The 248,437-nt window shown below is 49.9% G+C and overlaps 17 protein-coding genes and 1 non-coding gene across 31 annotated transcripts; 8 read left to right on the top strand and 10 right to left on the bottom strand.

The window, feature by feature from the left end:
- Nucleotides 1-7,842: 7,842 nt before the first annotated feature.
- Nucleotides 7,843-12,679, bottom strand: LOC141745026 (lipase member M-like). The gene is made up of 9 exons (XM_074592084.1): nt 12,656-12,679; nt 12,169-12,286; nt 11,512-11,710; nt 11,298-11,407; nt 10,882-11,018; nt 10,047-10,193; nt 9,513-9,584; nt 8,249-8,314; nt 7,843-8,076 (listed from the first exon to the last, which is right to left on the bottom strand). The coding sequence occupies exons 1-9, from the start codon at nt 12,662-12,664 to the stop codon at nt 7,843-7,845; spliced, it is 1,092 nt and encodes a 363-aa protein (XP_074448185.1). The 5' UTR covers nt 12,665-12,679.
- An 18,586-nt stretch (nt 12,680-31,265) lies between these two features.
- LOC141745027 (lipase member M-like) lies at nt 31,266-37,909 on the top strand. The gene is made up of 9 exons (XM_074592085.1): nt 31,266-31,349; nt 31,903-32,068; nt 33,428-33,626; nt 33,883-33,992; nt 34,415-34,551; nt 34,994-35,137; nt 36,363-36,434; nt 37,162-37,227; nt 37,592-37,909. The coding sequence occupies exons 1-9, from the start codon at nt 31,266-31,268 to the stop codon at nt 37,823-37,825; spliced, it is 1,212 nt and encodes a 403-aa protein (XP_074448186.1). The 3' UTR covers nt 37,826-37,909.
- A 10,650-nt stretch (nt 37,910-48,559) lies between these two features.
- LOC141744623 (lipase member M-like) lies at nt 48,560-55,299 on the top strand. The gene is made up of 8 exons (XM_074590971.1): nt 48,560-48,874; nt 49,530-49,728; nt 50,630-50,739; nt 51,462-51,607; nt 52,193-52,339; nt 52,800-52,871; nt 53,946-54,011; nt 54,141-55,299. Exons 1-8 carry the CDS (start codon nt 48,688-48,690, stop codon nt 54,372-54,374), a joined length of 1,161 nt encoding a protein of 386 aa, XP_074447072.1. The 5' UTR covers nt 48,560-48,687; the 3' UTR covers nt 54,375-55,299.
- A 713-nt stretch (nt 55,300-56,012) lies between these two features.
- PAOX (polyamine oxidase) lies at nt 56,013-58,909 on the top strand. The gene is made up of 7 exons (XM_074592666.1): nt 56,013-56,202; nt 56,519-57,011; nt 57,092-57,291; nt 57,459-57,714; nt 57,922-58,034; nt 58,131-58,288; nt 58,736-58,909. Exons 1-7 carry the CDS (start codon nt 56,052-56,054, stop codon nt 58,874-58,876), a joined length of 1,512 nt encoding a protein of 503 aa, XP_074448767.1. The 5' UTR covers nt 56,013-56,051; the 3' UTR covers nt 58,877-58,909.
- Nucleotides 58,910-59,290: 381 nt separating this feature from the next.
- Nucleotides 59,291-62,230, top strand: MTG1 (mitochondrial ribosome associated GTPase 1). Of its 5 annotated transcripts, none has more exons than XM_074592671.1 (11): nt 59,291-59,570; nt 59,642-59,706; nt 59,935-60,039; nt 60,119-60,199; nt 60,468-60,524; nt 60,708-60,798; nt 60,913-60,974; nt 61,216-61,312; nt 61,510-61,591; nt 61,732-61,844; nt 61,941-62,230. In XM_074592671.1, the coding sequence occupies exons 1-11, from the start codon at nt 59,441-59,443 to the stop codon at nt 62,036-62,038; spliced, it is 981 nt and encodes a 326-aa protein (XP_074448772.1). In that variant the 5' UTR covers nt 59,291-59,440; the 3' UTR covers nt 62,039-62,230. The 5 variants fall into 5 exon arrangements, with proteins under 5 accessions (XP_074448772.1, XP_074448769.1, XP_074448768.1 ...); XM_074592669.1 differs by having other exon boundaries at nt 59,394-59,570; nt 59,642-59,700; nt 59,928-60,039; XM_074592668.1 differs by lacking the exon at nt 60,119-60,199 and having other exon boundaries at nt 59,642-59,708; nt 59,937-60,039.
- Nucleotides 62,231-62,420: 190 nt separating this feature from the next.
- On the bottom strand, nt 62,421-63,294 carry SPRN (shadow of prion protein). Its single transcript, XM_074592675.1, has 2 exons — nt 63,197-63,294; nt 62,421-62,993 (listed from the first exon to the last, which is right to left on the bottom strand). Exon 2 carries the CDS (start codon nt 62,972-62,974, stop codon nt 62,567-62,569), a length of 408 nt encoding a protein of 135 aa, XP_074448776.1. The 5' UTR covers nt 62,975-62,993; nt 63,197-63,294; the 3' UTR covers nt 62,421-62,566.
- Nucleotides 63,295-63,531: 237 nt separating this feature from the next.
- ECHS1 (enoyl-CoA hydratase, short chain 1) lies at nt 63,532-65,645 on the top strand. The gene is made up of 8 exons (XM_074592672.1): nt 63,532-63,720; nt 64,162-64,359; nt 64,449-64,576; nt 64,658-64,757; nt 64,864-64,968; nt 65,055-65,174; nt 65,255-65,322; nt 65,426-65,645. The coding sequence occupies exons 1-8, from the start codon at nt 63,612-63,614 to the stop codon at nt 65,489-65,491; spliced, it is 894 nt and encodes a 297-aa protein (XP_074448773.1). The 5' UTR covers nt 63,532-63,611; the 3' UTR covers nt 65,492-65,645.
- A 529-nt stretch (nt 65,646-66,174) lies between these two features.
- Nucleotides 66,175-68,933, bottom strand: PRAP1 (proline rich acidic protein 1). Its single transcript, XM_074593040.1, has 4 exons — nt 67,514-68,933; nt 67,026-67,104; nt 66,862-66,920; nt 66,175-66,442 (listed from the first exon to the last, which is right to left on the bottom strand). The coding sequence occupies exons 1-4, from the start codon at nt 67,594-67,596 to the stop codon at nt 66,175-66,177; spliced, it is 489 nt and encodes a 162-aa protein (XP_074449141.1). The 5' UTR covers nt 67,597-68,933.
- ZNF511 (zinc finger protein 511) lies at nt 68,742-76,806 on the bottom strand. 2 transcript variants are annotated; one of them, XR_012587722.1, is made up of 8 exons: nt 76,598-76,789; nt 76,273-76,346; nt 74,653-74,854; nt 74,383-74,507; nt 72,794-72,979; nt 71,254-71,325; nt 70,407-70,507; nt 68,742-68,881 (listed from the first exon to the last, which is right to left on the bottom strand). XR_012587722.1 is itself a non-coding variant. In XM_074592673.1 (7 exons), exons 1-6 carry the CDS (start codon nt 76,766-76,768, stop codon nt 71,256-71,258), a joined length of 828 nt encoding a protein of 275 aa, XP_074448774.1. In that variant the 5' UTR covers nt 76,769-76,806; the 3' UTR covers nt 69,091-70,507; nt 71,254-71,255. The 2 variants fall into 2 exon arrangements, 1 of the variants encoding a protein (XP_074448774.1); XM_074592673.1 differs by lacking the exon at nt 68,742-68,881 and having other exon boundaries at nt 69,091-70,507; nt 76,598-76,806.
- On the top strand, nt 76,804-117,437 carry TUBGCP2 (tubulin gamma complex component 2). 3 transcript variants are annotated; one of them, XM_074592664.1, is made up of 18 exons: nt 76,804-76,856; nt 78,599-78,771; nt 80,283-80,411; nt 80,721-80,897; nt 87,648-87,807; nt 90,729-90,936; nt 92,571-92,770; nt 94,392-94,581; nt 95,505-95,650; nt 96,320-96,500; nt 98,809-98,989; nt 99,670-99,842; nt 101,253-101,381; nt 102,807-102,927; nt 108,648-108,791; nt 109,368-109,496; nt 110,403-110,566; nt 117,047-117,437. In XM_074592664.1, the coding sequence occupies exons 2-18, from the start codon at nt 78,622-78,624 to the stop codon at nt 117,150-117,152; spliced, it is 2,688 nt and encodes an 895-aa protein (XP_074448765.1). In that variant the 5' UTR covers nt 76,804-76,856; nt 78,599-78,621; the 3' UTR covers nt 117,153-117,437. The 3 variants fall into 3 exon arrangements, with proteins under 3 accessions (XP_074448765.1, XP_074448764.1, XP_074448763.1); XM_074592663.1 differs by having other exon boundaries at nt 76,846-78,407; XM_074592662.1 differs by lacking the exon at nt 76,804-76,856 and adding an exon at nt 76,857-77,160.
- Nucleotides 117,438-120,248: 2,811 nt separating this feature from the next.
- On the top strand, nt 120,249-135,533 carry ADAM8 (ADAM metallopeptidase domain 8). Of its 5 annotated transcripts, none has more exons than XM_074592487.1 (23): nt 120,249-120,419; nt 121,480-121,589; nt 125,062-125,141; nt 125,424-125,502; nt 125,611-125,687; nt 127,192-127,378; nt 127,858-127,923; nt 128,026-128,094; nt 128,738-128,907; nt 128,995-129,076; nt 129,729-129,877; nt 130,111-130,288; nt 131,059-131,148; nt 132,586-132,781; nt 132,967-133,066; nt 133,187-133,370; nt 133,468-133,545; nt 133,654-133,738; nt 133,878-133,992; nt 134,077-134,254; nt 134,348-134,404; nt 134,646-134,772; nt 134,992-135,533. In XM_074592487.1, exons 1-23 carry the CDS (start codon nt 120,374-120,376, stop codon nt 135,135-135,137), a joined length of 2,649 nt encoding a protein of 882 aa, XP_074448588.1. In that variant the 5' UTR covers nt 120,249-120,373; the 3' UTR covers nt 135,138-135,533. The 5 variants fall into 5 exon arrangements, with proteins under 5 accessions (XP_074448588.1, XP_074448585.1, XP_074448589.1 ...); XM_074592484.1 differs by having other exon boundaries at nt 120,273-120,419; nt 125,065-125,141; XM_074592488.1 differs by lacking the exon at nt 134,992-135,533 and having other exon boundaries at nt 120,273-120,419; nt 125,065-125,141; nt 134,646-134,944.
- Nucleotides 135,534-139,557: 4,024 nt separating this feature from the next.
- On the bottom strand, nt 139,558-158,101 carry ERLIN1 (ER lipid raft associated 1). Its single transcript, XM_074592494.1, is given in 12 exon segments — nt 139,558-139,893; nt 139,895-140,038; nt 140,239-140,318; nt 140,597-140,686; nt 141,262-141,353; nt 142,378-142,436; nt 147,579-147,652; nt 148,793-148,918; nt 149,706-149,767; nt 155,905-155,951; nt 156,473-156,554; nt 157,794-158,101. Coding segments are annotated over 12 exon segments (1,092 nt in total). The 5' UTR covers nt 157,907-158,101; the 3' UTR covers nt 139,558-139,770.
- Nucleotides 158,102-158,582: 481 nt separating this feature from the next.
- CHUK (component of inhibitor of nuclear factor kappa B kinase complex) lies at nt 158,583-198,461 on the bottom strand. Of its 3 annotated transcripts, XM_074592490.1 has the most exons (21): nt 198,082-198,461; nt 197,908-198,002; nt 196,325-196,439; nt 192,206-192,275; nt 188,557-188,645; nt 187,781-187,870; nt 187,041-187,165; nt 185,447-185,554; nt 183,764-183,899; nt 180,391-180,585; nt 179,903-180,005; nt 176,852-176,975; nt 174,679-174,830; nt 173,602-173,663; nt 171,137-171,246; nt 169,583-169,632; nt 168,737-168,833; nt 167,728-167,875; nt 165,206-165,342; nt 163,751-163,850; nt 158,583-159,057 (listed from the first exon to the last, which is right to left on the bottom strand). In XM_074592490.1, the coding sequence occupies exons 1-21, from the start codon at nt 198,241-198,243 to the stop codon at nt 159,031-159,033; spliced, it is 2,295 nt and encodes a 764-aa protein (XP_074448591.1). In that variant the 5' UTR covers nt 198,244-198,461; the 3' UTR covers nt 158,583-159,030. The 3 variants fall into 3 exon arrangements, with proteins under 3 accessions (XP_074448591.1, XP_074448592.1, XP_074448590.1); XM_074592491.1 differs by lacking the exons at nt 197,908-198,002; nt 198,082-198,461 and adding an exon at nt 197,088-197,226; XM_074592489.1 differs by lacking the exons at nt 196,325-196,439; nt 197,908-198,002; nt 198,082-198,461 and adding an exon at nt 195,169-195,401.
- On the bottom strand, nt 198,265-212,816 carry CWF19L1 (CWF19 like cell cycle control factor 1). The gene is made up of 14 exons (XM_074592493.1): nt 212,724-212,816; nt 212,424-212,508; nt 210,785-210,863; nt 209,928-210,029; nt 208,931-209,145; nt 207,773-207,891; nt 206,982-207,066; nt 205,975-206,115; nt 203,558-203,669; nt 201,849-201,928; nt 200,732-200,941; nt 199,138-199,257; nt 198,572-198,669; nt 198,265-198,467 (listed from the first exon to the last, which is right to left on the bottom strand). Exons 1-14 carry the CDS (start codon nt 212,744-212,746, stop codon nt 198,317-198,319), a joined length of 1,620 nt encoding a protein of 539 aa, XP_074448594.1. The 5' UTR covers nt 212,747-212,816; the 3' UTR covers nt 198,265-198,316.
- LOC141745911 (small nucleolar RNA SNORA12) lies at nt 199,424-199,563 on the bottom strand. Its single transcript, XR_012588166.1, has one exon. It is a non-coding gene; the product is annotated as a small nucleolar RNA SNORA12 (small nucleolar RNA).
- An 11,067-nt stretch (nt 212,817-223,883) lies between the features above and the next one.
- LOC141745254 (E3 ubiquitin-protein ligase RBBP6-like) lies at nt 223,884-227,945 on the bottom strand. The gene is made up of 3 exons (XM_074592661.1): nt 227,688-227,945; nt 226,705-226,804; nt 223,884-225,631 (listed from the first exon to the last, which is right to left on the bottom strand). Exons 1-3 carry the CDS (start codon nt 227,890-227,892, stop codon nt 225,553-225,555), a joined length of 384 nt encoding a protein of 127 aa, XP_074448762.1. The 5' UTR covers nt 227,893-227,945; the 3' UTR covers nt 223,884-225,552.
- Nucleotides 227,946-241,218: 13,273 nt separating this feature from the next.
- On the bottom strand, nt 241,219-244,221 carry LOC141745362 (kelch-like protein 10). Its single transcript, XM_074593039.1, is given in 3 exon segments — nt 241,219-241,750; nt 242,261-242,404; nt 244,217-244,221. Coding segments are annotated over 3 exon segments (681 nt in total).
- Nucleotides 244,222-244,597: 376 nt separating this feature from the next.
- Nucleotides 244,598-244,817, top strand: STRIT1 (small transmembrane regulator of ion transport 1). The gene is made up of 2 exons (XM_074593038.1): nt 244,598-244,616; nt 244,723-244,817. Exons 1-2 carry the CDS (start codon nt 244,598-244,600, stop codon nt 244,815-244,817), a joined length of 114 nt encoding a protein of 37 aa, XP_074449139.1.
- Nucleotides 244,818-248,437: the final 3,620 nt, after the last annotated feature.

Raw genomic sequence — 248,437 nt, 5'->3', positions numbered from 1 at the left:
CCCTGATTGCTATGTCTCCTTTGTTGTGTCTCAACATTTTCTTTCTCTTTTAAAACCCTGAAACAAAGCCGTGACCCAAATTCTTGCTGAAACAAAAATAAATCAGCTCCCAGCAGCAGGCGACGTTTGCAGATGAGACACGTGGGACACGGCTGTGGGGTTTTATTTATAAATAAATATGCTAGGGGGGTTTCTTTATAAATAAATAAACAAACAAACCCCAAATCCTTCCCCAGGGGCAGCAGCTCCACAGAGGAGACTGGAGACCCCGGGCACGGCCCCTTGGCCAGGAGTCAGGGATGCCCCAACTCACCCGGACACAGCCCCCAGCGACCTGCTGCTGTGCCGTCCCCCACATCTCCTCCCAGTGGGGTGCTCCTGGTGGACACCCAGGGAGCTGGGAAACACGGTCCCCCTTGCTGGAACCACTGGGATGGAACCCAGGTCCTCAACGCGCATCAGCACTGCCATGAGGCCACCACCACTCTGTGGGAGGAGAAAACCTCTTTTAATCCATGCTGTTTTGGTGGGAAAGCGTAATTGAAGCAGACAAGGCTGCATGCCAGACTCCATCGCCTGCCGAGTCAGCAGATTGTCTCTCAGCTGACCAATGAACACATCCCAGAATAAAGAGATGTCAAACAGGCTTCTGCCACAGGGGTCACAGGCCGTTGAAAGGCAAGACTCGGCTGGCCAGCCTGGGGAGGAGCCAAGCTGCTGCTGCACCAGCTGAAATCGTGAGGTCCCCAGGGCAGCAGCGGAGGGTTGTGAAGCGCTCTGAAGGTAGGGGGAGAGAGCCACAGGTGTCACGAGAGGGATAGTCTCAGCACCAGTCTCTTGTTGACACCAGCTGGTGGGGTGGTCGGGGTGGTCCTGGCCCAACCCTGCTGGACCCACAGCGTTGGGTCTCTCTCCCAGCACAGAGAAGTTGGATGGGTGCCAGGGGCAGCTTTCCAGTGCCTGGAGGCACCCAGTGAGTTTGGGTCCTTGCGTTGCTCTTTGTCGTTTGCTTCCCCATCATTCGTCCTGGAGGACAGGTCACACTAACCCAATCACTGAAGGATACCCATCATGGTCTTAACCCTCAAGGGCTGCCACTTGTTCCACCCTGTGATGCCTCACACAAAGGTTCGGGAAAGCAGTGGTCTGTTTCCATGTCAAACACCATGTCACGTCTCCAGACCCTGCCCAGGATGTCCTCTTGGCATCTCCTCAGGGAGAAGAAGCAGTGCCACCTCTTGCTGTCCTTCTCCTCCTAGGAGCCGCCAGCTCCAACCTGAGACACACGCTGGGGGTTAAGACAGGCTGTAAAATCTTACACAAACCAGTTGATCTTGTTCAACCGCTGTCGTGTTCACCAGCCAACACCCTCTTACAATCAACTGTTGCCGTGACGGTTGGCCCCGGGACCAGTGTGCGCAGCGCCTGCAGGGGCACAGTCATGGGCTTCAGGGCAGGGTGCTCCCATCCCTGGGACGAGGACAGTGTGACTGATGGAGAAGGAGCCCCAGGGCCAGGCAGCGCAGGGCTGGGACACCCTCTTTGAGGGCATGCAGCAGGTAATTCAGCGGTTTCATGCAAAAGGCGACATAGAGGCACGTATTTTCATATGCAAAATTCCTTGTGCTGAACGTGGTTTTAGCCATGGCATACCCAAACCAGAAATTAAAGAGGAGCAAAGATGCTCTTGTGCCCACTCCACCCTTTATGCACTGAAATTATATCAGTATCAGGAATGAAACAGCCAGAAGACAAAAGGCAGGGTTGAAGTCTGAATTCTGAAGGGGAGAGAGAAAATCGTGTTATGAGAGGTCAAACCTCAGCTATGAACAGAAGCAATAGCTGGCTGGTTTTTGATTTATTCATTTTTTTACCGTAGACAGAACGTGCACTTGAGAAAGCAGATATTTGTAGGTGTGAAATACATTTGTATTTCCACTTACTTTTTTTATTCAGAAACACCAAAGAAGTTGGGGAAACAAAATTGTGTCTCGAAAACAATGTCCCAGTATTCAAAAGATATGTTGGAAAGAACCAGACAACAGCTGGAGGCAGGGGAGAAATGAGGAGGGAAATTGGTATTTCATCCCATTGCTGTTGTCATTTCTGTATCTCCCCAGATTTCTCATGGCCTGGAAAAAAACAGCCTTTTTGGGATGGCCTGGAAATCTCTGACTTTATGGACAATGGTGTGGGGTTTTTTTCCTTACTTCCCTTAACAGCAAATACTTTAGAGATACGGGTGCACAGGCAAATCACCTCATCTCAGATACAGCCACCAGGACAAGTCCTGGTTGTCAGTTAAAGCATATTGATTGAAGCAGCCTTTCCTTGCTGTATTTTGTTGCATATAGATGCAATAAACTTTTCCTGGAAACATATTGGGCAAGAAAAAGAAATGAACCATGCTTTGGAGCGTTCACCCGAGGAGCAATCAGAAGCTTCACTATTTGTACTTGATCAAAGCAGACTAACGGAGAAATTGAGGAAGGTATTGCTCTTTTCATGAGCATTCAGCGCTCTGAAATAATCAGACGTGTCTCATGCCATAGAATTGTTCTCCCATAAAAGAACAGCTGGGCTTTGGCGAAACTGGGCGAAACTGGGCAAAACAGGTGATGGTCTGAAGACAGATCTGTCTGAAGACGAGATCCTGGATGTAAATCCCTTTAAAATCATACCAGTTAAAAGGTGAGTGAAATCTTTGTTCAGGCAAATGAGATGTCCTTCACGATACATGTCAAGTGATGGTGAAGAGCTTCCTCTTGAGGTGGAGGTAACTTCAGCAGCATCTGAGGGATCTGTACTCAACCCTTCACGTCCTGCAAACCCACAACTGCTGTGGAGACATTTTCCTAAAGCAAAAATGTTCTTGTCATCAAGAGGACAAGAGGGAAATAGCAATCGATACTGGTTGTAGATCGTTTTCTGTCTCCTACGTATTAATGATGGATTGGGTTTTGCTCATTTAAGCAGTTAATTAATCAGCCTGGAGGGTCTGTTGAGCAGGTCTGCTGGTGCACAGGTTAAGAACTCCTTAATCCCCTCGTTTTCCCCTCTTCCTCCTAGCTAGTAACTTAAATCATAAATCTGTATTGATCTATTATAAGGCCAATACATTTTTACCTGATATTTTTACCTGCTCACCTGGACTATGAACTGCCCACTGTTTTTGACATCTGTCCATACATTCCGTCATCAGGATCCACTTTGGAAGAAATATACCCTTGCCCTATTTTTTAAAATTTTAAATAACTAAAGAGGTCAAACCACAATAGAGGTGGAAGCCCCAAATGGGCCCATAAGCATGTGAGTAGAAATTGTCCATTTTCAGGTTTGGGCTGGAAATCCCATCTCCCATCTGAAAAGGCAGGTCCTGCTGCAGGCTCTATAGGAGCAGTGGGGCAAAAATCTCCTGGCTGTGTTTTTTTGGGTGGGACTTAGCAAGTTTATGGCTGGGTTTGACATGGCACCGGCAACAGCCAGACCTGCTGGTCCCTGACACCTGAGCTTCTCTAGTCTGGTGCAGCGAATTCATTCTTTGTGAAAGATCACAATTTGGGAAGCAACGTAAAATGGTGGTTAGCACTTTCTCTGAGTTCTCATCATTTTGTGGGTGAAATAACCCGAGCCTGACTTTGTTTCATTTGAAAGAGGAACCTGAAGTGTGCTGTTTGAAGGTGCAGTCTTAAGTATATATGTGATTTGTCCTCATTAGCCTCAGCATTATGTTGCAAACAGCCTCCAATCCTGCATATCAATTCCTTACTCTTATCAACCTTTTATTAGGCAGTCTAATGACAAATTGATGCTCCCTGAAGTGGCTTCTTCTCCTTTTACTATTCAGATACAGGTCAGGGGTTGGTATAGCTTTGCAAACACTGAGCTGCACGCTCTAAATTAAGCACTGTGCCTTGCAGAGTTCTACGATGCTGGTGGTGGTGGCGGTGGTGGTGGCAGTACCACCAGATGCGTCACAGCAATCAGTGCTTTGAGACCAGCTTTCCGGTCCCACAAGCTGCTCAGCTGACGTCAGTTTGGGCTAGAGAGCAATGCTTTATCCTTTAAACATATTTTTCTCTCTGCTAAAAGGCGAGGGATGCAGAGGTTGCAAATTAATCTCACTGAGTCTTAATCCACCCAGATTGTCGGCATTTTTATTTTCTTTGGATTGGAGGTCCTAAAACCTTCTGCTCTTTGGATCACTGCGATCATCTTGTGTGCAGAGACTTGCAGGCAGAATCGTGCACAACTCTACAGGCAAACAACTATTTTACCTACTGGCGAGCACATGTAATAAATAGATGGGGCTAGCACGCTGTTAGGCTAAGCACGAATATGCTCATCACACACAATGGAGGCACTAATGAGTGGCTCTGCTGGCCGGGCAATTATCAATGAGGTGGGGAGGTGCTGGTGTCTGTTCCTTGGAAAACTTCGATCGCCCTGAGTTGCTGTTTCTGATTGTCCACCTCCTCAGTCAGGTTTTCAAGGCGAGATTTTTCTCCTGAGTCCTGGAGTTGCTGACAGGATAGAAACAACTCCGTTCTGGTCACTGGGCAACACCAAGAGGGACTTCCTGTTGACCCAGGTCGTCTTCTCCTTGGTGTTAGCTTCACCTATTCAAATTGCCGTACTCTGCCCTTCCCAATCCCGGCATAAAAGGTGGAGCTCTCACACCTTTGGCACAGTGCAGGATTTAGCTCCGAATAGCCCTGTGGGTAAAGTAGAACCGAGAAAATGAGATGCCATTCTACTGGTTTTTGGTGGGCTCTGGAAAGATGTCTCAGCACCGCTTTTGGCTAGTGACGTTGTTCAAGATCCCTTGTTTCCACCTAATTATTAAACACCATCTAGCTGGTTCTTCTGTTTCTGAAGCTTCTTTCTCCTTTTCTTATTGCAGAATTTGTGGCAAATTTGCACGTGCTCTTGGACCTATTTCTGTGCATGCACCCACACGCATACTCAAAGAAGGAGAAACGCCTTCTGCAGGTAGTCCTCTGCAGATGCTGTGAGGCTCAGCAGCCAGGCAGCTCTGTTCCATGTTAGCCACGCTGGATGAGTATGGGCTGAAATTCTGAAACAAAGTTGTGAGGCTACAAATTCCTGCCCTGTATAATGCTGCACAAATATAGTTTGTTTGGTTGGGTTTTTTTCGCTTAAACACTAAGAAGCTAAACGGGACGAGCAAGAAAAGCTTGGCAAGATATTATGTGATCGGAGAGGGATAGATAGGTGGATTTGTGAGGTGAGGAAGGGCTCAACCCCTCCAAGCTCCTCTTGCACATTTTATCAGCAGAAAATCACAAAAGCTTTTAAATTTATTAGGCGCAGGGAGGAGGCTCTGGTGAGTACTGTCTCCTGTGACTTTGACCTTTGCCAGCTGTGCCCAGCTCAAAGCCCCCTTTCCATTTCATTCCCTGCCGTTTGCCATTGCTCATCCCCTGCATCCCCCAGGGACCCCTGGCTCTCACCGCTCACGTGCTGCTGGGCGCTCCTCTTCAGCTGGCTTTGGCCAGGGCTGCAGGATGATGTCAAGCACTCGATGCTGGGTAGAGCGTCCTGTACGGGGCTGCAGCTGACATGGTTTGGGATGGAAATGCCCATGCCACATCGTGTCATTGGCAGCGCTGCCAGCAGTGCTGGACCTACACGGCGTTTGCTCATGCCTCCCCGCCATGGTGGGCTTCATCCTAAGGCAAACTGGGCAGGACAAACTGTTCTATGTCGGCCACACTCAGGGCAACTCTCTGGGTGAGTGAGGAGGAAGAGCAGGGTGATCGGAGATGTGATGGGAGATGGGCAGCAACATCTGTCCCAAACTGGAGACTGCTGGGGACGGGAATGTGTTGGCTCATGCAGCCACTTTTCCTACCTGCCTTCTCAGCCCTTCTGCATGGGAGAGGATTGCCACGTCTTGCCCAGCCAATCTGGGCTGTGCTCACGTGCAGGAGCACTGCATCTTCATTTTTTTCAGACCCTGTGTCTCAAATAGGAAATCTTGGATGCAAGGAGGGGATTCATGCAGTTGGGTCCACACGGCAGTTGCTTGCAGGATCTCTGCAGTCTCCTGTGGCCTTTTCTTTCCGATTTTTGAGCATGCTGCAGCTGGCTGAGAGAATGTTCTTTGTGGTGGCTGCTGCCTACACTTTACGTAAAGGTAAAGGTCCAGTATTAAGTCTTTTCTACCTTCCTGATGCAGTAATTAAGGTAAGTGTTAGGTTCTGGGTTTCTTATCCTAATTAATCATGAGGTTAATAATTGCCAGCCAAAATCAGGAAGCAGAGTTACATGTGCCGCTGCAGCAAAGCTCCCCCTGAGCTCTGACCCCACTGCTGTACCCGTGCTGCCAGGATCCACAGGGAAATGGGGAGGCATCCAGTGCATGTGGGGGGGTTTAATATGCCTGGCTCTCCCCACTCAAGGGGACAGGAAAACCCACCAATCCTCTTGAGGTGCCAGGCTGGCTACTCCAGCAGGGACCCGCGGTGTCCATGCCCCATAGAAGGTAGTTTTTGGGTGGAAAGAAGGAGGTCTGCTGGGATGGGAGCCGAGAGTGTCTCCCACTATCACCAGCTTGGCTCCTGTGGCCTTAATGCAGGAGGCTCCAGCAGAGGCTCCAAACTGATGGACCTTTGATCTGATCCCACAGCTGTTCCTTCCACAATGCATCCTGCTCCTGGGGCTGAACGGTCCCAAGGAGATGGGACAGTGGAGCAAGAGGGCAGGGTGAGGCTCTCAACACCCGTCTCATCAATTCCCCATGAAACCCAGTGCCCCTGTGCTGATTGCTACATCAGCAAAGCCACTTTGTCCTCATGCGTACATGGGGCAGGGGTCATGCAGGACAATTCTGGGCTATTTACCTAAAGCATGAACTCAGACCACATCTTTACACCTCTTGTCCCATCTCTGCCTGGGCACCTATTGTGCAGTGTTGGAGGGTTGGGCAGGCAGTTTGGGAATGTCCCACCAAAATCATCAGTGCTTTGGGTGTGATCCCTTGCCCTGAACCCCATGAAATTCTCTTTTCAACCCCTGCCTTTTGTTCACTGTGCTCTTTCCATGCATCTTAAACTTAGATAAACCTCACAGGTGAGCATCAACACATCTTTTGGAAGTTAGGATGGATGGATGGATGGATGGAGGGAGGGAGGGAGGGATAGAGAGAGAGAGAGGGTGAGAGAGAGAGAGAAATAGATGGTAAGACAAATAGATGGATGGGCAGACAGATAGATAGATAGATAGACAGACAGACAGACAGATAGACCTAGCCTAACTCCAAGGCCCAGATGTTTCCCTTTCACCACCCCTCAGATGTGTGGTGCGCATCAGCATCTCCAGACTCATTCTACTGGGAGGAACATTTCTCTCCTGCAGTCAGTGCTCACCCTCTCCAGCCTTTCCAGGGCCACAGACAAGGTTGCTTTCCACCTTTCCTTCACCTAAACCCATGACCCAAAGCACACGCTCAATTTCTGGAGTAAAATGTGTTTGCAATGCCCTGAGCCAGGAAGAGCTACGAAAAAAAATAAAACCAACCAGAACAGGATCTCCTGCACACCTCGCCCCAGCAATGGGGTCCAAACACAACCCCGGTGATGCCCACCAAACAAAGGGTTGGACTTTGGCTGTGATAACAAGAGTTTATTGCAATCTCTAGTCACAGAGGTCAGGCAGAAATTACACTGTTATGTTTAAGGCATTAAATCGGTGTGGATTAGGGTGATAGGAGACATTTTTAAGATGGGAAGAGCAGAGTGGCAGCCCTCACATAAAACCCGTGCCCCCAGGCATGTGGGAATGGGTGGCTCCTCCATCCTGGGACAGCACATGGACCATTCATAGATTTTGCTCCATCAGAGTGATAATCTGCCTGTACATCCGCTGAGGGGCGTCCTGACCCCAGTGGTGGTCGAAATGGTTCCAGTCAGGAAAGTGCTCGTGATGAACAAGGTTGGTGATGCGGGGGAGCAAGCGCTGGGTCTCCAGAGGGGGATTCACCCAGTCCTTCCCACCGCTCCACAGGGCGGTCGGCACCATCATGTCTTCTATCCTGTACAAGGGGGGAGTGGTCTGGGAGGGGAGAAACACTTCAGTTATTCGTGGGTTCTGACACTAATAGGTGGGGTGTCATGCTCCTGGCATCCCAGAGGACTCGCTTCATGCTGGCCACTGGAGGGGCTACCCCCAACCTGGCTCTAGCCAGCCTCATCCTCTGCTCCTCCTTCCACAAGTGCCCATTTACCTGGTTGTACTTCTCTTGGTTCTTCTCCCCATAGTCAAACTGCTTGAACTCCCCGGTTTTGGCAGTCTGAAAGGCGGAAACAAAATGTTAACCCCGTGCGAGTAATGCCCTGGATCAGCCCTACCACGAGTACAGGGCAGCAGCACGGTCCAGGTGCGTGCTCTCTGCCCAGCACAGCCCTGGTGTCTAGGCTGGCACTTGCTGGTGCCTGTCCTGTGGGCCAGAGTGAAGAGAGAGTCCAAAAAACACCTACGTGGTGTCCGTACCCGGGATGGCGGCAGGCATCTGGGTGGCTCTGCCTTGGCCAGCCAGAAGCGCTAGGTAGCAGCTGTGGCATTTGAGACACTTTGGTCTAGGCACTTCAAAATAACTTTTATTGGTGTGACAGATGGAAGCGATGCACTTCACTTACAGAGAGAAGCAGCAATACCTTTATTGATATAAAACAGGGGTTTAACAAAGTTTGATGGTAAATGCGACAAGATTCGAGATGGCAAGGCACACTTGGTTATTTACTGCACAGAGGTCAAGGTCAGACAGAGCTGTCATGGAAACCCTCCCATTGAGTCACGAGGCTCAGAAAGGACCCCCTTGCTTTCTAAACTCCTTCTCAGAGAGGAGTCTGGGTGCAGCTGGATCTAATCCTAGTCCCAGACTTGGTCAACGGTTTATACCTAAAGGATTATATGTGCACAATCAATCTTTTATATCACTTCGCTAAGATTTCAAAGTTTAGCGTGCTGCTAGTCACTTACCGAGGATCTGTTGCGGCAAGGAATCTCTCAATCTCAAGAAATAAACGTAACCTTGAGCGGGCATCCCTGCTTAAAGGGAGTTCCTGGCATGCAGCCCACTGCCGTGCAGGAGGGCTCAAAGGGCTCTTGGGCTGTTCACTATTTACGGAGGTAAGATGATTGACCTATAGTCATATTTGCATGTTGACCACAGTACCAGCGTTGCTCAAGTTAGCCCTTGCCTATTGTGTTCTTATCTGTCTCACCGAAACCACACTGAGCCCGGTGCTGCCATCACGACTAGATGCGCCCATGGTGGCCACCACAGGTGGTTGTCGCTTGGGCAGAGTTACAGGAGAGAAAGGTCAGGTTGGCACCTGGAGAGGGGGAGCGCACCATCACCATTGGCTTTGCCTGATGCCACCTCCTTACCTGTCTCCAGGGTAAACGAAGCGGCATTGTAAAATATCATTTTCACAGATGAAAAGAAAAAGCTTTGGTTACAGTCATTATAAAATCAGAATCTCTACCTGTCCCCAGTGGAGAAGAGTTTTTACTGATGTATAGTCTGGAAAATGAGCTAGGTATACATCCAGTCGGCTCTACGGGAAAAAGAAAGTATTTTCTGAGTGAGCAGGTAATGATGAAAATCTGTCTAGGAAAAAAAATCATTCTGTCTTGTAACTGTAACACAGATTTTGTATTCTCCAGCAGTATCGTATTCTGTTTAGAGCTAGGAGTAGCTTTTAAAGGCAAACCAGTTAACCACCACTTTAAAACGGGAATACAACTGTCCCAGTCTTTTTTTTTTTTTTTCCCATCAGCAGAAAATAAGGCAGGAGTTACCTTTCCTTTGCAGACAAGACCACAGGTGATTCTTTCCTACCAAAGTCTCCATTAGGTTTAACATCAACTGAAAGAAGTCTCCAAATAACTGCTGCCTTGAACAGCGCTTTTCGCACTTATTTTGGTTTTTTTATACTCATTTTTGTGTCTCATTAGCTATCTCCGGGTGTCTAGGAAAACTGGAGATGGCTGTGTCCTAGAGAGGCTGATGCACCTACCACGTTCAAGTTGTTCTTGTTGTACCCGCCGATAAGGAAGATCTCATTTTCACAGACTTCAGCTGTTAGCAGGTTGCTGCATGTCTTGGCCAGGGTGGCTCTCTCCTTCCTCCCCACCAGAGTCAGCTCTTTTGTTCCAAATATTGCCTGCAAGAGCGCAAGGAAACAGGTCATGGTGGGTCCTGCAATCCACATCCCCTCTCCATGAGAACCACTTGCCTCCAGATAGCGCTGACAGGCAACTCCTCAGTATGGTTGTTGACACATTTGGGCTAGCCTGCTTTCTGAGGAGGTTGACCCATGGCCACACCCAACTCTCGGAGCGACATGAAACCATCACCATCCTTTCCGTGCCATGGTGTTGCTCCCATCATCCTGATGCGTCATCTCTAAGGTACCAGCTTCCAAAGTTCAGCCCGGGATGGCCAGACTCATACCTCTGTTGACAGATGCTCCTCAGGAGCAGCGTGTCCAGGGAGAGTGCCAGCTCCCCTTCCAGCCCTTCTCCAGCTGCTGGAGCAACGAGTGGAAGGGAGGTGATGTGGGGCTGCCCTGAGCACCTCCCGGGCTACGGAACTGGCATGTGGTGAGGTCAATAAGCAAAAGAATAAATAGCAATGATAGAGAGGTATGTATATTTTAAACGGTGAAATCTGTTTGTGCTCAACTGGACAGAGAGGGACATCCCTGCTGTTTGGGATGGCCCATCTACCCACACATGTCCCCAGCGTCTGCTACAGGCATGGCCTGAGTGCACAGTGGCAAGACACAGGGGATGTGAGTTGCTGAAAGCTCCTGGGTTTCAGTAGTAACAACACACAAACACTTCACGTACCTTCAGCACCACATCTGGTAAAAATGCTATCTTTAACACGGGGCCTTTGACGTGATGAAAGGTGTAGAGAGGAGCCAGTGCAAAGAAGAGTTTGATCTTCTCAGCCAGCTTCGGCATGCTCGAAAATGCTATGAAACCTGAAAAGCAGCAAGAGATCACAACGGTAACCCCAAAAGCAACAACACTCGTGTCAGGCCTCCTGTCTGGGACACGGGGTCTAAACAAAACGAAACGATCCTGGGTGGCTGGGCAAGACGTGGCAATCCTCTCCCATGCAGAAGGGCTGAGAAGGCAGGTAGGAAAAGTGGCTGCATGAGCCAACACATTCCCGTCCCCAGCAGTCTCCAGTTTGGGACAGATGTTGCTGCCCGTCTCCCATCACATCTCCCATCACCCTGCTCCTCCTCCTCACTCACCCAGAGAGTTGCCCTGAGCGTGGCCGACATAGAACAGTTTGTCCTGCCCAGTTTGCCTTAGGATGAAGCCCACCATGGCAGGGAGGTCGTACACAGCCATCTCATGGAAGCTGGAGAGCAAGGGGAGAAGCTAGAGGAGATGCCCACTTCCCAGCCTCCCATGGGCATTGGGTGGTGGGTGCTGGCAGCCCCCAATCCTTGGTGGCCTTCTCACCTGAAATCCCAAAACTCCTCTTGGTCAACAGAAAGGTTCAGATGGCGGCGGGACCAGCTGTTGCCCCGGCTGTTTCCAATCCAGACGTCGTACCCCGCGTCTGCGAGGATGAAGCCCAGGCTGCTGTTGGGGATGTTGTCCACCCAGTTGCCACCATCTAAACTGAAACCGTGCACTATCAACACGGGTGACCTGGATCCTAAAAGACGAAAAATCGAGTACTTCACACAAGAAAGCCCCTTTCCATATAGAAATAAAATGGCCCTGTGCATATCAGTATTGTTTTCTGCAGGCTGCACATTAAATGTTCCTTTCTCCAATGATTTCCCTGGCTCTGCTGGTGCTTTATTGTTTGAAGGACTTTTGCCACACCTGGCCCTGAGTTATCAGGAAACCTTGGACCAGGGCAAGGGGTTTGCTCCAGGGAACGAGCTGGGGCTCGCTGGCTCGTGCCACCCTGTCCCAGGTGCAATGAAAAACTATGCTGAGCTCCTGCATTCCCAGGGCTCAAGGCAGCTGGACAAAAGCTTTTCATCCCCCTTCCAGCTGCCAAAACTGTGTCTGAAGGCACAGGTGTTCACACTGGCTTCCCCTTGCACACTGCCTCATCTCTACCCAAGGTCACAGCTGCCTCACCCTCGATGAAATCGAGCCCACCTGAGTTCCCAGCGTCCCCTGTGCCGTGGGGAATCCGGTTGAGGCTGAGGAAGTACCCATCCTCCGTCAGTACATCGTACTCCTCACTAGGATACCCATGGAAACGGATCTTCTGGCTCTGCAGGGACAACAGTCCAAGGAAGAGAGTGACACACTGGTGTCCATCACTCCACACCTGGCCCAATTATAGCCACTCCTGCCACCCACCCTCTCTGGTGTCATCTCTGCCTGCACACACGAGACCTGAAGGTCCATCTACATTAGAGGAAGTCTAGGGAGAGGGCAACCTCAAGCTGAGGGCATGAAGTGAATGGCACCCATGCAAAAATAGGAAACTTGGTGCCCCAAGCCTCCCAGCTGACCCCAGGTGCAGATGCCAGGGGAAGGGATGGGGAGAGCCTAGCTGGTCCCTCAGGGAGGACTTTGGGCACACCACCTGGGGAAGCCCAGGCCTCATGAGGGGTGGGTTTGACCCCCTTGCACTTACGATATTCATGAACTGCTCGGGGTTGTCATGGCTTGCTCCAGTGCGTGGGATGGCGTTGCCCAGCCCCTGGGCCAGGCACAGGGCCACCAGCAGCAGCCACATCTTGCCTCTCTGCAGTGCCTGGGAGATAAAGGGATTGACATGAGCATGATGGTGACTGCACTGAGTTACGAGGAAATGCTGTGAAGTTCCAGCATTGCTGGCAGTGCTGCCAATACCTGCAACACGCTTTGGGTGTTTTGAACCCCAACCATGCCAGCTGCAGCACCACATGGGACTCTCTGTTTGGCACTGGGCACTCAGCAGCATCCTGCAGCTCTGGCTGCAGTCAGCTGATCAAGAGCACATAGTGGGTGTCCTTAGGGCCCCAGGGGATGCAGGGGTTGAATTGAAAAGATACCACATCTGGCCTGGGATCCAGACTTCAGGACAGGTCCAGGAAAGACCATTTGCCTGGTGACCCTGTTGCAAGAGCTAGAAAGGACTCTGCCTCCCAGAGGAGGCGTCTGGGTGCATTTTTGCAGCATCCTTACAGCATGGAAAAGTCTTCCTGGGCTGCTCAGGAAAATGGGAACACCTACCCACCGCGCACCATCATGGGAGCAACAAAAAACCCCTCACTATCACACATTTAAAAAAAAGTGTCAACTCAAGTCTTGCTCTGTGTTCAAGTCCACCAGCAACATCTTGGTGCCTATGTCTCCCCGTGCAGGTGAGGATGTCTTTGGATTAAATTGCTGTGGTGGTTGAACGAAGGAGAGGTCAGATTGTCCTATGATTCTGTAGACAAATAACATTGCTAAACCCCCTCTCCCCTACTGGCACTCGTCCTTTCCAGATGCCAAACACCAGTGGCCACAACTGCAGGCCAGATATATTTTAAGGGGCTTTTAGTCTGTAGCCCCTCCAAACTGCTTGTGGAAGGACACTAAGGACAGCAGGAAGGAAGGAATTACAGCAGCCACCTTCTCACCAGGCTCAGTTGCACACAGACACAGGCAAGAGGTTGCAGGTCATGCCTGGGGACATCAGAGACAGAGCAAATTACTGAAATAGCCACCTCAGCAAGCAGTGTGGATTACAAGGGATCAAGAAGCCAAGCCTGCGTAGAAATTAGGAGACGCCATAGGGGCCCTTCCCATGCCAGATGTAACAATATGCTTCCCAGTGCCATTTTCCTGTTGCAAAACCCACCCTGAGTTTTCATACCAATGGTATTTTCTCGATGAGTATGTCACTTAGGAAACAGCTTCCTTCCCTTGGCTCTGCACCTTGGCTTTCAGGACTTGGCTGGACAAAACCAGGGCTGGCCTGAGCTAGCACCAGGGATGATCCTGTTCTGAGTAGGGGTTTGAACCAGAGGTCTGTAGGAGTCCTCTTCCAAAAGCCACGGCTGGACTGGATGCAGACGCAGTGGCCTTTCCCCGTTGCCTGGGCAGAGAGGTTTCCATCTCTGCTGAGCTCGGTCCCCACAGTCCACCTCCCCTACATCTGCATCCAGCCCTGCACATCATCATATGCAAGAGAACCTTCCACTGCCCCATGAGTGGCAACAGGTCCGTGGTTTCTGTGACTCACGCCTGGCTCACAACCCTGCACATTTTGTGGTGAGGATTTCCTCCACCCAACGCCCCTCACCCAGCTCCTGAGCAGTGGCACTAAGTTTTCCCATATGTCTTGGGCATCGTCGCAGTGTCATGGTGGCACAACACAGTGGCCATGACCTGTGACAAGCTGTGCCACAAAGCCCACAGATGCTAGTGAGAGCACTGACAAGCATTCAGCCACTTACAGAAGCAACTCCTTCTGGTATCCCAAGAGATTAAAGCCTTTGTGGCAAAGGAGGAAGGATTAGTCACTGCACATACCTACGGCATTCAGCAAGCACTAATAGACTCAAGTTTAGATGTAAAAACATGGTAGGAACACACGAAGACCAGCCAAAATTACAGTCCTCACCTCCTGCACCCAAGCCTTGGGGTCACACAAGTCATCAGAATTGTGTCCCTCCTCAGGTACCCAGCACTGAATGGAGCCAGCCTGTGGTGGTGCATCCCCTGTTGCTGCCCCAGCAGGGGAGGACTTGGCAGAGGAGATGCCAGCTCACTGCTTCGCAAGGGACCCACCTGCATTGCCCAGCAAGGCTTGCCTCCACAGAGCTCAGCCACAGCAGGGCCGTCTCCTCCAGCCCCCAACTGCCCATCTCCAGCTGGCACCGCCGCATGCTGCCATGCTTCAGAGCTCCAGCACCGCTTGATGGCACCCCAAGGCTCAGACCCTGAGTGCTTTGGATCACTGAGTTCAGCGGTGGGTCCTCCCACCACTTGCCTCCAGCACCAAGACAAAGTATGAAGCAGAGACATCAACAAACTTGAGAAGAGCCCAACAGTGCCTTCCTCAGAAGAGGGAATGCAACGTGTCCCATCATCCAAACTCAGAACCATTAATGCAATTGGCAAACTGCTGCTCAACTGTGAGTCCCTGGGCACAGGCAAGTAGCACAGAGGAGAGCAGAGATGGTCTCTGCTCCTTCTCAGAGGTGCCATTCCTCACATATCAGCCCTGGGTAATCCAACCAAGCCAAAGCTAGGAGTGCAGGGACACCCCATGCCCCACAAAGCCAAAATGGATGGAGACCCAGGAAAATGTCTAACCACAGCCAGGAAGACTCACTGCACTGCCTCAGCTCACTGGGAAGCACCAGAGCTCACGCTTGCAAAAAACAAGGAGCTCAGATGCAGAACTGCAAAGCAGACCCTTCAGAGGACAGTTTAACTCCGATGGTGATCAAAATGCCCGAGTTCTCCAAGCATAAAATGAACAACTGAAGGGATAATAAAGCCCCTTGGCTCGGTTGGGATCCTTTCTTCCAGCAACAGCCTGGACTAGAAGAAGGGCACGCATTGCACATCAACCTGACCTGTGCTCCAGGCCTGTCCACGCAGTCAGGAGCATCGGCGGCACTGAGTGAACATGTTCTCTTGGCTTATAAAGACACATGGAGAGGTTGGGACTCATCTGTCAACATCTGAAAGCCCAGTCCCTCTCCAATCCCACCACCCGCTCTTCTTCTCCAGCCTGATGATTCAGATGTGGTATCCCAAACCCCAGAGAGCGCAGCAGCAAAGCACCACATCTTGAAGGCAGATAATGAGCTGTTGGGCAACGTCCCCACCAGTGGGAACACCCAGGCCTTGTGGCATCCTGCAATTGGGAGTTGCATTTTTGGCATATCTCTGCAGAGGGATTCCAGCCGCCTCATCTGTAATATGAAGGGCAACGTGCTCTGGGGTTGCCAGACAGGTCACCGGCTGGTCACGCTTGGCTTTCCCAGTGTAGGTACCCATTGGCAATGCATGATAACTCTGTATGTCAGCAGCAGGAACAGGGATGACCATGCTGCGTAGAGAAGGTGGCACGACCATGCTGCCTAGAGAAGGTGGCACAACCATGCCTGGGTTGAAAGGGAAGAGGCAAAGCTCACCCAGGAAAGCAAAAAGAAATACCAGGTTCACATGACACTGACGGTCTGACTTTTATCCACGTGGAGATCCCAAGACTCAAAGTCCAGAGGGTGCAAAGTAAACCTCACTGGGGCAGGTATAACAACCAGCCCTCCTCTGTGTCCATAGACCCCTTCAAACACATGTCTTCCAGCCCCATCACCTCTCCTGCCAGGAGAGCAATGGTGGTGGGAAGGGACCTCTGGGGTCTGTATCGCAGCCTCCCACTCACAGCAGAACTGTCACCAGCAGCTGTGTCTCTGTCTAGCCAAGGTGGACTCATATGACTGCAAAGCAGCATCCAGGAAAAAGCCAGGAGGAGGAAAACACGAATTAACCAGCCTGGCGTATGGGACAGTCATCCCTGAGACAGCAGTTAATGTATTAACAGTTTCTGGCCTACGCTGTATTCCCCAGCCCCCATGCAGTGCTCACTGAGAACAAGAGGCTGGGGTCCCACCTGGGTGCACTTCTCCCACAGCTCTCACAGTTGAGGCATTGGACCTCTCTACTTTCTGCCAGCTGGGGAGAACAGGACAGTCAGCATGGGAGCTGCACAAGGTCACAGCCCAGATCCTCCTTTCCTTGCACCACCCCGGGGACTCTCAAGAGCTTACTGGGAAGCTGTGACCCCCTCTTCTCCTGGTGGCATGTGGGTATTGATGCACACACCAAAGCACAGTGGCACCTGTTGCCAAGCCAGGGCCAGTGGAGCCCTGGGACAGCAGTCTCACAGTTCACACGCCCCAATGTATTGCCTTTGACGATGGTCCCTGCATGTAAGATAACGAGATCTGAATAATTGGCTGTAAACTTTGTTTTGAAAGTCCTCTCCCCATGCCACAGCTCTGCTCATACCTTCCTTGGGCATTTACTGCCAGCCACCTCTGGAGACGTGTCTGCCCTGGCCATGCTGTTGTGCCCTTGGTTTTGAGATGCTTTTGGCTGCAATTTTCACGGCAGCAAAGACATAAAGTAAGAAAGGTTCCTCCTGCCTGGGGGTCATGCAAGTCCCAGGAACCACAAGTCTGACAGGGGACTCCCGGTTGGTTCCTTGATGTGAACAAGCAACAAATGTATTTTGCCAGCAGCAGGTCTCTGCAGGACAAACAGCTTCTCAGGCTCTTTGCAGGCAGCTTCAAGTCCAAAGCCTGTGATACAACAGGTCGTCTGGGTCAGAAGAAAGCTCAGAGCAGGACCGAATTGGAACCCACTTCTTTCACATCACAACCATTCAATACTCAAGTCAGTCTGCATCATTTCCAGGGCCAAACCAGCCTGACTGGAGAAGACCCGTTTCATACACAGCGGCAGCATCTATTCCATGAGTGCTTAGCTCTTCTTGAATCAGGCCACCAGCACAAATATCACCATCTGCACTGAGAAAAGGAGCAACCTGTTCCCATGCAGTGGGAGGATCTCCATCTTACTGACTGATATGTTTGTTCAGTGCTACCAAAGCAAGTAGGTTTTGCTTTTGCACTAGATTGCTCTGAGGTGGTGACTGCAGGCCATGGAGATGTCCTGCCCTGTTTTCCACGGACCAAGCTTATCCACAGCGCCGGAAGGACAGTGTCACCTTGGCTGAAGGAGCTCAACGAATGAGTGTCCAGGTGCAGAATCAGCCCAGTAGAAGACAGAATGGGTCACAAAGTGCTCATGACTTTTTTGGGGGGATATCATCAGTGAGCAGAATATTTCCTCTGTCAGTGCAAAATATCTCTGGCTTGGATGGACCCACGCTTACTGTGGTTTTCACCAACAGAATTATTGTTTGTTTGTTTTCCTAAGTTTAAATGCTCACATGAAAGAGCAGGATGTGGCACTTTGCAAGAACTTTGTTTAATTATGGGGCCTTTGGGTGCCGTTCCCCACACCCAGCCAAGGTCCTGGAGGAAGTGGGCTGGTTCGGTAACTGTACAAGGCTGTAACCGCTCGCACGACATTTCTTTGAGCACAAATGTCATGACTCAAATACAGGGCTCAGGGTACTGATAGCACAGTCCAAGCAATCCAAAAGGCAGCCTGTATTTACCTGCAAACTTGTCCTGTAGCCTTTTTCTAGACTCTTTTGCAGTGGCTTGTGCAAACCAGAGCATGTATCTCCAGAACTTCTGGTGGATATAGCACGTTCAGCAGAGGAGGTTTAGTGTTTTGAAAAATGTGAGAGGACACAGTACAAAACTAGTCTGGGGGGGGAGTGTGGTGGTGGTGGTGGTGTTGAGTCACCCGGGATATTGCAATGCAATGAAACCCAAAGGAAGCATAAGTATAGAAGACTTGCAGGAACACTTCCACTGACTCAAGCACCTAAAAACATCTCTGCCAGTGACCTTGCTGCTCACTGCACTCCTACTTGGACTGGATGGCCAAGTTTGCAGCTTCTCCTGCCTTGAAAGCAGCTACTTAGAGATGGCAAAATACCAGGCTAAGAATGCCCTGCCCTAAGTGACCTTTCAGGCAGCATGAGGCATGGACCTAATGAGGCAAAGGTGGGCATTCCTACAAGAAAAGAGAGTGAAAACCATGCTGAGAAGCGTCATAGAACAAAGTGGTCTTTTAATCATCAACTTGAGCAAGGAAAAGACCCAAGGCTCCTTTTATGCAAGATGTTGTACCTTGCACTGAAAGCCTTAACCACAGGTACAACATGAAGAACGTAAGCACAAGTATATGGTTAAGAAGTGGCAGGGAAAGCCACCAGCATGCAATACCTAGAGCAGAAGACATGCAAGATATTACTGGCTGCCAAGAAGGGGAAGATTTCACAACAGTCTCCCATTTGGGGCAAGATACTTTTGTGCTCTACCAATCCCTCAAGCATTACAGGAATGGTATTTCCTGTACCAGCATTCCTAAAATGTTGTTCCAGGAAAGGTCAATATAATAAAATATCTCTTGTCCAGTGCCCTGCAGAACAAGATGAACAGCTGGTGAAAGGTCCAGAAATACACCCAGATTTTAGGGGGAAAAAATTCTCAGCAGATGTAATCAAGCACTGGAAGAGGTGTGCAGTGTTGGTGTGCAGAGGGTCCAAAGCTCCCTCAAAACTGAAAAGGATGTAGCCTTAAAAAGTCCAATCTACTTGGAAAATCACCCTGCTTTGAGACTTGCTAGACTGGAGACCTCCAAGGGTCTGTCCGACCTAAACTATGTGCCTGTCTGAGGAAGACAGTAAGCTGTCTAAGGAAGAGCAGTAGCTCAGCAGGAGAGATGCTCCAACTGTTGATTGACACATACACACACTGTTGGACCAGAGGACTGCTAGACAGATGAGGAAGTCTACTGAGCAGAGGCTTCAGCGGGACTAACACCACAGAGGAGTCGATCAGGAGCTTTGCAAAGTGGGGATAGCCAGGACTGCTCTGCTGAGCCACCCATCTCCACAAAGCAGGGTCCTGTGGCAGCTCAAGTGCACCAGAGGCTGTTGAAACTACGAAACAGGACACATGGGTGCGTGTGTCTGAAGGCACCCATCCCAGGAGTTAAGCAAGCATCAGTGTGCCCGAGCTCCCCAAGATCCTCCTGCTTGGGAGTGTCCAGCTGTCCTCTAGACCAGCCATTCCCTATCCAGACATCATCCTCACATGTGACAGCCTCTTCTCTGGAGACCTTCTGAGGTTACAAGCTACTTGCTCCATAAGTTGCAAGCGTTTCTCCCATCAAATATGCAGCATGACTAATGCTGAGTATGTCTGCATGGGGCTCTGCAAACGTTCTGATGAGTGGTAGGTGTCTGGTGGTGTCTTAGGTGGAACAAGAGTGGTGACTGTTCCTTACAGCTCCCCAAAACCTACAGCGGAGCCACATCTGCCCAGTAGCTGCATTCAGGTGGCTGTGACTGCTGAGACCTACGTTTGGAATCATTGACAGCATCACTCCTGAATGCCATGCCTTCTGCCCACGGCACAGCTCCCATGCTGACCCGTGAGGAAGTTTTGCAAGAGCTCATCTCAGCACAGAGCCTCAGCAGCAATGCCGAGACCTCTGTGGTATTCTCCCCTCCAGTACATTGCCGATGCCACAGCCTTCCTGCAGATAGAGACAGCGATGCTGGCCATGCTTTGGTCCAAAGCTCAACCTTCAGGTAACTCCAGGAGCCTGTGCAGGGCAGAGATGCTCCTTTCAGTCCAGCAACACTGGTCCAGTGACGGACCATTACAAGGCATCTGTCTCAGTAAGATGTTGACCACAAGGTTTAAAGGCTGGTGCTTCTTTTGTTCCAGGAACAAAAAGTGGCACCCGAGAAAGAGCAGATCATGTTGGCTTGCCACCTACAACAGATCAACAATTAAGTCTCTGCGTGAGATGCTGGTGAGGCATAACTGGCAACTCCCACCTTCAGGGACCTAAGGAGAAGCCTTGGGGAACCCTGGACCTGTTTCCTGTAGAGCAGAAGTTGTGATCAAATAGAGGTGATGCCTCCGTCCTTCCTGAAGGAGCTGTTTCTTCCACTGCCCCGGTTCCTGTGTGCAGACATGGTGGAGAGCCCTCGCTTTTCTGGTGGGCAGAGCAGAAGTGATAAAATTCACCTTGGAGGGAAGAGGGCAAGGGTAAGACAGACTCCAGGAACCACAGCGGGGCCAGCTCAGTCTGGGGTGGCAGTGCCAGCTTTCCCAGCACCCCAAATCCTTCGGTACCCAAACTGGTTGGGCACCTCCAAGCACTGGAAAGCTGTCCCCAGCTCCTGGGCTGCTCCAGGCAGCTCAGCCCATGGTCATGGCACAGCTGAGAACATGCTGAGGCTGGCCCTCTCGTGAGACTTGTGTCTCTCCATCCTGCCCTCAGAGTCCTTCACAGCCCTCTGCTGCTTCCCTGGGGACGTTCAGGCTTCCAGCATGCAACCTCAGCAGCTTGGCTCCTTATCAAACCAGCAGGTCATGGCTTGCTCTTTCAGGAGCCCTTAAGTCCTGAGGCTAAAGTGCGTTCGGCGTCCTTTCATTTAGGGACACGCTTGTTAACACCTGTGTGCCACACAACAGGTTGTGAGAAGGATTGCACTGTGTGCTGTTTTCAGCTGAAAATAGAGGAAAGATGTCACAGGGTAGACAGGCTGCAGAGCTGGGCTGATGCCAGCTCATCCCCAGCACACACGGGCTGGACTCAGACCACCGTGCATCGCTCAGAGATGTGGGGATGTGGCCAGGGTATGGGGGAAGACTACACCTCAGGACCATCAGGACCGTCAGGACCAACTGTTACATGGCTCCCTCTAAGGCAGATGGCAGAATCAACGAGAGGAGAAGAGACCAGGTTTGGGAATTACCTTCCCCACTGCATAAAGATAGGCTGGAAAGAGCCCTTGTATTTTGTCATTGTTCAAAGACCAAGGCACCCTGTAAAACCTGTATCCCAGCCTTGTCCCAGCCCAAAGCTGCCTTTCCCCCACCACTTGCAGCATCAGGGACAGTCTCCAGCAGTAGATATGACATGAGAGCTGTCTCCCTTGGCACCAGAGCAGGCTCAGACAGAGGAGAATCCTGAGATGCACAGAGCTCTGCAGGCAGATCTGCACAGACCTCCTTGCAGGAGCTCTTCAGAAAGCCCGTAGGTGCAACAAAACCAGCTCCTACAAGGATGTGGGTATGGACACTCCCCACCAAGGGCAGCAGGTAGAAAGGAGTTAGGCTTAGCTCTGCCCGTGTTCCCTGTGTCCTCACAGGCAGCTTCTGGCCTCCAGGCTCACCTTCGTCTACCTCAGTGGCTTGCAGCAAAGCCCAATGAGTCTTCCTTGGTCCTTCAGAAGTCCTTCCTTTCACACCCTCTCCAGAAATGCCTGCTCCCCTCCGTGCTTCTCTGCACAAGCTGTGAGCCCATGGCTCTCCCTACACCTACCTCCTCTATTTCTCCAGCCCCTGCCCCACCTCCTTAACCTCCCCTCCCGGACAGGTGCGGCTGCTCCATGGGAAGGATGAGTCCTTGCCTGGCCCTCCCACTCCCCTCAAGCCAGAGGAGATGCATGCATAGATGCAAGCCCTGGCGGGGGGTTATTCCCTCTGCTTGGAACTGGGGAGGCCAAATCATGATGCTGTACCCAGTTTGGGGTTCCCAGGGGCTAGTGAGACACCCCCAAATCAGAGTGAGCCTGGAGACACCCTGGCAACAGTGGGTGGAGGCCAGGGTGTGCGAGGAGGGGCTGGGGGAGCTGCGCTTGCTCAGCTGGAGACGAGGAGGTGAAGGCGGACCAAACAGCATCTCCCCCTGCCCAAAGGGGTCCCAGAGGCACTGGGGCTGTACTCTGCTCAGAGGGGCACAGTGAGAGCCCCAGAGGCACCTGCACAAGCTGCAGCACGGGGAACCCCAGCCAGCCCCAAGGAAACAGCCCCAAAATAAGAGGGGCATCCCTGGGACAGGGCCCCGAGTGGTGGGGGTTCTCTCAGCTGAACAGGCTCAGATGCATTTCAGTGAGTTGCCTGGCAGATCCTGAAGATCGCTCACAGAATCAAGCCCTTGGCTTTTCCTCTCAGCCAGGGCAGCCACATGTCAGCACAAGTCCCTCTTGGCACATCCTCCTACCTGTGAACACCTCGCAACCTTTGCTTTGTTATCTGTGGTGAAAAGCTACTGCACATTCCCCTGAGAACACCCAGCACATGTGCGAAGGATGAAACCTCCCTGGGGCTTTGTCTGTCCATGCAAAGGTGGGGTCCCAAAAATGTGCACCTCATCAAGAGGCTCAAAGAGCACCTGAGGAGGTTGCTTTGGCAGCATCTGCTCAGCCACCACTGTGTGTCCACTGGCACAATTTAAATGGTGCCCAGTGCCTTCAGCACAACCGGCGTGTGCGTGGCCAATAAGCAGCAAAATCACAGCTGGAGTCAGGATGAGCTTTCCCCAACTAAGCAGAAGCTTAGAGATAATGAGGGGCCTGGGGACACTCTGGTGGGAAGGGACGGAGCCTGGGAAGATGCATCTCCAGGGCCGGACCTGCCCCTTGGCCAAGCAGCACAACCACGTCCGCACACCCCACTTCCCAGGCAGGACCCTGGAAGGGGGCTGCGCTACCACTCACAGCCCAGCGTCCAGGGGACAACTGCCTCTCCTTGAAGTCAACGCCATCTTCCCACCCTGTTGCTGACCTGCAGTGGTTTGAAAAATAGCTTCAGAGGGAGGGGAGGGAGGGCTTGGACATGCGAGCAGTAAAATGGTGAGGTAGCAATGGGGATCAGCACAGACTGCACAAAACCTTGCTTCTCCCCCTAGTGACAAAGGAGCAAAGCAAACCGTGGAAGACATGCCCTGGGGCTTTGGGGTTGGGTGTTTTTTTTGCATTAACAGACTTTACACTCTGCTGCTGACAAACCCGAAAAACCCGAGTTCGTTTTTTTTGCTAAATTAAACTCAACAGCACAGGTGCGCAAACACTAGAAGAAACATCTCACCTGCTCTGCATCAGAAAGAACACCAAAAAGCTTTATAAGCAGTTGAAAAACACAGAGAACTTACAGAGGAGCTAATTTCTCCCCCTTCTGCTCCTCCACAGCTGCAGAGTGAAGAAATGCAGAGCCAACCAGGGCATCGTGGTGATGCTGGCTGGCAGCAGCCTCTGGGGGTCTGTGATCCAACCTCAGCCCCCGTCAGGGTCAACTTCACAGCTACAACAGGTTGTTGAGGTCCTGAAATAGCAGCGTGACTTATCAATGCATCATAAGGAATGCAACAAAAACACACCTCTCACCCACCTGAGGCAGCACAAGCATGGCCAGTGGCGTTACAGTTCATAACACAGATGGTGAGAGGGTTGGACCCGGCCAGACTGCCCCTTCCCATCCTTCCAGCAGAGAGGGCTCCATTCCCGCAGAGCCCTGGGTGGCCATAGCCAGCTGTAGAACCACCTCATGAGGTGGCACCTCATACTCAAGGAGGGTTGGATGACTGTTGTGGTGGTTTTTTAAACATACCAAAATGCTACACTTCCTGTGAGGGTTTGTGCAGGAGATCATCTCCCTCGCCAGTGCTTTCACAGCACCCTCTGCTGCCCAGGCTTTCTTTTTTCCTTCAGACAGCACCATCCCATGGATGACAACCAATCCAAGACATCAGTGCTTACGTGACTACACAGCAGCTAGCTGAAGAGCAGGTAGCACTGAGAAATTTATGAAATAGTACATGAGATTAAAGCAGCTTTGGGCAGGTGGTCTCCTCAGAGACAGAGTCATGGCACTGAGGGGATGGAGGACTGCAGAGAGGGGAGGGCAGAGTCACCAGGATGCAGTGTCCGTGAGCCACCCCGAGTCTGTGGACCCACCTCAGGGTCTTCCCAGAAGTGCTGATATCTCCACAGGAAGCCCCTCCAGGAGCAGGAGGCTTTGTAAACGTTGCTGTCAAATTTATGTAAACAGAGCAGACTATTTCAGTTGGAAGGCAGCTACAATGATCATCTAGTCCAACTGCAGGAGGTGTCTGGACCTTTCTCCTGGGGCAGCCTTAAGTTTCTGCAAAAGGTGTGCCCAGGTGGAGGACCTCCTGCAGCAGATGGCTGAGATGAAGGAAGCAGCGAGGAGGTTGCATAGCATCAGGGAGGCTGAGAAGGAGATATGCAGCCGGTTAGGACCAGCAGGAGGAAGAGACTGCCCAAAGACTGAGGTGCCCTTGCACAACTGCTTCGCTGCTCTGCAGGCTGAAGAGGGCAGACCCACTGCATCAGGAGAGGCGCTGCAGCTGGGTAAGGCAGCCCAATTTGCTTGTGTAACAACCAGCACAACTAAGAAAAGGCGATGGGTGACAGCTGTGGGCAATTCTCTTCCGAGAGCCACAAAAATACCAAAGCTCATACAGTCCTCTATTGTTTCAAGTGAGCACCAGTGATACAGCCAAGAGCAGCCTGAAGACTATCAAGAAGGATTATAGAGCCCTGGAAGCAGCAGTCGGGGACTCTGGGGTACAGATACTTTTTTCATCGGTCCTCCCAGACAAAGGGAAGGGGGTTGATAGGGACAATTGAACCTGTCAAGTCAACAAAAGGCTACAGGACTGGTGCCACAGCCAAGGGTTCGGCTACTTAGACCATGGGACTCACTTTGAGAAACCTGGTCTACTGGGGCCGGATGGGGTCCACTTGTCAGAAAAGGGGAAGAGCATCTTTGGTCAGAGGTTTGCCAAGCTCTTGAAGAGGGCTTTAAACTAGAGTTGCTGGCAGAGGGGAACCGCAATCCATCCCACGCCTATCAGTTTGATGCCAGTGCCAGCAACAGGTGCCCACAGCCTGGAGAAGGGTCCCAGCTAAACTGGAGTGCAGCGCAAAGGAATTCCATCTACTCCAGCCAGTAAGTCAGCTTCATCGGGGGCCCAACTTAAATGCCTCTATGCAAATGCATGAAGCATGGGGAATAAACAGGAGGAGTTAGAGGCATGTGCAGGGCTATGATCTTATTGGCATCACAGAGACATGGTGGGATGGCTCCTATGGCTGGAGTGTTGGAATGGAAGGATACAGGCTCTTTAGGAAGGACGGGCAGGGGAGATGAGGACGGGGTGTTGCCCTCTATGTCAGTGACCAGCTGGACTGCATGGAGCTCTGCCTGGGGATGGACGAGGAGCCGACCAAGAGATTATGGATCAGAATTAAAGGGAGGGCAGGGACAGGTGACATTACAGTGGGGGGGTCTTGCTACAGGCCACCTGACCAGGAAGACCGAGACAATGAGGCCCTCTATAGACAGATAGGAGAACCCTCACGTTCACAAGCTCTGGTCCTCATAGCAACTTCAACCAATATCTGTTGCAGGGACAACACAGCAGGGCATAAGCAATCCGGGAGGTTCCTGGAAAGTGCTGATGATCATAGAATCATCAAATCACAGCACTGTTCAGGTTGGAAGGGACATTAAAGATCATCTAGTTCCAGCCCCCTGCCCTGGGCAGGGACACCTCCCACCAGACCAGGTTGCTCCAAGCCCCGTCCAACCTGGCCTTGAAGCCCTCAGGGATGGGGCAGCCACAGCTTCTCTGGGCACCCTGGGCCAGGGGCTCACTACCCTCACAGCAAAGAATTTCTTCCTGATATCTAATCTAAATATCCCCTCTTTCAGTTTAAAACTGTTCCCCCTCGTCCCATGGCTCCCTTCCCTGATCCAGAGTCCCTCCCCATCTTTCCTGAAGCCCCTTTAGGTACTGGAAGGGGCTATAAGGTCTCCATGGAACCTTCTCTTCTCCAGGCTGAACAACCCCTGCTCTCTCAGCCTGTGAGAGAGGTGCTTCAGCATAGGTGCTCCAGCCCTCTGAACTTCCTTCTCCGAGTGAAAGAGGAGCCAGTGAGGAGAGGTGCTATTGTGGACCTTATTCTCAGCAGCAAGGAGGGGCTGGTGGGGAATGTGAAGCTCAAAGGCAGCCTTGCCTGCAGTGACCACAAGATGGTGGAGTTCGAGATCCTGAAGGCAGCGAGGGGGGCGCACAGCAAGCTCACTACCCTGGACTTCAGGAGGGCAGACTTGGGCCTCTTGAGGGATCCGCTTGATAGAGTACTGTGAGATAAAGCACTGGAGGGAAGAGGGGCCCAAGAAAGCTGGTTAATATTCAAGGCCTCCAAGCTCAGGAGCAATGCATCCCTACTGAGAGGAAGTCAGGCAAAAACACCAGGAGGCCTGCACGGATGAGCAAGGCGCTCCTGGAGAAACTCCAATGGAAAAAGGAAACCTACAGAGGGTGGAAGGAAGGACAGGTAGCCTGGGAGGAATACAGAGAAATTGTCCGAGCAGCCAGAGATCGGGTTAGGCAAGCTAAAGCCTAGATAAAATTAAATCTGGCTAGGGACATCAAGGGCACCAAGAAAAGCTTCTGTAGGCATGTCAGTGATAAAAGGAAGACTAGGGAAGATGGATCGTGCTGTGGTGCTGAGCCCAATGAGCCCCCTATGCCGTCTCTCTTGTTAGCTGGTCCTTGGTATGCATTGCATGCTGCATCCCTTTCCCATTCAGGGTCCGATGCTGGGCTGAGCTTGCAGCTGCCTGGTATAAATTCCTTCTGCAACCTTCCGCCTGGCTGGGGATGCCAATGACGTCCAGGTGACCCATAAGCTGCAGGCTGCAGCACGCACAGGTCTGCCTTTCAGCAGACGGCAGATAAGCCTGCCAGCAAGAAAATGCTGATGCTTTAAGACCTGGTCGTGGCTTTTTTTCCTGACTCGCTCATGCCTTAATGGTCCGTGTAGTAATTCATCCCAAAATGAGGTCATTCTCGGGGCTTCCCAGCCTGATTTTATCAGTGCTGGGGGAGAGGTGGGTAGCATCCCTGGCTTGCACTGGCAATGTCAGATACCATCTGCAACTGGTGCAGAGAGGGGTGAGGGGACACAGGAGGAGAGAGGCAGGTCTGCCTCCCAGCAGCGCACAAAGCCTCAGCAGATGTGTGGAAACCCGTCTGGAGAGTGTCTGCCCCACAGCAAGACCCATGCCATGGTCTGCATGCTGGAAATCTCTGGGAGCACCTTGCTGAAGGCTCAGCTCCTGCTTTGCTCTCTCTTTCTCTCTCAGACTCAAGTAATAAGGGAAGTAACGTGGCCCCAGATTTGATGCAAGGACCAGGAGTTCCACCAGGAGCCTCTCTGCACTCCTGTCCCCAAAAGGAACGCAAGTTACGTTGGCGTTAATATATGATGGGGGGAAGGGGGAGTGATTTCTTGTTTCAGCATACTTGATCCTGTTTTTCCACCTTTCCTCCTTTCCTTGCAGGGGAAAAATCAGACTCTGGTCTGAGTCACCGCTCACGTGAGGGTGAGCCAGGCTGGGAGGGCTTCTGGCGCTGCCTCCAGCTAGTCTTTGGTAAAGGCCAGTCATTACAGCTTCAAATCAAGGTGGAATTATTTAGGCTTTCCAAAGAATGTATTTCAAATGCATTCAATGCATTTCTTTCCAAAGAATGCATTTCAGCAAGTGCGGCTTGGCCAGACCTGGCAGGTATTGAGACCGGGAGAGGAGACAGGAGCCCGCACAGTGCAAAGCCAGTGCAGGGTCGCTGCAGAGTGCCAGTGCGTGGGCACATTGGCAAGGAGCGGAGAGGCAGCCTTCAAGGCAGCGCTGCCAAAAATGACACCCACGGCCTGTGCCACCCCTCGTCGTCCCCGCAGGGAGCTCGTCAGCCATCGGTCAGTGGCTGGCCAAAGGCTGGGAAGAGATGAAGTCTGTGGGAGAAGTGCAGGATGGGCAAAAAACACCTAATAAGCACACATAGAGATAATCGACCAGCTGGAGGTGACTGAAAATTGGGTGGACACAGACACCCAGCAGAGAAAGTCACCTCTCACTGTGGTCCAGATGAGCATCCTTTGGCTCAGTAAGAAAAGACATGTCCTCCCACCAAATCTGCACCCCGTGGCTGGTGAGAGCAAAAGGTACCTTCAGCACCAGCTTCTTCCCTCTCCGGGGATGGATTTCATTTTCATTTTTTAAAGAGCACTCCCAGCAGTCGTTAGGGGGACTGGGAGGTTTTGCATTTCCAGGCAGTGGATTGTTACACACCAGGAGGCCACAGAGAGCCAAACAGAGCTGGGTGGGTTTCCCACAGGAGCTTGCTGGGATGAGCTAGGCTGGCCCCATGCACCCTGCTGTGCACCATGAGCCCCACAGCACCCTGAGCACCAGCACCAGCCCCCATGCAACACAGCCAGCCCCACACATCGTGCTACGCCCCTTGTACCAACACCAGCCCCGTGCACCAACACCAGCCCCGTGCACCAACACCAGCCCCTGTACCAACGCCAGCCCCTTGCACCAGTGCCAGCCCCTTGCACCAACACCAGCCCCTTGCACCAACACCAGCCCCTTGTATCAACACCAGCCCCATGCACCAAGACCAGCCCCATGAACCAACACCAGCCCCTTGCACCAACACCAGCCCCTTGCGCCCCAGTGCAGGTGGAGAGTGGTCTGCACGTCCTCCAGTCCACAGGGGTCACGGGTGACGTCAGGTGATGCTGTGCTGCATCAAGTGTAAATAACCAATTTGTTACAGCTCTCAACTCTTCCACGGAGACACAAAAATATTCCCAAGCAAGCCTAGGGTAGAAAGGGTGTCTCCTTTCAGCGCAGGCTCCAGCCCTCAGGTAAATTACATGTTTGCAGGAGAAGGATTAGAGGGAGTGGCGACCTGTGACACTCCCAAATGCGTGGAGCAGAGGGAATAATAGCCCGACGCGTGGTGGGCGAGAGTGGCGTGCTCGGGCGGCGGGGACCTCCTGTGTGGAGTACCTTGGGAAGAAAGGCACCCACGCCTCTTCTGCTGCAGCCCCTGGACCGCAACGGGTAATCCTTCCTCCTTGCACAGGCTGCCGGCCAGAGGCCATCCCAGGGGACAGCAGGAGAAAGCTGTAGGTAGTTGAAGAGCCCTGCGGATGGAAGGGCAGGGTTTCCCCAGGAGTCCTGGGTCTGAACAGAAGTCGTTTCTGCTCACAGGAGCTGCAGTGGGAGCACTCAGGCATCAGGACCGTGCTGCTGGTGGAAGAGGTTTCGCCCTGCTGCACCTTTCGGAGGTCACCGAGAGCTCTCAAGGTCTGCTGAGCTGAGGGACCCTTCACAAAAGGAATATTTTTTGCAGGTTGGCTATTGGGAGGAAAAGGCCATCCCAGGCAAGGCTCTTCCCCCTGAATTTGCATGCTGTTCTCGTGACGTTATGCCACAAAAATGCTTTCTGTGTCTGCTTTGCTGAAAGGCTTAGTCTTAAAGGTAACAAGACCCGGGCTGTCTGGAGCCAGGCGGCTGCAGGAGGGCTGTGTTGAGTGTGCATGGCGGCTCTCCTTGCTGTGCCTCCCACCTCTGTCTGTGTGTCCCGGAGACCCGCGTGCTCCTCAGGAGCGTCCCAGGAATGATCCCTCAACTGCCTTCCCCTGGGGAAAGAGAACCCCGCTGCACAGGGGGGATGTCAGGAGCAACAGGCAATGTGATGAGCAGGTTCTGGCCTCAAACTGCAGCCCGGGAGGGTTCAGAGTGGAGGTGAGGAACCCTTCGTCCCCCAAAGTGGGGAGCAGTCATGGGAAGCGGGCTGTCACCATCCTGGGGGCTCTGCTGAGCCAAACCACTGCCACCCCAGGAGGGTGGACAAACGGTGTCCCTAGGTCCCCTCCATCAGAGAAGCAGTGCCTGTGTGATCCTCCACATTCCTGCTCCAGGGACAGCAGAGGGAGCACGTGGCCTTCTCCCCAGACGCAAAACCAGCTCCTGCAGCATGGGAAGCCGGTTCCTCCAGCAAAAGAGAGAGGAGATGATGAGGGTCAGATGGAAAATGACAGAAACCTGCTTGCAGTTCTCCTTTCTTTCCCCAGGAAGATATTTCACAGGGAAGCAATAAGGTGGATAGAAGATACTTGGCCCTGGCATCCAGCTGTGGTCTTTGCTTCCCACAGAGACCAGGACAGGCACATGCATTCAGCGGGCATTTGGCAGGGCTCCTTGCTGTGGGCTCCACGCAATATAACTAATTAAGCATGTCACAAAACAGCTGAGACAGTATTTCTGTTGCAAATGTGTTGCCTCCAACAAATAAAATGATAGTACGATAGTTGTGGTAGGAACATGCCAAAACCAATACTTCAAAATCCTTCTCAGGAAAAGCACTGGGTCTGCTGGGACAGTATTTCACTGAGGCTTGCAAAAACAAGTCAAGTGTGTTCCGGGGCCTCTTTCAGCCACAAGGAGAGCCCAACCCAATAACATTATTTTATTTCATATTAAGAACAAAGCCTCCATGGTCCTTCAACTTAAAACCGGGTGGTTCACTCCTGATTAGTTCAGTTATCAGTTCAACCAAATAATCTATTCTTCTGACCATCCAAGCCATCATTTTAAATGAATCCCCTCGAAGACCAGATTTGCCTGGGATGGTATATCTGTATACATACGCATGCATTTTCCTGAATACAGGGATCTAACAGAGAACGTGTGATTAAAATCTGATGGAGTTTGGACTCTGGCATTGTTCAAGACAAGAAAAATGAGTAATTTCTAGAACCAATTAGAAGATTTCAAATTTATAGTTGTTTCAGCTGTTGAGTGGTCAGATTGATATACCAACAGAAGTGTAGCACATGCCAAGTGAGGTGTGTGCAATCCCTGGCTTTTGTGTTAGTTCTGTCAATGACTCTCATGCTCATCATGTTGACTGTTTTGCAGAACACCATGACGTGGCTGTTCATCACCGTTGCTTATTTAATGTGCCTCCCTGAAAAGTCAGATGCGAGCCCTGAGGTGTCCATGGATGTTGTAAGTCCTGACTTCTGTCCCTTCTTTTCCTGCTTGGGCATACTGCCATCGTCTGGGCAGGACCCATGGTCTCTATGCATGTATCTTCACCAGGGTTTGGTACCAGGGCTTTTTTAGAGCTTTTTTCTACCTGTGCTTAAGTACATGGAGATTTATGGCAGACATTTATGGAGGAGTTCAGTCCAAGTCAACAGGTTTGGTCAAAGCAGCTGTCTCAGGTTTGGAGCTTTGCTGTCGTTTCTGCCCTGCTCTTCACAAATGTTGATTGCAACATGAAGAGCAACAATGGGTCCTTCTTTACCAGACCTGCTCAGGGAGTGAGGGAAACTCACTCCTGCCAAAAATTTTAGATGAAGTCATGACATCACCACAGCGTTGGTGGAAGGGATGTTGTGAGGTCCCTACTCCACCCTCCTGCTGACAGCAGAAGTTGCCACCACCAGTTCAGGGCGGCCACTGTTGGTTTCACCCAGATGGTCTCCCTGACATCCTCTGGGATGGAGACACCCACTTCCCTGGGGATCCATCCCATGCTGTCCTTCCCTTCCCACAGGGTGAAATTGTCCGCTACCACGGGTACCCCTATGAGGAGCATGAAGTGGTGACAGACGATGGCTATTACCTCACCATGCAGAGGATTCCTCACGGCAGAGAAAACCCAGGAAGCACGAGCACCTCCCACGAAGCAGAGGCACAGGGCTCCAGCATGTTTTGCCCCCGTAAGTGCCATAAGAAGGTCTGTCTGCTCCAGCGACCCTGAGAGCTTTGCTGGGCTGGAGTGGGCCATGGTCAGGGCCGCCTCATCATGGGATGGGTCCTCAAGGAGACAACTTTCCCTGTAGGATTAGCCTTGGGAGCAGAAGAAATGCAGGTGCCCACCACGCCAGCCTTCTTGTTCTGAGAGGATCTGCTCCAAAGAGGAAAGAAAAGATAAGAAGAATGAACAGGGCAGAGAAATCTTGCCCCAGGTTTTATCCCAGCTGAAAGCCAGCCAGTGGACCAGCAAAAAGCCATTTGTCAGCACAAAAGCCCCACATGTCCAATCCAATGCCATCTCACCATTTTCGTTCCTTTCTGTTCTTCAATTGAACCACTGTTTCAAAGTGGAGGGGGTGATGCCCCATTCTTGGCAGAGCGTCCCTCTCCTGGGAAGCAGGAGGACTGACGTATGAACGTGGCAAATAAGTGTAAAAAGCCAGATTCCTACTCAGGACACTTTGTCCTCGGCTGTCCAGGGTGGAAATGCGAGTCTTATATTGGGGGTTTAAAAACCAACAGAAAAAAAGAGGAAACAAAGGAAGGAAAAAAGAAAGAAAAAAGAAAGGAAAGTCACTTTTATTTGAACTTTTTCATGCTGCAACCTGTGGTCGCCCTACTGTATGAATTCAGATATCTTTATGATGACCCTGTGAAGTTGGACCTGCTTCGAGTTGGGGATTGGAGCAGAGATCTCCAGAGGTCCTTTCCAAACTAAGCCTTTCCATATTCTCTCTTCCACTGTCTTCCTACAGCACTTCAGGCTTCCTAGTCCTTTGTAAAAAAGATCTTAAGTTTGTTCTGGGGAGGTGAGATTCACCCATATGGCTTAAAGTGGGCAGAAATGGGTGGAGGAGATGCTCTTGACCCCTCTTGACCCATGTCTCTTGCAATGTGGCAGCATGGTGTCACCGTGCCGTGGGAGGTACTTAAAGTCTGATGGATTTTCAGTGCCTCCTGGTCAGACCCAGAGTACCTGAGCCAAACTAACGTCACCGTGAGAAGGGTGGCCTCCATGCAAAAGGCACAGTTCAGTGTCCATGGGGCTTGGTTTCTTTCTTCCTGGGAACATGATTTACTGAGCTCCATTCAGTGTGGAGTCCAACCTTATTTTTCAGCTTTGCTATATCAATTTTCTCTGCCCTAGGATGACCAAAGAACCTACTTCAAAAGCAGCTCTCCAAAGAGGCTGAGGACATAGGTGACCATCTCCTTGCTCTGGAGTCACTTCCCCGAGGCATTGCTGGCAAAAGTGATACCTGGGTGTGAACGGTCAATTCTGAGAGTGGTCAGAGAAAATGATCCTCCTATTCTTTCTTCAGCTCCGAAGGCCGTGGTCCTCCTGCAGCATGGCCTGGTGTTGGAGGGAAGCAACTGGGTTACCAACTTGCCCAACAGCAGCCTGGGCTTCATCCTTGCTGATGCCGGCTACGATGTCTGGATCGGAAACAGCCGTGGGAACAGCTGGTCACGAAAGCACAGAGAGTTTGAGTTTCACCACCAGGAATACTCAGCTTACAGGTATTTTCTGCAAAAATGAAGGGTGGGCAGGTACCTGTTACCCTCAGCAGTGTCCATAGGCTGGAGGAGCAGCACCCTGACAGTCGCACCATCTGCCAGTGGGCATAAAACAACACCACCAAGACACTGTAGGGGTGCCCATACTTGCTAGAGCCCTCGCATGCTCCCCAGTAGCCATGCCACTACTTGCCCTGTCCTGCCTGTCATTCTCAAGGTCAGCAACAGCAATTTTGTCATGTTCCCATCTCCACTGCAGCTTTCATGAGATGGCCATGTATGACCTTCCGGCAACGATCAACTATATTCTGCAGAAAACTGGACAGGAGCAGTTATACTACGTGGCTTACTCTCAAGGCACCACCACAGGTATTTAGGAAGAGATCAGACCACTGCCAGAGTTATGTTAGCTACACACTGCTTGTTTGGGAGTGTTCTCCTGAGAGCCTGGATGGGGAGGGTAAAGTCCGGGCACATCCAAACAATGAGGGGAAAAGAACAGGTTTGCTTTAACAGAACAGTTCTGAGCAGTGACGGCCCAAAACCAATTGCAACAATGGCTTTGGGTGTGTCCCAGTGCTGCCAGAGCCCCAAGAATGGCTTTCAGGAGCTGCAGCTGGACTCAGCAGTCAAGCTGTGAGCCAAAATATATCAGCAGCAGAGGTTTCAGGTCAAGTCAACAACCTGCTAGAGCCACCTCTGAGGGTCCTTCCAATGGGCACACACACCTGGGAGTCAACAGCTCCTTCAGAAAAAACAGGGCAGGGTCTGATTCCTTCTCCCTCCCACAGGTTTCATTGCATTTTCATCCATTCCCGAGCTGGATCGCAAAATCAAGATGTTTTTCGCCTTGGCTCCTATCACCACAAATTCAAATATGAAGTCACCCTTGGTAAGGGTGTTTGACCTTCCCGAGGTGCTGGTTAAGGTATGTCCTCGCCAGATGCTCATCTGATGTGAGAGGGAAGGGGGGAACAGGAAGGTCTCATCGCCCGTGGCATGCAGTGCTTGCACATCACTTCCATTTCCCTGCCCTCTGAGTGCCCTTTGCATTGAGCAGGTACGTTTCTGCCTACACTATTGAGTCTGCGGGGCACTAAACAGTGTAAAGCATCCTCCTGTCCAGCCCTAATCAGAGAAGAGCTGTTTCTAGACATTGGTTTTGGGTTCATCCTCCTAGGAGAAACCTCTTCTAGGAAGATCAGGGCTCTTCCAGGGCCATGGCCGTTTCTGAAAAGCCAAAATTACAAAGCACAGCAAAGGTGTGGCAAGGAAGGCAGAAGTTTTCAGGGGTGAGCAGAGAGGTGGGGAGTGTCTGGAAGCAAAAGAGGAACGTGAACCACACTGATAAACGCCTTTGACTTTCACAGCTCATTTTAGGACGCACGGTGGTCTTTGACAAGGGCGAGGTCTTGAAGCAAGTGATTTCCAGTCTCTGCAGCTACCCCATCTTTAAAAGCTTTTGCTCCTTGGTCCTTTACTTGCCTGGTGGGTTTACCAGCAGCTTAAATGTGGTATGTACACTCCAGCTTACCTTTTAAGTGATCCAGTTTCTCATTGTTTGAGCCAAAGTTGTCAACTAGCTGCCTTCACCTGGCCTTTCGCCTCTTCAGTTCGTCAAAAATTCTGGCCATTGTGTCAGCATTTTGCAATCTGGCAATTACGTTGGCCATTGCAATGTTCTTGCATTGGCACCAGAGGGAAGCCCAGAGTGCACACAAGGACATGCACCCACGGGGCACATTGTGTCCCAAGTGGGGAGGATGCCAAAGGGGAGAGTGCAGAAATTCATTCAGTGCCCCAGGAGCTCCTAGGGTTTCTCTTTCACTAAGCAATGTGTAATTTCACATGTGTTTTAGTATCAAAACAGGCTCTTACAGAACAAACTCCCCTTGAATTTGCTGCTAAGAGAGGTGGGCCCTCAGCCTCTTCAGTCTGCCATCCCTTAGAACATATCTATCCCCAAATCAGAGCCTTTGCCTGTGCTCCACTGCAATGAAAAATTCAGGCTGCAGGCAACAGGGTGGGGGTCTCTGGCCCTACCTCGCTCCCACCAGGGCCAACACTAGTGCAGACTGCTGTAGATCTAGATACGGTAGATTCTTTGGGGACATGTCCAGGTGAGCTGGGTGGTCCCAGTGATAACCCACTCACACAGGGAAGGGCTATTTCCTTGGGGCTAGACAAGATTTCAAGGTCCAGATCCTGCCACAAACTGCCCATGTGAGTAAAATCAGAGGCAGGTCCACATAGAATGCCAAACAATCATGGATGGAGTTAGAGCTGGGCCACTGTTTCTCAAGGAAAATGTTGATTTTCTTAATATTCCAAGGAGGAAATGCATTAGAAACAACACGTAGAGCTACTGTGATGAGTTGTACATTGTCTTGCTGAGTTGCTCATTGTCTTTGCAAAATATCCTGAGCACAAGATACGGAATTTTACTTTGGTTTGAAAACCACGTAGACTTATAACATGATACAGCATACCATGGGAATTCCTTGGCTTACTGAAGGGAACTCTACAGCACCCTTCATGCTGCTGTCTGTGGCGAGTGTTTGCACGGCATGTGGCTGCACTGTGCCTTCTCAGAGCTAAGATGAAGCAGTTTGTGCAATTGCAAGCTCCAGCTAGCCTGTGTGAGTGAAAGACTTATGTAGCTGCTGAACAGGATCATTTTTATTTCTAATGGGATTTCCCTCCATGCAGAGAATAAATGTCTCCAATGGTTTCTTGCAGAGCCGCATAGATGTCTACCTGTCCCACTACCCTGATTCAACATCCCTAAAAAACATGTTACATTGGCGCCAGGTAATACTTCCTGCTGCAGAGTAAGACCACATGCAACCAAGGCCCATGTGCTCTTCTCTCAGCTGCCGAGGACCTCTTCTCAATGCTTGTGTATAATCCTCCATTGCTCTCCCTGAGAGCTATATTAGAGAGAAAGGGGGAAATCACATGAAATACCAGCGCAGCTGCAGTTCTTCTCGTCATGACTTTCAACAAAAGATGACCAAGCTCTTCGGAGCTGGTAGGAGACGGAGATGGAAACAAAAACTGGCAGTAAGCCAGCACATGAGATGCTAGAGTAAAGTCTAAGAGCTGAGGGTCAGTAGACACAACTGATCATAAAACAACTAATCACTGAAAACGTGCACAGACTCATATCCTTCTGTTGTAGACATTGACCATGACAGTAAAAGGAAACTCGGCCAAAAGTCTGATTTGTGTCTTCTTTGAGGCTTGCTCTTGGTTCTACGCTAGGTGCACTATGGGTTTTTGGGGCCTCCAGACATGTACAATCTGCAGCTTGCCAGACACCTGAAAGAGGAGGGATGGAAGATATGAGCAATGCCAGGCGATCTTGCAGACCATGCTGAGGTCTTCCTGGCTGTTGAGCTTTCCTCCCTAAAGACAATATCACACGTGACCTTGGGCTTTGGTGGCAGGAGGGAGCAGTGTGGTTCCCCGGTCACCAATTTTTCATATGGTCCCCATTAATGCATGAACAATAAACACAGCTCTCCTCCTTTTCCAGATCTATCAAACAGGGGAATTCAAATATTATGATTACGGCAGTGATAACATGCTTCATTACAATCAGGTAAGAGAAATCCATTCTCATTTGCCAGTTTTAAAAGGGAAAAAAAAAGAAAATTACAGTGAAAATATTGCAGTCTCTGAGACTGAATTTTGTGGGATTTATGGAATTTACCTTAGATGGTCAAACAGGTTTCTACCTTTCTTACAAAAAAGAGGTCTGTTGTGTCGTTCAGTGATGACTTTTTGATGCTCTGGTGAGAAGCGCAAGAGCCCAAGGCATAGTCAGGGTCTCTGGTGATAGTTTCTGTACCATCTCTCGGTATAGGGGAGAAATTCCAAGCAGCAATCAGGAATACTCTGAATTTTTGGCATTCCCATTGACCTCCCAGGCTTTCCTTCCTGAAGCCACACTATTTGTCTTCCAGACCACACCTCCCTTCTATGAGCTGGAAAATATGAAAGCCCCACTTGCTGCATGGTACGGTGGCAAGGACTGGATTTCAGCCCCCGAAGACGTAAACATCACACTGCCTCGTATAACCAATGTGGCATACAAAAAGTACATTCCTGAATTCGTCCACTTTGATTTCCTTTGGGGTGTGCAAGCGTATGAACAAGTGTACAAAGAATTGCTTGAACTGATGGAGAAGAGCGCCTAGAGTCATACCAGTGTCAGTAATTGTTGGTATCTCATTTGACTTCTGGGGCTTCTTTTATTTGAAAAAAAAAAAAAAAAGAAAAAAAAGTGAAGAAAAAAAGAGAGGTAAAAGGCTCGTTAACCTGCTACGCTTGGTTTGGATTGATATTACTCTCAAAAGTGAGGAAAACAAGCCAATCCAATGATCAGGAAAGCAATAGGATTTAGGTTAAATAGGTTGAGGTCCTTGCAGGAGTTGGGCATGGCCCTTGGACCCTGAGTCTCCCAGGTGCCTCACTCATGTGGGTTTCCTGCAACAAGCAATTTCAGTGGAATTTGGCTCCTGGTCGCCGTTGTGAGCTCCGTCCTCTCTACACTTGAGTCGGGAACTACGGAGAGCAGCTCAGCTCCCTCCTGGATGCTGGTGTTTCACGAGAGTGGATATGCTCGGATGGGACCACATGACAGGCTGAGTGATGAATCCTGCTGGTGTAGCTTTATCCACCTTCTGGCGACTACTCTTCCACACGAAGAATCCCAACGTCCTGACATTCATTGCTTTACATACATCCAGAAGGAGCTAGAAACTTTCTGCCTGGTGACAATGAAAAGAGTCCGTGTTTTATTTCCATAAGAACTGTGCGTTTCGCTAACATAGGGAATATCTTTCTCAAATGCATGTTGATTTGGATAAAACCAGCCTTGCTTGTACACAAAAGGTTTTTCAATAAGTACTACCATTTTGCACCATTTTAAGCAATATTCCCAAGACACAAATGCTGCTGGAAAAGTCACCTTTTGCCGACTGTCAGGAAATGCTTTTGTTTTCCTTATGTGGGAGAGAGAGGAAGAGTCTGGTGGAAACCAGTAATGAGTCTAATTCTGTTTTCAGCTTCTGGATTACGTTTCTTAATAATATATTGATTAGGAGAGGAATTGTGAATTTGCCTGTTCATGTAAGTATATTCTTAAATATGTCTAGGAGCAAGCAGGGCAAAGGATAACTCCCTCTTTCCACATAGATATACAAATAATAATTATGATAGCAATAATAAAGTAAGATAGGGTCCACTGAGCTCTGTGTGGTTGTACTGCCTTAAACCTCTGGAGGAGCACGCGAGTTTTCAGCACAGACATCTTACCATGCATAGGCGAGGGAGAGCTGCATGTCCAACACTCCCCCTGCTCGGGGATAAGTGTTGGTGGCTTGTAACACTGCCAGGTGCCCACCGCCCGCGAGGCAACTCTTATCCCCCACCCTGTGCCCTGTGGGGAAGGGGTGCGTCACAGAGGGTAGGTTGGAGGGTGAAGAGGAGTGTTAGAGACCAGCACAGCTTCTCTCCAAAGGCAAACCATGGGTCTCAGCAGCACACTTCCATCCAAGTGTCTAGAGATGGTGGGACAGGGCTGTTGGTTCACGTCCTCGAAGGACAACTGCAGTGGGCTCTGTCTCAGTTATCATCAAAGGGGACCGGCTGTAAAGGTGTTTCACTTTCCATCCTTACAGCTGGAATTGACCACAGAAGAAAACAGGATGGGGTGAGGTAATCCTTGGGTGTAAGAATTAGGCTATAGGTTAAATATGATCTATCCAGATTACTTAGTGTATTTGTAATGACGTCTTTTTCCATGTACTTAGTTATTCCCTGCAGGGCTTTGCCCTGGAGCAGCATTCTCAAAGGACTGCACTGTGTCCTGCCATGGATGTCAACGCAAATGCAAGAAGACTTTTCTGTCTTTGCAAATAAACACCCAAAGCTCGGCAAGACATTTCCCCAAGCCCCTTCTCAAAAGTTTGCAGGAAGTTACTTATGTTCAGTTAGAAAGTACTAATGTTTTACTTCTGAAAATGTATAAGAATTGCAGGGTTTAGTCTCTTCTCTTTCTCTTCGGGTTATAATGTTTCTGACACTTCTGTAATTATTTGATGCAAAGTTTGTATTGCATTACCTTCATTCATTGGCGGTCTCCCATGACAGAGCGTTTTGATGAAGTTCTCCCTAAATCAGGTTCCGTAAGCTCTCTGCTCCCTATGGCACTGGTAGTTGCTTCCTACCTCCTGTTAAAGGATCAACAACAGTTGGAGCAGTGCATTTTGGAAGCAAACAGAATGGTAAATAATCAAGGTGCTTGTGGCATAAATACTGTGATGTTCTGTCATCTGGGATTGCCTTGACCAATAAATGGATTGAGTTACATGGCAAGCTGTGTTCATCTTGCCAGGACTGGAGTCCTTGCATGCCTCAAGTCTATCAGGCAAGTCAAAAGTCACCAGGGAGGTCCATGGTGATGGCAGAGGTCCAAGATCAGGCTGAGACATCAGCCCATGATGTTGGGGTACAGATCAACTCAATCTCTCACCCTTAGACTTCACAACGCAGCACCAGGCCTTCACTACCCTGGTGAATTAATTCACGGCACAGCAGTGCTTCCTTTCTGTTCTCCATGTGTGAGCAAACCAACCTCACTCACACACCTACGCTTGACAGAGGATGTTCGTCATTCAGCCACTTACTTAATTTTCTTCCAAGGTGTGCTCATGCAAAGCCGTTCTTGATCTGCTTGTGTATGGCACACAAGGCCAGAAGGGCTCAAAACTGTGTCACATCCCATTCAAAATACATCCGTTTCACCATGTTTGCTGACCTATAGTCTTCTATCGTCATCAGGGTCAATACCAAAAAAGGTAGCACACGCATGTACTGTGGAGCATATCATCAGCTCCAAGCTGGAGAGGTGGTGAGCACATCTACTACAGTGTCCTTCCCACTTGAGGATTATGCACAGGCACATGCTTAAAGGGGAGTTGCATTTTGTAAGTAACCCTAGGATTGCTTTGGTGTCTGCTTTAAGCAAAGTACTAGCCTACACGGTTATTTAGAAACTGATTTGTACCAAGGTTAATCTAGGACAAGGTTTCGAGTTATGTCACATGATGTAGTGCCTTTTCATATTTTTTTGATCCTTAATCACAAGCCTGACAACAGTTTCCAGCAGTCACCAGCATTGCTGACTGGATTCAGAGTTTTATTCAGTTGAGGACACGTTGCTTTCTTATTTCAGGAACCATGAGCAATTTCTGTGTTATTTCCTATGTTATTTCCACATTTTCTTTTGAGATTGCTGGATGAATGCTCAGAAGAGAGACCAAATAACTGTTCTTTGAGACTTGTATTTTCGTATATTGGTACTTCAGGAAGATGGGAATGGGATAAGGCCATGGAAAGTTATGGTTAGCCGAAATCATGATCAGATATAACTACCTCCAACACTCTTCACAAGCCTTTGTTGGTGTCCATTCCTGATCCTGGACTATATCATGTGGGACATGTTACTGCTCCCTGAAGGTCTCTGATAGCCCTGACCAGGGCACTGGCTAAGCTGAGCCCAATCAGCTTTTCTCTAATACAAAGAGCACCGTGGTAGCAAATTTGAAAGATGTTCGTATTTCTTTAGTGGGAAAGTTTGATGAAGTTGGCTTTAAAATACTCTTTAAAGCCAATTGTACAATGAAGAGAGATCAGAGAAGTACAAGAAGCTCAGAGTTGTTCTGGGGTCTTCTGAACAAAGAAATGGGGAAGAATTAGCTGAGACAAACCACTGGTGAGCACAACTCAGCTATTTCACAATCAACATTCAGGAACATTTTATGCTTTTGTTGATTCAGTTTCACTACTGTGTATAAAATGATTGCGTGAACAATTCCAGCAAGGTGTTGTGAAAAGAAATTGTTGTTTCATCAGGCTTCATCCGTAACTCCAGCATGCGTAAAACTCCTACTAAATGTGCAATCAGAGATGCTGGAGATATCCCAGCCTAGCTGAGGGGCTTTAAACTAGGAGAGGTACAACCAGATAAACACTGCTTTGCTTATCACGTTCTTTACCTGGGCAAGGTTCTCCAAGGTTACTGCAAGGGAATCATGCTTATCTGGGAGGAATTACACAAGAGTTGAAGTTCTCTTATTGCTAAAATCAGAATGACGCTCTCTTTCACAGTTCAGGATGTCAAGACCAGATGACAGATAGTTAAGCATCTCCCTACTTACCCTTGCGCTTGGCAAGAGGCAACGGATAGAAGGTAACTACCAGTGTCTTGGGCATACAGTCTGGTGGCTTGTACATGCGTGAAAGCACCAGGAGAAAGACCAGAGCAAGAGTTAGGGGAATGGTATGCGCTAATATCCAAGGACATGATTAACACCAGTCAAACTGGCAAGCACTGTGGAATGTGTTTCTTGCACTGTGATGCACCACACAGAAGGTGACTCACCAGCAGAAGACCCGCACCTCTTAACAGAAGGACAGCAGCAGGGATACAATACATTTCATGGGTTGTTTCTCTTCCTGTTATCCCAACAGCAGTACGGGTTACAGTTCTATGATTCCTCAAACAAGAAAATGAAAGACACCCAGCAGCAATGTTGCCTAATATTTATGAAGCATGAGGTTAACAAGATGCAGAAGCAAAACCATACCCGGTGGTAACTTTTGACTCCTAAAGGACCTTAGAGGTCAAGAAAGAGTTGGGCCTTGGACCTCAAGCAGAACCCAGAAGGCATATGGAGTACTCAATAGCTGGCAACCCTGACCTTCCATGTCACACTCAGGTGACCTCGGCCAGACCACGTGGATACACACATTTTGGCCTCTCGGAGAATGTGCGTGTGAGAGTGCTAATTGGTACAGTCTACTTGGTTAGAAAGTTATATAAAATACCTTTCTGTTTCTAAATGGTCTTGAGTTTTCTTACATTAGTTCCCACAACAACAGTGTAAAAACATCGCATGAGTGTGGTTATACAGCTTCATTTTAAGATGCCCGTTACAGTCTATCTAATGTTTGGTTGGGCACCCTACCATGTATTATGGGGTTCTGACACCATAGGTTAATACTAGTGACTGTTTACAATTCTGTTCAGTGTACAATCACAGCAGCATCCTGATGGTATTGCTCTTTCCACCTAAACTCGCACCTATGTGTCAAAACACCCAGCTTTGGTCTCCTAACTTCAAATAACTCAAAGGTCTTCATTTCTTCCTTTGACTAAGCTACACAAGAGCTTCTCGGTAAAAAGCTAGCTGCTCTTTCTTGGCAGCTTCTCTCCTTCCTATCACAGTTATGATAGGTACTGGTGCTAAATTGCACACCAGCCTCAGCGCTGATACACTGCTCCGATAGCCTCGTCCCATAGCCTGAGGATACTGGAGAAGTCTCTGCTCCCTTTCCAACCTCTATTAGTACCTAGTACTTAGTACTTCTGCTAGATAACTAGTACTCCGTGGAGGCAGAAGGCAGCAGACTTGACAGTGGATGAAGTAGCTGACCATACAAGTAAAAGGTGAGGTCTGTCTTGATGCTGTTGAAGGCAGCCTGATGATAGAGTGGAAAAATACAAGTTGGGTAAGGACAACACGGCAGGGCATAAGCAATCCAGGAGGTTCCTGGAAAGTGCTGATGATAACTTCCTTCTCCGAGTGAAAGAGGAGCCAGTGAGGAGAGGTGCTATTGTGGACCTTATTCTCAGCAGCAAGGAGGGGCTGGTGGGGAATGTGAAGCTCAAAGGCAGCCTTGCCTGCAGTGACCACAAGATGGTGGAGTTCGAGATCCTGAAGGCAGCGAGGGGGGCGCACAGCAAGCTCACTACCCTGGACTTCAGGAGGGCAGACTTGGGCCTCTTGAGGGATCCGCTTGATAGAGTACTGTGAGATAAAGCACTGGAGGGAAGAGGGGCCCAAGAAAGCTGGTTAATATTCAAGGCCTCCAAGCTCAGGAGCAATGCATCCCTACTGAGAGGAAGTCAGGCAAAAACACCAGGAGGCCTGCACGGATGAGCAAGGCGCTCCTGGAGAAACTCCAATGGAAAAAGGAAACCTACAGAGGGTGGAAGGAAGGACAGGTAGCCTGGGAGGAATACAGAGAAATTGTCCGAGCAGCCAGAGATCGGGTTAGGCAAGCTAAAGCCTAGATAAAATTAAATCTGGCTAGGGACATCAAGGGCACCAAGAAAAGCTTCTGTAGGTATGTCAGTGATAAAAGGAAGACTAGGGAAGACGTGGGCCCTCTCCAGAAGGAAATGGGAAACCTGGTTACCCTGGGTATGGACAAGGCTGAGGTATTCAATGACTTTTTTGCCTCAGTCTTCACCAGCAAATGCTCTAGCCACACTGCTGAAGTCACAGAAAGCAAAGGCAGGGACTGGGAGAATGAAGAACTGCCCACTATAGGAGAAGATCAGGTTCGAGACCATCTAAGGAACCTGAAGGTGCACAAATCCATGGGACCTGATGAGGAGCATCCGCGAGTCCTGAGGGAACTGGTGGATGAAGTTGCCAAGCCACTATGCATCATATTTGAAAATTTGTGGCAGTCCAATAAAGTTCCCACTGACATGAAAGGGGGAAACATAACCACCATTTTTAAAAAGGGAAAAAAGGAAGAACCGGGGAACTAAAGGCCGGTCAGTCTCACCGCTGTGCCTGGCAAGATCATGGAGCAGATCCTCCTGGAAACTCTGCTAAGGCACATGGAAAATAAGGAGGTGATTGGTGACAGCCAACATGGTTTCACTAAAGGCAAATTGTGCCTGAAAAATTTGGTGGCCTTCTACAATGAGCTTACAGCATCGGTGGATAAGAGAAGAGCAACACGTCATCTACCTGGACTTGTGCAAGCATTTGACACCCTTGCCTCTAAATTGGAGAGACATGGATTTGGTGGATGGACTGCTCGGTGGATAAGGAACTGGGTGGGTGGTCTCACTCAAGGAGTTGTGATCAATGGCTCAATGCCCAAGTGGAGTCCAGTGACAACCGGCATTCCTCAGGGGTTGGTATTAGGATCAGTGCTTATTATCATCTTTGTCGGCAACATGGACAGTGGGATTGAGTGGACCCTCAGCAAGTTTGACAATGACACTAAGCTGTGTGGTGTGGTCAACACACTGGAGGGAAGGAATGCCATCCAGAGGGACCTGATCAGGCTTGAGAGGTGGGCCCGTGCGAACCTCATGAAGTTCAATCAGGCCAAATGTAAGGTCCTGCACCTGGGTCAGGGCAATTCCAAGCACAAATACAGGTTGGGTGGAGAATGGCTTGAGAGCAGCCCTGAGGAGAAGGACTTGGGTGTGCTGGTGGATGAGAAGCTCAACATGTACTGGCAATGTGTGCTCACAGCCAAGAAAGCCAGCCGCATCCTGGACTGCATCAAAAGCAGTATGGCCAACAAAGGGAGGTGATTCTGCCCCTCTACTCCGCTCTGAGAGACTCCACCTGAAGTACTGCCTCCAGGTCTGGGGCCCCGAACATAAGAAGGACATGGACCTGTTGGAACGTGTCCAGAAGAGGCCATGAAGATCATCAGGGGGCTGGAGCACCTATGCTATGAGGACAGGCTGAGAGAGTTTGCGTTATTCAGCCTGGAGAAGAGAAAACTCCAGGGGGACCTTATAGCGGCCTTCCAGTACTTAAGGGGGCTGCAGAAAAGATGAGAGGGACTCTTGATCAGGAAGTGTAGTGATAGGACGAGAGGTAACGGTTTTAAACTGGAAGAGGGCAGATTTAGATTAGACATTAGGAAGAAATTCCTTCCTGTGAGGGTGGTGAGCCCCTGGCCCAGGTTGCCCAGGAAAGCTGTGAATGTCCCATCCCTGGAGGTGTTCAAGGCCAGGTTGGACAGGGCTTGGAGCAACCTGGTCTGGTGGGAGGTGTCCCTGCCCAGGGCAGGGAGGGGTGGAACGAGGTGATCTTTAAGATCCTTTCCAACTCTAACAATTCTATGATTCTATGATTCTGTGATTCCACGATTCTCTAAAGTAAGGTAATGAAACAGTGAGGGCTCTGGCCACACACGCTGTCAGGAAGATAGCGCCCACACAAGCAGTCCCTTTGTGTCAGTGGTTGTGGCTCTCATAGAAAATTACAATCTGCGGGATGGAGTAACACATGCGTGTTTTGGGCTGTGTTTCACAACTTGCATACCGCTCATAGACTATGGCGGGTATGAACATTTGAAGTCACCCAAATCCATGACCGGGAAACATATACTCAAGCAGAGCACCTGGTAGCCAACCGAAGGCTCAGTCTTTTAGGTGGCTACCAAGCATTTACAGAAAGGCGTAGGTTGTAAGGTCACAGGGCTGGAGGTGGAGAACAAACACCTTCACTCTGTGTAACACTTGTCGCTTCAGCCAAACAGAGGCATTGCACAAGTTCTCCTCTGCTCTGCCATCCATCAGCAAGACACTAAGCGTGGTTGCTTTTCCAGAAAACGATGCAGAGGTTTTGAAAATTGCCAGTTCCAAATACAATGTCACTTGGGTGTAAGGGCTATGTGGAAGTTGCCTTGGCCACTGTCACTTTTGAAGAGTGCTGTAATTACCAAGTGTCTCCCACCCAGGCAGCCAGTGAAGCCTGACCTGTCCTTGGAGTGTCTATGGAGAGGTCGGCATGCTCCTGAGGCCTTGTGAAGCTGATGGAGCCCAAGTCCTTTTGTTGCCCCAGGAGCTCATCTACGAGGCATTCCCAAGGGTCTCTGGGAGTTAGGAAATGACCCTTTAAAAAGAAAACCTTTCAACTTTTTTTTACTGCGGCTACCATGAGCTTAAGGCGTAACTCCATAGCTGAAATTCCTCACCGCACCTCTCCATCTGCTTTTGGAAACGCAATGCTTTGCAAGCACGAAAGTTATGACCACATGGCAAGCCGAGGAAGTTATCGAAGATATGACCAGCACGCACATCGCTTAATTGGAGGACACGTGATGTGGTCCAGCGTGGTGCCAACGTAGCAGGGCTCTGACACAACGTGCTCTTTTTAACACTGGCGATGACAGAGCCACCACCATTCACACCACCAGCCTGATCAGATACGACAGTGGGCTCCGCCTGGTAATGTATTTTCCTCCACATAATTCAGATTTGCATTGGAGCTATCCCCAGGGTGAAAATGCATTGATTGCTTTTTTCTTCTCAGTAACTTGCCTCTTGGTAATACCATAGAGAGGGTTACTGGGAATATTTCAGCGGGCAAATATGTCTCATGGTGTGGGAGACCCATCGGGAGGAGGAAGAAGGGAGGTGGAGAGTAACCAGACAGCTGGCGTGAAGACTTGCAACTCATGCTACTGGGTTGAAGTTAAGCTCTAACTTTTAAGAGCCTGGCAAAACGTTAGAAATCATATTAACTGTGTATATTAAGAATAGATCTCTGCTCTAGACAGGAGTCTCTAAGGCGATCAAAAATGTTTCCGTTTTTTTCAGGCTGCACTGATTTAATAAATAGTCTTCGTATGAGGGTCTACCAGTTTCAGTTCATAGAATCCTTCTGTTAATATTGGTTTTCTTGGTGCAAAAGCTAAGCAATAAAGAAACAGCAAAAGTGTAGACGTAGTCATAGCCCAGCCAACCTAAATGTGTTTCTCGTGTAGTGTAAACTCTTACTTCAGATTAATTTCCTCCATGTGACAATTGGCCTGATGGCTTTCTGTCACTTTAGTTCTTGCATTAGAGAGCTGGTTTTCTTCTTTTTACCATTAAAAATACAAAAATGGGTCTTGACTAACACCAGGTCCAGTCTGCATGGAGGAGTATGAAGAGCCATGAACGGACTCCAATGCAAGCTGGAACTGGGAATCTCCTTTGCTTCCCCAGCCCAGACCATGATATATGGTCTTCAGATACATAAAGAACTTAACCCACTATAACCAAGTATAAACAGATATTCATAACGATGATGACGATGATGACGATGACGATGATAATAATAGTAGTAGTAATAATAATAATAATAATAATAATAATAATAATATTTTACACAGACACAAGATGTGGCTGTTTATTGCAATCCTGGTTTTGATACAAGCACCTGTGAACTCAGCAGATGCCATCCAGCCGAAAAAGGTTACAAATCCTGAGACTTTCATGAATGTTGTAAGTCAGAAGTTTGAATTTCCACTCTGTCTGAAAGCTTGCGGACATTTAGATGGGTGAGAGTGGCGTGGAGGGTATGTATGTGGCAACAGTGCAGGTCACCACGTGTGCTGGTTTTGTTGAGCAGTGTGATATGGCGTCACCTCCATATCATCATTAACAAGCCCTGCTTCCTGAAGGATTCCTCTTCCTCCCAGCAGTATTAAGTGCAATTATCAGCAGGTCAGTGAGAGAAGGGAGTAATCACAGCCTGGATTTGATCAGACGTCTTCCTGAAGGGTAGAAAGTTGTGTGTGGCTCCTCTCTTTCAGCTGCAGGAAGTTGCTTGGGGCCGTGTCCAGGCCAGTCCTGAAAGACTCTGAAAGTGGGTTTAGATGGACCCAAGACGTGGGCAATAAAATTGCTGACATGAATCTCTTCCATCATATCTGTGGCAAAGCAACCATATAGCGATGTGTAGGCAGGATCGCAGCTGGATTTCACCACACTGAAACTTCCCAGTCTGTGGAGTTTTTGGCATAAATAAAGCTCAGGCAGAGCCTCAGGAGCACTGCAACAAATCCTATGGGGCTCGTCCTATTGCCCTTCCAGTCAGTCCAGCTCAGCAGGTTTGATATGCCTCGCTGTCTATCTGCCCCGCTCACTAGCTCAGAGCATGACATGACATGTCCTGCCACCAGTGTCAGCTGTCAGCAAATCCCTTTCATTTCAGTCTTTGTTTTTTGAAGCATTTCAAAGGCATATGCTGGTGAAGAGCCCTGCTGCCGCCGGCTCCCCTCTTGCTCGCCGTCTGAGCATCTCCTCTTCCCTGGGGCATCTCACTGGAGCGGGCATGGGACTCGGACTGACGATCCTCTCTCAAAAAAGTCCTCATCTGATCCAGAGGCACCCCAGGCAAAGCAATGTCCCAGCTGCCACGGCGTTTCAGTTTTGCAAAGGCATCCCAGCGGATGAGGGATGTGTTCTTCGAGTCAAATGAGCCCCTCGGCTACAGAAAGCTTTCTGCCTGGGTTTTTCTTTTCCCAGAGCCAAATGATCTGCCACAGAGGGTACCCCAGTGAGGAGTATGAAGTCCTGACTCGCGATGGCTACTACGTCAGCCTGAACAGAATTCCTCATGGGAAAGGAAATCCTTGGAACAGAGGTATGGCTCTATTTTGCAGGGAAGCTGGGAAACAAACAAACAAACAAACAAACAAAAAAAACCCCAAAAAAACCCACCTTAACAGAGCAAGCAGGTAAAGAGATAAACCTTACCAGGCCAGGCGAGTATTTATTCTTAAATCAAAAATAACAAAACCACAGTACTTCTCCAATTTACAGTCAAGGCTTTAGCAACCAGCATAGGAAAGCGTGCGTGCAGCACAGCAACTGCCTTTCATATCAAGCAGAGCCTGGACTTTAAGGTTCAGAGGGAGCAGGCATACCTTAAGAGAGCTCCTCATTTAATTTTTTCCCCCATAAATTTGTGGCTTTGGGGCTTGAACGATCTGAGGGATGAGCCTGTACACCTGAGGTTTTGCAGGGTTGTTGCCAGTGGTCACAGTGCTGAGCTTGTGGGTATGAGCACCCGGGGTCTGAAAGGCTTAGGAGGGACATCTGCAGCCCTCCAGCCTGAGACAAGGAGGGCATCCACCATGAGATGACTATGGCAAGGATTCCTTCACCAGAAGACGTCATTACAACACACAGTGTATGTCCTCTAGCAGTGCAAGAAAGACGCTTTATCGGCCTGAATTTGGGGTGAGTAAGTATACAAATTCTGGTTCAATGAAACATGCTGTTTCCTTCACATTCAGGGCCCAAGCCAGTCGTGTTTCTCCAGCATGGGTTATTCGGAGAAGGCAGCCACTGGGTGCAAAATCTGGCTAACAACAGCCTTGGCTTCATACTAGCAGACTCCGGCTATGACGTCTGGCTGGGAAACAGCCGGGGGACAAGTTGGTCCCGGAGACACCAGCACCTTTCAGCTGAACAGGTTGAATTCTGGGATTTCAGGTGGGCTGCAGTGGATTACAAAAGTGTGGCAAACTTCTCTAGACAGAGATGGGTGCCTCCAAGAAGGCAAGTCAGAGCACCTAATCCCCGGGTATGGCCTCCCCCAGACCTCCTGGTGATGTGCCCGGGGAGGAAGGAAGAACCTGTGCAGACGTGCCTGCTGACGTTGTGTGAACACCTCCCTGCAGTAGCCTGGCCCTGCCAAGAGCGCAGGGCACTGCTGCCTGTGGGGAGACACCCATCCTGCAGAGACATCAGCCCTATCTTGTGGCCTCCATGGGGGCCTCCCCGGCCAAGCTCCCCCAGCAAGGTGTCTAAAAGCATCATTGCAACCTCCACTTCTAGACATTGTCCACAGAAACCTTCTCCCCAAGAACAGCATTTTAAGCTGCTGCCGCTCTGAGTTGATCTTCAGAGAGCACTCCTGGATTTCCCAAGCTCATAAACGTGCTTCCAGTAAAAATAGCTAATAAAGTAGGCCTGCATTTCACCATATCACACTAAAAGGCACACGGGCAGGAACTGGTGCTCTGTTTCCTTCAAGCAAAGGCACCTCTAGGAGCAGAGCTGGTGCTGTAATCCTGATGAGAGTCAGCTCTGGATCTGCAGAGCTGCTGGGTATTGCACCCGAATGCACAGCTGGCCAGGCTCTTCACAGTTTCTTAACCCTAACCATGCTTATAGGAGGACTAAGCCCTTTCAGGGAAGGATGAGGCCATGGAAGGAGGGATGCCTTCAGACCCTGTGCAGTTTCACTTAGCTCATAGTCATTTTCTCCTGGAAAATCATCCCCAGATGTTAAGCCCTTCAATATATGAGCAACGTAAGGCAACCAAAATTCGCAAGTAAGTCTGTTCTCCTGGTGTTACCTTATAACCAATGCGCTACTCCTGTGTTGCAGCTTTCACGAAATGGCAATGTACGACCTCCCAGCCATGATCGACTTTGTTCTGCAGAAGACTGGGCAGAAGCAGATCTATTACGTTGGCTACTCACAGGGCTGCACAATGGGTGCGTCAGAAGGGGTTGCACATCACATTGCCTGGACCACCTTGAAAACATTAATTTTGGTGTTTGTAGGCAGAAAGCGGAGGGGTTCCATCTTTGTGGGCTGCCAAGCAGGCACATTAGGTAGAAGGTCTCTCGCAGTGAGAAGTCCCACAGCAGCCATGCTTTCCATACAAGGCATCTGGGAGGACCAGCATGCTCCTAGGGTAAGAATGCTCCTGGCGACCTCAGTAAGCTCCTCACTGCAACTGGAGCAGCTGTAATTCAACCTAGAAAACTGAATTGCAGTGTTGCACATCAAAACAAAAGGCATTTTGCATGGAGGTCACAGCTTCTGCTTTCTGATATAATGCATGGTGCTTCTTTTGACCAGCTGGGCCACCAGGGGTATGAGATAACCTCTGTGACAATGATACCCTTTACCAGTGGTTGATGGAAGATGACAGCACTATTCCCATCACCTGGTGAATGGGGCAGGACTTCCCATCAGTGGTACTCGTTGAAGTGCTTCATCAGCCACTTCTGGCCATAGGAATAAAGGCATTGTCTCCTTTTGGACACCTCTAGCACTAACATTAAGCAGAATGGTGGCAAGAGGTCCCAGATTTCTAATTGGAGATAATGCCAGCTAAACAGATCTGGGCAGCGGGTCCAAGTGAACACTCGGAGTAAGCACCTGAAGAAAGATCAACAAAGTCTCAGGGTTTTTTTTTCTGTTTTCTCAGCATTCATTGCGTTTTCAACCATGCCAGAACTGGCTCAGAAAATCAAAATGTTCTTTGCCCTGGCTCCAGTACTGACAATCAAGTACGCCAAAAGTCCCATCATGAAAATGTCCTTCCTTCTGGACAGGCAATTCAATGTGGTTCAGGTAGGGGTCTACTTCATGCTCCTCCCCTGAACACATCGGTGCTAGGAAAGGGATCGTGCCCAGATGCAGTCCCTGGGGCTATCTGATGCAGCGGAAAAGTTACTTCCCACTAATTTGTAAGCACAGACACGATTTGGGTGCAGGGGCACTCCTGCACCATCCCTTTGTTGAGTGCATGCTCCCCTTCTATCTGGAGGATCCTCAGGTGTTGGAACTGGTCTTTCTATGAGGGCACCAGACAGACAGCCTGGAAATGAGCAGCTTTGCTGCGTTGAGTTTAATGACAGTGAAAAATGAATCCAACGCTTGAGGGAAGTGGGGGGAAAGAGAAGAATCCCAAATATTGATTTCCCTGTTGTGCATTTGGTCAGTACCACCTCCTGCCATGAGCTGTACACATCTCAGTGAGGCAGGAACGAAGGAGGAGAAGGTTTGGCTTCTGTGGGGACCCTGTGCCACACATCCCCTCACCACCCAGCTAGTGGGACAGCTCATGGGGACACCGGCTGGAGGCGGATTTGGGGAGGGGCTCCAAGGGGATGCCAGGGAAATGCAGGAAATCACCCTTGCCCTTTGCTTCTGCAGCTTCTGCTTGGCAGAACAGATGCCTCGCTGCGGATGAGGAAGCTGTGGAGGTTTCTCCCCGAGTTGTGCAGGCACCCGCTGCTGCACAAACCCTGTGCCAACCTCCTCTTTCTGCTGGGTGGCTACAATGAGAAGAACCTTAACATGGTGGGTGCAGCACCAGGGGGGGCGTGGGCTGCAGTCTGGGGGCAAGGGATCTGGAGCCAGGTGGTACTTGACAGCATATCTGAGTTAGGGCTGCCTGTCACCATGGTACCTCCCACCAGCAGCCCTGGGGTGCAGCCCCTGCTCCTGCCCATCCTACGTCAAGTCTGCTAAAGCAGCATCTGGACGACACAGGGTAGTCACTAAGGTCTTGAGCACAGTCCCTGGGCCCAGATGAGGTATCCACAGGAGCCAGGGGTGTCTCATCCTTCATCATCCATTCTCCCCCTGGAGCTGTCTCAGAACAATTGATTTTTAATGAAGATTATATTCCCTGAACCCGACCCAACTCTAGGCAGTGTGACTCAGCGGTGGCTGTTTTGAGAAACTCGTCATCTGGCAACTACCATCCTCACTCCTGTCCATTGGGAAGCAATGATAGCTTGAATATGTTTCCTTGCAGACACGGCTGGATGTGTACACATCCCACTATCCAGATGGGACATCTGTCAAAAACATGATACACTGGGCCCAGGTAGGTTCCCTGAAGCGCAAATGGTTTCACCCATGGGATGGTACCTTCACTGAGAGCCTGGTGTGTCCAGGGCAGGAGTGAGAGATCAGGGATCTTGGACATTGGCAGCTTGTGAGAAAGTAAAGGCAACAAATTAGGCATACAGTAGAGGCACTGGATGCTGGATGAGCTGCCCCAGTGCCTTTAGGAACCAGAAGACGCCAGGGTGTGTGCCCTGGGCTGTGCCAAGCAGGAGCAAGGGAAGGGATGGGGAGGCCACAGCTGGATGCCGGGACCAGTTTGGGGCCCCCAAGGATCCCCAAGGCAGAGTGAGCCCGGGGACATCGCGGTGATGGTGGGTGGAAGCCAGGGCATACAAGGAGAGGCTGAGGGAGCTGGGCCTGCTCAGCCAGAGACGAGGAGGCAAAGGGGGATCCAACAGCATCTCCCCCTGCCCAAAGGGGTGCCAGAGATACCAGGGCCGGACTCTGACAGTCTGAGCAACCCGCTGCAGCTGCGGGACTGGCTCTGCTGGACACGAGGTCAGGCTGGAGACCCCCACTCTGGTGCCTCCTTGCAGAGACAAATTATAGGCTATGGGGAAGGCAAAAAAGGTCTTTTTAATTAATGCAGCTATTGTGCAGGCATCTGAGCTTTTGCTCCTAGCACAGAAGCAACTCTTATAATAACCTGGCTCACCGATGTCTCTGTGCTCTGAGCCCCCAGTGTCACAAGAAGGTAAGGATGATCCAGTTGTTGAAGGAAAGCTCACCAATGTGGCATCCTGCACACACAGTGCTACAGGTGATGAGCAGGTATTCAGAGGCACAAGCATCGCACTGGGGCAGACAAGGAGTCACACGCAACACCTTGGTTTGTCAGCCCATAGCTGGGGACAGGCGTGGAGCTGGAGGTCAAAGCATCACCCTGTTAAAAAAGGTGGAAAGCCTGGGTTTGCAGGGATGCCACCTCCTCTTGCAACGTCCTGTGTTGAACACCCTCTCATGATGCGGTCCCTCGAGGAGGACGGGAGATGCGAGACCGACACAGCAGTGCTTGCTGGCCTCCCACTGCAGATCTATCCTCTCCTCCTAGGTGATGAAATCAGGAGAATTCAAAGCCTTCGACTATGGCAGCAAAAACCCAGTCGTGTACCACCAGGTAGGAGGCTACAGTAGCAGTGCTGGTGGCTGGAGATGTCAGGGGACTGTCCTGGGTAGTGGAGGGATGGGCTGGCTTGCAGGGGTTGGCCAAGGCAATGGTTTCTCAGAGTCTCCTCTGTCCCTCCAGGAGACACCTCCCTCCTACCAGGTGGAGGAGATGCTTGTACCCACCGCGGTGTGGTCGGGAGGGGAAGACTGGGCGGCTGACTGGAGGGATGTACGCCAGCTGCTGCCCCGCATCGCCCACCTCGTCACCTATGACCACATCCCTGACTGGAACCACTGGGACTTCATCTGGGGCTTGGATGCTCCCAGGCGCCTCTACAGCAGCATCTTAGAGCTGATAGAGGGGTCGCTGTAGAGCAGCAGCTCCCCAGGGAGATGCCGGTGGCCTGGCCCTTCCACCTCAGCCAGGACAGGCCAGGAAGGCAGTGGGACATCCCCTGCTGTCCCCGCCTTCCTGCTGGCCTGACACACTTGTGGTGACAGTGCTTCCCATACATCCCTTGGTTGTCGGGGTCTCTCGTCTTCCTTGCTTGGGAGCTCCCTAAGGACTGGTGGCACCATGCTAGTGTCAACCAAGGCATCAGGGCTGACAGGAGCCACCGGCCGGGCAGCCCTGCTTGGAAGGATTCCTGGGTAATAGTGGACCTGTGTCCTGGGCTGTGCAAGGGGGATGCGGGGACCCTGCTGTGACCCCCCAGTTGGCTGCCCAGTGGGTTGGGGATTAGAGCACTCAACCCAGGAGGAGACGGGAGGGAGCTGGGCTTGTTGGGTCTGGCTGTGGGGAGGTGGCGGGGGGGGCACGTCTGAGAGCAGCCCCTGATTGCCACACAGGCAGGGATGGAGGGTCAAACCCTTCTCAGGTGAGGCAATGAGGGGCCCCGGCCTCAGATCACAGCTCAAGGGGTGTCAGGTTGGATGTGGGTAAAACTTCTTCCCCCAGACATGTCCCCAGGAAGGTGGAGGGTCTTCATCTGGTGGGGGTTCAGGACTCAGCTGGGCCAAGCCGGGGACTTGCCTGCACCATTTGGTCCCAGAAGGTCCCCAGGGAGGGCTGCATGGCTCAGCGCTGACACTCCGGGAATCCCCATCCTCCATCCCTGGGAGACGATGGCCCCAGATACCCTGGGGCCAGGTCACAGGGCCGCTGTCTCCCCATGAAGCTGCCTCCAGCCCAGTATCCCATGGTAGTACGTACCACTGCCCCCATGCAGTCCCTCCCAGAGGTGGGGAAAATCCCTCCAAAATAAATGCTCAAAGGGGATTCCAGGACCCTGTGCTGCAGCTCTGACACCCCTGCCTCTTTCTTGCATGTAAATATTTTCAAGGGGGCTGCCCAGTATGGGAGGGCAGCAGAGATCAACGCTGGTGGGGTGACCCCAGCCGCAGTCAGCCGGGTGTTCAGGGTGGCATGGTGGGTGCTGCCCGGCTGGAAGCACCCTGGTACCTGCACCCCACCGCCGCCGGGGTGAGCGGGAGGAGGGGATATCCCCCACGCAGCACCGGGGCAGCAACCGTCGATCGCCAGCAAAGAACCACCAGGCAGCCTCAGGGTCAGAGACCTTTAGTGATGGCCACAACAGCTGGGAAATCGCTGGCAAGCAGGACTGGGGGCCAGGCCGGCTTGGCTGATGGACTGGATGGAGGCATTCAGGGGCTCCTCCACCTTGCCGGGCTGCCCAGCACCGGCGCCGGGCAGCTGCCGGTGCGGGATGAGGACGAGAAGGAGGGTGGTGAGGCGGCCCCGGGGGTGTCCCCCCCACTCCGGGAAAGGTCGCCTTTTCCCGCCCCTCCACCTACGACGCGGTGTGCGGTCCTGTTCACTGAAGGCACCGACCCACCATGAAAGGCCGTTCGAGCACCCGCGCTGGCTTCTCCGCCAGGCTCGGGGGGGCGGGGAATGGAGAGGGCGGGGCGAGGCCTGTGGAAGGGGGGAGGCCTGGGGAGGGGCCGAGGCCTGTGGAAGGCGCGAGGCCTGTGGAAGGGGCGGGGTCTGGCGGAGGGGGCGGGCCCGTGCCGGGCCGTACCGGGCGCCATGGAGGGCGGCGGCAGCGGGCGGCGGGTGGTGGCGGTGGGCGCGGGGCTGGCGGGGCTGGGGGCGGCCCGGCGGCTGTGCGGGCACGGCTCCCTCCTCCTGCTGGAGGCGGCGGGCCGCGTCGGGGGCCGCGTCTGCACCCGCCCCTTCGGTACGAGGCAGGCCCGGGATGGGGGGCGGGCTACACCGGGGAATGTGTCCGCTCAGAGGTCTGGCTGCACCGGGGCAGGATGGGGGAGCGGCACCTAAACCCCCCCCTCCCCCGGCCGTGGGGCCAGTCCGGAGTGGGATGGACAGGGGACTGGGGGTCTTCGGTCCCGTGGGTGCAGTGGGACCTAACTGGAGCAGGCCACAGGTGGGGGACACCAGGGCGGGGTGGGGGGGTCCCACTGGTTTTGGGGGGGACACATGGGGTTGGGGGGTCCTGCCACGCCTTGGGGTGACCCCACTTCCTCCCCTCCCCGCAGCATCAGGGCTGGCGGAGATGGGGGCCCACTGGATTCATGGCCCTTCACCAGGCAACCCCGTCTTCCGGCTGGCCACCGGCTACAGCCTGCTGGGCCCAGAGGCTGCGCGGGAGGAGAACCAGCAGGTGGAGGTGGGGGGCCACCCCTTTCTGCCCTCTGTCACCTACGGCAGCTCGGGGAAGGCACTGAGCCCCACGGCAGTGAGCGAAGCCCGCCACCTCTTCGATACCCTGCTGGAGTCCGCCCGGACTTTTCAGGGGACCAAGGAGCTGCCAGCCCCCAGTGTGGGACAGTACCTGCGGGGGGAGATTGCACAGAGGGTCCCTGCTTTGGGGGAGGGCCGGGAGGATGCCCGGCGGCTCCAGCTGGCCATCCTCGCTGCCTGCCTCAAGCTGGAGTGTTGCATCAGCGGGACCCACAGCATGGACCTGGTGGCCCTGGAGCCCTTCGGAGAGTATGTCTCCCTGCCCGGCCTGGACTGTACCTTCCCAGGGTAAGCGTGGGGCTCTGGAGGGGGGACAAAGAAGAGGGTTTTGGGGGGCACGCCCTCCCCAGCGGCGCCTCCTCCTGCAGTGGCTACAGCAGCTTGCCCGATTGCATGCTCTCGGCTCTGCCGGAGGGCACTGTCCTGCTCAACAAGGCGGTGAGGACCATCCAGTGGAAAGGGTCCTTCCGCGAGGAGGGGGATGAGGCCAGGAATTTCCCTGTCCGGGTGGAGTGTGAGGATGGAGACGCCTTCCTTGCCGACCACGTCATTGTCACCGTCCCGCTGGGTGAGGACCCCAACACCTGCCTGTCCCCTCCAACCAGTTGGAGATGGGCAGATGGAGGGCAGGGACTTGCCCAAACCCCTTCCCAGCCTCCCCTCCCCCCTGGGGAAAGTATCTCAGACCCCATTTAGGAGCCCACTGAACAGAGCTGCCCAACGTTCTGCTTGCAGGTTTCCTCAAGGAACACCACCAGGACTTCTTCCAGCCTCCCTTGCCCCAGCGGAAAGTGGAGGCCATTCGCTGCCTGGGTTTTGGCACCAACAACAAGATCTTCCTGGAGTTCGAGAAGCCTTTCTGGGATCCCCAGCAGCAGCTCCTCGAAGTGGTGTGGGAGGACGAGTCACCCCTGGAGGAGCCCAGAACTGACCTGGAGGCCAACTGGTTCAAGAAGCTCATTGGCTTCGTGGTCCTCCAACCACCGGAGCAGTAGGTGGCCATGAGCGTCAGCAAAGGGGCATCATGGCAGGGCGGGGGTTGGACATCTTCTGGGCAACATGAAGGAGTATCTTGGTCATATCTGGAGATTTAAGTCCTTCTCTGGGTCGCTTATAGCCCATGAGGCAGGGAGGGCACAGTGCCCATTGAGCAGCGGGAGGGTGGCAGTCAGCTCTTGGCCCCATCTTTCCTCCCCAGGCACGGGCACGTCCTCTGCGGTTTCATCGCAGGGAAGGAGTCGGAGTACATGGAGACACTGAGCGACGAAGAGGTTCTTGGCACCATGACACGCCTCCTCCGCATGCTGACAGGTACCACCACCTCCTCCGCCCTTGTCACCCCAACAACCCCCACTCAGGAAGTGTGCCCCTGGATTTCTGGACCCCACCAAAAATCCACACCTGCAGGGAACCCGCACCTGCCCGCTCCCAGGAGTGTGCTCAGGTCCCGGTGGCACAGCACTCCCTACACCCGGGGCTCCTACAGCTACGTGGCCGTCGGCAGCTCGGGGGACGACATCGACGCACTGGCTCAGCCCCTGCCCGAGGACCCCGAGGACCCCAGGGTAATTGCTTTATGGGACTGTAGGGGGAGTGGGACCACCCCTGGGGCATGGGGACAGACAGACAGGGCACCTCGGGCCTTGAGGAGCACAGGAAGGTGACATTCCCCACTCCTGCTCCATTCAGGGGTCACCGACGCTCAGATCACCAACCAACCCCCCCTTGGCTCTTCCCACTGAACTCCATGGGGGTGGGGGGAGCCCAATTTTCATAAAATTTGGGGACTCGTAACTCCTTCCAACCACTTTCCAACACCCTCATGTCATGGGGTGGGTCTCTAAGGAAGGGAAGGTGCCTGCTCCTCAGTCTCTGCAGGGCTGTAGGGTGGGTCATGCATCCGCGCAGTGCCAAAGAGCAGGGAGATGAGGCTGGTTTAGCATGACCCAGTGTCTCTGCTGGGGTGGGGAAGGCATTAGGTCCCCAGCGCTCACCTCCTGTCTTGCCCGCAGCCTCTGCAGCTCCTCTTTGCTGGCGAGGCCACCCACCGCACCTTCTACTCCACCACCCACGGTGCCCTGCTGTCAGGCTGGCGGGAGGCTGAGCGGCTCAACCAGTTCTTCCAGGCACCCAGCCCTGCTCCTCGGCTCTGAGGAGGGAAAATAAAACCCGTGCTTTGCAGGTCACTGGTGGTCAGCCTCCTTTATTGAGAAATAAAGGAGAGACGCAGAGGCTTCTCTCTCTCTCTCCGGGGGAAAAGGATGCGGCTCCTCGGCTGGGGTCCAGCGAGAAAAAGGGTGCAGCGCCGTTAGTACCAGTTGGTGCTGGCGATCAGGAAGCGAGTGTCGTCCAGCGGGGCCTGTATCGGGCCTGGCTGCGGGGTGGGCTGAGGGGCTGGGGGCGGCTGGGGGGCGGCTTGGGGACCAGGCCCCGAGGCACGAGGGGTGCTGGGCCCGGCGGGGGGCGCTGCGGGCCCCCCGCCGGGCCCGGCACCCCCTGGGCCACCCGGACCCACCGTCGGTACCCCGGTAGGTGCCGCAGACCCCACAGGCCGCGACTCCGCCATGGCACTGCGGAAGCGACGGCAGCTGAGGGAGGCGCCGCGTCCGCCCGGCTTGGCCACATCCACCGGGAGCCCGAGCGCGCGCTGCGTCATGCCCCGCCTCCCCGCGCGTCGCGGCGGATGTGACGCGTGAAGGGGCGCCGCCGCCGCCGCCATGAGAGGGTGGGTCGGAGCGCTGCGGGCGGCGGCGGTTGGGCCCGGGTCGGTGCCCGGCGCATTCCGGCAGCGCTTCGATTTCGGCGGCCGCGATGTCGCCTCCTGGTTCCCGGGGCACATGGCGAAAGGTGAAGGGTGGAAGCGGAGCGGGCTGACAACCCCCCTACCCCGCCACCGCTCACCCGGCGCTGTGTTGCAGGCTTGCGGCAGATGCGGGCCTCCCTGCGGCGCGCCGACTGCCTCATCGAGGTGCACGACGCTCGCATATCCTCTGGCACGGCTCTTCATTCCTCCCTGGGGTAGCAGGAGCCGACACCCTGCCACCTACACCGGGTCCCCCCTCCCCAGTTGCTTCGTTTCCCTCCAGGCCGACCCTTCTCCCGGTCCCGTACCCCTCTCCAGCTCTGCACCAGCCCCATAAACTCCCACCGTCCTCCCCCCCGATACCTGCTCCCACGCCAGTGCACAATCGTTCTCCTTAGCAGCGCTCACATCCCACTGTCGGGCCGTAACCCCATGCTGCGAGAGGTGCTGGGCATCCGCCCGCATGTCCTGGTGCTGAACAAGAGGGACCTGGCTGATCCCCAGCGGAAGCCGGTGAGTGCCAGGGCAGGGCTGGCTGGCTGTGGGTCCGCAGGTCACAGGTGCCAGCTGTGCCTCTGCCTGTCCCCTTCAGACAGTCTTGGAGTACCTGAAGCAGCAGGGATGCTCACACGTTGTCTTCACTGACTGCCAGCGCGATGACAATGTCAAGAAGGTAATGGGCCAGCAGCCCTGTGCCCAGCCCTGCTCCTTGATGCTGCCAGCTGATCTCCAGCCCCATGGAGAGGCCTCAGTGCCCTGCTATGGGGAAGTGATGCTGGCTGGTCCAGAGCAGTCTTCATTTCCAGCTTGCCCAAGGTGCCCCATGCTCTGCTTGGTCCCCGTTTTGCTCATCCTCCTGGTACAGCATCCTCTGAGTGAGTGGCTGCTGCCAGCCCAGGTGCAAGCAGCAGTTACGGTCTTTCGCCCATGTTTCTCTGCAGATTGTTCCCTTGGTTGCCAAGCTGGTGGACGACAGCCCACGCTACCACAGGGCTGAGGTGAGATGTGGTAGTGAGACTGCAGACATCTGCAGGTCACCTCCCTCTCCAGCTGGAGGGACAAGGCTGCTCGCATGTGTGCCAGAAACACCAGCAAAGGCCGGGCTGTTGCATCTGCCTGTCGCTCCTGGGGTGGGTGGCCGATAACCGGCTGCTCCCTGCCCACATCCTCCTTGCTTCCAGAGCACCGAGTACAGCATCCTGGTGATCGGAGTGCCCAACGTGGGCAAGTCCTCGCTCATCAACTCCCTGCGGAGGCTGCACCTGAAAAAGGGTATTTCTCTGTGGTGCCTGGGTTCAGCGAGGAGCTGCTGATGCAGCGCTGGAGCAGGCAGGGGGGAAGAGCATCGCTTGCTTCTCTTGACTGTGTCTCTCCTTTCCCCAAAAGGGAAAGCCACCGCGGTTGGTGGCGAGCCGGGTGTCACCAAGGCGGTGCTGACCAGAATACAGGTAACATCCCTGTGGCACAGCTGGCTGGGTGGGTGCTGACCTCTGCCTCCCTGCATCCTCTGGCAGGAGCTCAGGAAAACCTTGAGGCGCACAGAGCTCATCTCAAAGGGTTGCTCAGGTCTCCTTTTCAGCGAGGCCTTAATGAAAGAGCTCAATGCCTGGCTCATTAGTTGTATCAGAGTCTGCTGAGCCAATTACCAAGCTGTGCATCCTAACAGCCCTGCCTCCCTCCCCATCCCAGGTCTGTGAGAAGCCCCTGATGTACCTGGTGGACACTCCTGGTGTGCTGCCCCCCAAGCTGGAGGACGTGGAGACGGGCGTGAAGCTGGCGCTCTGTGGTGAGGGGGAGGCTGTGGCTGGGTGGGGTGACACTCCCCAGACATGGCTTCCAGCCCCGGCTGGGCCAGCTACCTGAGGCTGGGGTGGGAGTCTGCTGCTCGCAGGTGCCCACGGATGGCACGTGGACAGCGGGGAGGGGTGGCTGGGGCTCGGAGCAGGGCTGGAGGGGAGCTGGGGCTTGGATCCTCTTTTTCAGGAGCCATCCGTGACCACCTGGTAGGGGAGGACATCATGGCTGACTACCTCCTGTACACCCTGAACAAGCAGCAGCAGTTTGGGTGAGCCAGTGGGGGAACTGGAGAGGGCCCTGGGCTGCATCCATGGCCTGTGGTCCCAAGCGGGTGGCGGAGAAACCATCCCTAGGGAACTGGGAGGGGGAAAGACATGCCAGCAGTGTGTAAACCACCTCCTTTGGCAGGTACGTGCAGCGGTACGGGTTGGCCGAGGCCTGTGATGCCATTGAACCAGTGCTGAGGCGCGTGGCCCTTGCCCGGGGCAGAACACAGAAGGTGAAGGTGCTGACGGGCACGGGTGAGTACCTGTTGCGGGGGGAGCCTGGGGCAGCTTTTGGGGATCCTGGTGTGGCTCCTGACTCCGCTGACACCTCCTTCTGCACCCCACCACCAGGGAATGTCAATGTGACAACGCTCGACTACTCAGCTGCAGCCTATGAGTTCCTGCGGGATTTCCGCGCAGGATGCCTGGGCAGGGTGACACTGGACTGAGACCTGTCCCATGGGGAAGAGGCGCACCCACCTGCAGCTGCACGGGCTGGGGACGCCCCAACAGGGAGCGATCTGTGTCTGTCATGTGGTATCACCATGCAGGGCAACGTGGGGGGAAGATGGAGAGAATGCTCTCTGGGACCACCATCCCCAAATAAAACCCCCATGCGCAGGGTGCTGGGGCACTGGCCATCCTGGTGTCCTCATCCTGAGCCCTACATCCAGCCACACCAGCTTTCCATCCACCTTTATTGCCGTCTCCTCATCCTCCAAACGCTACGAGACCCTCCGTACCAAGGAGCGGCTGAGACGGGGGTGCCAGAGTTGGGGGGGGTTTGGCACGGGGTGTGAGGGGAGGGTGGTGGAAGGGCTTCCCGTGGGGTCCTGCCCCGGTGGCGGCGGGTTATGGGGTGAGCTGGGCACGGGGTGGGCACAGCCCTGGGAGCCGCTGCTAGCCCAGGGTGAGGGAGGTGACCGGTGGGTCCTATCCGTATCTGCACCAGGTGCGGTCAGGTCCCACCACCGCCGTCAGCGGCGGAGGATGGCAGCCAGGGGACAGAGCCAGGGTATGGCCCAGCTCGGTGGGACCCAGGCCATCGCAGCGGAGGTCCAGGCGCTGGCCGTCCAGTTGCCGTCACGATAGTCGCCGCCGTTGCCTGCTTCCAGCTCCCCGGCCAACCGGGCCCGCCGCAGGGCAGCCCCCGCCGCTACGCCGGCCGCCGCTCCCGCCGCCGCCGCCCCTGCCACCCGCAGGGCCGCCCCGGACGAGCCGTAACGGGGCACCGCTGCCTTCACCCGCCCGCGGGCGGCTCCGCGGGCGACCCCGCCGCGGGCGGCCCCGCGGGCGCCGCCGCGGCCCCCCTTGCCGGCCACCGAGTCGCAGAAGGCGGCGGCCAGCAGCAGCAGCGCCCAGCACGCCGCCGCGCTTCGCCGCATCCCCGCCGCTCGGCCGCACCTGCGGGCGGGAGGAGAGAGCCCCGGCGCTCAGCCCGCGGGGCCGGGACACCCGCGGGCGCGGCGCGGCCCCGCACGCCCGCCTCCCTCCGCCGGCCCCACGCACACGCGGGCCCCACGCGTGAGCTCCGCTGTAGGCCCCGCTCCCCCCCAGCCGCCACCACCACGCACACGCGCCAACCCGCGGCACCGCGCGGGGCTCACCGGGCCCGGGGCTGCCGCTGGCTCGCTCCGCTCCCGCTCCTCCCCGGCCGCGCTCCCGCCGCCGCGCTCCCGCTGCCCACCGCCCCCCACACACACCCCACTCCGCCTCACCCCACGCGCGGGGCGGGGGAAAGCGGGTCAGGGCGCCCACGCGGGGGAAGGGCACGTAGACACTCCCGCCCTACGGCGCCTCTAAACTCCCCCGTCCCCGATCCCGGCCCCACTCGCGTCTCGCCCCGCGTGGGGAGAGCGCAGGACCCGGCGGCTCCTTTCCCCCGCCGCCGCGCCCCGCCTCGGCCAATGGGGACGCCGCGTTGCGGGGCGGGGCCGCCTCGGCCAATGGACGCAAGGGCGGGGCGGGGCGGGTGTGTGTGTGTGCGCGCGCGCGGAGCCTCGTTCCCCGCCGCGCTCCGCCATGGCCGCCTCGCTGCGCGCGCTCCTCCGCCCAGCCGCCGCTGCGCGCCGCCGCGCGCTCTTCCCGCTGCCACCGCCCCCCCTCCCGGGGGCGCGAGCCTGCAGTGCCGGTGAGCGCGGAACCGGGGCGGGCACGCGGGGGGGGGGAGGGGCAGGCGCCGCGCGCCCCGGGCCGCCGCCATGCATCGGGGGTCGCCAGCAGAGGGTCCCAGCGCAGGCCCAGGTCCGGGCACCAGGGCCTCAGTACCGGGGCTCAGGACCACGTACGGCCCCAGCACCGTGCGCCGGTCTGGCACAGGGCGGTGGTCACTGGGCCGCCCCTGACCGGGTCAGGATGGCGCCGGCGACTCTCCGCCATCTCCCGGTCCTGAGACCCCGGGGGCGACGGCTGCCGGTGACCGCTGTCGTGCGCCCGCCACCCTGAAGGTCGGCTTAAAAATAGCACGGCGCCGCGGCAGCAACCGGGCCTGACCGGAGGGTGGGTGGTGAACGGGGGGGGAGTCACCCAGTTGCCGGCAACCGGTTGCTTAATGGTGGCGGTGTCGGGGCAGGGTCCCCGTACCAGTACCTGGCGGTGCAGAGGACGGGGGCACGGCAGAGCGTGGGCCTGATCCAGCTGAACCGGCCGCAGGCGCTTAACGCTCTCTGCGAGGGGCTCATGCAGGAGCTGCGGCGGGCGCTGGAGGCTCTGGAGAATGACCCACAGGTGGGGGCCATCGTCATCACCGGCAGCCAAAAAGCCTTCGCAGGTAGGGGCAGGGTGCCTCTCCCCACCCCAAATTTTTTTTTGGGGGGGGATGTGTGTGTGTCAGTGTCCCCACCCAGTTTCCCTTCGTAGCTGGCGCTGACATCAAGGAGATGCAGAATAAAACCTTCCAGGAGTGCTACAGCAGTGGCTTTCTTGCCGGCTGGGACAAGGTCTCCACCGTCCGCAAACCCATCATCGCCGCCGTCAACGGCTACGCTGTGAGTGTGTCCTCTCCCCGCCCCCGTCCCCACTTGATCCTTGGCACCCCCCTGACACCCCCTCTTCCTCCCTGATCCCAGCTGGGCGGCGGGTGCGAGCTGGCCATGATGTGCGACATCATCTACGCCGGTGAGAAAGCGCAGTTCGGGCAACCCGAAATCCTGCTGGGGACCATCCCAGGTGAGCGGGACGGGGGGCACCCACCCACCCCCAGCCGGAGCGGGGACAGCAGGGACACCCAAGTTGTCCCTCTCTGGACCTTTCCCCCTTCCCCAAACGCCTCCAGGTGCTGGAGGGACACAGAGGTTGACCAGGGCGGTGGGGAAGTCGCTGGCCATGGAGATGGTCCTCACCGGGGACCGGATATCAGCAGCGGAGGCGAAGGAGGCAGGTAGGGGGCATGGGCCATCCCCGGCATGGTGGGGATCCGGCGGGTAGCCCCCACCCCACCCCACCGCCTCCCACCCACCATCCTAGGGCTGGTGAGCAAGGTCTTCCCCGTTGAGAAGCTGCTGGATGCTGCCATCGCCTGTGCTGAGAAGATCGCCAGCAACTCCAAGCTGGTGACCGCCATGGCGAAGGAGTCGGTCAACGCAGGTAGGGGCTGGGGCGGCAACCGGGAGCCCCTCTCTGGGGGGCCGGGCGGCAGGCCTCCCCAACGTCTCCTTTGCTTTTAGCCTTTGAGACAACGCTGGCAGAGGGGACCAGGACGGAGAAGCGGCTTTTTTATGCCACCTTTGCCACTGTGAGTAAGGGGAAGTCGGTCCCATCACAGCAAGGGCGGGTATAGCAGGGCTTCCGCAACCCCCCAGCCCCTGCCCCAACCTCACCCTCTCTGCTCCCCGCAGGGTGACCGCAAGGAGGGGATGACGGCGTTTGTGGAGAAGCGCAAGGCCAACTTCACCGACAGCTAAGCCCTGGGGGGGGCAGGTCCCCGCTGCCCCACCGGCTCCCTGCCTTACCCCACCAGAGGGGTCTGGCATCCGGCCACCAGCCAGAGTGGCCTGGGGTGAGATGACGAGCAGCGGGGGACCACGTTTGCTCTTGCTATTAAAAGGTTTTCCTGGCGCTCCTGGGAGATGGGGCTTCCTTGCTGTGGGGTGTCCCGTCCCCCCACCCCGGAGCTGGGAAATGTTGGGATTCACTGACACACCCTCCCCCCCTGCCCCAACTCCATCAGCTCTCTGATGCTGAGCTGGGCGAGAGCAGCCTCGTGGAGCAATAAGGTACCTGCATCCCCTGGGGAGGGGACCTCCTTGGGCGCAACACCGGCGTGCTGAGTTCCCCCAGCCTCGGCCCTGCCTGGGTGGCACTGAGGCCGGGGGATGGGCTGAGTTGTGTCCACCCCCCCTCCACTCCGCCCACCGAGGTATCATCCTCGCCCTTCTCGGGGCCAGTCCAAGGAGGAGGATACCCCTGATCTGGGAGCCCTGCGCTTCATGAGAGGTTTCTGGCAGCAATGAGCTCCACTGGAACATGGATGGGAAAATGGATTTATTGGGGAGGCTCGAGGGTGGGTAGGGAGGGGACGATTTCCGTCAGGAAGCCCCAGAGGTGGCTCCCACCCCTCACTTCACAGCCTGGGCACGTCTCTGACTCAGCCGTGGTGGAGATGGTCGCGGTCCTCCTCCGGGACGCTCTGCACCTCCAAGGACAGCATCCGGGGGGGTGGCCTGTGGGCATTGGCCTCCCCGGCATTGTCCTGGGGAGGGTGGTGGAGGTGGTCATGGTCCTCCTCTGGTCCCGCCTGGACTTGGAGGGGGCCCCTTTGAGCCCAGGCGCTGCTGGAGACCTTTAGACCTAGTTCTACGTCGTCGGTGATCTCATGCTCCTCCGGCGGCTCCACGGCTCGTATGCCCAGGAGGCTGGAAGAGCGAAATCACGAGGAATGATGGGGGTTGCTTAATATCCCCCCACCCCAGGGGAATCCCCGTCAGGGTGCAGGGACGCTGGCAGGACACCCTGAACCTCCCAGGGAGGCTGCAATTAGGATCTCATCAAGCAAACAGACTAATTGAGCCGCTTATCCTGCAAGCGGGCTGGATGAGTTTGGAACATTGATGCCGCCGGCGGCAAAGGGAAACTAGCCAGGAATGCTCGGAGGGTTTGGGTGGTTTTAGGGGGAAGACAGCTGGGAGCCCCTTAGTTTTTGTGGGGGGTGCAAAGCAACAAGGGAAATTTATTCCCTACCCCCTCCCCCCTCCCGAAATGCTTTGCATTTTGCGGTGTTGCTTTGTCAGTGGTGGGGGCACCCGACAGCGCGGGGAGCACGTCCGCCTCTTACATTTCCTTGGCCAAATCCTGCTCTGCAGCCAGGTCCTTCCGCCCAGTGCCGCTGGGAGCCTGTGAGGGGAGAGGAGGCAGGTGCCAGGGGGGTGGCAGAGATCACGCGTGGGTCTCCCTGTGCCCGCCGCTGGCAGGGGGATGAGGCGGAGGCTGGGGGCTCACCTGGGTGCCCCCGGGTGCTGGCAGGAGGAGGGCAGTGCCCAGCAGGAGGGCAATGCTGCAGAGACGCACGGCCGCCGGGCTGCCAGAGAGATGGCCAGGGAGCCACGTTGGCAGGAGCCGTGTTGGCTGGTGCCTGCCTGCACCCACAGCCCCTGTCTGCGCCCATAGCCCCTGCCTGTCCCTGCCTGCGCCCACAACCCCTGCCTGCGCCCACAACCCCTGCCTGTCCCTGCCTGCGCCCACAACCCCTGCCTGCGCCCACAGCCCCTGCCTGTCCCTGCCTGCGCCCACAGCCCCTGCCTGCGCCCACAGCCCCTGCCTGCGCCCACAACCCCTGCCTGCGCCCACAGCCCCTGCCTGTCCCTGCCTGCACCCACAGCCCCTGCCTGTCCCTGCCTGCGCCCACAGCCCCTGCCTGTGCCCACAGCTCCTTGCACCCACCCCTGCCCATGCTGCCTGCCCCCCGCTGGGTCCAGGCAGGGACCTACCGCTCCATGGCTGCCATCCGTGGGCTGCCCCAGCCTTTGCCCCGCACTTTGCCCGCTGGCGGGTGCGTCTCCTCCCAGGGCATCCTCTGGGGTGCTGGGTGGTGCCAGCTTGTGCTGACAGGGGGAAACAGGGCACGGGACTAACCCCCCCGAAGACGGCCTCCCAGGCAGCCTTTGGGTGCTTTGGCTCGGAGGGGACCTTCCAAAATCATCCATCCGCTCATGGGAAGCCAAAGGCTCAGGTTTGCCCTCTGAAATCAAGCCGGGATGGGGCTGTTTGAAGCAGACGCGTGCCTGGGCTGAAGCCCTCCCCAGGGAGATGGACGGATTGCCCCTGCTCAAGAAGCTGCTGCCCGAGCATTCACGTGCCATTCATGGTGTTGCACAGGCACAGAGGCGCCCTTCCTCCTTCAGGCTCCTTGGCTTTCCGCAGCAGAGTCTCAGGTGTTGGATTTCACAAAATAATTAATTTAATTAGAAGGTACAGCAGCAAGGAGAGCCCGGGCTGGGTGCCTCCAAAGAGACAGACCCCCCAACAAAGAAATCCCTGGGTAATTACACCCTTGTGATCTCTACACCCGCCCCTCGCGCCTCTTTTAGTCCAATGGTGATTTTTGGCCTGGGGTCTTCTAACCAACCCTAACAATTCTATGATTCCACGATTCTTTTCCTGTGTCCAGGCAGGCAGGATCTTATCTTGTCGATTTGCACTTTCAGGCGAGGGTTGGAGCGTCCATAGCTTCTGGTTTACGCTTCTTGTGCACCTGCCCTTGTTGGTAGAACATGCAGAAGTGGAGTCCCGGACTTGAGAGAAACGCTCTTGCTCTGCAGGGGTCCTGGAGGGGGGAGGCCTCTTTAGACTTCCCAGCTGGCATGGGCGTGGACGTCTTGCTCCTGCCATGGTGTTGAGTGCTCCCCCAAGTCAGCTGCCGCCCTTCCCCTCGCTTCTCCACCGTGTCCAGCATGATGGGATCCATCTCCGTGGATGGGTTACACCCTGTTTCACCAAGGGCACCCCGTTTTCGCGTGGGGACGGGTGAAGGCAAGCTCCCAGCAGCAGCTCTGCCATCCAGAGGCTGGAGGACCTCAACGGTGCTTTGCTTACAGCTGGGTGCGTGCTCAGGGACACGCTGGATGGGTTATAAAAGCTCCCTTTCCCAGCCATGGGCACACTTGCTTGCAAACGCCCTCTGCGTGGTGTGTGCGCGCACAGCTGCTGTACACGCGTGTACAAGTGGCATGCACGCACGCGTGCCACCCCAAGTCCCGCTCTCTGCGTGCGTTTGCTTGCAGGCATGCCTGTCCGTATGTCCGACCGGCCCGTTGTCCTTCTGACAGCTGCCGCTGTGTGACTCCACCTGCTACTGCCTGCACAAACAAGCAAGGGAAGGGCCAGAAAATTTCACTTATGACAAACCCCACAAGGAATAAAAAATTAAAAAAAAAAAAAAAAAAAGAAGTGCAATTCAAATTTTGGCTTGAAATTTGAATTTTTGAAAGCTGCTAGCCAGCTGGGAAAGACTCGCCCACAGACTCTGGAAAAAGTTGGTAACACAGAAGGGAGCTAATCATGAGCCCTGAGGCTGTAAACACAATTTTTATTGATTGTTTAATAGCAAGGGCAGACACTCAGAGACATGGAATCTGGGAAAAAGGAAGGAAGTTTCCAGGTGGAAACTTAGGACCTAAACATGTCAGGGAGAGCAGATTGGGCTGCTTCTGCCTGACCTTTGCACCAGCACATGCCAAAGCCTGCAGGCATCTCCGGCGATGTGTCGCCTGCCTCAAAATTCCAGTTATTCCAGTAGAGGCAAACAAAAAGCCTTGTCAGGGGCTTCCAGTGTTGGGAGAGTGATTTTTGGGCATTGCTGGTCCCTGCTGATAGACATCCCCGGGCAGGCGTGGAGTGGGAGCACCAGGGTGGTGGCCACAAGGCGGTGACAGAGGCTGGTCTTGTACCATGGGGCTGCCTGCTCTCCTCTGGCAGCGATCCTGGCTGGAGAGTTTGCCTGCCAGAGACAGTTCTCTCCGGAGACCGAGGAGCAAGGATTAAGGCCGGGCAAGTCAGCTGAGTTTTAAACAGAGCAAAGCATTTTAAAACCCGCAGGGAAATCCCCTACGTCTCCATAAGCATCGTTCCCTGCCCCTATTTGCAAGGATTTTTCAAAGCCCTTTTTATCCTTTATTCCTCCCAGAGAGGGGGAAGGGGAAAAAAAAACAAAAGCAATTATAGATCCTAAGCTTCTTGGATAAACACCGTCCCAGCAACCTCTTCCTTTCCACTTTACGGTCAATTTTATAAACATCGTTGTTTAAGGGGACCCTGAGACCTGGCAGCAGCATGCCGAGCCTGGCTGTGCTCACAATCAATCTTTTCTCCTGGCAGGATAAGACTAAAAAGGAAGGGAAAGACAAGAGGGAAAAGAAGTTTCATCTCAACCTGATTTTTGGCGTATTTGGAGCCGGGGAAGGTTCACTCTTTACATCTGACTGCCTGGGCTTCAAAACAGCATTTAAATCCTCTACAAAGCAATTTTGTAAAAATTCCTTTTATTTATTCAGCTAGTTGGAAGTCACTTTATTCTAACTCCCCATGGAAATGAGCTGCAAGGCACCAGAATGCTTTTCCTGTCCTGGGCAAACCTTTTGTGGGGGTTTGAGATCAAGTGCCAGGGACGAGAGCAGACTTCGGCAAGATGGAGGAGGACAGAATTAAGGACCTGTGCTTTTTTTTCCTCTGTTTTTTTCTTTTAGTCAGTGGCACCAGCTTCTGAACAGTCAGCAGATTTTGTCTTCCAATTTCTTGAATCTATTTCTTCCCCCCAAAAGATAAAAAAGCAAAAAAAACCCCAATCCTGCGTAGCCTCAGCTCCAGCAGCTGATCTCCTCTCACCTCCACGTCGCAGTGCTCCACTGCAGCCTGAAACTTTCTGCGAGCAGCTGATGCGTAGTTCAACCTGCCCCGTGTCTGCCCGGGGCTGTCCTCGCCGGGAGCTTTTAAAAACAGCAAGAAAATGAAAGAATTCAATTAAAATAATTAAATCAATTGCTTTAATCTACACTGCTCTTCCTCTGGATTTTATTTTGGTTCTCCTTTGTGCAAGCAGGGCTGGCAGGGAAGCGTGACACCTTGCCCGAGGGCCAGCTGAGGAGGCTGGGGGGATGTAGAGCTTTCTGCAGGAAGAGGAAACACGGCATACTTTGCCCGGTGTCATTCCTGCTGCATCTTTGGGGGTGATGCCTTGCAAGTTTTTCACAAAGTGTATGCGATCCCCACAGCTGCCCGGAGTTTCAGAACAGCATTTGCAAGTTCAGGTGAGATGTGACCATCCATCTAGAATGCCACTGCTGCCCAGAGTGGTCCTGGCACTGATGAGACACAAACGCTCACAGCACAGAGGCAGAGGGATGTATTCGTAGTTTGATTTCAGAGGGGATCAGAAAAGAGACTGTTGTGTCTTGGGAAGGATAAACGTAAGCACGGGTCAGCTCTGAAATGCTGCCCAACTGAGGGTGGTACAGAGACACAGAGGGACCGTAGCAAAGCCCGTCCCAACGTATTGATGTATCCCAAACAGCTGCCGCGCAATCCCTGTTTTCGCCCTTCTGCCTTCCCTGTACGGAGCAGGACCCTCCTACGCAGCTGCAAATATCCCAGCTCAGCCGCAGTGCCGTCGCAAACATTTATGGGTGACAGCAGCCAGCGGCCTTCTCATCGTGCACAAATCTGGTGCACTGACCTTCAGACTTTCTTCCTTGGTCCTTTAAATCCTCGGGTGGCACCTTGTCCAAAGCAAATTGTGGATGGGATTCTGGAAAGTGAAAAGACAAGCTTTAGTACGCATTAATGCCCCATCTCTCGCAGGACCACCAGATGTGTAGCGTTTCAAGCTCCCAGAGTGGGAAGAGGAAGGCACTGGAGGAGCAGGACATCTAAATCAGCAGTGTAATTAAAAAAAAGGGAGAAATACTGGTCTGCTTTCCCATTTATCCTGCATATTTCATTGCTGTTCTGGAGGGCTCTCCTCTCTTTGCAATAGGGTGTAAGGTGTTACCAAATGCCACTGGGCAGTTGTAGTGGTTTTTTGCAGAAGCACACGCTTGTGATGAGCAGGAGAGCAGCAGCAGCAGTAAAAGCATGGCCTCTCGGCACCGAATTCTCCTTTTGACCTGCAGCATCACATTGAATTCAAGGGATGGTTTCTTTCTGGTTTATAAGCTGTTACGCTGGACAAAGCGGTGGAGTTTAAAATGTCACCTGCTTAGGGGCAGGTTTTTGTCAGGCAGGCCATGACATACCAAAGCAGACCCAACTGGCTGCAGTCCACTGCGAGCGCTTTCAGACTCCACACCTCTTTAGAAAGCCCTGAAACAGTAACGCTCACCTCGTTTTACAGAGGTGGTGCGAAACACTGGCACCAGCGAACCCAAGAGGGAGCTGAGGACAGAAGCGGGTTTTCCAGTGCGGTCGTGGGCTCACTGTTCTGCTTCCAGACTGCCAGCGTGTCACAGGTACAGGAAACTCAAAACCACAATAATGCCTTTGCTAACTAGAATAGTTTAGGCAAAAACATATGCTGAGAGATGATTAAAACAATGAAAAAAATTACACCAATCTGGGTACTGGAAGAGGGTGATGTCCTTTTGATGGCTCCCTTGTATCTTGTACAGGTTTTACGGCAGAAGGTGAGGAGGATTTCAAAAGTCAAGCCAGCATCAGGCAATTCAGTTTCAACTTTTTGTTAAGACTTTATGTAAAAAAAAAAAAACAACCACAAAACAAACCCAGAAAAAACCAGCAATGCTGCTCTGGCCTAATCTGCAAAACCTCGGATTCAAGGCAGGATGTTCACCTGCTTTATTTGTGACTTGTCCTGTGACTGCACGGGAGAGCACAGACAGCTACAGTGAAATGCACCAGCACAGCCCCATGTCAGCTCGGATGGGAAAGTGTTACAAAGCAGGAACAAAACTTGTTTCGAGCATTTTAGGGCAGAGCTCATACCTTCAGACCCACACCATTCTGCAGTATCCTGGGAAGAGATCATGAGCGGGCAGACTAACAGAAACTTATTGACGTGGCTTTCGCAGCGTACGCACACCCTTCCTTACGCTTTCCTCTTTTAAAAACATCTTTAAAACATACGTGGAAATCCTACCTCTCTTATCTTCAACAGAGAACCACCCTGAGCCGTGCTGCCCTAGGCACTGCAAAATGCCATTAAGATGATACGGTCCCAGCCCCAGAAATTTTTGCCTGTGGAGGCCAACAGTACAGACCTGGATTTATAGTGTCGTTTCTCTGGCACCCCGAGGCCAGGGCTGGCTGCAGGATGAGGGATCTCCATGTTCTCACTGGGCCCTATTTCCATGGGGTCCACTGGGAATGGTTCCGATGTCTCCATGCTCACATCCATTGGTACACCAACACCCTGCTTCACAGGAGAGCTCACGTGCTTGGGGCCACTGCAGAGAGAAAATTTTATGTCCTTCCTCAGCAGCAGCCAAATAAGCCCAGAGCAAAGGAAATTAAAAAGTATTTCATGACAAAAAAGGTCAAGTCCAACTTGAGTGAGTTACTGCATGGTGGCACAAAGATTTGGCTGTGCAAACCACTGGGAGCAGCCAAAAGGCTGATGGAGAGCTGCGTGACAGGCTTGTATGAGTTTCTACTTTAAGTATTCAGGGTTACAGAATCCCAGAATGTTAAGGGTTGGAAGGGACCTTTGGAGACCATCTAGTCCAACTGCCCGCCAAAGCAGGGTCATCCAGAGCAGGCTGCACAGGAACGCACCCAGGCGGGTTTTGAACATCTCTAGAGAAGGAGACTCCACCACCTCTCCAGGCAGCCTCTTCCAGTGCTCCATCACCCTCAAAGGAAAGAAGTTTTTCCCTCATGTTCATACGGACTTCCCTGTGTTCCAGTTTGTGCCCCTTGTCCTGTCACCAGGCCCCACCCTCTTGACACCCACCCTTTAGACATTGATAAGCACTGATGAGATCCCCTCTCAGTCTTCTCTTCTCCAGGCTAAACAGCCCCAGGTCTCTCAGCCTTTCCTCATCAGAGAGATGCTCCAGTCCCCCGACCATCTTTGTAGCCTCCACTGGACACTCTCCAGCAGTTCCCTGTCTTTCTTGAACTGGGGAGCCCAGAACTGGACACAGCACTGCAGACGTGGCCTCACCAGGGCAGAGCAGAGGGGGAGGATGACCTCCCTCCGCCTGCTGGCCATGCTCTTTTTAATGCCCCCCAGGAGACCACTGGCCAAGTTCTTTTCTTCAGTCCATAAAGCACAACTCATTCAATGGGCTCAGAATGTACACACTGGGCTACCCACACAAGCTTTGAAAGACTCCACAGACCCAGTCCCCTGTCTCTTTGGGCACCTCCCACTCTGCCAGGAGAGAAATTTTCTCTCCATTCTATCACCCAGGTCTCTGTTATCATTCTATTAATCCCTGTGGTGAAAGAAGTGCTTGAAATGAGCAGCCAGCTCAGAAAGTCATTCACCAAACTTACAAAGCCTCCCTCTGCTCTGCTTGGGCTTTTGGGGAACGGTAATGTTGCAAAGGGTTAGAAGGTAGGAAACATGCACAAGGTGATGCAGGGCTTTGCATTTACACTTGAGAAGGCACGAAGGGAACAGAGCCTGGAGCCACACAGGGAGAGAAATACAATGGGTTTCCACATTAAAATAAAGTAAAACATTGCCACAGAAAGACTTGCAAGTTGACTGTTCTTACAAGCAGCAGAAAACGTCCTTTCTGAGACCCTGCTTCCTTACTCTGAAAGGGAGTGTGACAGCAGAGAAGCACAATATCACCTCTACAGGGGAAAAGCAGTTGTGCTATGGCAGTTCTGCAGTTACCTTTGCACTTTCTTCGGCCTATCAAACCGAAAGTCAGCAGGATAAAGGTGAACGGTGACCAAGTGATCCTTTCTGTCCTTGCTGCTCTTGAACTTCTCTGCACAGCCTTCTACCAAACACTTGTACTGAAAGGCAAGAGGAAAAAAAAAAAAGACATAATTGGAAAAAGCAAATGGTGTCAGTGGGGGGGACATGAGTGCCCTGCCCAAAGGGTGCCAGCACACGCCGTGCACACCAATGACGAACAAAGGGCTGGGCAGGGCGACTCACCATGTTTTGCTTCTCGGCCATTATCTGGAAGAGCGAGTCGTGCCATTCCAAGATGTGAATATCCAAAAGATGCCCCGATGGAAAGGAGCGCTTGCAGAAGGAGCAGACGTTCCTGTGCAGCGTGTTGTAGTGGTGCTCGTAGCCCTCCAGTGTATCAAAGACCTGGCAGCACCCAGAGATGTGGCAACTGAATTCAGACACCCTATGGGGAAATTAGGACATCCACAACTCAAATTAAATTAGAACCTTAATTTAAGCTGCATCTCTCCCTCTAGATGACTTTATTTACTTGCAGCATTCTTTTGTGAATAATACTTAAATTAAAGGAAAGGTGCAATGGAATGAAGATTATGATGGTACTGGCAGCTGGAAACTCTTATTTGCCATTACGGCTTGAGCATCATTGTCCTCTAAAGTGGTGCTTCGATTAAGAATGAACACCAAGCAGCAATGTGAGAAATAAGCTGTTTGACCTTTACAGCTGTGGATTAAAACTTTGTGCCGATGCTGTTTAACAAGCATCTGTAGGATAACCTCACACAATCCTCAAAGTACTTCCGCAATTTCATATACGACAGCAGGTTTTAAAGCAAGATGAAGATTCTCCTGCAGGCTTCGCATTCGTAATTGGGGCTGTCTGTACCTGTCCCACTGTTCTGTCTGTGTAAATAATAACCTGCCACTTAAATCCTCTTGTTTAGCTACAATCCCAATGTTATAGATGCTTTGTATGCTTTTGGGGAACACTCAGTGAAATGATGTCACATCCAGCAAGCACAAGGAAGTCACTATTTAGCCAGACAGCTGGCTGCAGCACAAAATACCAATTTTTGACCTTTTAAGCAGGACATTGAGGTTTGCAAACTATTTCACCTCATTTTCCTTTTCAAAATCATAGAATGGTTTGGGTTGGAAGGGACCATAAAGATCATCCAGTTCCAACCCCCTGCCCTGGGCAGGGACACCTCCCACCAGACCAGGCTGCTTAAAGCCCGGTCCAGCCTGGCCTTGAACACCTCCAGGGATGGGGCAGCCACAGCTTCTCTGGGCAACCTGTTCCACTGCCTCACCACCCTCATAGTAAAGAATTTCTTCCTAATATCTAATCTAAATTTCCCCTCTTTCAGCTTAAAACTGTTACCACTTGTCCTATCGCTCCACTCCCTGATCAAGTTTCCTGTAGGCACCCTTTAGGTACTGGAAGGGGCTCTAAGGTCTCCCCGGAGCCTTCTCTTCTCCAGGCTGGAGAACCCCAACTCTCTCAGCCTGTCTTCATAGCAGAGATGCTCCAGCCCCGATGATGTTCATAGCTTCCTCTGGACCCACTCCAACAAGTCCACGTCCTTCTTGTGCTGAGGAATCCAGACTGGAGTAGAGAGGCAGAATTAAAATGCTTTGCAATGCATCCACACCTTCTCCCTTTTAACTTATTTCTCCTCCTTGGCCTCTAATGTCCATGGATGAGAGGAAAAGCACACATCTAAGCCTTGCACCCACAGAATGTGAGCAAGGGGGGGTTCAGTGCTGCACACCAATGTGATGAGGAGAAGGATATAAACTAAAAGGCATGCCTGCTGCCACTGCTGTGCTGGGGTAGCACGCAGGTCCTGCCTCACTTACTTGGGTCTCTCTGCCACCTCCGCGAGGCTGGTGAGGACACCCTGGAGGTAGAGGTGCCTGTGAATGTCTCCATCCTAGGAGAGGAGGAGAGAGAAAGGCCGTGGGCTGGCAGGCCGGCCTCCACAGAGCAAACCCTTCCCCTGCACGGAGACAGGCGGTGCTGGGAAAGGCTCTGAGGGAGCACGGCCGTTGCTTAGACGGGAGGGCGGCGGCCCAGGCCCGAGGTGGGCTTTGAGGGAGCACGGCCGTTATCTTTCCACACAGACCAAGCCCGCAGGCCCGGGCCGGAGAGGGCTCGCCCGGCGGGGGGATGGTAGGCCCTCACCTCCAGCAGCGGGTGATGGAGGCCGAGGCGGAGGCGACGGGGGGCGAAGGCGAAGGGGGAAGGGGAGGACGACGGGGCAGGCGCTGGGGGCGGGAGCGGTGGGGCGGGCCGCGGCGGGGCAGGCGGCCTTTCCCTGAGGCGGCTGTGCAGTCCAGCCGGCAGCGTGAGCATGGCGCAGCATTGCGCATGCGCGGCGACGCGCACTTCCGGGCGGTGGCGGGCACTTCCGGGAGGTGGTGGGCACTTCCGGGGCGGGCAGGTAAGGGACGGGACGGGGTGGTGCCCGGAGCCGCCGCGGGGGTCGGGGAAGGTGCAGGGCTCCCGGCGGAGCTGGGGCGGGAAACGGAGGGACCCGCCGCGGAGGTTCCGCGCTCCCAGCAGGGCTAATGCCGCAGCTGGTCACTGGGGGCCGTGTCCGCGTGAGCCGCCGGGGTACCGCCGCGGATGGGCATCCCCCGCCGCTCGGGGCCCGTCCTCGTGGACGCCCCGCCTGTTTCCGGGCTGTTCCCTTGGGGCCGGCCGGGGTTTCCAGGTTGTTGCTGGTGCAGATCCTCGCTGCTGGGGTTGGTGATATTTGATGTGTCCTTTGACAGACAGGAGGAACGGCTTTTGGCAACTCGCGCATCCCACAGCAGGAATGAGGGGTTGGCGGGCCACAGGCTGCAGTGAGCGCTGATAGAGAACTGGATAGACTGGCCCGGTGGGGTCACAGAAAGGAACCTTAAGGAACTGGGAAAAATGCAAATGCCTGGTCCTTGGGAACACCACAGCCCAAATGACAGCAGAGGCTGGGTGACAGCTGGCTGGAGCACACCTGTGAAGAAAGGCATCTATAGGTCCAGGGGAGCAGGGTGGATATGAAGAGTGCTGTGCCCTTGTGCCAGCAAAGGCCAGTCCTCTCCCCCGTTACCAAGGACATAGCCAGCAGATAAAGCAAAGGGAACACCTCGTTCATGACACCACATCCAAAAGACTCTGGGCAGTCTTGGGGCTTCCTTATGAGAGAACATATAACAAACCGGAGCAAGCCTGGGGTGGCCCCGGTGATGGTGGGTGGAGGCCAGGGCAGGCAAGGAGAGGCTGGGGCAGTTGGACTTGCTCAGACGGAGATGTGGAGGTTAAGGGGGATTCAACAGCATCTCCCCCTGCCCAAAGAGTTACTGGAGGCACTGGGGCTAGACCCTGCTTAGAAGGGCACAGTGAGAGCCCCAGAGGCACTGGCACAAGCTGCAACATGGGAAATCCCAGTTGGATATTAGGAAGAGGAGTTTTCACGTGAGGATCACGGCCCTGGGTTGGGGGGGAGAAGCTGGATCTTTAGAGATATTTAAGCTTTGACCGGACAATGCACCGCACAGCCTGCTCTGGTTTGACTCAGTTTTGGATGGACAGTTGGACTGAGACTTACAAAGATCCATTCTTGCCTAAGTGATTCAATGATTTTGGCAAACCAAAAGCGTGTCTGTATGCTTGATATCCTATGTCTGTACAGGGTGTCACATTAAACTCCATACTCGCGTGATGCCTCAATCAGACTCTTACTTCGGCAGCCATCATTTAAGTAGCTTCGCAGAATTTGGTGCTTATCTGTTAATGCAATGGGTAGTAGAAGACTCCTAAACTTGGAAAAACTGCTTTTGAATAACATCAGAAGCAGCAGTGCAGGCAGGCTTCTGAAGCCAGCAGTTTCAGCTGTGTATGCAGTCTGTCAGTTCACGAACCACCACTTCCTATGACAACTCAGTAACTTTCCCACTGCCAGTGTGATTTTGAGATTGAAAAATTCTCTGCTGGCTCACCGATGTTTAAGGTGAGCTTTGTACCAGTACAGTTAAATCGGGCACAAAACCGAGTATCTCTGTTTTGCTTGCTTCCTTCCCTTAATTTCTTTATTCCAGTCAAATATTTTAGCACGTAGTCAAGAAGTGTTGTTTGTGTGGGTATATTTTCATTTGCAGCGGTAAAATAATAGCTTACCGCCTTTGTTTCTGCATCCCCCAGAGCTTGTAGCCTCACGTAAGAGTATGAGCGAGTTTCGCATTCACCACGATGTCAATGAGTTGCTCAGCCTGCTGCGCGTTCATGGCGGGGAAGGAGCCGAAGTCTACATCGATCTTCTGCAGAAGAATCGAACGCCTTATGTTACCACGACTGTCTCTGCGCACAGTGCAAAGGTAAGCGTTGATGTACTGTAATCACGGCTGACATGCATTTCAGACCTTACAGGGGGGAGCAGCAGGACTCCTGAAGTGGTGTGCTTCCTTTGCAGTCATAGATAGAGGTTCCGTTGGCTCTGAGAGCACAGTCCTCCCTAAGGAGAAATTCCAGGTAAACATTCTTTAGCGTGATTTCTCTTGGCCAGTGACGTGAACTACCTTTTCCTTACTCTGCTCTTCTGCAAGATGACTTGACTTCTGTGGGTGTGGAGCTGGACACGTTTCGGGCGGCGGAATGACTCATTGGTAAAAAAAGGGGATAATCTGATCTGGAATCTCAATTTTGGGTATAAAGGAGAAAGATTATATCAGGAAAAAGGCAAAATCCTTGCATCTTGGAGAGAGTGGTGGAAGACCCTGAGAAGGATTTTTAGAACTGGTGTGAGGGGGAAGTTTAAAAAAGGAGCTTATTTTGTGCCTGTGGTGGTTGTTTCAAATTTTGATTAGAGGGGTTGTCCTCTGGAGGAATAAAACAAATGTAATGGTTTGAAATAGGATTATATGAACAATACCTGACATTTTCTGAACGTCACCCAGGTATTGGGGATTAAAGCCTGACACTTTCATGACTGGGCATAATTCTGTGGCTATACTGCTTTTCATTGTCATTTTTAAAAGCAAGCCATCAGTCAAGCTATAAGTGCTAGAAAATTGCTAACTCTTTCTGAAAGTTTAGATCTTTGTAGCCTGAACTGCATGTTTTCACTAATTCTAGTCTTAAGCATCATTTATACTGACAGCTACAGGTCATAGACTTGTACAAGGATTTAAGTAGGAGGCACAGCTGGTGACCTGCAGTCCAGCCCCTTGTTCACAGCAAGGCCAGCATCACAGCTACAGCAGACTGCTTAGCTGCGTTTTGAAGATCTCCAGAAGATTTTTCCATCTCTCTGGCCGTGTCCCAGGGTCACTTCTCTCTCCAGAAATAACTGTTTCCCTAGGGCCGGCTGGGATTTTCCATGTTGTGATACGCGGCGGTGCCTGTGGTGCTTTTGCTGTGCCTCTCGGAGCAGGGTCTGTAACCCTTTCAGGCAATGGGCAGCGCGCCCCACCATCTCTGTGGCTCAGTCCAGTTTGCTGATGTCTCTCTTGCTAATGGGGCCCCCAAAGTGGACCCAGTGTCCAGATGTGGCTTCATCAACGCCAAATCCCTTAATAAACCTGTTGATACAAAATTATATTGCTTCAGACTGAGCATGTGCCAATCGAGCCCTACTGCAGATCTTAACGCTTACCTTCACCTTTTCTCTCCTGCAGTCCCTTCTCCATCACCTGAAGTGCTAGGACCCCCACTTTCCTCCAGCAGTTGTTAGTAGGAGACCAATGCTGCAGCATTCAGTCCAAAACCCATTCCTGAAGTACTTCAATAGCAGCAGCAGCCTGCACGTTGTCTTTGCACAATGCTCCTCTTTTGAATGCTGTGATAATATTATATATTAGACATTTAATATTAATTTGGTGTTTTACAGGTAAAAATAGCAGAGTTTTCTCGAACTCCTGAAGATTTTTTAAAGAAGTATGATGAGCTGAAGTCTAAAAATACAAGACATCTAGATTCTTTAGTTTATCTACTATCAAAACTCACAGAAGACAAAGAGGTTTGTTTATCCTTTAGAACTGGATGTGTTATAAGTATTCAGCAGTAGCAACAATGTGATGATTTTAAGTACAGCATGCTTTCTTATGACAACGTTCAGCGAAATGCGTTGAAATCAACTGGTTGTAGCATCTACTTAATTGTTAAAGCACTACTGAGTATTACAATCCTTGATATAAACCACCAAGATGTGGGAAACTGGGAGACCCGCGGTCTCATTCGGCACGGCCATCTTATGGTCATATGTTTCTTGCTTTAGCGTGTGCTGATCAGCATTCACAAAATCTTTTCTTTCTTTCTGTATGGACAGACACTCCAGTATTTGCAACAAAATGCTAAAGAAAGGGCAGAACTTGCAGCAAATGCAGCAACCAGTGGCAGCACAAATTTTTCTATTCCCTCCTCTACTTCCAAGATATCTCTACAGGAGCTCGAGGAGCTACGCAAGCAGCTGGGCAGTGTCGCAGCCAACTCCAGTGTACAGCAGGTATTCTCTTTTCCCAGGCTTTGGGCGCAAAATCGCTCCCTTCTGCTCATGGGTATAGCTGTGCTCTTAACTTTATCATCCAGTGGAATTATAAATGTTCCTCTCTGTGCAGATAATTTAAATTATCTCTCAAAATGTTTTAGTCGGATTATATTAAATCTTTGTGCTGTTCTTAATAAAAGTGCCTTTTTTTCTCTTTAGGTCAGTTAAGGTGAGTCAAGTTTAGGCCATGACAGTTCTAACTGGTGTGGGCGTTAGTGGAATTTAATTTTCCCGTTTCAAACAACTGCTTTGAGCTGTGCTGATATTTCCTTTTCTGCCTGTGGCAGTGCTTGCTCAGGAGCTCAGCAGCCATCGTGGGGTGTCCCCATCCACGCTAGGAGTACCGCTCTCTCAGATAATGCGAATACAATGCCTCACACGATCATTCCCCAAGTGGACGCTTAGCTATTTGAGCTCCTGAAATAAATGCTGCAAAGTGACTGCAAAGACAAAAAGGAAGGAAAAAGGAAAAAAAAACAAACCTGCTGTAGAAGTAAACTGTATCATTACAAGACACAGGCTTAGAAAACAGTTAAGCAAGTGTCTGATTATCAGCAGGCTGGGAGGTAGGAGCTGCAAGAGGGTGATTATTACTTAAATCCAAATTTTTATGTCCTATTATCATTTGTATAAATAACTATACTGTGATGGGTTGACCTTGGCTAGCCACGCTATTACTCCCCCTGCTCAACAGGACAAAGAGGAGAAAAATAGGATAAAAAGCTTGTGGGTCAAGATAAGGGCTTTTGGCTGCGGAATGCACGGAAGCAACTGTGTACGGACAGTTATTTGGACGGAGGTGAAAGAGTGATAAGTGGGGAGAAGGGGAAGAAGAAAAGATGCTCAGAGGTCCGTAGCGAGTGAGCAACTGGACGATATCTGCAAATGCATCCATTTAAAATTTTGCAGCTTACCTCTGTCCCAGAGGTTCGTTTCTGTTCTGCCTTCTGATTAATGGTCAATAAAATCTAACGGGCAAAGCGTCCAGGGTCTGAATGTGACTGTTTCCGAGGATGCCCCCTGCTTGTAGATGCTTGGAAATAACACGCTGGGCATGTCTCAGTCTGCAGCCTCTGTTGTGGCAGTCCTGCGCCCTTGCTCAGTGCAAGTTGTATGTATATCTTGTTAGTGCACGGGGTCTGTCTGCATTTATGAGGCGTGTGCTTCACTCAACTCCTTGCTTTGTGGCGCTGCTGGCCCTGTCTTGGCCACGTGGCAGGATTCGCTACCAACCTTTTCTGTTGAGCACTCTAGCTGTGGCTGTATATGGTTTATTGCCCATGCTGGCTTCTCAGCAGATGTGCGTTTACTCTTCAATCTGTGAATATCTTTCTGTGGCAGTGGCTGAGCAGAGCAAACACCTTCCAGGGAACTGTGAAGATTATGACAGTAGATCTGCTGCCAACTGGGGAGTTTGCTGTGATGGTCAGATCACTTCAAGCCATCGGTGGCTAGAGGAATGGACTCTCCATGTTCAGTGTTTTGGGACACCTGCAGGTTTTCTCAGCTTGAAGGGCTGTACGTGCATGTGATGATGGAGCGTTCAAGTCCTAAACAGAGAGTCCAACCCCCTCCCACTTTCAGGCAGTGATGAAACCAGCCTTGTTCCACATACCCTGTAAAATACATGTCTGCACAGACTGTTTGCCTGACTTATCCAAATCCTTCACAGGTGATCTGAGTCAAATGGTTGATTGAGATCATGAAGGGAAGATGAATTTCCACTAAGATAACTGATCTTTTTAATAGGATTCATGTGCAGACTTGCTAAAAGAGGAAAGGAAAGTAAGTGGTGTTCTCTGGGATGTTTAGTTCACAACCGAAGGAATTGAAATGGCAATGCAAGCCTCATAGAAAGATTTGTGCCTCCCTGCTGCTCCATTTATACTTTCTTCAGACTTAAAGAGCTGAAACTCTGATAAAAGGCCCTAACAGGCAGGTGCTTGGGACCTTTGTGCCAGTTGGGCTGTATCAGCTCACATAGTTGAAATTTCTTGACCCAGAGTTTCCACTAGAGCCACTTGCCAAGAGTACTGTCAAGTAGGCATAATAATTGCAATTGATTTATTTCTCCATCTCTCTTCTAGAAGCTGGGTTGTGCACTGGCATAAGCCCTGGAGTGATCCTTCATACTGTATTGATGGGCACAAGGGTCTCACTTGAGCAACTCTATTTGTAATCCTTGTGGTACAGTCTTCATTCACCAGGAGTGGAGGATAGCTGCCAGTGTTTCCATAGACTCGTTACAGCACTGGTGGGAGGAACCGCTGGGGTTCTCCAGTCCAGCCCCACTCTCACAGCAGAGATGTCGCCTACACTAGATCAGGGCAGCTGTCGTTTTGTGCGTCTGAGTCCTGCAGCCTCCCGGGAGGGAAATACCCTGCCTCCCTGCTGCCACCCTGTGGCTGCTCCCCCTCTGCGGGCAGAAGTGTCTCTTCCTGCCTGATCTCAATATCCCAAGAGGCAGCTTGCGTCCATGGCCGCCTGAACCTCCTGCCGCTGCTGAGAGGAGCTTGACTTCACCCATCATCTTGGTACTTGTCCTTCCTGCTCTTAGCAGCCTGCAGGCTGCTCTTAGACCTTCTGTTGGCCAGACACAGCAAAGGCCAGCTACCTCCACCGCTCCTCCTTGGTCGTGTACTCTAGGTCCGGTGTAGGCTCACTGTTGCCCGTCTTCCCTCACACCAGGGCTGTAGTGCAGGGAGCTCTTCGGTGCAGTCAGCATTCATTGAGCACCAAGATGAGCTCTTTCTCTGCCTAGATGGATGTGGAAGATGCCAGATGCAGGTTCATCAGCATAAGGTGGCAAACTGCCACCTTATCCCATGGGCTTTTAAGGGCCAGGGTGACACTTGAGGGCCATGTTTTCAGTCCTGGGGGTTTTATCCAGGCTTTCATTGAGGCCTGTAATGACAATGACCTAAATTTTAAGTTACGGAGAGAAGGTTATTCATGTCCCTGAGACATGTGCTTTGTCACTGGTGCCACAAGTGCTGTGCCATCTGCTCTGTGATTACTTGTCACTGTTGGAGAGATCATACAGTGATCTTTCAGTGATTGGAGTTGCTGCTTGGATCAGTTTTGGCCCAGGAATTATTGAGGTAGTAAAACTTACGTGTTCCCTCTCAGGTAGTTATGTCCTTTATAGCCTAACTATGTCAACTTTTTGGAACTCTGCCGGTTAACAAATTCACACTAGATGTGGTTGAACTCCAACAGAAGCTCCCTACCTCTTGTCATCCCGGAGAATCACTAGCAAAGAAGAACCAGTCCCTCGATGATGGAGGTTCTGCATTTGTTTCAGGGGTTCTGGCTGCTCCTTTTCATGATCACTCAAAGGAGCAGGCCTCAGTCCCTGCCTTTTTATTAGGGACAGATGCTGCTGCTCATGCCCTTATTCCAGGCACACCCCAGCCTATAGCATGTGAGCTCACAGGGGCAGAGGTGCCAGCATGCTCCCTCACAGTGCCATGAGCTCATCTGATTTCAGGGACCTTCCACAGGCACTGGGAGCTATTGGGCTTATTCCTGTATAATATGGGAGTAGGGAATTTTACAATATATATTTTCCAGGGCCAAGAAGGAAAAGAGACTACTAGATGGATAAGGAATTGGCTAGATGGCTGCATTCAGAGAGTTGCAGTCAGTGGTTCAATGTCCAAATGGGAACCAGTAACGAGTGGTGTCCCTCAAGGGTCCATATTGGGACTAATACTATTTCATATCTTCATCCATGACATACCTAGTGGGATCGAGTGCACCCTCATCAAGTTTGCAAATGACACCAAGCTGAGTGGTGCAGTTGATATGCTGGAGGGACAGGTTGCCATCTAGAGGGACCTGGACCGGCTGGAAGAGTGGGCCCATATGAACCTCATGAAGTTCAGTAAGGCCAAGTGCAAAGTCCTGCACCTGGATTGGGGCAGTGCTCGCTATTGGTATAGTCTAGGGGATGAAGGGGTGGAGAACAGCCCTGTGAAGAAGGACTTGGGGGTACTGGTGGAAAAAAAAAATTGGATATGAGCTGGCAATGTGCGCTTGCATCCTGGAAAGCCGTGTGTATCCTGGTCTGCATCACAAGCGTGGCCAGCAGGTTGAGGGAAGTGATTCTCCCCCTCTGCTCTGGTGAGACACCACCTGGAGTTCTGCGTCCATCTGTGAGGTCCGCAGTGCAAGAAAGACATGGACCTGTTGGAGCAGGTCTAGAGGCTGCGAAAATGATCCGAGGCCTTGAACACCTCTCCTATGGAGAAAGGCTGAGAGAGTTAGATTTTTTTCAGCCTGGAGAAGATTAGGCTCTGGGGAGACCTTACTGTGGCCTTTCGATATATAAAGGGAGCTTATAAGAGGGAGTAAGACTTCTTACTAGAGCAAGGGGCAACGAGTCCCAAGTACACAATGACAGGACCAGAGGAAATGGTCTGAAGTTGCGGCAGGGGAGGTTTAGATTAGATATGAGGAAGAATGACTTTACTGAAAGAGTGGTCAGGCACTGGAACAGCCTGCCCAGGGAGGTGGTAGAGTCGCCATCCCTAGAGGTGTTTAAGAAACGTCTAGATGTGGCGCTTCAGGGCATGCTCTAGTGGCAGAGATTGTAGGTTGTTTGGTTGGACTCGATGATCTTAAGGGTCCTTTCCAACCATGAAGATTCTGTGATTCTGTGGTTTTAAACAGAAAGAGGGTAGGTTTAGATGGGGTGCTCCATCCCTGGCAGTATTCAAGGTCAGGTTGGACAGGGCTTTGAGCAATCTGATGCAGTAAAAGATGTCCATGCCCAGGACAGGGAATTTGATCTGGATGATCTTTAAAGGTCCCTTCCAACCCAAACCATTCTATGAGTCTACAATCTGGTTTAATTTTGGCAGTTGGAGACAGGAATTACTTCGCGTCTCTGATTTTCCAAGGTCATATATTCCATCTCACTCAACTGTCTCTATTTTATAGTCCTGTCTTCCATCCACGTGTGCTGTTGAGATTTTACCCGGCTCTGTTAGATTGTATGGTCTCCCATACTTAGCACAATGCCTCAGAAGCTTTTGGACTTGGATACTTTCTTAGTCTGCTCTCTCAGAAGTATTCATAGTTCATGGAGATGCTGTGATGGTGAGGTCCATGGTTTGTGGAGCTTTTCTTCCAGCTCATTCCTTCCTGACATTTGGGAAGATGTAATGATGGCTGTCCTTTTCCTAAGCAGAAACTTGTTCATACAGCTGCCGTGCACAGGGAGATCTTCCATTCCAGGTCCAGATACAGAAAGTGCACATGATGTTTTCATCTTTTAGCCAGTGTCTGCGTGTCCAGATTGTGATGGACAAGTAAACTACTATATACGCTACTTCAATGGAGAAGTATTTTCTCACTGTATGGATTTAAGATTTATGGGGGAGTTCAGGTTGCTGACCAAGGTGAAGGACTCAGTCCTACGTGGGGATCTGCAATTTTATGTGGAGTTTAGTCATCCTTTGAATTGCTGGCAGCTTACTTGATACTTCGTCCCTCTCCATACCCTACTATGAGAGTCCTGTTTCTGTTAGGGGAGCAGAGGAGGTTGAGGTCCTTCTAGCAGATCACATATACAGTATAAGTAGGAATGCAGTGTTGCTTTGGGGTGCCTCTGACCTCAGGATGTTGTACTGGCGTTATGTCAGCGGTGAACCTGCAGGAAACATGCCCAGAACTGGTGCTGCTGGGAGGAGTGGTCCCACAGCTGATGCTTGTTTGAAGGATTCCAAGACCCAGCACTGGGCAGCTCTGAGAACGTGGAAGATGGCCGGGGCCAATCACAGTATGCACGCACTACCTCTCAGTGTAAAAGCGCCATTCTTTAAGATGCAAAACTCACATGTATGTTTGCTTCCTTCTAAAATTCCTCTCTCTTCTGACACCTCCTATAAAAGGAAAGCAAAATGTCCCCTTGTGTGTCCCATTTCAAATATGCAGCTCTGTGGAGCTTAAGAAATGGTGTTCATAAGCATGTCCCCCGTGTTTGTGTCTTGGGACTCTGAGTGTTCATGTGGGTTGTACAGCTCACATGTCTCTCCAGCTGATAATTAGTCTTGCACTCCATTTTATTTTAGTGTCAGAGACCCAGAGCCAGGGGTGGAAAGTTTTGTTGGTCTTTAAGAGCTCACTTCCTTCACTGATTCCTATTCAGTGTAAAAAAACTCTGTCATTTTCCAGCTATCTGTGGGTGGATTATCTGGACTGCATTTGGCACGCAGCTACTCAGTGGGCACTATGCAGAAACGGAGTTCAGAGGTGTTTGTTAGCCTATCTGCAGGCGCCCCTTGAATAAGATGTTACTGCTTACTGCTTCTGGAAGGAGTGTGCTGCCTTTCACATGGTGCGCTTCGCAAACTAGTAAGCTGCCTGGTGGTTGTGCATGTCCCCATTCTGCTCCTCCATGCGTGCCTTAGCACCCAGGCCAGTGGGGAGGGGTGCAGAAGGGCGTTATTTGATGTACCCGCCAATAAAAAACAATAAAAAGGCCAACTGTATAAAAAAAAAATCACCTCTGCGGCACTAAGGCCAGTAGAGTGTGTGGTATTGTGAGACCAAATACTACACTGTGATACTGAAACATCAGCTATTCTACTTTCTGTTCTCAAGTTACCGGTTTACAGTCAATTTCTGCTTAAAATTCATAATTTCTTCGATGTCTGAAGATCTCTCTTTTGTCTTCTTTCTTTCACTTTCTTTTTCCAACAGCCTTTTGAGCTTACACGAAAAATCCTCCGAGATAAGCAGAACAAGAAGAATTCTGGTCAGCCCATTCCAGTATTTCCATCCTGGGTATATGAGAGACCTGCTCTTATTGGCGATTTCTTAATTGGCACCAGTTTAAGCACTGACACAACAGTACCTATAGGTATGTGATATGCAGGGAAAATTACATTAACGTTTTGTGTTTTGTACTTGTTCAGAAATACTGTTCAGATTTAATCACACTCAGGATGAAAGCAAAACTTGGCTTCTTGGACTCTACAGTTGAAGAGCAGGGTTCGGAAAAAAAAAAAACCAAACCCCAAATTTACTTTGTTCACAGTGTTTCTCCTCTGCTGAATTCCAGCCCCACTGTTGATCCATGGGGTCTAATCTGTTTTGAGTTTCGCAGTCCTTTTTCTGTCTTGAGTCACAGCCTTCATAAAATCCTACTGTAGGAGTATCACATCTGTTTTCTCAGCTGAATTCTCTCTGCACCTGACGATGGAGTATTCATCAGTCCACCCCGCTCAGTATCCTCTCCGGTAAGACTATAGCAACCTTCCTGATTTGCTGTGTCTCTCCTCACCAGAGCAGCAGGGAATTAATCTCTCCCCGTTGTATTCTAGCTTTAGGCTGACCTAAGTCTAGTTTCTTATTCATAAATTAGATTTAAGAACTTTTTTTGGAAGAGAACAGCTGAGTTAGAGACGCATGTTTCCATTCCCCAGAACTGTGGAGGCTCCTACAAGAAACCCGTAACTTCTTCCCAATGTGGATTTAGCCTGCGTCTAAGGGGAGACATGAAAACAGTAGGCTGCTTCTTGGAGGTGCCCTTAAATAGCTTCTCCACTAGCGCATTTCTGCCAGGCCTTTTGGGATGTGCCGTGAGGGTATGTTCCTAGTAAGCTCACAACCATTTGTTCTCTCACATACAGTCCTACAAACGGAGATGGATTGTTGCCTTGTGTCATGAGATAAGCTTTGTTGTAGTTAGTGTTGTAGGCACTCTGTTCTTTGATCTTCTGATGCACTTGATTATATTTCAGCAGCTGGTTTGTAGTTGACTGCACCATTTGAGACCCTACAGTTTACAGTTCACCTGCAACTTTTGCTGGGCTAGTATTTCTTTGTGTCTGTATTTTAACTGTTTTCTTGATATTTGAATATTTCAGTGGAGGGGAGGTAGGGGGAGCTGTTGACAAGATTGGAGCTCCTCAGGTCCTGTATGACCTGATGAAATCCATCCACGGGTCCTGAGGTTGCTGGCAGATGAAGTCGCCAAGTCGCAAGTGGCAGTCTGGTGAAGTTCCCGCTGAATGGAAAAGGGGAAACATAACCCCCATTTTCAAAAAGGGAAAAAAGGAAGACCCAGGGAACTACAGGCCAGTCAGTCTCACCGCTGTGCCTGGCAAGATCATGGAGCAGATCCTCCTGGAGTCTCTGCTAAGGCACGTGGAAAACAAGGAGGTGATTGGTGACAGCCAACATGGCTTCACCAAGGGCAAATCGTGCCTGACAAATTTGGTGGCCTTCTATGATGCTGCCACAGCATTGGTAGATAAGGGGAGAGCAACCGACGTCATCTACCTGGACTTATGCAAAGCATTTGACACTGTCCCGCATGACATCCTGGTCTCCAAATTGGAAAGGCATGGATTTGATGGATGGACCAGGGGGTGGATAAGGAACTGGCTGGATGGCCGCACTCAAAGGGTTGCGGTCAACAGCTCAGTGTCCACATGGAAACTGGTGACGAGTGGCGTTCCTCAGGGGTCAGTACTGGGACCAGTGCTGTTTAACATCTTTGTCAGAAACATGGACAGTGGGATTGAGTGCACCCCCAGCAAGTTTGACAATGACACCAAGTTGCGTGGCATGGTCGACACGCTGGAGGGAAGGGATGCCATCCAGAGAGACCTTGACAGGCTGGAGAGGTGGGCCTGTGCGAACCTCATGAAGTTCAACCAGGCCAAGTGCAAGGTCCTGCACCTGGGGTCACAGCAATCCCAGGCACAAATAAAGGTTGGGTGGAGAATGGCTTGAGAGCAGCCCTGAGGAGAAGGACTTGGGGGTGCTGGTCGACAAGAAGCTCAACATGAGCAGGCAATGTGCGCTTGCAGCCCAGAAGGCCAGCCGCATCCTGGGCTGCATCAAAAGAAGCGTGGCCAGCAGGCCGAGGGAGGTGGTTCTGCCCCTCTACTCTGCTCTGGTGAGACCCCACCTGGAGTCCTGCATCCAGCTCTGGAGTCCTCAGTACAAGAAGGACATGGACCTGTTGGAGCAGGTCCAGCAGAGGGCCATGAAGATGCTCCGAGGGCTGAAGCCCCTCTGCTATGAGGACAGGCTGAGAGAGTTGGGGTTGTTCAGCCTGGAGAAGAGAAGGCTCCGGGGAGACCTTAGAGCCCCTTCCAGTACCTAAAGGGGCTACAAGAAAGGTGGGGAGGGACTCTTTCTCAGGGAGTGGAGCAATAGGACGAGGGGTAACGGTTTTAAACTGAAAGAGGGGAAATTTAGATTAGATATCAGGAAGAAACTCTTCACTATGAGGGTGGTGACGCACTGGAACAGGTTGCCCAGGGAAGCTGTGGATGCCCCATCCCCAGAGGTGTTCAAGGCCAGGTTGGATGGGGCTTTGAGCAACCTGGTCTAGTGGGAGGTGTCCCTGCCCAGGGCAGGGGGGTTGGAACTAGATGATCTTTAAGGTCCCTTCCAACCGGAACCATTCTATGATTCTATAACTGACCCCCTTTTGCTGGAAGGATTAGCAGCACAAGCTGTGGGTGATATTCTCTTGGCCACAGATGTCGGTGTGAAGCCCTGTCTACTTGGTTTGCTTTGGGTATAAATGAGCAAAGGATTCTGTTTTCTTGGAAAGCAAGGTAGATGATTTTGGAGTTGACCCTAACTCGGTTTTATTTCTCTATATCTTGATTCAGCGTTGTGTGATCTTCCTTTGTTCTCTTTGAATGGTACTGTCTTCTGTCCAAGCTTCAGGTACTAGATTGAAATTATATGAAGGGACACTCAGGTAGTACTATGGCATGTTCTGATTGTGGTGGTTTTTTGTCTTCTCTTTGGAAACAGGTACCTTGCCATTAGCCTCCCAAGAATCCATGATTGTGGAGGACTTGCTGTACGTTCTGATCGGTGTGGATGGAAGATACATCACAGCACAGCCTCTTGTAGGCAGGCAGAACCGAGCATTTTCAGTTGATCCAAACTTGGACTTGTCCATCAAAGAGCTGGTGACCAGGATTCTTCCTGTAGCAGCAAGTTACTCTGCTGTCACCAGGTACCAAGCTGACTTGTGTCAGAGGAGGATGTTCTCCCTTCAGCATCAGACTGCAGAATAAGAGAATCTGTCATTGTGCACATGATAACTTCCAAGCTTAATTTAAACCTATGGGGTTATAAAATAAGAATGACAATTTTTTTAAATTGGTTTTAGCTACATTTCCTTTTGCTGGGTTTCTCCTCTCTGCTGCCAGTTCACTTTTTCATTCACCTCACCTTCGCTTTGTCCAAACTTGGTCTTGGTAAATTCAGGCAAAGGGCAAATAAGATATGTCTGCTTGTTCTGGCTTGTGTCCTCCCATTCTGCTCTGAATTTCTCCATGTTTACTGCTTTTTGCTCTCCTCTGGGCATCGAGGACTGAGACAATCTTCGTGTGCTTCTGAGCAGAAGAGCCTACTGCTGCCTAATTTCTGGTAGCTACCTTAAGTAATTGTTAAAAGGTCTTAATATAAAGTACATCTCACTAACAGCAGATGTTTGCTACGTGGATGTCTGCGTTTGATTCAAAGTCCCTAAAAGATCAGCAAAGAGAAAGAAGCATTTTTAGGATGTGATTCATCCCATCTCCTTTACATGTCTCCTTACAGACTTGTGTTCAGAAGCATCTGTTTCTCTCCACTAACATGTATGGAGCCATCTAAATCTGTTCAGATGAATCCCTGCTGTGGCATGCGGTGTCAGAAGCTAGCAGCAGTGCTTTCCTCACATTGCACGTTGCTTCCTTTTGAGATCTCCCAGCTCGAGGGAGGTGATTCTACCCCTCTATTCCACTCTGGTGAGACCCTACCTGGAGTACTACCTCCAGCTCTGGAGTCCTCAGCACAAGAAGAACATGGACCTGTTGGAGCGGGTCCAGCAGAGGGCCATGAAGATGCTCCGAGGGCTGAAGCCCCTCTGCTATGAGGACAGGCTGAGAGAGTTGGGGTTGTTCAGCCTGGAGAAGAGAAGGCTCTGGGGAGACCTTAGAGCCCCTTCCAGTACCTAAAGAGGGCCTACAGGAAAGGTGGGGAGGAACTCTTTCTCAGGGAGCGGAGCAATAGAACGAGGGGTAAAGGTTTTAAACTGAAAGAGGGGGGATTTAGATTAGATATTAGGAAGAAACTCTTCACTATGAGGGTGGTGAGGCACTGGAGCAGGTTGCCCAGGGAAGTTGTGAATGTCCCATCCCTGGAAGTGTTCAAGACCAGGTTGAATGAGGCTTTGCGCAGTCTGGTCTGGTGGGAGGTGTCACTCCCCCATGGCAGGTAGGTTGGAACTAGGTGATCTTTAAGGTCCCTTCCAACCTGAACCATTCTGTGATTCTTTTTCCTGTCCTCTAATCTGTTGCTTACGCAAATAAAATTGCCTCGAAAATCCTGGCTCTCACTTTTTCCATAGTGCTTTTGCAGATAATTCTGGTTCCCCTGCAATTTGAGAGGGAATGTCTTCCCACAGCTTTCCGTACTAGGAAATACGGTGTTGGGAAATAAGCAGGGGACACGGAGCAAATGTGGAACCTGAAACTCCAGCTGAAGGCCGGTGTGCTTTCCAACATACGATCTACTTGTGCTTGTACAGTGTCCTGAAGATAAAATTCCTGAAAATGATAGAAGGTGCCTTGCCTGAAAGAGTTTCCATTTTGCTTTTTACAGGTTTATAGAGGAGAAGTCTTCCTTTGAGTACGGACAGGTAAATCATGCTCTGGCTGCCGCTATGCGGACTCTAATCAAGGAATACATGATACTGATAACGCAGCTGGAACATCTTCAGAGACAGGGACTTCTGTCACTGCAGAAACTCTGGTTTTATATCCAGCCCACAATGAGGACCTTGGAGATTCTTGCTTCGCTTGGTAAGTTTCAAAAATACAGTCATTCCATTTTGACAGTGTCTTCTGAAAACTGTACAGAGTAGCGATACAGACAGGACATGTGTCATTTTGTTTTTACGCTATATTAAAGAAAAAAAGCAAAGGGGAATTGTAGTGGTCTGCTCTTTTTTGAGAGCAGTGGGCTCGAAGGGTGAATCTGCCCTTTAGAGCTGTCATGAGGCAAGTCCATGCCTTTTACCTTCACAATCCATGCCCTTTGAATCCGTTGTTTCCACGACTGCTGTCTCTACTCAGCATCTTTCCAAATGCCTCTCCTGCTATGTGTGGATGTATAACCACAAACCGATTCAATTAGAAGGAACACCTGGAAGTTTCTAGTCCAACCACTTGCTCGCAGCTACAGCAGGTTGCTCGGGGCCATGTCCGGGTGAGTCTGGACAATCCTCAGTGATGTAGATCCCCCACCATTCTGTGCCCTTTCCCATGATTTCACCACCCTTTTTGTGAACGTTTCTTTCTGTATCTCCAACTGGAATTTCCCTTCTTGTAACTTTTGCCCTCTTGATATTGCCACTGTGCTCCTCCAAGAGGAGTCCCATACCATCTCCTCTAGAACCATCCATTGTATAGTGAAGGGTTATGTTCAGCAACTCCCAACTTCATGTTCTTTCCTTCTCTCAGCTAACAAGCGCAGCTTCCTGAGGCTCTCCTTGTATGCCTTGGACACCAGCCCCCAACCATCTTATTAACCTCTGCTGGACTTCTCATTTTGTCATTCATAGTGGGGACTCCAAACTGCATCAGCTGGTTGTCCACCAGGACCCCCTGGTTGTTCTTTGCACTGCTGCTCCTCAGCCAGCCGGTCCTAGCCTGTACCATTGCGTGAGGTTGTTGGTCACAGATGCAGTTACCTCATTAATTTTGGTTAAACTCTTTGGTGTGAGATTACTTGTACATATCTCTTTACTCAGCCCAGAGAATTTACCTGAAATTAAGTATCTGTTCTATTTATGGTCTGGAATTGGATGATCCCTCTTGGTATTCCCGTTTCCTGCAATTTTCAGCTTTTTGGAACACAGCACTTAACGTTTACTTAAATCTGAAACTCATGTCAATACTCTGTTCCTCTGTCCATATGTCCCTTTTGTGATAGCGAGGTACGAATTTCACTGTCAACCTGCCTAAATCCTGGTGTGCATGGCTACCTCAGGGTTACAGTTGAGAACAGAAGTGCTTTTGAGATCAGAGATTTCTCAAGCAAGCCACTGAAGTGTGTGTTTCTTCCATTACCACCTGGAAAGCAGGTCTCTATACATGGTCCCCCCAGCGTCGGAGGCTTTTGGACTCTAAAAAACCATGTACCTTGTGTCTACCTGAGTCCAGTTCTCCTTCCCTGGAGGGTTGTGTTTGGTTATTGCTTTTTTAGATTACAGATCATTTGGGTTTTTGTTTCAGCTGTAAGCCTTTGGTTGTGTGGTGGAATGGCCTTGCACCTTCATAGGGAGGGGTCTACAGCAGACACGGAGACCTGTGGCTTCGGTGGTCAGCTAATCAGCTGCTAACTTAATGATGTCTAACAGTGTAGCTTGCACAATTAATCTGCGTCAGATTTGTGTCTTATATCTATATTTTTAAATTTTAGCTACTTCTGTGGATAAAGGTGAGTGTATGGGAGGATCAACCCTGAGCTTACTCCATGACAAGACTTTCAATTACACGGGGGACAGCCAGGCCCAGGAGCTGTGTCTGTATTTAACTAAGGCAGCCAGCGTGCCTTATTTTGAAATTCTGGAAAAGTGGATATATCGAGGCATCATTAATGATCCGTACAGGTAAAGAACAATTAAGGAATGAAAATGAAATGCGAAAGTTAAGAAATGCTGTTTATGTGTCTTTGGCTTCTCCTTTTTCAGTGCACCCATCCCTCTGCTCGGTAGAGTGCATAGCTTAGGGGCCTCGAAATGGCGGCAGTAGGTAGACAATGCAGCATTGCAAGGAAGGAGAGCTGCTGGAGCGTGCTTAACTTATTTTCTTATTTGATTGAGTGTTTGTGCAGTCAAGGGCACTCTCATTTGCTTTGGTTTTCCAAATTCAAGAAATGTATATGCCAAAGTCAATGGCACAACAGTTCAAATATGCAGCCCACTCAAATTCCACCTTACCATGCCTGTCCCTCTTTAAGTATTCTCCCTTCATATCCTCACACTCTTCACGACAGGGCTGAGCCCTCTTCTCTTGGGGAATGAGTGTGATAACTTGGTGAATCCGTGTGAAACGGAGACCACTGATATGCTAATCGGATGTGAGCTACCAACACTCTGAAGTTTCCTGTCTTTCGTAGAATCGTTTGAAGCATTTCGCTGTGTTTAATAGTTTATGCAGCGTTTCTCTTTCCCACATTTGCAGAATCCGGAGGGGCAAAACTCAGTTTAAAATAGCTGAAATACCTTCCTGATGGTGAGAAGGCAGACAAAGGCCAGCTTCTTCACCTCTACACTGACAACCAAATAATGTTTAGACGTGGTTTGTGAACCCTATGAAATTCTGTTTCTGTCATAATTGCTTGCAAATTAGCAGAAACACTCTGCATAATGCTTCTCCTCTTACTACAGATACAGAGTCGTTTCAGGTCTTGATTGGTCTTATTTTCATAAGACCTTATTTCTGATAGATCATATTACCAGTTTACAGATCAAAAAAAAGTAATCCTCATTGTACCACTTCCTGCTTCTAAACGTCTGCTTTAACTGTTCAGTGAGTTCATGGTGGAGGAACATGAGCTGCAGAAGGAGAAGATTCAGGAGGACTATAATGACAAGTATTGGGATCAAAGGTACACTGTTGTTCAGCAACAGATACCCTCATTCTTGCAGAAAATGGCTGACAAAATACTAAGCACAGGTAGGTAAAGAGATGATTCTGATGTAAGAGGAGTCTTGAGACAAGCATTACCGTTCTTTGTGTAAATGGAAAGTAAATGTCATTGTGCTTTGGCAGTTTATGGGGTTATCCAGCTGAACTTTCCAGAGGAATAGAAGAAACACATTTAAAAAAGAACTCCAAATCCTATAAATAATGTGTGTGAAGGAGTCCAGCAGCAAGGGGAGCTGCCTGCCTTACTGCTGTTTCGTGGGTACAGTTTTCTAGCAGCTAGCCAGATGGAACTAAACAGCTGAGGTCTGAACATATGCTGAGTTTTAATTTATGTGTTTAAATGAAGCTTGCAACCTGATGGCCACCGTTGTTCTCTTCCATAAGTACAAAACCCCCCAAAAGCTACTTCTGAAGCGCAGCACCAGATCTTCAAAGTTTCTGGCTATCTGCAGAGATGTTTTGTCACCAGTGGGAAAGAAAACCATTTCAAAGTCTCTCCTTAAAACATGCTGCTAGATGCCTAATTTAAAAATCTGTATCATCTTTTGAAAGGTGTCTAAATCCTTTCCCGTTTTCAGTTGACCTTGGTACAAACATGTCACAGCATGTCTTCTGCTTGAAGGTAGTGGTCTGAAAGTTTCCCTGTTGAATGTACAATGGGTATAAATAGGAGTCATTCTTTCTTTTTGTTTCTAGGGAAATATTTAAATGTTGTGCGAGAATGTGGACGGGATGTTACCTGCCCTGTGGCTAAAGAGGTCATCTATACTTTAAAAGAACGAGCATATGTGGAACAAATAGAAAAAGCATATAACTATGCTAGCAAAGTTCTTCTGGATTTCCTAATGGAGGAGAAAGAGCTGGTGGCTCACCTAAGGTTTGATTTATTTTACTAAATGCATGTTAAATAGATTGGTTCCGATAGCGAACGTAAGTTTTTTAAGTTAGCCCTCTTTTCTTGGTATATTATTAGTGTATTCTCTCTATTTCCATTAGAAAAGTTGACCTGAAAAAACAAGATTTGGTTTTTTTCCCCAAAGCGGGGGAAAAAAGAAAAAAGTGTAAAATCATAGAAATGTTGGGTGGGAAGGATGTCTGGGGGTCTCTAGTCCAACTTCCTTGAAAGGCTGTTGCCAAAACTAGATCAGGAGAGCTGTGGCTTTGTCTAGCCCAGTCCCAAAACCCACCCTCAGGTATGGACATTCCCCACCTCTCTCATGACTTGTGCCACAGCTGCATGTCGCTCCCACCTGGGAAAGGAGTTTCCTAATGTCATCTGGTATGATCAAGAAGAGTTTCATGTGAATAAGAAATACTTTGATATTAAGCATCTCACCAAATATATGCTATGGTTATTTTTCATGCAAACACGGGTAGTTGGAATACAGTGTATTAGCCCCAAGTTCCACTACAGGATTTTTCTTAACATTGTTCTTTTTTTTTTAAAGTTCATTTTAATAACCTCTGTTTTGATTCTTGTAACGCGTTCAGCTGATAGCAAATGCAAGTGCATTCTAGCATGCAAACTCCACCTTTCTTGTGTGAATCAAGCTTTTAGTTTGTTACTATCTTCTGGAAACACTAAAAGCAGGAATCTTAACTATCCAGAAGACCAAGACAGCAACAAATAGGTAGGAAACTGCAGCTGATAGCTGGTTGTAAGATAGTTTGTAATTGGTGTGAGACTTGGTACTAGAGGTTACGCTTCACACCAGTGACACAGTGTGAAAGAAAGTGATCTCAGCTTCTTGGGACAAACCTGCCAATTGACTCGCACAAGATGTCCCACTGGGAGACATAACCTGGAGCAGTAATGGCAACTGAAGTGAATATGCCTAGCAGGCCAGGGGGGATTGCTTTGGGTTGTTTTTCGCTATGTCTAAAAAAAGTTGTAGCCGCAACAAAGGTGTCTGCTCCAGACCTGGCAACACTGCAGCTCCAGCTGCGAGAGGCTGTGGGAAGAGCTGAAGATCCGTGTTTCACTCCTTTGAAACTGATACATGCCTTCCTGCACTGTGAAAACTACCGGAGAATATACCTTGTTTCATGAAAGGTTATGAGAGCTAAAACCTGCCAGTCGTTAAGGAGATTCTTCCTAGCCTTGCTGATGACTGTTATCGTTCCAAGCCGCCTTTGCTTAATAGGACCGTTCAAAAGACACTGGCTTCCAGAGTTCTTGTGGCACACATCCTCTCTTGGGCCTGTCTGTCACCAGGTAGTTTCAGATTAAGGTGTTGCTCAATGTTGGTTGGAAGGAACCAACAACTTCGGCAGATTTCTAGTTGCACCTCCTGCTTGAAGCGGGATTGTTTGCCAGCGCTAGGTGAGGTTTTTATTTGGGTATGCGCTCTAGGGTGTGTCAGCAGTATCTCACTTCCCTGTCTGTTGTGTCCTCAGTTAACCACTGACACTGTCATGACTTCCTCGTGATGGGGGGAGTTTTCTTGGCTCAAGAGAGTAACGGCAGTCAGGGAAACGGAGGGTCTGAGCATTGTCCTAAACTGACAGTGATCAGGAGTCTGCAACCACTTTGTGTTAAGGTTGTGCTGGTCCTGTTTTTGCTCCGAAAACTGCAGTTATCTTGTGTGATCTTTGGCCAGGCATTAAGTTGATCCTCAAACTCTACTCTGAGCTATTTCTAAGCTCCTGGCTCGCTCCAGTTAACTCTGCCTGGTGCCAAGTGAAAATTAAAGTTTTATGCGTCCGACTATAGCAGAAGTCAACCCGAGTACCTGGAGCACTTAAAAGATCAGCACAGATACTTGTTTATTCAAAAGGAGTGCAAGATTCTATTCTGAGTTGGCAGCTGCCTTTTAGGTGGATCTGCATGCTCTGAAGGTTGGGGTGTTGTTCAGGACAGCGGTATGAGCCTTTGCCCAGCAATGTAGTGTATATGGGTTTGGTTTTTTTTTTTCTAAGGTGCATTTTTTGAGGGGAAAAAAAGAGCAGCAGCAGCCCTGATCTGACTTCATAAAAGCATGTTGACTGTGCCGGCAGGGAGGAGGGGACATGCATAAAAGACTAGTCTCCAAATGGGTTGTTTATGTCCTCTCTATGAAGAGGAACATTTTGTGATCAAACCCAGTAGGCTGTCTGAATTGATTGTGTTTGTTCCTTTAGGTTTAATATGGATTAACTTGGGCTTTAAAAAACATAATCAATTGTCCCCTCATTTTGTTGAGCAGATCTATAAAACACTATTTCCTGATGGATCAAGGAGACTTTTTTGTTCACTTCATGGATCTCACAGAAGAGGAACTTAAGAAGCCTGTGGATGACATCATAACTACGAGGCTAGAGGCTCTGCTTGAATTAGCCCTGCGCATGAGCACAGCCAACACAGATCCTTTCAAGGATGATCTTAAGGTAAGAATGTATGTAAGCAAGCAGAAGGTAACTGAATTTGAGCAGAAGGCCTGCCACGATTTGGGAAGATCTGTGTGCCTCTAAGAACCTGCTGAGCGTACAATGGAAGAAAAGAGAACTGATGGCTGTCCTTCTATAGACTTCTCCGGGTTAACTCCTTCCATCCAGATCAGTGACTGGAAGCCCCCACCCTGGACAAGGGGCTGCGTTTTCTTGCTGGAGTGTGAACACGGAGAAGGTGATTTTGGGTGGCCTCAGGATGAGATGGAAACAGCAGTGTGTCTCTCATGCTTATTCTCCGCTTGGGTGCTCACTTCGGAGTACAAGAAAATACCTGATTAGAAGTTCCTACCTATTAGTGATTGTGTATTTTATAGATGAGAGGCAGTGCAGAGGCTGTGCCTCGGGAGCGTGAGATCTGACTAGACCTTGCAGCCGCCGAGGGCCAGGCAGAGCAATCAGCAGAGTCGTATGTGTACGCTGGTTGTTAAACACGACAGCGACACTGCGCTGGTGTCTGCTGCTGCACTGTCCAGATCATGCCATTCACTGTTGCTTCTAGGTTGTTCTGATGACCTGAGAGCGACTTGGACGATTTGCACTCCTGCCACGTGTCTGTTGCCGTGCATTAGTTGTGAGTATCCTGTGGCTTCATTTTTTTTCCTGCTCTTCCTTTATAGATTGACTTGATGCCCCATGACCTCATTACGCAGCTCTTGAGAGTATTGGCCATAGAAACGAAACAGGAGAAGGCCATTATCAGTGCGGATCCCACAGAACTCACTCTCAGTGGTCTCGAAGCATTTTCCTTTGACTACATTGTTAAGTGGCCTCTGTCCCTTATTATAAACAGGTAAAGTATCAATCCACTGAAGTTTAAAAAGGCAGAAGCCTTTGCATGGGGTTAAATCACGTTTCCACACAGCAAAATACTGGAAAACCTGTATCTTAAAAGTGACATTATAAGTTGCTGACTAGTAGGGAATGCTTTGAGTTGTTGAGCCCTGCTTGCTCTGCCTGTAGGCTATGGAATACAGATTGTCTCTTCAGTAGAGCCCTGCTAGGCCGTGTGTATGGCACGCTTGGGAAGTCAAACTTTCATTTTAAATGGTGGGAATGCATAGATGAAAGGGTGCTTTCTCAGCCTGGTCCTTAGTTTTACTTGTGACTGGTCACCCCGTTTTCATTTGTCCGTGGCTTGCTGAAGTATCTCCCCTGAGAAAGTGAACTCTTATTAAGAGGGTTTCCGTGCAAGATTCAAGCATTTCTTGAACAGGAAAATTGAAATTGAGAGCAGGAAAAAAAATGCACTTTCTGATATCCCTGGTTGCAAACTGTAAGGATAGAGGCTGTTGCTAGAATTACTATAGCAAGCTATTTTGCATTTAATTGAGTTATGAGGGACTCAACGGTTCGTTTTTCTGCAGGGATTTGCCCCCTGTTTCCCTGGAGAAACACTGGCAGACCTGGTGCTGTGAGCCAGGGCAAATGGGACAACAAGTGTTACATGAACAGGGTGACAGATGTGGAATTGCTAAATGCCAACAATTAGTTTTTCCCTTAACATCCCCTTTAAAGAATCAGTTGATACAGTGGGACTTTTTTAATGATGTGATGCTTTTGAATTTATGTGTCTTTCTTTCAAATTGAGTATATTAGCTCTGATGGTAGCTATGGAAGTGAAAATACTACTTGGTAAGGCTTCACGAACTGTATTGACTGGAGCTCTGTAGACGCCTACGCTGAAGTGTCTGAATGCAGACCTGAATCCAGTCCCTGAAGCTATAAATAAGCACCCCCATCTGCTTCTGACAGTGCATTGCTGGTGGGTAATGCTCTGTGTAGCTTGGTTACAGCTTTTTCTTCATCTTTTTGGAGAATCCTGGTGCATTGTTTTGGTGACGGGAGTGGTCTTATTGCAGTGGGTACGTGACCCACAGGCTTTCAACCCGCTGTCCCAGCATCTGTGTGAGCGACCTTTCTGCAGGTGGCTTGAGGGAGCTGAAGAAGAAAGCTGGCGATGTACCCGCTGGCAGGAAATATGGAGGAGGGACTCCTTAGGGAGAAATTCTTTGGGATGGTTACAAATGTTGGGTTTTTTTTGCTTTGGTTTGAATTGTTTTGGTGCGGATCTGTGTGCGTCTGGAGGCGTAAGGAACATATTGTGTAAAGTCTCTTTGCCTTTGAGCAGCCTCAGCCTTCACGGCTTAGTCTGTCAATCAGAACAGAGCTTAATTTGGATGGGTTTCTACTTTCTTTCCAGGAAAGCACTGACAAGATACCAGATGCTTTTCAGACACATGTTCTATTGCAAACATGTGGAAAGGCAGCTGTGCAATGTTTGGATCAGCAATAAGACGGCCAAGCAATTCTCCCTGCATTCAGCTAAGTGGTATGTCCTTTTTTTTCTGCTGGATCAGATGGGAAGGTTTCATTTTCCTTCTTGGTAGTTAGGTATGTCGTGGCATGGATCAGATCATTTTGACTTGAAAAAGATCTTTACAAATTTCTTACAGGCTGAGAGGGGTCAAAATTGCAACATTTTAGGTTTCAGTAGGAAACGTCTGCTCAATAATCTTTGTATTTCTTGGCTCATTCCACTTTGTTGGCATGAAGTTTTGAAAAGGAAAAGGTGGTCTTCAGGGTTAGCTCATTCTACACTGAACGGTTACAGCAGAGGACATCTGCACGCGTATCGTCGTGGTCGTGACTTGAGCATCAGCAAGATTAGTGAGGACCCCAGTAGTTTAAAAGCAACATCCTTCCGTTCTGGCCAGACTACTAGCAAGGGCTCATGACTCCGCACAGCTTGGCTAATGTTTGGGGTTTTGTATTCAATAGAAATTGAAATGAGGTAAAATTGGAGGTGTTTTCCCAGGAAACCATTCTATCTTGTTCCATCTGTGACGGTAGAGTTTCATCTTTGTATCTGCACTACAGGTGCCTGTTTGGAGAGCGAGGCAGGCCCCAGCAATGCAAGGTGATACCTTCTGCCTTGCCAGCAGCACTGTCTTGTCATAAGGTCACCTCGGCTGCCTTGGCATTGACCTCAGCCAACATGACTGTAGCTCTGGTTCTCCTGTAACTGTAGAGGTGTTGGCAGAAGAGACCTGTGAGGATCTCTAGTCCAATCTCCAGCTCCCAGGATGACAGTGATCAGCAGGGGACAGGGCAGCTGTGGTTGAAAACCCCTAGGGTGGGTGTCCCCCACCTCTCTGGTGACCAGTCCCAGTTTGCCGAAGTCAGTTCTTAGTTTGCCATCACAGAGCCTGCATCAATTAACATTGAAAGGCCCTCTGTACAATCCCACTATTCTATTTTAAGGTGAAATTGCATTAAATACCCTAGGTAGCAGGTGATTTGATTAAGTATTTGAATCACCTGAACATATTGATGCGAGGCATAGAATATTTTTAAGTGTTCATTTAACAAGTAAGGCTGGAAAGAAACATGAACCATTTATCTTGTTAAATTTTGCCCTGCTAATGAATGCGTGTCTCACTGAATAGTAACGCTAGTAAAATTGCTTTAATATTTAATATTAAAATTTTAGTGGAGTATAATCAAATATTCAAAGTAATTGTCCAGTCTACAACAGGTTCAAAACTCTGACTCTAGTGATTGAGGGAAAGCCATTTGATTTATGTAGAAAATAATCAGAGATGATGGTTTGCATTAACTTTATAATCCCTCTCACGCTGCAGCAGTGAATTTCCTAGGACAGAAATATTTCGCTCTGCTTGACTGTGGAAGCCTGGTAATAGTTCTTCATGGCATTTGCTAGCTCTAAGTTGTGTGGGTGTGATTTCTCCCCTAGGTTTGCTGGCGCTTTCACACTGCGGCAGCGGATGCTGAATTTTGTACAGAATATCCAGTATTACATGATGTTTGAAGTGATGGAGCCAACATGGCACATTCTTGAGAAGAACCTGAAATTGGTGAGTGTGTGTGCTTGAAAGAAGTTTGAACAGAAGTCTTAAGTTAACAAATTTAATATGGAGGGGAGGGGAAATGCCTAATTTCAGTTACCGCAGGTGTCTGCTAATTTTGTTGGAGGCACTTAAGTATCTTGGAACCATTGTTATTATCACGCTGCAAAGAAGTGCTGCTGTTCCACGTTACCTTCCTGCCTTATTAGTCAGATATCCCTTTTCTCTGCTGCATCCTTCCATCTATGCCCAGCTCATGCTCTGCACTCTGTTACGTAAAGGTGGTGTTCTGATGAACATTGCTGGACGCAGAAGAAAGAAAACTATGGAAAAGGAAGAAGGATGCGGGGTGTGAGGATCATAAACTGGTCCAGACATCGTCAGCTGATTCCTTGGCTGACTTACAGTGTTCTTAAAAGCCAAGCCTGTTCTTTCTCTTCTGTGAAGCTGCCAAGGACTGGCATGTTAGGACTGTCTGTTATAAAACGGGGCTTTCCTTATTCGGGCACTATTTCACGTGTGTATTCCCACTGCAGGTGGGCAAGGCTGGAGCTTTTTCCCTCTGGTGTTATCTGGGAGAGGCTAAGCTCACTTGCCACTAGTTTTTATGCCTGACAAGGGGCTATCTGGGCAAAGGATGCCTGGCAGCATTTTAGTTCCTTTCATGGAGATGTAATGTTCTGAGCTGTGGGACTTTCCAGGTGTGCTACATAGTATTTCTGGTTCACTAATCCAAGGCAGTGACTTCTCCGGAAGTTCTTCACCCTAGCAAAAACAGCAAGAATCGTTTTTTATCTCCTGACAGGCATGTGAGATGTCTTCATGATCTCAGAGAGGAGCATCTGCCCGTTTTGAACCAAGAATGAGAAGCCATTGGCAGTTTGCCTTTCAGAACAGGCTGGTCAAGGAGTCCATAAAGGCCTTCTCGTATCTGGTTTCATTCACATAGATTTGTTGGTTCCATCCTCAACAACAGAGGAAAAAAATCTGTCACCAACAGATCCAGGGCTATTCTCAGTTTGTCTAGAGCAAGCCCTTCTCTCCCTTCCTTTTTTACCTGTCTGTGGTAAAGATCTAGTCTTCCAGGGCATACAGTTACTGTGGTAGTTCATTAGACAAGTGAAGGATGATACTTGAGCACTGGTGGAGCTCGTGAAAGCCACAGCGATGCTGCAAATCCATGTTATCTTCCTTGCCATCAGCCTGGTGCAGCCCATAGCTTCTTTGTTCTCCAGGAATGCGTGCTGGAGCCGGGGCACTGGTTCCCTCACCCTCAGCACCGGTGGAGCTGCCTGGCTTCTGCTGGTCTCTGGCATACAAACAAGTCTTTGTGGGAGGAAAAAGCAAAGATGGCATCTTAGGTTACTTCTGTATTTGCTGCCTAGAACAAGAGCAGAGACATAGGCTGTCTGCTCCATGTTACATAGCAAGTGTCTTCACTGAGTCCTGTGTGGTCCTATCATACCATCATTTTGTGTTCTTCCAGTTTCACGTTTTTGCAGCAGTCTGGGGAGGGCTGGGTTGTAGTTGTTTTCGCAGCATGAACCTGCAGGGGTGCGTTGTGTGGGCTGGGGTATGTCGTGAAGGCCTGTGAAAGTGCTTGAAGGTACATATCTTGGTGGAGTGGCGTTGGAGGGCTTTGCCGAGGGAAAGTCTGACCTGCTGCTACCTCTTCCGTGCCAGGAGGCAAGTGGAGAAGGCCCTTAGGAAGTGCTGTCCCTGAGCTTTGTATGACAGTTGTCTTGGTATATGGCGCTCATCACAGGTAAGGGCTGTGCCAGGCAGTGAACTTGGCATTTAATTAGAGCAGATGATCAGTGATCCCTTCCTCAAAGTTGCTTATTTTGCTGCGTAACCTTTGTGATGGCTGTAGTCATGTTTCCTTATCTCAAGGGACACTGTGTTCTTTGTGGTCCTTCTCAGCTTCCTTACTCACTGCAGTGCTGCTGTGTTGGGGCCGATGTTACGGTGCCCTAGCTACTGCAAGGGAACAGGAGGCAGATGTACATCACCTTATTATTCTTCCCTCTGGTAGTCATCCTGTGATCAGACGCTTTTGGGTTGCATATCTTTTTCCTCTTACACCGCGAAAGACATTTCTCTGAGCCCGATGCTCTTCCTGCAATCTGCATCACCACAGCAGCTCTCTTGGCAGCTCTCTGACGAGCCTTGTGAATCTTCAGCATCAGTTGACCCTGTCTTAATTTCTGCTGTGTACTGGGGAGTTGTTCTGGGGTCAGCTAACCAACATTTTTGATGCCTTGTCATCCTTCGTCCTGGAGAATTCACAGGAGGTATCATGTTTAGGACTGTGAGTGTCATCGTGTGTTCTTGATGAGGACTTCAATCAAGAAGAGGTTTATATGTCGAGCTCCTGGATGATCTGAGAGAAATGTACTTTCTTCTTAATTTTATTGTAAGTTTAGGTTTGCAAAATGTAATACTTAGCTTACTTTACTTAAATTGAGGCACTTGAACAAGTTATACGGTCCTGGGTTCTTCCATACTGCTTTCAGGTAGCGCTTCCTTTCAGTCTCTGCTGATTCCAGATGTCCTAGAAGGGACGGTTAAACGCAGAAGGCACGTGGTCTGTATTCATGGCATCCCCTGCTCAGAAGAGACAATCTCCTAACTCTGGAGTTTTTGCAAAGACTTCCTGTCTGAAGATCCCTTTGCTTTGGCTCTCAGCCTTTGAGTTTCTCTGCTCCTTCAGAGATATTGTGGTGTTGAAGCGTTTTTATTTCAGATCCAAAAAAGAATTTGTCGGTTTATACTGTTTCTTGGAGGAGCCCATTCCCAAGAAATATCTATAGACCAAACCTTTTTTGATAGCCCACATGGGCAGAATTTTTCCCTTGCTATAGGATATCTGCGAGCCTCTTTTGCCTGACAGAGATGTTGAGATAGCAGCTATAAAGTGACTTTGCTGGCACTGGGGAAAGGTGTTTTGCATGGCTGTATGGCAAGAAGGAGATCAGTCCGTGCCTTCACCATATGTTTCTTCATCTCTGAAACCTTGAGGGCTGCTGCAGCGTTCTGTAGAGCATTTCTACCATTGCTCTGTACATGAAGGGCTTCTTCAAGTAATAATGCAGTAAGAATGACTTAAAGATGCCTGTGATGTGAATATGTACACAAGTCATCACTTGAAACTGAGAAAGATTTTTGGCAAGCTAGCAAAGTCTTTGAGGCGTAATCCAAATGTGTGTTTGCCTCCCATCCTCATCAGTGTCCTTCAGTGCTTTTTTTATCTCTGGGAGATGGAGCGTGCCCTCTACCAGTTCTGGGGTGGGAAAAGTCTGGCTCTCAGCAGTGTTGTGATTTGAGCACCTGTGAGTCAAACGTCTCAACACTGCCAGCTAAAGAAGCTGTTTCAGCAACCACTTTGTTATGCAGTCTTTAAAAGAGCTGCTCACCAGGGATGACATATCCCCAGCTACTGAGTAAAATTTTCCTTAATTTAAATAAAAGCATCGATTTATTGCCAAACAGAGGATGCAGAACTGGCTCCTTAACCTCCGTAGCCTACAGACTGGGGTAGTTTTTTTCCTTTCATTTGCGTTTTAGGAGGGAAAAGGATGATCCTCACTGGTCTCATGTAGTGCTTTATGCTGGTTTTTTATTTGTCAGACTTCTCTCTTGTGCATTTCCACTTGAAGTCAAGGTGCTTTCTTCCTAAAAATATAGCTCATATCTTCATCTCCACAACATCATTGTCTTTATCAACACAACTAGCAACTTCATGGCATTATAGAGCAGCATTTATCCCCCCTTCTGAACTAGTTGTTTAAAAGGTTATGGGGGGTTTTCTTTGGCATTGATCCTGTCTGACTAATCTGATAGCCTTCTACGATGGCATGACTGGATGGATAGATGAGGGGAGAGCAGTGGATGTTGTCCACCTTGACTTCAGCAAGGCTCTTAACACGGTCTCCCACAGCATCCTCATAGGGAAGCTTAGGAAGAGTGGGTTAGATGAAGGGACAGCGGGGTGGACTGAAAACTGGTTGAAAGACAGAGCTCAGAGGGTGGTGATTAGGGGCACAGTCTAATTGGAGGTCAGTGACGAGTGGTGTTCCCCAGAGGTCAGTACTGGGTCCAGTCCTCTTTAATATATTCATCAATGACCTGGATGAGGGGATAAAGTGCACCCTCAGCAAATTTGCCGATGACACAAAGGTTCGGGGGGTGGCTGACACACCGAAAGGCTGTGCCACCATACAGAGAGGCCTGGACGGGCTGCAGATTGGGCAGAGAGGAACCTTATGAAATTCAACAAGGACAAGTGTAGGGTGCTGCACCTGGAGAAGAATAACCCCATGCACCAGGACAGGTTGGGGGTGACCTGCTGGAGAGCAGCTCTGTGGAAAGAGACCTGAGAGTCCTGATGGACAACAGGATGACCATGAGCCAGCAATGTGCCCTTGTGGCCAAGAAGGCCAATGGCATCCTGTGGTGCATCAAGAAGAGTGTGGCCAGCAGGTCAAGGGAGGTCATCCTCCCTCTCTGCTCTGCCCTGGTGAGGCTGCACCTGGAGTGCTGCGTCCAGTTCTGGGCTCCCTGGTTCAAGAAGGACAGGGAACTGCTGGAGAGAGTCCAGTGGAGGACTACAAGATGATGAGAGGACTGGAATGTGTCTCTTATGAAGAAAGGCTGAGGGATTTGGGTCTCTTCAGTCTGGAAAAAAAACGGCTGAGGGGGGGACCTTATCAACGCTTATAAATACTGAAAGGGTGGGTGTCAGGAGGATGGGGACAGGACAAGGGGTAGTGGGCACAAACTTGAGCACAGGAAGTTCCACATAAACATGAGGAGGAGCTTCTTTCCTGTGAGGGTGGCAGAGCCCTGGCACAGGCTGCCCAGAGAGGTGGTGGAGTCTCCGTCTCTGGAAACAATCCAAACCCACCTGGACGTATTCCTGTGCCACCTGCTCTAAGATGACCCTGCTCTGGCAGGGGGTTGGACTAGATAATCTCCAGAGGTCCCTTCTGGCCCCTGTCATTCTGTGATTCTGTTAGACCAGTGTGGATACTTGGGCAATTTTAGTCCAATGGCTCTTTCCTAAGCTTGACTTGCGTTCTCAGCTTCAGCGTATCCCGTAATTGTACAGAGTGTGTGTGGGAGGTTGATCTATCATTTAAAACTAGATATTGAAACAGACATTGAAGTAGCAGAAGTGGACAAAAATCTTACAGAATCCTTGCAACACTGCATGTCCTGGTTCCTTATTGTGTTCCTAAAACAAGTTGCTGAATAACCTGTGTGTTTTCAGCTTCGTAAACTTACTGGCATTTAAGGTTCTTTGAAAAGAGAAAAATAATTTCTCTTTTCCACTTACTGTAGCTGGCTTTACCGAGATTGTGGGAGTAGGCATGACAAGCAGATTTAAAAGCAAAGGAGGTGCATGTTCATAAAGCAGGTAACTCCATCTTGAGCCTCCTCTCCAGTGGGGGGTCTGGATGATTAAAGAAAGCATAATTTGATTGAGAAGGCGATATGACAAATCAGAGGTAAAAAGCCTGTGAAGGGCTGTTGAATGCAGTAATGCAAATACGGTCTCCATCTCAGGATGTTATTCAAAGCTGGAAGGTACATGAGAAGTATCTCAACATGCCCTAGATCATGTCTGAGAGGTCACTGTCAGAGGTGGGATGGTGGGTTAGAGCTTTGGTCCAGTGCAGCACAGCAGTCCTGGTTTGGTTTTTCATTCTTGTACTATCCTGTCACAGGCATCTAATATTGATGATGTCCTGACCCACCACACAAGCTTCCTGGACAACTGCTTAAAGGACTGCATGCTAACCAACCCAGAACTGCTGAAGATCTTCTCCAAGCTGATGTCTGTCTGTGTCATGTTCACAAACTGCATGCAGGTATGTACAGTCTCCCCATATTGACCGTGGCACTGCCAGCTGCTTTGGGTGCCAGCAGCTGAGACAGTCCCTATTTTCAACTCGATCCTTCTTGATGTGCCTGGAAGAGCCTCTGTTTCTCCTGCCAGCAGGCTCTACAGCTTGGCTACTCATCCTTTCTCCCAGATGGTTTCTGTGGCTTCTCCCTCCACAAAATGCCCTTCTTTTTCAGTGCTGGGATCCAGTTACCTCTCTTCAGCTAGTCCTGCAGCAGAATTTGAGGTGTAAGTTGTAGGGCTCTGTAGTCTTTAGCATGCTCTTTTGAGGGTCAGGCAAGGACTGGTGATTGGACCCACAGAGACTGATCTCCATGGGCACAGTCTAGTCAGCATCTCAGGGAACCCATAGCTTTCAAAAAACCCACACCTTTCTGTGGTTTTAGGGACCTTGTGTATTAACGTCATAAATTGAGTCTCAGAGTTAGTTTTCATGGGAGTTAGCTAGCTGCAGGGATAGCAGAACTGAGTCAGCCTCATGTGTTGCCATAGTTGAAAAAAATGGGATCTAACCATTTACCCAACACTATGCCCTTCCAAGAGGTTCACCCAGAGCATGAAGCTGGATAATGAGATGGACCGCCTCACCTTAGAGCACGGCACCATGCTGGGCCCGCCAACAGAGGAGGAGCGCACTGAAGAGACTGCGAAGAAGAAGCTAACTAACAAGGTAGGACACGGGATGGACAGCTAGCCGGGCCCTTTCCTCTCTGAATGTTGCCTGGATTCTAATGTGATCAGGGTGGCTGTCCTGCCCCTTGCAGACAGACCTTCCAAGTTTCTAGAGCACCTCTGGCCCCGAAAGCAGAATCTTGCAGAATTGTGGGCATTTTTGAGGACGGTGTGGAGTGCAGGTAGTGTTCTCAAAGACTGCTTTGAAGACCCTGTCTCTCATAGCAGTCCCTCCACTTGTTTTGAAGTTCTTAGTTGTGTTTTCAGCTGTGCAGTGGGTACCCACATACAGGCTTTCTGCAACTCAAGACCTGTCTTATTTCCACAACTAGTATTTTGTGATGGAGCCATCCATGGCTCCACCTGATGGAGCCAAAGGAACCATCAGGTGCAACTTTGCAGTCCATCCCTTTCATATCTGGGCTATTTGTCTTGTCTGTATTTCTCTATCTGAATTCATATGTACCAAGTGATTTGTTTGGCGTGCTCTGTGGTTAGCAGGCTCTCTCCCGTCCCACCGAAAGCCCCGCTCTGGCACACAGACGGTAGGGTCCACCACACTGCAGCAATCAGCGTGCTGCAGAAGTTACAACCTGTCTTAGGCAGCACTCACTTTCTCCTTACTGGCTTTTCCTCCTGCTCAAAAATAAATAACAACAGCGTATATTTGAGGGTCACTCTATTGGGATCTGCTCTGGGGTGCTCCCAGATAGGCATGGCAAAGGTTTTTTAATCACCAAGGGCCTCGCAGCTGTTTTGAAGGATTTATTTTAGTAGCTGAGCAGCTGTTAAGTTCTATGGCAGTATTTTTGAGCAGGTTAGGAAATAGGGAAGGAATAATTGCATCACTTTGGCACGTGTCAGTCAGCGAACACACGGGGCCACTATGCCTTTGTCTTGGTAGCTTTTGGCAGAGCATGCCGACAACCTCCACCTGACATCCGGCTTCGAAGCAACAATCAACAAGTTTGATAGCAATTTCTCTACACATCTGCTGGACCTGTTGGACAAACTGAGCGTTTACAGCACCAACGACTGTGAGCACAGCATGCTCAACATCATCTACAGGTGAGCCAGCAGTTTTCTCTCTGTAACTTCCCCTCCTGTGGTTTCCCAATTCAGCTCAGGAAGAATAGTTGCTGCTTTTGACCGTGCATGTCTACCCCATCAATGAAAACACTGAAATCACAAGAAATACCACTTTGCATTTCAACCCAAGGCTTTAAAAAAAAAACGGATTCCTTTGAATTATGTGAAATTTGTCTGTTAATGTTGTAAATGTAACACGAGTGTTTGTTTCTTGGGGATTTTCTCACTGTATAGACAGTGAGTAAGCTGATTCCTGAATGCAGGGTAAGTATTCCAGGATGAGAAAAACACGCAAGGGATTGATCATAAGTGGCTGTTTTGTTTCAAGTTCACACCTTGTATTTGTTTAAATAAACATCTCTTAATATGTTTTTACCATGGCCTCACCCATACTTACTGGCTTCTTAGAAAACAAAATTCCTCCAGTAATACCTAGAAGCAGAGAGAGAGAAAAGGACATCTAAGTTTTGCTGCTAGGTTTGTAACCTGTGTTCCTTTTCCAATAAAATGAGATGTACAAGGCCTTCTTTGTAGTGATTAACATTTGTTTATGCTATAACAGTCATACATGCTAGTGTTGCTGGGCTTTTTAGGATCTGTGTTATAGGTTAGTGCAGCATGGAGGGACCTGCCCTGGTACTGCTAGATTTGAAGAACCACAGATAATGCTCAGCCTGCGTTGAGCACGTGCTGAGCAGGCAGAATGCTTCTTACTCTCATCCTGCTACCAGGGCTTTAGGAACAAAACAGAAATAACTGTGCTGCTGTGAGCGGCTGTTAGTGTTCAGGGCTGGAATATGTTTTTTCAAGAGTTAAGCACGCATGAAACCTCGCAGCCTGCAGATTGGAAATGTTCAGCTGAGGCGTGCATGTAACCACAGAATAAGAAGGCAAGTGAGGGTCAGGAGTTGAAATCTCTTAATTCAAAGAGTCACCTTGGTGGGAGTCAAACGTAAGAGATGCTGGGTGCCAGCTGCCTTGGACCTGGCAAAGACTGTGACACTTCAGAAATGCTGGTTACAGACTGTTAGGCCCATACCAAAACCAATTAATTTTTACAGTGACTTATTTTTTTCCAGCAAAGAGGCGGGATATATGTTGCACGTAGGCATAATTTTAAGAGGCTAGGGTTTTCACGAATATAAAACGTGCTCCTTCTATGTTTGTGAGCCTGATAGACACATTTGTACTGTTACGGTGTGTGTAGGCCTGGGACACTTGAGACTTACCTTCTTTGTCATTACTCTCGGCTGGTGAAAGAAAACAAAGCCATCCTAAACATCCATTAGTTTCCACGTGCTGCCTGTAAACCAGCGTGTAGCCTTATTTTCATGTGTGAGCAATTGTAAACAGCTCTTACAGAACTAGACAGAAGTGAAGGTCATTTTTAGATATTGATTGTTTCGTCTTTTTCTGAGGAAAGCCCTTGATTTACCAAGGAGTGCTCCCTACTTATACAGATGTTTTTCGTCTTAAGTTGTAATGCTTTTCAGCGGTAGATATGCTAGAATCAGTTGTCGGTGTTGTGTGATTGTGTTCATAAATGTGCCTGGTAACTGGTTAATCTCATACATTTTCTTTTTCCCCTTGATGTTGTAGGGATTCGTGCCCCAAGCCCTTTGATATTTAGTACAGAGCAGTGTAGATCCTTAGTTAGTTCTTTTTAACCACATAGGACTAAAAGGTGCCTCAAGCTTTCTCCTAACTGTGCTTTATCCTCTGTTTTGTTTTGTTTTATTTAAGTGTCATCTTGTTGCTCCTCTGCTTAGTTTGGTCTTTGTGAGCTATACTTTTATTGGTCATTGTCATCCTTTAACTTAATCTTCAGGAGAACCATAAGAATATTAACGTGCAACCATTAAGTTCTGTTCGCTGCCCTTCTGTACTAGTTTTTTTTCTGTACCAGCTGGCCGATAACTCTTACACTTCTGCGGAGGTGTGCTACAGCTGAAAACAGAGAGAGAAAATGTTTCAGGAATGTTTTTTGGTTTGTTTGTTTGGTTTTTTTTGAAGTAGGTTGTTGCCCCCTGCTCATGCCTTGTCTCTTGAAGCTTCCATTTTCCTTTTCTAAGAGCATCTGACAGGGCTGTCCAGGATTCCTGGTATCAATCTTTCCAAACACTGTTTTGCGAAGTATTCCAGCAGGAGACTGGGCTTCCAGTTGTCCTTTACTTCTGAGAACTTCTTAATCAGCAGCTACCATACATTTACACAGCCCCTGGCCTCCTGTGTTAGCATCTGCTGCTCTATCTGAGATGTGGTTGCACAGCTGAGACCAAGGTTGAACACTAAAACCTGTTATCCCTGTTACCATGGGTGCTTCCAGGAGTGGAATCTAGCCTACCAGCTCCCACAGCACTGCAGAGAATCACATCCCTTGTCTTCTTCCTTGTAGGCGTTGTATTCCTTGTTTAAGGAGGACAGGGATACTCACAGGCAACCGAAAGGAAACACAGTGCCACCAGGGCTACTCGCTGCTCTGAACTCTCCTACTTCCATTCCCTGTCAGGGTAGGAGCTTATCTTCCTCCCACCAGAACTGCCCTTGTTGGTTGATACTCAGTCCCTGAAACGGGAAGGGAGGTGAGGACCACTTCTCCACCGTCCTAATAACTCTGATTCACTCCATTTCTGAAGTGACCATAGCCTGAGGTCTACTTCTCATCTTGGAAATTATTCTAGGACTTGTTTTGTGTCTGTGAGTGGAGGCCCAACTATATATACAGGTGATTGCTGTTCTTTTTGGGACTAAGCAGGACAGATAAGTCTCTGCAAATTCTTTCAGGAAATAACGGTGCGAGGCCTTCTGGATATTTTATGTCAACCTTCATCTGCCTGGGCATCGCTGTTAATCATCACTGGACTGTTGTAGATTGCAGACAGGATCCATCTGTAGAAAAATTGACAGGCCAAAGGGATTAAGCTCTTACGCTCCCCTTGTTGCCTTCACTCCTATGTGTCACAGTAGCATACAGAGTCAAGCTAGATTCGGGGATCAAGACCACAAGAAGTTGAGTCATCCAGGGAAGAACATTTACTCCTCAGTGCTCCACCTCTGCCTCCTTTATCAAGCGCTTACATTTTTATCGTTACCAGTACAAACTCAAACAGACAGGCTTTTTTACGATGCTCCATCCAGGAGATCTTAATAGCAGCTAATTCCATGATCCAGCCACTTGGACATCATTGCAGGTTGCACAGGGCATGGCCAACACAGTGTTGAAGACCAAGTTGCCCACTCTTTCAATAGAAGACCATCATGACCCCACAGTCATGCAAAGAACATGTGGAGATCATCCCATTGGTGGGATCACCCAGCTCAGTCTAAGGCTGGAGTTGGTTCTCAGCTTACTCAAGAAGTCAACAACGTCAAGTCCTTGCCCAGTCTTTACATCACGCAACAGCAGAAGTCCTGCAGCCTTCCATAATACTTTATCACGTGTGATGCCAGGCACTGATGTAAGGCCTTTTCTGGCTCACATGGTGTCCTCTTTCTGGCATTGCTCCTACACTTAGCATCAGAGGCTCACCTCTTTTACTTTTGCTTCCCCACCCTTGTGTCAACTTTATGCATCTACCAGGATGGTGGGACAAGCTGATGCTGCACCATGGAGACTGGCTGTATATCTTGTTCAATTGCGGGTCCGTGGTGGCGTGGCCAGGAGCTATCCTCCGCCAGATGCCTTTGTGTTTGTTGTGTGCCGTTTGCCTTTGTGTGTACGTGAGTGTTAGCTGTGGCAGGAGCTGGGTGACTCCTGAGCTGTGAAAGCTCTGGAGCCAATTATCCCAGATGCAGAGAGGTTGATTTTTTTTTTTTTTTTTAACGAGTACTTCCTGCTTCAGGAGAAAGGAGAAGTGTGGTGATTCAGGCTGGTTGTGAGAAAACAAAATGCTTCCGTTAGCGGTTTGCGTTGACAGTGCTGAGCTGAGCCGCAACCAGAAGAGGGTCTGAGTCCTTTGCCCCCTGGTATTTCCGCGCCCCAGTTGTGTTCAAGGGCTGCAGAGGAAATACTGGGTCTTTGTGCCATGAGGACTGTCGTCCCTATCAAGTCCCCAGTTTGCACTGTCTGGGACCACGTGAGTCTTCACCAAGATGTTGGGCCTTTACTGACAAACCAGATGTCCCCATTTCCTCGGCTGAAATACTGCGTGTTAACAAGCTGTGCAACAGAACATTGTCTTTCCATTTCTGCAAGCTGCTCAGTAATGTTTTAAAGGGTGGCAGTCGCACAATGAATGCCCACACCTGACATTTAACTCTCATTCCGTGTGCAGAGATTACTGGATTGAGTCCTGGACTCTCTGAGAACAGGAACCCAAAACCGGAGCAGAGAAGGTTGCTATCTGAAGTAACATATTTGACACAGAGATGGAAACGTTTATAAGACTTTTCTTATAAATGATAACCTTTTTATATGAGTGCTTTTCAAGGGTGGTAGTCAGCATGTAAGATAGATAACAAAATATCCCTTTTGTTCATAATTCTGGTGGTTTTATCTATTTGATCCTGGTTAATATTTATTTAGTTTACAGTACTGAGTAATCGCAGCACCATCATAGTTGTAGCACCAAACACCAGAAGATGGAGACCTGGAGGCTTTACTTTCAAAGTGGGGAAGCTCACACGTAACTCGCAGATGTTCAGGGCGCCAAAGTCCTGCTCGGGCGCCTTGGCTCCGTCAGTAGCAGTGCTGACAGGGGGCTGGCGACTGCAGAAAGTCTTCAGAGTCACTCCTTCACATCCCAGAAGTGAAAAGGAGAAGGATTACAGCATAGAGGACTTTGTCAGAAGGATTGCTTAATTCCAAATACTTAGAAGTCTTACCCATCGAGTGCTGTTAGAATTCATCAGATATCCTTCCTTTACCAGTGTGGAGGAAACAACAGTGACTGAGCTTCGAGTAAGACCGGTAGGATGTATGAAGTGATGCAAAGCCCGGTGAATAAAAGTTCCAGCCGCAAAACAAGAATCTGAAGCGTAAGCAGAGTTTGAGGAAGCACCACGCGAATACTTAAGAAGTAGTTATCACAGATCATTTAACCCTAAAAACGTAGCTGAAAGGGAAGCTGGTCAAAATCTGCAATTCAAAAAAAGCAAGCAACTTTAGAAATGGAAGGGTATAAATGAGTTCTGGCCTTATATCTGAATCAAAGTTTGGTAAATGTGCCTGCCTCAGTGTCAGGTTTCCTTTGTACAGCACTTAAAGGATGAAAGAGACGTAAGCTTTTCAACCAGGAGGGAGCAACAGACAAATTCCATCTGTCAAGCCTCTGTTTCCCCGCAGTCACCAAGAACTGTCAAGGAACGATTTGTTGCCGTTTGTGTAAGGTTGTTAAGCAACATGAAACTCAAATATTGTGCCCATTCATTTAGTATGGGAGCAACTTAATTTGAGGAATGAAGAGAGTAATTCTTGTGTGATTCACAGGCTTATATTGACGGTTCCCAGGGCACACGTTTTTAAGAGCCGCATGTGTCTTAGTTCTCTTCGTAGCACAGAGAACTAAGGAAGGTCGCAGCAAATGGAGCTGGGTGGTTTCGTGGCATGGTTTTAGATGATCAGGGAGACAGGATTACGGTGTTGCTGGTGTTGCCAGCTTTGGAGAGACATTTACAAGTATCAGCAGCAACGCTTGGGGTTTCGGCTGAGCGTCTTCCACCCAGTTACTCAGCTTCTTGAATGATGAATCTGTTTGAAGCATACTTGTGTTAGCGAAGGAGGGTGGTGGTAACGGAGTTGGCAATGTTTTGTGGTAGTCACAATGGTGGATTTCATGTGGGGATGAATACAGGAGTTTGGTGGTGGTGAACTCTGGTATTAAGGAGCGGTGGGAGTGGCTGGGAAGGGGTGGAGACTGAGGAGCCCTTACCTCTTGGCGCCTTGTCCCTGTAAGTGATACGTGTGGTCAAGCTGCGACTCCAGAGAGGAAGCTTCCCTGGCGTATTTTACACACCTGTAAGTAACAGGGGAAATTAAGCCTGTTGTCAAGAAACGGGCACAGAAGAGGTGTCACCGACAATCCCCGTGGCACAGTGCAGACATCCCCGTCTGCATCCCCCCGCCGAATCCCTCGTTCGCCTGATGCCCAGGGGGAGGTTTCTCCCCCGGGGGCCATGGCTGGGGAAGAGCGAGGCCGTGCTCAGCAGGGTGGGCACGAGGAGCGCGGCTGCTTGAGAGGTCCGTGCTTCTTCCCGTGGCGCGACTTGCTTTGCTTTTCCTTCATACCCCTTTGTTTCAACCAATTTTATCTTAAAAATCTGCCTGATCCTGTAAGAGAGTTTATGCATTTTTGGATCCCCTTGCTGCCTTTGAGAACCTTGACAAGCAGGTGCGCTGCAGCACTTGCAGCGCTGAGCCTCCAGGGGACCCGTGGCAAGTGTGTTTGGCATGCCGTGTGCCACTTTGGGGCACCGTTGGGCCAGTGGGCTGCCACAACTCCGGTGTTTTGTCTCTCTCAGGTTGGACTTCAACGGGTTCTACACCGAGCGCTTGGAGCACATGTCTGCCGAGCGCAGCCAGAAGGCAGCTCCCCTGCTTCCCCGCCTGGCTGTGCCTGCCCAGTGAAGTCCTGCTGCTGCCCCTTTCAGCCACCACCTCTTCCGCACCGGCCCCACACTCATTGCCTTCGAGCTAAGAATACTCAACCCTCTCCATTCACAGCGTGAGCTGGAAACGAACCGTAAGGTTTGTCCCAGAGAGACAGAGGGGGAATATTCAGTCTCATGAAATGTATGTAATGGATTTTCTCTTCCGAGAGGCTTTTGTTAAGTCCCTTTTTTTTCCTTTTTTTTTTTACTGCATTGTAAAGTGATGTATTTGTGTGTTGTAAAATAAATTTAAAAAAAATAATCAGGGTTTATTTTGGCTGTTAACAGAACTGACGGTGCAGATTAGTCTTTTAGGTGACTAAATTTTGGTCAGCTCACAGAGATCTGTCTCAGCTGCCGTGTGGCCTTACTTTGGGGGCAGGGTGGGAGCCTAATTGGGGGGTTGCTGGAGTGAAGCTGGTCAGCTGCTCTAACCAACGGGATGGGCTTCACAGCTGATGAGCAGGAATGCGATGTTCGTATCACATTGGCCGAGTCCTCAGCAGAGGACTTCCAGGGTGTCTCGCAGAGTTGTGCAGTCATAAAAATTGCTTGAGGCAGTTTGGAAGCGGGTGTGGTAGAGGGTGGAAAAGAAATGTCTCCCAGGAACAAGTGGTGACCAAGGTAAGTGCCTGAGACACCAGAAGGCATGTGAACCTGGGGAGATGCGCAAGGGCTGTGCTTACGGGGCTGAGTGTGCCTGTTAATGACCTGCCCTTCCACTCCCTCACCTCCTCCTTTGCAAAGACCTCCTAGAGTGCCTTAGAGGGAAGAGCCGGGTTCTCTTTGCTCTGGTGGCCTAAAGCTGGTCCTCCAGCTCGGCAGAGGGAGGGAGAGAGACCAATGGAGGAGATGGAGACCACCAGTCTTCGCTATGGAGGAGTGAATTCCTTCATCTGAATGTTGAGGTTGAGGACTGAGACCTCAGCCAACATCATCTGGCTCTTCAGGGAAAGGACTTGTGCAGTTCATGGGGACGGGAGAGTTTCGTGTTCCTGCCACTGAGGTGGCCTCTCAGTCCAGGAAGGCTTGGAGAAGTTGACCGCCTGTTTCCATTAAGTTTCTGTGGACCTCACAGGACTTCACAGCCTGTCCCTCAAACTCCTCAGGGTGGAGAGGCAGAGGGGCCCTGGTCCCTGGAGGGACCTGCTGTTCTCTCAGGGCTTGAGAGACTCCCCTGGCACTTCACTGTGTCACTGTTGGTGTCATGCATTTTTCATGCCAACGAGCAGTGTGGTGGCTGTTGCCAGATACCCTACTGCCAGGCCCAAGCAGGAGATGGAGGTGGGTCTTCTCCCCTCACCAGAAGCCAGGAGGTGCCAGTAGAGAGGCAAGAAAAGGTCCTGTGGCTGAACCCAGCAGCCCCACATCCCGTGGCACAGCAGTTGGGTACCTCCTTGCCCCAAGTTGCCATTTGGCTGCTCTGTGTCTCTCTGGCAAGCTGGGCTATTTGCCGTGCTTCACAGACTGTGGGTTGGTCAGTAGCTCCTTCAAGGACCGCTCAGCTACGCACACCTTGCAAGGGTTACCGTTGTTGGGGGGAGAGCTCTACTGGAGACGTTTAGGTAGCTAAGAACAGACAGGACTAGGAGCGTCGAGGGTGAAAGCCCAGAGCTTTACTATTTATTGGGTTTTCTTGATAAACTTGTCTATTTAAGAGGGAATTGCAGGAAAGCTGTGGGGAGAAAGAGGGAAGACACCGAAACAGTGCTTGGCTACGGTGGTTTCTGTGCCATTTTGGAGGAAGCTTGTCCCCAGTGACGGTGCTCTGCGACAGCCGAATGTGGCGTCCGAACCCCTCTGTCATTAAATGCGGCATTTCTTGGCCTGAAGCAGATGTAACTGGACAGGGTGTGAGAGAACCTTGGCCAGGCTCCCTTCCCCACCACAGGTGGGACCAGATGATCTTCAGAGGTCCCTTGCAACCTGGGCTGCTCTGTGGACACGGGGGAGATGGCAGTTAGCTCCAGGGCGGAGTGGAGAGCTCAAGGTGCAGCACACCTCCCAGCTCAGCCCCACATGGTGATCCCAGCCCCCTCCCATCCTTTGGGATCAGGGAGGGTCCTGAGTGCCCCACTGATATGCCCTGATATCCCACAGTCCCCTGCAGGCCCCCTGGACGGTTCAGCCCCTCATGGTGACCCCAGCCCCTCCATCATCTCAGTGCTCCATCATCTCAACCCCCCACCAACGCCTGCCAATGCCTCCCGCGTCCTACTGCTGCCCTCTGGTAGCCCAGCCACCCTCAGCTCCTGCATCACCTCGGGGCCACCTCAGACACCCACTTCATGGCCAATGGACACCGCTCAATGTCCCCAGCCCCTCTGTCACCTAAGAGCCAGGCAGGCACCCCATAGACACCTCCCTCAGTGCCCCAGGGGACACTCCTAGCCCCACTACCTCCTGTGGCAGCCCAGCCACCCCAGCCCCTCCAACCACCTCAGAGCCAGGCAGGGCTTCCCACTGCCCGCCGCCACCCTTGATACTCTATTGTCACCCCCCCTGCCATGCCCCGCAGACCCCCACACGGCCCTGGGACGTGCCCATATTGGTCATGGACACACCCTGATGTCCCGGGGGTTCAGACTCTCTCTGAAGCCACACAGACAGCTGTAAATGCCACTCAGACCATGTTGCCCCCGTCCGTCCTCCCCCCCCCCCGATACCACATTGCACACCCTCTGCTACCCCACAAACCCTCCCCAGCGGCTCACGCACCCCCCTTGACGTCCCACGGACAGTCCCTAAGGCTCTGTGGACCCTCCCCAATGCCCCGCAGATGCCCCGCCATGCCCCACGGACAGCCGTCAGCGCCCCACGGACCCTCCCCGGTGGCCCACAGTCACCCCCCGATGCCCCACGGACCCTCCCGGATGCTCCACGGACCCTCCCCCGTGCCTTCACGGGCAGCCGCCGATGCCCCGTGGACAGTCACCGATGCCCCACGGCCACCCCCCCCTCATCCCCCGACACCCCACGGACACCCCCCTCTGACCCCCGCCGGCCCCTCCCTGCCGCACTCCCCGGGCCTCTCCCGGCCCCGCTCCGCCCGGAGCCCCCAGCCGGGGGCGGCCCCATCCCCGCCCCGTCCCGCCGGTGCCGGTGAGTCACGGCGGGCGGGGGCTGCCGGCGCGGCTCGGCGCGGCTCGGCTCGGCTCGGCGGCGCTTGGAGCCGGGCACCGCGGACACGTCGGAGCCATGGCCCCGCCGCTCCTCCGCCTCCTCCTCCTCCTGCTGGTCCACGGTGAGCGTGGGGCGGGCAGCCGCGCTCCGCCGACGGGACGGGCGTGAAGTTGTGGGGAGGCGCGGAGGCTCCCCAGGGCGGGTGGGGGGGTTCTTCTGCCGTGGGGCAGGGTTGGAGGAACATTCCTGCATCCCTCTAGACAGGGATGCTCTTCCCTGTGAGAAGAAAGGGGACGCGTGGGGAGCGGCACGGGAGGGGATGGATGCACGGGGTGGCTTTTTTTGGGGGGGGCCGGACCACAGCCAGGCAAGGTTTGGGCTGCTTTGTCGTTCCCCTGGCGTCACCGGGGGATTCGGCGGGCACTGCCGTCATCGCCTCCTCAAGCTCCCCCCCGAGGGCGAAAGGGGACCCTTGGCAGAGGGATGCTTGTCGGTGACCTCCTGCCTCACCGCTGCCCCACACAGATTGGGGGGGAGGGGGCGCACCTCCACTGGGAGGCTCCTGCCAGCCAGGGGAAATTTGTCACCAGCAGCCGGCGGAGTGCTGGCAATGGTGGGGGGGGGGGCCCGGTGACTCAGCCGGCCGAGGGGGTGGTGAGGAGGCTCCTGGCTCCCTCTTGGGAGCTGTGGGCGAGGGCCGCCGGGCACCCGCTGGGGGCTCAGCCGTCCCCGTCTGACCCCCCAGAGCACAGGCATGGCTGCGGCACGTGCTCCCAATTTGGGGCTGCCAGGGAGGCGAGGGGTTTATGGCAGAAATGTCTTCCTTCTGACACGCACACACAAAAAAAGAGGCTGGGGGGAGGGCTACGCCAGCCCAGACACAAGAGAGATGTTCTCCAAAACACAACCCCCAGCAGCTGCCAGGTGCCAAGTCACAAACTGTGGCATCAAGACGGCAGGCTGGAAAAACTGCTGTCTTGATTTGCCCACTGTGGTCTCAGCAGGGTTTTCCAGCCTTGAAGGACCACTCACACACATGGGTGATGCTCCCCACCGGTGAGTTGCGTTCCCAGATGTTATTTCAGGACTTGCTGTTTTGGCTCTTCCCTTGGCTGCTTCCATTATCCCCTGACTTGGCTGTTCCTGGGCATCCCAGCTCAAAGGTCTTTGACCTTTCCCAGGTGCCACAGCCAGGCTGGAGGAGAAGCTCATCCATGTCGAGAAGTATGAGATGGTGACACCACGCAATATGCCGGTGCCTCGGGAGAAGAGGGACCTCTCTGCGCTACCAGTGAGTAGTGTCACCTCCTGAATACTGGCTCATCACAGCTGCTCTTGCTGCCTTGCAGGGAGGGTGTTGCAATCAGCAGACACCCGTAGCCCACCACTGGGCTCAGAGTTGGATCCCTTTGGCCCACCACTGGGCTTGGAGCTGGACCCCCTTAGCCAGAAGAATGACCCGGTGCACATTTTCTTGCATTTCTTCCATCCCAGAGGATGGAGATCTTAAAATAGTCGCTCAGATCAGCTTTCCTGCACTGTTTTTGGGTAAAAATAGGAACTGTAGAAAGCAGGGTGGATTCTTGAAGAGGTGGGGGCTGCTTTCTCCAATGTTTTCTTCGGAGCCATTAGCCAGTGGTGCCACCTCTTGCAGTCTTTCAGTGATCTTGCGACATCTGGTCTTTGCTTAAGGAGGGATTTGCAAAGCCTCATTGAACTGTAAGCACTTTTCTTGCTGTGTTTGCTGAAGTTGGGTTTTTTTTCATCCTTTGGGACAGGGAAATAAGAATCAGAAAGTTGCAGAAACCCACATGAAAGAAAGCCAGTGTTATTTTTCTTGGGAAACCTTATAATTTGGGGGAAGGAATGGGGTTTGACTCAGGAGTTTTGAGCTCTCAGAGCTGATGTCCGTAGGATGATGGCTTTGACCTCAAAGATATTTTCCTTGTTGCCTTAAAGTGAAATTCAGCCAAATACAAGGATTCATGTTCTAGGACCGAAAAGCACTGACATTAGCACATGATGAGATAGAGGGGCTGGGGACATTTATTTCCTAGTAAACTCTTTGTACAGCGTGTTCATCTGTGATTCAAAACCCTTTCTGATAAACTAGCTTCAAAAACACTCCCCAAAAGCATCTGTTTTCTCTGCTCTAGAAACCTAAACTTGTCCATGAGATAAACATTCCCCAGGCTATTTAGAGACACCATCTGTGCTGGGTGCGCTGGGCGGCTCTGCACTGATCCCCCTGGAAAGGGGAGCTCACCCATCTCGGGGTCCCTCCGCTTTCCGCAGCGCAGGGGGCCTTCATCCGCGGTCTCTGGCTGGGACGGGCATGGGCCAAGAGCTGGTTCCTGGGTCAGAGCAGTTGGGACACGTGAGGCTGGTCCAGCAGAGCATCTGCCACGTTTGAAGCAGACCCCTCTGGCTTTGCGTCAGTCAAAATGTTTAGCCCTGCAGACGGGGTGGAGAGCTGGGTCCCGCAGCGCAGGATCCCCTGGGATGCTAGCCTTCCCGCAGGCCGTGGTCTGCTGTGCCCACCCACCTTTAGCAGGGGCGGGACAGGACATGTGGCAAACCTGGGCACTTCATGGAAAGGGACCTGAAAAAGAGCAAGAAGGGCCTCCAAAAAGATTTATAGTTACCTGCTCTTGATTGCAGAAGTGATATCTCCCTCATACTCAATACTCCCCAGTATTGAGGAGCGCAGCTCCAGCTGTATTGAAGTGGGAGGGAGGTTTCCAGACACTGTAAGACCCAGTGTTGCAAGCTTCCGGCTTCTCCCTCAGTGTACCTGTGCTCACACATCCCTGATGATGCCCCCACCATGTCCCCAGAGCCAGTTGACGCAAGGAGGCAAGCCCTTTGACTGGGTAGAGACAGCTGAGCTCCTGCTAGCCCAGCCCACGGCTCTGCAGGGGATAGCAGGACATTGCAGAGCGAGCAATGGGGCCAGACGGAGCAGGAGCAAGGGATGGTGGTGGCCCAGACACCCCCTTCTCTTCCTCCTCTCGTGTGCTGCAGCTCCTCTGATACATGGCATGGTGCAACGAGACCCATCCCTACCGTCCTAGCCTGTCGCCCCTTCCCACCCAGAGAAGAAATACGCTGCGCTGGGGTGGGACGGTGGCATCACGTCCCAATCCTCTGCAAGCTCTCTGGGTCTCTTCATAACACCAGCTGGAAGAAATCCCTCCTTTCTGTGTGCTGTGGCCCTGGCTCTGTTTCGCTCGCTCAGCGTGGTCTGGGGGTTAGCAGGGCTCAGGCAGGGGCAGGGCTGAGCTGCCTGCACTTCCACAGCCTTCCCATCTGGAGCCCTTGCAAAGCCCATGCTAATGAGGAAGGGGGTGATTCAGAGAAGCTGTAGCAGAGTTCTGTTTTTTTTTTTTAACTTGCCCTGTGGTTGTCTCCAAGAGATGGTTTCTGACCCACCACCCCCTTCCAAGTGCTTTCCTGCCATTTCCTAAGACCTCTTCTGTCTCCGGCACTGCCAAGAATAACAAAGCGTTGCTTTGTCGGCAGACACAGGACGGGACGGCCACATCAAGCAGGAGACACTGTTTCATAAAAGAAGAATTTTCCGGGGACCCATGAGCGCGCCCGCGTGTCGGTGTTGTGCCTGCAGGCCTGTTGCCGCCTGCTCAGCCAGCAGAGAGGACATTTCATGGCCAGCAGCCCGTCGCTTCAGATTGGAAATGGGTCAAATGGAGAGCGACCGAGTGACAGGCAAACCCTCTTACCTGACCCTGCTGGTGCTGACTTGCTCTCGGCTCAGCCCCAGCTCCCGCCAGCTCGCAGATCATCCCCCTGGGAGTGCCAAGATGTCCTATGACAGCAAGTGACGTCATCCTCCCTGGGGGAGAGGCTGCACACCTCATCTGGGAGGAATGCTGGCCCTGTGGGAAGTGCTTGCTTTGCCTTTTGCTCAGCTCTCTGCCCCAGGATCCCATAAGAGGGAGGATGTGCCCTCAGGAGAGGTGTCTGTGCTGCAGTGGTGACTAAGGATGCAGGCTGGTACAAGGCACCGCCGTCTCCCTCAGTCGCCCTGGTGGGATGGGACCTCTGGAGGTCTATGGCCCGGTCTCTTCAGATGGAGATCGCAAGACATCCCAGAGGGAAACATTTCTGGAAGGGATGTCTCCATCCTGGGAGTTCAGGGCATCCACCCTGACCCAGCCACAGCGACTGGAGGTTGGGCTTGAGATGCTTTGAGATCCCTCCACCAGCACTAAGGTGGTGCTCAGGGGATCTGGCACATGGTGATACTAAAATCTACTCTCAGTAGCAGACGAGAACCCAGAAAAGGTTATTTTCTAACTGTGATGTTGCAGATTAGATCAGTCAGAGATAAGGAAGTCTCTGCTGATGAGAGCTGTTGGGCACTGGGGATCTTTGTGGTTAGTCTGTGAGTAAGCGCTGAACTCAGTCTCCAGAAAAGGAGCTTTGTGACTGATGAGTAGGAAACCTCAGTTTCTGGCGTGGCCATCTGCAGCCATGTGTCAGAGACAGGAAACCAGACTTTGCTGACTCTGTTTCATTGCTGGTGACCTGTTCTTTATCTCAGGATGTGCCGGGGATTTGTGTTATTGCCCACACGCTTTCTTTCTTCTCTTCTGATTTCCTGTGTCTTTGCTGGATGCCTCCAGGGTGAGCAGCCAGGCTCCCCATCCCGCAGCCACCTTCCAGCGGGATGCATGCACACGCCATCCCCTTTCTGGGCAGGTCCTCCATTCTGAAGCGGTTGATGTTGTCTGTCTTTCAAGCAGAGCACCTACCCGGACCGTGTCCTCTACAGTATCCGTGCCGAAGGCAGTGACTACCTCCTGTGGCTGGAGAAGAACAAGTGAGTGCGGGTGGGCACAGTGGGATGGTCAGGGAGAGGCTCGATTCTCACCCTTGCCATGAACATCACTTCTCCACGGTCCGGCATCACCACACCAGCAATCTAAGCCCTCAGGCCAGACCCTTGATAGGAAAATATTTCTATTTTTTTTCCCTCCTTGGTAAACCCATCCAGGGAGGTCATGGGCCCACCACACCCAACCTGACCGACCTCATCCTCAAAGCTTTCCATCCTCTCCCCACAAAATAGGGTCGCTTCTGACACCCATTCTCCATCCTGCAGGGAGCTGCTAGGGCAGCACTACACTGAGACGCACTACTCTGCTGACGGCACGGAGATCACAGAGCAGCCGGACGTTCAGGTATGGAGCTGGCTCCAGGGAGAGCGGTTTTCCCGCTCACGCAAGGTCCCCCTGTGCTGACAGCGGATGCAAGACCCCCTTTACACCTCTCCTCTCTCTCGGCGGCAGGATCACTGCCTTTATCAGGGCCACGTGCGAGGATATGCCGACTCAGCAGCAAGCATCAGCACCTGCGGCGGGCTCAGGTAGGACCTCCCCTGGGGCACCGTGGCTGGTCAGAGGACAGCATCAGGCCCAGCCTTGGCACACGCCTGCTGCTCCTGCTGGATGCGGTGCCATGCAACGGTGAACCGGTGCGACCAAGCCCCAGCCAGCCGGAGCTGTGCTGATGGAGGGAGAGCTCAGCTTTCCCACGAGGAAGAGAAGATGTCCCTTTTCTTGCTGGCCGTGGGAGTGCTGGCCTCCCTGGCTCGGCGCCTAGCAGGAAAGGCGTTTTGCATCTCCTCTGGGCCACACCAAGCTCCTGGAGCTGATGGCTGGGTGCCTTTCCAAAAGAAAAGGAAAACATACAGTACATCAGGCCAGCTGTGTCTCCCGCTGCCCACCCGCTGCTGGACACGCTGGTGCTCGTTCCTCAAAAGCTGCTCTGGGTCTACCTTCTTTTAATGGCAGAAAGCATCCTTGCAAAGCAACCCAAGCCACCAGGTCCATGCAAGGTCACTCAGTTTGCCATGGAAGATTCATACTCTGCTTGTTCTCTTTCTTTTGAGATCAGCTAGCAGCCAGACATGGCAAGAGAGTAAGCCAGAGAGGAAGGGGGCCCCTGGCAGGAGGATGTGTGAGGAGACCAGGTGGTCCCTGGAGCACCCAGGGACCTGCAAACATCCATTTGCAGGAGAAGCACCCACTGGAGCTGCATGGTAGCCATCTCCTCACTTGGCCAGCAGTGCTCGTGTCTGTGGAGACCTTGGCTCACACAGCTTGTGCGTATGTGGGACACGATATCCTTGTATAGTAGGAAGACAAGATGTGCTAGGGCAGGACAGGAGAGAAGGACAATACAGGCAGGGCACATGGGACACCTTACAGAAAGCATCTTGAAGGCCAGAGCTGTTGAGCAGGAATACTGTGTTACACCTGGCCTGGCAGCACTGGGCAGTTCTCCTTGCCGAACCCTGGGAGATTTCTGCTGCCCAAAGTACAGGATACTCCCCTTGCCATGGATGCTATGCTACGGTTTGCTCCCTCCCAGCCCAGCAGCCAATTTCCAGCCTCCCTAACAGCCCTTTTGTTCGACCGGTGCTTCTGCAGCCTCCGAAAGCAAATGCTGTGGACGTGTTTCCTATTGCTCCCCGTCTCCCGGCATGCCCCAGGTCAGCTTGGTCCTGGAGCACCTCCTCTCAGGCCAGGTGAGGTTGCAGGGAAGACGCATCCAGTCCCTCATGTTGCTGTGAGCTCCTGCACCCCTGTACCTCTGCACAGTGGTGTGAGGCTTCATGCACTGCCCATGGGCTGCTTGGGGTCTTTGCGTTGAGCGTGGCTCCATGCATATGGCCAGAAGGACCAGACCATCGTATCCTGCTAGCTCATCCAAGCTGCCTATGGGAACCATGAAGGGGTAGGGTGGTTTCCTGGGTGAGATTTGGCAGCTGTATTTTGTGTCACGGGCACTAGCGGGGGTGCATGTAGGGTCTGTCCATGTCCTGCCAGATATCACCCCAACCTGAAGCCTGCCTTCTCTCTTGGCAGTGGGTTTTTCCGGGTGAATGAGACCACTTTCCTGCTGGAGCCCCTGGAGGAGGATGCGGCCGGCCAGCATGCAGTGTACAGAGCAGCTCACCTGCGGGGGAAGCGTGGCACATGCCCAGAGTCCGGTGCCACCCTGGAATATGACCATGAACCGAGAATTCCCGCAGCCATGAAGCTCTACCGCTGGGTTAAGGATTGCATTGTTTGTCCTTGCTGTAGCTGAGTTTGCAAGAGCCTAGGTCCTGTGAAGTCCAGGAGAGGAGTGGGGCCATACCGCGTGTCTTGGAGATGCTCCTCTCCTACATGTTGTTGGTTGGGTACCCAAACGTGGGTTGCTCCCAGTGGCCTAGCTCCTGGTGGGAACAAGTCCTCAGGTCCTATACCATTATCAGGAGCATCCTCTTTCCCCACGAGCTCCATGATGACCGCAGAGCCTCTCTCATTCCTTATCCCAGTAGCAGGCTTGAGTTTTGCCTTGTGTGTTGGAAGGTGTCTGAAACACCCAGCAAAGTAACATCAGAAAGCAGAGCTAGAAGACCTCCTAGCCTTGAATAACATTGAAAGATGCCCCAGGATCCAACACATCCCACAGGAGGGTCATCTGCAGGGCTTGGCAAGCTGCAGAGCTGAGCCCATCTTTGTGCTCACTTTCCTCTTCCCTTCCAGAAATCAGCTCCGTTACACAAAGGTCCCCGATATGTGGAGCTGGTCCTGGTCGTGGACAACGAGGAGGTAAGCACCAGGGCAGGGAGCCAGTGCCTGCATTTTCGCTGTCATCCACAGCAGCGAGGAGGTCGAAGCCAGCCTGGAAATCTCTCTGTGTCCTTCCTGTAGTTCAGGAAACACAAGGACTTGCGCACAGTGCAGAACCGCATGAAGGAGGTCGTGAACCATGTCGACAAGGTGAGCCCAGGGTCTGGATCTGCACTCCCCACTCCCACACATGCCCCGCAGTGCCAGCACAGGCATGAACGTGGAGGAGGAGAGATTGGTGTGGGTCGGGTGATGGAGCTGGAGCTGATCTCAAGCCTCTAGGTGGGCTGCCATAGGGTGTCCAACTTCCTTGGCCAATGGGGTGTGCAAGGTGGACACAACAAGCAGCTCAGCCCTGGGTCCTCAAGAGCATGGGACGGCTGCCTCCCAGCTCTTTCATAAGGGAAGCGGGAGGAGAAATTTCTTCTCCTAACCCCTGGGAGTACCTCCCACAGCCATTCTCAAGCTGGAGCAGGTGCTAGCAAGGGGAGGGTGATGGATGCAGTGCACCAAGGGGGAGCTTCTGTTTGCCTTGCTTCAGCCTCACTCTTTGGTCGGCGGCATGGGAGCAGCATCCCAACCTTCACCAGCCAAGAGGGAGCCTAGAGGTCCCGGGGAAAACCCCATCTACGTGGTCACCCCACCTTGTATTATTTATTGAATGGGTGACAGAGGCTGATATTGCACAGTGAGGTGGGGTCCTGGGCTTGGTTGCAGCTCCCCAGGGGAAGTGGGACCTTCCCCTTGTGCAGATCAAATCCAAGCACTCCCTCTGGGCTCTCTCCCACCCCAGCTTTATCAGCCTCTTCGCCTGCGGGTGGCCTTGATCGGCTTGGAGGTGTGGAGCCACAAGGACAAAATTGTGGTCAGTCCCAACCCGGAGGTGACACTGGACAACTTCCTCCACTGGCGAGAGGCAGAGCTGCTGCGGAGGAAGCCACACGACAATGCCCAGCTGATCACGTAAGAATAGGGTGCCACCACGTGGCCACCCTTGCAACCCTGCTGCCACCCAGGCCACGTGGCCATGATGGCATCTCAATCCCACAGGGGCATAGACTTCCATGGCACGACTGTAGGGCTCGCCAAGAAGCTCGTGATGTGTACCAGGGACTCGGGCGGTGTCAACCAGGTGGGTCCCACTGCCCAGGCACGCACTGGGAGGGCAGCGGCAGTCCCACAGTCTGCGCTCACTCCAGAGCAGGTCTCTCCTCCGCTGGTCTCCAGCTTTTCCTCCACAGCCTTAGGGCTGGATCTGGTCCCTGACATCTCCAGCCCTTGAGTCACTGACCCCCAGAGAAGTGTTGGGGCCGCAGGGGGGGAAGGTTAGCTGTGGAAGCCCAGCTGGGTGCTGGTGGAGGGTTCTGATACACCTGAGCCCTGAAGAGCCTCCCAGGCTAGTTCTGTGGACACAAGGCTTCTCCCACCACCTGTCAGGTGGCTGGGACTTGGTTTGGAATTGCTCCTTGGCCATCCTGGCTGTTCTTCTCATCCCTCCCCAGGGAGGGCATCCTTTGCTGAAGGGGGACCCATGGCTATCCAGAACCACCACAAAGCATTGTTTCAGGGTAGCTGCTATATCTAAGCACACTCACACCCCTGAGAGGGACCATTCTGGAGTTCCTCAGGGGGCCATGGGGCCAAGTCCAGCTTTTGTCTTCCTTTACCTCAGCATGGCAGCATTAGGGAATGAATAGTAGACAGCAGTGAGACCTGGCCCTTGGTGGGCCCCATGGAAATGCTGTGGAGAGCATTTGAACCATGCTGCACTTCTTGTGCCACAGGACCACAGCATGAATCCTTTTGGTGCTGCATCCACCATGGCCCACGAGATGGGGCACAACCTGGGGATGTCTCATGATGAAGATATTGCTGGCTGCCAGTGTCCTGTCCCCAAGGATGATGGAGGATGTGTCATGGCGGCAAGTGTTGGGTGAGTGAACGAAAAAAGGGGAACACCTCTGGACAGCAAATATCTTGAGATGCCCTCCAGCATTGTCCTGATGGGGTGAAGCCTGTTAGATGGTCAGGTCTGGGAAGACATTTCACTTGAAGCTGCACTTCAAAGGTCTGTTGGTGGCCCTCCAGCTTCTCCTTGGGATGGTGGGTGCGAAGCCCCCAGGCTCTTATCTCTGCTCATGACCGCATGTTTTTGTGCCCCTTCAGCTTGGTTTATCCGAAGCTCTTCAGCCGCTGCAGCGAGCAGGACATGTGGCAGTTCCTAGGGGACCCCAGGACCAGCTGCCTGCTGAATGTCCCCAGGGCGGATGAGTTGTACGGGGGGCCGGTGTGCGGGAACCAGTTTGTGGAGCGGGGAGAGCAGTGTGACTGCGGTACACCAGAGGTATGGATGCTCTCTGAGGGCCCAGGAAGGAGGGTGGGCAGCAGGGACCTGAGGCCTGTCATTCGGGCTCGGAAAATATTGTGCAAGCCTCTTCACTGGACCCTGTGCTTTGCAAGACTCATCTTCCTTATGTTCCTGATGCTTCTGCTGAAAAACAACTTATGGCGGGTTCGTTAACCTGGACGTGTGCCCTCCCCCCCCACGCCACCCCACGTAGCTGGAGCAGGAGCATGCCTAGGAAAGATGGACTTCCCAACAGAATGTCCCCCAAAGAGGTGATCCAGGAAGGGGGACATCATGGCACGTTGTCCTTTCAATAGCTCAGCTTTTCCTCGTCCCTTGTGGCCCTAGGGGGAGATCTGAGACAAACAGCCAGGTGGTGTCTCTGGGATAAATCCCTGTGTCACAGGCCTGCTCTGGGACCTGAAGGGATGCTCCCCTGATGCAGAGAGCACAGAGATCCTCCTGTTTTCTACTTCCTGGAGGTGTGCAAAGGGTGCTACCAAGGAGCAATGACTCACGTCAGGACCCATCTTCTGAAAAAAAATCTCTTCTTTTCCTTTGATTTGGTGTTGGTAATGGGAGTAAAGGGGCAGCGGTAACGATTCACACCTGGGATGATGCTGTGGTTTTGCCCCATGGTTTAGCCCATGGAAGCTACAGTGCTGTTGGCCCTTGGTTACGTGACAGCTGGGCCCCCCCCAAGAGGAAGGAAAATGGTCTTTAAAGGGGGGCTTTCGGGAGTGTTTCAGTCCCTCCCTATCTTCCAGGAGTGCTCCGACCGCTGCTGCAATGCCACCACTTGTCAGCTGAGAGAGGGAGCCGAGTGCGCCCAGGGGAGCTGCTGCCAGGACTGCAAGGTACCGCTGCCAGCCAGGGGACCAGCCTGGCAGGGAAGGGGGCTGGTGGGTGCACAGTCCTGCCCTAGGCTCCTCCAGTGCTTCCCAGTAGATGCAAGGTGTGTCCATAGCCCACTAGAAAGCCTGAAGGACCTCTGTAGTAGCCTGCCCAGAGCCAAATGCACCCAATGGTTCGGGTGGGAATCATGCTTTCTGTTCAGTGCTCTCACTACATGGACAGTAGCATCTTGGGTGGGGAGTGTTCAGGAATGTAAAGCAGCCTCTGTTTCTGGCATCCTGGAGCCCAGGTCCCTTGGTCTGTTAGCTTAGGTGCAGGATGAAAAGTGTTGAAGAACTGGGCAATGTTCACAAGGGATCAATGTGCTCCATTTGTCCAAGAGAAAGTTAAGAATTACATGCATTGGTTCCTGCACACGGGCATAAGAAATGCCCTAGGGAGGAATAACCCCACGCACCTGGAGAGCAGCTCTGCAGAGAGGGACCTGGGACTCCTGGTGGACAACAAGTTCACCACGAGGCAGCAATGTGCCCTTGTAGACAAGAAGGCCAATGGTCTCCTAGAGTGCATTAAAAAGAGTGTGGCCAGCAGGTGGAGGGAGGTCACCCTCCTCCTCTACTCTGCCCTGGTGAGGCCACATCTGCAGTGCTGTGTCCAGTTCTGGGCTCCCCAGTTCAAGAAGGACAGGGAACTGCTGGAGAGGGGACAGTGAAGGGCTATGAGATGATCAAGGGACTGGAGCATTTCTCTGATGAGGAAAGGCTGAGAGACCTGGGGCTGTTTAGCCTGGAGAAGAGAAGACTGAGAGGGGACCTCACCAATGCTTATCAATATCTAAAGGGTGGGTGTCAGGAGGATGGGGCCAGACTCTTTTCAGTGGTGCCCGGCGACAGGACAAGGGGCAACAGGCACAAACTGGAACACAGGGAATCCCATCTCAACATGAGGAAAAACCTCTTTCCTTTGAGGGTGATGGAGCACCGGAAGAGGCTGCCTGGAGAGGCTGTGGAGTCTCCTTCTCTAGAGACATTCAAACCCCACCTGGATGCGTTCCTGTCCAACCTGCTCTGGGTGACCCTGCTTTGGCGGGGGGATTGGACTAGATGATCTCCAAAGGTCCCTGCCATTTCAGGAAACCTATGATTCTGTGAAGAGATTCTGGAAGAGGACCCCAGGTCAAATCCAGACTAAAAGCAAACCACAAGGTGTTGCCTGCAGGGCAAGGTTTAACTAGGGGAAGACCCAGTCAGAGGCCTGACAGGTGTCTGTCCGGTGCCATAGCTCGGCCAATAGTAAATGTCTTTGTGCCAGAGTGGCACAAGCAGCCGTGTCTGGATCTGTTGGGTGCTGGGAGGTGTTTTGAAGACCAGGGTGCTGCTTCTGTGGATCTGGGGATGCAAGAGCATTGAGGCAGTGCTGACATCCCCTTTTCTGTGCAGGTGAAAGCTGCTGGTGTGCTCTGCCGGGCCAGCAAGAATGACTGCGACCTGCCCGAACACTGCACTGGCTTCAGTGCCGAGTGCCCGGAGGATGTTTTCCAGGAGAATGGCATCCCCTGCCAGAACGGCAATGGCTACTGCTACAATGGGGCTTGCCCCTCTCACAGCGAGCAGTGCCGTGCGCTCTGGGGTGCAGGTAGCTGCTCCCCGACCCTGCTCACCCCTCTTTCCCCCACCACGCTGGGTGATCGCCTGCAGCCCTGGCTTCTTGGGCCAGGGCATTGCTAGGCTGTCGTCCCCTCCTGCATCCCTAGCTATGGCTGCTGACCCCAAAGTGCGGCCATTGGTGTTGGTGCACCTGACCCTTTCCGTGTCCCGCAGAGGCCCGGGTGGCTCCTGATGTTTGCTTTAAGCGCAACAGTGAGCAACACCTTCACCTCCACTGCCTCACCAAGTACGGGAAGCGGCCCTGCAGCCCCAAGTAAGGAGCTGGGGAGGTGGGGTGGGTGTCCATGTCGAGTGACAGCACCGTGGGGCCAAGCAAAGCTCCACAGCCCTGTGCCACCTCTGCCACTGGTGCTCATGGCTGCTTCCCCCGCAGGGATGTGAAATGCGGCACACTGCTGTGCCTGAGCGACAACACCAGCCCTGTCCTTGGCAGTGGCTCCTACTCCCTCTTCTTTGGACGCTTCAAGTGCAAGGCAGTCATTGCCGGCAGCGACGCCAACGAGGTGATGGCCAAGCTCAGGCTGGTACCCACCGGTGCCAAGTGTGGAGAGGAGATGGTGAGTGGGCCGGCTGCTGTGCCGGGTTGGCAGGGGGGAGATGACTGCCAGCCGCAGCAAAATGGAGCAGCCTCCGAGCCCCCCTGCCTGCCCCCAGGTCTGCTACGCTGGTCGCTGCCAGAACCTCCTCGTCTACGGCGACAAGAACTGCTCAGCCAAGTGCAACAACCACGGGGTATGCTGCGAGATCATCCTCTCCCGGAGCAGCTGTGGGGCCCAGGGCAGCAGTCCCAGCCCCTACTGTGTGTGTGCGCCACCCTGACGCTTTCCTCCCTCATCCCAGGTGTGCAATCACAAGCGGGAGTGTCACTGTGAGCCAGGCTGGGCAGCGCCCTACTGCGAGCAGAAGATTTCAGGGATGGCGGCAGGTACGGCACACCCACCCTGTGCATGGCCAGCACCAGCTTACCTCAGCCCGATGCCAGGGAGGGAGCCTGGGGATGGGAGTCGGGCTCCATCCCCACAGTGCCAGAGGTGCCCATCCCGATGCCGAGCGGGTTTCCACAGGGAGCAGCAGCGTGGTCTTGGTGGCAGTGCCGGCTGTGCTGGCACTCTCCGGCATCCTGCTGGGCAGTGGCGCCATGCTTCTCAGAGGCAGGGGGACCAGACGCTTCCAGAAAGGGTAATTCCCCTCTCCTCTGCCCCAGGCTGAGCTCAGCGGGGGGTGGCCCAGAGCTCAGTCCCACATCGTTCCTGTGCCCCACAGGAGGACCTCTAGTGAGCCCGCTGCCAGCCTCGCTGACCCGCTCTTCCAGGAGGGCAGACGGACACCGCGTCCCCACCGCCAGCTGTCTCGCCGTGACATTGGCCACCCGAACCTGCTCAGCAGCACGGCAGCCCCAGGGGATGCCCAGCCCCTCGGGCCCTGCCGCCCGGCACCGCAGGTCAGGGAGCCAAAGGGAGACCTGGCGTGGGGCAGGAATGGCTGGCCAGGGGGGAGGGCAGCCTCTCACCCCCGCTTTTTGCTGACCCTGCAGCCACCAGAACTGGTTCCCAAGGTGACATCTCCAGCCTCTCCAGGACAGCCCCTGCAGGTAACCACCCCTCCAAAAGCCACCATGGCAGGGTGGCCTGTCCTTCCCCTTCAGACATTTCCCCCCTCCATCAGCCTCCCCTGGCCTGATGGGCCCCAGATGTGTGGGGCACATCTCTGGGGTGGCCCTAGGCCGCTGGTGACCTGGGGATGCACACCCTTCCTCTGGCCCCCCTGTCCCCCTCTGGGCCCCTCCTTGGCGCCCAGGCAGGGGACTCGGGTCTCTCCTCTCCTCCCACTAGGTGAAGCCAAAGCCGCCCAGCAAGCCTCTCCCACCACTGAAGAGCAAGGCGCTGTGCAACGGCAATGGGCTGCCAGGACTGGCCCTCCCTTGCCCCCTGATGACAACCCCCATGGTCCTTCAGCAGGGCATCCCCCCAAAGGTGGCCCTGAAGCCACCATCCCCGGCCAGGAGGTGACCAAGGATGCTCCATCCACCACCATGGCTGAGGAGATGCCGGCTCTCGTGGCACAGCCGCAGAGCCACTGTCTGGCTTCCACCCTTACTTGAATCGCTCACTGGACCCTCCCTCAGGATGGCACCCGTGTTTACAGATATTTTGAGTTGTGCCTTAACAGACTTCATAGCCTCGTGGCTGGCCCAGGGAGAGCCGTCAGCTGGGGCTTCACGAGGAGACCAGGAGCAGGGGGACAATGCCAGCTCTGGTTCTGAGGCCAGCCCAAAGTTGGTCCAGGCTCTCCTGCACCCTGGGAGCTGCTGCCTTCTCTCCTGATGTCCTGAATATGTCCTGCTCCTCACGCCTTCCCTGCTGGGGTCATGGCAAGAAGCTCCTGGCATGGCCTGCTGGGGCTGGAGAAGCACTGAACCACAGGGACCATGCCCCAGGACCACCAGCCCGCCCAGGGACAGTCACAAGGGGAGGTCTCGCCAGGGGCTTTGGCAGGTCCAAGCTGGGCTTGGCCTCCCCACAGGGCTTTTATCTCTGAACTTACCACCTGAGCGACTGTTCTCCTGAAATGGAATTTCCTGGGAGCCTTTTTACTGCAGCCGTTAACTTACAACCCTTCTGAGCCATCTGTTGTGAAAACAGTCGTGTCCCCCCACCCCATTTTTGATATAATTTAGGTTGAAGGCTTTTATACCAATAAAGATGGAAGGTAGTGCTGTCATGAGGTGGTGTCTCTCAGCAGAAGGGGGCAGGAGGGTGGCAGCAGGCAGAGAGCTGCAGGGGGCTCAGGGTGGATCTGGCACGGGTGGAGCCAAGGCGGGTGAAGGGCTTGAGCTGAGCTGCCAAATCCTGCGCTGGAGTCACGGGGGCCCCAAATGGCAGCACTTCCTGCCCACTGCACAGAGCAAGGCCGTCCCAGGGGCTGCATGATGCTGCAGCAAGTCTCTGTCACCCTCTGGCTCACAGCACTGCTGTCCCCCAGCTGCCACAACAGGCCCTGGGCTTGCCCTGTGACCAAAGACTGGTCACCATGACTCCCACCATCAGCTTGGCTCCCAGCATCCTGGTCCAAGACTATGTCGTGCGTGCAGGCACCATCAGTGCTCAGGGCGCAGCCCACAGTCCCCAGGGACATGGCTCACAGGCAACAGCCATGCCTGCTTGGGAAACGCTCCTGCACTGGCCACACGCAGGCAACAGGGCAGCTCAGGTGAGGGCCCAAGAGCCAGCACAGCTCAGCTCCCAACCACAAGCTTGGAAGGACAATAGCAGAAACAGAGCGGGACTGTAAGCACTGCCCCTGCTGCTCAGCTCCACCATCCTGCGGTTTTCGTCGAGCCCAGGCTGCTCCTGAGGCTCCTAGGGTAGCAGTCACCATAGCTGGGGATGTGCAGTGTTACTGCAGGGTGAGGCACAGGGTTGTCCCCCCCCGCCACGTGCCTACAGCGACACTGGCCCTAGGACACATGAAAACACTGAGGAAACAGTAACAAAATAATTTTATTCTGCTTTATCGAAAGAACTTAACACTGTGCATGTAAACTTGACCGTACTTATTGTTTTTCCTTAAAGAAGGCGCAGATCCAGTAGCAGACCCCTTCTGTCACACAGGAGCACAGAGGCCTTTTTGAAGGGGAAGAAAAAACAGTTCAATCCCACATTCCTGGCTGCACCCATATTCCCGCTCTGCAACTCCCAGCTCCGAGAGACGCAAAGCCTAGACAGAGGTGTTAAAGCCATGGTGATTCCCTCCTCTTGCACGCCTACTCCGGCTCCCGAAGCAGAGGGCTAGGGAAGCAGAGAGGGACAGAGGAGGTTTTCACAGAAGGCACCAAGCATCACACACACCTTGCTGCAGGACTTCAAGCCACAGAAGCATCTCTCGGTGTCCCTCAGACCACATGGGCCACCTCTGGCTGATGCATACCCAACCAGAGCAGGACAACATTTAGCCAGACGGACAGCCACTAACAGCAAAGTCATGCATCCACCCGGACAGCCGCAGTGAGACCCACTGAGGTTCAGATCCAAAGGGAAGCAGCTCTTCCTGCAGTGGCCTTGAAGGCTTTCCCACTCCCTGCGCAGGGATCTCACTCTGATCACCACAGGAGAGCTGTGAGCTGCCTGGTTATTGCTTGTCATGGTTCCCCTCATCCCTTACTTCTTGTCATCTCCAGGCTGGCAGAACCTACCCTGTCCACCCAGCCCCATGCCAGCACTGGGTAGTGCCCAACCTCAGTGAGCACCACATGGAGACAAGTCTATGTCTCCTCCAGCAGTGCTTCTGTTCTAAAAAGCCTGCCTTTGTCCAAAAATACAATCCAAGTGGCTGCTGCAGGCCAGCAACACCAAGGAGGTGGAGGGTCAAAGAGATGCAACTCCACTGACTCCTCGAAGCCCTTCCCACAGGAGAAATGGGACCGTGGCAAGTCAAACAGTACTTCCAGAAGTCATTTCAACCACCACAGCTACAAAATATCCTACCATCCCCACTGCCCTGTCCCTTAGGAGGGCACTGCAAGGTCTAACGGGGCTAACGCTGTGCCTGCCTGTTCCTCTCCTGCCATCAGCCACGGGTTTCAACTCTGCCCTGCCTGCTGGCCGAGCTGCCTTCCAGCGCGACAGGCAGACATCCTTCCTGCTCCTGTGCTCGCCAGCATCCTTTAAAGGCTGCTCTTTGCCAGGAGAGCAGTGTTTGCCCAAGCCTTCTGCAGGTGAAGATGTGAGCTCCCCCATGCAAAATGCTCAGCTTAGTGCTCCCTAGGCTGGGACCTGCAAGGCACAGGGCTGTGCCACAACCCCCTGCGCACCAGGTGCGTACAGAAAACGCTTCAGAAACCTCTCCTCCTGGTGACAGCAGTACCCTTCCTTCCATCCTCAGAGCACGAGGGAAGCACGCTCACCCACGACCTCCCTGGAAGCCAGGATTGGTGCTCAAGGACCTTCAGCTGGCCTCTCACTGGGGTGGGGTGCTGGTCCCCTGCTCCTGCCATGGCTGGGTTTGAAAAGGAGCCGGTGTCCTGAAGCAGAACACCAATCAGGCCTTGGGAGTTTGCAGACAGATGGACGAAGGACAGACGGTGGAAAGACAGACCACTTGAAACTGCTGCAAGCTCCCAGAGTCACATGTTACCCAAGCTGGCCAGCGGTGGCAGCAGGAGAGACAGGGTCAATCCATCCCTGTTCTGCCGCAGAGATGGAGGAGAAGCAGCCAGGGCAGAAGCTGAGACACCGTAAGGCACCGTATGTTGCCAAACTTCCTTGAGAAGAGACACTGCCATCCTCTGAGTCAAGCCACGTGCGCTTGGAAAGCCTGTGTAGGTTAGGAAAGCAGCACTGGAAAGCCTGAAGCCCACACATCTCATTTGAGGAAATTATTAGCAGAGGTGAAGTCAAGCCATTTGTTTTGGGTTGAACATTTCACAAAGGCAAAACCTAAGCGTGTTCCTCCCATTGCCACAAGGCTGCAGACAGTGCCAGGGACAGAAGATCTCAATGCCAGCACCAACTGGCCCATCACCGCCAACTGGCCCGGACAGGAAAGCAGGATGAACATACAGATATCCCAGGCTGGCGGAGGAGAGGCAGTCTTGGAACAGGCAGCGGGGTTCAGAGGCAGGCATTGCTGCAGTGCTGCCCTCTGGGGAACAGCGCTTCAGCTCAAGATCTTGCCAGTTGCCTCCCCAGCCATCGTCTTCTGGGATCACCGCAGAATGCAATGAGAAACAGGTCCTAGAACAAGCATGTCCTCACAGGCAAAGGGGAGGACAGAGGAAAAGAGGAACGCAGATCATACCAGCAGATTTCCCTCTGTGAGCACACCTCTTTTTCTCACCCTGCAGTGGCACACAGGGAGCGGGGATTTGATATATTACAATGCACACCAGGAGAAAAGATCATCCGGCTAGCACCGCTCACGAGTCAAAAACCTTGCAACACAGCAAAGCCTGGCCAGCAATGAGAGGACCAGCAACAGTCTCTCGACCGCAGCTGCTCAAGAACACACGAGGCAAGTCCAGCTTCTTCTTGGAGCAGTGGATTTTGCACTGGGGAGCAGCGATGCCTCACCTACTTTGCAGCTGAGGTGTCAAACATCTGATTTGCTGCAGAGCGGGGAGCCTTCGCTCTTCTCTTCCCATTCACTTTCATCAGCGAGGCAGAGCAGTGGAAATTCAGCCCCCTTTCCCTGGCAAACATTTGCCAGCTCTGTTGCCAACCAACTGCTCAGAGGTGATCCATGCACTCCGGAATCTGGTTTAGGATGCAAGGCGAGACTCAGCTGCCCAGCTGAAACGTACTACAGTCAGTCACGGGCAGCCAGCATGACGCTCTTGCTTGGAGAAGGGGAGTTACAGAAGCCTGTTAGAGATTGCTTGCTCTGAGTCGGTATCTAGTACCATTGCCTAAAGGAAAGAAGGTTACATCTATGGAGATCCTATTCACATAACCCATTCCACACCAAACCACTCCTCGTCAGGCCTTGCCCTGAGCAGGAACACACAGCCTCCACTGGCCAAGGAGAGCCCACTCACTGGAGTTCTTGAGGCGAGTTAGATAGCGCCAGTAGAAACTTGCCTCGGAGTCCACAAAGCAAAGCTTCATTGGCAGGACAAAGGAAACCTCCTCGTTCTGCCTCAGCAAGGAGCACTGGGCAATGACCAGTGTGCAGCAACATAGCACTCAAAGCCACATCTCCTACCTCCAGAGTAACACTTGCTAAATAATTGCACCTACTGCGGAAGGCTTTCCTGGTGTCTGTCTTTTAATATTCCAGTATAGGTATGTTAGTACAGGATTATCCCTCATTTGGAAGCACCAATTTAATAGGGGAAGAAACGGAAGAGGCAGAGCACTTGCAATGTGTTGCTAGAAGAAAATCACCCCAACTGCCACCTAATACACAGGATGTCCACACATGCGCTGTATCCGCCCCACCAGCACAGGGCAACAGCCCCATTCACAGCTGGGCTAGCTGTTGAGCTACACCGGGTATTTTTCTACCTCTGTCAGCCAGTGCTTTCCTTTGCTCTGAGGTGGCTTTCTCCAGAGGTGTCTGGGGCCTCCTGTGAAGGAAGGCTGGTTTCTTGGGCGGTCCTCAGACTGGCTTGCTGGAAGGCACAGGAATCCAGAAACACGTTGGGGATGCGGTCACCAAAATACAGCTTGCTGTTGGCAGCTATCGCTTGGTACTTCATTAGTTCCAGATACTCGGGGGTAAGTTTCAGCTACAAAAAAACCAAAACCAGAGACTGTAAGAGACAACCTTCTGGGGCCCTCGTCATTAGATTTCATCTCAGGCAGCTGCTTCCTGGGACACGGGCTCCTAAATGAAGAGTTTTTCCAATGCGGCCCACCTAAACCTGATCTCCTGTGTAGAACGAAAAGAGTAAGCAAGTCCTCTTCTGACCAGCTTTCAAGTGCTCACCTTGTTGGAATCGGCCAGCTTCCGAGCAGTGTAGTATTCCGCATCAGCTTTTGCTTTCTCTCTTGCTAGGAATGCAGCATCTAACACAGCAACAGAGGACAAGACAGGAAAAGATGCGTTAGCCCCATCAGATTGAGCACCTGAGCTGACCCAGGTGTGCCCGTGTACCTGCACTGCTGGCTTCTTGGAGAGGTCCCTGCAAGGGGGAGGAATGACCCCAGCGCATAACCTTGCGCTACTGCACCCTTTATTATTTTTGCAGGATGGTGATGCCTGTCAGCCCAGTTCTGAAGTTCCTCTACCTGCCACCACCCTTAGCTGAAAGGTGATCCCAGCAGCACGCTAGCACCACAGTTACCTTCAATTTCAGAAATTCGCTTCTCAGTTTCCTTCTCCATAATCTTCTGTTGATAGTGAATCTTGGCCACTTGAGCAGCCTTCTCCGCCTCTGCAATCACAACAGGCTCAGCTCAGACAATGGCTTCTCAGGGCTTGACCATCAGCACCCTGACACCAGCACCTGGTTGCAGAATCTGCCACGCAAGTTAAGTTTGCTCTCGGCTTTCTGCCTCCCTTTCTGCTCAGAGGTTGGTACTCCAAACTCAGTGCCAGTTGGTACTTCGAGCAACACAGTTACAGAAAGAAAACACAGTGCTGATGTTGCTAGAGTTGCACCGGCTGACATCCGTTTGACAAGTATAAGTCCCCCCGGCACAGGGACATTTAGCTTCAAGCCCAAGTAGCTTTTCTGGGAGAGCTGTCACCTCTTGGCCTGCTGTAGGGGGAGCCCCGGTGTAGGACAGAGGTGTTCGCTGCTCTGCTGCTACAGGGAGGGAGGCGGGACATGGATACAACAGCACAAACACTCTTTTTTCTTAATGACTGTTGGTGCAGCCGGGACCTGCCTCCTTCAGGGAAGCTGTCAGCAATGCAAGACAACATCCTACCCCGGCTTACTGGGGGATGCAGGGATGGAAATTCAGTCTGCACCCCATCCACTAGTACTCCCAGCTAGTAACATACCAATGAGCGCTTTCTTCCGGTCTGTCTCCGCCTCCTTCTCTACTACCTTCTGCTTCTGGGCTGCAATCAGCAGCTTGGTCTTCTCAGCCTCCCTGCAAGGTGAGAAACAATATCAGAAGGAAACAGATGGGGAGCAGCTCTGCAAACCAGGCATGAAAGGCCAGCAGGACAGGAAGAAGCCTACCAGTTGCCAGCATCATGTCCTCACAGCCATGAGCAATATCTCTGTTTTCAGCTGTATGAGCACGTGTGTAACCAGCAGGTCAAAGGAAGGGATTATTACTCCGCTCTATTTGGCACTGGTGAGGCCACATCTGGATGCTCTATACAGTTTGAGGCCCTCAGGACAAGGATGGAGTCCAGTGCAGGGCTACTGCAGATCTGGGGTGGAGGCCAGGGCATCGAGGAGAGGCTGAGGGAGCTGGGCTTGCTCAGCCAGACCCAACAGCATTTCCCCCTACCCGAATGGCTCCCAGAGGCTCCAGGGCTGGACTCTGCTTGGAGGGGTACAGCGAGGGCCCCAGAGGTACTGGTACAGCTGCAGCATGGGAAACAGTAGCCAGCCCCAAGGAAACAGCCCAGACCCATGCGAGCGAGGTGTCCTGGGACGGGGCCATAAGTGGTGAGGGATGCCCCAACTTGCCCACACATGGCTCCCAGTGACCTGCTGCAGCTGCGGCATCGGCCCTGCTGTCCGAGCCCTTTCCCAAAGGAGATCTCCATGGGTATTTATCAGACTAAAATTTGCCTGCAGTTCTGTGAGTTTGCTGGAGGGGAGTTTATGGGTGAGACTTCAAGACCCCCGAGCCCTGAATTCAGATCATGAGTCTTCTACAGGTTCTCTATATGACATCAGTGTCCTCTCTACATAAAGGAGCAGGAACATAGCCTTGATACGGACTCTGTACACCTTAACCACCATCTTTGTGAAGGGCTGAAAAGCTTCAAGGTGGAAGAGCTATGGAAGTTGAGAAACAGAATGCACAAGTGCGCCCAGTCAAGCACATGCTGTCTAGAGCCCATCTCTCACCTTCCGAGCACCAGGTAAGAGCTTTCTAATAGCATTAAGCCTGTGCTGGACCCTCAAAACCAATTCATACAATTTTGTATACTCACATTAGCTCAAAATTTCTTCGGATGGCTTCTGGGATTTTGGGTTTTGTAACACGCACAGCCTGTGGAAAAAAAAAAAGTGCATTTTAACTTAAACATTTTGATGCGAGCTGCATAACTAAGAAATGTCTTTGCAAAACCAGCTCTAGTGCTCTGGACATCTCCACATTGATCCAAGACCACACATAATGGTTCCCAATCCTCTTGTACAACACAGCTGAGCACAGCCACTCTCACTGAGGTGCCCTGCATTTTATTTCCTGTCTTTGCACCTTTAATGGCACCAAAGCAATCAAGTAAGGCTAGTGGAACAGACTGCTAAAGAGGTCCACCACCTTTGTTAGAAGAGACTTAGTTCTCCACTCCAAAGACTCTCCAAACATCACCAGACAATGCCTCCCAAAATACTGCTCAAGAATGGGGCTCACAAACCCGACAAAATTAAATTGCAGGATTGAGACTTGCAAAACAGACGAAGGGCTACACGCTCAGAAATGGGTTTTCCAGGAGAAAAGCTTGCAGAAGTGACAACACAATTAAAGACACAGCTGTGAAGATGGGGGAGAGCAGCAGGGCACGGGTGGCAGCCGTCGTTTGCAACTGCAGGTCATCAAGAGCAACGTACATAGCAATGCTGACACCACAGCTCAGGTACATGCCAGAGACAGCTGCTGAGCTGCTCTATGGAGGACTCTCTCTGAAACATGAAGGAAACAGCTCCAGAGGCAAGACCAGGAGCTACTGCATGTTGTACAGCTCATTACTGAGCTTTGGGAGACACGTATCGACAGTCCACAGCTGTGTAATTGCTTCACCACTCTTATCGTAAGACGTTTCTTCCTTACATCCAATCTAAACCTACCCTTCTTCACTTTAAAACCATTGTCCCTTGTCCTGTCACTACAGGCCTTGGTAAAAAGCCCTCTTTATGTATTGACAGGCCACAATAAAGTCTCCCTGGAAGCTTCTCCTCTCCAGGCTGAACAACCCCAATTCTTCTGCTTCTCTGAACAACCAAAGAAAGCAGATATATGGGACACCAAAACAGAAGATTCTTCAGTGAAAGGATTTTTCTAAGCTCCTACCACATCCCTAGAAAGCAGAGAGCTCACCTCACCTCCCACTGCAAGGTATATTCTTTATAATTCCATAATACCCCTGCACCAAAACAAAGATGAGCTTCCAGAAGAATAGCTTTTTCCAACATGGTCAAAGATTCCTCTCTAATCAGGAAAGCCATCAGGTCTTTGAAAATCTTCAGTAGCTGCTCCTTTTTCAAGCCAATGGCTCAATCTATTTAAGAGTGAAATCTACTTAAATCTACTGTATGGAAACACTACTGTGCACTGTGAGTATGTTAATAATCAAGCGTTAAGGCATTGGGAGATGCTGCGACTAAGTGGCTGAGCAACAACTTTGCAATAAAGAGCACAAAGGAATCAAATGACAAGCTCACCATATGACAGCATTTTTTCTCTGTGGACATGAAGTCCAGCAACATTCTGAGCCGCACTGGCAAAAGCTCAGCAGGAGGCTGAAGGCAGTTTTTATTCCAGTGTGGGGAGCCCAGTATAAAGGATAGCAATAAGCTGGAGAATGCAGTTGGAAGTCACAGAATCCCAGAATGGCAGGGGTTGGAAGGGACCTTTGGAGATCATCTAGTCCACTTCCCTTGCCAAAGCAGGGTCACCCAGAGCAGGTTGGACAGGAACGCATCCAGGTGGGTCTGGAATATCTCTAGAGAAGGAGACTCCACAGCCTCTCCAGGCAGCCTCTTCCAGTGCTCCATCACCCTCAAAGGAAAGAAGTTTTTCCCTCATGTTCAGATGGAATTCCCTGTGTTCCAGTTTGTGCCCCTTGTCCTGTCACCGGGCACTGCTGAAAAGAGTCTGCCCCATCCTCTTGACACCCACCCTTCAGATATTGATAAGCATTGGTGAGGTCCCCTCTCAGTCTTCTCTTCTCCAGGCTAAACAGCCCCAGGTCTCTCAGCCTTTCCTCATCAGAGAGCTGCTCCAGTCCCCTGACCATCTTTGTAGCCTCTGCTGGACTCTCTCCAGTAGTTCCCTGTCTTTCTTGAACTGGGGAGCCCAGAACTGGACACAGTAAAAGTCATCAAGATGTCAATGTAAACGTTGCAGAGAATGGGAATAAGTTGATGTTATGGTACTTCTCTCCTGTTGATCCTCCTCCCCCGTAAATATGGGTGCAACATTTGCCTGTTTTCAGTTATTAGGGACCTCCCTTGACCGCTGCCATCTTTCAAAGGTAAGAGAGTGGCTTCACGATGGTGCAGGCCAGACACTCAGCACCCTTGGATGCATCCCACCTGGTTCCACAGAATTGTGCGTGTCCATCTGCTCAGTTGTCCTCTACTGTGGGTAACGCTTCACTTCGGCAGACACTGCTGCTTGGGTAAGGAACAGGGAGGCCCAAAGGCAGACCTTGCCAGAAAGAAGTCAAAGACAGTGTTGAGTACTTCAGCTTTTTCCACATCCTTATTCACTATGTGCCCTGCTCCACAGCTTCCTTGGCCTTCCTTTTGCTGTGGATGCACCTCAGGAGTCCTCTGTGTTGCCCTACACAACCATCATTAGGTCCAGGTCTAGCTGAGCTTTGGTTTTCCTAACTCTGTACCTGCACTCTCCGTTCAACTAGCTTTATTCCTCTCAGCGTATCTATCCCTACTCCACTTCTTGTGAGGTTACGTTCTACTTTTCAGCTCGGTCCATTCATCCACACTGGCCTCCTGTCTCACCTGCTTAACTTCCCACACTTTGGAGTGTCCTTGGCAATGATGCAGGCCTCCTGGCCTCCTTTGCTGACCATGTCAGTCTTCCACAGGACCCTGACAAGCACACCTTGCACAAACTGAGTTCTGTTCTCCTTAAGCCCAGGCCCGTAATTCTCCTGTTCACCTCACTCCTCCGAGGACCTTGAACTCACCACCTTACAGCTGCTACAGCTGACACTGCTACCAGATTTCAGCTCAACCAGTTCTTTGTTGTTTCTAAAAGGTCCAGCAAAGCATCTCCCTGGGTCAGCTTTGCTCACCACTGCCAAAACCTGTGTTCAATACCCTTCAGAAAGATCCAGCATGGCTCGCAACCAGCCCTATTGCCCTTCCAGCAGATACTGAGGTGGTCAGAGACCCCCGTGAACACTAGGGCCTGCAATCATAGGGCTTCCTCTGGTCTTTTACAGGCATCTTTCCCTACTTCGTCTTACTAACCAATGATCTCCAGCAGACAAGGACGATGTGGTCCTCCATGTTGGTGTGACTCTTGCCTATATTGGCTCTTATCTCAGCTGTTCATCATCCATTCCAAAGTGAAGCCCTTTGTACCCATCCACAGCAGCACTGCATTCATGCAAGCTATCCCACCAGGCCCCAGGACCGCAAATGTGCATGGATTTCCAGTTTCTCAGTTTTGTTTCCCAGGAGGTGTGCGCTTCTGTCCAGACACTTGAGACAAGGCCCAGGGTGTGCAACTTTCACATGGAAAGTGCGGCAGCCTCCCCGACAACACTGTTCCTAGACACCTCTTACCATTCACTGGTCTCCATTTCTCTTCAGGCTGTGGCTATCATTCCAGTTAGGAAAGAATGTTCTACATCAGACACCTTGGAGGACTTGCGAAGGTTTCATACATGTTAGTTTTAATAAACCTAGAAAAAAATGCTGCTAATGCACTCTAACAGCATCTTTTCAATTAAGTTGTTTTCCGTGTCACTTTGTTCAAAAAAGAATTGTCAGTTATCTCTGAAGCACTCATGGGTGCAAACATGCTCCTCAAGAGGAAAACATTATGCCCGAATACAGCATTATTTCCCTTAGAGCTCACAAAACAATTCAATTATAGGTACAGCTAAGTTAACCTGGGTTACACATCAGCATGCGGAGAGTCCAAAGAAAGCTCAGCTCTTCACCGAAGGAGCAGGGTATTTCATGACAAGAGACAAAGCAACATGGCAGAGTTGTATGCTGAGGCACAATTTTACTGGGAACAAGGGTGCACCTCTGCTTTGAAAGGGAAGAACAGGAACATGAGGGCAGGATCACAGTGTCTTAAGTACTAGAGATGAACCACTTTCCTCACTAGTTACGGGACTTCTTCAAACTGCCAGTCTGGTGAGCTCAGTGTGGGCTGATGTTGGTGGGATATCCTTCAACTTTTGACCAACAGCAAAGGTTGGGCATGTCGATGGGATAGCGTACGCTGAAGATCAGATTTAGCTCTGCAGTTAACATCTCCCCAGCAAAGAGTTGTGAGCTTTGCTTATGCCTCTCCATACCCTGAGATCAAAAAGGGCCTTTACGTTATCACCATAATTTTTATCATGAACTTTTGCAGGAAATCTCTCTACGATGTATAGCGCAAGTTAGGTTGGGTATTTGGAAGAGCCGTGCCATCTCAACTTCTTTGTGGTAAGACACTGCCTGTGGCTCACCCCATCAAAACAGAGCAAGCCTATGCACAAATGAGCTGCAAAGCAGAACGGTATTTATCACAGCATTTCACATGCTGTCAATAGGAGGCTTACCCTCCCTGCACGCAGCCAGCCAGCCTAGCTAAATGTGGCAACAACAACAGCAAAACAGATTTCGTCTCACTCTTCCCTACGTTGCAAATCTGCAGAGATTTCCATCTTAGCGCTTGCAAGCCTAAGGTATATTTTTCCCAGTCGGTTGCCTGCAACTTCAACATGTCAAAAAGCCAGTATGTCCCACAGCCCATACAAGATTAAACAAGATTTTCTAACATTACATGTAAGCAGAAAATCACTTAAGATATAACATCTTTCCCTGTCACTGGTACAAGTCCAGAAGAGGTGAAGATCTCTTTTTCTTTTGCAATTACCTGTAGGAACTGTGCTGGCACACTGGAGTGCCCAGCTCTGTAGGGGGCCAAAGGTAGTTTGAAGAAAAATATTTTCTTGCTCTTTGCAAACTAAATCCAACACCTGCAGGTCTATGGCCTAAAAGGTCCTTTTCTCTATCCTGCAGGTCTTCCCCTAACATGAAACTACCATTTAGAAGTGGTCGCTGTCATACAGACAGTCTTCAAATGACAAACCTCAACTCAACGCTCAACTATTTCACACTATGTGTAAAACCAAAGCAAGAAACCTCATCAATCTAGTGAAAGGGGAGCAAGTGAGAGGTGGAAAAAAGAATAATCTTTGTTAGGGAATGAACCTACCTGGATAGTGAGACCTGGTGCCATAACATTGAGATCTTTCTGCAGGGCCAACTTCAGATTCTCATCTATCTGATCTGTGTTTGAAGGACAAGAGAGAGACTACTTAGCTCATCATCATTTCTCCTACAGCTTGTGTGGCAGAGTCAGCTGGCCTTGAAGAGCAGATGTCTCTATGGTGTAAGATAAAGATACTTTCTGAGATCATACAGTACATCATTTCCCTTCCTATACCCCCTTGAAAGTGTTCCTGAAAAGAGAGCTACACACTACCATCTCTAGAAAGGTTCAGATATTGATGAACTCATGGCATCTGAGCTGAGCATAAATGGCTTTCAGTGTCTTGGCAAGAAAAAGCATCCAGAGCCTGTGGTAGACATTTATCCCTTCCTAGCCAGAGACACACCAACCCTGCTGCCTTAAGCTCTGCCTTAAGTCTCTAGGGATCTGCAGGATCAAGTACTTGCTACTGGAAAAAAAACATATTCTGTTACTTCTGAGCTCTAAGAAGATCTTCCCACAAAAATGGACAGTTATAAAGGAAATAGACTGCATGTACTACCAGGAAACTCCTCTCTGACTATGGATATTTGGCAAGTCTCAGTACAGCATTCAAAGATTGACAGTCTCTTAATATTAGAGCTCTGACAATCTTTTATCTTCCATAAACCCATTTTCCCCTGCTCTGCCACTCAAGAAGGAACGTGATGCTGTTATGTCTCTGGGGGCACAGGTAGGTACCAAGACGCAAAACATTAAATTTGCTAATTCCTGAACCACTGCTTCCCCCTCGTGAAAAAACTAGAGCATTGCAATGAACAGAGACAATGTTCCTTCTGGCTCTCACTTGCTAAATAAAGCCAGAAGGAAGTTTTTAAAGTAAAAAAGTCAATTTAGCAACTGAACAGAGGCCTGAAAGTAGAAGTACAAGACAAAACCATCACCATAGTGAGTGGCTAATTTGTGTGTCCAGAATTCAGTTCCAAGTGGAAAAGGGCTGAAATCTAATTCCCACGTGCAGATGTGGAAAGACAAAGATATCATTAAAGAGTAAAGTTACATGGAAAGTGACACATGGGTATACAAGGAGCTGGATTCTAGCCTGCAACTCAAGCACGGAGGCTGTTTGCTTGCAGGAGCCTCCTATAACATATTCCACAGCCGAACGGGGAGATTACACTGTTCTTGGTGGGCGCATCCAGCTGCCATCCACTTACCAAACAGCTCAATGTATACTTCCTGCAGGGTATGGGCGCTGCAGAACTGATTCAGCTCATGATGAATTTTATTGAAGATCAAGGTCTTATCATAGTCTGCAGTGTAGTTTCTCACAATATCGTACACTGAGGAAGCAAGAGAATTATCACAGTCACCACTGACACTTACCGCTTTCTGCAATGCCACAACCACAAAACAACAGCTCAGGGCATTAGGGGAGTAGTGCAGCACTGGGACAGGTTGGGTAGGGGATCTCCGTCCTTGGGAGTTTTCAGAACTCAGCTAGACGAAGCCACAGCTGCCCTGCCCAGCTGTTAGTCAGAAGCCTGCTGTAAGCGGGAGGAAGGTCAGAGTGGAAACCTGCAGAGGTCCCCCTCCACCAGCGCTACTGGGATTATATGACTTCAAAAAGCAGAGTAGTTACAGCAAGATATACTGCACGGTCCTGTTTTATGATCTGCAGAAACAAACGAAAAGGTAAAGCCTGTCTAGGACCTGCATGCATAGGAACAGATACTACTATAAAGTGAAAACCTGTGTAGGTCTTTGGTTCAGAAACTGGTGAAATCAGAAGGTAAGAGGCTTCGACACAGGCTGAGCTGGCAAGCATCTGGGGGCTTTGTCCCTTGTATTTAGTTTCACAGGTTGTCTCCCCTTCAGCAGCAAGAAATAGGCCAGCTTGAGTACCCATTGCATTTCTAAGTGTACAGGGGAGAAGCAATCCCAGAATGTATTTTCATCTGTGGCTCTCCAAAAAGCTTGCAGATACAGGCATGAAACTAAGTGGTATGGTACTGGCAACCATAAGGATACGGAGACACAGAAAACTGAAGTCTGCAAACCAAGATAGAGAGGCTATAGGATGAGTGAAGACAGTCACAGTGCTGCTTGTTGAAAGAGGACAGGAAATACCTGCATATGGTGCCAATTTATTGACAACTTCTATTCGGTCAATGTAGATCATAACACCGCCACTGTAAGTGAAAAAGAGAATTCACGAATTATTACTGCAACTCTTAAGGGTGGTCCATATTTAAAGCGAAGACTCCTCTTTCCCCTTTTTTACTGAATTCTACTAAACTTAGAACAATTCTGACTTCTTGAGCAAACCCCCGTTTTCTACAGACTAGACCCTCTCTTTGTATAAATCAAAAGCGTGCTCCAGCGCGTCTGCAAAGCCCTTTCACTTCGCTTTGTTACCTCCTACTTTGCCAGCAAAAGGAAAACATTTTTGAACAGGAATGTAGCTGCAACTATCAGAAAGGGGGAAGTCCAGCACAACAAAGGGAAGGCAACAGGGACAGCAGACGGCACCTGCAAGCAGCAGATCAGAGGCAAACTGCAAACGCACCACAGCTCTCCTAGGCAGCAAATACATTTTAAATAGAAAAGCCCTTCGTTTAAGTTCATGCATTTACTAACTCCAGCATGAACCTGACAAGGCCCTTGTTAGAAAGCAAGAAAGAAAGCACGTAACAGAATTTAATTCACGTTCCCTGCATCAAAGTTGTGTTGCAAACAGCTCGCCAGTTAAGACCCGCAACTGTGTGCACGTGCCCAGGCATGTGCACTGTCAAGAAGCTCCAGACACCTCATAGAATCTTCATGGTTGGAAAGGACCTTTGAGATCATCGAGTCGAACCATACACACAAAAAAACCAACCAACCAAACAAAAAAACCCAAAAAAACCCCACACATAACCAACAATCTCTGCCCTTCAGAGCATGCCCTGAAGCGCCACATCTAGATGTTTCTTAAACACCTCTAGGAATGGTGACACAACCACCTCCCTGGGCAGGCTGTTCTAGTGCCTGACCACTCTTTCAGTAAAGTAATTCTTCCTAATATCTAATCTAAACCTCCCCTGCCGCAACTTCAGGCCATTTCCTCTGGTCCTGTCATTATTCACTTGGGAGAAGAGGCCAACACCCACCTCTCTATAACCTCCTTTCAGGTAGTTGTAGAGGGCAATGAGGTGTCCCCTCAGTCTCCTCTTCTCCAAGCTAAACATCAGTAGAAGCCTGCAAGCAGTCCTCTCCCCAAGGGATCATGTGCTGCCAGACCAGCAGAGAAAAGAAGGAATCAGAGGTAGGGCTGGATCTCAGCCTCTGCTCTTACTGACGTGGCTTTCAGCAGGTCATGCCCACCCTTAGGTACCTATGGCACTGGGGAAAACCTTAAACGCTACAGTGAAAAAAAAAAACAACACCCTCCTAATTTTCAACAGCTTGTAAGTCTCTTGAGAAGCATATTTTCAAAGCACTCTTGTGATTTTGTCCTCAGGGCAAAAGCAAATCACAAACAACAAAAACCGTTTAGAGACAGCTGATCCCCAGAAGCAGACCTCGCACGCTTACAAACTTACTCTCCGCAGTGTTTTAACTCAAACGTATGCCCAGGACAAACTTGGTTTCTTATTTGGCAGATCTTAATCTCTGGCAGTTGAAAGCTAAGTCTGCAGAAAAATCACCCAAACTTGCCTGTGTCTGCGCCCTTTTAGAAAAGGTCTCCCAGGCACAACCTGCGTTCACTCTGCAAACCTGCCCGCTGCATGGCAAGCTACGAGCTAAAAACATTGGTGATGGACTGAGCTTGCCTGCTAGAAGGGATAAGCCCGCAGAAAAGTCTCTTTAGCCAAAAATAGCTTATTTCCCAGTGAGATACTAGTAATAAGAGTATTAATCTCCTTTTCACTCAAGATTTCTTTTAAGGCCATGGTCATTCCTGCTGACTCCCTCTTAAGACCTGTTACTATTATTGAAAAATAAGATAGGGTTACAAGTCCTTTATGGATATGTCAGGCTGTGCAAGCAGTTATAATGGCATGGTATATGTGTTTTTCTCCATCTCATCTGTTCTGCACTCTAACTATCCCACCACATCCAATAAAACACTATTGATCATGGCAAGTGATGTCCAACAGCATTCCTTGTGCTCTTCTGGACCTGCTTTCATCCTCCTGATTTATTCCTTACGACATATCCAACAGGACAGGGAAACCCAGCTTGGGGTATCCTCCAGATATCCCTGGTGAGGGAACCAAAGCAGAGCGTGTGGGCTTCTTCCAACAGAATCTCTCCACATCTTTCTGTTGGGGTCCTTTTGGCATTTCAATTTTATGGGGATGCGAGAAGAAAAAGAGAGCACCTGAGACAGTCTGCCTTCTAGGCAGAACTCATCCACAGCCCCTCATCACCTCACGTACAAGAAAGGCTGGCATCTCAGAATAGAGAGGACTGCCTACTGCCTGACTGACTCAACCTTAACACTACCCACAGCAACCCTGGCAAGGATCTCAACCTGCATGGGGCGTAAGTGAATTATATCAGTCCTGTTGGTCAGGCAATGGCTTTGAGGAAAGAGATGCCACCCAGAGCCCAAATACACTGGCCACCCATTTCCCCACTGAGGGTTTAAGGTTCAACCAAGCCTACAAAGCACTTACACTGCAGTTTCCAGCCAGCCAGCTAGCTGCTAAAGCCACCATCATTTCACATTGTGCAGTGGGGACGGCCCTCTGGACGTTGCTGCTGTAAACCCAGAAGCCAAACCGAACCGTAATACTCTGATCTTAAAGTGAGGATCTCAGACAAGACATCCTCTCAAACAGCCTGGTCCAGAAGATGTTAGTTAACTCCTAGGTTGCAGGAGACACCGTCCTGGGCAGTTTCGGGACAGTTGCTCTGGCAGAGCATCACAGACTGATTTGGAGCGATTCACACACCTTGCTGACAAGGAACTGTACAAATACTCTCATCACCCACAGCTGCTTTACTTGCCCTTTGACACCTACAGCTTAAACGCTGGCTCAGACAGCACTCTTGCCATTTCAACAAGCCCCTACCACTCTCAAAACACCCTCGTCTGCCAGATGCACGGCAGGGTGACTTCCACAGGGCGATTTCCAGCTCTTGCAACTCTCCACTGCTGTTTCTGCAGCCTTTCTCAGACCAGCATTTGCAGCCTCTGTAAGGGCTACTCACACCCCACCCAAGGTCCTCACTGCAGAGCTGCTCATCAGGCTGGTCAGGCAGAACAGTACTGAGCTGAGCAGGCTCTTTGGTCAGGGAGAGAGGAACAAGAAGGAAGTCTGAAAGGAGGATCAACACATAGACTATGTGCACCTGGGAGAAGCTGAAGCATAATCGGGCAGCAATAGCACCTAAATTTACAGGACAAGGTAAAAGCGTGCGGGGGACTAACATGCACTAACAGGCATTTCAGTAGACCTTAGAAAGCCTCATACATTTCAGGATTTTAGCTTATGCCAGGCCAGGAGAAGACAAGGGAGAAACTGAAGGACGTTGCCATAAAAAAGGGGACGTAAAATAAGGTGAAGGTTTAATGCTTATTGCTAGAGCTGACCACAAACAAGTCCGGACCAGGTTAGGCAATCAGAGCATGTAAAACTCGGGCTTAAAGGTCAGATCTGGTGTGTCTGGAGATATGGGGATTAATGCAATACATCCACTTGCAATATCGATGACACAAATTTTCCATGTGGCTGGCTAACAAGCAGGGATATGCCCCTCCACTGCTCCACTTGCATTCCTGCCAACAATCTGCAGCACGAGCACAAAATGACTCTCGCACCTCTGCAAATAAACAACTAGTGCTTGAGCAGCGTTACTGCGTAGCATCCTGGCTATTTACTGTCTCTTGGCATTGCAAAAACCTGTACAAGATTTAGCACGATTGTTTGCAGTTAAGTTTAGAAGAAAAATGCTACTTATGTAATTCTCTCATGCAATATTTGCACTACACCATTTTCAACGCATTTATTGTGAGTATATTAATTCTTCGAGCCAGCCCTTTGGAATACTTTGCTCTTCTAAAACTAATTTATTGAACTGATTTTCCATCAGTTTTTGGTGATTAGCAGACCTGCCATGAGGAAACCACTGCACTCTCCAAGGAACTGTGTGCACATTTTCTTGTTGGGGAAAGCCAGAAATCTCAGGCACCAGAGGCAATTCACAGCTCAGAGCAGACACATATTCTACCTGCTGTAATGGAATGAGGTTTTTCTCTGGGGCGAGAGCTGTTTTATGAAAAAACAGTCATCTAGTGCCAAAGTATTTTAAAATCTGTATTTAACATATTCACTTAATGCTGTCAAGTATAAATGGGACAGGTAAGGCAGAAATTGTGGATGGGACACCCACACAGCCATTCAGAAGCTTCTTGATATAGATGAGAATACAGGGACAGGAGTATGAATACGGGGGAAGACAAACTCAGCCTTTAAAATCTGATAGTTTAATATACAATTATAAAAATTTAAACCGTTTCGGATCTATTCTTGCGATGAACTTTGAACTGGGAGAGTGAAATTTTAGATTTGATCCATTTGTTATTTATAAGCTAACATTTTGTTATGGAAATGTGAATTCAAAGTTTTGGCATGGACCAGCTGCAGACTTTGACCCCAAATGCAGAAAATTTAAAGGTTTCTGCAGTAACACCTTAAAAATGGGCAGGGCTACTAGGACCTTTAGACTGAATTGTATTCAATTATTAACTAAGAACTGCTTCATCAGCTGTTTGTTGTTTTAAAGCACATTTACTACCTGGAACTTCACAACCACTTACATTGCACAACTGAATCCTGCAACGCAGAAATGTAACAGGAGCTTAAAGAATTAAACTGAATATTTAGTTCCTAAATCACAGACGCACAGAATGGTCAGGGTTGGAGGTCATCTTGTCCCACAGCACATTTTAATTTTGACTGTGTTAGCATGTCTAATGTGGTTAAGCTTCAGTGGAAAGCTTTCCTTGGTCTATTAAGAAGGCTTGCGGGATGGTAGGACACCAGCCCTGGCCCAAGGACACAATGCTGTTTTACAACATCCCGCAGGTGAAGTATTACTCCTATTTATGCTACTTAGGAGCTAAAAGTTGCCATTAAACACACTGCTAAAACTCTGCTCTGATGACTTTTTTTTTTTTTTTAACTTTGCCATTTAAAAGATACAGATACAGATCACAATGAATCGTAACTCCTCCTCCTTGCACTTACTTTCTACTTGACCTAAAGTCTCTTCACTTGATCACAAAGCCCTGGCTGCAGCGCTGACCACTCACGTTATTTATGGATGCTCCTGAAAGAGGTTAGAGATGTGAAACTAAAACCAGTAAGGGTTTATGTTAATATTTAAGCCCAAGCGATGTCTAACGAGTTGCTATAGGAATAATTCCAATAACTCATTTCAGTAAGGGCTAAACCAGATTGAAATTAACTCTGCCTTATTAATGTTGCCGCTAACTTTCAGCTTTTAATTTCAGCATGGTCAGTATGTGTCATCATTCAAGTCATACCGACTTTTTTTTTTTTAACAGAAATATTGTTGAGTACCCTAAAGCTAAAATACAAGAAGAAGCACCATCAGTTTTGTTTTTATCCTGAAGAAACAGATCCGATTATCGCTTTTATTTGTGAATGAACCAACACAACAGGATCTGCAACTCAGCTCAACTAGCCTTCTCCTTCTGTTACTGCTCTGCTTGTTAAAACAATACAGACCTGTGCTGCAAAAAGGATCAGCTTAATTACGAAGCACAGGTGCCACCCACGCATAGGATTCTTCTTTATTCTGTCTCCCTCTCCCTTTATGTCAGGTGAAACATCAATTCCAAAAATGCCCAAGTGATTCCAGGAGACTCAATTTCTTGAGCTGTTTTTGAAATGAACCATCTCCCATCAGGATTCCCATTCACCATTTACTTTTGCCCACTAAGTCACTTGTCAACACTTGTATTAGCCACAAGATTCAGAGTAGAAATACCACAAAGCAGAGGGCAGACCAAAGCACAAGCAACAGACTAGCAGAGTAATCAAGGGAAGAAACCAAGCAAAATCAAGAAAATATCACTATAAATGTAAATACCCTAAGAACATCAATTCCAGCGAAAACAAAAGCATTCCTTTCCATACCTCCTGCTCTATTATTTCCAAGTGTGATGTATGTGTGTATGTTTGAGACTAGTTTTAGGGTATGTGCCTTTACTTTTCAGCCTCTGTGTTGCAGCACTATCAATGACTAGCTGCAAACTACACAACAGAGTGTACTTGCTAATCACCACAAGAAATAAAAAGGAAAAACATACCTTGTCCCACAAGGCACATTTTTCACTTCATCAGTCTGCAACGTGGTCTGAAATAAAAAGACAACCAGCGCTCACAAAACCTCTCCATTGTCCAGGAAGATGATGCTGTACCCAGACTCTCACAACCATTACACAGGAACATGGAGCCAAAAAGGCGTCCTCTGACTTTTGCAGAAGCAGGCAGAAGACAGACTTCTTTCAACTTGCCTTTTGGGAGACAGAAAGGCAGCTGCGCTCCTTTCCCTGCTCTCAGTTCCTGCAGCTCTCCCTGGAAACAATTAGGGCCACTAACACAAACTGTCTTCCCAAAGCAAGACATGTCCCATCCCAAGTAACAAACAAGCATGCTGGGGAGATTCCACCAAAAGGACAAGTCCCAGCGCACAGCTGGGTCTGGCACCTGAGACAGAAGGAACCATGGGCTTCCTCGGAGCTGGTGCTGCTCTGACTACCACATTACTGAGCTCCTCTGCAAACGTCAGTTGTCCAAGTCACCCCCCCGCACCCAGCAATATCCCTACTGACATCTGCTCCCACTCACCCTCTTCCAAGATGAGGAGATACTAACCTGCACAGATTTGAAGGTGGTAACAAACGGGAGCATGATGTGGTAGCCTGGTCCACTTGGACTAGATAACAATGCACCACCCCTACAGAGACAGACAGAAAATAGGGGAAAAGGCTCAAGTGACTGGAAAAAGCAAGCACTGACTTTGAGAGTGAGCAAGCACATTCAAACTGCCAGGGGTCACAGGTGCATTAGTGCAAATTACATTACTCACCTGCACCAAATTTGCCACTAATTCCCCTAAAAAAGGGCTTACTACCTAAGATACTTGCCTGCTGCTATTTGACAATTGTTTACTTCAGTCCTGTGAGCAATTAACTTTTAGAGAAGGCAAATATACCTAAATTCTTCCCTCATTGCAACATTGCAGAGAGCTTCAAGAACATAGATATTCCTCTCCAAATAGTTCACTGGTAACCATGGAAAAATCCAGCAGTTGATGCAATACCGCCAGTTTGGATTTTCACATGGCATTCAGCACAGTCCCTCATCCAAAGCACAAAGAAAACCCACAGCCTCTCCTGGGGACTGGCAAGTGGTTAAAAGACTGGAGACAACAGAGCTCAAACTGACTGATTGTCATAGTGCAGTATGGTCTCTTGCAGCATCCCGCAAGAGCCTGCGCTGCTCAAAACACTTGTAATTAAAGGAAAGAGCAGCACAAAAGAAACTGGTGGTGGTGAGGGCAAAGGGTAGAAGAGACAGGACAGAATGAAAAAAGGCTGGTGCCGAATTTCTCCGTTTCTTCATTCAAATTTAAAGTGAAATCTAGTCAAGAGGTGGCATTAAGTGACTGTGACCACTCGATGTTGTGGAGTGACAATGACTTGCTCTGCAGATGCTATTCACAGCATTGATGAGCCCTAGGGCTCTCCCTCAGCCCAGAGCCAGGGAGAAGACCCATTTAAAAACAACAACAAGGCAGGTACTCTGGCTGGCAGGCAGTCTTGAGTCGAAGGTGACGGCCCTTGATATAAGAGGGAGAGATCAACAGATGCCAAAAGCCTCAATGGACCAAGAGTTTTGGTCCCCATAGCTTTGAAATCCAAACCGTGACCCAGAAAAGGGGGAGAGAGGTAAAAGTAGCTGAGGATTCAGAAAGGCTGAAACTCGTTAAGGGTTCTACACAGAGTGAAGCTATCCACGCCCACATCGTTCCCAATGCAGTAAGATCAGAAACAACACTGTTCGCCCACCTTGGGGCAAAACCTGGAAGGGAGACGGAAGCCTCCCGAGGTGACCTGGGCCCAGGATGAATCCTAAGCGGAGCGAGAGGGAAACTTAGGGAAGGCTCCAGGTGCTGGCAAAGGAACAACAGTACCTGTAATAGACGGCCAGATGCCCCTCCTCGACCTTGTGGATGGAGGAGTAGAGGAAGAAGACCAGGAGTCCCGCGGCCGCTGCAACGACGGCTCCAGCCTGAGCCATGGTCATCCTCGCATCACCTGTGGGACAGGGAGAGACCGTGATGTGGCCAGGCAGATCCCGCCTGCACGGAGGTTTTTGTTCCTCCTCCCCGCTGACGGCCTCCCTGCCCCCTTTTTCCCCACACCGAGCTCCTTTTTGCGGACCTAAAAAGCCAGGGAATATCCCCAGACCACGCAGCGAAAGGAAGAGGGCCGCCTCACCCCTCCCGCTCGTCACAGCGAGCGCAATGGCGGCCGACCACGACCCCCCCCACCCTTACCCCGGTCCCCGGTGGAAGGCCGCGGGCGCACGGGCCGCACCGGGGGCCGCTCACCCGCCGGCTGCTCCCGGGACCGGCTGGGGCCCCGCCTCTCAGACCGGTCCGTAGGGCAGTAGCGGCGGCCCCCCCTCACCTCCGCTCCCCCCCATCACGGCCGGAGGACCCCGAACTCCCTCCCAGTACCGGGGACCCACCGAGGGAACCCGCCCGCGTCCCTGTAGCCGCCGCCGCGCCCACGTGCGGCCGAGGCCCCACTGCCGCCCCGCCGCGCCTGCGCGGCGCCTGCTTATGGCGTCGCGGCCCGCGACGGGGCGAGGGGGATACGGCGCCCTGCCCTGTTGCCCGGCAACAGCGCGGGGCGGGGCGGCGGCCCGGCCGGCGGGGTGCGGCGAAGGGCCAGCAGCGAGGGAGAAACGACACGGCCTCTCTCACAGCGTTTATTGCGGTTAATTCCACGTTAAATAGATACAATCTATACAAGATTCGTGTGCCACACGTTGAGGCAGTCGTGACAAGCGGCGGGAGGGCCGGGGCGGGAAGGCCCCAGACCCTCAAGCGGCCGCCAGCTCTTGGCTCTCCTTGACTTGTCCAGGAAAGGTTCTGGGGAGCAATCACACGTCTCCAACAAGCCGGTTGCTCCATCAGTGGAAAGCCCAACTCAGCACCAGCCCGCAAAATGCTGTTTTGTTGCCACCAAAAGTGTTATCTGCTGCTGACCAACGTCAAGCTGATTGCAATCAGCTCCATTAAGGTTTACAAAAACACAAGCTGACTGAGCGACCAGTCCCCTCCGGCTTGTCACATCGAAGGCTGCCAAGCCACCTCGCAGCACGCAGGCACTTGGCAGACAGCAGCACATCGGCTCCTTCAGCTATTTCAGCCAGCTCCAATCAAAACTCTGAAAGAAGAAGCAAGGAAACAACGGAAGTGCAGGAAATGGCTATTGAATATACATTTCGCATCCAGAGGAGGCCACAAAGATGATCAGAGGGCTGGAGCCCCTCTGCTGTGAGGACAGGCTGAGAGAGTTGGGGTTGTTCAGCCTGCAGAAGAGAAGGCTCCGGGGAGACCTCAGAGCCCCTTCCAGTCCCTAAAGGGGCTACAGGAAAAATGGAGAGAAGATTTTTAGCAGGGCCTGTTGCAATAGGACAAGGGGTAATGGCTTCAAATTAAAAGAGGGAAGATTTGGACTAGGTTGGGAATTGGGGAAGAAGTTTTTTACGCTGAGGGTGGTGAGACACTGGCACAGGTTGCCCAGGGAAGCTGTGGATGCCCCATCCCTGGAGGTGTTCAAGGCCAGGACAGATGGGGTTTTAGGCAACCTGGTCTAGTGGGAGGTGTCCCTGCCCAGGGCAAGGGGTTTAGAACTAGATGGTCTTTAAGGTCGCTTCCAAACCTAACCATTCTGTGATTCGACGATTTCCAAGGTGGTAAACAAAGGGCGCTCAGTATCGAGTATCTCTCTCTTCTCAAAGAATCAAGGACCTGGGTGCCTTGTCAACCGCCAGGTGACTATGAGGCAGCAGTGTGCCCAGGTGGCCAAGAAGGCCAACAGCATCCTAGCCTGTATCAGGAATAGTGTGGCCAGCAGGACTAGGCAGTGATTGTTCCACTGGTGAGGCCCCTCCTCAAGTACTGTGTCCAGTTTTGGGCCCCTCACCACGAAAAAGACACTCAGGTGCTGGAGTGTGTCCAGGGAAGGGCAATGAAGCTGGTGAGGGGTCTGGAGCACAAGTCTTGTGAGGAGCGGCTGAGGGAGCTGAGAGGGGGCTGAGGAGACCTTCTCGCTCTCTACAACTCCCTGAAAAGAGGGGTTCGGTCTCTTCTCCCAAGCAACAGGCAATAGGACACGAGGAAATGGCCTCAAGTTGCGCCAGGGGAGGTTTAGGATGGTTATTAGGAAAAATGCCTTACCGAAAGGGTTATCAAGCATTGGAAAAGGCTGCCCAGAGAAGTAGTGGAATCACCATCCCTGGAGGTATTTAAAAGACAGGTAGACGTGGCGCTGAGGGACATGGTTTAGTAGTGGTTTTGGCAGTGTCATGTTAGCAGTAGGACTCAATGATCTTAAAGGTCCCTTCTAACCTGGATGATTCTACGTTGCTCTAACAGCGGAAAAGTAATCCCGTGATTTCACCACTCAGTTTGCCTCAATACAAAATGCCTCCCCACTTATTGCAGTGCTCAGGCACAGCACAGACTGTACTCACTTTGGAAACTGCATTTTGTGCCTGCGCAAAACCTGCCGCCAGCGTTCCTAGTGCGCCATGGGACATACTGGTAAGGTAATAACAGAAATGAAAAAGAAAGAAAGGCTCCTAGTCAAATGTATGCAAGAATAGAGAAAAAGGTTCTTACAGATAGGACCAGCATCGCGTTCACAGACCCTGGTCATCATGGGGGACTTCAACCACCCCGATACACAGCAGGGCACAAGAAATCCAGGAAGTTCTTTGAATGTGTCGATGACAACTTTCTTCTTCAAATGGTACAGGAGCCAAGGAGGAGAGGAACAGTGCTGGACCTTGTCAAGGAGGGGCTGGTGGCAGGTGTCAAGCTCAAGGGTAGCCTCGGCTGCAGTGATCATGAAATGGTGGATTTCAAGATCCTTCAGGCAGCGAGGAGAGCATGCAGCAAGCTCACTACCCTGGACTTCAAGAGAGCAGACTTTGTCCTCTTGAGGGACCTGCTTGGCACAGTAACATGGGGAAAAAGTACTGGAGGGAAAAGGGGCCCACGAGAGCTGGTTAGTATTCAAGGATCTCCTCCTCCAAGCTCAGGAGCGGTACATCCCAAGAATGAAGAAGTCAGGCAAAAACACCAGGAGGCCTGCATGGATTAACAAAGAGCTCCTGGACAAGCTCAAGAGCAAAAAGGAGGCCTACAGAGGGTGGAAGCAAGGAGGGGGTGACTGGGTGGAATACAGAGAAACTGTCTGAGCGACCAGGAACCAGATCAGGCAAGCTAAAGCCCAGATAGAATTAAATCTGGCTAGGGGCATCAAGGATAACAAGAAAAACTTCTTTAAGTATGTCAGGGGTAAAGGCAAGACTAGGGAAGACGTGAGCCCTCTCAGGAAGGAGTCAGGAGACCTGGTCACCCAGGACATGGAGAAGGCTGAGGTGCTGAATGACTTTTTCGCCTCGGTCTTCACCAGCAAAGGCTCCAACCACACCACCCAAGTTGCAGGATGCAAAGGCAGGGTCTATGAGAATGAAGAAGTGCCCACTGTAGGAGAAGATCAGGTTTGGGACCATCTGAGGAACCTGAGGTGCGTAAGTCCATGGGACTGGATGAAATCCATCCACGCGTCCTGAGGGAGCTGGCAGATGAAGTCGCCAAGCTGCTTTCCATTATATTTGAAAAGTTGTGCCAGTCTGGTGAAGTTCCTGCTGACTGGAAAAAGGGGAAACATAACCCCCATTTTCAAAAAGGGAAAAAAGGAAGACCCAGGGAACTACAGGCCAGTCAGTCTCACCGCTGTGCCTGGCAAGATCATGGAGCAGATCCTCCTGGAGTCTCTGCTAAGGCACGTGGAAAACAAGGAGGTGATTGGTGACAGCCAACATGGCTTCACCAAGGGCAAATCGTGCCTGACAAATTTGGTGGCCTTCTATGATGCTGCCACAGCATTGGTAGATAAGGGGAGAGCAACCAACGTCATCTACCTGGACTTATGCAAAGCATTTGACACTGTCCCACATGACATCCTGGTCTCCAAATTGGAAAGGCATGGATTTGATGGATGGACCAGTGGGTGGATAAGGAACTGGCTGGATGGCCGCACTCAAAGGGTTGCGGTCAACAGCTCAGTGTCCACATGGAAACTGGTGACGAGTGGCATTCCTCAGGGGTCAGTACTGGGACCAGTGCTGTTTAACATCTTTGTCAGAAACACGGACAGTGGGATTGAGTGCACCCCCAGCAAGTTTGCCGATGACACCAAGCTGTGTGGTGTGGTTGACACACTGGAGGGAGGGGATGCCATCCAGAGAGACCTTGACAGGCTGGAGAGGTGGGCCTGCGTGAACCTCATGAAGTTCAACCAGGCCAAGTGCAAGGTCCTGCACCTGGGGTCACAGCAATCCCAGGCACAAATAAAGGTTGGGTGGAGAATGGCTTGAGAGCAGCCCTGAGGAGAAGGACTTGGGGGTGCTGGTGGATGAGAAGCTCAACATGAGCAGGCAATGTGCGCTTGCAGCCCAGAAGGCCAGTCGCATCCTGGGCTGCATCAAAAGAAGCGTGGCCAGCAGATCCAGAGAGGGGATTCTGCCCCTCTACGCTGCTCTGGTGAGACCCCACCTGGACTCCTGCGTCCAGCTCTGGAGTCCTCAGCACAAGAAGGACATGGACATGTTGGAGTGGGGCCAGAGGAGGGCCACGAGGATGATCAGAGGGCTGGAGCCCCTCTGCTGTGAGGACAGGCTGAGAGAGCCGGGGTTGTTCAGCCTGGAGAAGAGAAGGCTCCGGGGACACCTTGGAGCCCCTTCCAGTACCTGAAGGGGGCCTACAGGAAAGCTGGGGAGGGGCTGTTTGCAAGGGCATGAAGCCATAGGACGAGGCGCAATGGTTTTAAACTAGAGCAGGGCAGGTTTAGATCAGACATTAGGAAAAAGTTCTTTACACTGAGGGTGGTGAGACACTGCAACAGGTTGCCCAGGGAGGTGGTGGAGGCCTGGACGCCTGGAGGCAAGGTCAGGCTGGATGAGGCTCTGAGCAACCTGATCTAGTTGAAGATGTCCCTGCTCACTGCAGGGGGGTTGGACTAGATGGCCTTTAAAGGTCTCTTCCAACCCAACACATTCTATGATTCTACGATTCTGTGATTTTTGACTTCTTTACAGGACTGCAATAAACTTGTGAGACAAACTCATGCTAACAGAAGCTGTATTGACTCTTCTCCATTATAAACAGGTCAACCTACTTGCCTAACTGTCCTTTTCTATTATATTTATACAGATTCTTCTATGATACAGCCCCTAAAATTAGCACAGAGCCTCTTCTAAAAGACCAGTATTCTGTGGTGCACTTCATTCTTCTGGTAACTGGGCTCTTTTGGGCAGTAACTTCCTGGCCTCAATTACTAGTTCAGAAACAGAGTTCCAGACTGCGTCAAAACATCTGGGTGATTTTTATTTAATTTTGTCATTTCTTGCTATTTCAAACACCAATTTGTGCAAAGAGCCATCTTAGGACTCTCTAAAGCTCCACTTTTGCCCTAAGGAGAGCTTCAGTGAATTATGAGGAAAGGGCTCTAGAAATGGAGAATGCTGCTCACTCCAGGGCAGGGACACAAAGCAGGACGCTCTGGTCAAGAATGCAAACAGAATTCAGAGCAAGCTCTGGACTGTGAGACCAGGGGATCCTACAGAACAGCCTGTTCTGCCACGCAGACCGCTCGGCTGATGCTAGCGCCAAGTGCCACTTTCCATAATGACCGGCATATTAGCAGAGTCCAGGAGGGACGACAGACACCATACACCAGCCACAGTCACCACAAATGATCCTATTTAAGGAGTTCTCCGTACCCCTAGAGGACCCAGCTGCGGCTCTTAGAAATCAAGTCCTCAGAGATATATCAACAGACTTACCATCATGCTGCTGTTCTGTTCCTGTCTCGCCTCCTGCAAAATACTGCTAAAGAGTTCAAGGTAATTCAGATTCTCTTCTATCACTTGGACAAAATTTTCCCTGCAGGGAAGGGAGGGCATAAGATGATATATTTAAAACACAAAGTAACACCAATGTCAAAATGCTCTGTGTTGGGCGGGGAGGGGGGAAACAACAAAAAACAAACACCCACAAAAAACAAATAACCCCCAAAAATGATTTATAGTTCTCTGCAACTGTAGGTGAAACCCTGTAAGGCACAAAAACATGCCTGGAGGTGGCATCCTGCAGATCCTCACCCTGGAAGTGTGAATTTGCACTCCTTCCCTACCAAGGAACTCCACAAACCACCCCGAAAAGAACTTAGGAATTGAGCTGAATACGAGGGGCCTGAAATCACTGCCCACTCCCCGTAAGGCTTGCATCTCTTGGCTCTTTGTATAGTGCCTCATACAGTGAAGGCACGGTTCAAAGAGGAGCTATGAGGCGATCCAAAGGCACCTTGCCCAGAAAAGCACCCATTGAAAGGTGATCACCCAACATTACTCAAGAGGCGAAAATTGCTGTGCAGCAGCAGACAGAAAAGAGGAAGTGGAAAAGGCTGCTTTCAGGAAAAGGTTTCAGAAAAATCAACTGACTTCCAGCAAAAGCCTGCTTAGATGTGTATCTTCAGAACCTAGGCATTTCCCCTGACAATCCAAAAAAGAAAAAGCTGGCCAAATGGTTTGATGCCAATGTTCACAACCCCTGCCCAGCCCCCCCAAAACCAGCACTGCTGCAAATAGAGGGCTGAGCACTCTTTGAGGGGCGCCTTCCCTTCTGTTATGCTGACTTGAAGTAAAATTGCTAATGAAGCAAAGAGGAGAAACCCCTCAGCTCCTGACAACTCTCTTACTCAGCTAGACCCGGCTGAGAGAGAGAAGCCTTAATAATCAAATCCAACCTCAAGACAGAATAACACGATGTGCAGGAAATGAACAGCACAATGCGTTAGCCGAGAGTAGTATGTGGAACTTGCTCAGGATAAGAAAGTGTAAGTTTCTGCATAAAGAGTTCAACCCAATTCCTGAATTTTTACAGCATTAATAACATATGAGCAACTGAAACGTTTTTTTGGAAAGATAAAAAAAAAAAAACAAAACCAGATATCGAACCAGATGGATTACTTAGTACTGACCGCGACTTCAGACCTCCATCTGAACTAAGACTTTTTAAAATCACTGAAGCTGTAAGAAGCACTAAACACGGCCTGGTTTACCTGGAACTTGCCCCAGAACCTGGGCAGGAAAAGAAACCGCACTTTGGTTCAAAATCTCATTGTTGCATTTTGCTGTGGTATGCCCAGAGCTAAGTTACTAAAACTCCAGTCAAGAGTCAAACAATGGCTACACTAAATGCTCTCCAGTGGCCTCATTTCCTTTCCCAACAGCTCTTACCCATCTTCAGGAGTTGCCACAGATGACAGAGGGTGAGGTACGTTCCCTGAGCAGCTGTGTGGGAGCCACGTGGCTGCTGGAGTTGAGGCTGTCCCTTCCAGGCTGGAGCTTACCAGTGATCGAGAAGAGCTCTGAGTCTAGAAAAAATAAATTAATCTGCTGTGACGGACAAAGGAAGAATTCAGTCAGGCTTAATTACTTTGTATGCAAGACTTGAGATTAAACATAAGCACTATTTGTAACACACACACACAATCTAGGCCATGCCTGTGGCTGGCAAGTCAGATGATACAATCCTCCACAGTTTTGCAAATAGCTGGTACCAAATGTCTCTGCATGCAAGTCACCCGTGGTGTTCACAACATCTTCTACCCCGAAGAATCAGGAGGCAATGCCATGTCCTAAACTGTGAGTCATGCACAGCAGCAACTCTCCTGACAGGGGAAAGACATACATGTTTCCCATGCTGACCTTGAACGTAGGCATGTGGAATCAGCGGATTGCTTCAGCGGTATAGTTACTACAATTGATGCAGAAAAAACAGTGTACTCTTAAAAAACACCTTGAACTAACCAGAGGAGCACCTACTTCACTTTTGGAGCCTTAAAATCATGATAGTTTTAATGCATAAGGCTGAAGTTCAACCATCCAAGGGAAAACCAGTGCACGCAGCATGGGCAGCAAACAGGAGGAGCTGGAAGCCACCATGCTGCTAGAAAGGTATGGCCTAGTTGCCAATACTGAAACCTGGTGGGACGAATCTCATGACTAGAGTGCAGCTATTGATGGCTACAGGCTGTTCACAGAAGGGACAGGCAAGGATGGAGGGGCGGAGGCATTGCCCGCTACATCAAGAAACAGATACAGTGTGAAGGGCTGTCTCTGAAGGCACCAAGGGACAGGGAGGTGATGCAAGACAGCCAGCATGGCTTCACCAAGGGCAAGTCCTGCCTGACCAACCTAGTGGCCTTCTATGATGGAGTGACTACATCAGTGGACAAGGGAAGAGCTACGGATGTCATCTATCTGGATTTCTGCAAGGCCTTTGACACGGTCCCCCACAACATCCTTCTCTCTAAATTGGACAGATATGGATCTGATGGGTGGACTGTGTGGTGGAGGAGGAATTAGTTGGATGGTCGTATCCAGAAGGTAGTGGTCAATGGCTCAATGTCCAGATGGAGACTGATGACAAGCGGTGTCCCTCAGGGGTCTGTACTGGGACCAGTACTGCTTGATGTCTTCATCAGTTACATAGACAGTGGGATTGAGTGCACCCTCAGCAAGTTTGTGAACAACACAGAGCTGAGTGGTACAGTTGACACACCTGAGGGACGGGATGGCATCCAGAGGGACCTGGACAGGCTCGAGAAGTGGTCCCATGTGAACCTCATGAGGTTCAACAAGGCCAAGAGCAGGGGCCTGCACCTGTGTTGGGGCAACCTCTGGTATCAATACAGGCTGGGGATGGAGAGCAGCCCTGAGGAGAAGGACTTGGGGGTAGTGGTGGGTGAAAAGCTGGACATGAGCCGGCAATGTGTGCTCACAGCCAAGAAAGCCAACCGCATCCTGGGCTGCATCACCAGCATTGTGGCCAGCAGGTCCAGGGACGGGATTCTGCGTCTCTACTCCCCTCTGGTGAGACCCCATGTGCAGTGCTGCCCCCAGCACTGGGGCCCCCAACGTAAGAAGGACATGGACCTGTTGAAGCAGGTCCAGAGGATGCCACAAAAATGATCAGAGGGCTGGAGCCCCTCTGCTGTGAGGACAGGCTGAGAGAGTTGGGGTTGTTCAGCCTGCAGAAGAGAAGGCTCTGGGGAGACCTTAGGGCCCCTTCCAGTACCTAAAGGGGCTACAGGAAAGGTGGGGACAAGATTTTTAGCAGGGCCTGTTGCAATAGGACAAGGGGTAATGGCTTCAAATTAAAAAAGGGAAGATTTAGACTAGGTTGGGAATTGGGAAGAAATTTTTTATGCTGAGGGTGGTGAAACACTGTCCCAGGTTGCCCAGAGAGGTGGTAGATGCCCCATCTCTGGAAACATTCATGGCCATGTTGGATTGGGCTCTGAGCAACCTGATCTAGTTGAAGATGTCCCTGCTCATTGCAGGGGAGGTTGGACTAGGTGACCTTTAAAGGTTCCTTCCAACCCAAACCATTCTGTGATTCTATGATACATCCTCCAACAGCAGCCAACACTAGACATTCAGGGAAGGTAAGAACAAGGCACATGGCATGGCACATCTACTGTACTCCAGCCACCAGTGACTTGCAGTTTGACGACTTACTGGGACCCAAGGACTCCTCCACTGGGCTTCTTTTCCATTAATTTGTTTACCCCCTTTCTAAACTTGTGTCAGATTTTAGCATCTCAAACTTCCCTTCTCTATAAAAAAATAAAATAAAATAAAAATCAACCACTGGGTGGAAGTTTTCCCTTTTTGGTCTCTTCAGTGTTTCATTTGATGTCCCCTGGCTCCTGCACTGGAAGGAAGAGCAAATGAATAGTCCAAAAGCTACTTACGCAAGCAATTTTCAACAAATGCCATATCTCCCTTTGTCTTTTGCCCTGCATCTGCATCACTGAGTTGTCAGCTTCCTTGATGTTATTTAGAGCCACTTCAATCTTTGGAAGCAAGTCAATGATCTTCTGCTTACAGCCCAAGAGTTTGCTATAATAAAAACCAAACACAAAGTTACTTTCCAGCTTGTGTGGCGATACGTTCTGGGAAAACCAAAAGCCTCACCTTGGGATTCAAGAAAAATTCTGTGAGAACACCCCTTTCTCTTAGCTCAGCACTGTGACAGCTGCAGGTACAAAACTGGCAAGACTGGAGTGACCCCTGGACTTTTCCAAAAGTCCAGTTAAGACTGGACCAGGCAGACGACACTACCATTAATACCCACAATACATGCTCTTCTGATTTGAAAAGCAAAAATGGATCCCCGTGACAACGGACAGCACAGCAACTCAACCATGATATTTCATTCATCTTCTCTGGTCTGTGTTGGTCTCTGTGGGCTGACCACACCATAGCTAACAACTTTCTTTATGGGATCTACCAAGCATAAGCCACACATGAAATGAACACCAGATCATACTTTGCTGACCACAAGATTTGCATAATGACATTTTTTCTGAGCCACTTGAAGAATTAATGAAGTAGTGAACAAATCACTGTGATACCTTCTCAGTTGTTACGCTATTTTTATTTTTTTTTTCCCCCCGTAAGATTTTAATCCCAGACTAAACCTTAGCAGACTTTGACTCATTTTAAAGTGAACTCTTGGATGCTAACAGTACAAGCCATTGCGTTCTCCTCCCCTTCCCTATTGGCTATACGTCTTAAAAAGTAAGTGGAAACATAACAGAGAGACAAAGGAGCAGAATTAATATTGCTATTAGAAACATATACCTGTGGATGGAGCTTTTGGGCTCCGATCTCCATGGTTTTCCCCTCTCCTTTCCTGCTACAAAGCTACAAATGTCACAAGTTGCATTTGTTTGGGGTTTTTTTTCCTGCATAAAGTACCTGAGATGGCCGAAGAGCTCCTTGAGAACTCGGTCTTGGCTCTGTACTGTCTGCACGATGATCTTCACCATGTCTGTGCTGTCACTGTAAGCATGATCTGGAAGGGCCATCAATCACCACATTAGTAAAATGCCTTTCAGTGAGGAGTCACTCTGGACACAAATGCCCAGAGTCAAGGAAAGATTTGACTTAATGAGTGCAGCCAAACAAACTGGAATACAATGAAATATGTTAAAATCTCTCACAATCTCTCATTAGGCACAGCTTTTCCTTAATGTCTCTTCTTTCCGCAGTAACGTATACAATTCCAGCCACTCTTGCTGCCTAAATACCGGCTTCAATAAGGACTGAAGGCAGCTGTCAAATGCACAAGTAACTAAATCTTTCTGCTCACCAGTTACTATGTTCAGAACATAATAATCCCCAAACACGCAGTTCCATCCAGTATAATCAGTGGAGAGGAGGAGAGGGAGAAAAGAGATTGACATTGGGTTGGGGCGACGACAGAGGAACAGCAGTTCCTCCCATGTCTGGAGAGAGTAAAGCAATAGTACTGGGGGCAGGAAAAAAGGTAGATAACACCAGAAGGCAGACACACGTTCAGGGCAGATGCTCCAAGAGTGAAAACCAAAAGACAAACCCACGTCCGAGGAACAGGACTACAGAATTTGGAAGAGCTTTAGGCTCAGCAAAAAGAAGAAATCATCTTAAGGTATGCCCTTGAGTCTGGTTAACTTTAATACAATCATTTGCCTTTTCCTAAACAGTATTTTCTGTGTTTGAATTCAGAAAAATTAGTCATGGGGTATGAGTGTGAAACAGTCTGTGAACCATCTCCTTCCATACCTGGAGGTCTTGTTTTTAATTGCTTGTACAGGTCTATGGCTCTCTGTTCCCTTTAAAAAGAAAAAAAATTATTCATACATGTTAGCAACAGGCAGGTGACTCAAGAAAAAAAGCACTGCAATTAAGTTATGATGTGGTGAACCTCACACATTGGAGCTGCCACCTTCCTCTACAGCTAGTGTACAAGTATGACATTTGAAACACGAGGATTGTCTTTCTGTGATGGAAATGAACCCTTCCCTAAAAGCTGTCTCTCTTTTCTTCTAATCATGCATTTTCTTCTCAGATAACTGTACAAACTGCAGGTTATTTTCAATTTCAAATTTTCACGTGGCTCAGCTGTGTTTTCTTTCCATGGTATCCTTGATTATGAAACTTCATTTTTGTAACTCTGGGTACTTCTGCACAACTGCCTGAGAAATTCTTGTTCCTGTTCTGCATTTTTAGCCTGAATTTTAGTGACAGTCTGCAAATGGAAAGAGACAGCTGCATCACAAACGGGAGGACAGCGTTTCTCTTCTTCCCATTAAATAAGCGTTACTTCTTTCAAGTATTTCAAAAGCAGTCAAACACTGAAGCTTCCATCCTTGAACAAATCTTTGCTGCTCCAAATGTCGGCTACTGCTGCAAGAGGTGGTTTCTCCATTCCACCACTTCCTCCCCTGTACACCAGTTCTGATGCTCCTGCAACTACACAGGGATGAAAAGCAACTTAGCTGATCTAGCGCTGCAAAGAGGGAGGCGAGAGAGCATGCCAGGAACTGGCACATTTCCTCCCAGAATATTCAGAGTCATTCAGAAGAGCTCTTACTAACAACTGATTTAGCGGCTATTCAATCTTGGTGGCTATTTGGTAATTGCCACTCTTCTATAATTGCTTTTATAATTGCCACTTGTGCTCTCAGCAACAGCCCAAATGACAATAATTGCTTCCTATGTCTTCTTAAGATCAGGAATACCACTTAGCTCTTTCATATTTTAATACTTGTTGAAAAAAAACAATTTTCAAGTTTCCAAATATTCAAGTATCCATGAGTTGTTAATTATCCTTGCTTTGAAAACAGAGTGAAGATGTTTAACAGGATTTTACAATGATCTCGTAATTTTCTCACTCAATACCATAAAATTACTCTTTTCCAACACGAAAAAGACATCCTCTGCATTTTTCAGTTGAGACCAACATGTATCTTAGGCCCAACCTCTTCTATGATGAAGTTTCACAGTCAGTGACAGAAGTGTCCTGTCCCCCTTAGCTGTGTTTTCCATGTTTCCACAGGTCTAGCTACTGTGTGTTCTGCCTTATAACGCTGTCAAGTGATCCTTCGAACTTCAAGAGGAATGAGGAATGTACAGCCACAGGTAGTGGGATCTTCCCTTTTACCAGCAAAATGATCTTAAACCGACTGCAAACCGCTCTGCACTCGCAGTTTGCAAAAAGTGAGGAGTGCGTTTCAAAAGCATTGATGGCACCAACAGATTTAAAAATAAACCCTCAGAAAATGAAATACACAACATCCATTTATGTGCAAAAAAATTAACAAGCAAAGGACTTACAAACTCTCCATGACTTCTCCTTGGCGCCTTGCATACGGACTCTTCTGAAGCTCTACAATCTCTGTGTGCAAAGCCATGATCTGCTCATCCAGATATCCTATATCTTCAGCCTAATGGGGACATGCAGTTACAAACCAAACTGAAGGAGGAGGGCAATAAAGCAGATAAAGATCCCCAGAACACTTGTTTGGATAATGGGCTGACTCCACGCGGAGTTTAGGAGAAAAAAGCTTTCTGACCTGACTGCTGCTACAATAATTGAGGTTACTATTATTAACTTCTTAGTGCATGATATCACCTAGATCCAAATCTCTAACAACCACACTGGATGAGAAGAATCAGCTTCTTCATAAATCCTCTCTCTGAGATGCACGCTGCACACACATATACTCTCTGGCACTAGCAGGGAAGATTTTTTTTCTCCCATTTTTACAGGATGGACAGAGGGTGCTCTCACATTTTACCCTCTCATATCCATTTTGGTTTGACATTTCTCCGGTATTTCACATCTTCCTCAAAGCAATACAAAAGACACGAGGGGGCCAACAACAAAATTTCTGGGCATGAGGATTAGCTATGCAGTGCCAGACATGCACTGGAGATCCCCAGCATGGTTAAGAAAGCACTGGTCACCGTAATAGGCGTTAGCGCCATGGACTGTGGGCACAGATCTGCCTTCCTGAGAAAGTATCTTGAGATATTTTCAGCTTTTCCTTTCTGACCTGGGGATGTAGGACCTGCAAATTGAACGTTTTCCAGAATGTACCCCTTGCTGAAGCTGCAGAAGTACTTGGTAGGAGGCTATATAAATGGGATGTGACCCCTTGGCCAGAAAGGGATGTCTGTAGGTCTTGCAAGTAAAGAATAAAAAAAGAAGACAAAGAAGGAGCGAGAAGCCACACAGTCAAAGGAGAGTCAGTTTGTGAGAAAAACATGAAATAAACCCTGTTGTCAAAAGAAACGTCTTTATCTGGAGCACTGTGATTCACCATACAGCATAACTGTGACTCCTGAGTTCACAGAAGTTAAGCTACCTGCTAGATAGACTGAGATACCACCGTGTATTACAGAGTAAAATATTTTCCATCCTGATAAATGGACACGATGTGACTATACACATGGAGTGCACAGCCTGAAAACAGAACGTAATTCTGATGGCCTGCAAAGTAAGTATTTGTTGAGGTTCCCGTTTTTCTGGAAACAGCCTGTGACAGCTTTGAGTTACTCTGTTAGAAGCAGCCTCCCTTTTATCTCTGTTGCTTCCTAACAGGGAGCAACAAGATCCCAAAACTGAAAGAGCTACAACAGGGAGGAATTCAGACGGGAACGCCAATTGCCCTATCTCCATCATATGAGCAAGCAGAATCCAGGCTCCAAGAACCTTTTGACTTAGATGAAGATAGCTAACGGATCCCAGAACCTGAACTACCCAGTCTATTCCTTCACAGCGGAAAAAAAATAGGCAATGTAATTTATTGCTTGTGTTTCTAATGGCGTATGGGATCTTTACATATTAATCACTGTACTCTGTATTATTATGCCTTCTGAATGCCCCCACTTCTGAATGCTCCCCTCTGAACACCTCACCCCTCCCAAGCTTTATTCAGTACATCCAGTAGACAAGAAGAAGAAACAGCTTTTAAATAAACTACCATCATCCTAACTGTCCCTAGTTTTCACAGCTAAACGGTTATTCCTTACCTACAAAGGTCTGAACAGAACTGCAGGCAGAATTTTTCTTTGTCAGAAAGGCCTGTATCTCCTCCTCATTTTCAGTGGAGGTAAAATTAAAATACTCATTCCCAGAAGACAAGAGATCAGAATTCTAAGCAGCAGATACATTTCAACTAGCCTTCCTCGCAGAACTAACTCTCTGAGAAACAGAAAGCCATTATGCCAGCTCAATTGTCCATAAATCACAAGTGAAAACACCCATCAACTATTAGGACTACTCAGAGTAAGAACTGGCTCTCTCTCTGCTCTAAATTTCTTAAGGACGACACTTATTAAAAACTGATTTGTGTATTTTCTTGCAGAATACCAGAAATTTATGTCTGTCCTCCTAAATGAAATACGCAGTCATTTCAAAACTGCAGTAACAAGCGACTGGTATTATTTTCAACTTTAGCAATGGAAATTGTTGTGTGCAATAAATCCAAACAGGAAGACTCTTGGCTATAGCAACATCCTTTCTTTTGGGCTATAAATAACGTGTCTTTATAGTCTGCTTGCCTATACAGATAACTGAGGGTTGTGACATTTGTGCTGGTTTTCTTCAAATCACTAGATTCATACAACCCAGTGACTGTTTCTTTTTTAATGCATCTGCAATGATAATTCTCATTCCCACAGCAGGCAGAATATGAAACTCACTGCAGGCACAAAGCAGCGTCAGGTATGACACTAAGTTCCTGTCGTGGTATCCTTCGCAGAGAGATAGTGACGCTCCTTTAATATCCCCCTACCTGTGCACACTGAGAGGCCTTCTCTTGCATCTCCTTCCAGGCTTTGAGCATTTTTTCTGAAGCTTAAGAGAAAAGAGTTGTTAATTTACAAAAACATAGACACAAAAATAAAGCATGACCCGAACTTTACACACATCCATTCCTGTTGAATTTGAACACAAAGAGTGTGACACTGAATCTCCAAGAAAAAGTTATGTCCCAAAGATCACAGAGAGACAGCAAAGTTGCAACTTAACAACTCCACGCTCACATACAAACTGTTTGGTAGGATTTCACTGTTTGCAATCACCAGCCTAAAATGAGCCTGAGTCTTTAAACTCCACCACTAAGCTCAACAACTGCCACTTGCAATTAAACACACTGACTAGAACCAGTTCCCTGAGTCTTTCCATTTTCCGTCATCACCCTTCAGCCCAGTCATAATTTTTGACTCAAGTTTTGGGTTTTAGCCATATATCCAAACTATGCATAGATCTTACTGTTCTCCCCCGAACAGTATTTGTAAGATCCAGACATTTCTGTGATATTAAAACTGTAGCTGGTGCTTTTTCACCTTGTCTCTCAGCCTGGTTCATGCTACCTCCTAATATCAAACGCAGCAAGATAACTCCCTCTGCGCTGCTCAAAATTATGTTTCTACAGTCACCATGCCTGTTTCCTTTTCCAAGGGTGGTTAGTGGCCTGTCCACTGTCCATCAAGGGCAGCAGCTCTGCCCTCCACCTTCTGCCCAGTGACAATTACAAATGAATCAGACGCTGACTGAATAAATAGCAAACATTTACATCACCAGTACTACTAATACTCCAATTTTCTTAGCTTGGTGTTCTCAGCAGGGAACCACCTGTTTCAGTGTCACTGAAGGCCTCCAAAACCTTTTTTTTTTTTAATTTTCCTGCCTTTCCTTCTGCCAAATTCTTCTCCTGCACCTACCCCAAATAAAACATACCCATAAAGATGCCAATGAACAGGATGGCAGCTCCTGCGTTTGTCTTCTTTCTACCCACAACCCTTCATAGCCGGTCTGATCCTTTACAAGATCAGACAAGACACCCACGCAAGTATTACACAATACGTACATATGCCGTAAGCCATCTGGTCACTGTATCTCTCCAGGTCGAGGCGAATGCTTTGATGAAAGAATTCCAGCTTTGCTTTCAGCTGCTGAGATGCTGACACCATATTGTTTTTCATTTTGATTAGGTTGGCGTTATACCGAAGAAGACTGAGCCTAACAAATGAAACAAGAGCAGCACATTAGTTGAAAAACTGGACTTATGTGGCCAGTGCTGTCACATTACCTGACAGAAAGATATAGCTAGTAAAAAATGGTGTAAGATCCTTGAAACTGGGAGTCTCAGTGGGGTCATAGACTCCATCTCGCTTCCTTAGAAGCTGCAGGTCCTCAGAAAGCAAAAGAGAAAGTCCTTCCTCATTTCACAGATTTTTTGCCAAGCTCAGTTAAACAGTCTTTGGAGCGTAGAGTATTTCTTAGCATTTACTGTAGCACACATTGCCCCTGGTGAATGCTGGCACCTTTTTTATCACTTGAGAAATATGACTCAGTCACAGGACAAAACCCTACAAATAAAACAAACAGTTCCACTCACTCCGCCCCTCGTGAAACGACTATCCTGGGCTACATTAGGAGGAATGTTGCCAGCAGGTCGAGGGAGGTGATTCTCTCCTTGTGTTCAGCACTGGTGGGGCCACACCTGGGTCCAGTTCTGGGCTCCCCAGCGCACCAGAGACATGGACATACTGGAGAGAGGCCAGTGAAGATTATTAATGACACACCAGAAGGCTGTGCCGCCATACAGCGAGACCTGGACAGGCCAGAGTGTTGGGTGGAGAGGAACCTAATGAAGATCAACAATGGCAAGCGTAGGGTGCTGCACCTGGGAAGGAACAACCCCATGCGCCAGGACAGGTTGGGGGCTGACCTGCTGGAAAGCAGCTCTGTGGAGAGGGACCTGGGAGTCCTGGTGGACAACAAGTTGACCATGAGGCAGCAATGTGCCCTTGTGGCCAAGAAGGCCAATGGTCTCCCGGGGGGCATTAAAAAGAGCGTGGCCAGCAGGTCAAGGAAGGTCATCCTCCCCTGCTACTCTGCCTTGGTGAGGCCACATCTGGAGTGCTGTGTCCAGTTCTGTGCTCTTCAATTCAAGGAAGACAGGGAACTACTGGAGAGAGTCCAGTGAAGGGCTACAAGATGACCACGGGATTGGAGCACCTTCCTGATGAGGAAAGGCTGAGAGACCTGGCGCCTGGCGAAGAGAAGACTGAGAGGGGATCTCATCAATGCTTATCAATATCTAAAGGGTGGGTGTCAAGAGGGTGGGGCCAGACTCTTTTCAGTGGTACCCACTGACAGGACAATTCCATCTGAAGACACAGGAAATTCAATGTGAACACAAGGAAAAACTTCTTTGAGGGTGGCAGAGCCCTGGCACAGCTGCCCAGAGAGGTTGTGGAGTCTCCTTCTCTGGAGATATTCAAAACCCGCCTGGACACGTTCCTGTGCAACTTCCTCTAAATGAACCTGCTTTGGCAGGGGGGTTGGACTGGATGATCTCGACCCCTACCATTCTGTGTTTAAGGGACTGAAGCATCTCTCCTCTGAGGTAAGGCTGAGAGAGTTGGGACCGCTCAGCCTGGAGAACAGAAGACTGACTGGAGATCAAAACGTAAAAATACCTGAAGGAAGGGTGCATAGAAAATGGAGCGGGGCTCTGTTCAGCATTACCCAGTGACAGGACCACAGGCAATGGGCAAAAAATTGAAACACTGGAGACTCCCTCTGAACGTTAGGGAACTTTTTTACTGTGAGGGTGACCGAGCACTGGCACAGGTTGCCCAAGGGGGTTTTGGAGTCTCTATCCTTGGAGATACTTAAAAGCCATCTGAACACGGTCATGGGCAACCAGCTCTAGGGGACCTTGCTGGAGCAGCGGGGTTGAACTGGATGACCTCCAGAGGTCCCTGCCAGCTTCATCCATTCTATGAATCTGGTCTGTGACTATATTCAAGGTTTATGATTTTTTCGGTATTATCAGTGTCAGGCACTATGCAGTAAAATACCCATGGAGGAATAACTTCCCAGCCCAAATATGTTTTATAATGTAGAAGTACAGAACAGCAAAGTACTGTAAAACTTCGGGTAACCAATGCTCCCTGAGATGTACATTCCCATGCAAACAATCTCTGTATTTGCATAATACTGCATCTTCTTAACAAGGAGTAACAACTTACATGGCAGCTCTCTGGCCCTGGAAAAGCCTGCTATAATCTTCTTTTAGCCCAATCACGTAGTGAACTGCTTCTGCCCACACCTTGCGCAGCTGAGGAATTGGCAGTTGGATTTTACTATCCTGTACTGAATACAAGAAGAAACACAATTGTACACAAATGAAAGGACAACTCTAGAAAAGGACTTCAGCGCTTACAACATCGCTAACTTGCTTCAGGTGCCTAAACTAAGGGATCAAGCCACTTAAGATCTGTTTAACTTTTATGTGATGTTGCCTAAGTGCGTATAAGCTTTTCACGTTACAGCTCGCCGGGTATTTGACAGCCTGCTACTGGTCAGGCTCACATTTGAACTCACGGCTACGAGAGTACTGATTTCTTGGAGCACTTTGGCCTATTGACACTAGCAGACACAGGGCACGCTGCATGAAATACGGCACAAGGCAGGATCCAGGAGTGCTTTTATCCAAACCTCTACGTAAAGCACTTGCCCAAGCTAGCAAAGCCAATGTAACTGCTACGTTTATCAACATTTCCTCCCAGATTCCTCATGTAGATATTTACGGGGAAAAGATGCAGGACTTACATGTGTTCCCCTATAGAGATGGGGAACTATCAGTAAATTGGGGTATCAATAAACATGTCGTAACAAGCCTTAGCTCCAAGAGATTCAGCACAATGACGCCACACAACAAGATTCACCAGAATAAAATAGCCCAGCACACCGAAAAAAACCAATCAGAAATGTGAGTGACAATAAAAGGAGAGAGGGAAAAGCAGCACAACTTCTGCAGAGCCAGACCAAAGAAAATAACACCATTTAACAGGAACTGTATGTCACAAGGCATTTCCTTTACATGCAGTATCCCAGTAGATGTCTCCTGTCCCTTGACACTATTTTTCCTTTCATTGAGGTATACAAGGTCCTTCCTACAGGTACACTGGGTATACATAAATCTTCATAGAGGTGTATTAGGTCCTGCAGATGACTGCTGTCATTTCAGGAGACGTGGAAGGGAAGCTGTAAGCAGAGAAGCAGCTTTGACGCAAGGTCTGTAAGTATACCGATGATGTCAGGGCCAGGCAGCAGCACCAGAATGAGGAGGGACCAATGGGAGCAGATCTCACCAGTGTCCATGCAGCAACAGACTGGCTTTACTCCTAACAACTCAAGACGAAGCAGGGGGCCTGGACTCTTCTCAGACACTTGACTCTGCTCGGTGAGACCAGAAGTAGGATCAGTGCTATGGAGTTCTGGCCACACTATGACTAGAGCTTAAAACTGTTGGGAAGATAGTACAAGACTGAAGGTTTTGAACCTCTGCAAAGTGTCTCTGAAGAACAGCCCTACTCCATAACCTCCACAGGGAAATAACAACAGTTCTGCAACTCATGCAACTGACTTGGCTCTGTGATCAGAACAAGGTGGATTTCCTCATACAGGGCCTGAATGATCAGCAGCACAAAATGAGGGGCCTGTTCTTTCATTTAGGCGAGACACAGGAGACGGATCACAGGTGAAATGCAACTATCACAGATATTACAGGGCAAAAAGGTAATCTGTATCCTCAGGATGCTGATACAGGGTTCAGGAGCATAAGCCTAGGAGAGCTGTAGGAGGGCAACTGCTCATGAACATCCAAAACACCCAATCTCAGGAGACAGGACTGCAAGGAGCTGAACCCTGTATGTACCTGTGCACAGGGAGGAGGGGAGGAAGAGAAGGGATATGCGCACAACTTCTTCAGATGCTAAGCGCTAAAAGAGGATATATCTATGCAGGCCATCACTCAAGTTCTGCAAACATCTCCTGGCACAATGGCACTGCAACACTCTGTGGGTGTGTTGCGCGACACCCTTTAGCACAGCAAATGAAATAACAGTCCCCCAGTCAGAATCTTCCTTGGTGGATGAGAAGCTGCTTCTTGGTGGATGAGATGCTCAGTGGTGGACCAGAAGCTCAACATGAGCCGGCAATGTGTGCTCACAGCCAAGAAAGCAACCGTATCCTGGGCTGCATCAAAAGCAGTGTGGCCAACAGGTCAAAGGAGGTGATTCTGCCCCTCTACTCCACCTAGTGAGATCCCACCTGGAGCACTGCCTCCAGCTCTGGGGCCCCCAATGGTACAATGACATGGACCTGTTGGAGTGGGTCCAGAGGAGGCCACGAAGATCATCAGAGGGTGGAGGATGTCTCCTGTGAAGACAGGCTGAGGGAGCTAGGGTTGTTCAGCCTGGAGAAGTGAAGGCTCCGGGGAGACCTTATAGCAGCTTTCCAGTATCTGAAGGGGGCCTACAAGAAAGCTGGAGAGGGACTTTTTACAAGGGCATGTAGCGACCCCATGACGAGGCATAAGGGCTTCAAACTGGAAGATGGGAAAATTGGATTAGACATTAGGAAAAAAATTTTCACCATGAGGGTGGTGAAGCACTGGCACAGGTTGCCCAGAGAAGCTGCGGATGCCCCATTCCTGGAGATGTTCAAGGCCAGGCTGGATGGGGCTTTGAGCAGCCTGGTCTGGTGGGAGGTGTCCCTGCCCAGGGCAGGGGGGTTGGAACTAGATGATCTTTAAGGTTCCTTCCAACCTAAACCATTCTATGACTCTTTCCAGGAGAATGTGCAGGCACAGACCAAAAGTTCCCCTCTCTAGGCTACAAGATTAGGTTGCACGTATTACCTCCCAAGCCTTCATTCACTTTGTGGTTCTGCTTCAGTGGGGCAATGTTTAGGTTTAGGTGTTTAGGTGGGGTAGATGCTGTTCAGTGCCCAGAATTTAATACAAGCACAAAAATCGTAATTGAATTCTTAAGTTGCTCAATAGGAGAGTTCCCAAAGGGCAGGCAATAAATTCTCTGAACTGTTACATCTACAAAAAATGGAGATACAGTGCTGTAGATGTAAACTTTTTTAGGCTGCTCCAGGTTCTTAAATGGTCCTCTTTGAATGAGAGAATGCCATTCAAGACAATACATAGAGATTCGTAAGGCAGATCCACTTTCATATTACATGAGAAGCAGCGCTTTCAGTTCCCTGCTGTCCTCCAGCATACTTACCAATGTAATTTACACAGTCAGACAGACTCCGAGAAGCAAAGGGTCCATCATAGACAGTTTTGCTTTTGTCAAACAAATAGACCATGTAGCTATCCCAGCCTCTCTGGTGAGAAAAGAAAAGAGAACATAAGAGAACACATCCCAAACATAGATCCCGCTAACCCATACCATTCTGGTTACTTCATGAACTAATTATTGTGGTCAGACACTCTTCTTATCTGGCGCCTTAAAAAACTGGTTTTGATAAATCTCACAGAAACATAGCGCCCTTTGCTAGCAAGTTATTTTATTTAAATACTTAGACAGAGTATGACTATACAAGTCTACTTACATTACCTGATAAAGGAAATAATGCTAGACCTTAAGAGTTACTATACTTACAAAGCAAACTGTCACCAGTGGGAGAAGATTAAGGCAATTTATCTTCCCTAAGATTTTTAAATTCCCTGAGAATGTGAAAGACATTAAATGAACAGAATCATTCTTACTACGCCATCAATAACACACTGGGAAGCAGGTTTCCGAGGGTCCAGGCAAATTCCTGTTTCCAACAGCAGCTCCTGATTTCCAGTACTTATTCCAGTTTCAAACTCAATCCGAATCTGAAAGGAATGAAGGCTTTCCTCAGGATGCAAGAGAAACGAAACAATCTTGGCAGAGGTCATATTTAGGATGTGTACTATCTGTAAAAAGAGTACAAGTTGGTTACAAGTCACTGGCTGTCAAAGACAAAGGACACGAAGGCCTGGGAGGCAGTATGCAGCAATTAACACGTTAAGACTGAAAGCACCATTTGAGTTTCAACAACTACAATAATCAAGTTCAGGAGTAAAGCCCCACATAATAAAACTCAAATCCCGGGCCTCTAACAATTTAATGTCAGAGAAAATTACAATAAAACACACTAATAACTGTCACAATCCACACTGCAGTTAAATTACATCAAAAGAATGGTGACAAGCTAGGATAAAGGCCATCTCGAGCCTCATATTCTCTGATGCTGGCCAGAACTGCTCCCAAGAAAGGGAGTCCCATTTCCTTTAATCCCTCCATACAAAAAAGCTGTTACATTACACTGCTTGTCTTCTCCCCACTTTCATAGAATGGTTTGGGTTGGAAGGGACCTTAAAGATCATCTAGTTCCAACCCCCCTGCCCTGGGCAGGCACACCTCCCACTAGATCAGGTTGCTCAGAGCCCCATCCAGCCTGGCCTTAAAAACTTCCAGGGATGGGGCTTCCACCACCTCTCTGGGTAACCTGTGCCAGTGCCTCACCACCCTCATGGTGAAGAACTTCTTCCTAACATCCAGTCTGAATCGACCCATCTCTAGTTTTAATCCATTCCCTCTAGTCCTACCATTACCCAACATCTCAAAAAGTCCCTCCCCAGCTTTCTTGTAGGCCCCCTTAAGACACTGGTAGGCCACTATAAGGTCTCCTTGGAGCCTTCTTTTCTCCAGACTGAACAACCCCAACTCTCTCAGTCTGTCCCCACAGCAGAGGTGCTCCAGCCCTCTGATCATCCTCGTGGCCCTTCTCTGGGCACACTCCAGCACATCCATATCTCTCTTGTAGTAGGGGCTCCAGAACTGGATGCAGTACTCCAGGTGGCGTCTCACGAGAGTGGAGTAGAGGGGGAGAATCGCCTCCCTCGACCTGCTGGCCACGTTTCTCCTGATGCAGCCCAGGATATGATTGGCTTTCTGGGCTGCTAGTGCACGCTGACGGCTCATGTGGAGCCTCTCGTCTGCCAGCACCCCCAAGTCCTTTTCTTCAGGGCTGTTCTCAAGCCAGTCGCTGCCCAACCTATATCGGTGCTTGCGATTGCCCCAACCCAGATGGAGGGCCTTGCACTTGGTCTTGTTGAACTTCATGAGGTTGGCACGGGCCCACCTCTCCAGTCTGTCAAGGTCCCTCTGGATGGCATCCCTTCCCTCCAGCATGTCAGCTGCCCCACACAGCTTGGCTTTGTCAGCGAACTTGCTGAGGGTGCACTCTATGCCACTGTCCATGTCGCTGACAAAGGTGTTAAACAAGACCAGTCCCAGTACTGATCCTTGAGGGACTCCACTTGTCACTGGCCTCCACTTGGACATGGACCTAGATGCCCCCTCTCTAGTTTTACTATACCTGGGCAGAGACCGTAAGACCCAAACCACCCCATGATATACAAATTTCAACAAGCCCCAATTATGGGCACAATATTTTGTGTTTCTGGCTTTAATTGCTTTGGAATCCTTCCAGCTGAGACAAAATTATCCTCTGGCTTCTACACATGCTTGCCTCAGCTAGACTTGCTCCAGCAAAGCTCCAGTAATTACATGAAGGGGAAGAGTCAGGTAAATGTAATCTCTGTTCTACTAAAGGTGCTACTATAGTACGTGAACCTGGAGGTCACAGCATCAGTAGCAGAGTTCAGGAAAACTGTTATTATCAAATATTAAACCACTACTTGATCTTGGTGAGTCCTTTCTGAGATGACAGACAGCAATATGGGGTCATTTTTCTACTCCAAGTGTAAAGCTAGAGATTGATATTGCTGGTGATATTTTGCCTTCAGATATGTACTGGACAGTACATACTTCCTGATACCAAGAAAAACATTCCTCATGATCCTTATGCAAAGGATTTGACACTGTCCTGCACAACATCCTGGTCTGCAAATTGGAGAGACAAGAATTTGATGGATGGACCACTCGGTGGATAAGGAACTGGCTGGATGGTCGCACTCAAAGAGTTGCGGTCAACGGCTCAAAACCCAAGTGGAATCTAGTGATGAGTGGCATTGTTCAGGGGTCAGTACTGGGACTGCTGTTCAACATCTTTGTGGGCGACATGGACAGTGGGATCAAGTGCACCCTCAGCAAGTTTGCCAACGACACTGAGCTGCGTGAAGTAGTCCATACTCTGGAGGGACGGGATACCATCCAGAGGGACCTGGACAGCCTGGAGAGGCGGGCCCACGTGAACCTCATGAGGTTCAACCAAGCCAAGCACAGGGTCCTGCACACGGGTAGGGGCAACCTCAAGCACAAATACAGTCTGGGAGGAGTACAGCTCGAGAACAGCCCTGAGGAGAAGGACTTGGGGGTGCTGGCTGATGAGAAGCTCAACATGACCTGGCAATGTGTGCTCACAGCCAAGAAAGCAACCGTATCCTGGGCTGCATCAAAAGCAGTGTGGCCAACAGGTCAAAGGAGGTGATTCTGCCCCTCTACTCCACCTAGTGAGATCCCACCTGGAGCACTGCCTCCAGCTCTGGGGCCCCCAATGGTACAATGACATGGACCTGTTGGAGTGGGTCCAGAGGAGGCCACGAAGACCATCAGAGGGTGGAGGATGTCTCCTGTGAAGACAGGCTGAGGGAGCTGGGGTTGTTCAGCCTGGAGAAGAGAAGGCTCTGGGGAGACCTCATAGTGGCCTTCAATACCTAAAGGGGCTACAGGAAAGATGGGAGGGACCCTTTATCAGGGACCGTAGCAACAGGATGAGGGGGAAGGGTTTTAAAATTAAGGAAGGTAGATTTAGATCGGAGATAATGAAGAAATTTTTCACTCTGAGGGTCGTGAGACACTGGAACAGGTTGCCCAGAGAAGCTGCACCTGACCCATCCCTGGAGGTGCTCAAGGCCAGGCTGGACGGGGCTTTGAGCAACCTGGTCTAGTGGGAGGTGTCCCTGCCCATGGCAGGGGGCTGGAATTAGATGATCTTTAAGGTCCCTTCCAACCTAAGCCATTCTGTGATTCTATGATCCTGCAGCTTGATGTTGCCAGGATTATAGCTTTGTTCCACTGAACACACTTTCTGTCCTTTGATATGCTTTCAGCAGGCCTTTAAAGCCAGTAACAACCCTCACTTACCTTCAAATTCAGTATGTGATCCATTATTAGGAAACACTTTGGACGACTGGTCTCAGGATCTAAACCTCCACCCCTCTGTTGCGGATCCCAATTCAGCATCAGTTGCAACCAATTTTCCATTGGTTCTACAATTAAACTAAAACAGAAGAGCCGTAAGAAAGAGAAGGCACATATTCTACAACATTTAGTCTACTTAGGAAACTAGGGTCTCACAACAGCAATAAGGTTTCAACTCTTTGGTTAGAGACCAAACATCCGCTGAACACATGTGAAGAACTGATTTTGCTGCAGTCGCTCATCCTGACAGCGGCGAAAGCCCACAAGGGGAGGAAAGACCATGCAGAGTGAGCATCTCCACCATAACAACAGTCTTCACTGACCTCTGCAGGACCACTCGCCCATCCAACAGACCTTGCATTACACTTCTCCCTCTTCCTGATTCCTATTCACTGAGTCAAATGCATCTTGACACATCAGTAAGGTATGTCAAGATAGATAAGGGATAGAATTGGTTTGTTTGTTTGTTTGTTCATTTTTCTCCAAAACCCATCTGTGATACACATGAAATTTAATAGTTTTCAAAGCCTTGTCTGCAGAATAACCATCCCCGTGCTGCAGTGCCGCCTGGAAGGCTCTCCTCCACATTTATCCACACAAGCAGCGTGTAAGTTTTTTGTCAAGAATGTCTTTAAAGACAGCACACAGTGCAAAAAGCCCAAAGCACTGGCACAAAACCACTTATTTCATTCTCAACTCCAGTACTTTTCCTAGAAATCTGCCAGTGCCGTGAATTCTGCTGCACCGCTGGGCACATCTAAATAAGTGCTAAATAAGCGACAAATGATCAGTCCGACTTCTGACTTGGTTAATTCAGGCTGAAGGCCCTCCTGGAGGTCTTTGGTCTGATCCCTAGCCCATTGCAGGCCCAACATTGCACAGTTACGGCAGGCTGCTCAGGACTGCATCCAAGCAAGTCTGGGCAGTTCCCACAGATGGAGATCCCCCACTGCTCAGGGCCCTGTCCCAGGAATGCATCACTAGCTTGGGGAAACCTTTTTCCTGTGCCCAAATTTCATTTCCCTTGTTGTAACTTATGGTGTTGCCTTTCATCCTTCTGCTTTGCCCCTCCAAGAAGAGCCTATTGTCTCTGTAATGCCCCAATAGATAGTAGAAGACAAAATTAGATCCCCCTTTGCCTGCTCTTTGCCAGACCAAAGGAGCCCAACTTAAGGGCCCCTCCTTGCATGCTCTATTCAACAGGCTCTGACCATCTTCGTGACCTCCACTGGACTCTCTGCAGATTTCCCAACACAAATACGAGACGCTTCTGCTTTCACAGAGGAGCTAACTCAAGTACCTGGTTTATGAGACTCAATACCATCAAGTTATCAGGGAGATGTTACTCAGTGCCTTGTAATAACGGGTGGAAAGCAGTCACAGAGTTCACACTGCACAGTGAACTGCCATCATCCCACCAACTGCAGGGTGAGAGGGCCCAAAGAATGAAAAGAGCTGGGTGCCTACGGGCTATTCTTTAACAGCAAATGGCAGCTTGCCAGGAGTTTGAAACACTGCTTAGGAGAAAGAAGTAGGACCTCTCAGCATTTGAGATAAAGGAGGAAGATCCCTCAGTTTAAAAGACAAGCCAAAAATGATCACATGTAGCCAGAAGGACAAACTTACCCACAGAGGCTGTGAGGCTGTGGCAAATGGGTACTAAAGCGAACTTCCCCATTCATCTCTTCGGAAGCAAAAATGTGCTTTGGATCCTTCTTCTTGATTTTTTCATGCCTAGAAAATAAAATTCTTTGTGGATATACCAGCAATATTACTTTTATAGTAAAGGGCCAATGGCCTATGGCAGCAGCAAAAAGTGCCACAGTCTAGCAGCTTTAGAAAACAAACTCGTCTTTCAGGACAAAGACGACATTTCCAAACAATCCACCCAGAACACCTCCAAGTGGAAGAGGGAAGCCCTTGCAATTAACTCTGTCTGGAAACATTTTTGCCCTTGCTTGCAAGGAGGTCTGGACAGCATCCAACGAGAGGGTCAACAGGTAACAACAATTCACTGACCACAGAGCAAGCCTGTATGACAAAATGAGCCTACAAACATTCATGAGACAGATAAGATTTGCAAGAGTCATCTTGGCAAAACCCCTGCCCTTACCTCAATCCGAGGGAAGCACCTAGTAAGTGCCAGAAACACAGCATGCTATTGGATCCTGGACCAGGGAAACCTCAAATTTACCTTTTCCCCAGTATTATTTCAATGCTAACAGAAAAGCAGGCTTCATATTTTTTTTCCGGTTGCAGAATTACTCTTTTAAAAACCAAGCTTACACACACTCCTGATACTGCAAGGTAAGAAGTGGAAATACAAAATTACGTATTTCTGTCCCTTCTTCTAGCCCTGAAAGAGTAAGCGGGTTAAAGTCTTTCAGTCCTCACTTTTGTGAAGTCACTTACAAACACATAAGTATGTGTTTACTACACAAAATAGGCTCTGTCTTGCTGTGTGTTATTTATTGCTAAAAATAAGTATCCTCCAAGCCTAGGTGAAAAAAGGACTGCATGACTACTTCCCATTACGTTTTTTCTGATACCAATACACAGACTGGTTTATAATTATGCTTTTTGATTCAAATTTCACTTGTGAAAGAATTATTACGACCAGAGGCTACCACACAATGTAATACGCATGTACTACAATACATATAAATAGCCAATCAAACTGTTACTCATGCTGCTAAAGTATCAACGGCTTCTCCAAAGCTTAGCAGACCACCAGCCTCAGCACCTAAAACCCAATAAATTGATCATTCTGGTGCACGCTGTTACCTCACCACACGCAGTAGCTGTCATTCATAGAATCACAGAATGGTTTGGGTTGGAAGGGACCTTAGAGATCATCCAGTTCCAATCCCCTGCCCTGGGCAGGGACACCTCCCACTAGACCAGGTTGCTCAAAGCCCCATCCAGCCTGGCCTTGAACACCTCCAGGGATGGGGCAGCCACAGCTTCTCTGGGCAACCTGTTCCGGTGTTTCACTGCCCTCACAGTAAAGATTTTTTTCCTGATATCTAATCTAAATCTACTCTCTTCCAGTTCAAAGCCATCATGCCTTGTCCTATCACTACATGCCCTTGTAAAAAGTCCCTCTCCAGCTTTCTTGTAGGCCCCCTTTAAGTACGGAAGGGGGTCTAAGGTCTCCCCAGAGCCTTCTCTTCTCCATTTCTATTGCCTGCCATCACCACTCGCAGAATAAGCATCTTACCAGGTAAATGGCTGTAGGTTATGTAAGAAAGGTCTAAATCCTGCAATGCATTCAAACACCATCGTTCCAAAGCTCCAGTAATCAACAGTAACTGAGTAGGATTTATTCTCAAAGAGTTCCGGAGCCTAAAAAGGATCATAAAAAGACACTTTGAAAGTGGTACTTCATGTATTTTCTTGCATTGCTGAAGAAACAAAGCTGCATCTAGGTGTGGACCCCAGTTCCAGAGCACCGTGGGGACCCTGATGCAGCCCCACAGTGGAGATGGGCTGCCATGGTGGCCTGGAGCATCCAACCCAGGAGGAGATGGGAGGGAGCTGGGCTTATTGGGTCTGGCTGTGGGGAGGCAGGCTGAGAGCGGCTCCCGACCATGGTGCACGAAGGCATGGAGGGGATGGTGAGGGCCAACTCATCTTGGAAGTCACAGGTGATGCAATGAGGGGCGACGGCCCCAGATCACCACCTGGAAGGTTCAGGTTGGACACCAGGAAACACTTCTTTCCCTGGAGAGGGAACACCCTTGGGACAAGTCCCCAGGAAGGTGTGGGATCTCCATTTTTGGAGGTTTCAGGGGTTGGCTGGACCAAGCCATGGCTGCCCTGACCTATTGCTGGGGACAGTCCCGCTGTAAGCGGGAGGCTGGACAAGGGACTTCCATAGGTTTCTTCTCACAAATACTTCTGTGATTCTATAAAATGTGTTGATACCACTTGTACACATGAAAAAAACCCAAGTCTTACCAAATATTGTAATGTTCCAACAAATGAAGTGCATAAACTTCCTTGATCCAGATCCTTTGCGTATCCCAGGTCTATTATTTTGTGAACAATCTGTAGACAGTTTAAACAGTTCATCAGAAAAGCAAATTCAGACAAAAAACCCACAACAAACAACCCAAAATCTGTGCAGTGACACCCACAGCATACACTCAAGAAGAGAAAAGCCAGAATGGAAATTCTGGGGAAAGTCCATAGCGAACGTCAACATGTTACATGGTGTTAAAACATGCGGTTTCACCATGTAAGCTGGCGTTGTCCACCTATCTCAACTTAGACTCGACTTTATTTAAAGCAGCTTGCCGGTTACACCTTGGCCAAGCGGAGTACCTAACTTTTTATTTGGGAATTGAAAGCTATTTGTTGAAGAGTAACAATAGATAAAACAATTTTCACTGAGAAATCCATCAGGCCGACTCTCGTAACTAGCCTGATTTTACATGCAGCCCTCAAAGCCACAAACACACGGATACACTACAATCTTATATCGTTCAGATTCTGTTCCTTCTGGAAAAGACGCAGAAGTTGCTTGGTTTTAATGACAAGGATTTAAAAATAAGCAAAACAGGATTGTGTCTTCAAGAAGATGTAAACTTTTAGTGAATTCACAGCTGAGCTTTCAGCCAAGTTCAATGCCCCAAACTACTTGTTCTCTTTTATTTCTCTCAGGTAAGACAAAGCTTATGACAGCTTCCAGAAATGACAGTGGGAACGCCACTGACAGAGGCCACTTGACTTACCTTCCCACCTTCATCCTGAAGAACAATATTTTCAGGCTTTAAATCTCTGTGTATAATTCTGTTTTCATGCAAATACTGAATACCAGACCCTGAAAGACACACATTTGATTTAATAGAAAAGAAACTCACATTGATTAAAGATACACATGATAAAAATCTAATATTTCTGACATTGGGATTGACATCAATACATTTGCATTTTAAAGCACCATTAAGAACGATTGACTTAAGAGATCTGTCAGATTTATGCTAGAACTGAACTAGCTCCCTTTACTCTGCTCTGCAGAAATGGGGGTTGCTACAGAGTTTAGACCTTGTGGCATAACCACAAGTCACATCTTACAGGCAAGGGAGAAGGCAGGCAAATTCTTCTCAAACTGTAGTTACAAAATGAAACACAGCGCACAGACAAGCAAAACGGGTCTCCAAAATGTGTAGGCAGCTTGAAACAGCTCTGCATGTCCTCTAGCCTAAGATCTTGCTAAATTAACAGAGGAGAACGAAAAGATCTATTTATATATGTGAGCACATCATGCAAGGTGCTGATGAAAGGAAACACTGAAATTAATTAAGCAAATGAAACAAGTCGAGGTTCCCTTTGACCTAAAACTACTGCCAAATAGCGGCTGATAGAGCTTCTAGTCTGCCAAAGCGCCACAATACAAACCAGCCCATCAGGGAAGGGACTGTTCAGCTGCGACGAAGCAGATGCGTGGCTGGCGTTAAAAAAATAATTCCTGGTCAGGGTCTAGTTAACACCATGTGGAGCAGCTGACCGAGGTGCCCCCAGCAACACCCAGGTCAGTATTAGCAACACTTGAACTTAGAAATGCAAGGCTTCCCCTCTGCTGGTGGGGGCCTAATGCACTCAAAGGAGGACCACTTCTGTCCCTCCCACCGTGAAAAATGAAACTCCACAATTGCTTTAAGCCAATCTATGTGGGGGCTGTCCCCAGATGGAACACAGGTTCCCAAATTCTCCTTTCCCAGACACAAATTCTATGGCAGCACAAGCATTTTATGGCAGCACTAGCATTTTATGGCACCGCATGATGAGCTTGATCTTGGGACTGGAAACTACTGGAAACTTGGTAGCTGGAAACTACTACAGAAAATAAAAATAAAAATCCATTTTTAGCCAGGCTGGTTTACAGAACCTGCTCCTCAGCTGGGTACGAGAGTGGCTGCAATAGGAGAAGGAATGGGAGCATGCGCCCAAGAAAAGACAAAGAGCAGGACTTTGCCTTGTGGCGATGGTCCACACTTGAACTGCCTTGAGGGGACTGTGGAGCCACTAACAACAGCAAGGAGAAACAAGAGAAATCTTGCCGGCAGTAAGGGAAAAATTCACTACAGATTTACGCAAATAACAGCACTGGCTGCTAAATGAAAGATTATCAAGCAAATGCCTGCCAGAGGATGTAGCCACAGACAAAACGGGACTTTCAAAATTTGTTTGATTTGTTTTTTTAAGTCATTATTTTTCAACCTTGGAGATTGCAAGTGGAAATAAAAGCAAAGGTCCCATGAAAGGCCAAGGCAGGTATTTTCTCACCTCCGTCATGGGGTATTTTAAATTTTCCTATTCTGACTGCACATTGTGTAAACCCTACTTCTAACCAGCAATGACTATAAATTCATTACAGGATTATTTTAAGAGAAACATTCAACCAACATGCCTTGTCCACAGTTCAAACAATTTCTTCCGTCAGGGAGAAAGTCCCCAACCTTCCCTGATTTACCAATCATTTACATAATTAACAGCTTCTAACTTGCATTTCTTCTCCACTGCATTGTTAAGTCTTTGCCAAAGACATGCCAAAGACGTTCAACTTCTTACAAAGACAACAGACCCTGTTCTGCAGGTGGAAGGGGAACAAGGATGAAGGAATGCAGAGCTGTACTTGATTCCGGGACCTCAACTGCAAGCCCTCTGAGCACTGAAAGTAACAGAAGCCCAGGCCAATATATCCAAAATGCTTTCTCACGCCAAAACCAGCTCCATTCCTACAAGTAGAGACAGGCTGTCTCTAAGAGAACTAAGAAACCCATACGCTCTATTGAGGAGCTCTCCTGGAAAGCCTACTTGCTAGAGAAACCATGTGTAGGCACAACCCTCCATCAGATGATTTGTTCTCTCCAGGCTGTCCAAGAAGCCAGGCACTTCGTGATGGACAGGAAGGCCAGTTTCAAGTCTCACATCTTTTAATTTTCTCGCAGTGCTTGCTCTCAGTGGTCATGGATTTGGCATCAAGCAAGCTAAAGCTCAACAGTTTTAAAAATGAAATATTTGATGAAACGCTTCTGGAGACCCATCAAGTTTGTGTCACACAGTGATTTCCATGGATTACTACAGCCTTAATAAATGGCTTTAAAGAAGGCACCCAAAGGTATCTAATTAACTTGTTCCTTATGAGCAGTGCTCTCACCTTGGGCTACTCCTGTACAGATCTGCTGTCTGCTCCCTTTCCAAACTGCAGAATTTGAAATCCACATTATATCAGACACCTTCTGACTGCAGAACAAGGTGATGTCTGGCTCATTCTCACCTTGTCATCACTCTGCTGCCCTGTAGGCTGCTTTGGGACTTTCCTAGGACCACACACAGCACATCACAGGAGTGTTAGTGGGAAAGGTTTCTTCTCCAACCTCGCGCTTCAGCCTCCCATGGTGGAACACAGGGCTGGTGCCCCTTGTTACGCTGCTCACCAAGTACACTTTCGTTCCATCCATCACCTTTGCACGTGCCCTTGCTGTAGCCACAGGCTACAGGCCCTCCTCAGCCTCCCTGCGGCCCGTCTCAACAAGCCCATATGCTGGTGGGTCAAGTGCTCCAGGCCCTGGGCAGCCTTTGCAAGGCCTTGCCAGGACCTCCATGTCCCTTTGGAATTTGGGGCCAGATGTGGACAACTGTATCCAGATGTAGCTCCCCAGTGCTGAGTAAAGGAGACAGTGATCTCCATCACTCTGCTAGCTACAACTCTAATGCAGACCAACAGAAATGCTCTTCCAAAACAAGAAGCTTCTCAACATTTAGAGACACTTATTTGGGGATCACCTACCTAATTAACCCTCAGTTGAGAGCAAATCATTAGGCAGAAGATTGCTGGACTAGCCACAGCATGGTTGGCTTCCTCTTCTGCTATGCCCTCCGGTTTATCATCTCCTCTGTACTGTCACCTTGAACAAACAGAATTTCCCTCCTATGAAGCAAACCCTACACAGAGAAGCCACAGGGCAGCTTTGGCATTTCTCATGTTGGTTTTTGTTTCTTCGCTTGTAAATATTACTTTCCTTCAAGTGACATGCAGTTTGGCAACTCCAGAGCCATGAATAGAAACAGGGTTTGAACAGGAAACCATGACCATTAACAAAACAAAACGTTAAGGTCATAGCTACATAAAACTGACCCCTATACAGCTTTTCCAATGCCATTCCACAAGCATGCCATTAGTGCAAGCTTCTTGTCTCTGGGATCAGCAGGGGATACCAAGTCCATCCACTGGAACAGAAATCGGATTTAACACCCTGTTCTTCTTAGTCCCCTTTTCAGGGTCAACTGAAAAATCAAAATGCCATTACACATAATAACTCCCCCCCCCAAAAAAAACCAAAAAACAAGACAGGAGGAAGGCATTAGAGTACATACCGATGTCGCTAAGCAGAGAAAGTATTTGACTTTCCTTAAGTCCGCAGCAGTTTTCTGGTTTGTTTAGCAACTGCAGTAAAGAAAAAGGTGTTTAGACCCACAGTGCAACAGTTAGCAGTCATGAACAACATCTTCCATCCCCTGCTGACAGGACAGAAAACAGCGCAGCTCGAATATAACACTAGTTGAATAAGGTAGTTTGCTTTGTGAAATAAAAGCATGGGGGGAAAAGAAAACAACTCAGACAAAATGAAAATTCATTGCACAGAGATAGGGTTGAAAAGAAGATTTGGGCTTTTAGAATAATACCACAAAAGCATGAAAGACATCATAAAGCAAACAGGCAAGACGTGCAAGCAGGGCCAGCAGGCAACAGGGATCCTGAGGCTCCTGGAATTTGCTTATTTCTCATCTGCTGAAGTTTGGGTTGATGGGATTTGGGAACACTCCAAATCATAGAAGGATTTGGGTTGAAAGGGACCCTTAAAGGTCAACCTCCCCTGCAATGAGCAGGGACACCTTCAACTAGATCGGGTTGCTCAGAGCCCCATCCAACCTGGCCATGAATGTTTCCAGGGATGGGGCATCTACCACCTCTCTGGGCAACCTGTGCCAATGTTTCATCACCCTCACTGTAAAAAATTTATTCCGTATATATAGTCTAAATCTACCTGGAGCAGGACTGCTGCTTGGAAGAACAACTTTCCAGTGAGGAAAATAAACTGCGTGACAAAAAGCAAAAGGAACGGATGCACATCTAAGCCCCTGGCTTTCAAACATCGGTCAATGACAAAAGAATGAGAAGGGAAACCAACAGACTAACCCTGAAATTCAGTGCAAGCCACAGAAGAGAAGATCACTGCAAGGACATGGACCTGTTGGAGCGGGTCCAGAGGAGGCCACGAAGATCATCAGAGGGCTGGAGGACGTCTCCTATGAGGACAGGCTGAGAGAGGTGGGGTTGTTCAGCCTGGAGAAGACAAGGCTTCAGGGAGACCTTATAGCAGCTTTCCAGTATCTGAAGGGGGCCTACAAGAAAGCTGGAGAGGGACTTTTTACAAGGGCATGTAGTGACAGGTAATGGCTTCAAACTGAAAGAGAGTAGATCTAGATTAGGCATTAGGAAGAAAATTTTCATTCTGAGGGTAATGAGCCCCTGGCCCAGGTTGCCCAGAGAAGCTGTGGCTGCCCCATCCCTGGAGGTGTTCAAGGCCAGGCTGGATGGGGCTTGGAGCAGCCTGGTCTAGTGGGAGGTGTCCCTGCCCAGGGCAGGGGGTTGGAACTGGATGATCTGTAAGATCCCTTTCAACCCAAACCGTTCTACGATTCTATGACTGTAACATAGCCTGTTTTTCTCCATGTGGTCTAGTCAAGTGATACCCCACGCTATGGAAAAGCAACCCAGGTATCGGCCCCTGCTGCAAGAGGCTGCCAAACACTGTGCAGCCACCTTCATAGTCACCAACGCTGCCTGAGCCCTGCAGGGTCCAAGGCACAGTACCAGCCACCCACGTCACAGGCCGGCACCTTAAAACCAGCGAAGTGCATGTTCTCCAATAAGGGTGCTATTGCCACAGGCTGCCCCACTCCACAAAAATCACCGTCTTCTGCTCAGAGTGCTCAATCGCTGTCTAGCTCTGCCTTGGGACATAGCCTCCTTTCTGACCGCCCTCCCACAATGAGAAGAAGCTGCTCGACACTTCAGCACGCTGGCTCCTAGGTCGTCCACCTCATTCATCCTGAGCTAAAAAGCAGAGCATTGGCTGTGGATCACTGGATGGACCATGACCTGAACTCTCAAGCCTGCCTCCACTCCAAAGTGCTTCTTCATCTCTTCTCTCCCTTGCGCTGAACTTCTCTCCCCTAGCAAAAAGTATGGTAGAATCACTGGAGGAATCCCCCTCCTAATCACTGTCTTACTGATCTGTCAATAAGTAGCTTCAGCAATTTCCCACATATGCCAATCAACATGTGATCTGATTTTTTTCATCACTACATGGAAGGTTTTTATAAATGACCAAGGTACACCTCTGCACTACAGCCACCCCTCCCATGATGTACCCTCACATCTTTGCCTGCTTCCCACACTTCAGGCAAAACCAGCAGTCAAGCCTCTATGGTGGAGAAGCCAGACTTAAGCATCTCACTCCTTAAGTTCTAGGTCAACGTGCTGAACAAGAAAGGAGGAGAAGGGCAAAGTCAGAAATCAAGCTCAGAGCCCACAACACCGCCCTGAAAGAGCACAAGCATAAAAACGTGTGCGGTCCATAGACAGAAGCAGATCCTTTTCCAGGCTTTATAGAAGATTGCAGATGTGCAATGAGAAATTAACAGTGGTGCAAAACACCAATGATGCCAAGTGAGTGTAAGAGAAATGTTTAAAGAAGAGCAGGATCAGAAATTAAAAAATATGCATCTTTTTTTTTTCCTCTTCTTTAAGGGACACAGCATTACATGTGATCAAATGAAATGAAGCATATTACTTCGTAAACAGCCCCAGCATCTAAGGATTCATTAGAAATTAAATTATCAAGTACTGCATTGCAAGTAGAGCCAATGTAACCCCAAATTTCTTGGCGAAGGTCTCCTATTTACCTTCAAACAGTCTCAGAACTTTTACTGCAAAAAACAACATCCAAGTATCACCGAGAACACAGGCAGCTACATGTGTTTGCAACATCCAAATGTTTTTTTAATATATACCCACTTCCTTTCATTGCCAACCTTAAAACTGTCTCTTCAAATTGTCCCTACTGTTTTAACAACTCAACAATATAAAATGAGGCTTAGTAAGTTACGGATACAGTAGCTGCTATTGCATTCAACATCTGCTCATGTTACTCTACTTAACACCAGTAAAAAAAAAAAAAACAAAAAAACAACTGCTGAAAAATGAGCTTCCGGACCACTTAGATGAGGTGATTTCCAAGCAAAACTTAATCAAAAGGGCTTAGCTTCTTCACCTCTATACAAACTGCTGCCTTCTGAATCCAGCTGCAGCGGAAAGGGAGCATAAACTCTATCGGGCCATGCGGCCGCTGCCTGGGGAACTCTCGGCTGTCACTGCTTTGCAGAAGGCCAGTTCCCACTTCAGCAGAATACAGCAAAGTCTCTGAAGGCCTGGAGGCCCCAGTCCAGTACCAAAAGGATCCTTCCCTGTGCCAAGAGCAATACAACACCGAATACACATCAATCAAAACCAGATCAGACTCCAAACAGAGACACATTGCAGTAAAGGCTGCATCAAAAGCAGCGTGTCCAGCAGTGTGAGGGACGGGATTCTGCCCTTCAGCTCTGCTCTGGTGAGACCCCCTTGCAGTGCTGCCTCCAGCTCCAGGGCCCTCAGCACAGGAGACATGGACCCTCCAAAGGAGGGCCATGAAGATCATCAGAGGGCTGGAGCACCTCTGCTGTCAGGACAGGCTGAGGGAGTTGGGGTTGTTCAACCTGGGGAAGAGAAGGCTCCGGGGAGACCTTATAGCAGCCTTTCAGTACCTAAAGCATCTACAGGAAAGCTGCGGAGGGACTCTTTTATCAGAGAGTGCAGTGATAGGATGAGGGGGAATGGTTTTAAACTGAAAGGGGGAAATTTAGATTAGACATTAGGAAGAAATTCTTTACTGTGAGGGCGGTGAGACAGTGGAACAGGTTGCCCAGAGAAGCTGTGGATGTCCCAACCCTGGAGGCGTTCGAGACCAGGTTCAATGGGGCTTTCAGCAACCTGGTCTGGTGGGAGGTGTCCCTGCCCAGGGCAGGGGGGTTGGAACTAGATGGTCTTTAAGGTCCCTTCCAACCTAAACCTTTCTATGATTCTATGAAAGCCAAACATGCTAGGCGCAAGTATCTAGCTGTATTAATGCTAAAGCAAATCCATGAAAGGACACGCTGCTTCATGATAAAAGAGTATCTGCCCTTGGATTGTTCCCTGTCCTCTGGTTTCAAAAACACAAGCCTCATTTCCCATGCATGGTTTTTTTCCCCTTCACATTTACTTTCCCCACATTAGTACCTAAAAAGAAAAAGCGCCACAGAACATACATGGTTTCACAGACAACCACAGTCAAACACCATTAACCCCACCTTATTTTGCTAAATATTGCAAAGCAAAGCAGACACTACCTTCCGGAGGTCACCCCCTGAACAATATTCCATTGCCAGAAGAGGAACATCGTTAACGAGGAAGTTCATCTCCTCAGGAACTTCACAGGCTCTTACTACGTTGGGATGGTTCAACCTAAGCACATGGAAAGATGAATGAAAAGTCTGACTCCTCTTTTGGAAGAATGAGCCAACAGACTGTCAACCACTCATGTTTTATGTTTCAGGTATAATTTCTGTTCCCCTTGCTGAGAAGTACACTCTTCAGCTGGTCCCTACCAGTATTGAAATACATAAAATCTATGTTTTGGGAATACACAAGCCAGCAATGAGCAGAATCAACATTTCAAAGTCAAGGCACAGGACTTAGATAATGGAGAGCCACGCTCAAGTTCTGGATTCCTGCACATTCCTGGCAAAGTTGTCACATATTCTGTCTCTGTTTCAGCATATGGGGACAGTTTCCTCCTGGCCCAAGGGTTTCACAGGAATCCACTAACACTTGTGTAACTGCACTAGGGAGGTAGGAGCAGGCAGGTGAAATCCACATACACGGGGAGGAATTAATTGTGAATTCCCACAGTTGTTTCCTCACTGTCTCTCATACACATTCTTCTTGGGAATAAAAGACACATCCAGAAGGAAGTGAAGACAAATTACTTCTGTGTACACCTCTGGAAGCCACCACAAGAGTAGCTGTAGCTGTGCAGCTTAGTGCTTGTATTCAGAAAACGTATAGAGTGAAAATGCCAATGGGAACAGCAATCACCAAGCTCTGACTTACAAACGCAGGTTGCCTCCAAGTGGTTTCCTCCAACATTAGTGCATACAGCCAGGTGAGGGTAACAAGGCGGCACAGTAGGAGCTCAGTAAAGCTCTATGCAGCAGGCTCGCTGCAGGCCTTGGTGAGGACAACTCAGAACAAAACCAAGCAGAATCCCTGCTCCCACCAGCGCGATGGAGCATTTGACACTCCAGGATCTCTCTCAAAAAGGGACGAGGAATTCTCAGGACGAGGGAACAACTGTATGAGACCGCGCTCACATCCATGACGACAAACCTGGCCAGCTGTGGTTCACAGGAATATCAGAATGACATGCTAGAGAGAGGGACAGTGGTCAGCATAGAGTATAGTTTCTTACGAGAAAGCATTAGGAGACATTACCCTGTACCTGTGGGAGCGTGACAGAAAAAAAAGCAATTCCTAGCTCCCCAGATGCTACATCAAAGAGGAATGTGCTGCACAGCACAGGAATATGCTGGTGTTCTCACATCACCACGTGAAAACTCAGTGCACCGTGTGTTGGGAGTTTGGAGGAATTTAGGTATCACTGGGGGATGGACAAAGAGCCCAGGCAGCAAGAAAGTGCAGAGGCTTGGGATGTCACTAGGTCCCAAGCCAAGGCATCATCTAGTACAGCACAGCAGAACCACTGGACATCTTGTGACGACAGATAAACCACTGCAGAGCCACTAGGTGACGGGCAGACCCTCAGCCCGGCTGGTCCGGGGACTGGCTGTCCCAACGCCCCAGTGCCTCAGCCCGGCTGGTCCGGGGACTGTCCCCTGGCTGCCCGGGCCATGCCGTCTCCCTCCTCACTCACTTCTTCATGATGTCGATCTCGTGGCACCAGCGGTCCTTGTTCTTGACGCTGAGCTCCAACCGGCAGGACTTGATGGCCACCCGGTCGCCCGAGTCCTACGGGACACAGCGCCGTCAGCCGCCCGGGCTGGGCCCAGCCCTGCCCGCCCCGGCCCTCCCCGCCGCCCGGCCCCACCTGGTGCTGGTAGAGACAGACGTTGCCGAAGCCGCCGGTCCCCAGGCGGTCCCGCATCTCCCAGGGCCCGCAGCCGCCCGCCGGCTGCCCCCGCAAGGCCGCCCCGCCGGGGGCCCGCTCCGCGCCGCCTCCGGGCCCGGCGGGGTTGGCGCCCCGCTCCATTGCGCCGCAGCCACTCGGTGCTACCGGTTCCTCCGCCTTTATTTCCGCGTCACCCCGCGCCCGATCGCCGCCGTCAGTCCCGGAGGGAGAAGTCGAAGGGCTGGAAGTCACGGCGGAAGGCGCGGGCCTGCGCCGCCTCCTCCTCCGCCGCCCGCCCGGCCGCGCACCGCCGCCAGTCGGCCTGCTGCGGCAGCGCCAGCAGCGCCGGACTCGCCAGCACCGCCCTGCGAGGAGCGCGCACCGCGTCACCACACTGCGTCACGCATGACGTCAGCGAGGCGGCGGGGCAGAGGGAAAGGGAAGGGGAAGGGAAAGGGAAGGCTCCGACCTGCCGAAGTGCAGCGGGAAGCGGCCGCGGATGCGGTGGAAGAGCTTCTCCCCCGTGTCCAGCTCCACGTAGAAGTAGGGGGTTCCCGGCTGCACCACCTGGGGGGGGAGGCGAGGAGCGGTGGTAAGGAAGGGGAGAGGCAGAGGGGTAAGGGGGGAGTAAAGGGGAGGGGAAGTGAAGGAGTAACGGAGGGGAGAGGCAGGGATGTTATGTCATTTCTCTGACATTCCACGATTTCTCTGATACAACAGGAAGATTTTCTTGCAAATTCTCATCCAAGAGAACCCAAAACTGCCTCCTTCCGTGCCACAGCACTGAAGGAGGGTTGGTGTTCGGTATCAGAAGGAATGAATCCAGCAAGCCCTAGGCACAGCTGGAATCATTTTCAGATCAGCCACGCGTCTGGTGTTTGCGGGAACTTTGCCTGCAGCAGAACACATCTGGCACAAATCAAGTCCTCAACGTTCTGCCTCTTAACGGCAACAACAAGGGACCTCAGAGGCACACCACCACCCAAGATGGGACACAGGGAGAATAAATTCAACAGGTGAAATCTTGTCTCATACTTGCGTGATATCTGAGTGTTCTGGGATTTCTACTAATTCAATCTGCTGTTCCTGTGCCTGTGCAATAAAGGACTCTTTAATGTCTTCGGGGGTGCAGTGGTCCAACGGGACAGGAATCACCTGGAGATGGAGGACAACGTTTCCGTAAAAGAAGAGACAAAATGAACCCACTTGCAGAAAGCGATCAGTCCATCACTGGAGCTGGTATGCTCCTCAGTACTACTCAGCGTCATCAAACAAGACAGGCATGCACCCATCTGTACAGGCTTAAACTTATGAGATTTTTTTCTGTAGGAGCTGAAAAAGGCTGAAAACCAAAAGCTTGAAAAAGTTCTCAGCACAGCCTTCTCCATTCTGATCTCTGTGGTAGTTTAAGGCCGCTCTGCTATAGTGACAGATCTGCCAAATACAGAAACCACCACAATAAACCACTAAACGATTTGACACACAAGGACAGAAATAAAAAGCAAATCAAAAGGGCTGGTACCGGTAGACAATGACCAGAGTTCTGCAGATATCTTTAGATTTCAGCCTACAAATGCAAGCACCGCAGTTCACCTGCCAGTGTGAGACAACTGGGAGTCAGAGCAAAGTCTTATCTGAAAACCCTGTGGGCTTTTTAATCAGTTCCATGCAGGGCAAAGTGTTCTGCACCCACTCAGCACAACCAATGCTGTGCTGCTGTAACAGGAAGAGTTAAAGGACTGTGACAGACCCGGCACAGAATCACAGAATGTTAGGGGTTGGAAAGGACCTTTGGAGATCATCTAGTCCAATCCCCCCGCCAAAGCAGGGTCACCCAGAGCAGGTTGGACAGGAACGCATCCAGGCAGGTTTTGAACATCTCCAGAGAAGGAGACTCCACAGCCTCTCCAGGCAGCCTCTTCCAGTGCTCTGGCACCCTCAAAGGAAAGTTTTTCCTCATGTTCAGATGGGATTCCCTGTGTTCCAGTTTGTGCCTGTTGCCCCTTGTCCTGTCGCCGGGCACCACTGAAAAGAGTCTGGCCCCATCCTCCTGACACCCACCCTTTAGATATTGATAAGCATTGGTGAGGTCCCCTCTCAGTCTTCTCTTCTCCAGGCTAAACAGCCCCAGGTCTCTCAGCCTTTCCTCATCAGAGAGATGCTCCAGTCCCTTGGTCATCTCCTAGCCCTTCACTGGACTCTCTCCAGTAGTTCCTTGTCCTTCTTGAACTGGGGAGCCCAGAACTGGACACAGCACTGCAGATGTGGCCTCACCAGGGCAGAGCAGAGGGGGAGGGTAACCTCCCTCCACCTGCTGGCCACGCTCTTTTTAATGCCCCCCAGGAGACCATTGGCCTTCTTGGCCACAAGGGCACATCTGCTGCCTCATGGTGTCCACCAGGAGTCCCAGGTTTCTCTCCACAGATCTGCTTTCCAGCAGGTTAACCCCTAACTTGTACCAGTGCATGGAAACCAGTTTTATTTTTGCTCTGGCTCCATCTGTAGGTAGGACAACTTCTCTCCATACTCTGGGAAGGCACAGACAAAAGAGAGAATTTTGAAGGTGAGCCTTCTCTTTCCCTTCATTTGCAGAGAATTTTATTCTCCCAGGGTGCCACTAAAACCATACCTGTAACTGCAGATGCTGACTCCTGTAGTTTCTTTCAAACAGGACATATCTCTTTCCCTTGCTTCTGAAAAATTCCTTTAGGGCAGACTTGTACTTGGTCACTTCTTCCACCACCTCTGAAGACAAGTCCACCACCGACTGATAGTGGCCAATAGGCAAAATCAAGACGTGATCAGGCAGTAAGCCACCTTTGGCCAGGGCGAGATAGCACTAGAGTGAAACAATACACACCAGTTACACTGTGAGCAACACACACTTACCATGCTGTGGAAATGTACTCTCTGACCATATTCCAAGTATCCCCCCGCCTACTGATTCTGCCTCAGGAACAGGAAAGTCTTCTCTGTGTTGACTTGTTTTGTTTTTTAGCAATTTATTAATTATTAGAAGAATGAGAAAGAGAGAGGGCCTGCCGAAGGACAAAAAAACCCCAAAACTCTTGAATGCCAGAGAATGCCTTGTCTGCAGGAAAGCGTCTGAGTGAACTTCACCACTGTGGCTAGAATTTCTTACTATGACAAAAAAATCCACTTGAAAGTTGTGAACAGCTTTTTAATTAATCCATAAGTGGATTATGCTATATAGGAACAATAACGTCAAGCAAAGCGAATATATCAATGAGAGAACTGATCTCCAAGATGTACTTTGAGATGTCAGCTTTAAAGCTATCTTATATCCTGTTTAATCTATATATAATAAAATGGAACATATATAGAATAAAACCGGAACCAGTCATCCCAGGGAGATCTGGCATAACTCCAGACAGTGCATCCTGTAGCCAAAGCAGGTCCCAGTTTACACTGAGTTAACACTGGGAAAGTTCTGCCAGATGGTAACATAAGCAAACCACGAGGGCTGGCACAGCAAAAAGTGTTCTGACACTGTCATCCAGTTCTGCTGCTGGAGCAAAACTGCTTCATTTTTTAAAAAACTATCTATATACTTTTGTCTTTTGTAGGGGAGATATGAAGAAACTGAAAACGAAACTGAGAGTCAGCTTCAAATCAAGTTTGTTAGGGTTTTTCTAAGATTTAAAATTGGAGAATGATATTTTATATTGCTGTATCGTAGCATGATTCTGCCACCACGTAGCAAAGACCATGCTACAGGTACTTACGTGTGTGCCAATACTAACAACCAAGTGCTTCTCAACGTCTGGGCTGGCCAGGCAGAACCAGCAGGGCCCTGTGGGCTGTGCTTTATGGGGAGAGAGAAACAAGTGTTAGCACAAGGCTTATTTGTCAGAACAAGGAATGGAACAAGATCTGGAAGAGCTGTTATTTTCCAGCCACCTTTCCCAGTTGATAAAGTGCTGAAGATGTCAGAAAGACACAGCTCCTGGAAGCAGATCTGGTCAGAGAACTGGTGCCTCTGGGAAATTCCAGCAAGAGAGGAGGTGGCAGCAATCACGCCCTTGCTGACTGCCATTCCCATCGAGTGCTCTAACTTAATGGAAGAGCACTAATTCTAGGATTTAGAGGTTATAGCTCACTAATAGGAAAGCACCAGCGAATTTAAACAAATCAAAACGAGGTAAAATTACTGCATAGGTACAGACAAGGACAGATGCTGCCAAACACACCTGTCAGTTCTGGCCTGTTCATCACACTCAAAACACCTGAATTCATACCCAAATTGCGATACCTGAGCTGACCTTTAAGACAAGTCGATGGGATTGATAAGCTAGGCCCTCTCCTTAGGGCGAAACGCTGTATTTACCTCCTCTGCAGGCTGCGTACAGGATTAGACAAGCAGCTTTGCAAATGCAATAAACATGAGGCGGCTCTCCCAAGAACCACAGAAAACCAAATGTCCAATTCTGGGATTAATTTCTGAGCAAAACAGTGTAACAAGGTTCTCTTCTCATGATACCAAACTCCAGAAAGTTTTGGAAGTTATATGAATATGCACAATGGCACGCTGTCCTACAGAAGTGATGGGGGAAAACAAGAAAACCCACATGTATTCTTTCTTCAAAACTGACTGCCATTACAGCCAGTTGTGCTTCTGCAATGACAATGTGCTCATTTTAGCATACAGTAATTTATCCTGTAGACCTGTTATGTGCAAGGACTGTGCAAAGGGTTTGGAAATCTAATAGATAAAAACCAAACAACTTAGTCTCATATAACAAAGGCAACCAGACTTTATCTACCAGAGGCATTTTAGAAGAATGTCTTCTTACCCGCTGGGAGTGAGAACAGCTTTCACAGAAACTAAAGGGGAGGCTGACACCTACATTTGCATTTTAAGCCCGAATTTCTTTATAACCAAGACCAACGTTTCTAAAGATAGAGGCTTGCAATAACACTGCCAATGGGAAGTCATGCTCCTTAAAGATTTCATTTCAGTTTCTTATAGTCAGACAAACTCTAATGAGATTTACAGCACAGAAATTCAGAGGTAACAGAAGAGCTTCCTCCCTTCCCAGTTCATTTATACTTTGCGAAGTCACAGCACAGAACACCCGAAGCCGTGCTTCAAGAACACATCAGCACCATGATCTTGCAGTCCCTCTGAATGGAAACGTGCCGCTTTGTGAAAGTGCCTGTTGTCATGTTCAGAGGGTAAACAGCATCAGCCCAACCGCAACCACCACAGACCCAACTACCTTTTGAACTATCCTTTTGACTTTTCAGTCACCTATTGTCAGGTTTGTAGGAAACAAGGGACCCTTCGTTACTCTGTACTCCCACAGTGTCTAGGATAGCAACAGAGCGTGTTGTCAAGCTGACATATACAGCTCAACAGCTTGAGAAAAATGAAGAGCGAGATGTTTCAATGCCTCAAGGGAAGAACTCAGGAAAAAAGTATCTGCATACTTACGGGGTTTTTTGGCTTGCTTAGGTTGGGAGTTCCCTGTCTCTTTCCCATCTGAGGGACGTTTCTTTCCCTGATGCTTGTTCAAATCAAAGAAAAACTGACAAGCTGGTTCTTCCTGTTTAGAAAATGAAAACCGAAGCCCATTACAACTGCATCATAGAGAGTCACAGTACATACAAGAATTTGCCTTTTCCTGAAGAGGTGTATCACTACCTTCGAACAACAGCAAAAGCATCAATATCCTGGAACAGAATGAATTGACCTCTCCTAGAAACACAGCCAACTTTGCCTGCCTGGATATGCCGCCTCAGCCAGGGAAAAAATTCTGGGAGAGCCGCCCCAAATTGCCACATTCTCCTATTTAGCCTTATGCTGCACATTCAGAATTGCTTGATTTTATGGATTATTCAAATCTCATTTTCACTTGACAGCCATTGCCAAAAGAATGTCTGTATTTCCTGGAGATGTTAACTTCTCAACAGACTCCCAGAGAGGCTGAAACCACTTGACTAAGTTGTCATGTATGGCAAAATGCCATTAGAAGGCTTTAATGATGCAGAGGAAAGCATTTGGGAAGATGACAGCAAAAGAGCAGGGCTGCTCACACCAGCTTAGCTTGGCTTCCACATGGGAGCACAACTGCAGTCTAAAATCTAACCCATGCTGGAAGAACCAGCATGTGCAGCGGAAGCAGTTTTCCCAGTAAACTTCACAAGCTTTCGCGCCTGTCTCCAATCGGATATTGAAGCTCAAAGGTACGAGAACTTTTGCTTCCATCAAGTGATGGACTGTTTGGTCTACTTAAAGCCTTACTGCCAGGGGTTTAACACAACAGCAAGTCTCAGATGGGGACAGGGAGGCTGTCACAGCTAAAGGGGTTGGGAGGTGCCTGTTGCCCTCATGCCCACCCACGCTGTCAGCTGGAAGGAGCCAGCCCTTCACTCTGCATGCATGCTCCAAGGAGAAAGGCTGGAGACCAGCGCTTGCACTTCCTACCTGACACACTGTTCCAGCAAAGTCCAAGTCAAGACTAACTTCAGGCTGAGTATTTTCCCCCCCTGCCAATGATTTCCCGATTTAGCTTCTCTCCATTACATTAAGATATACAGGCATTGCTATTCTGTGTCCACATTAGTGGAGTATCCCACAATGCTCAGAGGGCAAAACATGCTCTGCACAGGGAAACAATCCGAGTCTCTACACTGATGAACACAATCCACTTGTCTAATGATCAAAATTACGAAGCTGGCAATTTCAAATCTTCTGACACCAACACCAGAGTGTTCAGGCCCCAGGAAGGAACGTTTCTGCCCTCAGGTGACAAGCAACTGATCTGTAAAGGCGCATGGAACTGGTAACTTGACAGACACTCGAGAAAAAAAAAAAAAAAACAACCACACAACGGCACCCAAAAGCTAGCTCACCAGCACTGAGGGATACAATGGAAATGCAACATAAAAGAAAGTAGCATCTGAGTAGCCAGCAGTCTAAGGGAGAAAACTGGGGGCCAACTGCAAAGGACTAATCTGTAACCTACAAGCTTAGAAAAAATAAGACCATGTGTGCTGAGGCGCCCATAAGGGACAGGCCTGAGAAGCAAGTAGATCTAACTACAACATCACCATGCAGACCTGCAGGAAGAAGCACAGAATGGTTTGGGTTGAAAGGGACCTTTAAAGGTCACCTAGTCCAACCCCCCTGCAGTAAACAGGGACACCTTCAACTAGATCAGGTTGCTCAGAGCCCCGTCCAACCTGGCCTTGAATGTCTCCAGGGATGGGGCATCTACCGCCCCTCTGGGCAACCTGGGCCAGTGTTTCACCACCCTCAGCGTAAAAAATTTATTCCTTATATCTAGTCTAAATCTCTCCTCTTTTAGTTTAAAGCCATTACCCTTGTCCTGTCGCTAAAGACCCTACTAAAAAGTTTGTCCCCGTCTTTCTTGTAGACCCCCTTTAAGTACTGAAAGGCTGCTACAAGGTCTCTCCGGAGCCTTCTCTTCTCCAGCCTGAACAAACCCAGCTCTCTCAGCCTGTCCTCACAGCAGAGGGGCTCCAGGCCTCTAATCATCTCCGTGGCCTCCTCTAGACCCGCCCCAACAGGTCCGTGGTCTTCTTATGTTGGGGGCCCAGTGCTGGAGGCAGCACTGTAGGTGGGGTCACACCAGAGCAGAGTAGAGGGGCAAAATCCCCTCCATCGACCTGCCGGCCATCCTGTTGGGGATGCAGCAAATTGTAATAAATTGTAATAAATTCCCATGCATTGCATTTATACAATTTGGTTGATGCAAATGGTTTATGCAGACCCCTGAAGGTTTTTGGACAGAAATATTCCACGGTTAAAGCTGAACGCTGTTTTAAGCTCGCTAAACACAGAGAGTGAAAACAGAGTGCGCACATGGGGAAGAAGGCAGCAGCTACCTCTGCACACAGGCGTGCTTTGGTCTTCTGAGCTTCCTTCCGTGATTTTTGGTATGGATTTTCGGTGACATCCTGTGGCTGTTTCACCAGCTCTGCAGGGTCCATCAAGCTCATCGGCGTAATGCTGAAGGCGTACAGATACTAGAAAAAAGACAGATGGCTCAAATGCAAGAAACTTTTCCTATGACTGCAACTCTGAAGACATTGGTTGTGAACTAAGCCATCCTGAAATGGTAACACATGATTTAGCACTGCAAGAACTCAGCAAGTCAGTGTTTAAGCTAAGGCAGGACATGAAAAACACACTCCCTGTGCTAGTCTCCCACCCCATACAACCAAGAGTTTATGGAGTGCTTCCTCATTCCAGATTAAGGAAAGACCTGTTTGAAAAGCAGCAGTGTATCCTACTTGAAAAAGAAAACAACCTTGATCCTTGCCTGTTTCCAGGTATTCTTTCTGTACAGAACTCCTGGACCTTTTTTTTGTTACCAGGCCTGGTTCCTATGCCTTCTTAACCACTAGCAACCTGTCCTTCTATACCAATATTCTGTAACTTTCTTAAGAGGAGAAAAGAAACAGCTTAAAAAAACCCCAACAAAACAAATCAGCCCCTTCCCATCCCAGAAGTTAGTAATTTTTAGTGATGTGTATGGGATCCTTTGGAATTTCGCTTCCTTCTTAAAGCAGGCCTGTGAACAGAAAATACATAAGGCAGCTGGGTAAGAGGAAGGAATGGCAGCTTTCTAACCACTTTCCTCTGCAGCTGTCTTCACAGCTAGATGCCATTTGACCAGGGAGAGAAGAACAACAGTGCCTCAGAGCACATCTTGCAGCCCTTACCCTTCTAACGTAATGTGCAAATGGTGTCTATTACTCAAGTGCGACAGACCCCTCTGCTTCAATCAAGCTTTTAAGGGACCAACACTGTCCTATAGCTAGCCAAAGCTGGGCTTACTGCCCTATTACTTGTACTTGGGAAAAGAAGAAAGATTCAAGAGTGTCAGTACCTTTTTCTTGCTTGTATTGCCAACATCAGCAAGTGCAATAAACCTGCTCACATGCTGTGGGGTCTCCTGTAGCACTGTGTGATTTCTGTAAGGAAGTAAAACTTGATTGTACTGGCATATACAACATAGAAAACGACAGTGGGAAAACAACACGTCCTCCATGAAGCTACTCAGAATGTCAGCCACACACAGTCTTCGGCCAAGAACAAGGAGGGCTGAGGACAGACAGACTGATCTAACAGCAAACAGCTGCACAGACCAAAACGGCATCTCATTGCAGTCCAAATACAGAGATGAGAGGACAATTCACTGGTCTGAAAACAGCTATACACTTTAAAGTGTTTCCTGCGGAAAGGATAATAATCTTAGCCAACGTTAACATGACAGCCTTAGTTCTACATGTAGGTTGTTCTGACGCTTACCTTATGTTACTAGTCACGTTCTATATACAAAGTTATGACTGAAGACACCACTCTCTTCACCACACAAGCTTTTCCATGATACATTTTCAAAGATACACCCCTGAATTAAGCTGAATACTGTTTAAACACACCTGAGGGCAACTAATTTGGCATCAGATTCACACCAATGTACTGGGAAGAGGGTTGTCAGCAATGGCACGGTTTTCAAGACAGCAGGAATTACAGTAATAAGATGCATCTGAGAAACAATCTTGACCTTATGTCGGGGCTGGATGAATTCATAAAATTATTTTAAAGTTGTCCTCCTGTGTTCTTTAAAAATTGAACTCTAATTAGAAAATAAATGAGATTTCACAGGGTCTTACAAACCTGTAAGGAAGTCTTTCATAATAGGCCTTCTCCAGGGCAGCAAAGTGGTACCTTGGTTTGAGACTCGCAGCTAGATCAGATACTAACTTGGAGCCACATTTCTTGGTATCTATTTCTCCCTATAAAATAGAAACCAAGTTATATTTAAAAAAATGCATCAGACTAGTGAAAAGAAACAGTTTCATACAGAACTGCATGCTGGAAATGTAGAGACTGACTATAGTGGGTGGCATTCCCTGGAAGTGGAAAAAAAAAAAGTCAAAAGGGCTTGATCTCTTATTGCCAAGCAGAGCCTACTCATTTATTCCATTCTGTGTACTCAGGGTTTACATCCACTCGTTTCACCAATCCACATTTCTCATGTTTTCCTTCTCTTGGTCCTGTGAAGCCAGGGCAGCACAGAGTGAGTTTGGAAAACACAAACAGATGTCCAAATCATTAAGACAAGTTTTGACCACATGCCGAGAGTACCAAAGCTTTAGTGCATGAGTCAAGCAAATAGGAAAGCTCTAAGGTTCCCTTAGGAGGCATAATTTTATCCCACTCCCATCCCCGAGAAGTCAGAGCAAAACAAAATACAACCAAAGAGCAGACTTCCAACCATTTCCTTGGGTGAAGGCTCTTCTTGTGCTGCCTTTTCTCCATTAGCCTTAGACTCAGAAGTGAAGTAGAGAAGGAAAAGAGAGAAGTTCAGAAACAGCCTACATCTGTCACCTGTAGCGTGTTATCTTCGGTAAAAGCACAGGGACCTGACCTGGCAGGCATCTGTCACAGCCCTTCATTGCGACAGCTGGGCAGGCACTAACCCACCCCCAAGAAAACGGGGGGTGGGTTAGTGCCTGTCTCCCTCCAGAGACTACCAGCATCGTTCCACAGCAACTGCAACCAACTAAATTCAGAGCAACATTTGCGATCAGATGAAAGCTACTGACTCTGCTTTTTCAGGCAGGGACAGATAAAACACCCTGAAGTTTCATAAATCCTCCTCCCCAATGGTCCTTCTCTGAAGAACCAGAATATCCACTGTCCATTTTTTACTTTTAGCTTTCTCAAGCATTCAGAGATGACCCAATAGCCAAAATAGCCAAAGCATGCAGAAAGACAATGCTTTGTTAAATCCACCTGGAAACCCACTCCACCAGAAAACCGAGCACTTACTGCACTGTTGGCAAAAGTCCCCACATCTCTGGGCCAGGGTGACGTCAGCAATATATCAACACCTTTGAAGTCTGGGTTTGATAACAAAGATGTTTTTAATTCTGACACATCCCTTGCGCTAAAACTGTAGTCAGGAGCTGGCTCATCCTGGGACTCGGTGCCACTCAGGTATGCGATCTGCAGTCCAGAAGCACCGCTGTAAAGACCTCGACGGCCTGCATTAACAGAGAAGCACACACTTGAAATGTAGGCACTGAGAGTAATCTCTTAGTCACATCATAGACAGAGGACCAAATTCAGCAGTCCTGCCTTATTCTATTGAAACTGTCCTTACAGACAGCTCATTTTCTATGCCCATAAATTGCGGTAAAGACATGTTTTAGTGCAATGACTCAAACCCTGTTTGAGTCTGTTCAGACAACCCCCAGTCTTCTCTCCTCACTGCTATCTTGCTTCCCCAAAGTCAATCCATATCAAAAGCTCAGTATGAAGGCAGAGTGAAAAAAAGCCAACTGCAAGTGCCTTTACTTGTTATGTTTTTGTCAGGTTGCATTCTAGAAAGAAAGTAGTTTTTCCTTTCAGCTTTGCTACAACTTCATTATCTTTAAAGATGACGCTTCTTACCTCTGCTACTCCAGTACAGCCTCAGAGCACAGCAAAATCATACTTCAATTAGGAAACCTTGCCCATACAAAGACAGGCATGCTATGGGAATAAGATATTCTCAAAGAACAGACTCTTTCAACCACTATTCCTTTTGACAAGTTCGGTGTTAGAAAACAACAAAAAAACCAGGGTTCTCTTTCATATTTTCCATAGCAGATCGTATCAGCCTTTCAACATACAGTTCAATTCCAGTCTGAAACCTGGAGTAAGAAATGCCACCTTAAAACTTCCAGTAAAAGGAAGGGCTTTGAAGTGGGAATATCAGAAAACCCTCATGAAAGCAACAATGGGCCAATACATATCCTTTACCACAAACCACCTGCACCCTTACCTAAGTAAGTGATGTTCTCAGCTAATTCGCAGCCACTGACATCTGGAAAATAGCTGACGGTCTTCTGGTCATTAGCACCAAGCACATAGGTTGGAATTGGAGCTGAGGAAGAGGACGACATGCACTCAGTCTGCTTTAATTCAAGTACATTAGCACAAGTTCAGTCCACATTTACTAGGAATTGCAGCAGGTCCTATCCATTCCTACACACCCCAACAACCTGCTGCTGCTCTCCCTTCTTAAAAAGGAAACTATTGCTGTTTTTCATTCAGTGAACAGGGAATGACCGGGAATTTCTGTAAGGGAAGCACCAGGAGTGGCAAAAGGGCTACACACTGGCAGGTGTGCTGGAATCCCACAGCCTGCTGACCGAACTGCAGTAAACATCTATGTGGAGCTTATCAGACTACCTGGGTTGAGAAAACAAGGATTGCTCCACACAGCAGCCTGCACGCTGAAAATGTAAGGAGGCACTAATAGGAACAGAAGTGGAGCCGTAAGACATCCAGGCAAGGACAGAGAAGACCCTGACACCAATTAGCAGCGCCTGCGTCTCTACTAGCAGTGCTAATAGCGCCGGCCAGATGATCCAGGCACAGGCCTTGACACCCAAATCGTGGGCGGGCAACTTGGACACACGCATTTTTGTGCTCCTGAGTCTGAGAGCATGACAGAAATTAGTTTTATTTTGAAACAAACCCATCTTGCCCTCCTGTGTAGAGGTTTCCCACTAGATCTTAACTGCTTTAACATTACACTGTTTAACTGCAACTTCTGAATTCAAAAACACGTTGCAATGAGACAGTGAATTGGGTTGCAAAATAGTGCAATACCCAGAGTGACAATGCCTTCCTTACCTTTCTTGGCCCCTGTGCGATATTCTGCCCATTCTGCCTCTGAAGTAGCGCCAAAAAAATTCCCAACACACAAAAGCATCTAGAAACAAGCAAGAGTTGCAATTTGACCAAAGACAAAACACATGCCACATTTTCATAATATGCTGTATTGTCCCAATACTGGGACATGCTTCAACAGCATTTTGTTTGGTATGGTGAAGAGGTTCCTCTGTGTTTATCATAGAATGGTTGGGGTTGGACGGGACCTTAAAGACCAACTAGCTCCACACCCCCTGCCATGGGCAGGGACACCTTCCACTAGACCAGGTTGCTCAAAGCCCCATCCAACTGGGCCTTCACAGAATCCCAGAATGGTCAGGATTGGAAGGGACCTTTGGAGATCATCTAGTCCAATCCCCCTGCTAAAGCAGGTTCATTTAGAGCAGGTTGCACAGGAACGTGTCCAGGTGGGGTTTGAATATCTTCAGAGGAGACGACTCCACAGCCTCTCCAGGCAGCCTCTTCCAGTGCTCTGGCATCCTCAAAGGAAAGTTTTTCCTCATGTTCAGATGGAATTTCCCGTGTTCCAGTTTGTGCCTGTTGCCCCTTGTCCTGTCGCCGGGCACCACTGAAAAGAGTCTGGCCCCATCCTCCTGACACCCACCCTTTAGATATTGATAAGCATTGATGAGATCACCCCTCAGTCTTCTCCAGGCTAAACAGCCCCAGGTCTCTCAGCCTTTCCTCATCAGAGAGGTGCTCCTGTCCCTTGACCATTTTCATAGCCCTTATCTGCATCTAGTACTAAACGTGTAACAGCAACATTAATGGGTTTAAATACGACAAGGCAACAGTTGCTCTTCCGCACTTTCTGCCGACAGGTTATGGCTCCTCCCAACACTTTGTTGCTGAGCAAGGAGTGCTGAGGGGGCTGCAAAGCCCCCTCCACGTACCCCTTCGTACCCCGAGCAGAACGAGGAGGGGTTCACAGCTCAGGAGGGGGGCAACAACAGCAGCAACACCCTCCTCAGTGCGAAACCCACCCAAGAGCTTCTCCCAATTCACAGACAGAGCCGAGATGTTTGCTTTATTCCAGTTCTGTGCCATATAGGGTTCTAGGCAATAATTTGCAAAGGCAGCACACCTGTTAGGAAACATCCAGAGTCTTCTATACAAAAAGGTAACGAAGGAAAATCACATCAAGACAGCTGATTGATCACTTCTAATTATATAACAAAAAAATCGTTTGCGCATGTCCCAATTCCTGTCTGGCTCATTACGCCAAGGTGGCCTTACACTTACGTGTAAAATCTCCTCCTGGAGATGTAATTTTATTACTAGAATTATCTAAGGTAACTAGAGGCTACACCTTCATCCTACCAGCTACCACCAGGTTACCATTCAACTTTCTGTTCCATTGGGGCTCCACTTGGGACAACGACTAACTTTCAAGACTGGATTATTTATGCTTATGGGCTTTTTGTGTCAGAGGCTTCCTATTCCCTGTTGCTACGGTTTCAGAGCAGGCCATCGCGTCACGGCCGCTCAATTTTGTGGACTTTTTCACTCTTTTTTAGATCAGCATCACCCTGTGCAAGCTCCTTGCCCCCAGCCACCCCCACGGGAACCCCACCCATACCATCCACTCCCCAAGCCTTACATCAAAGTGGCCGCTCTTGCCCTGGATAGCCCGGACTCGCCTGAAGAGAGCTTCCAGTTGCCCCTCCACGTCGCCACATGCCAGCCTGCGGGACAGGGGGTGTCAGCAGCCGCGAGACCAGTGCCCCACCGCCCTCCTTCTCCTCCTCCCTTTCTTCCCCCCCCCCCCCCCCCCCCATCCTTCTCCTCCTCCCTTTCTTCCCCCCCCCCCCCCCATCCTTCTCCTCCTCCTCCTGTCCCTCCTTCTCCTACTACCCCCTTCTTCTTCTTCTTCTTCCTCTCCACCTCCAGTCACACTCACACACGCAGAGGTGCAGCGGCCATCACGAAGCTGCTCAACCTGAGAGACACTGCCGCGCCCGGAACCTCACGCCACTTCCGGGTGCGCCGCGACAAATGCTCCGCCCGGCGCCACTTCCGGGCGCGGGGAACCTCTTGTTCCCCCACTTCCGGGGAACAGAGGACGACATGCGACTTCTGGTGGACAACAAGTTGCCTATGGGGCAGCAATGTGCCCTTGTGGCCAAGAAGGCCAATGGTCTCCTGGGGGGCATTAAAAAGCACGTGGCCAGCAGGTGGAGGGAGGTCACCCTCCCCCTCTGCTCTGCCCTGGTGAGGCCACATCTGCAGTGCTGTGTCCAGTTCTGGGCTCCCCAGTTCAAGAAGGACAAGGAACTACTGGAGAGAGTCCAGTGAAGGGCTATGAGATGACCAAGGGACTGGAGCAGCTCTCTGATGAGGAAAGGCTGAGAGACCTGGGGCTGTTTAGCCTGGAGAAGAGAAGACTGAGAGGGGACCTCACCAATGCTTATCAATATCTAAAGGGTGGGTGTCAGGAGGATGGGGCCAGACTCTTTTCAGTGGTGCCCGGCGACAGGACAAGGGGCAACAGGCACAAACTGGAACACAGGGAATCCCATCTGAACATGAGGAAAAACCTCTTTCCTTTGAGGATGCCAGAGCACTGGAAGAGGCTGCCTGGAGAGGCTGTGGAGTCTCCTCCTCTGGAGATGTTCATACCCCACCTGGATGCGTTCCTGTCCAACCTGCTCTGGGTGACCCTGCTTTGGCGGGGGGATTGGACTAGATGATCTCCAAAGGTCTTTTCTAATCCCTACCACTACAAGAAAGACATTGAGGTGCTGGAGTGAGTCCAGAGAAGTGCAAAGGAGGTGGTGAGGGGTCTGGAGCTCTTTTGAGGAGTGGCTGAGGGAACTGGGATTGTTCAGCCTGGAGAAAAGGAGGCTGAGAGAAGACCTTAGCGTGCTCTACAACTACCTGAAAGGAGGTTGTAGCGAGGTGGGGGTCGGTCTCTTCTCCCAAGTAACAGGCGATAGGACAAGAGCAGACAGCCTCGGGTTGTGCCAGGGGAGGTTTAGGGTGGATATTGGGAAACATTGGAACAGGCTGCCTGGGGAAGTGGTGGAGTTGCCATCCCTGGAGGTATTTAAAAAATGGGTAGACGTGGTGCTGAGGGACACAGTTTAGTGGTGGTTTTGGCAGTGTTAGGTTGATGGTTGGACTTAATGATCTGAGAGGACCCTTCCAACCTAGACAATTCTACGATTCTATATGTGCACCAGAGGAAGCCCTGCCAGACCAGGAGAACAAGAGAGCTGGCTGCCAAAATCACCCCTTAAGCCATCTGCAATGCCAGACAGTTGCCTTGTGGACTACCCCAAGGCTGCTACTGGCCTTGTCGCCATGCAGGTGCCTGGGAGAGACTGGCACTGCTCACCTCGACTTGCCAAAAGGCCAGGGAGGGGAGTTGGGGTGGGTGCTGGTTGTGGGGTAGGTGTGCTCAGCAAATTGTGTGTGGCGGTTGCTTCCACTCACTTCCTGCATGACACTGCCCTGCAGTTATTGACATAAACAAAAACTTGGCAGCATAAAAAGAGGTTTCTGTGAGCCTAGAGGAGAAAATAGAAAGGGGAGCTCAAAAAATGGGGAGGGGAACAGACACAAGTGAGGGGAGGGGAATGCAGGGAGGGTGGTAGAAGAAGAAGTTCAGTTAGAAGCACACAGGAAAAAAAGAAGGAAGGAAATTTTAAGATCAGAAACCCCAGTCCCGAGCCCTGGCTGCACAGGAGCGCCTGGAGGGCCAGTTCCACACCACTGCCCAGGGAGAAGGAAAACCCACAGCCCTCCAGCTGCAGCATCACCTGCTCCCACCTGCCCCAGGGGACACGCTGCCATGAGAAGGCAGGCTGGTGAGGCCACCCCGCTGCAGGGACTGGTGCAACCACCCCTCTGCCCTGACTACAAAGGCAGCAGCCAGTTCTCCTGCATCACTCAGGTATGTGGACAACAGTGGGGCCTGGGCCCACACCCCAACTCAGAGGGAAGGCAGAGACAGTGCTACACCCCAGGGCTGAGGGGCTCTCCACACACACCTCCAGCTTAGCAAGACACCCAGCATTAGCTCTACACTTGCCCCCAACACAAGCCTCAGTTCAGAAAGCACAGGGCACCTACTGAAGACTCTGGGCAGAAGCTCAGACTCACCTTTTTGTCAGAGAGCGCTGGCTTCTTGGCTGGTGGTGGTGACATGGTGCTGCTCTGCTCCAGAGTGGTGCTGGCCAACAGGGAGGATTTCAGTTTGGCCAGCTTGGAGTCTTCAGGGGCAGCTGGCTTGGCGCTGGGACCAGCAGGGAGGTCCATGACACAGTCTGTTTCCTGAGAGGTGCAGAAGATGCTGGTTCCTCTCTTGGCTTTCTGGGACACTTTTGCCAGCTTCCTCACTGTGCCGTGCGCTGGGCTGGCAGCACTGCTGCTGCAGGAGTCCCTCTCCAGGATCCCAGTATTCTCCCCACTGTCCCCAGTCTCCTGGCTGGGGCTGGGCTCCAGCAGCAGCTTGGGTGATGTAGGTGGAGAGCAGCTTCTTGGGCCACCAGGCTGCATCACTGGGCAGCACTGCGGCCATGTGTGTGGCTTTGAGGGACAGTTTGGGTGATGGGGACTCAGTGGGCAGCTTCAGCAGTGCGATTCCATTCAGCAGCTTCAGCCACGTCCCAGACTTGCTGTGGGCCACAGGGACTCCAACCTCCTCCAGCCCCAGCAGCGTCTTCCCCAGCAGCATGTCTGGTGTCTGGTCAAAGAGGAAGAGAGAAGGACACAGAGCAATACTTTCCTCCCCAGGCCCACAGGAACCCTTGGCTCAGCAGGATCCGTCCCTCACGCCTGCCCATTCAGAGCAGCGCACCTGCCTCCCTGTGAAGCTGCAGCTCACTCACCCTCGCGGAGCAGGCAGAGGGGCATCAGCTCCCAGCTCGGCACTGGCCGAGGGCAGCCTTCAGGACTCACCCAGCCCATCAGTGGTGAAGACAGGGGCCCATTGGTCACAGTTTTGGTCCAGGCAGGCTGGAGGCAACTTGGGAATGGGCCCCTCCAAGCTCTTCCTGGGTCTGGGGATTTTGGTGGAGGCAGAGAAAGCACATGTGTTAACTGCAAGGGTTTGAGTGACTGGAAAGCTCTCATCAGAGATGCACACAAGAAACAGGAGCCAGAAGCTCCAAGGAGATGACGTGCTCTTGATCTACAGCAAAACCATGACAGGGAGCTGGACCTCTCCCTGCCACCCTCCTCCAAGCCAGCACATGCACACAGGCATTGGGGCTACTTGGGCCAAGCTCCTCCCCAGTCAGGCACGTGCTACCAGCCATGTCCCAAATGCTGAGAGCAGGGGGCAGAGTGGACAGGAGACACAGGGCCCTCTCACCTCAGGTGGAACAGCACATAGGCCTGCTAGTTGAGGACCAGTTTGATGTTGCTGGAGTGGACCAGGTCACCGTTCATTTGATACCACTGCCCGTTGCTGGCATGTGGAAGAAGACAGAACAGGGTCAGGCTGTGTCTGGGGACCCTCCTTGCCCATCGGCAGAGGTCCTCCACCCAAAACCCACAGGTGGACCAGGGCAGGCAAGGGGACTCTGCGAGAGCAGACATCCATGCTTCCTGTGGTGGAACACAGCCCATACCTCCCATCCAGTGCTCCACACCATGCATCTGCTGAGCAACCTCCTTTCCTACAGGGACACACGAGCACCCACCAGCCCCCAGCCCAGAGGGCGTGCCAAGAGAGCGCCCTGGGCTTACCTTCATGTAGTAGTAGTAGTGCCCTTCGTGGCAGCTGTACCCAGAGTGCACCAGCACTGCAGAGTTGGTACATGATAGGATCCCAGTGGTTCTGAGACACATAAGGGTGGATGTTCGAGAACTCGGGGTACCCCACCATCTGCAGAGAGAGGATGTCTCAGGAGCCTGCACAGCAGATGGTGTTCTTGCTAGAGCAAGAGCAGCCCAGCTGTCCTACGAGTCCCATCTCTCAAGAGATGGGGACCCTTTCTCCCCAGGCAGAGGTCAAGCTGTTCCACCACCCAGATGACTGCCAGCCCTAGCCAAGGGCAAAACCCATGGAAATGACTCTGCTGACATCAGACAGCGCTCCAGGGCACCTGCTCATGGCCATGTCTGCTGGCTCAGGTCCTCGTCATGAGAGGAGGGAGCTGAGGAGTGGCAGGCTTCATCGCAGGCTTCCAGGGCCATGTATCTCATGATTTAGCCATGGAGCAGGTTGAGAATTGCCCCTGTATTGCAGCAGGCTTTCCATCTGCTTCCCACCAGCACACACATGGGTCTCTTCCCACAGCCACAGCCCCACACACTCACTTAGCACAAATGTAGGCGTTCTCCCCACCCAGCACAGCTGGCTTCACAGACAGCTCCAGCGCCTTCACTATTTTGCTGCAAGGATTGCTGCAAGGACAGAGGAGAGATCAGGGCACGTCTGTCTCCCTGCCAAGACGCTAGCCCCGAGAGATAATACAGAGCATGAGCACAGGGCCACAGAATACACCAAACCCATGAGCCTGCCACCAACTAGGCACCGGCCAGCATGCTGCAAGGGATGGCTGCACCATGGCTGCACCCCAACACCGTGGAGCCTCAATGGAGGAGTCATGGCTCATCCTCAGGCAACAGGCGTTGCTCTGCCAGACAGAGAAGGCAGCACAACAATGGAAGCTGCTGCTTCCCTCTTGTCTTCACTGTGCCTCGACACTGGCAGGTTAAGGAGACTTGAGAGCAGTAATGGTGCAGTTGCAGGAACATTCCCCGTGAAAGCCAAGCTCCTCCCCTCCCTGACCCTACTGCAGTACCTTGATCTCCAGCAAACAGTCCAGGTAAGGGTCATAGGTGTCTGAGATGCTCTTCCACATGGAGCACTTCACTGCAAAAGAAAGAGCAATGAGCGCACACTGGGTCAACACCTCCACCCACCACCACCCCAGCACACTGCTGGCAGCTGCAGTATTCCCCATCTTCTTGTTTGAGCTCTGGGATGTGAGTGCCAGGATTCACAGCCTGGAGAGGAGGAAGGCTGGCAATTCCACTATGTGCTGGGACAGCAAGTGTTGGAAGATAGCTTGCAGCATGGGTTCCTTTGCTGGTGGCAACAGCTTTTCCACTAGCCAGCTCCAGCTTTGGGGCTCCAGATCGGCTTTTCCTGGGGTCATCTGTTCCTTTGGGCTCCAGATTGGCTTTTCTGGGAGACAGGTCCTCCTTTGGGGCTCCTGGTCACCTTTTCCAGGGGACGGCTCTTCCTTTAGGGCTCCTGGTAGGCTTTTCTAGGGGCAGGATTGCTCTCTAGGTCTCCGGATTGTCTTTTCCAAGGGCCAGCTCTTCCTTTGGGGCTCCTGGTCAGCTTTTCTAGGGGCTGGCTGGTCCCTTGCTGCTTCAGGTCAGCTTTTCCAGGGGCCAGCTCATCCTTTTCGGCTTTGTGTTAGCTTTTCCTGGGGTCAGATGCTCCTTTGGGGCTCCAGGTCAGCTTTTCCAGGAGTCAGGTCCTCCTTTGGGGCTCCTGGTCACCTTTTCCAGGGGCCAACTATTCCTTTGGGGGTCTAGGTCAGCTTTTCCAGGGGTTGGATCCTTCTTGGGGGCTCCAGGTCAGATTTTCTGGGGATCAGCTAACCCTCTGCTGGTCTGTGTTGGCTTTTCTGGGGGCCAGCTCTTCATCTGGGGCTCCTGGTTGGCTCTTCCTTTGGGGCTTTGGATCGGCTCTTCCAAGGGTCACCTCCTACACTGTGGCTCCAAACTGGCTTTTCTAGGGGCCAGCTCCTACCTTGTGGCTCCAGGTCAGCTTTTCCAGGGGCCAGCCTTTCCTTTGGGTCTCTGGGTCAGCTTTTCAAAGGGCTGGCTCTTCTGCTGGGGCTCCAGGTCAGCTTTCTAAGGGTTAGCTTTTCCTTTGGGGGTCCTGTGTGGATTTTCCAGGGGCCAGCTCCTACTCTGGGGCTCCAGGTCAGCTCTTCCTCCTTTGGGGGTCTGGGTTGGCTTTTCTGCTGGTTGGCTAATCCTCTGCTTGTCTGTGTTGCCTTTTCTGGGAGCCAGCTCTTCATTTGGGGTTCTGGGTCAGCTTTTCTAGGAGCCAGCTCATCCTTTGGGGCTTCAGGACAGCTTTTCCTGTGGTCTGGTGCTCCTTTGGGGCTCCAGGTTGTGTTTTCCGGGAGCCGGCCCTTCCTTTGATGCTTTGGGTTGGCTTTTCCATGGGACAGCTGCTCCTTTGGGGCTCGAGGTCATTTTTCCTGGAGCTGGCTCATCCTTTGGGGGTTCCAGGTCAGCTTTGTCAAGGGTCAGCTCCTCCATTTGGGCTCTGGGTTGGCTTTTCCAGGGGCCGGCTCCTCATTTTGGGTGCTGGTTCTGCTTTTCTGGGGTTTGGCTCTTCCTTTGTGGCTCTAGGTTGGCTTTTCTGGGGTCCAGCTCCTGCCTTGAGGCTCCAGGTTGGCTTTTCCAAGGGCTGTCTCCTCCTCTGGGGCTCCTGGTCTGCTTTCTGGGGGCCAGCTCTTCCCTTGGGGCTTTGAGTTGGCTTTTCCTGGGAGCTGGCTCCTCCTTTGCATCTTCGGGTCCACTTTTCCAGGGGCTGACTTGTCCACTGGGGCTTTGGGTTGGCTTTTCTGAGGTAAGTGCTTTTCCTTTAGGGCTCCTGGTTGGCTTCTCCAGGAGCCAACTCTTCCTTTGGGCCTCTAGGTCAGCTTTTCAGGGGGGTGGCTTGTCCTTTGGGGCTCTGGGTTGGCTTATTTTGGGCTTGGCTCTTTCTTTGCTGCTCTAGGTTGGCTTTTCCAGGGTCCAGCTCCTCCTTTGAGGCTCCTAGTTGGCTTTTCCAAGCGGCAGCTCCTCCTTTGGGACTCCTTATCAGCTTTCTGGGGTCTGGCTCTTCCTTTGGGGCTCTGGGTCAGATTTTCTGGGGGTCAGCTCCTTCACTGGGGCTCTAGATCGGCTTTTCCAGGGTTCAGCTTCTCCTTTGAGGCTCCAGGTTGGATTTTCCATGGGTCAGCTCTTCCTATTGGGCTCCTGGTCTGCTTTCTAGGGGCTGGCTCTTCCTTTGCATTCCGAGTCAGATTTTCCAGGGGCAGGCTCCTCCTATGGGCCTCTGGGTCAGCTTTTTAAGGGTCTGGATTCTGCTTTGGGGCTCAGTGTTGGTTTTTCCTGGGCTGGCTATTTGTGTCTCTGGGTCAGCTTTTCCAAGGGCCAGCTCTTCCACTGGGGCTCTGGGTTGTATTGTCTGTGCACTCGCTCCTCCTTTGGGGCTCCGAGTAGGCCCCTCTAAGGGTCAGCTTCTTCTTTGGGGCTTATTGGTCGGCTTTTCTGGGGGCCAGCTCTTCCTTTGGGGCTCTGGTTTGGATTTTCCAGGGGTTGGCTGCTCCTTTGGAGTTCCAGGTCTGCTTTTTCTGGGAGATGGCTCCTCCATTGTTGCTTCTGGTCAGCTTTTCCAGGGACCAGCTCCCCCTCTGGGGCCCCAGCTCAGCTTTTCTGGGTCTGGCTCCTTATTTGTTCCATGTCTGCTTTTCCAAGGGCTGGCTCCTCCTTACGTTCACCATCGATACATACGAAGGTTGCATATGCATTCAGCGACTAACGTTACATGGCATGAATACTCAACCAGAAACTTGTGTAATTAAGACACACAAATATTCAATAGGTTGGGTCAAGAGAAACACCTGCCTTTTATGTGGAATTCTAAAAACTGTGAACTGTCATTAAAAAGCGTTAAAATCAGAAAGATTTTCAATAGTATTGAAATATATAAAAATATGCACGACAGTTCACAGAGAAAGATCTATGGACATATTTAATAACTACGACCAAGAAAAAAGAACTTCTTACATTTTAAATTCCAGGTTTCCCTTGAATTTTGAAGGTTTTTGCAACACCGCCTAATAACCTCTGTATTTCACCCCAAGAGAAACAATTCTTAATCTGAGTGTTCATGTATTTGTTACGTAACTGCCACGTGAAAAATTAAAAGTGAAGTAACACCAGAAGTCCCCCGCAGTCTTACCCCATTCATTGGGCAGTTCTTTATGTAGTGGCCAGGTTTTCCGCAACGAAAGCATATATAGGATGGTGGAGGTGTATCCCAGGGTTTCTTCATGTAACTAAAAGGTTTTTGAGAAAAGAAGAAAAAGGTATGCCTGTGTTTCTCTCGTTAAAACAAACATCTCTACAATTTGTCCAGAATCTTCAAAGAACAGATTTGATATTATCGACACTTACTTGATTGGATCGTATTCACAGCAAGACTGTATCATCATAGCTTTTATTTTGTCTTCTTCAGAAGCGTTGGCTTCAGCCAGATTGTCGGTCTGTTTAACAGGTAAGCATTTGACACACACATTAGAAACACATTTGCACCCACACAGCCAGAGACGATACCACTCGCCCCATCCTGTAAAGAGCAGCACAACGCTAGATGGGGCTGCATGAAAACAGCTGCTCATAGAAAATACTGTTGTCCTGAAGATGTTCTGGGGACTCCTTAACACCATCACATGACGTTGGTGTGCCCGTTAATCTCCTGGAAAAGAGCGTTCTTGGGCACTCAAAACCTTGGGCTCTGTTTGCACCTCACATAAAGACTCGTGTAACCACTCCAGTTTTCTTCCAAGCGGACTGAAGCCATGCGCAGAAAAAACTACCCAGTACTCTTCAACTGATCTTTAAGCTCCAGACTACTGGAAGGAGGAGATATCCCCTGTACGTTTAATGGAGAAAGATGTATGCAACTATCATTATTTACGCTTTGCAGCGTTAAAAGGACACTCAACTGAAGAGTAGGGGAAGCTGTTTCTGCTTGCTGAAATTCAGCTTCAGACACAGAAGCGTTAAAAGGAATCAAGCTTTTTATAATCCCTCAGCAAGACAAAAGATCCTTTGCAGTAGAAGTTTGACCATCATGTGCTCTCAGCAGTCCAAACCGCGTGTTCTCCCCCTACTAACTTCTTCATATTAAGTGATTTAACTACAGTAAGCAAAACCTGCAGGTTTTTTCCAGTTGACTGTGTCCTTTCAACATACAAATTGTAATAAAAGCCTTGTGCGGCACTAGATCTTCAAATTATCGAATCCCGCTGGATTTCTTTAAGCAGCATTTCTTAAAACGCAAGTCCAGTTCCAAGCAGGGTCTAAGGGGGTGACTGTCAATGATTTGGACCTTCAAGTACCCATCCTTCAGATCAGCCACTCATGGTTTTGGTTTTATATGCATTCCTAAACGATTAGGTACGTTTTCAGAATTTACACCATCTGCGTGCAAACAAATTAGTTTGTGCTGCTCACTGTAGATATACTAGAATTTATGAAGTTGCGCAGCACTCAAGGAATGGATCTGCCACTGTAATGACTGGCAATTCAGAAATAGCCATACAAGTGTCCGCGTTACAGAAACACTGCTGTTTTGGCTGTGGCAAAGCCCCCTGCAATGTCCATAATTTGCAGCCAATTACATTCTTCTGTAAAAAATGGTTTAGTTTCCAACGCAAAATTAACGAGACATGTGCAAAATGGTAAACAGCATCTGAAGGGCTTCATTTTTGTGTCTTTTTTGTGTCTGATGAGTAATCCTGCAATGTTACGTTGAGGCTGATAAGGTACTCCCCTTCTCTCTGCCCAAACTGGGAACTACTCTTTACAGGATAGTATTGAAATACATGCGCATTTTAAAGTTAAAATAAATACTTTAAATTATTAAAAATTAAATTAAAGGTTTGTTCACATTACAACAGCTATCCAGCTATAGATCACAGCATAAGATTTAAAAATACAAAGCCAACACTTTTTTTTTTTTGGGGGGGGGAAGTATTTGGCAAGATTTTATGTATATATATATATATATATATATTACCTTCACAAGCTGGGCCAGAGAAAGAGGTGCAGGAGAGTCATCAATCTGTTCACAAAAAATGAAACACATATTCAAGTTCCACAATCAAAACACAGCGATAGTTAACCTCTACTCTAGTCTGAGAGCAGCACTATATCCTCTGGGCATCACTGAAGGAGGCATTTCAAACCCGGTGTAATTTGTCTTTGTCCGAAACAAAGTCCAAAACTATGAGAGCTTAGGAGTGCCCATGTGGTTAATGAGAAGAAACTAAATGAATCAAACACGCTTTAGATCAACTGCTTGCTCCCGCATATCTCAGAGAGGGACCCTTGTCAAATGCTCACAACTGCTTAAAAGTCAAAGGGGTAAGGCGGCTGTCAATTTTCAGCTGAAAAGGTTTTTAAAAAAATATTTATTTGAGAAGGAAGCATCACTGCGGGAAACTTATCTTCAGTATAGTTTGTAAACTAATTGTTAATTTCACATAATTGATAAAGGCATATGGTTACGCTTCCAGGAACAGAGTGTAGCTGCCTGTCAAAATAAAGCACCGGCACATCATCCCTGAAACATGAACTCTGCCCCTCCACTCAAGAAGGTTAAAAATGCCAAGCTCGCCATACCCCACCAAGCCCAAACAAAAACAGCAATCCAAAACATCAGCCAATAAAAATAACCCACCACTTTGTCTAGAAAAAGAATAAGCTGCTCAAATTACTGAAATGAAGGTGTTCACCATGACAGAGATCCTTGCAGTCACTGACACAGCCATACTAAAAGGATCCCCTTCCTTGCTTTGGCTGTAGTAACAGCAGGAGAGCAGCACACATTTGCAAACGTGGAATGACAGCTAACGTAAGAGCAAGGCAATGAAGAAATAGCCAAAGAATAAGCTTTTGTGCATCCTTTTTAAAACAATCTTAACTAATTTTAAGTTTGCCGCTTGACTCTACAACAACAATTGGCAAGCTTTCCAGTGATTTATTCCTACCACACTAAGATCCAGGTTCTGCTTTGAAATCCATCCAGAAACATGTGTATTGCAAACAAAACAAAACAAAATCCCCACACTTTTGACCAAGACCTGAGGCAGATTTCAGATTAAAGCTAATTGTGTCTCCAACACTAGAAGCACCTGAGGCTGCAGTGATTTACAGTGAGAGAGAGGTCACGTAAAGAGCGATGCGAGGCTTCTGCCCTCCCTCCTTTTGTTTTTTGGGGGCTTTTTTGAGACACCTCTGTTAGCTGGTGGTAAGATTCAACTTAGAAATATAATGCAGACATGGCAGGGAACACAGGAGCCTAAAAGAATGGTAACTTTATTTATGAACATGTGATCTGTGTTTATACACTTATACACATGCTAGCAAACAACGAGGAAAATAATGCTTTTCAAGAAATAAAAACCCATCTGAATCAGATCAAATACTATAAATGTGGCTTACATAAATGCAGTACATTAACTGCTGGGGTCACTGGGTCAGTTAAACTATCTCCAACCCAAGTGATCAGATCCAATGATCCAGGGTTAGTCTAATGCCTCACACCATTCTAGAGAAGAAAAAGCATTTCTACTTCAAATAAAGATGAAAAATTAAACCCACCACACAGTAAGTTTTATACTACAAGGACTACTTTGAAACGCACAGTTTCACACGGTATTCAAGCCAAGTGCCAAATCCAGACCTAGACCACTACCAGTCAAGTATTTCCCTGGATCACTCATTTAGATTTTAGCAGCAGAATGACAAGTGTTTTCAAACCTGAAGAAAAATGCTGCCCCTTTTCCCAATGTAAATTCAAAGTGGTGGTATACTAAAGAAAGGCTTAACCTTTGGGAAATGAAAGCAGCATCCAACCTGAAAACACCCAGTTCCAAAAATGTACTGCAGGCAGAAGTTAAGAAAAGTGACAGGGATTTTACCCACAAATGCACCAGCCTACGCACAAATGCACCAGAGTGGGCAGGGGTGAGCAGCCCTGCTCCCTGCCCCGCAGGGGGACCCTGGGCACAGGGGTTGGCTGTGAAGCCCCGTTGGCTCTGAAGATGGTGGGACCCTTGGAGGTTTCCTTCAGGTACACAGTGAACTTTACCCACAAATGCACCAGGCTATAACCTTATGCCAGAATTTGTACACTGGGTTTTAGATATTTTCATTTGCGGACAAACTGTTAAACTAAACTGCTTCATCTGATAAAGTGGAAAGATCAAATGCAGAACTTTAGAATACCACTTTCTGTAGCAAGGATATGTACATTCACGTCAATCTATTACAGACACTGATGTACTCAGAGGGGCCCAAACAGTATCACTTCAATGGTACAGTTTTTAGGAACAAATACCCAAGTATTTAAGGACATCAGGAATCAGAACTGTCCTCAAAAGGTATGGGATGTGTTTGGTTTAGTATTTGTTGAGCCCCCGAGTCAAAAGTTAGAAACAGTACCAAGTTTAGCAATAATGGTTTCTCAGTGGCTTTTGAAAACATTTTCAAAAAGCATTAGGCAAAAAAGTACTTAAAAACAAAAGCTAAGTGATACAATGGGAAAATGGAAAAAAAATGGAAAAAAAATACGCTCTAAACAATTTTTGTTGCAAGAAACAAAAACCACACACACCCCCATACAAACATACATATTGGCTAGCTATAGACAGACAGATGTAGCACATCAGTGTGCAAACCTTGAACCGGCATGATCTAAAAACCATCATATATTACCTGTTCAACACAAAGTCATACAGGAAATAGCCTAGCATGTTCAATATGAAATACAATGCATTACGAGGCACAAATACCAATATTCACATTCGAACTGCGCAAGCGATGGCATTACTCAGTCTTTGCTATGCTGAATTAAATACACTGTATTTGCAATATATACTGCATTTTACTGGAAAATATATGAAGTTAATGTTTGCAAAATTAACACAAGGCTATTTTTTTAGAATTTGCTTAGAATTTCTTCTTTAGAATTAAGCGTGTTGAAAAAAGGGTGAGATGGGGTTTTTACATACTGCTTTTGATGTTCCACTCACTGGCTCAGTTCTGCCTCTAGAAGAAGAAATAAAGGTGATCAGAACTTAAAATAAAGCACTTGTACCAAATGTAAAGCAGTGAAAACAGATCACAAAACCTGAACATCAAAACATTATGTTCTAAATAATCTAGTGAATATGGAAATTCATTTCCACACATAAACTGTTCTCTCTTGGTACGTTCAGTGCAACTAATAAAACCCTCCAAAGTCATGTTTCTACTTAGTCACAATTTATTTGGCCATTCAATGGTTTCTTCATGCATTTACCTTGAAGAACATTCTACAAGGCAAGTAACGCATGTTTGAAGGCCTCTCCACCATTACAGCATACTTTCATCATTCCCAAACATCAGCCCCTCTACCAGTGGTTTCTGCCATGTTTCCAGCTGAAGGAATAGAAAGCTCACCTGCCTGGTTAATTGTCAACATTAGCACAGCAGTGCTGGTCTGTCCTTATCCCCATGTACAGGTGTTTATTTGACCTTTGATGCCAGCAGCATCTATCCTCTCATTTTGGGGCAGCATGACAATACCCAGGGAGGGTGCCATGCAGCCAGAAACGGAGGATGCATTGGCAAGGTAGCACTAAGCACACATATTTAAATACATGAATTCACCCCCAAAGCAAGGCCGTGTTTATAAGCACAAGGCTGCGGTGTCCAGAATTACTAGGGAGTGCTTGAAGGCATCTCCTCTGAGATGGAAACAAATTATAGGTTTACACTACAATGCCTATCTGTCGTTCCTATAAAAGCAATAAAAGCAAACGCATATAATACGGGATCTCTCCACGGAGAGGAAACAGGATCTACAACTTGGGTCTCAGAACAGCCAACCCCAAGAACAAACCCTGTAGAATCCTCTGAAAAGTTACCGTTGATGGAGTTGGAACCCCATCTCCCAGCAGGCCTAAAAATGTCAGCCTACTTCGGGACAGATACAGTAACATCTACCCCATGACAACAAACATTTACTACAGCTTTAACGAGAGAGATACAATCGGAATGCCTCCGTAAACTAATATCCATTAAAAAAGTTCACACGTTGAAACCCCTAACAAAGAATTCGATGCTTTATGGACACTCACATAGCAGATGTTTTGCTGGCAGCTTTAACTCCTCCAACAGGGATTCTTCTCACAATTACCGATGAGTTCTTAGCAATCAGAGCATTGTCATCTGTGTATTCTGTAACAACATAAACACAGAAAAAAATCAGCCAATTTGTAAGAATGTGTATTAATTTGTAATTACATAGCACTCCAGAGGATCCTTTTGCAGCTATAAATGCAAAATTCTATGCGTAACAGCGCGCTGTTATCGTCTCAACATACTAACAGGACTTTTCAAGAAGCAGATACTTCTTCACCGAGTTGTGATTACACATGGAAACAAAGAAACACACTTTGTAAAAATGCTATTACGTATATTACAGTAATACTTTATGGGGTAATATACTTATGAGCATCAATGTTTCACCTAAAACTTTGCTTTCGGTTTCTCAACTGCCATAACAGAATCTCCGTGTTTGGACTATTTCAAAACATTTTTTCTCCCAGTGGTAACAACTGGGCCCATCACAGTTTATTGCCATCAGTGTTCTGGTTTTAAGGCTCTGCTTTACACAGACCCAGCCGCTACAGAAGGGACACCAGCCAGGCAGCCATTCAGCCTGCTGGCATTCGTCAGGCTGGAAGTTCATTAGCAACTGAAGGCAAATTCAGAGACCCTTCTGCAGCAAAGCCCTTAAAGCAAATTAAACCTCTTTCAAAAGCTCTTCACAATTTTATTCAACACTACGAGAAAAATCCAGGACTTCTGAAATGTATCTCTACCTACTCTGCGAGGCCCCCAGCACAAGTCACAGCTCCCGATGGCGGCCGAATCTCATCATGGCTTCCCGCCCCGCTTCATCCCCGCCCCGCATCCCTCCCAGTGCCCCCCACGCCCACGACACGCGTCCCGGCTGGACTCGGGCCACCTGGGGCGCCCCGCAGAGAGCCCGGCATGGCTCCCGCAGGCCGCGGCCACCACGGGGGGTCCCCAAGGCCCCGCGCTGCGCCCCATGCACCTGCTCCGGTCTGGGCGTTGCTGATCTGCAAGTCGCTGGTGGCCGCCTTCAGCTTCTCGCGGGCCATGATCTGGCGCTTGAGGTCCCGCAGGCAGATGTTCAGGCCGCTGAAGATGACCCTGTCATACGCCAGCTTGGCGGCGAACTTGTAGTGGACGCACGACATGTTTGTGGCCATGTGGTCCAGGGGCCACGGCATCCACATCAGTGTAAAGTGTGGCGGTCTCGGTGCTGGGCTGGGCTCATGGCAGCGCAGGGAAGGGCCTGCCGAGGGGCCGGGGAAAGCGGTGCGGGCTGAGACGAGCTCTGTCCCTGCTCCCTCTCTCCCACACAGTGTTGCCACACAGTCACTACGGCCGCTGGGCAACGGCCCACCGCCCCACCCCCATGCCTCAGGGGACCCAGCGCATTGTGCCAAAAGGGGTGTCGCTGCCCCTGGCTGCTGGTGTCCCTGCTGTCCCCCGGCCTGTCACCGGCCACTGTCCTGTTCACCCCCCACTGTCCTGTCACCCCCCAGGTCTGCGGGGTCCCTCCTGTCACCCCCAGGCTGTCACCCCCACTGTCCCCTCCTCCCGGCAGCCAGACGAGCCAAGACAGCCTGGGGGAGATGCAGCCGGCTCTGCCGTGTGGCACCCGGCTGCCTGCACCGCAGGGCCAGCGAAGGCAGGGGACATCTCAGGGGGGCTGAGTGTTCCTTGGGGCAGCTACCGAAAGGTCAGCCAAAGGGGCCAATGACCACCTGGTTTATGGCCACAAGCCAATGTACTTCCCAGCCGTGGCACACCCACAGCGGCGTGAACTCTGTCTGGAGAGGAGGACTAAGAAGTCAGGAATCAACCATCAGCATTAGGAGGTGCCCCAGGACAACCTTTCTTGCTTTCTCAACCATCAAAGCTGCTGCTGCAACAGCCCTAGTGCAGGAAATCATGCCTTGAACTATGAGGTCGAGTTCTGTTGAGTAATATGCTATGGCTTGCAGACGCTTCTGGGCCAACTGGATTTTCCTTTCTGTTCATATAAATGTAAAAGACGTGTTATGGTCTGGCAGGGCTAAGGAGGGAGCTTCCACAACTGCTTGGTTTAGATCTTTAAATGCCTTTCGGGTTTCCGGAGTCAGGAAACCCTTTTGGTTTCAGCGCTGTCCTCTGTATAAAAGGCATCATTAATTTTGCTCTTGGTGTCTGTTTTTCCTGTTAATAGTCATTTGGAAGCCCAGGTTTTAATATGGTAGCCTTGCCTGTAAGCCTGTGGTGGATTATACGTATTCATTCCACAACTTGCCCATTGCCACGGTTGAAACTGCAGCAGCAGAGGAAAAAAAGCCCCACTGTTGGATATGCACTAAAAGCCCATCTTCTGCCAGAAATACTCTCCTGGGAATCTGTCCTGGTGAATTCTCATCGGTACAGGGACGGGCATCTATGTCACGAATTTTCACTGAGGAAAGGAAGGATACCAGCCTTCCACCAAGTCGGGTTTGTCACTAGTCTGAAAGGAGATCCCTGGCTATGCCTGGAGAGCAAACCTATTGACAAGCTCACACACTCTCCAGGGGCTGGGCACTGGAAATGCCAGTAGAGCTCTTAGGGCTATACAGATGAAAAGGGGAGTCTTACGCCTGGAACCTTCCATAGATGCGTTCCTATGCCTAAGGGCAATCAGTTTTCCTCCACAGACAGGCTGGTCAGTCTCGCCTCGGTGCCCGGCAGGATCATGGAGCAGATCTTCCTGGAAACTCTGCTAAGGCACACAGAAAATAGGGAGTACAATGATAGGACACAGGGCAACGGTTTCAAACTGAAAGAGGGTAGATTTAGCTTGGTTATCAGGAAGAAACTCTTTACTGTAAGGGTGGTGAGGCACTGAAAGAGGTTGCCCAGGGAAGCTGTCAATGCCCCATCCCTAGAAGTGTTCAATGCTGGGTGAGGCTTCGAGCAGCCTGGTCTAGTGGGTGGTGTCCCTGCCCATGGCAGGGGGGTTGGAACTAGATTATCGTTAGGGTCCCTTCCAACCCAAACCATTCCGTGATTCTGTGATCAGTGACAGCCAAACATGGCTTCACTAAGGGCACATGGTGCCTGACAAATTTGGTGGCCTCCTACAACAGGGTTACAGTGTTGGTGGATAAGGGAAGAGCAGCTGACATCATCTGACTGGACTCGGGCAAGGTATCTGACACTGTCCCACACGACATCCTTGTCTCTAAATTGGAGACACATGGCTTTGACAGATGGACCACTCGGTGGATAAGGAACTGGCTGGATGGCTGCACTCAAAGAGTTGTGGTCAACGGCTTGATGACCAACTGGTGAGCAGTGATGAATGGTGTTCTATTTAACATCTTTGTTGGTGACATGGATGTCGGGATTGAGTCGACCCTCAGCAAGTTTGCTGACAACACCAAGCTGTGTGGCTGGAGGGGAGGCTGGAGCCATCCAGAGGGACCCAGACAGGCTGGAGAAGTTCAATTGGGCCAAGTGCAAGGTCCTACACATGGTCTGGGGCAATCCCAAGCAAAAATACACACTGGGAGGAGAATGGTTTGAGAGCAGCCCTGAGGAGAAGGACTTGGGGGTGTTCGTGGGTGAGAAGTTCAACATGATCTGGCAATGTGCACACACAGCCCAGAAAGCCAACAATATCCGCAGCTGCATCAAAAGAAGCGTGGCCAGCAGGTCGAGTGACATGGTTCTGCCCCTCTACTCTGCTCTCATGAGAACCCACCCGAAGTACCGCCTCCAGCTCTGGGGACCCAAACATGAAAAGGACATGGAACTGTTGGAGTGAGTCCAGAGGAGACCATGAAGATGATCCGAGGGCTCAAGCCCCTCTGCCATGAGGACAGGCTGAGAGAGTTGGGTTTGTTGAGCCTGGAGAAGAGAAGGCTCCAGGGAGACCTTATGGCGGCCTTCCAGTACTACCTAAAGGGGGCCTACAGAAAAAGTGGAGAGCGACTCTTGGTCAGGGAGTGGAGCAATAGTACGAGGGGAATGGTTTTAAACTGAAAGAGGGTAGATTTAGATTAGATACTAGGAAGGAATTCTTTACGCCGAGGGTGGTGTGCCACTGGCACAGGCTGCCCAGAAAACTAGTGTATGATCCATCCCTGGAGGTGTTCAAGGCCAGCCTGGACAGGGCTTTGAGCAACCTGGTCTAGTGGGAGGTGTCCCTGCCCATGGCAGGGAGGTTGGACTAGATGATCTTTAAGGTCCCTTCTAACTCTAACCATTCTATGATTCTATGATTCGTCAGCAATGTTTCAAGTCACACAATACTCAGTCACGTTACAAAATGTCAGTAAACTTAAGGACAGCAGCCTCTTTGCAGGTTTCTAACTCAAAAGCAAAAAGCAAAAAGCCTGGTCCTTCCATGTGGCTGGCATCTTCCCATGGCTCTTCTGAGTCGGACTGCACCAGAAGTGGCACTGCCCCACCTGCAGTAGACATACTGGACCAGAAATGATGGTTTCAAGATAGAAACCACCATACAATCCACCAAAACAGAAAGAAAACCACAACAGATAAAACATTGTACACAAAACAGAGACCCCTATCTAAACCTTAAAATGGTAAACAAGCTGAAAAAGAGGACTCTCCACAAAAAAAGACCATGCAGAACACAAGATAACGTAAAAATACCATAATCCAGGAAGCCAGGGCCAACACACCCAGATCCTGTACATAACAGTAAAACCTGGGTTAAACACTCCAGGGGAGAAAGGCTGAGGCCCTTGGAGACTTTGAACTGGCCAGCCACGGGCACCAGCCTTCAGCTCATTATTTCTGTGTTAGATGACCCTGTCCTCCCTGTGAGACCCCTCAGGGCAGCTGTACCCAGCTCCAGAGGGGCGGATATGGCGTCAGCATTGTGGGGAGGTGCTTCCTGGGAGCAAGATCTCTCATGGGGGCACTGGGAAACCCTCCTCAGGCCTGGATGCCTGAGAAACATCTCTGCACTGCTCCACATCTCACCAAAACCAGGGACAGAGGAAGGCTGCTGTGGAGGCCTCCAAGAGAACCAGCTCACCTGGGCTGTTCTGCAGCCACCAGGTGCCTCTGCTGTCAGGCGGGTCTCAGCGTTGCTCTGCAAATGGCTGTCACCTCCCTGCAGAATGCTCTCCAGCACATGGTACGTCTGCACTGAGACTTCTTGGGGAGGAAGTCCCAAAGGGAGGGATGGGGTTTGCTCGGCCCCCATTCCCAGGGTGCCATGAGAGAGAGCTGCCACCCCCAAATCTGCTCTGTGCCGTGGACACCACACACGAGCTGCAGACATGGGTCAGGACAGCTTTGGGGAGCAGGCAAGCCATTCCGTGGTGCCCCCGGTGCTGGCAGAAAGCAGAGCCGGAGATAACGGGGGGCAGCCCAGGGCAGCCAACGGCAGGGTGCAGTGCCTGCAGAAACACCCAGCTCCTTGAGCCTCGGCCCCAGGGCTGCAGCTAGGGGCTGGCACTGGCTGGGGCTTCACTGGGAAAAAACAGGTGGGGGTGACCCTGACACCCCACACATGTACCTCATCCCACGATCTGGGAACATGTCCCTCTGCCCATTGTCGCCATGGGGTGCACAAAGCAGCGCCGCTGGCCCTGGCGTGGTCCTGAGCCATGTCTCAACAGATGAGCCTTTAACCAGCAGGCCTAAAAAGAGGGAAAATTGCCCAGAACTAAGCTGTGCTCAAGTTTTTGCAGGCAGTATGATTTTTTGAGCTGCCTGGCGGTGCCGCACCTGGGGAGCGCTCAAGACCCAGGGTGGCTGCCTGTACCTGCAAGCAGCCGGTGGAATGTGCGCAGCGGGAGCCAGCGGTGGTTTGTGTGGCTGTTGGATGGGTCTGGGCTCTAAATGTGCCCAACATAGTACGCCTGGTTCCTTTCTCCTTACGGGTTGTATTTAGAGCTTAAACGGTATTTTTTTAAAAAGCACAAACAACAAGCAAACAGAAAAACAGCTGGGCGATTCCCCCCCCCCGCCCCCCACTCCGAGCTGGGCTTTTTCCCCGCAGTCCTGACCACTCTGCAAGTTCATCACCAATATTAGGCAGCAGGACTGAGCCCAGGGAAGGGCTTTTGCAGGCAGCGCACTCCTTGAGGCGCCTGGTAATGCCGTTGCTGGGGGGTGCTCAAGAAATAAGAGTCAGTTGCCCGTAGTTGCTATTTGTGGTCCCTCCTCATCGCCCTGTCTGGCTCCCTGCCCCCATCTTTTAATTTCTCCCTCTCTGTCTCTAGCCAATCACTATTTTTTTCTTTCTCTTTCTTTCTCTGAACGGCTCCCTGACCTTATGTTTTTCGTCCCTCCCTCTCTGCCATACAGCCTGTTTTTGTCTTTCTATATTTGTCTTTCTCTGTCTGGCTCCCTGTCTGCCCTATAGCCCGTTGCTATTTTTTTCTTTCTCTGCATCTCTCTCCCCCGCTCCCTGTCCTTCTCTCGTTTCTATCGCTCTGTCCACCTGCCTGGCCCCATCTTCCTCGCTGTCCTGCAGCCCGTCCCCTTTCCTGCCTGTCTGCCTGGGCCTTCCCTCTTCCCTCTGGGCCTCCATCCCGCTCCCCGTCCCCTTTTGCTCTTCCCCCACCTCAGCCCTGGAGGCTGTCGCTCTTCTGTCCTTCTCCGCCTCCTCGTCCTGACCCTGGCCCCTGCCCTCCATCTCTTTCCCGCTCTCCCCCTGCTCCTCACCAGGATTTCTCCTCCCTCCGCTCCCTGCCCAGCTCCCCCCTGCTCTCCCCGTTGTCCCCCTGGCCTTTCCCGCCCCTCTCCGCCGCTCTCTCCCTCTCTGCCCTCCTCCTCCCGGCTCCACCGGGGCTCCGGGGCCTGGCCCTGGGCCGGGGCAGCCCCGGGGAGGCGGCCCTGGTTCCTGCGGGGGTCAGAGGGCAGGAAGGGGCGCCCCGGGGCACGCTGGGAGCTGTAGTCCCGGCACGGATCGTGTAATTGCTGTGATTTTCGCTCTCTAGAGACCACACATGCTCTTATTTTTCTCACCACCAGTCTTAAATAACATACAGAAAACCTACAGTAAGTCCATCATGAATCAGCTAAAAATTCTGAGTCGTAAATTGTAGCCCAACCCTTTAGCGCCATCAGTGCTGCTCACCTGTCCTTTCTGAAGGGGTAGATTACTGGCCTTAATGGTTTATGTCCCTTCAGTACTGACCCTTCAGCCGATGTCTGCTGAAATTTACAGAGACAGGCTTGGTATGGCTGGGTAACTATAGAATGAAATAATTACCTTGGCGTCGTCCTTCGTTCTTAGAGACCTGATTTATAGAAGGTTCCTGCATCAGCTGAAAAGGCAATGGATATTTTGGAATCTTTTTCAGAGAATCAAATGGCCTAAAGACAATCATAAATGAGCCGAAAAAGGCTAACATGAAGGCTGTGTATTAAGTGTATTTTTATTAACGGAGCTCTCTACCCATTAGAGTACAAACCATCTCATGATGCCTGCAATGTCAATTCACAGTGTCAAGGAAAAGTGGTTGGAACAGAATTAATGCATACATTTACCTCTCATAATCCCATCTTTAACAACCACCTAAACTAAAACTAATACAGTCCAGTAACTGAGTAATGAACATTAGAGGGAATGGATGATGTTTCCACAGTGAAAGTAAGCTCTCCAGTGAGGGCATCTCTACTTTTCTCCAAGCATCCTTTCCCTTTATTTTACCTACAGCAAATTCTCTAATGACAAACTTGCTTACAGACGGTTGCAGCTCTCCAAGGGGAAACCAGCCTGATGCACTGAAGACAAACTCTCTGAGAAGAGACGGCTAAAAAATACCGGGAGGTCTGGGAGGAACGCTTTGTCTCGGCTGGCCAGAGCGGTCTAGCTGGGGTTCAGCTCTCAGGGCGGGGCACATGACAGCAGTGGACATCGTCCCTTGTTATCCTTTGCACTGCTTTTAATCCAAGGTAAACTGTTTTAAACCACTGCAAAAAAAGACTTGGCAGCCATGAGGACAGCGCCGCCCTCATCTTCGCCTGGCCCACTGGTTCCTGCGTTGCCACTTTCCGGTGAGCGGTGGTGCCGTGTGCCGTGTGCGGGCAGGAGAGCTTCCCCAGCATGCCCACGCCGTGCTGGGAATGGCCTCTGCCCCACCTGCAGAGCCTGGGCAGGGAGTGGGCAGCACGCCGGCAGGGAGGGAGGCGGGGAGGGAGGCAGGGAGGTTTCGGGGTACCATCAAGCTCCAGGCAGTTTATTTTCTTGCTACTAAAACTCTGTAAGATTGGTTGTTAAACTCTGCTATGGCAGCTTAACGCAAGGCTACCTTGCCTTACCCTGTGGCAACTTTTAGTCATAAAGGAACACACCATGATGCATTACGGCATCCACAGACACCACTGTCAGGGTAGGTGTGCAAGTGGAGTTCCAAAGTTCACAATTTCTAAAATAACCGTGCCACCCATACGAAAGGCATTTAGAGATGGAAAATCAAGTGCCCGCAAAAAAGTGTGGGGGTGAATTGGTGTTCTAGAGGAAAAAGATTCATCAGGTTGAAACAACTGAGGATAATAAAGCTTATTAATTGATCACAGATATTGAGCCACTTCCCACAGAGATGCTACAATGCTGCGACAAAATTGATAAATGTATGATACAAAGCCCTTGTCAGGCCTTATCCTGAATACTGCACACTATTTCTAGTCATCTGTGCTCAAGAAAGATGGATTGAAACGGAAATATACCCAGGGCCACCCAACTGGCTAATCAAGGGAATGAAGAGCCTCTCTCTTCAGAGGAGATGGAAAGATTTGGCTGGTTTAGCCTACAGAAACAAAAATTAAGAGAAGAGACGACTGCTCTCATCAGTAGGGCAACTACTTGTGTAGGACTTGTGAAGGTCAAGAATGATACTGGCAGAAGAACAAAGAGATATAGCCTGGAAGTGAATAAATTTGGGCTGGGAATCAGAAGAGAATTTCCAAGCATCAGAGGAGTGAAATTCTGGAACAACGCTGCAATAAGAGACAGAGCGCGGTACAAAAGAAGCTTGTTTTTAAAACAGCAATTAGTAAGATTAAGGACATGATTATCCAAAGCACTTGCTGTGACAGCAGGGCTCCTTCCAGCTCTACCCTGGTGATTCGATGCGATTGATCCTGTCTTTGATTAGAAAAATCAACAGAAGGTGCACCTAAAGGCAAGGAGTATGTTTCTGATTGAGAGACTTTGCAGAATTTATTAGGAAAACACCTCGTTCAGTCATAGAGAAAGGGAATAGTGGAGCAACTTGCCAGCCAGCCATCGCAACTGAACAATTACTCAAAATACAACAATTTTGCAAGATGACATTTTTTTTGAACTAGGTAAGAACTAGAAATCACAAAAAATGGACAAATGTTAAAAGTAGTTTATCTTCAACTTGATTTTTAGTTTGGTGTTTGTTGGTGTTTTTTTTTAAAGTAAAAGCCCATTGAGAAGATCAGTCAGAATATGACCAGGTAAATACCACTCCCTTTAGAGAGCCACATTGATTTCAAAAAATTGACCCAAAAAAACCCAAATCCAAAACAGTTTCTCCAATAATGGATTGATGGCGATGTTCATCTTATCATCCGTATGTCAGGATTTTTCACATCCTGATCAGGCAGCGACCTTTAACAGATGAATCGGCAAGCTAATTCTCCATTTGAGATCTGTTGATAACTGCTCAGATCTGTAAAACTGATGCATTTGCTTGCAACCCTCACTTTGCCAATCTGCTTTTAAAACTCCAGTTGATGCTAAAACCTGCTTTTTCTGTGCATAAGGCAATAGTGCCATCTCGTGGGAAACACGCTGCTTCGTGCCTTATGGTGGGGAAAAAGAGCCTGGAACCTTTCTTCAAACAAATACCTCCTCATGAAAAATAGATTTTTATTTTTCTTTAAGTTGGCTCCCTCCAGTTAGCACGTAAACTTTCATCTAAAATGCCCGCTAACCTTTTCTGGGTAAGGTTCCGTAAGGACTCGCCTCTTCTCCGAGATGCTCTCCTACACACCCTGGCCCCAGCATCCTGTTTGGGTACAGCCCAGGAGGGTCCCGCGGGCAGGAGGGAGAGCCCCCAGCCCAGCTCCGACTCGGCCCGCAGGCAGAGCAGCGCTGCTCGGCGTCGCCCGCAAGACCAGCCTCGCTGGGCAAGCATGTGCCACGAGTCCTCAGGTGGGCTGTACGTGCAGTATGTACACACACACAGTTGCCAGTCACATCCCAACCCTGCTTCTCCTATCGACATTTTTGGTCCATTTTATCTGATTTTGTGCCTCTTTACCTTTTTTGGCAGAGCCAAAACACAAACAGCACTTGGCACACCGAAGAGCACTGGAAACCTTTTTACATTTAAACTGTCATCCATCTTACAGAGGGAAAATAATGAGGATTCATCTGTTTATTCCACGAGCAGTGGAAGAAGCATGGCAGGAACAAGGCCCTTTCTTCCAGAGAGCTCCACCTGCATGGCTCCTTGGTGAAGAAGGGAACTGATTAACCCAAACTGGCTTCCTTTTACACAAAGCAGGTGTTAAACAGAAACCCTCTGCCTCCTTCAGATTCCACCTTTCCTCCAAGGCTTCTCCTCCTACTGCCACGCTGGTCCTCATCCTGGCCCTGGTCAACCTGCTTCTTGGTAAGCAAGTAAAGGTAAATGCCAGCACAGCTTTTTTTCCTAGATGCCTGTTAAACGTTGTGAGTTCTGGAGCCATCAGATAGATATTTACCATAAATAAGAATTAAACAGGATCCTGTATTCACAGCAAGTTTCCGTTTGCAGCCCGCAGTCAGTGGTTCAAGACACACTCAAGAATGAATCTCAGGCTGGTACTTCCATGGTGCTGTTGGTTCACCATTGCCAATGAAGCCAAGCGTCAGGAAAAATGGTAAACTATTACTTTCATTTATCATTTGTATGCTTTTGCCAGTATTATAAAACTGGGATTTCTGTTTTAAAATACCAGTATAATAAAATAAGAAGAAACCGTCACACCCACCAATTTTGTCTTCCTGTATGAGGCTCTGGATTGTTTCCCTGGACTGTTATACATGTAGGGTAAGACAAACACACACTCCCAAGCTTAAAATTCCTGGGATGGACAATCTATCACAACTCTTGATAAATTGTGCCGGTATAGTTACAGCACTAGCCACAAAAAAGACGACAAGCTTATAGAGAAGAGATGTCGCCTTGAGCTTTGGCATCAGACGTTTGTCCATCTGCAATAACAGCAATTGAGATCTTGTTTAATTTGGTTTAAGCTAAATTCAGAGCAGGTCAGGTGCTGTTGGTGTAAGATACAAAGAGCTTAGGCTTGGTATTTTATTAATTCTCTAACAAAATAACCAATTTACAATGCAGTTTTGAGATACTATTTTAAAACACACTGTTTATTCAGACTAATTGAAATGGACATATTATTTAGAGTCCAGTTAGTCGTTCCTGAAATTCCAGTCTGCGTGAGAAAAACATACAGTACTAACTGGTATTAATCAACTGAAAATGGTGAAATTCAAAATTTCATATGCATTCCATTGATTTTACAGCTGAAGCGCTGAAGACAGTACTTCATTTAAAGCACAAGCTCTTCAGGTTGAGCAATACACCATATGCGGACTGGAAATGAGAATATTAACTGCATTTCTATATTAAAGGACTGCCACAGCTCAAAATGGCACTAAAAGCAGTATTACAATATGAACAACTTACCCCGAAAGCAGTCATAAAGCTTATACTTAGGGAAACAGAGGAAAAAAATGATAAAATAGCCCTTCAGATTTTCTGGATTTTACATTTGCGTCACAAGAGATTCTGATGAATCTTGGTTGTAAGCTATTTAACGTAACTGCATATTCTAATATTTCCAAAACAATGCGTATAGAAATTTTATAGAATAAACTTTGTGCGATTTTTCTAAACTGCAACATTTTGGCTTACCTTATAATTAATGCAGTACTTGAGAATCACGCTTTACCAGAAAATAGACAAAACTTGAAAAAGACTTGTCACTTTTTAAAAACTGTTCATTTTTTATTAACTAAAATGACTCAGCCATAAAAAGCGCAAAGTGTATAGAAGTGCATAGGGCAAAATGGTTTCTATGAATAGAGGATGATGCTTCCAATAATAAACGTTTGTCTTGTCCATGCTGGTTTGGGGCCATATGTATCATCAACACAGAAACAGGTTTTCACTGAAGGTCCTGAATGCAGTTCACATAGGGAAGCGTCATATCTGCTTGTGATAAATTATATTCCTCTAATCTAAAATGCTAAATGCCAGCTATTGGAGTCAGTCGCCGAGGTGCGCTGGCCCCATCCGCAGCGGAGCGGCAGAGCTTGATGCACGGGGGGCCTCCCGAGGCAGGGAAAAGCCAGGGCAGTGGAGAGACCCACCAGGAGCCAGCAGCTCTGGTGGAAGACGCTGACAAGGTGTGGGCATTGACAGAGCCACAGCAGCTACCCCACACCTATAAAAACCAGCCTGGGGACTAGAAGTGACCAGGAGCGCTGCAAACAGAGTGTGGCACAGTCTGCATGGCAGGGCATCATCACTCTACCAGCTCAAAAGGTGAGCTCCATTGGTGGTCATCACAGTCTCAGAAGGAGCAGAGCTACCGTATCCACCTGGCAGAAAGCCCAATCCTCTGCACTCACCGGAATGGATGTGGCAACCCAGACAGAGTTCCAGTGAGATCATGCAGGTCTTGGGCTGCAGGGCTTGCCAGAGAATTTCGCTAGTAACAGAGGGCAGCAGTGAGAACAGCAGCATGAGGTGTGACCAGGTGGACGATCTGCTCAGCTTGGTGACAGGGCTACGACAGGTAGTAGAATAGTTAAGGAGCATCAGGGAGTCCAAGAAAGAGATGGACTGGTGGAATCATGCTCTGCCCTCCCTGAGACAGAAACAGGAACAGCCACCAGAAAAAACCCAACAAGATCCAGGGGATCCTGCAACCTCCCCCTGCCAGGCTGAGACAGTAGCTTCAAGGAAAGCAGTGAACAGAGGCAAGTCCATGCCCAGGGTGGATGGAGAACCCCCTCCTTGCCCAGCCCACCTTCCCAGGTGCTGCAACGCATAGTCTAAGGGCCACCAAAAAAGGCTTCCAGGCCTCAGGATGGTTGGTAAGGAAATCTGAACCACAGGGTATTTTCTCCTCTCTCCTTCCCGTTGTGGGCAGCAACATGGGAAGAAATAGACGGACACAGTCTATTAATACGTGGCTCCGTGGCTGATGTCACCCACACAATTTTGGGGTTTTCGAGAATGGGGCAGCCTGCACGGCACGAGGCTTGCTGGCGTCAGATGGGATTCACCTTTCTGAAAGGGCGAAGAGGGTCTTTGCTCACGAGTGAGCAGAGCTCATTGACAGAGCCTTAAACTAGGCTTGAAAGGGGAGGGGGACAATATCAGGCATGCCCGTGACAAGCAGTGGGACAACACACCAAGGTAGAGGGTTGGGGTGCTAGTGAGGGTACTCAGCCTGTTGCTCTGACACGTCTGGGTACACTGGAGGATGCTTGAAGTCTTACAGAGATGAGGGAATGGCTCCTGAGGTAATGGGGGGGGGGGGCCAAAAGGGGAGGAGAAAAGAGGGGAACAGCAGTGAATACCTCAAAGGAATCAAGGTGTGTTCCTCTAAGAAGGTGACATGGCCGACAGCTCAGCTAAAGTGCCTCGACACCAATGCATGCAGCATGGTCAACAAATGGGAGGAGCTGGAAGCCGCCGCGCTGCTGGAAAGCTGACACCTAGTTGCCATTCCTGAAACCTGGTGGGACGAATCCCGTGACTGGAGTGTGACTATCCATGGCCAGCAACAGGGGAGGAAGCGGGGGGCAGAGGGGCTACCTTCTAGGTCAGGAAACAGGTAGAGCGTGAAGAGCTGTCTCTGAAGAATAGCCAAGAGCAGGTTGAAAGCTTATGGGTAAGCATTAGAGAGCCAAGGCAACAAAGGGAGCCTTGGGGTTGGTGTCTACTCCAGGCCGCCCGCTCAAGGGGAGCCTATTGACGAAGCCTTCTTCCTCCAGCTACAGCAGCAGGCATCGTGCTCACACGTTCTCGTCCTGCTGGGGGACTTCCGCCACCCCGACAGCTGCTGGAAAAGCAGCACGGCGAGCTGGAGGCAATCCATGAGACTCCCAGGGCCGAGTGCCTTGAAGATAACTTCTTGAGCCAGGTAATAGACAGCCCCACCAGAGGAGCGGCCATACTGGACCTGAAGGGCACCAATGCAAACGAGCTAATGGGTGACATCAAGATTGGAGGCAGCCTGGGCTGCAGCGGTCAGGTGCTGGTGGAGTTCACAGTCCTGAGGGGTCTGGGCGTCAGGGGGAAGAGTAAAGTCAGGACCCTGAATTTTAGGAAAGCAAACTTCCAGCTCTTCAAAGAGCTGGTCAATAGGACCTTCCAGGACACTGCTGAAAATCCAGTTCCTATGAGACTGATAGAAATGGTACTTGCAGATTTGCATGAGGGACATGTAAGTACAGGGAACATGGACTACAAATTCATACCATTGCGCACGTATGAGTTCTCTAAGCAGAGTCTTAACTGTCAGTAACGCTGAGTTTATTTAGAGAAAAAAAATCCCTTCTGTCCACACTTCCACCCTTCCTTGCCCAGCAAGACAACAACGTGCTGCCTCCTGTTCTGCAGGTCATGAGCGACCCGTTTCAGAACGGCCTCGAACACGGCCTCTTCTTTCACAGGGAGCTAATCCTTCTCCAGCAGGCATTCCAGGTCATTGAAGGAGAGCGCCAGAAACTCTGTGGACACCCTGGTCACCTCCTCGAAGTGACGCAGGATGAACTCATGGGCTGCTTCTCGCAGGTCAGGACAGTAGTAGTAGCCTGTGAATCTCCAGATGCCAATGCAATTTTCCAAGCACAGCTGGGATTTTAAGAACTCACAGCACAGTCTGACGATGTCCAGGACGTTGAACTGGTCTGCCGCGATTAGCAAACTTTCAACGTTGTCATCTGTGACCGGCACTGTCCCGGTGTAGGCGTACTCCATAAGGAGCCTCATCATTTCAGAGGAAGTGCCGGGGATTTTATAGACCTTCTTCTCGGCATTGCTCCAGTTGCTGGAGAACAAAGCCCTGAAAAAAACAAAGCAGTGCTGGGGAAGAAAGTGGCCTTGCTGTGTGACACCCTGACCCCATTATCCCCTGTGCCTCCTTCCCCGGGCACCAATTTGGGCACTAGCAGTAGCCATGCTGGGAGGCCGTGGAGTTCTATGAAGGAATGTTTTACTAGCCGGTTGTTTTAATAAGGAGCCACAGGGCAAGTGGGCACCTTGCTTCAACAAGAACACCCGAGAATAATGGTGTGTGGGGAAGGAAAACCTCCCGCCTGCAGCAGACCAGCCAGGCTGGCCACGCTCCCAGCCCTGCACCGTATCTGGGGGTTCGCCAGACACCACTTCCAGGGCTGCTGTTCGATCTGAGCTTGTGGATGAATTTTGGTGTCCAGGGAGGTACCAGGACTAGGGGAAACTGCTGGAGGAGAGTTTGAGTGCCAAGGGAAGCGCTGGAGATACATGAAGGCACAGTGTGGCACAGAGCAGGAAATACTGTTTGGCCCCATCCCCTCCTCCTTCAAGCACTCACCTGAAGTACGGACTGCAGCTGGAGAGGATCATCTTGTGAGCAATGAATTCAATGCCGTCCACGCTGATGAGCCCATCGCCCAGCTTTCCTTCCAGGCAAAGCCCACTGAAGGCGGTACAAGCCACAGCAGTCATCTTCCTCTCCCTGGGTGAGGAGGAGTATGCAGTGCGAGCCAAGCTATCGCCCACCTTGACGCCTGAGGCACTGGGAGATGCTTCTCTCTGGGGTGCTTATAGCACTTGCCCTCCCTCCAACACCATAGCAGAATCCCTGCCTGTCCGGTAGCTCTGCAACATGCCCCATAATGACATCACAGACGTGGGGGGGACCGGGACCAGCCGTGAGCCCCTCCACAGCCCCTCTGTGGGGCCGAGGTCTGGGTCCCCGCAGTCCATGTTGTCGTGGGGCGGAGCCGTGGGGTCCCTGGGCACTGTGGACTTCCACACAGGAGAGGAAATAAAAGATGTACACGGCACTAGGCACCGTCTACAAAAGACTCCAAGCTTTTAAAAGAAAGCAAGGAAGAGGAAAGAGACATTTGGGAAACAGGAAAACTGTCAGAGAAAGCAAGCTTTCAAAACAAGTAGGAGCGTATACTGCTCATTGTAACACATTATTGCCATGAGCATCTCCCGTAGCTAGAAAAGAAAAATGCTTGCCAGCCTCGCGTTGGAAGCTTGGTACCTGAAAAACACTTGTGTTTAACGGAAGCTCTCTCAAGAGCTAGCGGTTTGAAGCAGCAATGCTACCAGGTTCAAGGCCCGCATTTCCTCAGAGCACATGCTTAAGTCAGTTTTGCAAAGCCAGCCAGAAAGCTGAATGGAACCTGAAAATAAAAACCGCCTCTTTCCACCAATGCAAGTAAAAATGCCATGAATGCAGCAGTATTGGATGTTTTGTTGGAAATACATGAACTGCAACAGAATCCTAATAATCTTCCCATTTAGTATTTGCATTTTCAACACCATACAACAAGAAAAAAATGCAACTCCACTGGCAGTCTCCATAAAAGACACAATTCTAGCAGATAGGACCACATATGAAGACATGTACAGGTCTATGCAACTTGGGGGGTTCCCATGGGTATTTGGGGTTCCCTATGAGGGATAGTGAGGGTTTTTTGGGTCCCGTGGGTGGGATTTAGGAGGATCCTGGGGGCTATTACATGGTTAAAGGGAGGCTTTGGGGGCCATTGTGTGTCCTTGATGGAGTTTGGGATGGGTTCCAATCCTCGTGTTTCCAATTTTCCCCAACAGAGTAAAATTCAACTTCTCTTCGGACAAGACAGGCCAGCAAATGTGTTAAAACAGTGCAGGTTTCTTTTGATGTAACCAGGAACAGTGACGCGTACGATGATTTGAAAAGAAATGTTGCAGTAGAAAATCAGCAAGGGCGGCAATCTGGTAAATGATCAAAAAATGAAAAATTGCATGTTCATCCCTTGCCTTGGAGCTGCAAGGGTTGCTTTCCCATATGAAACTGTGATGTATTACTAATACTACATATATTAATTAAGACCGCTGGTACACGGGGAAGGTGGATTGCTTTTGCTCACCAGCTCTTTTCTCATTTACAAACGTGTCACAATTGGCAGCAGGTCTCATAGGAGCATCTCGTAACCTTTCAGAAAGGATTCAGAGCTGTTCATATCGGATACATCCAAAGCTCATTTATTGCTTTAGACTTTCAGTAAACCAAGTTGCTGGTGGGTGCCCGGAGTCGGATCCCTTTTGGTGCAGAAGAGCAGGAGAGGGAAGTGGCCACTGGAGAAGGCAGGGGGCCACAGGGCCACATCTCCTCTTTGAAGGTGCAGACGTCTCCTCTTTGGCGTATCGCTGTAGTGGCAGGATAGGAGAGGGCTGAGTCGGGCACTGTGTGCAGAAAGCACAGAGATGAGCTGTGAATCCTGACGCACAGCCGCTGGCAAACATCCCTCTGAGGTATGGGAACTCATACCGCATCCCCTCATTGCAGCCCCAGCACAGTGATCTTAAATGGGTGCAATGTTAAATAATCACTGTATTTTTGATATACTGTTGCCAACCTAAAGAGACTTCTAGAAGGTGACGTACATCGTCAGAGATTGAATCCTGAATCTGTTGGGACAGCTGCTGTCAATAAAGTCCAGTACGGATGTTCTCCTGATGACCTATGGAGACCAAGAACAGAACCAAGCCTGTCTCCTCCCTGTACCCTGCTGCTTTTGGAAGTGCTAAGCTTTGTACTATCTCATTGCAGAGACCATAGCAGGGAAATCTTTGGGCTTTTGCTATGTATTTTTGTTGGAAGGCCTGCCAAGATATGGTGACTCCATGCTAAAAATAGCAATCATAGATAATGTGGCCTAAGCTCACAGGTATCTTTTTGCCCTGTGGTAATTGTGGTTTTTATGTGTTTAATTTAGTGAACTCATCACCAATGTAATGTGGCCTTTCTGAAAAAGACCATCTTTTCTCTTTCAGCCCAAGTCCCACTTTCACGTCTCGTTGTACCTATACTCCTTGCAGTTGGCTGGATAGTGGGTTGTGCGCTAATGGTTTACATTGTCTTCTCTTGAGGGAAGTAAGTGACTTTTACAGTATCATATATCATCCATGCTTTCTTTGGTTTGCGCTGCCACCTTTTTAAACATATTTTTCTTTGTCTTACAGGACAGAAGAATCTACAATGGTGTTGATCAGAACAACCTGGAAGTTAAACTGAAATTTCTAATTACTAAAATATGTATGAGTTCTTTTTAATATCAATAATGTAAACATGGGGTACACTTTTTATCCACAACAAAAGTTTGAAGTGCTAATTAGAGCATTAAGGAGAATCATCAAACCAATTTCACAGTTTTCAAATGGTTTTAATTGAGCGAGTAGTTTTTAGAGTCCAATGGTAGGTCAGATACCTGGCTGTTCTGCAGCCTGCATGTTGTAACCTTGAATTTAAGCAGTTTTGGAAACAGTATTCCCAGTGTTAGTGATGCAATGGTGGACAAAAGAAGTGAGTTAAGCTCATTTGTGAGATGTGCTGAGCTGGGGAAGAAGTATCACAATGTGTTTGGGGAAGTTTTAAGCGGACAGTGGACAATTTTTTAAAGTTTTGTAGTAAAAAATAAATTATTAAATGTAAAATATTGTGGTGATCCACTCTTCCTGTCCCAAGATCTGAAGCGTTAGTGTCTAAATAAAATTTCTGAAACTACATTAACTTCCTTTTTTAAGAAAGCAAACGAACAGTCATACAAGCATACTAATAGATAAATCAAAAAAAGTCCTTTAGAAAATGAAAGGCAGCCAGGGAAAGTTACCTGGAAGCAATGCATCCTAAAATGTACGACTTGGACTTTCTAAATCCTAAAACATTTGGTTTTTATTTAATAGTTTGCAGATAAATACCAAATGAACTGCTGGTCTCTTCTGTTTACATGATGTTCAGGGCCCAATTTTGTATTTTTCCATTGGCAACCAAACTAGTTCTTGTGAAATTAAATGCTGCTGGACTCAGCGGGCACTGAACTGCATCAAGACCAGGTGGAATTCCAGCCCTGTTTTCTGGCATGCCAGCAGCCCCCCCCTCTGCTGGCTCCAGAGTCCGGGGAGATAGGAGAACAAAAGGTAGGATTCAAAATGAAACTAAATCACTAGTCTGGAAAAAAATGCAATGCAATAGGTGAAAATTCAATTTCTACACCTTACAGGAACTGTTTAAAAGCACAAATACAGGACAGGGAACAGCTGGCTGGGTAGCAATTTTCGGAAAAGAGCCTGGGAATTGCCATGTATCACAAACTGAATTAAGGTCAGTAATGTCATCATGTTGGTGTGAGAAACGAAACATTGTCCTAGGACAAATACCAGAAAAATGGCTTGAGAGATGCATGAAATCACCCCTTAGCTCTACCAGCAACGGCAAGGTCTCCCCAGCCTGCTGCAGCTGGCTTGGGCACCACAGGAACTGGTTGTAGGCTGATGGGAAGGAACTCAGGGAAGAGCAGCCTTCTCCCCTAGGAAGAGGGGAACTGAGGTTTGTAACATTTAACCAGGGAGAAGATGAGCACACTGGAGCAGTTCAGCCTAGAAAAGAGCAGACTGAAGAAAATGTATGTCTTAAATACGATCAGACTTTTTGAAAGAGGAAGGGAATAATCTCTTATTGATGATACACAGGGCAAGAAGTAATGAAGAACTAGCAAGTAAGATTCAGGCTGTCCTTATGGTAAAGGTACAGAAGTACTGGAAGAAATTTTTAGGCATAATAATCAATATTATTGTTGATTATTGGAGGCCTTTGAGAACAGATGGACGAACATCCCTCGGGCATGCAGCAGGAGTACAGGTGATCTGACTTGGTGCCTGAGGGCAGCTATTTGACAACCCCTCATGCACGAGTCTCCATGACTGTAAGTACTCCCATGAAATTCTACGGGACTGTTTGCAAAGACAGAACCAAGTGATGGTAACTGCAGGCAAGTACTACTTCAAACAGTAGGTTTTTGGGCATACAGGAAAACATTTTAATATTGGTTGCAGCATTAGGAAAAGTCTCTATAACATAGAATAGGAGGTGAGCTACAGATCACGCATGCAGTGTGTAGGTAAAGCCATGTGAAGAAAGGCAGCAATGCCATTAGAGCAACGTGACTGACCATGGAGGTTAATGTCCAAATGAATGCATTGGCACGTCTGTCCTCTCCATCTAACTGTGGACTACATAGCAGAAAGGGCTGAGCCTTCTGTCACATTTTTAATGCTTCAACTTTATATGTTCTTAAAACTGCCTAGATGTTTCCTGAGTTGTTAAGAGGAGGAAGAGGCATGAGAAAAGCAGTTTGATCCAAGGGGCAGGTGGGCTGATTCTCTGAATTTCCCAGTTTCCATGCTCTAATGTCATCATGCTCACATGCAGCTACCAAGGCAGTTCAGACTCACTTATCAAACAAGGGCAGAAGCTGAGAGGATCGCAGGCCTCCAGGTGAGACTGGACGGACCATGCAAGCGCTGACTGGTATTACATGACATACCAAAATGTGGCATACTAAACTGTTTGCCTTGCAGCCATCCGAAGATACTGCAGTGTTGCCTGAATCAGCATTGGTACAGTACTGATGCCCGCCTTCAGAAATTTGGCCTTAGATAAAACATCGTTGAATATCAAACTTTTAAAATAGCTGCTATCAGCTAAGGAACTTCAAACTTTTTAGAAACAGGCAAGAGTTAATTCCTTGTGAGGCCTGGGGAAGTATTTTTAGCCTTACTATGGGGAAAAATTCTTGGAATCTATTGTTATGAAACAGGAACATGTACGTCCTTCAAAAAGAAAACATCAGCCTTCTTTAAGGTTGGGAGGTCTGTTGTACAGCATAGTGTGTCCAGAATTGTGGCTCAGACACATCGTGGCCTCCTGATTATTTTGTACTAGAGGTTTTGCTTTTTTTAATTCTAATTGGAGATAATTATATTCACCCACTAGATAATGTGCCTTGAGACATTCCTGTGACCCAGTCGTTTAAATCAGAAATGATGATCAGATAATCTGAGACACTGTGTTTTCACAGACAACTTTGAGCTTTTCAGCTCAAAGATTTTTATACTAAAAAGTTTCAGTTCTCAGAAGACTAAATCATTAATAATTCAGTCCTCAGTTAAAGTAGAGAACTGATTGTGTGAGGCATGTCTTGAAGATCCTAGCAAGATGTATGCTTAAGGGAATGTGAAAAAAATTTTAATGACCCCTGATGGGACTAGATAGACAAAGAAACTATTTTTTAACTGCTGCTCATGCAATTTGTATAATTTTGAGAACGTGAGGAAGGCACAACAATCGGTCATCCTGTCTGCATCTGTGATCGGTGTCTGTTATCCTGTAGGAAGGGAAAAGAACCAGAAATATATTTGGCCATAGTGCAACCATGAAAATTCCTTTGCAATGCCAGCAGCTATTAGCAGAAGAACTGAAGTGTGACATTCAGTTTTGGGAATTGTCTTAACACCAAGTCACTGTGCCTGTGAATAAACTGAGGGCAAAGGGGCAATCTTGTTTCATCAAATGTCCTGAAAGGGAGGGGATAAATGGTGCTGTCTCTTGGAAAGCTGGAGATTCCCAGTCTCTGCAGCAGCTGCTGCTTCCATATGAGGACCTCCAGCATCACCATCTTCTAGTCACTTCCAGATGAGAACATCCATTCTA

This window comes from Larus michahellis, chromosome 6 (genome assembly GCF_964199755.1).
Source record: "Larus michahellis chromosome 6, bLarMic1.1, whole genome shotgun sequence".
NCBI lineage: Eukaryota > Metazoa > Chordata > Aves > Charadriiformes > Laridae > Larus > Larus michahellis.
This window is presented reverse-complemented; position numbering and strand designations above follow the sequence as displayed.

Bases quoted from the DNA above. Each gene is read 5' to 3' on its own strand.
- LOC141745026 (XM_074592084.1), bottom strand. The intron at 11,408-11,511 runs GTGAGAAGGCCA...CTTGCTCTCCAG, and splicing joins GAGGAGTTTTGGGATTTCAG to CTTCCATGAGATGGCTGTGT. The intron at 8,077-8,248 runs GTAAATGGGCAC...CTCCCCTCCCAG, and splicing joins ACCAAGAGAAGTACAACCAG to ACCACTCCCCCCTTGTACAG.
- LOC141745027 (XM_074592085.1), top strand. From the start codon at position 31,266: ATGACGTGGCTGTTCATCACCGTTGCTTATTTAATGTGCCTCCCTGAA. The intron at 31,350-31,902 runs GTAAGTCCTGAC...CCCTTCCCACAG, and splicing joins CTGAGGTGTCCATGGATGTT to GGTGAAATTGTCCGCTACCA. The intron at 36,435-37,161 runs GTAATACTTCCT...CTCCTTTTCCAG, and splicing joins ACATGTTACATTGGCGCCAG to ATCTATCAAACAGGGGAATT.
- LOC141744623 (XM_074590971.1), top strand. From the start codon at position 48,688: ATGTGTTCTTCGAGTCAAATGAGCCCCTCGGCTACAGAAAGCTTTCTG. The intron at 51,608-52,192 runs GTAGGGGTCTAC...TTGCTTCTGCAG, and splicing joins GGCAATTCAATGTGGTTCAG to CTTCTGCTTGGCAGAACAGA. The intron at 54,012-54,140 runs GTAGGAGGCTAC...CTGTCCCTCCAG, and splicing joins ACCCAGTCGTGTACCACCAG to GAGACACCTCCCTCCTACCA.
- PAOX (XM_074592666.1), top strand. From the start codon at position 56,052: ATGGAGGGCGGCGGCAGCGGGCGGCGGGTGGTGGCGGTGGGCGCGGGG. The intron at 57,012-57,091 runs GTAAGCGTGGGG...CTCCTCCTGCAG, and splicing joins CTGGACTGTACCTTCCCAGG to TGGCTACAGCAGCTTGCCCG. The intron at 58,035-58,130 runs GTACCACCACCT...CCACACCTGCAG, and splicing joins CCTCCTCCGCATGCTGACAG to GGAACCCGCACCTGCCCGCT.
- MTG1 (XM_074592667.1), top strand. From the start codon at position 59,441: ATGAGAGGGTGGGTCGGAGCGCTGCGGGCGGCGGCGGTTGGGCCCGGG. The intron at 60,200-60,467 runs GTAATGGGCCAG...GTTTCTCTGCAG, and splicing joins GCGATGACAATGTCAAGAAG to ATTGTTCCCTTGGTTGCCAA. The intron at 61,592-61,731 runs GTGAGCCAGTGG...CTCCTTTGGCAG, and splicing joins AACAAGCAGCAGCAGTTTGG to GTACGTGCAGCGGTACGGGT.
- SPRN (XM_074592675.1), bottom strand. From the start codon at position 62,974: ATGCGGCGAAGCGCGGCGGCGTGCTGGGCGCTGCTGCTGCTGGCCGCC.
- ECHS1 (XM_074592672.1), top strand. From the start codon at position 63,612: ATGGCCGCCTCGCTGCGCGCGCTCCTCCGCCCAGCCGCCGCTGCGCGC. The intron at 64,969-65,054 runs GTAGGGGGCATG...CCACCATCCTAG, and splicing joins AGCGGAGGCGAAGGAGGCAG to GGCTGGTGAGCAAGGTCTTC. The intron at 65,175-65,254 runs GTAGGGGCTGGG...CTTTGCTTTTAG, and splicing joins GAAGGAGTCGGTCAACGCAG to CCTTTGAGACAACGCTGGCA.
- PRAP1 (XM_074593040.1), bottom strand. From the start codon at position 67,596: ATGCCCTGGGAGGAGACGCACCCGCCAGCGGGCAAAGTGCGGGGCAAA. The intron at 66,921-67,025 runs GTGAGCCCCCAG...CTCCCCTCACAG, and splicing joins CAGCACCCGGGGGCACCCAG to GCTCCCAGCGGCACTGGGCG. The intron at 66,443-66,861 runs GTAAGAGGCGGA...TCGCTCTTCCAG, and splicing joins CAGGATTTGGCCAAGGAAAT to CCTCCTGGGCATACGAGCCG.
- ZNF511 (XM_074592673.1), bottom strand. From the start codon at position 76,768: ATGCTCACGCTGCCGGCTGGACTGCACAGCCGCCTCAGGGAAAGGCCG. The intron at 74,855-76,272 runs GTAAGTGAGGCA...ATTTCCCCATAG, and splicing joins GAGGTGGCAGAGAGACCCAA to GGTGTCTGAATTCAGTTGCC. The intron at 71,326-72,793 runs GTCTGTACTGTT...TTCACTTTCCAG, and splicing joins AAACGACACTATAAATCCAG to AATCCCATCCACAATTTGCT.
- TUBGCP2 (XM_074592664.1), top strand. From the start codon at position 78,622: ATGAGCGAGTTTCGCATTCACCACGATGTCAATGAGTTGCTCAGCCTG. The intron at 101,382-102,806 runs GTATGTCCTTTT...TTTCTCCCCTAG, and splicing joins TCCCTGCATTCAGCTAAGTG to GTTTGCTGGCGCTTTCACAC. The intron at 110,567-117,046 runs GTGAGCCAGCAG...TGTCTCTCTCAG, and splicing joins ATGCTCAACATCATCTACAG to GTTGGACTTCAACGGGTTCT.
- ADAM8 (XM_074592487.1), top strand. From the start codon at position 120,374: ATGGCCCCGCCGCTCCTCCGCCTCCTCCTCCTCCTGCTGGTCCACG. The intron at 127,379-127,857 runs GTTAAGGATTGC...CTTCCCTTCCAG, and splicing joins CCATGAAGCTCTACCGCTGG to AAATCAGCTCCGTTACACAA. The intron at 133,371-133,467 runs GTGAGTGGGCCG...GCCTGCCCCCAG, and splicing joins CCAAGTGTGGAGAGGAGATG to GTCTGCTACGCTGGTCGCTG.
- CHUK (XM_074592490.1), bottom strand. From the start codon at position 198,243: ATGGAGCGGGGCGCCAACCCCGCCGGGCCCGGAGGCGGCGCGGAGCGG. The intron at 174,831-176,851 runs GTAAGTTGTTAC...TTCATTTGTTAG, and splicing joins CAGGGCCAGAGAGCTGCCAT to GCTCAGTCTTCTTCGGTATA. The intron at 163,851-165,205 runs GTAAGAGCTGTT...CCTTCCCTGCAG, and splicing joins GTGGCAACTCCTGAAGATGG to GGAAAATTTTGTCCAAGTGA.
- CWF19L1 (XM_074592493.1), bottom strand. From the start codon at position 212,746: ATGGCCGCTGCACCTCTGCGTGT. The intron at 198,670-199,137 runs GTATGAGACAAG...CTCCCCCCCCAG, and splicing joins AACACTCAGATATCACGCAA to GTGGTGCAGCCGGGAACCCC. The intron at 198,468-198,571 runs GTCGGAGCCTTC...CGCTCCTCGCAG, and splicing joins TTCCCGCTGCACTTCGGCAG to GGCGGTGCTGGCGAGTCCGG.
- LOC141745254 (XM_074592661.1), bottom strand. From the start codon at position 227,892: ATGTGGATGCCGTGGCCCCTGGACCACATGGCCACAAACATGTCGTGC. The intron at 226,805-227,687 runs GTGCATGGGGCG...ATGTTGTTACAG, and splicing joins CAACGCCCAGACCGGAGCAG to AATACACAGATGACAATGCT. The intron at 225,632-226,704 runs GTGAGTGTCCAT...TTCTTCTTCTAG, and splicing joins GCCAGCAAAACATCTGCTAT to AGGCAGAACTGAGCCAGTGA.